This window comes from Aquarana catesbeiana, linkage group LG12 (genome assembly GCF_042186555.1).
Source record: "Aquarana catesbeiana isolate 2022-GZ linkage group LG12, ASM4218655v1, whole genome shotgun sequence".
NCBI lineage: Eukaryota > Metazoa > Chordata > Amphibia > Anura > Ranidae > Aquarana > Aquarana catesbeiana.
In genome coordinates, this window is record NC_133335.1 from 222,777,846 (window position 1) to 223,042,925 (window position 265,080).

The 265,080-nt window shown below is 45.0% G+C and overlaps 3 protein-coding genes and 1 pseudogene across 7 annotated transcripts in view; all 4 read right to left on the reverse strand.

The window, feature by feature from the left end:
* Window positions 1-62,661: 62,661 nt before the first annotated feature.
* Window positions 62,662-62,783, reverse strand: LOC141114638 (U2 spliceosomal RNA; annotated as a pseudogene).
* A 4,997-nt stretch (window positions 62,784-67,780) lies between these two features.
* On the reverse strand, window positions 67,781-73,244 carry LOC141113570 (P2Y purinoceptor 1-like). Its single transcript, XM_073606756.1, has one exon. The coding sequence runs from the start codon at window positions 70,949-70,951 to the stop codon at window positions 69,893-69,895; it is 1,059 nt and encodes a 352-aa protein (XP_073462857.1). The 5' UTR covers window positions 70,952-73,244; the 3' UTR covers window positions 67,781-69,892.
* Window positions 73,245-121,785: 48,541 nt separating this feature from the next.
* On the reverse strand, window positions 121,786-240,840 carry LOC141113572 (uncharacterized). Of its 5 annotated transcripts, XM_073606757.1 has the most exons (27): window positions 240,496-240,840; window positions 233,062-233,771; window positions 231,255-231,377; window positions 229,273-229,395; window positions 227,684-227,806; window positions 226,508-226,627; window positions 225,929-226,051; window positions 225,147-225,620; window positions 224,237-224,716; window positions 223,370-223,849; window positions 222,523-222,999; window positions 221,607-222,023; window positions 172,404-172,814; window positions 169,458-169,646; window positions 169,285-169,365; window positions 165,814-165,924; window positions 163,745-163,830; window positions 159,152-159,239; window positions 154,445-154,549; window positions 152,976-153,083; window positions 152,452-152,539; window positions 150,482-150,583; window positions 149,798-149,896; window positions 143,503-143,580; window positions 141,330-141,464; window positions 130,643-130,748; window positions 121,786-127,032 (listed from the first exon to the last, which is right to left on the reverse strand). In XM_073606757.1, exons 2-27 carry the CDS (start codon window positions 233,752-233,754, stop codon window positions 126,861-126,863), a joined length of 5,592 nt encoding a protein of 1,863 aa, XP_073462858.1. In that variant the 5' UTR covers window positions 233,755-233,771; window positions 240,496-240,840; the 3' UTR covers window positions 121,786-126,860. The 5 variants fall into 5 exon arrangements, with proteins under 5 accessions (XP_073462858.1, XP_073462861.1, XP_073462859.1 ...); XM_073606760.1 differs by lacking the exon at window positions 225,929-226,051; XM_073606758.1 differs by lacking the exon at window positions 169,285-169,365.
* Window positions 240,841-248,667: 7,827 nt separating this feature from the next.
* PLEKHM1 (pleckstrin homology and RUN domain containing M1) overlaps window positions 248,668-265,080 on the reverse strand; it is a gene marked incomplete in the record, with an annotated part of 47,180 nt that continues 30,767 nt past the window's right edge. The window contains 3 exon segments of the mRNA XM_073606763.1: window positions 248,668-254,037; window positions 254,404-254,561; window positions 256,759-256,822. Of these exon segments, the coding sequence (XP_073462864.1) occupies window positions 253,929-254,037; window positions 254,404-254,561; window positions 256,759-256,822 (331 nt within the window).

The following is a 265,080-nucleotide window of genomic DNA, read 5'->3' on the forward strand; positions in this document are numbered from 1 at the left end:
CCTCTCCCGCAGTACAGACCCCTCTCCCTCAGTACAGACCCCCCTCCCTCAGTGCAGACCCCCCTCCCTCAGTATAGACACCTCCCCCTCAGTACAGACCCCTCTCAGTAAAGACATCCGCCTCCATCAGTATAGACCCCCCCCAGTGCAGACCCCCCCTCCATCAGCATAGACCCCCTCAGCATATACACCCCCCTCCATCAGTATAAACCCCCCAGTGCAGATCCCCCTCCATCAGGATAAACCCCCTCAGTGCAGACTCCCCTTTACACTTGTGCTAGTAGTCCCCCGTCCCATAGCGCCCTCAGTATTTGTCCATGTACAAATACAGTAGACTGTTCAGGTCTCAGAACAGCGCGGGATATGCACAGTGGCGTGTCTCTCCATGGACTCCCTCATCCATCCTGTGTACAGTAGTGTGGGAGGAGCTGCAGTGAAGAGGGCTGGAGGGGCGGGGCATCGATCTGAGCCGAGAGCCAGGGAGAGACACGGATCAGTGGGGTGTGCGGATCGTGCGATGCCGCTGCCCACAGGTGTCACCCGGATGCGACCCGCACCCCCCGCCCCTTCATACCAATGCCACTCACTGCCTCCGCCCACCCCCCTTCTTCCCTGCTGAAAAAAAGTACCCGTGCCCATGCAGCAGCCAAAGCTCGCAGCACCTTACATCTGCCTGTCACTCAGCCACAGACAGAGCGGCCGTACTCCATTCGGGCATTCGGGCTGCTCTGTCTGTCTATGGCTGAGTGACAGACACAGCCGGGAGATCGCCCTGCACTCGCGGGAGCCCGCAGCCAAATGCGGGAGGCTCCCGTGGCTCCCGGGAGACTTGAGATGTCTGTATTCATACCCCTTGAAATTTTCCACAATTTGTCTGAACAAATTAAAGCGGAGTTCCACACAAAAATGGAACTTCCACTTTTCGGAACCCTCCCCCCCTCCGGTGTCACATTTAGCACCTTTCAGGGGGGAGGGGGGTGCATATACCTGTATAATACAGGGGGACAGATGGGTCCCAGAGACAGCAGGGACCATTCGGATTCCTCAGCGTGACTCGTGCATGCGCAGTAGGGAACCAGGAAGTGAAGCCGCAAGGCTTCACTTCCTGATTCCCTTACCGAAGATGGCGGCGGCAGCATTCGAGGGCTGAGGGACGGTTCGGCCTCGGTGCCGACATCACGAGCGCCCTGGACAGGTAAGTGTCCTTATTTTAACAGTCAGCAGCTGCAGTATTTGTAGCTGCTGACTTTAAAAAACCTTACTGTGATTTCGCGGCCGCAATTTTGCCGCGATTTGGGAGCAGTACTACTTTGTACGACTTTGCCACAACTTTAGCATTAACCATTCTCAGCTTGTGCTTACAAAGTTGTACTGAAATCGTATCTATATTATTCAGGTACGATTTGCATGCTACTTGAGGGTTTAACATTGAGGTCTATGGACATCAATTCGCATGGAAGTTGGACCAAAGTAGTGCAGGGACTACTTTGAAGTCGGCACGACTTAAAGTCGTGCCAATATGAATGGTAGTCATTAAAAATCATGGAGAATGACTTGTCATACGATTTTGCAGTACAAAATCGTGGGACAGGTCGTATAAGTGTGAAAGGGGCCTCAATGGGGTGGGTAACTACATGGCAAATGAGGTTTAATGTAGAAAAATGTAAAATAATGCATTTGGGTGGCAAAAATATGAATGCAATCTATACACTGGGGGGAGAACCTCTGGGGGAATCTAGGATGGAAAAGGACCTGGGGGTCCTAGTAGATGATGGGCTCAGCAATGGCATGCAATGCCAAGCTGCTGCTAACAAAGCAAACAGAATATTGGCATGCATTAAAAAGGGGATCAACGCCAGAGATAAAACGATAATTCTCTCGCTCTACAAGACTCTGGTCCGGCCGCACCTAGAGTATGCGGTCCAGTTCTGGGCACCAGTCCTCAGGAAGGATGTACTGGAAATGGAGCGAGTACAAAGAAGGGCAACAAAGCTAATAAAGGGTCTGGAGGATCTTAGTTATGGGGAAAGGTTGGGAGCACTAAACTTATTCTCTCTGGAGAAGAGATGCTTGAGAGGGGATATGATTTCAATTTACGAATACCGTACTGGTGACCCCACAATAGGGATAAAACGTTTTTGCGTAAGGTAGTTTAACAAGACTCGTGGCCACTCATTAAATTTAGAAGTGTATCGCACTACCCCTATAGGAGCTGCTGGTTAGTTCATTACAGTACACGCTGGTTTAACCCCCACTTCTTCCACCCCGCTGTAGTAATCACAGACACAGTTGAACAGTTCAAACAATAACTTTTATTCCTGATTCGGCAGTAGTGTTACTTGAATGATGCAAACGGATATAAGTTGCCTCTTGTCTAAACTGCTCGAGTAGTTAGAATCTTCCCTTAATGAACTGGCTCATGCCCCTCTGAAAAGTATGCGGTACTACTGAAATGCAGGGTGTCCCAGGCCTCACCTGCCTTCTCACCTCCGGTCATTTCTTCCCTGGCCAGCTCAAGGAAGTCCAGGAACCCCCGTTCTACTCAGGTCGGTCTGCAGCCACTTCTTTCAATCTTGGTTGATGAAACCTTCCAGCTATGGAGTCTCTGAACCTCCATGCCTTCTGGAAAAGCTCCGTGGCTTTCCAGCTCTGGGCCTCTGAACCCCAGGCCTTCCAGCCCTGATCCTCAACGTCACATCTTGCTGTCTTTCCACTCCTACCACACCAACCACGGGAACATGTGACCCCCAGTGTATATGTATGAACCCGCCCCTGGCCAAACAAATTAACCATTGGACCAGGGCCATACACACTGCCTGTCCTTCAAGCCCTGACCCGCCTCCTTTCCAGATCATTACTCTGGAGAAACAAGGGAGGGTTTTCCATGGTGATGATGAACAGGTGGTCACACCCCCCTCTAACCTACAACTCCACCCTAACCAAATCAAACCTCCAGACCTGTACAAACAGTAAGGCACTGGTAATTTAACCTATCTTTTCACCTAATAGCACCCACCTAAAGGTGGTGGGCGCTACAGAAGAAAAGAGGTTTAACCATAAATTACGTAGAGGGTTCTTTACTGTAAGAGCGGCAAGGAAGTGGAATTCCCTTCCACAGGCGGTGGTCTCAGCGGGGAGCATCGATAGTTTCAAAAAACTATTAGATAAGTACCTGAATGACCACAACATACAGGGATATACAATGTAATACTGACATATAATCACACACATAGGTTGGACTTGTGTCTTTTTTCAACCTCACCTACTATATGTTACAACCAAAAACGTAAATGTATTTTATTGGGATTTTATGTGATAGACCAACACAAAGTGGCTCATAATTGTGAAGTGGAAAGAAAATGATAAATGTTTTTTTTTACAAATAAATATGTGAAAAGTGTGGTATGCATTTGTATTCAGCCCCCCTGAGTCAATGTAGAACCACCTTTCATTGCAATTACAGTTGCAAGTCTTTTAGGGGATGTCTCTACCAGCTTTGCACATCTAGAGAGGGACATTTTTGCCCATTATTCTTTGCAAAATAGCTCAAGCTCTGTCAGATTGGATGGAGAGCGTCTGTGAACAGCAATTTTCAAGTCTTGCTACAGATTCTCAATTGGATTTAGGTCTGGACTTTGACTGGGCCATTCTAACACATGAATATGCTTTGATCTAAACCTGGCTGTATGTTTAGGGTCGTTGTCCTGCTGGAAGGTGAACCTCCGCCCCAGTCTCATGTCTTTTGCAGACTCTAACAGGTTTTCTTCTAAGATTGTCCTGTATTTGTCTCCATCCATCTTTCCATCAATTCTGACCAGCTTCCCTGTCCCTGCTGAAGAAAAGCATCCCTACAACATGATGCTGCCACCATCATGTTTCACAGTGGGGATGGTGTGTTCAGGGTGATGTGCAGTGCTAGTTTTCCGCAGGGGTGTTGCTAGGTGTCAAAAAGACCAGGGGCTTCAGCCCGAAGGCCGATGGTGGCACCGTGGGGGGATCCGGGGTGGTCGTGTCACGGATGTTTTTAGCTGGATGGTGGGGTTGTGTGGCGGGGGGTAAGCTAACTTGTTGGTTGCTGCCTGGATTACCAGTGCTGCCCATCAATGATGGGCACTAAACTCACCTACCTGACACACTGACCTTTACACTGATCTCACCTACCTGACATACATATACAGACCTCACCTTACCTACCTGACATACATACACTACACTGACCTGGCTAACTGACATACACTGACCTCACCTACGACGAGTATTATATAAACCTATGTTTAAGTCAGGATTAATCTTATGCAGGGAGCAAAATAGAATATATGCATGGGCATTGCGCACACACCCCCTTTGTGCAATGCACACACCAAAACACATTGGCAGAAGAGTAAAGTCAGACTCTCAAGTAAAAAAATATGCATACAAAATTTCTTAATAAGTTGTATTTTTATTATACTTAAAACAAAGTTATCAGCATCCAATACAAACAGATGCAGGTTACACACATCAATTCACTACTTAAAAGTGCAAGGTACTCACTGATGTGAAATACACATCTGTTTAAATATAAAATTCCAAAACTACCCATAAAATGCAGCTTACAAACATCAATTCACTACTTGAAGGGATACTACAGGTAATCAACAACAAAACTAGCTCAATCGGTTTGTGTATAGACCACACACCTTTAGTTTCTCTGCCATTTAGGCGTTGAATCACTTTTGTTTCTGTCCATGGAATGGATGCAGGCAGCCCTGGTTACACCTCCCCTGGATGTGACTGACACAGCCATGAAAAAAAAAGGGTTTTATTTTCCCACCAGAATTTGCTCACTGTAGAGGCTTTTAATCTCCTCTGTAAAACTGAACCTTAACCACTTTCCGCCCGCCATATAGCAGAATGATGGCGGCAAAGTGGTTTCAATATCCTGACCGGACGTCATGTGACGTGATCAGGATGTTAAGCCACTGCGCACCCCCGGGGGGCGCGCATCGCAGCGATCAATGTTGCGGTGTGTCAGTCTGACACACCGCAACTCCGATCTAGGTAAAGAGTCTCTGACGGAGACGCTTTACCACGTGATCAGCCGTGTCCAATCACGGCTGATCACGATGTAAACAGGAAGAGCCGGTGACAGACGCGAGTAGAGGAGAGCCCATCGGCTGCTCTCCTGACAGGGGGGGTTCTGTGCTGATTGTTTATCAGCACAGCCCCCCCCTCGGATCCCACCCAGGACCACCAGGATGACCATCCACACTGGACCACCAGGTATGCCCCCCCTAGACCCCAAGGGAAATACTAATTTGTGCCCAGGCAGCTGCCAATCAATGCCCAGGCAGCTGCCAATCAGTGCCCACTCACAATGCCTACCACTGCCAGTGCCACCAGGGATGCCTATTAGAATAGCTCCCAACTGTCCCTGATTTCGAGGGACTGTCCCTGATTTGGAGCAATGTCCCTCTGTCCCTCATTCCTCCTCATTTGTCCCCCATTTTGGCCTGATCTATATAGATGTATATAAAATGCACTTTTTATCTATCAAAAAGTGTTTCCCAGTGCTAAACCTTTTATCTGTTTTCTAAATTGCTGCATTTGTAAATTCCAAAAGCCAATATAAAGGAATAGTAGTGGTAAAAAAAAAGCACTTGTGTGTTTAACCAATCTTGTTTTTTGTACAATTCTCCTTTAAGGGGGCGTGGCAAGGGGGTGTGTCCTATGCCTGCATACTCTTGCTGATAGGTGTCCCTCATTCCAATCTCAAAAAGTTGGGAGGTATGCTATCAGTGCCTCGTATCAGTGCCGGGTATCAGTGCCCATCAGTGCCACGTATCAATGCCCATCAGTACTGCCTATCAGTGCTCATCAGTGCTGCATATCAGTGCCCAGCAGTGTCGCCTATCAGTGCCACCCAGTGCCACCCATAAGTGCCCATCAGTGCCGCCTATCAATGCCCATCAGTGCTGCATATCAGTGCCACCCATCAGTGCCGCCTACCAGTGCCCATAAGTGCCGCATATCAGTGCCCATCGTCAGTGCCCGCTCATTGGTGCCACCTCATCAGTGCCTTCTTATTAGTGCCTGTCAGAGCCGCCTTATCAGTGCCCATCAGTGAAAGAGAAAACTTACTTATTTACAAAATTTTATAACAGGAACAAAAGCAAAACTTTTATTTTTTTCAAAATTTTCGGTCTTTTTTTATTTGTTTAACAAAAAATAAAAACCGCAGAGGTGATCAAATACCACCAAAAGAAAGCTCTATTTGTGGGAACAAAATGATAAAAATTTAGTTTGGGTACAGTGTTGTATGACCGCGCAATTGTCATTCAAACTGCGACAGCACTGAAAGCTGAAAATCGGTCTGGGCAGGAAGGTGTATAAGTGCCCGGTATTAAAGTGGTTAAGCACATACAGGAGGCAAATTACAGTGCAGGAGATAATAAATTTTAAACACAGAACGGTAGAGTGAAAAATCTGGTGCAGCTGTGCACGGTAGCCAATCAGCTTCTAACTTCAGCTTGTTCAGTTCAGCTTTCACAATACCACCTGGAAGCCGATTGTTACTACTATGCACAGATGATCATGCACCACATTTTGCACTCTCCATTTTTTAGAAAATCGACCCCAATGTACAATAAAACGGAAAATTTATATCAAATACTTACCGTAATTTTCCTTTCCTGATGGACTCCATGGCAGCCTACGTATGGGTTAATCCCGCCTCTCATACCTCATAGGACCCCACTCCCATAAATCTTTGCAACTAGACAGAGGCCGTGTTCCGTAACTTAGCCTACTCCAGCAAATGGGAGGGAACTCCTGCTGCCATGGAGTCCATCAGGAAAGGAAAATTACAGTTAGTATTTGATATAAATTTTCCGTTTTCCTGACAGACTCCATGGCAGCCTACGTATGGCAAATAACTAGCCATACACACCCGGGTGGGCAATTGCTGGTTAAAGAAAAAAAGGTTCAATTGGCACCATCAACAGATAATATTTGCAAACCAAAATTAACCGATGACAAGGAAGCCGGTTCTACACAACAGTGCGTCATAAAAGTGTTAATTGATGACCATGAGACCGCTTTACAGATTACTTCCGGAGATACATGCCGGGATGCTGCCCACGATGTAGAAACGCTCCTGGTAGAATGAGCGGTCACTGCCTCTGGAGGAGCCAAACCCTTAGACTTATAAGCCCACTGAATGGCCTGAACAATCCATGCTGCGATGGTTCTAGAGGAAGCACGCTTTCCCCTGCTTTTACCATGGAAAAGAACAAACAGGTGATCAGATTGGTGAAAAGAAGCTGTGGCTTCTAAGTATTGCTTTAGAACCTCTCCGGCATCTAGAGGATGAATATTAGAGTCCTCAGAAGACCTGAACGTAGGAAGAACAATTTCCTGATTTTCATGGAAAACAGTTGTTACTTTGGGATTTGAACCTAACATAGGAATCAGGACCACTCGATCAGGGAAGAAAGTAAGGAATGGTTCTTTGAATCCTAAGGAACCAATTTCGGAAACCCTCTTAGCCGATGTTATGGCTACTAAAAAGACCACTTTGAGGGAAAGTTACTTAATAGATGACTGGTCCACATGTCGTATTTCTCTTCCTGCGAAGAAGTCCAAGACAAGAGGAAGATCCCATTCAGAAAATCTTGGTTTTCTTTGAGGTCTAAGTCTTATTGCTCCCCTGAAGAACTGCCTAGTAAGGGGGTGTCTGGCCCATGATACACCTGTGAAGGCGGAGATTGCAGAAACTTGGACTCGTAAGGAGCTAACCGATAAAGACAGATCCAGGCCTGTTTGCAGAAAACCCAGAATATCCTGTATCCTTGGGTCAATACAGGAACCATTAGTGGAGGCCACATAGTCCGCAAACTTTGACCAAATTCTTTGATAGACTCTGTTGGTGCCTGCTCTTCTGGCATTCAACAATGTAGCAATCGCTGAACTTGGACATCCTAGCGCTTCCAGCCTTCCCCTCCCAACCACCAATCCATCAGATGGAGATAAGATGGGCATGGGTGAAGAGACGTTCCTTGCGACAGGAGATCTGGTCTGGACGGGAGAGGGACCGGATCCCGGTAACTGAGCTGACCCAGGAGAGGAAACCATGGCCTGTTGGGCCAGAAAGGAACAATTGCCACTACTTTGACTTCTTCCCACCTGAGCCTCGATAGAAATCAGAGAATGACTGGTACCGGGGGAAAGGCATAGGCCTTGTGGAATCTCCACTGGTACGTCAGGGCATCCACTCCGAAGGCCTGGGGACAACAACACCTCGTGTAATATTTCTGCAGTTTGAAGTTGCAAGGGGATGCAAACAGATCTACTTCCGACATTGCTCCCAGAGACAAGACCCAGTTGAACACTTCGGTGTGGAGAGACCATTCGTTGTTGTCCAGGGTGACCCTTGAAAGGAAGTCCGCCTGGACATTCTGAATTCCGGGGAGATAAACAGCAGATAAATTTGTCAAGTTCACCTGGGCCCAGGACATGATCGGACTTACTTCTTTCAGTAAAGAGAGACTGCGGATGCCCCCCTGCCTCTTGATGTAAGACACTGCAGTCGTATTGTCCAGTCTCAGGAGGACTGAGGCCCCTGATGTCAGGTGGGAAAAGGCTTGAAGTGCACGGAAGGCAGCTCGAAGCTCCAGAATATTTGAGACTATCCCTTGGGATGGGAAGTCCCATTTGCCTTGGGCTACCTCCGTCAGACAGAGAGTGCCCCAACCTCTGTTGCTTGCATCCGTTGTCACCGTGATCCAGGAGACAGGTGCTATGGAATGGCAATTGAGAAGATTCTTCCGTTGCAGCCACCAGGGGAGGCTCTCCTGCATGGAGGTGGTTACCCGTACAAGATGGTCTTGAGACTTTTCTCCTTGTTCAACAGCCAACCGAACTCTGTTAGGGTAGAGATGACCTGATCTTGATGTGCCAACAGCTGATCCCTGTCTTGTGAAAGCAGAAGTAGGTTGTCTAAATAATGGTGTAACCGGATACCTTTGACCCTGATTAACGCTACCACAGCCAATAAGAGCTTCGAAAACACTCGAGGCGATGTTGTAAGCCCGAATGGGAGACATGTGAATTGGAGATGCCTCTGATCTACTGTGAATCGGAGATACACCTGGAATTCCCTTGCAATCGGCACATGAAAGTAGGCATCTTTCAGGTCTATGGAGACAAGCCAATCTCCCGGTTGTATCGTCTGGCGTATTGTTAGCAGAGTCTCCATCTTGAATTTTTCCTTCTTGATGAAGGAGTTCAGATATGTCAAGTCGATTACAGGCCTCCAGGACCCATTCTTTTTAAAGACCATGAAAAGGGGGGAGTACACCCCTAGAAACCTTTCTTCTGTTGGTACTTTAATGGCGGCCCCCTGGGCTACTAGTGAATCTGTATATGACAGAAAAACCTGTTTCTTCTCCTCTAAGTGTGGAAGAGCTGTAGGAACAAACCGGTGTGTGGGTGGACTGCTGAACACCCAAGTATGACCCGAAGAGACCGTTTTGATGGTCCAGAAATCCCGAATCGAGGCTGCCCAGACGTGCTGAAAACGGAATAAACGAGCACCGACTCGCTCCGTCTGGACAGGCTCTATATCAAAAGGACTTCGCAGCCTCACGTCCCCCAGAAGAGGCTGACTTTGAGGAGTTCTGCCCTGAAGGTTGATTTCTCCTCCAGTTTTTTCTGAAATCACGGCCAGGTCTGTAGCGACGTGCATCCCTCGCACGCTCCTGATCTTGTCTGGGATGAGTTTTTCTCTGACCAAAAAGACGGCGATCCTGGGGTAAGAACCCTGATTTACCCCCTGTAGCACGGGTAATGGCAGAGTCAAGTTTTTTCCCAAAGAGGGGGGAGCCCGTAAAGGGAATTTTACACCATGCCTGTTTAGAGGCAGGATCCGCAACCCACGGGCGCAACCACAAGGCGCGCTTTGCCGTGACTGAAGAAAGCATGACACTTGCCACAAGGCGGATAATATCAAGGGATGCTTCCCCCAGAAAGGCTGATGCCAGCTTCAGCTCGTGTACTGGTGAGTTCTTGAGCAACTCCTCAGAGATCTTTCCCAACACTGCATCCATGTCATCCGTCCATGCTTCCATAGCTTTAGACAAAGCTGCAAGAGCCAGGGCTGGTTTACAAGCCATGCCTGCCGTAATATAAATGCGTTTGAGGTCAGTGTTGATCTTCCTCTCCAAACCATCTTTAAACGAAACGGTGTCTTCCAGAGGAAGCGTGACATGTTTCACTAACCTCATTAAAGCCGCATCAATGAGGGGTGCCGCTTCCAGATGCTTTACCTCCTCACCTTTGAATGGGTACATTTTCACTATCTTGGAAATCAGCGAGTTTTTCTTCTCAACTTTACTCCATTCATCTGAAATAATTTCCCCAAGTTCACCCAGGAAGGGGAAATTTGGGCGTTCTTTCCTGAGCTGCTTGAAGTACCTTCTCTGCTTAGAGGGTGCTTCTACTGGCTCCTCCCATCTCAATGTGTTTTTAACCGCTTTAACTAACTGAGGAACCAAGGAAAAATCAAATCCTGTACTGGAGTCTTCCACCTCCGCTTCGCTGTCAGAGGAACCACTTAAAGAGAGACTTCGACGAGAGGGACCTGGAACCTCAGGGTCGACCCTGTCAGGAACTGGTGGTGGAGCAGCAGGAGGGCTGGATGTACGGACGCGATCTGTCCTGTTCAGAGATTCTTGAACCACTCTTCTAACCAGAGCTTCCACCTGTTGGTCTCCAGCTCCACGTTCCTTTACAGCTCGAGAATAGCATGACTCACAGAGAGATTTATCCTCTCGGACCTGAGCTTTACATCCCCAGCATGTTCTCTTATTAGAGCGGCTGGAATGGCAGTGAGAATGACGACTAGAAGTGGACCGTCTGGAAGATGATCTAGGGCGTCTGGAACTTGACGTTGAATGACGATTTTTGTCATTAGCTTCACGTGCCGAGGAACGGTGTTCAGACCTAGAAGGGCTGAGGGAAAGAAAGAGTTAACATGCACCTAACCACTAACCCAAAACAAACAGGCAGAGGAAAATCAATTCCATCCTACCTGCAGAGTAAGGGTTGGCCACTGGGGGGGCGGTGACACATCCATGGCAAAAAAGGTTTCAAAACCACTGCAAGCAATCAATACAGCATGTTTAGAAAAGAAACAGGTGGATGAGCAGGATAAGCATAGGCAAGTAGTGCAGCATAACCCCTTACCTTAAACAGCAGAGATATGCACTCGGGGAAGCAGCTGCTGCAGCTTTTAAGGCAACCCAGAGAATAGCTGACAGCTATTTAAATCTGCCGCCCCCCCGGATTATGTCATCGCGCATCAGCGTGCCTACGCCGTGCCCGCCGCCACCCCACAGACCTCGCGCGCATGCGCGACCGCCGCCATCTTGCCCGGACTGCGCACGCGCAACCAAGCCTCGACCTGAATGCGCAGACGGGTTAAAAGGCGGCGAACTGGGACGCAGATGCGTTCCAGCCGCCATGGCTGGACAAACAAACACGAAACTAGGAGACGCAACAATACACATACAAAAACAGCTACCATGTACATGATAAAGGAGCATTATACATTACCACCACAGCATTACTTCGATCCCGCCTGGGACAGGGAGTCATGTTGCTCATGCTGCACGACCAGGGCATTTCAATAAAGAGCCTCCCGCTAATAGTTGGGACGATTGGCCATGTTGCCGCTTGCCTGCCAATGGCTGGCTAGTAAGATCTTCAAGGCATCGCAATAACTGCCCATGTCCACCCTGCTAATAGCCAAGGTAAATGGACTCCAGAAAAAAAACACTGCCAGGACGCCATCTTCACGTGCAAATCACCAGGACTGGACCGACAACATCCTAAGGTAAGACTACCTTGGTCCTAGGAGGAGGACAAAAAAGGAACACGGTCTCTGTCTAGATGCAAAGATTTATGGGAGTGGGGTCCTATGAGGTATGAGAGGCGGGATTACCCATACGTAGGCTGACATGGAGTCTGTCTGGAAAGGAAGTCTAAACATTGGATGTCTCTTGACAGCAAAACTTTAAGGAGGCTGTGTTAGTCACACAAGGCAGATTGATGACTAGGCTGAAAAACAAAAACATAAAAAAAAAAATCAGTGATTTAACTGCTAAATAGCAGAGAATTGAGCAGTGAGACAGAATGCAGGATTGCAGGGACATGATTAATACACTAAAAATGGTTCATTAAGCTAAAGTTATTTTGGTGCCTACTGTATATTATACCTTTAAAGAGTGTAGATAGAACTATCCCACTTTTAGGGTCAGACTCATAGAGGTATACTGGAAGGAGAGAATACCCTAAACATGGCATGGGTTTCTTAGTCATATTTAGGACACTTGTTATAACACTCATTGAACACATAACAGTGGTTTATTCAATAAACTCCAAACAATAGCAAAGATCAAAATGCAAAATGGAGGTAAAAATAACCAATATGGAGAAATTCTCGACTGTAGTACTACCGGTAGTAGCCATAGCTTGATCTTTGCCATTTGTATTTCGGTTCACTACAATTTGGAGTTTCCTGAAAAACTAAAAAAAAAAAAAAAAAAGTGCAAGGTGCTTCATGAGTTGAAAATACACCAGTTTAAAACTTAAAATAAAAGTGCAAACAATTTGTTGTAGTAAAACTACAAATATTACAACTCGTTAACCATATAGTAAACAATCTGTACTGTAAAGTGCCATCATTTTTAAACTGTAGTTTAGTATTACAATATTCCATTTTCAGTAACTAATTTTTGATGTCGGAGCAAGACAGAGAAGAGATTGTCTACTAGGTGTGCAACGGATCAAAAAACTCATGGTTCAGGTCGTTCCTCGGATCAGGAGTCACGGTTTGGATCAACAAAAAAAAAAAATCTCCCCCACTGTAATATCCATAATCTCCCCCACTGTAATAATATCCACAATCTCCCCCACTGTAATAATATATTAGCAGGGTATGGCAGGGTATTGGCAGAGTATTGGCAGAGTATTGGCAAAGTATTGGCAAAGTATTGGCAGAGTATTGGCAAAGTATGGAAGGGTATGGCAGAGTATGGCAGAGTATTGGCAGGGTATGGCAGAGTATTTGCAGGGTATGGCAGAGTATTTGCAGGGTATTGGCAGAGTATGGCAGGGTATGGCAGGGTATTGGCAGGGTATTGCAGAGTATTGCAGAGTATTGCAGAGTATTGGCAGGGTATGGCAGAGTATGGCAGGGTATTGGCGGGTATTGCAGAGTATTGGCAGGGTATTGGCAGGGTATTGGCAGAGTATTGGCAGGGTATTGGCAGGGTATTGCAGAGTATTGGCAGGGTATTGCAGAGTATTGGCAGGGTATGGCAGAGTATTGGCAGGGTATTGCAGAGTATTGGCACTGCTGCCATCCGATCTCTCCCTCCACTGTACAGATCAGTACACAGAGGGGAGAGAGGAACCGGCGGTTTGTTTACAAGTGATCGCTCTGTCATTTGACGGAGCGATCACGTGGTAAACGGCCGCCGGGTGTACCAAGATGGCCGCCGCTCCGGAGCTAGGCAGAAGCCGCGGCCTTTCCTAAGGCCAAGGCAGCGGCGCCCCCTGCGGAGCGCATGTGTGCCGATCTGAACAGGGTGAACCGTTCGGATCACGGATGGGTGACGATCCGTTGCACCCCTATTGTCTACACAAGTGACACGCTAGAGAATCTTTTTTGAAGATTCTGTTATTGGATCTGCACTTAAAACTTTTAAAAATTTCCTGGGATTTTGTGAACTGAAAGATTTGACAGCACTTGTGTCAGGTTGAACATTGCTTGCACAGATACAAAGTTGCGGCCTTCTTTTATCCCTTCCTTGCTTTGTCTGCTACTATGGCATACATTCTCAATTAAATTCACTAACAATTGTACTTGTTCAGACATTGTCTTACTGTAGGAAATTATTTTGCAATAAAGGGGTACCTATAGCATCTCACAAAAGTGAGTACACCCCTCACATTTTTGTAAATATTTTATTCTATCTTTTCATCTGGCAACACTGAAGAAATGTCACTTTGCTACAATTTGTGAGTGTAAAGCTTGTATAACAGTGGAAATTTGCTGTCCCCTCAAAATAACTCAACACACAGCCATTAATGTCTAAACCGCTGGCAAGAGTATATCCCCAAGTGAAAATGTCCAAATTGGGCCCAATTAGCCATTTTCCCTCCCAGTTTCATGTGATTCGTTAGTCGTTAGTGTTAAAACAAGGTCTCAGGTGTGAAACTTGGTGTTATCGCTCTCATACTGGAAGATCTAAATACATGCCATGGTGGCACCTCATGTGAAAGAACTGAGGATCTCTATAAAGATGGCCTTGGCTCCAAGATTGCCAATAATCTGAAACTGAGCCGAAGCACGGTGGCCAAGACCATACAGCGGCTTAGCAGGACAGTTTACACTCAGATCAGGCCTCGCCAATGGTCGACCAAAGAAGTTGAGTGCACGTTCTCAGCGTCATATCCAAGGGTTGTCTTTGGGAATTAGACTTATGAGTTTAAAGGTGATGGACTGGCCAAGCATATCTCCAGACCTAAACCCTATTGAGCATCTGTGGGACATCCTCAAACTGCAAGTGGAGGAGCGCAAGGTCTCTAACATCCACCAGCTCCGTGATGTCGTCATGGAAGAGTGGAAGAGGACTCCAGTAGCAACCTTGAAGCTCCGGTGAACTCCCATGCCCAAGAGGTTTAAGGCAGTGTGAGAAATTGGTGACCACACAAAATATTAGGACTTTGGACCCAATGTTGACATTTGCACTTAGGAATAAACTCATTTTTGTTGCCAGTGGTTTAGACATTAATGGCTGTGTGTTGAGTTATTTTGAGGGGACAGCAAATTTACACTGTTATACAAGCCATACACTCACTACTTTTACTTTACATTGTAGAAAAGTGTAATTTCTTCAGTGTTGTCACATGAAAAGCTATAATAAAATATTTACAAAAATGTGAGGTGTACGGGTACTTATTTTGTGAGATACTGTACATAGCATCCCAAAAAGCCAACCGCCATTAACTGTTATTCTTGAATTACCCCACTATAGGTATAGTTTAGAATATTAGTTTCAGGAGCGAATTAAATTTACTGAGGCAGCTGAAGTGCTTGTAATGGTTAGTCTTTTGAGAGAACCAAGGTATGCCTTCGTGATTGTTTGTTACCAAAATGATCAATAACACATTCATCAGACACAGATTCCAAAACACCCTTTTCAATGGAAAGAACTACAAGATGATGAAGCCTTGATTGCTCAATTGTACCTCTGAGCCATGTATGAAGACGTCTCAACGCACTAAATGAGCTGCTCACAGGAATTGTTAGGACAATTTGCATCATTTTTTTAACCATTGGAAACATTAAAGGATCCAAAAGTTTGCAAATGTGCTGTACTGTTAGTACCGCACCTTCCTGTTTTTTTGCGTTCAAAGAAGTTTTTAGCAACAACTACCGTATTTATCGGCGTATAACACGCACTTTTTTCCCCTTAAAATCAGGGGAAAATCGCAGGTGCGTGTTATACACCGATCCCCTGTGATCCTGAGCTGACAGATCTTCAAAATCGCCGACCGCGATTTGAAAATGGCGCCGCCGGCGCCGAAATACACAGAGCCAGTCCTCGGCTCTTCTCGGCCACTTTCGGCTTCACTCGAGCGCCGCCCGAACCTAGCCGAGTGTACTCGGCTAGGTTCGGATAGCTCCGCTCACAGTCACGCCCATCCCGTGTGGGACTACGAGTGGAGCCGAAAGTGAACGAGAGCCGCCGAGAAGAGTCGAGGACCGGCTCTGTGTATTTTGGCGCCGGCGGCTCCATTTTCAAATCGCGGTCGGCGATTTTGAAGCTCAGGATCGCAGGGGATCACAGGATCGCAGGGGAGAGCCGCCATTTTCAAACTGCGAGCTGCAAGGCTGCACTGGGGAAAGGCTGCACTGGGATACGGCTGCAATGGACACTGGGGAAGGCTGCACTGACAAGGCTGCACTGACATGGCTGCACTGGGGCAAGGCTGCACTGAGAAGGCTGCAATGATGGGCATTTAAATGTAAGTTTTTTCCCTTCAACTTTCCTCCTAAAAGTTTTTTTTTTCCTTAAAATTCCCTCCTAAACTTGGGGTGCGTGTTATACGCCGGTGCGTGTTATACGCCGATAAATACGGTACTTCTTCATAGTGCAGATCAATTTTGTAATGTTGTGCAAGTGCCTTTATGTCTTCTGACAGAAAAGATGAAGAAAGTGGGTTGCATGCCTCAATGCCCTTGACCAGATTTTCATTAATGCTTGAGAAACGATGGTCATGTTCAGAGAGCATTCGGTCCAAGCAAGGGTAAAAGATTTTTGTTCTAAGATCATCTTCACTTGACAAATGATCACGTGGTGTTGGTCTGGCTTCGTACACAAAGTCTTCCATCATTTTTGTTTTTTTTAATTTGCCTGGATGTTTGTGATTTCTCAGTGCCAGTGTCAAACAAAGAAACTGCTTTTTGAAATATATCTCTTGATTTGGCATTGGTTCTTAGAAATCTTAATGAAGTACAAACATCTTTTTTATACTCTAATGCAGTAGACAAATCTAGGTTTTCCTTCTGAAGCAACTTATATAAACCTTCTGTAGTAGCCAGTAACAATTCAAACGCAAAAAGGCAGTATCGCATTGATAACTTATGCAATTTAATCAACAAGCCAGTGGCTATGGCAGATTTCTCCTCTTTAGGACACTGCACAACAGCTGGAAAAGTTGCGTATTAGGGCAGTAATGGAACGTATCTGGCAAGACCAACGTGTCTCTGAGAGCTGTACTAGTTCTGTTTCTTTTATGCCCCGTACACACGGTCGGACTTTGTTCTGACATTCCGACAACAAAATCCTAGGATTTTTTCCGACGGATGTTGGCTCAAACTTGGCTTGCATACACACGGTCACACAAAGTTGTCGGAAAATCCGATCGTTCTAAACGCAGTGACGTAAAACACGTACGTCGGGACTATAAACGGGGCAGTGGCCAATAGCTTTCATCTCTTTATTTATTCTGAGCATGCGTGGCACTTTGTCCGTCGGATTTGTGCACACACGATCGGAATTTCCGACAACGGATTTTGTTGTCGGAAAATTTGATATCCTGCTCTCAAACTTTGTGGGTCGGAAAATCCGATGGAAAATGTGTGATGGAGCCTACACACGGTCCGAATTTCCGACAACAAGGTCCTATCACACATTTTCCGTCGGAAAATCCGACCGTGTGTACGGGGCATTGCGCCTGAACATCCATGAACATTTGGTGATGTGTAAAAGATACACTAAAAAAAGTATAAAGGTTTTCTAGTGTTTGAAAAAAATCTGAAAGCCTCTGGGATTGCTTTACAGGTAAAGCAGAGTACAAGGTTTAGTTCATGGGCATAACAGTGAATATAAAAAACAGATGTTTTTTCTGAAACTTTGCTTGTACACCACCAATTACGCCACTCATAACTGCAGCTCCATCCTACGTTTGAGCAACACAGAGGACATTGGCTAAACCATTAACTGTGAGGCAATTTTCCAAAGATTCTGTTTTTTGAATTTGCACTTAAATCTTTCAAAATCCCAGGAAATGTTCTTTTACAGCACTTGTGTCAGGTTCAACGTAGCGTACACGGATAGCAAGTTGCTCTTTTCTTTTATCCCTTGCTTCGCCTGCCATTATGGCATACATTCCAGATTTCTTTAACTGGCTAACAATTGTACTTGTTACTTCTTCTGAACAGCACTGTATGAGATCATTTTGGGATGAAGGTGAAGTATACGTAGCATTGCCTGGAGGCTTGTACTTTTGAAGGAAAGGATGAAATTTACGTAAATAGTTTAAGCCCTCTTTAAAATTGCCTTTATTTAGGCTTCCTTCTCCTTCTAAATGACCTCGAAATGATATGCCCTGCTTGGCAAGAAGCACTGTGGTTGCAACTATTCGTTTTAGATATTCTCGCCTTTCTCGAATTTGGAGTTCAGTAGCTTTTTCTATTTGTTCTACAACATTTCCACGCAGTTTAGCATCTTTACAAGCTGCCCATGCCAACATGCTAGGCTTGTGAAGAGCACTTCTTTCATGCTCCTTAACCACTTCAATACCGGGCACTTAGACACCTTCCTGCCCAGGCCAATTTTCAGCTTTCAGCGCTGTCGCAATTTGAATGACAATTGCGCCGTCATGCTACACTCTACCCAAACAAATTTTTTATCATTTTGTTCCCACAAATAGAGCTTTCTTTTGGTGGTATTTGATCACCTCTTCGGTTTTTATTTTTTGCGCAACAAATAAAAAAAGACAGAAAATTTTGAAAAAAAACAAGTTTTTCTTTGTTTCTGTTAAAATGTTTTGTAAATAAGTACGTTTTCTTCTTTAACCACTAAGCTACCGCCCACCGTCATATGACGGCGGGGCGAGGCTTCTGTTGTTCCGCCGGAGGCTCTTTACCAAGATCGGTGGAGTGGTGTGTCAGGCTGACACACCGCTCCACCGATCGCCGCGATGCGCGTGGCGGCATGTTATCCTGCTGGACGTCATATGACGCCCAGTCAGAATAACGGAACCACCGCCCGGGCCGTCAATCTGCTATAGGCCGGGTGGGAAGTGGTTAAGGGAATCTAAAGCACGTTTCCAATTTTTAAAACCTTGTGTGGTTAAGAATGCGTTCAGATTGTGCCTCTTGCCTTTTGGGGCAAAATTTCGACAAGCAAAACAAAATGCAGTATTTTTTCTTTACATGAATATTCTAGCCAATTATATTTTTCAAACCAGTGAAATTGGAACGATCGCTTTTGTGAACCAAACATTTCATAGGGATATTGCTTTAGTTTAGGCTGCATAGAACCACTATCCACATCTCCTAGATCAGTAACATCACAAACTGCAGTCATATCAATGGATCCATCACCCACTTCTGTATCTGTTGTGGTATTAGAAGTGCCTTCCTCTGCAAGTAAAAATACTGTCATCACATTCTGAAATTTGATCCGTTCTTCCTGAGACTCAGGTTCAGCTTCTCCTGCTACGTTTGACCCTTTTTTGCTGAAAACATTTCTGATATCCATATCCTATGAAGAAATTATTTCGAGTTTAGAATTTTTCTTTCCTGAACTTGGTATATAATTATTTTTTTTATCCATGTTTAACCACTTCAATACCGGGCACTTAGACACCTTCCTGCCCAAACCAATTTTCAGCTTTCAGCGCTGTCGCACTTTGAATGACAATTGCGCGGTCATCCATCACTGTACCCAAACTAAATTTTTATTGTTTTGTTCCCACAAATAGAGCTTTCTTTTGGTGGTATTTGATCACCTCTGCGGTTTTTATTTTTTGCGAAACAAATAAAAAAAGACCGAACATTTTGAAAAAAATAAAAGTTTTGCTTTTGTTTCCGTTTAAAAATTTTGTAAATAAGTAAGTTTTCTCTCTTTCACTGATGGGCACTGATAAGGTGGCACTGACAGGCACTGATAAGGCGGCAGCGATGAGGTGGCACCAATGAGCGGGCACTGACGGCACTGACGATGGGCACTGATATGCGGCATTGATGGGCACTGGTAGGCAGCACTGATGAGTGGCACTGATATGCAGCACTGATGGGCATTGATAGGTGGCACTGATGGGCACTCATGGGTGGCACTGGTGGGCACTGGTGGGCGACACTGATGGGCACTGAAAGGCTGCAAAGATGGGTTCTTATGGGTGGCACTGATGGGCTCTTATAGGCGGCACTGCTGGGCACTGCTGGGCACTGATATGCGGCACTGATACGCGGCACTGATAGGCATCCCTGGTGGCACTGGTAGGCATTGGAGTAGGCACTGATTGGCAGCTGCCTGGGCATTGATTGGCAGCTGCCTTTGCACTGATTAGTATTTCCCTGGGGGTCTAAGGGGCATACCTGGTGGTCCAGTGTGGCTGATTTCCCTGGTGGTCCTGGGCGGCTTCCCTGGTGGTCCTGGGCGGCTTCCCTGGTGGTCCTGGGTAGGATCCGAGGGGGGGCTGTGCTGATAAGCACAGACCCCCCTTGTCAGGAGAGCAGCCGATCGGCTCTCCTCTACTCGCGTCTGTCAGACGCTGTTAGAGAAATTATACTTTAAATGTCAGTTATGAAAGACGCCATTTTGTTTATCATGGACTAGAAATAAGCTATGAATCTAGGATTGAGCTAAAACTAGTAATAAAATGGAGTCAGCAATATAATATGCTTGGATATGCAGTTTTCTGAATGTATCCTGTATTTTTGTGTTGGCTTGGGGAGTTTTCAAGTCAGTATCCTGTAACCATTGTTATATGAAGATAACAGTCTGTAACAGACACTTCCACCTTTCCTGTTCTGTCCAGAATAAAGTTGAAAATACATGAGACTGGGCATGTTTTAAGACAGGAAAGGGGCGTGTCCAGGGCTTATAAAAGACATGTACCACAGTATTTTCCTTAGAAATGATGATGGCTGCATGAACGTGTAATTCATTTCTCTTGCATATGCAATAAATATTACCTTGATGCCCGAGGATGGTCTGAGACGGTGAATTATTTCCCTAACAATTTGGTCTTTCGAGCCGGGAGTCCAATTCCCCGAGACGCACTGGCCAGTGGCCAATAGTGACCGATGACCGTACGGCAAAACTGTAAGTCCTCCATCTCAAATTAGATGTTAAAAAGAGGCCGGTCCGCTGAACTAGTGCCTCCCGGGCAGCGACTTACCGGATCAGCACAAGAGACCGCTCTCGGGACAAGGTAAGATTTTTATTTTTATTTTATTATTAACCTTTTGTGTTAGACTTGATTAGGAATTTGATGAATAAGGGATTTGAATATATACATACAATATAGAGATTGATTGAATGTTTATCTGTTTCTGTCCTATCTGCTTTACTCTTGTTGAGGGGAAATAAGTGGTCACGTATTCCCCGTATAGATCCGTCTGTGGCCATCCTGGATGGGCAGACCTAGTGACTAGCCCGCGTTTTGGGAAGACGCGCTCAGGGCGACCTGGCGGCAGTCGAGCACTGCGGGTGTTCTCTCTTGTGTGTTCTTGTTTGTTTCTTCTGGTTAATTGTCATTTGATATAGGGGTATGGTCCCATACTAATATCCGGGTGCAGATAAAGGAAATTTGTCGATTGGATCTTAGATCCAGACAGCCTTGTAAACTGCAGAAAATCCCTTGGGGACACATAAATACTCCTAGATCAAAACCTAAAGAAGCCCCTGTTGATACAAGGGTGTGGCCTGATAGATTTCTAGGCATATAAATACCCTTGGATCAAAAATACTTCCAGATAAAGAACCCCCCGTTGATACAAGGGTGTGGCCTGATAGCTTTCCAGGCATATAAATACCCTTGGATCAAAAATACTTCCAGATAAAGAACCCCCCCCCTCCGTTGATACAAGGGTGGGGCCTGATAGATTTCCAGGTAACAAACAGAGGACATTTGGCGGACCGCAGTGTTCATGCCAGCCTCATATGTTGTATTATTCCTGAGAAGGCACATAAATACCCTTGGATCAATGACTGAAATATTAAATGTTTTAATAGGATGAAAGAACAGTTGGGAGAATTCAGTCTCCTCGTAATTCTGTGAATGCTCTCTACAAGTTAGTGAAGTATTAAGTAATGATAAAAGAACAGTCGGGAGAATTCAGTCTCCCCGTAATTCTGTAATTCTCTAAGACACCAGTGTTTTAGCAATACACAAGATCAGTAATCTAGAAGTGATATATCATGACTAGAAAGTCTGTGAGTGATTGCAAGTGATAAGATACTGTGTGCGTGTGTTGTGTCATTGTGAGAAGACATTAACAAAAAAAGAGCTCCGTGTGCACGATAAACAAAGTAGGTATGATCCATGGAAAATCTGTTGGTGTGAATGAAGATGTTAAGTATATGTGTAGTCTAGACAAAGAGAATGTGACATTTCTTTAAATGTGGAAAACAAAGTATGATTTTGATGCGTTTTTAAATAAGGATTATTGTGTAATACTGTGTAGAAAGCTTAAAAATGATGCCGGCACAAAAATAAGAAAACAGAAGAAATTAGGCCTTCCCCAGGCAAAGAAATGGCTTGAGGAGGCTAACCGTAGGTTAAATTCAGAAAACCATAAAAAGACTATGTTTTTGAACAAAGAGGAGGACAATAATATGACCGTCCTCTGAAGTTTAGTTCAGCAAGTATTGACTGGACAAAACGTAACAAACCAAATGCAACCTGACTCTCCACTGTTTGTTGTTCCCCCGTGGTCACCTGGGTCACCCGCAGATGCAACTGATTCTCCTATGGCTGCAGCTAAACCCCCTCTCAAGATGACTCTTGCTGTCCAGAGGAGTCCACAAGGGACCCCCTTTACAGCAACTGTTACAAAATTTTTCGGGGACCTGGTGAACCAATTGATGCCCCCCTCAGCAGGGGAACAAACAGAATGTGGAGAGGAAGAATTTCCACTAATTGAAGTTCCCAACCCTAGGGCAGGACAAAATGTAGGTGGTATAGTAGTCCCCAACACTATGATGGTATATCGCCCCTGGACCCCCGAGGATGTTAAAAAAAAAAAAAAAAACTACTGAAGGGGTACCACATCCCAAGGTCAACATAGCTCAAATCAGGGATGGTATCATGGGAATGATTGCTAACTATCATCTTATTGGGAGGGAAATAGAGCAGAATATCAGACAGATCCTGGGTCCCGACTGGCATCATGTAGTGGGAGAATTGGAGTGGATTAAACAATCAGGGAGTTGTGTTGCCTCATGATGATGCAGCACTAGAAAACAGGAGAAATGCTCTTATAACAAGGATAGAGAACAGAAGGATGGGAAACACCTGAACAAGGCCCCGCATTCAGGACTATGAAAAAAAAAAAAACAAAAAAAAAGAGAAGGGAGTGTTTCCTGTTAGGTAAAAGAGGTCATTTGGTAAAAGAATGTAGGTCAAACAGAGAGGAAGAAGCATGACTAGAAGATGTTAGTATGTCTGCAGAGAGAGATACAGAAGAAAATGATGAGAAAGAATCTGAAATTTTGGATGTATGCGCTGTTGAAACTTGTTTGCATGCTGAAGTCAAACCAGAAATAACCTTGGTTGTGAAGGGTAGATGGGTAACATTTCTTTGTGACACTGGGGCTTGTAGGACCCTAATACACCCACTGGATATGCCCCCAGGGGTAAAGAAAAAAGGTGTAGTATATGTGAAATCTGCAAATGGGTTGATGCACCAGGAGGCCGTGTCCGAAGGCCTTACTGTGGAAGATCCACAGACAGGTAAAAAGGCTCAGTGTAAAATTGTAATTTCAACTAAATGTCCTGTTAATTTGTTGGGTAGAGACATGTTGCACGCTCTTGCTATTTCTGTCGTACCAGTGGAGGGAGGTCTCAAAGCCCATCGGCTGTGTGAAAAACAAATCACAGCCGTGGATAATGAGCCCCGATACTGGTACAGCCTGGATTTGCAAACTGAGGGCTTAAATATACCCAAAACCCTGACAGAAATAATTGAAGAAGAGCCTGAGAGGAAAAGGTATAAGGTCCAGACAAACCTCAATTGCACCATGTATTACAAAAAGACCTCTGGGCCCGATAAGTCCTATGAGAAACAGTTAATGAGTCTCACTAACACTGAAGTTCTCTTAAAATACTTGTACTATGATAAGGAAGGAAATAGCGTGGCTACTTGTCTCCTACCATAGCCTATTCTGCAAATATACAGGCAGGATACTGTTCTTGTGTTTCGGTCACCCGGAACCCCAAGGTATCATGGCATGAGCTAGGAGAACTTATCACGAACTGGGTCCAACTGACAGATGAGAAACTAAAATCCAGAGGGATTCAGAGGTATAGGAGGCATAAGGGAGAGAAAGATGGGAGGAGACTCGTGCAGGATTTACAGGCAGTCAATGGGGCCGTATTACCGAGGGCCCCGGTGGTCCCAGACATGCATGTCCTCCTGGACGAGCTCTACCCAGAGAACGAGGTATTTTCTGTTATTGAAAACAGTAATCCTTCTTTTTCATTCCCTTACACAAAGACAGTCAGTTCTGGGTTGCATTTATGTACATGAAAAAAAAAAAGAGGTACATATACACTAGGTTATCCCAGGGATATTGTGAAAGTCCAACTACCTTCTCACAAAGAATGTCCAATAATTTGTCTCGGTTTGTACCTCCCAGTGTGAGTTAAATTCTCTTGTATGTGGATGACATTCTGGTAGTAATGTATGTAAAATTACCATGGTTCTGATGCATTTCCTCGCAGACCAAGGTCAAAAGGTCAGCAAAGACTAATTACAACTGTGGAAAGAAAAGGTGAAATGCCTGGGTTACATTTTATCTCAAGAAGGTAGACTTTTGCATGAGATCCGAAAAGAGGCCATCCTTCAAGTCCCCAAATCACATACCAAAAAAATAAATGATGTCATTTCTTGGCATGGCAAATGTCTGTAGAGCATGGATAGCAAATTATGCTATGGAGGTGGAGCCTCTTTCTGATCTCATCTATGGTTCACTAATGTCTGCAAAAGATTCTATTCAGTGGAATGTGCAAGCAGAGGATGCATTTACGAAGGTAAAGCACCTCATTGTGGGTTATGCTTAGCCTTCCTAATTAAAGTAAAACCTTTTATCAAACTGTAGATTGTAAGGAAGGATCTCACGGATGTTCCCTTTCTAGATGCTGACATTACCTTTTGTGTTGATGGGTCTTGTAAAAAGGACGATAAAGGGGTAAATCAAACGGCATACGCTATAGTAACACATGACCAGGTCATTGAAGCCAGACCCCTTCCCAGTTCCTACTCTACACAACAAGCTGAAATTATTGCCCTATCTAGGGCCTGTAGTCTAGGGGAAGGGAAGAAAATAAATATTTATGCAGACAGCCAATACGCTTTTTCTACTATACACATATTTGCCCAGCAATGGAAAAATAGGGGTATGATTACGTCCACAGGTAAACCAATCTCACATAGAGATCTTATCCTGGCCCTTCTAGAAAATGTACAGAAACCAACACAAGTGGCTATTTGTAAATGTACAGCACACAGAAAGGGAACAGATCCAATTACTCTAGGGAATGCACTAACAGACAAGACCGCAAGGGAAGCTGCTACAGGACCGCAAAAAAAAAAAACACACATATACTATACAGGTCCCCAAGAAAATGGTGAGGTACGGAAAGCTATTGATAAAACATGGTTATCAGAAATGCAGAAAACATCACCGGCAGGTGAAAAACAAAAGTGGTTATCTAAAGGGGCAACGCTGGTCAATGGTATATACACAAGTACAGAAGGTAAACCCATCTTACCTACATCACTATTTAGATATGCTGCGTTATTGAGCCATGGGCAAGCCCATATCTCAAAAGGAGGGATGTGCAGGTGATCAATAAGGTGTTCACAACATATGGGTTTACGAATGACTCTAGAGATTTTTGCCTCACATGTCCGCTTTGTACCAGATACCATGCTCAAGGTGCCCTAAGACCCTTAAGAGGTCATTTCCCACAACCCTCTTATCCCTTTCACACGATATGCATGGATTTTATGATTATTGTTGTTTATAAAGTGGGCGGAAGCTTTTCCTATGACACACCCAAATGGGCAGTCAGTAGCCAAAGTACTTATTAAAGAGGTGATTCCATTTCATGGGATCCCCTCTGTGATTTACAGTGACAATGGCTCCCATTTTGTAAACCGAACAATACAACAAATTGGTAAATGGTACAATATTGACAAAAAAAAACAAAAAAACAGTGTCTACCACCCACAATCTGTGGGCACAGTGGAGAGACACAATGGTACCGTAAAGAGTAAAGTAAGAAAATTGTTGAAGGAAACAGGGAAAAATAAATGGGTTTAGTGTTTGCCAATGGCATTGTTGAGTATAAGAATTACCCCTACTGCTAAAGGACTAACACCGTATGTAATGTTGTATGGTAAACCTTATTATATTCCATAACTAGCCACCGTTCCTCTCCCTAAAGAGGAAATAGACTTGACTTGTATAATAAGAAAGTTTTCATAAAATAGAACTGGGTCAGAATGTGTAAATGAGAAAAAGAGCTACCCTAAGACTAAAATGCAAAGTATACCCCCATCAGTACAAGCATTACCAGGAAATTTGACTTGTTTTTCTACTTGATTTGTTGTAGCCGTATTAGTGCAATTGTGACAGAGAAAATTGAGTACTGTCCGTGATACTTTTTTTATTTGCACTAACATACAATTTTTCAGGACAAGCTTTCGGGGTATGTCCCCTTCTTCAAGATCCAAGCAGTACTGATTCACACATTTTTAAGCAGAATGTTAAAGAAAAAAAGAAAAAAAAAAAAAAAAAAAAAAAAAAAGAAAACAAAACACATACAAATCAATGGTAATAAAGATAGCAGCAGAGTTAGTGAGATAAGACAGAGGGAGAGCTAGGAGGGAATGCAAGGGGGGGAAATACTAATCACAGAGCGGTCGTAAAACTTTAGCATAATGTGTAAGGAAACCAATGTCTAAATTCAGGCCATTATTCTTTGTGTCAAAAAGAAGTATCATTCTTAGTTCAAACGTTTTCCTTTCCTGGATAGTTCTGAAATTCCCTTTAAGAACTAAGACATTGAGGTCTTCTATAGTGTGGTCCGATTGTGAGAAATGATGTCCCACAGGTGTGCATAAACTGTCTTCTTTATGTTCTTTGATGGTATGTCTGTGCAAATTCATCCTCACTTGCAACTTCTGTCCTGTTTCACCAAGATAAGATCCTTTGCTGCACCTTTTGCATTGGATGAGGTACACAACATTACTTGAGGTACAGCTGTAAGATCCCATGATATAGAAGGTCCCATTTGTGTGTGTAACACTTTTGGATAGATTTATCTGGTTGCATAGTTTGCAGCGTTTTTTATTGCAGGGTTTGCAACCATTATTTTTGACTTCATAATCAGAGTGAAGTTTCCTGCTGATTAGTTTGTGTCTGTGGTTGGGTGGTTGTCTGAAAGCCAATAATGGGGGTTGTTGGAATATTCCTTTCAGAGTTTCATCCTCTGTTATAATGGGTTGTAAATCTTTAATTATCTTTTTGATCCCTTCAAGTGCTGGGTTGTATGTGGTGACTAGAGGTACTCGGTTATTTGTTTTTTTCTCTGTGTATTGGAGGAGATTTTCTCTTCGGGTTTTCAAGGCTGTGTTTATGCTGTTGTTTATGGTTTTGTCTTTTTAACCTTTCTTATGGAAGGAGTCTGCCAGTGTTCTGAGATGTTTATCTCTGTCTTCTGGGTCTGAACAAATTCGGTGGTATCTGATGGCCTGGCTGTGTATGATGGCCCGTTTGGTGTGTTGGGGGTGAAAACTGGAACTATGAAGATAGCTGCATCGGTCAGTCGGTTTTCTGTATATTGACGTGTGTAGCTTGTCATCCCTGATGTATACTGTAGTGTCCAGGAAGTTGACATGTGTGTTCGAATAGTCCATTTTTAGTTTGATAGATGGGTGAAAAGTGTTGATCAATGAAAAGAATTGGTTTAGATTTTCTTCACCTTCAGTCCATATCATGAATATATCATCAATATAGCGATAATATCTGTATGGCTTTTGTTGTATGCTGTTCAGAAATTTGTCCTCCAGGTCAGCCATAAATAAATTGGCATATTGGGGTGCCATTTTGCTTCCCATAGCAGTACCCATACACTGGAGATAGATGTCATTATTGAAAGTGAAGAAGTTGTGTGTAAGAATGAATTCAATGAGCCGTGTCACATCCTCAGCAGTGTATTTGTGGTCTGGTGAGGATGATAAGAATCTGTGACATGCCGCCAACCCATCCTTGTGAGGGATGTTACTGTACAGAGATTCTACATCCATAGTGACTAGAAGAGTATTAGGTGGTAATTGTTGTATATTGTTAAGCTTGTTCAGAAAATCAGTGGTGTCTTGCAGGAAACTTGCAGTGTTCATGACTAAAGGTTTTAACATGTTTTCTACAAGGCCTGAGATATGTTCAGTAAGTGTATTCATACCTGTTATAATGGGTCTGCCTGGATTTCCTGGCTTGTGGATCTTGGGCAGCATGTAGAAGTCTCCCATTTCTGGATTATCCGGAATTGCATTGATGAGTTCTGAATGTAGGTGGCTTGGCATTGTCGCAATGAGACCTTTTAATTGCTTAGTAAAATCCTGGGTCGGATCATAATCCAGTTTTTTGTAGTAAGTAGTATTTGCCAGCTGCCTCTGGCCCTCTTGTATATATTTGTCTGTATCCATCACAACGACTGCTCCCCCTTTATCTGCTGGTTTGATGGTTATGGCCTGATTATTGCGCAGATCATGTACAGCTCTTCGCTCCAGTGGCGAAAGGTTGTATAATGTTTTCTTTTGCTGGGTGGATATCAGGGATGTAACTCGCAGCCTGAAGCTGTCAATATAGGTATCCAGTTTGGGGTTGCGTCCTTGTGGAGGTGTGAAGTTGCTGTTCTTTTTCCTTTTGTAACCATCTATTGTCCTAGGATTCCTTTCCTTACTGTCAAAATATTCTTTGAGCCTTAGTCTCCTAAAGAATTCCTCCATATCTGACCATACCTGTAATTTATCCAATTTGGTGGTTGGGCAGAATGTGAGGCCTTTGGAGAGGACTGTTGTTTCTGGTGTAGTAAGTTGATGATTTGACAAATTTATTATTCCGAGTTCCTCTGTTATATCCACATTTTCTGTAAAGTCAGCATTTACACAAAGGATACCTTGGGATTCTGGATTGGCTTCCAAGTTGTTGATAGCAGGAGTTATAGAAGTTGTGTTTGTTTTGTGTTGTTTAGGTTGTATCCAAAAGGTCTGCTCTTGATGTAGCTTTTGGAGTTTTTTTTGCTTCCTGTTCATGGCAAGTTTTTGCAGTTGTCTTTGTAAGGTTTCAATTTCATTCTTAATTTGGTTGATGCTTGTGGGATCCAATGGTGTTGAGGTTTCAAACACCAACTGCTTTTGTTTCCGGATTGTTTCCCTTTTACCATAGAGTTTATGAATGAGGTTGTTCCTTAACCTCTCGCTGGTACGTCTGCAGAGTCCTTCTGCATAAGGAGAGTTCAGTGTATTTGCACAAGGATTTTTAATCCGGAGACCCTGTGGTATGAGATTCCTCTTTTTGCATCTTGAGAGAAAGAAGATGTCGCTGTTGACCTGTGTTTCCTTTGTGATCAGGTTGGTTAACTGCTTCTTTATGCGGCTATATGCAGTATCTTCCATCATACTTGATTTGTTGTAGCCGTATTAGTGCAATTGTGACAGAGAAAATTGAGTACTGTCCGTGATACTTTTTTTATTTGCACTAACATACAATTTTTCAGGACAAGCTTTCGGGGTATGTCCCCTTCTTCAAGGTCCAAGCAGTACTGATTCACACATTTTTAAGCAGAATGTTAAAGAAAAAAAGAAAAAAAAAAAAAAAAAAAAAAAAAGAAAACAAAACACATACAAATCAATGGTAATAAAGATAGCAGCAGAGTTAGTGAGATAAGACAGAGGGAGAGCTAGGAGGGAATGCAAGGGGGGGAAATACTAATCACAGAGCGGTCGTAAAACTTTAGCATAATGTGTAAGGAAACCAATGTCTAAATTCAGGCCATTATTCTTTGTGTCAAAAAGAAGTATCATTCTTAGTTCAAACGTTTTCCTTTCCTGGATAGTTCTGAAATTCCCTTTAAGAACTAAGACATTGAGGTCTTCTATAGTGTGGTCCGATTGTGAGAAATGATGTCCCACAGGTGTGCATAAACTGTCTTCTTTATGTTCTTTGATGGTATGTCTGTGCAAATTCATCCTCACTTGCAACTTCTGTCCTGTTTCACCAACATAAGATCCTTTGCTGCACCTTGTTTTTCTAACAATGACAGTAATGGTACAAATGTTGGCACCCTGTCCCCTGAATACTGTGCAACTACAACCCTTACTACAGACTTTAAGTATGAACTAAAATGGTTTCAGGAACAAAAACAGCAATTGGCTGATGTTTGGTGTTTGTGTGGAGATAAGAGACTAAGGCCACCTGCCACCTAGATGGGAGGGTAGTTGTGCCCTTATACGATTGTTGCTTCCCTTTTATATAGTTCCTATGAGTGATAAATTAATGAAACTACCAGGTAAATACTTTTTTAAAGGAATTAAGCGAGAAACACCACAAGGATCATTTGACAACCGAGTGTATATAGACAAAATAGGTGTTCCACGAGGAGTTCCAGATGGAATTAAAGCGCAGAATCAAATAACAGCAGGACTCACCTCACTCTTCATATGGGTCCAGCCCAACAAGAACGTCGACTGGATAAACTACATCTACTACAACCAGCAGAGGTTTGTGAATTACACCAGAGATGCTATCAAAGGCATAGCAGCACAATTGGACGCCACCTCTTTGACAGCGTGGCAGAACCGTATAGCGTTGGATATGTTGCTGGCAGAAAGGGGCGGGGTATGCAAAATGTTCGGCACCTTCCGCTGCACTTTTATTCCAAACAATACGGCACCTGATGGAAGTATCACCAAAGCCTTACAAGGCCTACAAATGCTATCCGAAGAATTAGCTGAGAACTCTGGTGTAGAGAACCCCCTGACAGGACTCTTTGAAAAATGGTTTGGTAAATGGGGTGATCTTGCAAAAAGTTTGCTTATCTCTATTGTCATGGCAGCCGCAGTTCTTACATTGTGGGGATGTTGCTGTATTCCCTGTATTAGGGGAATTCTTCAAAGACTGATTGACACATCTTTAACAAAAACTATGCTCCTCCAGAGCAACACGGAACTATACTCGGAACCTGATGATGAATTTACAACTCTCGCTAAGGACTCATCTGTCTAAATGATAATACCTGGTAAAATGAAAAACCTGGATATTTGAAGTATTGACATTATTAGTATAAAAGGAGGGAGATGTTAGAGAAATTATACTTTAAATGTCAGTTATGAAAGACGCCATTTTGTTTATCATGGCCTAGAAATAAGCTATGAATCTAGGATTGAGCTAAAACTAGTAATAAAATGGAGTCAGCAATATAATATGCTTGGATATGCAGTTTTCTGAATGTATCCTGTATTTTTGTGTTGGCTTGGGGAGTTTTCAAGTCAGTATCCTGTAACCATTGTTATATGAAGATAACAGTCTGTAACAGACACTTCCACCTTTCCTGTTCTGTCCAGAATAAAGTTGAAAATACATGAGACTGGGCATGTTTTAAGACAGGAAAGGGGGGTGTCCAGGGCTTATAAAAGACATGTACCACAGTATTTTCCTTAGAAATGATGATGGCTGCATGAACGTGTAATTCATTTCTCTTGCATATGCAATAAATATTACCTTGATGCCCGAGGACGATCTGAGACGGTGAATTATTTCCCTAACAGACGCGAGTGAGGAAAAGTCGATCACCGGCTCTTCCTATATACATCGTGATCAGCCGTGATTGGACACGGCTGATCACGTGGTAAAGAGTCTCCGTCAGAGACTCTTTACCTAGATCGGTGTTGCGGGGTGTCAGACTGACACCCTGCAACAAAGATCGACGCGATGCGCGCCCCCGGGGGCGCGCAGCGGCTCAATATCCTGCGGACGTCATATGACGCCCAGTCAGGATATTGAAACCACTTTGCCGCCGTCATTCTGCTATATGGCGGGCGGCAAGTGGTTAAATCTTCTTTTTTTTTTAAAGTAGCCTCCCTGGTGGTTTTCCCGAGTGTGGCTTGGGGTTAAAATTCAGGACCGTTAGCGGTAACCCCGAGCCACACTCGGGATTACATCGCAGGATCCTGGTGTGGCTTTACTTACCTTGTCCCCGGGATCCTGCGATGTTCCCCGCAGTGTCCGTGGGCTCCTCTGAAGCCTCTCCTTGCCAGGCTCCGTTCCCTGCGAGCATCGCGATGCACGGGGGCGGAGCCTGGCGGCAAATTCAAAAAAGTGTAAAAATCATAACACATACAGTACTGTAATCTTACAGATTACAGTACTGTATGAAATGATTTCACATCCCTTTTGTCCCCAGTGCTTTGGCCCATGCCCTGCATGCAGTTTTATGTTATATATACTGTTCTTTCTGCCTGGAAACTGGAGATTGTCCATAGCAACCAAAAAGTGTCCCTTTATGTCAAAAGCGGCTTTAGACCAGCTAGAAAACAGCGATAGTAAATTAGAACACTTGCAGAATTGAGCGATAGTGAATCATGGGGAAATTTATTTTATTATTATTTATTTTATTTTTTTTTTAATTATTTTTTTTTATTTATTATATTATAATTTATGTTTTTGTGTTTCATATTTTATTATACCCGGGATATCTACTAGACTCTAGTTTGGACAGATTTAAGTGTGTTATTGTTAAGAATTACAGACCTACAATATAAAACGCCAAATTTCCATGCAAAATAATTGTACCGCTTTCAGCACCTAAAATCCGAAATAATCATACCGCCAGGGAGGTTAATATGTGTATTTATTGTTACTGAGATTAGTTTCTTCTTGTATATAAAAAGTATACACCCACTATTCACTACAGGCTGCAGCAGTGGTTGCAAGAGTGCGCTGGCAACATCCCACTGGAAAATTGAAAATGGCTTGACACATTTTTTATCTACCGAAACATGGCCCACACTGTTTCAGGTCTTTGAGCTCCCGGCCCCCTACCTCGTGATCAGCTGTCAGCCAATGACAGCTGATCACGTGATGTAAACAAAAGCTCGGTAATCTTTTTTTTTTTTCTCCTCACGCTGACAGGCTGACAGCGTAAGGAGAAAAAAAAGCCGATCACCGGAATATGTGCAGGGGACATCGGTCCCGGAGAGGAAGGAGGCACATCTGCCTCATCTGTACCCACAATTACTGCCTGCCAGTGCCACCTGTCAGTGCCCACCAGTGCCACCTATCAATGCCCACCAGTTGTGCCAATCAGTGCCTCATCAGTGCCACCTAGCAGTGCTGCCTATCAGTGTAACCTACCAGTGCAGATCAGTGCCCATTATTGCCACCCATCAGAGCCCATCACTGCCACCCATTAGTGCCCATCACTGCCACCCATTAGTGCCCATCACTGCCACCCATTAGTGCCCATCACTGCTAGCTATCAGTGCCACCTATTAGTGCCACTTCTCAGTGCCCACCAGTGCCACCTAACAATGCCCTTCAGTGCCACCTCTCAGTGTCACCTCTCAGTGCACACCAGTGCCGAATATCAGTGCCCACCAGTGCCGCCTTATCTGTGCCCATTAATGCAGCCCATCGGTGCCCATCAGTGCAGATCTATTTGTGTGAAAAAATGATAAAAATCTTATTTGGGTACAGTGTTGTATGACCGCGCAATTGTCATTCAAAGTGCGTCAGCGCTGAAAGCTGAAAATTGGTCTGGGCAGGAGGGGGGTTTAAGTGCCCGGTACGCAAGTGGTTAAAGAAGAACTCTGGGATAGGCAAAAAAATCACCCATTAGTACACCCCCCCCTACACAAAACACTAAACAGTTAATACAATTTTGAAAATCCTTACCATTTACAGGAAAAGTCTAATCTAATTTTTTATGACCTCATCTCTGTAACTCAAAAGATAATGGCATCTGCTCTGCAAGGAGGAGGTATAACAGCGGGGATTACATCATATCCTCTCCTCTCTCTCTGCAGTAAAAGGAAAGTACAGTTCCCATCAACCACATGGAATGGTAGTGAATGGGGGTGGTTACACTTGGCCTGTACATGTTCAATGTGTCTGAGAGTCCCGGTCCCCCCCCCCCATTACTGCAAGTGGGACTGAATTACATTACTGCTTCCCAGAGAAAGAACTACAGAAGGGATGTGCCAGGAGCAGTGGCTGGGGGGATAGGAGGCAGAGAAGCCACCGGTCTTAAAAACGGGAAACCAAAGAGAATTAACGGTTTGATTTGAAAATGATGAGGCTATTTCAAAGCAACTACTGAGTGAACCAGAAGGTGGGAAATCAGCAACAAGGACATGTAAAGAACATTTTGTCTGGAGTTCTGCTTTAATACAAAAAAAAAATTCCTGATCAATGCTAAAATATGGGAAAAGACTACATAGCATGCAAAGGGGTATAAAAGTATAGATTGCTATATACTGGAGTTCTACTTTAAGGACTTGTTGAGGGTTCCTTCACACTATACTACATTGTGCATTGTGTTGCGTTTTTATGTATGTTGGCATGTTTTTTATGTCATCTGTTGTTATAGTGACAGGTTCCTGGAGGGGTCAAACCAACCATCTGCATTTTTTTATTTAGCACCCTCCTAGGTAGTCGGATGTTAGGGAAATTTAGTTCTTTTTGGCTCCTCTGTAATCAATTGAGCATCTACTGATACTTTGGGCTGTTCTAGAGTTCACAGGCTGTGGTTTGATTGCTCCCCCCTGCCTTCTAGAGGTTTCTAGATCATAGTGGACTGGAAAGTCAAATGAGAGGCCTTAAAATGTATGGTGCTTCAGCCGATTCCTTGGGAGGTGTGCCCAGTAGGTGGCTAGAGAGGGACATAAACAGTCCGGAGCAGCCAGAGTCTAGTCCTGCTGGAGGAGTTCCCAGCCTCAGGGGCTCTGTCCCTCTGAGGCAGATTGCTGGAGCTTGCTGCATGTTCATTGAGGTCTCAATTGACTTGAGGTAGTCTGGAGAACTCAGTTAAAGTGGTCATAAACATCTTTTTTCAATGGCGTCACTAGGGGGGGACAGAGGGGGTCCTGACCCCCCCCCCCCCCAACATTATGCTGTGCCCCTCCAATTTAAAAAAAAAATTTTTTTTTTTACATTTTTTTTACAAAAAGGCAATGTCTAAGAGGGAGAGCGTCCCCAGTCAGCTCCTGCGGGTGATTCCTCCCCCCTCTCCCTGCTCGCTGACACTGCATAATGCGAGCGTTCACACAACCACGGCCGCCCAATCTGCTCCTTCCCCTGCATCCTCATTTGCAGGGAGAAGAGCGAGTTGCAGGAAGGACTCCACCAGGACTCTCAGTTACTGAAAAAACAGACTGATTTATCCCGTCCTTAGGACAGGAGAACCAGCCTGTAAATTCCAAGAGATGCCAGACCAGCGCTGTCAATAGCAGGGGCAGGACAGCAAGAGGAGGCTGGGGAACCCCACAGTGGCAGAACACCAGGGCCCGGAGGCAAGACAACCTTTGCAACCCTGATAGTTCTCCCACTGCTTTGGACCCTTATATTTTCTTGGTATGCTGGTGACATATATCTCTTGTTTTCTGTCACCCTGGGGGGGCCCCAATACAGTAGGAAGGGAGCTCACTGCAGAACATGTGAAAGGGCCGTTGTGGGATCGTAGTAAAGGGCCCCAGGAGATATATATATATATATATATATATATATATATATATATATATATATAAAATTGCATTATATTTATAGTTGCCCCCCTACATTTGTCCCTGTCCCCCCATGTGCCCCCCCAAATATGAAAACTGGAGATGCCACTGTCTTTTTTGGACTTGTACCCACAGGTAAGTCTATAACAAGGCTTATCTCTACTTACAGTGAATATCTCCTAAACTTGCGTTGTTTAGGAGATATTCACACAGCATGCAGCCGATGATGGCGCCGGAACATGCACTCTGAAGGAACGTCATGCCCGTGTCATTCCTGCAGAGCTGTGTGCCATTCCCGTGACTTCCTCACACATGACGTCATTGTGGCTTAGCCAGTCAGGCTGGAGTGTGCAAACTCGGAAGGAAGACCGGGTGAAGATGGAAGCCCTTTCAGTGATGACAGTGCGCCGCTGGAGGACTTCGTTCTAAGGTAAGTATTTCATAATGTGCTAGCATGCGATGCATGCTAGCATATTATGCCTTTACCTAGCAGGGTTGCTTTTTGTTTGTTTTTTTAAACATGCCCAAGTTTACTATCACTTTCAGAGTACCAGTGGAGGCTGGAAAGTGCATAGTTGTCCTGTGGCATTGTGAGCAGTAACCTCTCCCTCCCCTGGTGCAGTGTGTGGTTCCACATGAGCGTTAACATGCCCCAGCTGTTAAACAATCACGGGGCCCCATATAGCCTACCTGACCCCCCCAGGCCGAAAGTGACTCTAGACATACTGTAGATTTATCAGTCCCTTTCTCTATATCCTTAGCTGCGCAGATGAATAAATAGGAAGCACTTTGAAGATTTCTGCTCTTTCACCAACTGAAGCATAGTAAACACAATTCACTATGCTTCAGTGATGAATGAACACAGGACTGATTGGTACTGATCGGCCACTGTGTTCATTCAGGAAAAGGAAGGGGCCAGTAAACAACATATTTACCTGCCCCTTCCCCTGCTCTCCATCCTGAAACATCCCCCTGAAGTTGCCGGCGGGAGAGGAGGGAGGCCCACAGCACTGCGGGGTAAAGGGGCACACAGGGGGGCCCAGACAGCCAATGGAAGAGCGCATGTGCTAGAACCAACCCCCCCTGTAGTGCAGCTATAGGGAGAAAGAAAAGGAGAAGCCGACAGCGTTACACGGAGAGGCAGAAGAGCATTGGTGTCTGCAATAAGACAGTACAGCCAGACCTTCTGCTCTGCAGGTGCCCCGGGCCCCCCATTGGAACTGATGGGGCTCGGGCCCAGTAAAGGAGGGCTGGCTGTACTGCCTTATCAGCGGTCCTGCTTGTAATAGGTTTTGCAGTGCATCTGCGTGCAATGGTGTAAGACAGGCTCATTGAAATACATTTTTATTTCTTTCATTCGCAATTTCGGATTTTCCGATGGGAATGGTGTGATGACAAGGCTGTTGGCAGAAAATCCGACCGTTTGTACGCTCCATCGGACAATTGTTGTCGGATTTTCCGCGGATAAATGTTGGATGGCAGGCTTTAAAATTTTCCGCGGACAAATGTCTGTTGTCGGACCACTGCAATGTTTTACCTTTACAATCACTTTAAGTCAAGTTCCCCCACCCGAAACTCGCTCACCAATGTCTTTATGGACCTTAGTAGGTGTATGGGGTAAATCCGCGCAATGAATTGGGTATTTTAGTTGTGGATATGGCTGCTGCCTCTACATATACAATACCACCTAAGTGGAAAGTATTAGAAAATGGTAAAAAAGCAGGAGTAGTATGGCGCTGCCCTTATGGAGACAAAAAGATATTTTTCTTCTTGGTAGTAAATGTGTTACCTAGTGACCTTATTCCTAAAGAATTGCTTCTAAAACCTGTATGTGTCAAAAGATTGAATAAAAACTGTGACTGGTGACGGATTTTATCTATTAAAAGTGAAAAATGCAACATATGGTGCTCCAATTATTCAGCAAAGGTACATTGTGCGCTTTAAATTAGGTAATAAATTAGGTAGATAGTTGTGGATATGGATACAAAACCACCTAAGTGGAAAGTATAAAAAGGAAAAAAGAAAAAAAAAAACAGGAGTAGTATGGCGCTGCCCTTATGGAGACAAAAGGACTTTTCCTTTAAAATAAACAATATCTCTATAATTCCTAAAAGTATAGCTTCTAAGCCTGTGTGCGCCAAATAATTAAATAAAATCTGTGACTGGTGCTGAGTACTTACTGTTAAAGGTACAATTGCAACATAGGGTGCTTCAATTATTCAACAACATCACTAAAGTGACCAGTGTTAAACCATAAAAATTCATACAAAATTGTGCAAATTATCCATCATAAATAGTGACTGATGTGCTGTGACCAGTAATAGTTGGATAGGAAAAGTTCTGTTTATGAAAAAACAAGTTTTTTTTGGAGTATTTTGTAGTGTTCAATCTCTGAGGGCCAAATATCTGTAGGAAAGCTTCTTATCCAGGTGCTGGTTTCTTTAATTAGTGCCTTGTCTGCATGCTCTGGCAATGCTTGCACTCAGCGGATTTTTCTTTCCCCTGCAGGGGTATGGGTGGTCACAGTGTCTGCCACTGTGCAGCAATCAAGGATATCCCCCAAACTTTACTTCAGAGGCGGCTCTAGACTTTGTGAGGCCTTAGGCAAAACTTAGACATGAGGCCCCACTGTATTAAGAGGGTACAGTATAGGGGAGTGGACAGTACAGGGGGTAGGTAAGTGGGCATAATAAAGATATATTTTCCTCAAGCAGAAAGAAAGAAAGAGAGGGGGGAGAAAGAAAGAAAGAAAGAAAGAAAGAAAGAAAGAAAGAAAGAAAGAAAGAAAGAAAGAAAGAAAGAAAGAAAGAAAGAAAGAAAGAAAGAAAGAAAGAAAGAAAGAAAGAAAGAAAGAAAGAAAGAAAGAAAGAAAGAGAGGGGGATGGGGAAAGAAAGAAAAAGAAAGAAAGAAAAAGAAAGAAAGAAAGAAAGAAAGAAAGAAAGAAAGAAAGAAAGAAAGAAAGAGAGGGGGATGGGGAAAAAATGAAGGAAAGAGAAAGAAAGAGACAAAAAGAATGGAAAGAAAGAAAGAGAAGGGGGTGGAGACGGAAGGGAAGGAAGAGCATCCCCTACATCAGTGTACTCACTGGGAGGCAGGAGGGATGGATGGATGGATGGATCAGACTCCCCTTTTCCTGGGCTCCAGCTTGAATCTTCCCGCCCACACATCCCCTTCTGTGAGGCAGAGCAGAGAACACTGCCGAGGAGAGTGGGCGGGGCAGACACAGGAGGAGAGGGCGGGAGGAGGAGGAGCAGAAGCTCTCTCTCCTCTTCTGTCTGGCTGTGCGGGCAGCAGGGGGAGGGGGGAGATCTGTCAGAGCAGGCTCTACTGAGCGGCTCTCCCTCCCTGCCTGTGATCCGGAGATGTCTGTGAGCTCCGATCACAGGTCTCACTTGCCGCCTGGTATCTCTCCCTGTAGCAGAGCGAGGGGACTCGGGATGGAGATCTCTGCTGCTGGAAGAGGCGGCTCTCTAATTAGGTAAACAATCCAGCTCTGCGAGGCCCCTATGACTGCAAGGCCTGAGGCCACCGCCTATTTCGCCTAATTAGAGAGCCGCCTCTGCTTTACTTGCATATTGTGGTGTAGTAATTACATGTAAAGGAAAGAAGGTATGCCCATCGCGTAAAACCATAAGAAAACTTTTATTAAAGCTTAATAAAATATATGTACTCACATTTCAAATGAAAAAATCAAGCATAGAAAAAGTTAACGAATTCCCTTTGTTAGAGGTGCTGCAAGACGTCCGTAGCCCGCCCTACACGCGTTTCGTCGTCAGACTTCTACTGGGGCATTCATCTTGCTGTACCTCCTGGGTTTAAATAGTGTGGCCCGTAATAAGTGCAACTATTATTGGATCGGCGCCCATTTTTGCTAAGGTTTTGAGGACCGAAGCCTAATGGGATTGTGCATTGGGTTGTTAGCGGCCATTTTCTTGGGGATATTATAGACCGAAGCCTAGTAGAACTATCCATAGAGTTCTTATGGTGGCCATTTTCTTGGGGATATTGTGGACCGAAGCCCGGGTAGTGCGCATGCGCTTAGCTGTTAATGAGGGAACGTTAAGTCCGAGCTGTCAGCAAAGAACGTCACCGTTGACGCTCGGCCGCATTCTTTCTTCCCCTACTTATTAGAATCTAAGCTGGCTTCCGGGTCGGTGACACCCCCCAGGGCACTGCTAATCGATTTTTTAGAAAAAATATATGCACATACTGGTCCCACTATTACCCTATGTTCTAATGGTTTAAACATACATGACAAAGATTAACATTTTAAACACTGTAAAAAATTAAAATGAAATGAAATAAAATAAAAGTACATGTAATATTTAAATCTTTCGAATGAACGGACTTGCCTACACACGATCACACCAAAGTCCGACGGATTCGTACGTGATGATGTACGACCGGACTAAAATAAGGAAGTTGATAGCCAGTAGCCAATAGCTGCCCTAGCGTCGGTTTTTGTCCGTCGGACCAGCATACAGACGAGCGGACTTTTCGACCGGACTCAAGTCCGTCTGAAAGATTGGAAACATGTTTCATTTCTAGGTCCGAACATTTGGGGAAAAAAAGTCAGCTGGAGCCCACACATGATCGAATTATCTGACGGAGTCCGGTCCGCCGGACCAAGTCTGCCGTAAAGTCCGCTCGTTTGTATGCGGCATTAGGATGTCACCATACCAAGACATTTTGGACAATTTCATGCTGCCAACTCTGTGGGAACAGTTTGGGGATGGTCCCTTCCCGTTCCAACATGACTGCGCACCAGTGCACAAAACAAGGTCCATAAAGACCGCACTGACTGAATGCCAACAGTCTGAGACTACAATCAGGGCTTTTTTTCCAGGGGGAACCTGGTGGAACTCAGTTCCACCACCTCTGGCTCAGACCCTCTGCTCCCTGCTCACCACAATCATTTGTAAACACAGAAGTCTGGTTTCTGTGTTTACAAGTGACAGCTTTGCACTCTGTATGTAATGCAATCCTGGTATTTAATGCCCCTTTAACTACTTCCGGACCGCCGCACGCCGATGTACATCCAAACTTTGAAGGGGGATAGCGTTGTTATGGCAGCAACTAGCTGCCATAACCCCGGTATCCCCGTTTTCGTGCGGCGGCCTGCTTTCTGATAAAAGTGGTCCTTGCGGCGGATTCGCCGCGAGATCACTTTTATCGGTGGCGGGAGAGGGCCGCCCCCTCCCGCCACAATCCGGTGCCCTCCGACGCTTACCGGAGCCGTCGGTAGCAGCGGAGGCGATCGCGTCCGTCTCCTTCCTGTGCCTGGAGACGAGTGAGGCTAAGATGGCGCCCACTCGTCTCCATGACACTGCTGGGCAGAAGAGACGTCAAAACGTCACTTCCGCCCACGCCTCTTAAAGGCATATTTTTTTCAATGTCATTTTTTCAAATGACTTTTTTTTATTTTTTATTTTTTTATTGCATTTTAGTGTAAATATGAGATGTGAGGTCTTTTTGACCCCAGATCTCATATTTAAGAGGTTCTGTCATGCTTTTTTCTATTACAAGGGATGTTTACATTCCTTGTAATAGGAATAAAAGTGACACAATTTTTTTTTCTTAAAGCGGTGTTCCGGACGAAATTATTATTATTATTATTATTATTATTATTCAGGATTTATATAGCGCCAACAGTTTACGCAGCGCTTTACAATATAAAAAGGGAGACAATACAGTTATAATATAATACAATACAATACAATACAATAGGATTAAGAGGGCCCTGCTCAGAAGAGCTTACAATCTAATAGGGTGGGGCAGGTGGTACAAAAGGTTGTAACTGTGGGGAATGAGCTGGTGGAAGTGGTAGGAGATTAGTTGGAGACGTGATAGGCTTTCCTGAAGAGATGAGTTTTCAGGGATTGCCTGAAGGTAGCAAGAGTAGGGGATAGCCGGATAGATGGAGGTAGCGAGTTCCAGAGGATGGGAGAGGCTCTGGAGAAATCCTGGAGACGAGCATGGGAGGAGGAGATGAGAGAGCTTGAAAGCAGGAGGTCTTGAGAAGAGCGGAGAGGACGATTTGGGTGATATTTGGAGACAAGATTAGTGATGTAGCTTGGGGCAGAGTTGTGAATGGCTTTGTATGTTGTGGTTAGAATTTTGAATTTAATTCGCTGGGTGATTGGGAGCCAGTGTAGGGATTGAAGTAGAGGGTTGGCAGACACTGAGCGGTTGGTAAGGTGGATAAGTCTGGCAGCAGCATTCATGATAGACTGAAGAGGGGATAGCCTATGGAGCGGTAGGCCAATGAGAAGGGAGTTGCAATAGTCAAGGCGAGAGATAACAAGGGAGTGAATGAGGAGCTTGGTGGTTTCATTTGTTAAAAAAGGGCGAATTTTAGAGATGTTACGGAGGTGAATTCTACAAACTTTTGACAATGATTGGATTTGAGGCTGAAATGACAAGTCGGAGTCTAGGATTACACCTAGTACCCTGGCGTGAGGGGAGGGACTGATGGTTGCATTGTTGATTTTGATGGAAAAGTCATGGAGGGGGGCACGGGCGGGGGGGAATATTAATAGCTCAGTTTTAGAGAGATTTAGTTTAAGGAAGTGGTGCGACATCCATGCTGATATGTCAGTTAGTAAGTTAGTAATGCGAGAGGAGACTGAAGGAGTGAGGTGAGGAGTAGACAGATAGATTTGGGTGTCATCAGCGTATAAGTGGTATTGGAAGCCGTGGGCAGTTATTAGGTGACCAAGGGAGGTGGTGTAGATAGAGAAGAGAAGGGGTCCAAGAACCGAGCCTTGGGGGACCCCCACAGAAAGGGGCAATGGAGAGGAGGAGACAGAGTTGTAGGTGACACTGAAGGAGCGCTGTGATAAATAGCCAGAGAACCAGGATAGAGCAGAATCTCGGAGGCCAAGGGAATGTAGTTTATTGAGAAGGAGCGGGTGGTCAACAGTATCAAAGGCCGCAGAGAGGTCAAGTAGTAGGAGTATGGAGTACTGGCTGTTGGTTTTAGCAGTTAGTAAATCGTTAGTGAGTTTTAGTAAGGTAGTTTCCGTGGAGTGCTGCGAGCGAAAGCCAGACTGTAAGGGGTCAAGAAGGTTATTTTCATTGAGGTAGGAGCTAAGACGGTTGTAGACTAAGCGTTCTAGAAGTTTAGAGGTGAATGGGAGTAATGAGATGGGTCTTAAGTTGTTCAGGTCGGTAGGGTCCAGTGAGGGCTTTTTAAGAATGGGAGTGATCTGTGCATGTTTTAGAGGGGAGGGGAAAATGCCACTAGAAAGGGAGAGATTGAAGATGTGGGTGAGGGAGCATAGGATAGAAGAAGAGGGTGACCGTAGTAGTTGTGAGGGAACAGGATCCAAGGGACAATTGGTTAGGTGGGCATTCGAGAAAATTTTTGTAACCTCTTCCGTAGTAGCCAATTCAAAAGAGGAGAGGGTTGAATGTGCTGCTGGGCAAGGTATGATGGGTGGGGAAGATGTACGCACAGTGGAGATGTCCTCACGAATTGCATTGATCTTGTCTTTGAAGTGATTGGCAATCTCTTGGGCAGTGAGTGAGTTAGTGGGTAGAGGGGGTGGTGGACGAAGCATAGAGTTAAAGGTTGAGAAGAGCCGACGGGGACTGGATGACAAGGAATTAATAAGAGAGACAAAGTAGGCTTGTTTGGCAGCATGGAGGCATGAATTGTATTTTAGAAGGGCAGATTTATATAGGGTGAAATCTTGCAGGCATTTGGTTTTACGCCACAGTCGTTCAAGAGCACGGCAATGTCTCTTGAGATTTCTAGTGTTGTCAGTTTGCCAGGGTTGTAACGGTCGGGGCCTAATTCTGCGTGTGGTTAGGGGAGCAAGTGCATCTAGTGATGATGAGAGTGAACTGTTGTAGACAGAAGTGGCCAGGTCAGGACAGGACAGGGGAGAGATTATGTCATATAGGTTGTCAGTAGCAGAATAGAGAAGAGAAGGGTTAAAGTGGCGAAGGTTTCTACAAGTAATTGTTTGCTGCTTGGAGGGATGGGTGGTTGGAGGCAAGGATACAGTGAAAGTAATGAGGTTGTGATCAGATAGAGGAAAGGGGGTGTTGGTGAGGTTGCCAGGGTTGCAGAGATGGGAGAATACAAGGTCAAGGGTATTACCATTGGAGTGAGTGGAAGTATGTGTCCATTGGGTTAGGTCAAAAGATGAGGTTAAGTTGAGAAGTTTAGCTGTAGTTGGGCTGTTGACATTGACAGGAATGTTAAAGTCACCAAGAATAATGGTGGGTATTTCAGAGGAGAGAAAGTAGGGTAGCCAGGCAGCAAAGTCATCAATGAAGCGCGATACCGGTCCTGGAGGCCTATAAATTGCTGCAATCCTCAGAGAAATGGGAGAAAACAGACGAATACAGTGCATCTCGAAAGAAGAGAGGGATAGAGAGGGAGGGACAGTAAGGACTTGGAAGGTGCTTTGTGGGGACAGAAGGAAGCCAACTCCACCTCCTTTCTGTCTGTTGGGTCTGGAGGAGTGAGTCCAATGGAGACCACCATGGGAGAGGGCAGCAGGAGAAGCTGAGTCAAAATTTTGCAGCCAGGTTTCTGTTATGGCCAGTATGTTCAAGCCATGAGAGATGAAGAGGTCATGTACAGATGTTAGCTTGTTACAGATGGAGCGGGCGTTCCACAGGGCACATGAGATTGGTGGGGTACTTTGAGGAAGTAGGGGGATAGAAATTAAACTGAGTGGATTGCGGTGGTTGCCAGAGGGGGAGGGGTATTGGATATGTGGCTTGCATTTGGAAAATGGCGGACCAGGATTAGGAGAAATATCACCTGAGACTAGGAGAAGGAGGAGGGTGAGGAAGGCAAGGTGGGAGTGGGATGTGCATGAGCGCACGTGTCTAGTGGCCCTGGAGTTTATGTCAGCATGTGGGTGCAACAACTGCAGGAGATGATGGGTGCCATAGTAGGGAGAGGGTAGGAGTGAGGGTGATATGTGCATGCTGCAGGGAAGAGAGGAGGGGTAGAGTAAAGATAATTTGAGGATAGAAGACACCAATGTGAGAAGGAAGAGAATAAGGAGCATGTTAGTGGATAGAGAGTGGGAAACTAACCTAATATAAAATAAATTTCAAAGTTGGTTTGCTTGTCGTCTTGCAGAGTGGAGCAGAGAATTATACTTTTTAAATAAAAATACCCCTATAATACACAAGCTTAATGTATTCTAGTAAAGTTAGTCTGTAAACTAAGGTCTGTTTTGTTAGTTTATAGCAGTAGTTTGTTATTTTATAAACTTACAGCAGGCCGTGGCCATCTTAAGTGTGGGCATCTGAAGCCAGACATCTTCCTGGATCTCATCCTTGCAGATCTCGCACATGCTCAGTGCAGCACAAGCAGTGTAATAGGTTTCAGGTCAGGTTTCCATAGCAATGGCAGTGTCAGAGGAAGTTGCCGCCCCTTCCCAGGAGGCATTGCAAACAGGAAATGATGCGATGGGCCACGGCCAGGGAGGAGGAAGTGAAAAATGAATACAGCAAATATACAGTAGGTGCTGAGAAATTTTTTTTTTTTTAAATATCCAATTCGTTTACAGTGCACAGTTTAATGATGCTGAAGAGTTGTAAAAGTGGGTGGAACTCCACTTTAAAACAGTTTAAAAATAAATAAAATAATGTAAAATAATAAAAATAAATTTTTTTTTTTTTAAAAACCCCCCGTCCCGATGAGCTCGCGCGCAGAAGCGAACACATACGCGAGTAGCGCCCGCATATGAAAATGGTGGTCAAACCACACATGTGAGGTATCGCTGTGACCAGTAGAGCGAGAGCAATAATTCTAGCCCTAGACCTCCTCTGTAACGTAAAACATGCAACCTGTAGAATTTTTTTAAATGTCGCCTATGGAGATTTTTGAGGATAAAAGTTTGACGCCATTCCACAAGCGGGCGCAATTTTGAAGCGTGACATGTTGGGTATCAATTTACTTGGCGACTTGGCGTAACATTATCTTTCACAATATAAAAAAAATTGGGCTAACTTTACTGTTGTCTTTTTTTTTTATTCAAAAATGAATAAAAGTGAATTTTTTCCAAAAAAAGTGCGCTTATAATACGGTGCAAAAAAAAAAAAAATAAAAAGTATTGCAACGACCACCATTTTATTCTCTAGGGTATTAGAAAAAAAAACAGATATAATGTTTGGGGGTTCTAAGTAATTTTCTAGCAAAAAAAAACTGTTTTAAACATGTAAACACCTAAAATCCAAAGCGAGGCTAGTCCTTAAGTGGTTAAGACCCTCCCACTGTTTTGCGTGAAATTTGACTGAACACACACACTACTTGATGTGATTTGGAGGGTGTGTGTAGGGGGAGGGGTTTTGTGGGGCCGTGGTTAAAGTGGAGTTCCACTTTTACAACTCTTTAGCATCCCTCACTAAACTGTGCACTGTAAACGAATTGGATATTTTTTTAATTTTTTTTTTCTCAGCACCTACTGTATATCTGCTGTATTCATTTTTCACTTCCTCCTCCCTGGCCGCGGCCCATCGCGTCATTTCCTGTTTGCAATGCCTTCTGGGAAGGGGCGACAACTTCCTCTGACACTGCCGTTGCTATGGAAACCTGACCTGAAGCCTATTACACCGCTTGTGCTGCACTGAGCATGTGCGAGATCTGCAAGGATGAGATCCAGGAAGAAATACAGTCTGGCTTCAGATGCCCACACTTAAGATGGCCCCGGCCTGCTGTAAGTTTATAAAATAACAAACTACTGCTATAAACTAACAAAACAGACCTTAGTTTACAGACTAACTTTACTAGAATACATTAAGCTTGTGTATTATAGGGGTATTTTTATTTAAAAAGTATAATTGCGGCCGGAACACCACTTTAACCACTTACCAACCGGCCCATAGCCGAATGACGGCTGCAGGGCGGTTGGATAACTCTGGGTGGACGTACTATGACATCCTCCCAGAGTTCCCCTTTCGCGCGCCCCCTGGGGCGCGCACCCGAACACGTCCGTGACCGCCGGGTCCAGAGGACCCGGCGCATCACGGATCCCGGTAAATGGCCGCTGATCGCGGCCGTTTACCATGTGATCGCGCCGTCAAATGACGGCGCGATCACATGTAAACAGACCGGCGTCATCTGATGACGCCGGTTCCTCTCCTCCCCTCCTGTGTACCGATCGGTACACAGTGAGCGGGGAGGGGGATGGATGGATGTCTGCAGCGCTGTGGGCTGGATGTGTAGTGCCCACAGCGCTGCACAGAGACATCCATCCATCCATGCTCAGCCATCCCTACTACTATGCAATGCTGTGCAATACTCTGCAATACCCCCACAATACTCTGCAATGCTGTGCAATACTCTGCAATGCCCCCACAATACTCTGCAATGCTGTGCAATACTCTGCAATACCCCCACAATACTCTGCAATACCCCCACAATACTCTGTAATGCTGTGCAATACTCTGCAATGCCCCCACAATACTTTGCAATGCTGTGCAATACTCTGCAATGCCCCCACAATACTCTGCAATGCCCCCGCCATACTCTGCAATGCCCCCGCCATACTCTGCAATGCCCCCGCCATACTCTGCAATGCCCCCGCCATACTCTGCAATGCCCCCGCCATACTCTGCAATGCCCCCGCCATACTCTGCAATGCCCCCGCCATACTCTGCAATGCCCCCGCCATACTCTGCAATGCCCCGCCATACTCTGCAATGCCCCGCCATACTCTGCAATGCCCCGCCATACTCTGCAATGCCCCGCCATACTCCGCAATACTCCGCCATACCCCGCCATACCCCGCCCCCGCCATACTCCGCAATACACCGCCATACTCCGCAATACCCCGCCATACCCTGCCATACCTAGCCATACCCAGCCATGCTCAGCTGTACTCGCCCTCTGTATGTGGCCAGGCTGTGGAAGTCTCACACGTGGTATCGCCGTACTCAGGAGGAGTAGGAGAATCTATTTTGGGGTGTCATTTTTGGTATGTACATGTTATGTGGTAGAAATATTGTATAAATGGACAACTTTGTGTTAAAAAAAAAAAGCGTTTTAACCACTTCCCGCCCGCCGGCCATCATACAACATCCTTGACTTTGTGCGGGGATATCTGAATGATGGTTGCTGCTACAGGCATCATTCAGATATCAGCTTTTTCAGCCAGCGATTCCCTACACCATGAGAATGATCATAGCAGCTGTTCCACTGCTTGATCATTCTTACGGGAGGCGAGAATGGATGTCCCCCCCTCCCGCGCTTCTACCGACTCACCGCTACGATCGAAGCCAGGATCGTTTTTTTTTAAATTTTTTTTTATTTCAGGCTTCCCAGCCTAGAGGTGAGATGTGGGGTCTTATTGACCCCATATCTCATTGTAAAGAGGACCTGTCATGCCATATTCCTATTACAAGGATGTTTATATTCCTTGTAATAGGAATAAAAGTGGTCAAAAATTTTTTTTTTTGGAAAAAAGCATCAAACTAAAATAAATAAAGTAAAATGAACAATAAAAAAAAAAAAAAAAAATTTTTAAAGTGCCCCTGTCCCTGTGTGCTCGCATGCAGAAGCGAACGCATACGTAAGTCCCGCCCACATATGAAAACGGTGTTCAAACCACACATGTGAGGTATCGCTGCGATCGGTAGAGCGAGAGCAATAATTTTGGCCCTAGATCTCCTCTGTAACTCAAAACATGTAACCAGTAAAAAATTTTAAAGTGTCACCTATGGGGATTTTTGAGTAGCAAAGTTTGGCGCCATTCCACAAGCGCGTGCAATTTTGAAAGGTGACATGTTGGGTATCTAATTACTCGGCGTAACTTCATCTTTCACATTATGTAAAAACATTGGGCTAACTTTACTGTTTTGGTTTTTGTAAAGCACAAAACAGTTTTTTTTCCCAAAAAAAGCGTTAAAAAAATTGCTGCGCAAATACCGTGCGAGATAAAAAGTTGCAACGACCGCCATTGTATTCTCTAGGGTCTTTGCTAAAAAAACATATATAATGTTTTGGGGTTCTATGTAATTTTCTAGCTAATAAATGATGATTTTTACATGTAGGAGAGAAATGTCAGAATTGGCCTGGGTGCTCCAGAACACCTGAAGGTGCTCCGTGCATGTTGGGCCTCTGTATGTGGCCACGCTGTGTAAAAGTCTCACACATGTGGTATCGCCATACTCGGGAGTAATAGCAGAATGTGTTTTGGGGTGTAATCTGTGGTATGCATATGCAGTGTGTGAGAAATAACCTGCTAATATGACAATTTTGTGGGAAAAAAAAAAAGTAAAAAAAAAAACCTTGATTTTGCAAAGAATTCTGGGAAAAAAATGACAACTTCAAAAAACTCACCATGCATCTTTTTAAATACCTTGGAATGTCTTCTTTCCAAAAAGGGGTCATTTGGGGGGTATTTGTACTTTTCTGGCATGTTAGGGTCTCAAGAAATTAGATAGGCCGTCAGTACTTCAGGTGTGATCAATTTTCAGATATTCGCACCATAGCTTTTGGACTCTATAACTTTCACAAAGACCAAATAATATCCACCGATTTGGGTTAATTTTACCAAAGATATGTAGCGGTATAAATTTTGGCCAAAATATATGAAGAAAAATTACTAATTTGCAAAATATTATAACAGAAATGAAGAAAAATGTATTTTTTTTACAGATTTTTCGGTCTTTTTTCTTTTACGGCGCAAAAAATAAAGAACCCAGCAGTGATTAAATACCACCAAAAGAAAGCTCTATTTGTGTGAAAAAAAGGACAAAAAATTCATATAGATACAGTGTTGCATGACTGAGTAATTGTCATTCAAAATGTGAGAGCACCAAAAGCTGAAAATTGGTCTGGTTAGGAAGGGGGTTTAAGTGCCCAGTGGTCAAGTGGTTAAGTTCCAGCACCTATTGTTTGAGAAAAAAAAAGCCCTGACTACAATCATACTCAGATGATACTGCCACCCTAAGTGGGTTTTCAGCCCAAATTGTATAGATTTTTTTTTTTTTTTTTTTTTACAACCGGCCCAAAAACAGCCCTTGGGTCACCTATGGAAGGTTTCACACCAGCATCAGCTTATTGGCAGAGACATGCGGGATTATTTTCCACCTGACATCTGTTGGTGTCTGACATTGTCCATACACACAAGACTTGGCAAGACACAGCGATGTCTCCTGTAGTTTACACTCGGCGATTGCCTTATTCGCACTAGATAATGATTAACATACAACAGACGTGGAGTAAGTAATCATCCGCTGTAAACTCTTTGCTGTCCTACCAACCAATAAGTCACAGCCTTGTGTCGGGTAGATAGTAACAAGATCTCAAAAAATATGAAATCTGTCTCCGTACTTCCCCAAAAATATGTTCTTGTGTTTGATCTTCTGGTGTAGAAGAAGAAAAGATTCGCGTATATGAGAGCGGGAGCTCACTATGATTTTATTCCATCATATAATTCACTTTGTCACCACCATGATCTGCAGAGGTCATAAAGAGGACGTGATTTCCCCAGTGCGCTCTAAAGGTGGTTTTACGGGCTTCGGTATAATTGGGTGTGTTTTTCTGCATAGAAAAGTTTCCTGTTGATCATTTTCTCCCCAGGAGGTTCATTGGTGTGGTTTTAGGTGTCAAAAATATAGACAAACTCACATGAAAGAGTGACGCAAGAAAGAAGGGTTACTGGTTACTATATTACCATAAGTATTGTGACGCCTGCCTTTACACACACATGAACTTTAATGGCATCCCAGTCTTAGTCCGTAGGGTTCAATATTGAGTTGGCCCACCCTTTGCAGCTATAACAGCTTCAACTCTTCTGGGAAGGCCGTCTACAAGGTTTAGGAGTGTGTCTATGGGAATGTTTGACCGCTCTTCCAGAAGCGCATTTGTGAGGTCAGTCACTGATGTTGGACGAGAAGGCCTGGCTGGCAATCTCCGCTCAAATGTATCCCAAAGGTGTTCTATCGGGTTGAGGTCAGGACTCCTCCACCCAAATTTCGCTCATCCATGTCTTTATGGACCTTGCTTTGTTGACTGGTCCAAATCATTTGGTGCAGGAGGGATTATGGTGTGGGGTTGTTTTTCAGGGGTTGGGCTTGGCCAACTCTTATGCCCCGTACACACGGTCGGACTTTGTTCGGACATTCCGACAACAAAATCCTAGGATTTTTTCCGACGGATGTTGGCTCAAACTTGTCTTGCATACACACGGTCACACAAAGTTGTTGGAAAATCCGATCGTTCTGAATGCGGTGACGTAAAACACGTACGTCGGGACTATAAACGGGGCAGTGGCCAATAGCTTTCATCTCTTTATTTATTCTGAGCATGCGTGGCACTTTGTCCGTCGGATTTGTGTACACACGATCGGAATTTCCGACAACGGATTTTGTTGTCGGAAAATTTTATATCCTGCTCTCAAACTTTGTGTGTCGGAAAATCTGATGGAAAATGTGTGATGGAGCCTACACACGGTCGGAATTTCTGACAACAAGGTCCTACCACACATTTTCCCTCGGAAAATCCGACCGTGTGTACGGGGCATAAAAGTGGATGTGAACCCAATGTCATCCTTTCTAAACTCCTGCCATAGGGGTTATCTATAAGGATATACATGCCTCCTGCATGTATCTTTACCTGTCAAATGTCTCCCCTCTGTCTGTTATTAGACCCGAAAAACTGCAGATTCTGTGGGGGCGGGTCTGTTGTCTGGAGCTCGGTGGGTGGAGTCGTGATGTCAGTAGACGCCCCGCCCACCTCTACACTTCCCTTGTCAATATGCATTTTCTCCTGTGTATTTCTAACATTGAACTTCTGCTATGATCTCTAACATCCAGTTAAAAGACGAGAAAGTAACCACATGACTTCAGCATGCCAAATCATATTGAGGTGTGGAAAAGCCAATCCCTGCAGAGCTGCTGAAGAAAGGAGTGGGGGAGGGAATTAAATATAATGCATGTCTTAGGCTAGTGCACGAGATATGTAAATCACCTGTCACTCACAGCAAGGGGGAGGATTTGACAAAGTTTTTCTCTGTTTGTCAAGTTTTATCTCACTGAACAATAAAAGAGGATTGCTCAGAGCTGGATTAACTCTTTGTGGCAAGACTGGGCTCAAGTCTATCAGAGAAGTTTAAATTGTTTCAGGGTATGAGACAAGGGTGTCCCCTCTCCCCGGACTTATTTGCCCTGGCGATGGAGCCCCTGGCTATACTGCTGCGGGCTGACCCCGAGGTGAGGGGGCTTCAGGTGGGTCCAATCAAGGAGAAGATTTCGCTGCACTAGGTCAGATCAACCGATTCGGCGGGTATTCGGGGATCCATGTCAACTGGGATAAGTCGATATTGTTCCTGCTCCATCCGTCGACCCCTAGGGTCCCACACGCGCAGCCTAAATGGGTAGAGGACTTCAAGTACCTAGGAATTAAAATTAGTGGTAAAGTCCAGGATTATATGGACAACAATCTTTGACCACTAATAAAGGGTCTGGAGGATCTTAGTTATGAACGAAGGTTGCGAGCGCTGAACTTATTTTCTCTGGAGAAGAGACGCTTGAGAGGGGATATGATTTCAATATACAAATACTGTACTGGTGACCGCACAATAGGGATAAAACTTTTTCGCGGAAGGGAGTTTAACAAGACTCGCGGCCACTCATTGCAATTAGAAGAAAAGAGGTTTAACCTTAAACTACGTAGAGGGTTCTTTACTGTAAGAGCGGCAAGAATGTGGAATTCCCTTCCACAGGCGGTGGTCTCAGCGGGGAGCATTGATAGCTTCAAGAAACTATTAGATAATCACCTGAATGACCACAACATACAGGGATATACAATGTAATACTGACATATAATCACACATAGGTTGGACTTGATGGACTTGTGTCTTTTTTCAACCTCACCTACTATGTAACTATGTGACTATGACACAGCTAATGGCCAAGTGTGCTTCTTGGCGTACCCTCCCACTGACCCCAGTTGGCAGAGTAAATCTGCTAAAAATGATTTACCTTCCCAAATATTGATATTTTTTCCGCAACACACCCATACATATTCCTAGGGCCTTTTTCCGAAGGTTGGAGAGTCTGCTGATACACCTTGTGTGGGCTGGGAGGCCACCCAGGGTGGCCAAGCAGATCTCCCACTATCGGGGGGGGGGGGGGGGGGGTGTACTGGCACTACCGAACTTCCAAATTTATTACTGGGCAGCTGTTCTTGTTACGATTCGGTGGTGGTTCTCCCAGCCCACACAGAATCCGTCTGTCATTCTCGAAGCAGCCATTTTGGGTTCTTTTGCAGCCCTGAGCAACCTTCCGTTCCGTGGACTTCGGGCTAGTCCGTCCATGACAACTTCGATGCGCACCACCGTAAGGGTCTGGCAGGAGGCTAGAAGGATATATGGGAAACCTAATCATATTTCACCTCATATGCCCCTATGGGGCAACCCCATGCTCCCTCACCTTCACAGTATACCAGACCCCTCTATCTGGGCAAAAAAGGGTATTCTCACACTAAAACATATAGTTCAGGACGGTAGGCTTATGACTTTGCAGGCCCCTGAGGAAATCATTTGCTATCCCATCCTCCTTCCAATTTAGATACTGGCAGCTAAAGCACGCCTTTGAAGCTCAGTTCCCTGCCCCCCTTATTTTGGAACCAGATTCCATTGAACGGCTCCTGATTTCTAGTGTGATGGGGAAGCCACTTTCAACATTATATCTATACCTCACAGTAGAGTATGACATCAAGCTAACCAAGACATGGGAAAAATGGAGGGTTGATATCCCTTCCCTAGATGAAGAAGAATGGAAGGAGTGCTTACTCTCCTACATCCCTTCCATGATCGCGGCGAAAGATAGGTTCATACAATTTAAGTTCCTACACAGAGCGTACTTCACCCCACAGAGACTGGCGCGCATTTACCATCAAAGAGACCCCAATTGTCAGAGATGCAGGTAGGAGGTGGGCACCTTTTGGCACATGGTCTGGTCCTGTCCCAAACTTAAACCCTTTTGGTCAGCAGTGGCCTCCACACTCAGCAATGTCACAGGTTTAAATGTACCGGTTGATCCTCAGATACTATTGCTTAGCCATTTGGAGGATCTTGAGGGAGACAGATATAGTAAACTGTGTCTTACCTTCGCATTATATTATGCTAGGCGTGAAATCTTAATGGTATGGAAAAAGGCAGAGCCTCCTACTTTGGTGTCATGGAAAAGGTCGGTGAACATGGTACTTCCCCTGTATAGATTGACATATGAAAGTAGGCAATGTCCAGGTAAATTCGATAAGATCTGGTCCTCTTGGGTAGACGCCTCTGGGGTCCCGGAACCCCCTACTCCATAATTATTATGTTATGAAACTCATTGGAGGACCTCCTATGTCTTTTTGACTATTCTCCCTGGGCCCGTTCCTTCTTGCCCCCCCCCCTTACCTTTTCTTCGCTCCCGTTCCCCCTCCTCGTCCCTCCTCCCCCTTCACCCCCCTTCCCCCTCCTTATCAGGCTGGATTGTAAATGGTTACTTATGTAAATTTATCTACGATGATATGACACTATAATGCAATAAGGTGTACTGTTAAGTGATATTTCTGATATCTGCACAACTGGAATATCTGATAAACAAAGACTACAGGTTGAAGGTTGATTATACTGTCATTCTCCTTTATACTTTGAATGTTCTAAATCATTCTGTAATGTAATGCTGATTTGTTTAATAAAATTTTCTGTTAAAAAAAAAAAAGACTGGGCTCAAATGACAGGAAATCTTATACTCTACATTATGACATAAAAAAAAATAAAAATAAAAAAATTCGGGTTTACATCCACTTTAAGGCGATATTTTGGACAATTAAATGCTTCCAACTTTGTGGGAATAGTTTGGGGATGGCCCCTTCCTGTTCCAAGATGACTACGCACCAGTGCACGAGTTTGGGGTGGTGGAACTTGACTGGCCTGCACAGAGTCCTGACCTCAAACCGATAGAACACCTTTGGGATGAATTAGAATGGAGACTGCGAGCCAGGCCTTCTCGTTCGACATCAGTGCCTGACCTCACAAATGCACTTCTGGAAGAATGGTCAAACATTCCCATAGACACACTCCTAAACCTTGTGGACAGCCTTCCCAGAAGAGTTGAAGCTGTTATAGCTGCAAAGGATGGGCAAACTCAATATTGAACCCTACGGACTAATGCCACGCACACACGAATGTTTTTGCCCTCGGAATAAACTCTGAAGGTTTTTCCGATGGAATTCTGCTCAAGCTGTCTTGCATACACACGGTCACACCAAACTCCGACCGTCAAGAACGCGGTGACGTACAACACGTACAAAGGGACAACACGTACGATGTCTCGTACTTGCTTTAGAGCATGCGTCATTTTTGGTACTTTGGAACAGCATACAGACGATCGGTTTTCCCGATAGGAATTCGTTCTGTCTGAAAAATATAGAACATGTTCTCTATCTAAGTCCGTCTGAATTTTCGACGTAAAAAATCTGATGGGGCCTACACACGGTCGGAATATACGATGAAGGGCTCCCATCGAACTTTTTCTGTCGAAAATTCCGGCCGTGTGTACGGGGCATAAGACTTGGATGTCATTAAAATTCATGTGCGTGTAAAGGAAGGCGTCCCAATACTTTTGGTGACATCATCGCAGCTCTGGTCAGTCACAGAGCCAGAGTTCGCGAACCCAGAAGTAAGACGGGTGAAGATGGAAGCGGCCTCCAGCGATGACATTGCATCGCTGGAATGCTTAGTTTTTAGGTAAGTTTCATATAATGTGCTAGTATGAGATGCATACTAGCACATTATGACATTACTTTGCAGGTAAGAAAGAAACAAACAAAAAAAACATCCAGCCGGTTTACAACGGCTTTAAGGACTGACCTATAGCAGATATACTGCTACAGAGGGACCCTCTTGTGCAGAATCACATATATATATATGCGTAGTGGTACCCCTGTAGGGGCTGCGAATGTGGTTATAGCAATCCGCCAATCGCCCTGCTGCCAACCCCTCATCAATCACCCAAAAGACAATAAACAGTCAGTTGCTCCGTTTCCTTGCTTTCTTTTATTTGCGGGGTAAACTTGGAGAGATATGAGGGATGTATGAGATGCCCATGAAGATTTCAAATGGATAGGTTATCATCCAGGGCCTTGGCCTTGTTAATGGATTTCCCCTGTAGAGTCCTCATTGCAGACTATTGCTTCTTCTGCTATATGACTAAAGATTTACTACTCACAGCTTCCAGTTAAACAAGATGAATCACTCTGAATAATTCCCCTATATAAAGGCCCATACACACGATTGGACTTTGTACAAACTTTCCCGTTGATTTTTGTACAAAGGGCGTTGGCCGTAAACTAATTAAGCATATGCACGGCAGGACTTTTTCAGCCAACTTTCACCAAATCACGTGGTTTTTCAGCTCTTTATCGCCACCCTTTGGTCAACTTCTGTATTGTTGTCTGATCTTTTGCATTGGTTCTGAGCATGCGTGTTTGTACTTTGGACTAAAGTTCTATGGACTTGTGTACACACAATAGGATTTTGCACCATAGGACTTTTGTTGCCAGATACCGGGAGAGGAGGCCAGAGAGAGCGGAGAAGAACTGGACACCGGGAGACAAGGCCAGAGAGAGCGGGGAAGAACCGGACACCGGGAGAAGACGCCGGAGAGAGCGGAGTAGACGCCGGAGAGAGCGGAGAAGAACCGGACACCGGCAGAAGAGGCTGGAGAGACCCCCGAAGTCGGAAGAAGACCCCCGAAGTCGGAAGAAGACCCCCGGAGCTGCCTAATAAATTACTTTAAAAACTTGTGTAGTGTGTTTTTTTATTGACACTTTTTTCCCTAGGTGAATGGGTAGGGGTACGATGTACCCCATATTCATTCACATAGGATGGGGGGCCGGGATCTGGGGGCCCCCTTATTAAAAAGGGCTCCCGGATTCCGATAAGCCCCCCGCCCGCAGACCCCGACAACCAACGGCCAGGGTAGTCGGGAAAAGGCCCTTGTCCTCATCAACATGGGGACAAGGTGCTTTGGGGTGGGGGGCGCCGCAGGGTGCCCCCCTCCAGCAAAGCACCCACCCCCCATGTTGAGGGCATGCGGCCTGGTATGGTTCAGGAGGGGGGGTGCTCGCTTGTCCCCACCCCCTTTCCTGACTGGCCAGGCTGCGTGCTCGGATAAGGGTCTGGTATGGATTCTGGTGGGACCCCCACGCCGTTTTTCCGGCATAGGGGTTCCCCTTAAAATCCATACCAGACCTAAGGGCCTGGTATGCCCCCAGAGGGAAACCCATGCCGTTTTTTTATTTAAAATTTGGCGTGGAGTTCCCCCTCAAGATTCATACCAAACACAGTGCCTGGCATTGGCAGGGTGAACCCGGCTCGCAAGGTGTCAATCTCGCCGAAAAAGCAGCGAGAATGACACAATATCAGACAACAATACGGAAGTTGACCAAAGGGTGGTGGTAAAGAGCTGAAAAACCACGTGATTTGGTGAAAGTTGGCTGAAAAAGTTCTGCCGTGTGTATGCAATACAAACTTATGGCCAACACCCTTTGAACAAAAATCCACAGGAAAGTTTGTACAAAGTCCTATCGTGTGTATGAGGCTTTAGACTGATGTGGTATTCCTGCTACAAATCAGAGAGCCAAAGGCCTATACCGCCTATCTTCCATGGCTCCATGAATTAAACAGCCCTACAGTCTCTGAAAGTTACTGCAAACATGAACTTGGCACCTGATAAACGACAGACTATTGCTCCAGCCCATCCACTTCCATCCATACTGTGTTCTCTGGCCACACAGCATGCTACGCTACTCTCTCCAGTACTTCTGCTTCTTCAACATTACACTGACCTTCTCCTTTGTATCAAAGTTCTGTGTTCCCCGGTCACAGAAATCTGATAAGCTGGTCTACTTCCTCCGCTTTACTCCTACTTCCTTCACTTGATGCTCTTTTACAGTCAAGCACTGTGTTCCCCAGTCACAGAAACCTGGCGCGCTCAGCAGAGATAAAGATCCTCAACTTCAGCTCCTTCCCCGCGGCTCCTCCATCCCTCCCGCATGGGGATGTCCAGTACAGCACCTCAGCACGCCATGCTGTCTTTCCTGTGCTCCACAACTCCTCCCTGGAAGCATGTGACCCCAGCTCATATAGGAGGCCCGCCCCCTGCTAATGCAAGTTAATGATTGGTCAGAGCCCCTCACATGAGCTGCCTGCCATTCAGGCCTCAAGTCCAGCCTCTCTTCCAGAACAATTCCTCTAGAAGCAGAGGAGGCATCTTTGAGCCAAGGTGCAGGTGGCCCCACCCCCCACTACACCAACACTCCCACTCCCCGACCAAACCAACCAGGCCTTAAATGAAACACAGGCCTGGCTAAATTTACCTGTATCTGAACCCTACCACTAGAAAAATACTAATCTAGCATCTACCTGAAAGTAGAGGGTGCTACATATGTAATTCTGCACTCCCACCTAGGGGTCGTGAGCACGCTGCCAGTGGGCCGCTTCTGCTGTGATTATTCACAGCAGAAGCCAATCTGTGGGTGCCGAGCACTGGCTGTCCGCCGGCACCCACCGATCATCAGGCAAACACAGGGCCGGACTGTGAAATTTCCCGGTAGTCCGCCTACCCTGGGACCGCTTTTGAGTTGTAGCTCAAGCAAGGCCGATCCTGCGTGCCTGCTTTGCGCCTGGGCACCGAAGCTTCCGTGCTGTCCTCCCCCCTCCTCCTCATGTGTGGCACACACACACAGCGGCGATCTCCTGACTCCCGCTGTGTCATGGAGCTGGGTCTGAGCTGTTTGGCGTAGCTCTAAGGAAGTCCCACCTCCTAAACCGACTTCTGTGATTGACGGAACACTGATTCAATGGGACATCAGTGTGACGTGTGTCACAGGAGGCGGGTATTTCTTACAGCAGCCGCCCAGCCGGGCAATTTAATTCCAAGCTCGATAACACAGGAGATCCAGGTACTGGTGGGCACTACACTGATAGGCTGCATTTGGTGGTCATTGGTGGTCATTTGGTGGTCGCCGCAGCTGGCCCATTGAAAAAGTGCAGCGCGTTACAGTATTTGTTGCTGCTGACTTAAATTTTTTTGGTGGGGGGCAGTGGCGGCTGGTGTTTTCTTTGGGGGGCAAATAAATCCCCCCCCTCCCCGGCGGCAACTCAAACCACCACCCCCCCCGCCAGCTCGCTATCTGCCAGTCGGCCCGGCACTTACCCCATTTAGTTGGCAGGTATCGGGCAGCGGGCATCCGCATTGGGCATCAACATCACGCATCGAGTAGCTCCTGTGTTCTTTCCTCCATCACGGCAGTCGTGCATCTCCTCCCCTCCTAGTCATCCAATAGGATCACCTGCCCTTTCAGCCAATCAGGTGAGGGGTCTTAAGACCCGCTTCCTGACTGGCCGGGAGGAGAATCAGTGTTGTGTTATTGTAACACACCTGGGTGGGCTCGGGTCGCATTCTCTGCGCCCCGAGACCACCCTATTTTGAAGCCTATTAGAGCCTCTGGCTCTAATCAGGTGCCTCAAAAAATACCCACCCTCCATTGGAATGCATGCGTCCGGTGTCCTGAAAGGGGACAGATGCATGGATAAGGGGGGGGGGGGGGGGGCGGCGCCCATGCTTCCTTAATGGACGGGCAGCACCTGGTGGGGGGCTGGAGCTCCGCTTTAAAGTGATTCTAAAGGCAAATTTTTAATTTTTTAAAATAACAAACATGTTATACTAACCTGCTCTGTGCTCAGAGCAGTCCCGATCCTCCTCTTCTTAGCATTAACTAATTTCAATGTCCAGAATAAATTATTTTGACCAATGAAATTAATTAATGCCCAAGTGCCTGACGTGCCAAAATGCGTCACACTCGTTTACCAGCATCAAGCGTTTTTCCTGCATAATAAAAAATGGCTGACATTTGGCCCGTGTGTGGCAGTCGCATGGCTGGCTTCTGTCGGAAAAGCATGCTGGAAAACCACCAGCCGACCGACCGACTCCCGATTAGGGCTCTCTGCCAATGGGTGGAGTGCTCTGATTGGAGTGTCCTGGCAGGGGGGCTGACCCCCTGTCGGAACACAACAGCTCCACGGGGGAGATCGATGTACTAGTCGGATCGTTAGTACAGTGGCTCCGATGGGAGCTGAAGTGAACGAAGAGATCTGGATGCCGCACACCGGACAAGATAACAAGTGCCTTTATTGTAAAAAACTGGATCACAGAGTGTGCAAGACACTACAGCAGAAATGTACAGGGCTCAGCTGACGCGTTTCGCACTCATGACAAGTGCTTACTCATAGCTGACAAACATGGGAATGACAAATGTATATAAAGCTTGTATAAAGTGCCATGTGACCACATGATTAAGTATGTGATCGATAACAGCTGAACGCTGGTTCTATGAGGTCTCGGCACCTGCTGTCAAATGAACATGCTTTACAATGAAAACTCCCATGAAAAATGGTGTATAAGCGACAGAAAAAAGGAAAATTAAATTAAATAAATAAAAAAAATATATATATATGTATGTGTATGAGATATGTATGTGAAAAAAATGAAAGTAAAAATGAAAGTAAAGATAAAGGTGATGTATTGAACGGGTGTAAAAACGTATTAGGAGATATATTCGTCATGGGTGCAAACAAATAATTGATTGAAAAAGATTCATAGTCCAAATGGACATGAAATGGAAGTGAAGTGAAAGATGAGAAAGATCAAGTAAAATGAAATGGGATGTGTTGCAATAAATAAACAACCTATATATAGATATAGATATATTGCCAATCAGAACATATATATAAAGTGTAAAAAAATGAAAAAGCGAAAATGAAAATAAAATAGGTATGTAATAAAGCTGTGCAAAAGAAAAAGTCATCTATATGAATAATATGAAGTGTTTATATAGATCAATAATTAATGTAAAAGGATGAGGTATAAACAAAAAATATATATATGCCGTCAAATGACGGTAAATGTGAAAAAGTATGAACATGTGATGTGGCGAACCACAGAAATGTTGAAGAAAAAAAATGTGAACTATAAATAGAGGCTACTATACTGGTGAAGTAATGTTGTTGGACTTGTGTTGAGCGACTAAGATAATTAAGTGTGGACCAAAATCGGTCTGTATATGTGTTTTCGTGGATAGTAAAATAAATAACAAATGAATAAATATATCTCTGCCGATAAAATTCAAAATGGTACGTGCCGAAATTGGCCTGTGTGTGTGTAAGTATCATTATTGTATGAGTGGGGCTCCAAGTTGAAAATCAAATACTATGGAAAGTGTGTACCAGGATTTACTGTAATGTTTTTCATTTCATCTTATATCACCCAAATTTTGAACAATATCTGTATGTATTCTCTTCCTTGCCTAGATGCTGACATGCCGTTTAAAAAAATTTAAATCGCCGTAATTACCTTTTATTTTTCTATTCTTCTTTGCACTTCCTGGTTCTCCTCCCGTGGGAGTAGGCGTGTTTCTAGCCTCTCCCAGACTCCTGGGAGCTAGTCTCAGGCTTCCCAGGATGCCACTGAGCATGTGCGGGAACGAGCAGTGAATGCTGGGAGCACAGCATTCACCACATCCAGGAAATAAATGCTTGTGGGCTTCAAATGCCCACAATGAAGATGGAAACCGCCTGCAGTGAATAATATAAGTTATTCTTTCCGACGAAATCTGACACAGGCGGATATATTACACACAATATGTGAGTATGTAATGCTGAGAAGAAAAGTTTGTGAATGAACTCAAAAAAAAAAAAAAACGATAGATAGGTGGACCCCCGCTTTAAGCGCCGCGCATTTATCATACAGTTACAATGCAATTCAATACAAGAGGGATCATCAGAGGGCCCTAGCTCATCAGAGCTTACAACTGAAAATAATATAACTATGGCCCAATTGTTGCCCACATATTGTAACTATTGCTTGTTTGTTGCCTCTGAATTGCGTTGATTGTCATTTTTTTGTTTGTGCATTGTAACTATTGCCGTTGGCAGCCCACGTATTGTCACAATTGCCATTAGGGTTTGAGTTCTGTGTATTGTCAAGTGATCACTAATTTATCTATTTTTTTTAAGTCCGCTGTGATGCAAAAACCCGAAACGGAAAAACCATTGAGCGAACAAAAAACTTGCATGTGAAACACACACTAATGCCCCGTACACACGGTCGGACATTGATCGGACATTCCGACAACAAAATCCTAGGATTTTTTCAGATGGATGTTGGCTCAAACTTGTCTTGCATACACACGGTCACACAAAGTTGTCGGAAAATCCGATCATTCTGAACGCGGTGACGTAAAACACGTACGTCGGGACTATAAACGGGGCAGTGGCCAATAGCTTTCATCTCTTTATTTATTCTGAGCATGCGTGGCAGTTTGTGCATCGGATTTGTGTACACACGATCGGAATTTCCGACAACGGATTTTGTTGTTGGAAAATTTTATATCCTGCTCTCAAACTTTGTGTGTCGAAAAATCCGATGGAAAATGTGTGATGGAGCCCACACACGGTCGGAATTTCCGACAACAAGGTCCTATCACACATTTTCCCTCGGAAAATCTGACCGTGTGTACGGGGCATAAAAATGCACTTAAGGGTGTGCTTTAGTCCACCCCCGAAGGGGTAGGACCTCCACTCTGATACCTGATACCCTGGATCGCAAGGCTCTTGACAGGGACCAAGGGTTTACAGTGGTCTGTCAAGCCAGAAGGCCTGGCAGACCCCGTTCTTCTAGGACGGCCGAAGCCGACCATCGAATACTTTGTCGAGGGGCATTCCTGAAGAGAAAACACCCCCAGGGGCAGGAGAGGAAGGAACCTAAGGGCCACACATCCTCCTCTAGATGTCAGGGCAAGCTTGAGGACTTACACTCTTCATCCAGTGAGAAAATACATATAATAGTAAAAGTGAGACAAAACGTGGAAGAAAAATAAATAAGTGGCTGTGCAATAGTGCACTGGCCGGGCCCTGAGGCCTGGAAGACAAAAATTGCCCCGGACTTAGCCAAAGGGCACAGCCCCAAAAGGCGCAGTGCAGAAAAGAAGCATCTGGTGGCTGTGACTATGTGCCTGTTCACACAGTGGGGTCCCACACCCAAGTGTTACTAAGAGCAAGCCTAGGGCAAGCACTCCCAGGGGGCACAGACACCGCGGACCTTCTGCCTTCCCAGCCCATGGCCAGACAAGGTAGATCCACTCAAATCAGGAGGCACTGGGCTCTTCCAGTTTTCACAGGTGGGGGGGGGGGAATCCTCTTGTGCCCCAATTGCCTGTTGGCTTCCCGATTTCTGTCCCAGCCGGTACTAACTTTCCAAGCCCCCATCACTCCAGCAGGGATACATAGCCAGGCACTTCAACCTTGGTCAGGTCAGAATGACAGTACAACACCCCTACTGGATCCCTGATAAGAACAGATACTACACTTGATCTTAGCCAAAAGGCCAAGAAGTGGTCACTATAAAAAAAAAACTGAATCAGCTGCAGGCCTGTCATTATCATGTGTTTTGCTCTAAGAAGCTCTTATTTTATCAGTAGAATCTTCAAAAGTAACGCGCTTGCCTGCCCCCAGGACAAGCTGCTCATCCTTGCCATCCCCATCCAAATCCATAGACAATATAACTAGAAGTAAAAGAGGAAACAAACAAAGCAAGGCTGATAACTCACCCTCTAATCAATAAATCTTAAATACAAATACACTTACAGATCAGTACGTGTACACGGCCTCCTCATCTGTACAGATGTTTACTCTGCTCCTCTCCCTTCACTACCATGTAGTTGGCGGGATAATGCTAGAGTCTGCGCTCTTTTCTACGTTTACATTTTGAGGCCAAACCATAATTTATGAGTTGGAGCAAAGTATCCTCAACAAGAAGAGGGAATGTAAACCACTTGAAAAACATTACCATCTCCGGATGACACTTCCCGGCAGGATTAGCTATACTCCTCTAGGTGCAATCTGCCAACAACACTTCAATTACAGTCAGTGATATACTAAGGAGAACCAGTCATGATACCAGGCTGCAATTGCTGAGTTTCTCCTGAAAATGACACTTGGGTGGAATTCTAGCTTCTCACCTCTTCAAGAGTAGGTACACATAGTACCTACTGAAGGCATCGGATAAGCATGGCAATTAGGCACCTAGCATTTTAAATGTAATGACAGGTTTCCTTTAAATTCAGGAATTGCAGAAATAAACAGTCATCCCCTGCCTGCAAGGAGAAATAATATTGTGAAATTGACTTTATCTGCCACTTCAGAATTCATCTATAATTATGGGAGCATTAGCCCAAACACAAGTGATATTTCAGTTATTGACTTAGTCCGGTAGTTCAAGTCACTTCCCCAACTGCAGCACATGAATATCCTTCTGGCTTTTGCTTATCCTGCATTGGGGTGACCAATCTCTCTCCAGGACGGTCTGGACAATTTGAAAAGACATTCAACCGGGATGGTGGGACCTTCTTGATCTGAAAACTCAGAACAGAGATAACACTGTAGAGTTCTCGGTATATAGAAGAAACCGCTAGGTGGTTTATCCCTTCTCTATCTACAAAAAAAAAATTTTTAAATCAATTTTAGGTGGAGCTACCCATTAATAAGTAATAGCAACGTTCATTCACACAATACTAATTTGGTGGACTGTGTGTGGATGAGCTTAAGTCAACCAGGTCCTTCTAAACCAATGGTCTCCAAATTGCAGCCCCGGGGCCAGATGCGGCCAGTTACTTGCTTTTACCTGGCCCTTGGGGCACTATTTCATCCACTGATACCAACAACAGAGCATTAATTTCCCCCCCACTGACCCCAATGAAGGGGCATAATTCCTCCCAATGACACTGATAGGGCACAATTCTTCCCGCTGATATCAAGGATAGTGCATTGTTGTTTTCCATTTCCACTGACATCTGGGCCTTTTCTACTCAAAATGGTCATGGTGCAGCCCCCTAAAAGTCTTAAGAACAGCAAAGAAAGTTTGGAGACCCCTGATCTAAACATTCCCAAGGACAGGACAAGGCAGATCACTAGTGGCACATTAGTGCATCTCCAGCCAGAACTCATAAGGCCATCTAATACCTTACCATGGCAGCCCACACCCTTCACCCCAAAAAACAGCCTCATCTTGCTGGGGCTCTTTACATGGAGGTTACATGAGTGTTTTATTTTGATTGCTGATGCAGATACTGCAGGCCAAGAATCCTAATCCAGCAATCAGCTTCCCTGCACAGATTCAAACAGGAAAGCCTTACTTTGAGGCCACTCAAGGTTCTCATTTTTAACTGATGCTCTGATGAAGGGGGAGTTCCTTTGACCCCCGAAATGCATTGGCTGTTTTTTAACACAATATCAATGAATTAATATAGACTCTTTTATATTTTGGTCTGGTGCTCCTTCCAAACAGCATATGCTAGTATTTTCCTGGTAACCTGCTGGAGTATCCACAGTAGGGTAGCCTTGACTGTTGTGAGCAGCATAACCTGAGCTAGTGGACTCTTCAAATTTTTTTGCCCTCTCATTACCTTGTTTAAACTCATATTAAAGTCTCAGCGCTTCTCTTGGATGCCCCTTTTTTTATTGGAGTCTACCCTTTAATAAGTAATAGTAACCTTCATTCACACAATACTAATTTGGTGGACTTTGTGTTAATGACCTTAGGTCAACCAGGTCATTGTAAAGATTTCCAGGACAAGGCGGCTCTAATGTGCATCCCCAGCCTGAACTCCTAAAGAAATCTAATATGATACCATGGCAGCCCAGACCCTCCATCCCAAAACAAAACAGCCTCATCTTGCTGGGGCTCTTTACATGGAGGTTACAGGAGTGTCTTCCATAGATGGTACATGAGTATCATGTCTACTGCACTGCCAGCAGAGGACAAAACATGGAGCTCGTCTTCTAATAGGAAGGAAGCTTTACAACACACTATCCAACCCACTGTAGCAGAGATTGTTGTCAGTAGTTTATTTTTTATATATTTTGTATTATTACTTTTTTAAAATGTTATTATTTTTTACAAAAAAAATGACAATTTTTTTATTACTTTTTTTTTACAATGTTTTTAGGAGCCCCATTGGGGGGCTTTGGTGAAATATCATGGGTCTAAACAGACCCCTGATGTCTCACTTTTGAGACAGAGAAAGGGATTAAGGACAGACATTCCCCAGTCCCTTTCTCTGCAGCCAAGCAGCAGGGGAAATCTGCCCAGCACAGGGTGATTAGGGTGTGCCCAGGCACACCTGGCACACCCTGTGCGCACACCTATGTACTAATTTAGTTTCCTCTCATATATTTGCAGGGTCATTCGATGGACACTCTACTCATGGATGTGCCCATTGTACAGTCTTTTTCATCACATCCTGGGTCTCCAGACCCTCCATCCTGATCTCAGGCGGTTATTGTCGTTCACTCCCCCCCCCCGGCTGTTTGGCCCCGTGGCTTTCCACCCTGTCCACCTGAATACACAGGCAGGAATGTGGATGCATACATTGGTGTGGGTTCTCCCGCCTCAACCTCCGGATGAGACAAACTTTTCCAGGCCATGTCCGTCCCATCATAGTAGCTGTAGGTCTATACCCATGAGATATCCCATGGGTAAAGTGTTATCACTACACTATATCCTTTGTCTCTCAGTTGGGTGCAGTGTTGAAATAATGTGGGAATACTTGACATATAATTCAATACGCTGATGCTGATAAATAACAAAGACAGTTCAATGTCGAAAATATATCTTCAGTGTATAGGACATCTGTAGTGCTCTTAATCAAGAAAGTTCATTGGTGTTTGTTGGTGTTTGAATGGGTGAATCTCAATAACTGTGCAAAATCTGCATACAAATATGCTCACATTGCCCTTACCTTCATGGGCTTAGATCAAAGCCTTATGGGAAGTGCTGAATGATGGTGGACAAGGATGTTCCAAATGTTGCCAGGTGATGGTGGTGGACTTTGGATGGATGGATATCTGTGCTGGATCCTAGGTAAATTAGACTCCGGGTTGCAGAACTGGTGCCAAGAAAACATAAGGGAAAACAAGGGGCCTCCGATGGTGTAGTATAAAAAGCTTTGATTTTATTAAAATAAAAATAAAAAACGCACTCTGCATCCAGTGTCTGTAATGGTACAATGTGCGGCGGTACACCACCGCTACCAAATGCTAGACTTCCGGTACACAGTGTCAGCAAGGGGGGTAAAAAAGTGTTTAGCTGCTGTGTGAATCAATCTGTTGTAGTTCCGGTTCCTACGCATTATGTCACGTGACCTCGTGACTTCCTCAGGTCGAGGTCACGTGAGACGTGACCTCGACCTGAGGAAGTCACAAGGTCATGTGACGAGGTCACGTGACGTAACGCGTAGGAACCGGATTATTTTTTGGTGGTCATGTGTACACTATAGATTTTGCAGCAACACGTTTAGTTTTTTGCAGTACACGGCAGCTCATGTGCCATTGAATAGTAGCGCAGAGGTCTTCTCACGTTCAGGTTATTGCTTGTATCATTATGAACTAATTTTATTATCTTCTGTGTTTTTTTATTCTAATTATGCCTCTCACAATATGTACTGATTACTATGCCAATTATGTATTATATTATATTTTTGCATTGAATATGTTTATATCATGCATTATATTGTACACAAGAATTATTTATTATATTTATTCATTATAGGGACTACCCAATGGGGATTGGTTACAATCAATGTTTGCTATTAATATGATTAATTTACATACCTACCCTTGCCAATAGAGACACACCTCATTTAAAGTCCCGTATCCATTGCTTTTGTTTTTTACAGAACACATAATTATTTTGAGTTCTTGGGATGAAGTGTTTGGGATCCGGGCTGCCATGTTATCATATTGGATTTCCATAGGCTTTCGGGCTGGGGATGCACATTAGAGCTGCTCTATCCTGGGCACCCTTAGAAGGACCCCGTTGACCTAAGGACATCCACACATAAGCCGCCATAATTATCACCTGGCAGTAGCACCAAAGAGAACCCCCAGACAGGACATGGCAACATAACAACGGCACCAGCACCAAAGAAAGCCCACCAACGGGACATTATCACCTGGAGGCAGCACCATAGAGAACTCACAGATAGGACATTGTTACCTGGTGGCAGCAAGAGGCAAAGCCAGCAGACAGGAAATTCTTACTTGGTGGCAGCACCAGAGAGAACCCACAGGCAGGACATTGTCCCCTTCCCCTAGCATCAGAGAGAACCCACAGACAGAACAATGTTACCTGGCAGCAGCACCAGAGAGAACCAACACAGACAAGACAAGGTTATTTGGCCACAGCAACAGTGAGAACCAACAGGCATTGTCATCTGGTGGCCACAACAAAGAGGACCTGCAGACAGGACATTATCACCCGGTGCATCCAAAAATATAATCTCAGGTGTACCATACAAGGAAAGTACAATGAATATTTCAATAATTTCACTGTTAGGGCAGTGTTCATTATCAGGTAATTTTTATTTGACATTCACTTTTTTCAAAGCTCATCTCTAGGACAGGAAATGAAGGGAAACAGCAGCAATAAAACAAGGAAAAAACATTTTTATACAGATCTCTAGATCAATGTTTCTCAACTTTTTTTTTTTTTAGTCAAGGCACCCTTGAAAAAGTATGCTCTCTGTCTCTTAACAACCGCTGAGATAAAATATTGGCCACACCGAGAGGGAATTATTTTCAGTGCGTTGGCTGGCTCATAGAATTGCACTGTGAAAATGTACAGTAAAGTACGACCAATGTGTATTAATGCAAGCCAAGAAACAGAGCCTAAGCATGTCATGAGAAAATAAGGCTTTCCCCATGTGCATATACTGTATACATAGAAGGAAGCCTGTAAAACATTAAAAAAAAAACATTGATAGGACTATGCATCATGTTGCTCTCATTCAAAAACTATACACACTATACACTCCCTTTAGATACACTTCACAGATAGGAGTATCTTTTCCCTAGACATTCATCTGCCTGTGTATGAACAGATCTCAGTCTACTGCTCTCTGCATATTGCAATATAATTGTACAATCTCCTAAATTTACATGAAATTGTAAAAGCATTCCATAAAATCAGACGTATCCAGATAATTTGAATGAGGTTGTGAGAAACAATAAATGGGTCAGTTACAAAAGTTTTCATTAAGTCTAAGTAGATGGTAAAGCTGGCCATATAATCTACTATTTTGTCTTCCAAACAATATCTCTTGCATTTGATTGAAAGATATTTTCATTTTTCAATCAAACAACCTAAAATGAGTAGATTATGATATACTTGGTCATCACTTCAATGTAAGCTATGGGTGGGCCAATCTGCCTTGGCACCAATTATACCTCACTGGGTGAGGGTCAAGCAGAATATCTTGAGGGTGCCACCAGATAGGTGACAATCTGCCATGTCCCAGTGTTGTGGTTTTAGCTCTAGGCGGTGTATGGCAATGCTTGGCATTTATGGAAGGACATGGTGACAGCATTTTAGGTGGTAGATTTTATAACGTAATAGAAGGCTGTCCTGTCCCGGTGTTGTGGTTCGCCCTCCAGGTAGTAGATGGCATTACTCAGCATCTGTGGGAGGACATGGCGGCAGCATTGTAGGTGTTTGATTGTAATAGAAGTCTACCATGTCCCAGTGTTGTGGTTCTTCCTCCAGGTGGTATATGGCAATGCTCAGCATCTATGGGAAGACATGTTGGTAGATGAGAATAGAAGTCTGCCTTGTCCTCTATGCTCGGCATCTAAGGGAAGATATGGGGGCAGTGTTGAAGTTTGTATATGGTAATAGAAGGCTGCCTTGTCCTGGTGCTGTGGTCCTTCCTCCAGGTGATATATGGCAATGCTCAGTATCTATGGGAAGACATAGCGGCAATGTGGTAGGTGGTAATAGAAGCTTTCCATGTCCCTGTGTTGTGGTTCTCCCTCCAGCAAAGTTCGGCCTCTGTGGAAAGACATGGCAGCACCAATGTCGGTGGCAGATTGTAAAATATGCCTCCCATGTCCCAGTGTTGGGGTTCTCTCTCCAGGTGGGATATGGCAATGCTTGGCATCTATGGGAAGACATAGCAGCAATGTTGTAGGTGGTAACAAAGGTTTTCCATGTCTCAGTGTTGTGCTTCTCCGTCCAGTTAGTATAGGGCAATGCTCTGCATCTATGGAAAGACATGGCGGCAGCGTTTTAGGTTGCAGATTATAATGTCTATATATGCCTCTTATGTCCCAGTGTAGTAGTTCTCTCTCCAGGTGGGATATGGCAATGCTGGGCATCTATGGAAAGATATAACAGCAATGTTGTAGGTATTAACAGAAGCCATGTCTCGGTGTTGTGTCTTTCCCTTGAGTTATTATTGGGCATTGCTTTGCATCTATGGGAAGACATAGCCACAGCGTTGTAGGTGGTAGATTGCAAAAGTTGCCTTCCATGTCCCAGTGTTGTGGTTCTCACTCCAGGTTGTATATGGCAAAGCACAATGGTCTATGGAAGGACATGACAGAGTCATTGTGGATTGTGATAGAGGACATGGTTGGACACAACCTACCAAGAGAGAGAACTTCCAGCATTACTTATAATTCATCAGAGAAGTCATCCTGTTCTTTGCTTTGTGTTATGTTTAGCATATTGATGTCGGCCATGGCATTTTGTCTGCCCAGATACACAAATGCATGCCAGGCTTTTTTCTGCATCTGGCGGAACCTAGATACAAAGTTTTCATTGGTCACAAGGTACAGCAGAGGGTTAATGGCGCAATTCATGCTGGCCAGGCCCCTGGTGACCTGGTAGGAGATATAGAGGTCCTTCAGGGTCTGCGTGCAGCTTCCTTTTAGCTGCCACACCCTGGAAAGCAGATTGATGTTTCGGAAGATGTAATATGGGAAAAAGCAAACCGCAAACAAGACCAGGATGATGAAAACCAATTTGATGCTTCTGCCTTTTATGTTTGTATCCACATTGGTGTTCCTTGTCAGGACGGTGAGGATGCGGGTGTAACATGCTACAATTATGATAAACGGTATCAAGAATCCAGTGACTGTGATTGTCACTGTGTACGGTGCATACGATTCCACGTGATCATCATTGGTAGAGTCATAGCAATAGGTGCCATTTTTCGCGGCATTAGTAAAGTAAAGATGAGGTAAAATCTGAATGAATACCAGAATCCAGACCAAGATGCTGACATAAAATGATGAGCGTAAGTTGTGGAGTCGCCCCATCATTTTCATGGGGTGGACAATTCCCAAGTAGCGTTGGATGCTGATGCAGGTGAGGAAGCTGATACTGGCGTACATGTTAATGTGAAAGAGGATGCGGGCCAGCCGGCAGAAGTTATAGCCAAACATCCAGACACCCTCATTGAAATAATAGGACACAAAAAATGGCAAAGTGACCACATAGAGGAGATCGGCAATACCCAAGTTAAAGACAAAAACATTCAGGGATGTCCATTTCTTCCAGTTCACACATAGATTCCACAGGCCAAATACGTTCCCCAATGAGCCAACGATAAACACTGCAATGTAGACCGATGACAAGTAAAGGTAAGTAAAGTTCTTGTTAATTTTACACTTTGTGCTGATGTTTAAGTTGGAGACAGTTACAGTTGTTTCAAAGAAATCCTCTTCCATTATTTCCTGTGTGCAGAGAGCACCAAGATCCACAAATGTGTAGTATTATGCTCGTCCTAGTGGGATATGCACCCTCAGTACAAGTCCAAGCAGCCTCTGGGTCTCAGGTTCTACTACTTGTCCCCTGGTACTATACACAATCTCTGTTGAAGGTCTAATGCCTAAATCCCCCAAAGACTACTTACAGCCTTCACTTTAGGTCATGGGCATATATTACCTGGTACTGTACACAGCCTCTAGGTCTTAGGTTCTGGCCACACACCTCCTGGTACTTTACACAACCTATGGGTGCCAGGTCCTGGATATACATCCCTGGTATTATATACAGTCTCTGGACTCTAGCTCCTCGGCACACATCCCCTGGTGCCATACAGTGCTTTCTTTTTAAATCCTGGGTTAAATCCCGTTTCTCTGGTTAAATACACAGTTTCTGGTTGCAGGTCCTTGTAGTACGGCACTATACACACGTGTCTGTGCAGGTCCTAGTACTCTGGCACTATACACACTCTCTAGTGTAGATCCTAGTACTCCAGCTCCATACACAGTCTCTGGTACAAATTCTGGTACTCTGACACTATACAAAGTCTCTAGTGCAGATCCTGGTGTTACAGTACTATACAAAGTCTCTGGTGTAGGTCCTGGTACTCCAGTACCATACGCAGTCTCTGATACAGGTCCTGATGCTACAGCACAATACACAGTCTCTGGTACAGGTCTTGGTACTCTGGCACTATGCACAGTCTTTTGTGAAGGTCCTGGTGCCTTGACACTATACACAGTCTCTGGTGGAGGTTCTGGTACTTCGGCACAGTAGACAGTCTCTGGTGCAGATCATTGTACTCCACTACTATACAGGTCAGATGCAAGTCCTGGTATTCTTTCACTATGTACAGTCTCTGGTGCAGATCCTGGTATTCCGGCACTATATAACTGTCTCTGGTGTAGATCCTGGTTCTCCGGCACTATACACAGTCAGTCTGTGGTGCAAATCATAGTACTCCAGTACTATACAGGTTTGGTGCATGTCATGGAATTCTTTCACTATGTACAGTCTCTGGTGCAGATTCCGGCATTTATAACCGTCTCTGGTGCAGGTACCGGATCTCCGCCCTATACACAGTCTCTGGTGCAGGTCCTGGTTCTCCGGCACTATGCACAGTCTCTGGTGCAGGTCCTGGTTCTTTGGCACTATACAGAGTCTGTGGTGCAGGTCCTGGTTCTCTGGCACTATACACAGTCTCTGGTGCAGGTCCTGGTTCTTAGGCTCTATACACAGTCTCTGGTGCAGGTCCTGGTTCTCCGGCACTATACACAGTCTCTGGTGCAGGTCCTGGTTCTCCGGCACTATACACAGTCTCTGGTGCAGGTCCTGGTTCTCCGGCACTATACACAGTCTCTGGTGCAGGTCCTGGTTCTCAGGCACTGTACACAGTCTCTGGTGCAGCGTGGTTATCAAGCTCTATACACAGTCTCTGGTGCAGGTCCTGGTTCTCAGGCACTATACACAGTCTCTGGTGCAGGTCCTGGTTCTCCGGCACTATACACAGTCTCTGGTGCAGGTCCTGGTTCTCAGGCAGTATACACAGCCTCTGGTGCAGGTCCTGGTTCTACGGCACTATACACAGTCTCTGGTGCAGGTCCTGGTTCTCAGGCACTGTACACAGTCTCTGGTGCAGCGTGGTTATCAAGCTCTATACACAGTCTCTGGTGCAGGTCCTGGTTCTCAGGCACTATACACAGTCTCTGGTGCAGGTCCTGGTTCTCCGGCACTATACAGAGTCTCTGGTGCAGGTCCTGGTTCTCAGGCAGTATACACAGCCTCTGGTGCAGGTCCTGGTTCTCAGGCAGTATACACAGCCTCTGGTGCAGGTCCTGGTTCTACGGCACTATACACAGTCTCTGGTGCAGGTCCTGGTTCTCAGGCACTATACACAGTCTCTGGTGCAGGTCCTGGTTCTCCGGCACTATACACAGTCTCTGGTGCAGGTCCTGGTTCTCAGGCAGTATACACAGCCTCTGGTGCAGGTCCTGGTTCTACGGCACTATACACAGTCTCTGGTGCAGGTCCTGGTTCTACGGCACTATACACAGTCTCTGGTGCAGGTCCTGGTTCTACGGCACTATACACAGTCTCTGGTGCAGGTCCTGGTTCTCCGGCACTATGCACAGCCTCTGGTGCAGGTCCTAGTTCTTTGGCACTATACACAGTCTCTGGTGCAGGTCCTGGTTCTCCGGCACTATACACAGTCTCTGGTGCAGCGTGGTTCTCTCGTGCTCTGGTGTCTGCAGTAGTAACTGAAGTTTTTTCTCTTTCTGTATTTCTACTGCTCCTCCCATTCACAGCACTGTAACAAACTTTTAGCTGGCGTGCTGACAATAGATAAATAAAGCTACAAAGGGAAAGGAGGAATTATCTAGCTGTGACACCTTATACATACACATCAGTAATGTCTTCTTGTTACTATTCAAACAAATACAGTACTGAAAATGTATCATATGTGATGTCATCATTCCTTCCAATGCCATTTTTTTTTTTTAAGGTGTAATTTTTTATTGTTTTATACACAAACAAACAACAAATACATAGGTATTCATTCGAGTGAACGTCGCTCAGATCGTAACGAAAACAAAAACAGTCTTCAGGTATCCAGTCAATATGCACAAAGCGATTTGACAATTACAAAGCTAATCTGCTTGTTTTGATCCTTATGGAATCTAGGTATATGCATACATTTAACATAATCTAATGTTACAGTTTCATCCCACAGATCAGGGGGCAGGTGGTATGGTACGATCTGAGCTAACCCAGGAATCCCAAATCTTGGAAAAAATTTTAAGGCATCCTCTGGCTTCATATGTCAACTTATACAAGGGGATAGCGTGGTTAACAATAGTGAGCCAGAAGGTTATGATAGGTGAGGATTGAGATTTCCAATGCATGGTTATTGATTTTTCGGCACAAAACAGAACTATACGTAGAAAAGTTTGTACATTCTTAGACAGTCCTTCATCATCCATATATCCTAATAGGCATTGCAGGGGATTATATATATTAGGTTATTGAGCTAATAAAGTCCGTAACCTCCGACCAGAATTTTCGAATCGGTGGACATTCCCACATTGCATGAAAGAACGTGCCATCAGCCGTGCCACACCGGGAACACAGAGCGGAGGGTATTCTATGCAGTCCATGAAGCAAGCAAGGTGTGCCGATGCCATTTGTCGGTGAGGCTCCATGCTATTTGATTGCTTAAGATTTTCCTGAACCATGTGAGTACCTTTTGGTGGTTTAACCACTTGACGTCTGCGCTATAGCCGAAAGACGGCTACAGCGTGGACCTCAAATACAGGGAGGTCGCTCTGTGATTGCAGAATTCTTGGGACTCGGCTGATCACAGAGCAGGGTAAAGGCCCGATCACAGGCCCTTTACCACGTAATCAGCTGTCAGCCTATTGCCCTGTACACACGGTCGGACATTGATCGGACATTCCGACAACAAAATCCATAGATTTTTTACGACGGATGTTGGCTCAAACTTGTCTTGCATACACCGGTCACACAAAGTTGTCAGAAAATCCGATCGTTCTGAACGCGGTGACGTAAAACACGTACGTCGGGACTATAAACGGGGCAGTAGCTTTCATCTCTTTATTTATTCTGAGCATGCGTGGCACTTTGTGCATCGGATTTGTGTACACACGATCGGAATTTCCGATTTTGTTGTCGGAAAATTTTATAGCCTGCTCTCAAACTTTGTGTGTCGGAAATTCCTATGGAAAATGTGTGATGGAGCCCACACACGTTTGGAGTTTCCGACAACAAGGTCCTATCACACATTTTCCGTTGGAAAATCCGACCATGTGTACAGGGCATTAGACAGCTGATCACGGAATTAAACAGAAGCCGGTTACCATTTAAAAAAAAAAATAAAGCCTGTAACCAGCTTCTGTTAGAGGGACATCGGTCCCCTGAATGCCCACCAGTGCTGCTATACAGTTCCCTCCAGTGCTGCAAATCTGTGCCCACCAGTGCCACCTATCAGTGCCTCATCTTCAGTGCCTCCTGATCAGTGCTGCCTATCAGTGTCCATCAGTGCCACTTATCAGTGCCCATCAGTGTCACCTATCAGTGCCACCTCTCCGTTGCACCTATCAGTGCCACCTATCAGTGCCTATCAGTGCCACCTATTAGTATCCATCAGTGCCACCCATCAGTGCAGCCTCATCAGTGCTGCATCATTAGTGCTGCCTATCAGTGCTGCGTCATTAGTGCCCATCAGTGAAAGAGAAAAATTACCTGTTTGCAAAATTTTATAACAAAATATGAAAAACCTTTTTTTTTTTCAAAATGTTCAGTCTTTTTTTTGTTTGTTTTTGAAAAAAATAAAAAACTTAGCGGTGATTAAATACTACCAAAAGAAAAGCTCTATTTGTGTGAAAAAAATGATAAAAATTTAATTTGTCATTCAAAGTGTGAGAGCGCTGAAAGCTGGAAATTGCATACCTCCTAACTTTTTGAGATGGGCATGAGGGACACCTATCAGCAAAAGTATGAAGGCATAGGACATACCCCTGGACACGCCCCCTTAGAGGAGAATTTTACAAAGAAACAAGATTGGTTAAACCCACAAGTGCTTTTTTTTACCATTACTGTTCCTTTATATTGGCTTTTGGAATTTACAAATGCAGCAATTTAGAAATCAGATGAAAGGTTTAGTGCCGGAAAAACACTTTTTGATAGATAAAAAGTGCATTTTATATACAACTATATAGATCAGACCAAAATGAGAGACAAATGAGGAGGAATGAGGGACAGAGGGACATTGCTCCAAATCAGGGACAGTCCCTCAAAATCAGGGACAGTTGGGAGCTATGGGTTAGTGCGGTTAAAGTACCCCAACAATGCTCCCTGCGCTGTGATTGGTGCTGGTGGCAACCAGGTTGTGGTCTTGGGGGCAGGTTAACGTGGAATGTATGTGTAGCATTTACCCCTGAAGGAACACTGATGTTTGGGTCCCCTGATGACAATGACCTTTCCATTAATGCCACACCCTCTGACACACCAACGCTGAATTAGGAGGATTTATTTGGGAAATACTTTGAGCAAGGCAACAAAACAGAGCAGCAATAGCAATAAACAATGGAGCTGCGTACACACGACCGGTTTTGCCATCGGAATAAACTCCGAAGGTTTTTTCAACGGAACTCCGACGGAATTCCATTCAAGCGGTCTTGCCTACACACGGTCAACCCAAAGTCCGACCGTCCAGAATGCGGTGACGTACAACACGTACGATGGGACTAGAAAAAGGAAGTTCAATAGCCAGTAGCCAATAGCTTCCGTATTCGTACTTGCTTCAGAGCATGCGTCGTTTTTGGTCCGTCGGAACAGCATACAGACGAGCGGTTTTCCCGATAGGAATTGGTTCCGCCGGAAATATTTAGAACATGTTCTATTTCTAGGTCGGTCGGAATTTTTCGGGAAAAAAAGTCCGATGAGGTACACACACCATCAGAATAGACGATGAAAAGCTTCCGTCTGACTTTTTCTGTCGGACATTCCACTTGTGTGTACGCGGATTAACAGATAATAAATTGGCACAACACCATAAACAATAAAAGGAACAAGTGCCTCTGCACCGGAACACTGAAACTAGGGAGGTCCTAACTAAATATTTTAAGCTAAGAAAGGTCCTACGGTCTCTCCAAACCCTTCCCGTTGGCAAGGGTATTTTTATCATCTGGGACCAAAGTTCCTGCGTTGGAGCGCTCAGGTTAAAGTGGACCTCACAGTACAGTGCAGATTTGAGAGTATTTATTCATATTTAATACGAGGAATGTTAATGTGTTTTGGGCACTTTTCTGGGAGATGATAACATTTGGAAAACATTAATTTTCCTTTTCCAACCCTGTAAGAAGTAATTGGAATTCCTCCTTGACATTAAACCCAGAAAACATTCTTCGGCCTGCAAAATTCCATCTACCAGACACTTTAGAAGTTTATTTTCATGTCCATCCACTCTCTTCTGCAACACCAATTAATCAGAGAACGTCATTCTAGCCGGCCCTGAACATTTGGAGATAAACTTCTGCGAACTATCTATATCTGTAAATATTCTGTTCTCTGTAATAACTGAGACCACATTTTCTTAGTTTAGAAGGAAGTCATGCTCACTTGGAAATTTGTTTTTATTTTATACTTGCACCATACATTTATAATAGTATTCCAAGTACAGTATAGATATTTAAATTCTCCTCATATATCAGGCAGTGCAGGCTGTATCCATTATGGATTTCTGCTAAGATACAGTTATATTATGTGGAGTCTGCATCTCTCCTCAGACTACATTGGTATGGTGTGGGGGGTACGTCTCACAACCATATACCGGGCAATCTGGGGGGGGGGGGGGGGGGGGGCACAGCTCCTAACCATATACTGGGACAATGGGGGTGTACATATCCTAACTATATACCAGTATGATATGGGTGTACATCTCCTAACCATATAGTGGGACAATGTGGGGTGTACATCTCCTAACCATATACCAGTATGATATGGGGTGTACATCTCCTAACCATATAGTGGGACAATGTGGGGTGTACATCTCATAACCATATACTGGTAAGATGTGGGGTGTACATTTCATAACCATATACCAGTATGATGTGAGGTGTACATCTCCTGTCCATATACTGGGACAATGTGGGGTGTACATCTCCTGACCATATACAGTGTCTTACAACAGTGAGTACACCCCTCACATTTTTGTAAATATTTTATTCTATCTTTTCATGTGACAACACTGAGAAAATTACACTTTGCTGCAATGTAAAGTAGTGAGTGTACAGCTTGTATAACAGTGTACATTTAATGTTCCCTCAAAATAACTCAACACACAGCCATTAATGTCTAAACCGCTGGCAACAAAAGTGAGTACACCCCTAAATGAAAATGTCCAAATTGGGCCCAATTAGCCCTTTTCCCACCCCGGTGTCATGTGGCTCGTTTGTGTTACAAGGTCTCAGGTGTGAATGGGGAGCAGGTGTGTTAAATTTGGTGTTATCGCTCTCACTCTCTCATACTGGTCACTGGAAGTTCAACATGGCACCTCATGGCAAAGAACTCTCTGAGGATCTGAAAAAAAGAATTTTTGCTCTACATAAAGATTGCCAAGACTCTGAAACTGAGCTGCAGCACGGTGGCCAAGACCATACAGTGGTTTAACAGGACAGGTTCCACTCAGAACAGGCCTCTCCATGGTCAACCAAAGAAGTTAAGTGCACGTGCTCAGCGTCATATCCAGAGGTTGTCTTTGGGAAATAGACGTATGAGTGCTGTCAGCATTGCTGCAGAGGTTGAAGGGGTGGGGGATTAGCCTGTCAGTGCTCAGACCATACGCCGCACACTGCATCAAATTGGTCTGCATGGCTGTCGTCCCAGAAGGAAGCCTCTTCTAAAGATGATGCACAAGAAAGCCCACAAACAGTTTGCTGAAGACAAGCAGACTAAGGACATGGATTACTGGAACCATGTCCTGTGGTCTGATGAGACCAAGATAAACTTTATTGGTTCAGATGGTGTCAAGCGTGTGTGGGGGCAACCAGGTGAGGAGTACAAAGACAAGTGTGTCTTGCCTACAGTCAAGCATGGTGGTGGGAGTGTCATGGTCTGGGGCTACATGAGTGCTGCCGGCACTGGGGAGCTACAGATCATTGAGGGAACCATGAATGCCAACATGTACTGTGACATACTGAAGCAAAGCATGATCCCCTCCCTTCGGAGACTGGGCCGCAGGGCAGTATTCCAACATGATAACGACCTCAAACACACCTCCAAGACCACCACTGCCTTGCTAAAGAAGCTGAGGGTAAAGGTGATGGACTGGCCAAGCATGTCTCCCGACCTAAACCCTATTGAGCATCTGTGGTGCATCCTTAAATGGAAGGTGGAGGAGCGCAAGATCTCTAACATCCACCAGCTCCGTGATGTCGTCATGGAGGAGTGGAAGAGGACTCCAGTGGTAACCTGTGAAGCTCTGGTGAACTCCATGCCCAAGAGGGTTAAGGCAGTGCTGGAAAATAATGGTGGCCACACAAAATAGTGACACTTTGGGCCCAATTTTGATATTTTCACTTAGGGGTGTACTCACTTTTGTTGACAGCGGTTTAGACATTAATGGCTGTGTGTTGAGTTATTTTGAGGGGACAGCAAATTTACACTGTTATACAAGCTGTACACTCACTACTTTACATTGTAGCAAAGTGTCATTTCTTCAGTGTTGTCACACGAAAAGATAGAATAAAATATTTACAAAAATGTGAGGGGTGTACTCACTTTTGTGAGATACTGTACTGGTAAGATGTGGGGTGTACATCTCACAACCATATACTGGAACAATGTGGGGTGCAAATCTCCTAACCATATACCAGTATGATGTGGGGTGTATGTCTCCTCATCCTAAGCTGGTACAATGTGGGGTGTACATCTCCCCATTATGTACTGGTACAGTGTGGGGTGTACGTCTCCCTATTATGTACTGGTACAATGTGGGGTGTACATCTCCCCATTGTGTACTGGTACAATGTGGGGTGTACGTCTCCCCATTATGTACTGGTACAATGTGGGGTGTACGTCTCCCTATTATATACTGGTACAATGTGGGGTGTACGTCTCCTCATTATGTACTGGTACAATGTGGGGTGTACATCTCCCCATTATATACTGGTACAATGTGGTGTGTATGTCTCCCCATTATGTACTGGTACAATGTGGGGTGTACATCTCCCCATTATGTACTGCTACAATGTGGGGTGTACATCTCCCCATTATGTACTGGTACAATGTGGGTTGTATGTCTCCCCATTATGTACTGGTACAATGTGGGTTGTATGTCTCCCCATTATGTACTGGTACAGTGTGGGGTGTACGTCTCCCCATTATGTACTGGTACAATGTGGGGTGTGCATCTCCTTATTATGTACTGGTACAGTGTGGGGTGTACATCTCCCCATTATGTACTGGTACAATGTGGGGTGTACGTCTCCCCATTATGTGCTGGTAAAATGTGGGGTGTACGTCTCCCTATTATGTACTGGTACAATGTGGGGTGTACGTCTCCCCATTATGTACTGGTACAGTGTGGGGTGTACATCTCCCTATTATGTACTGGTACAATGTGGTGTGTATGTCTCCCCATTATGTACTGGTACAGTGTGGGGTGTACGTCTCCCCATTATGTGCTGGTAAAATGTGGGGTGTACGTCTCCCTATTATGTACTGGTACAATGTGGGGTGTACGTCTCCCCATTATGTACTGGTACAATGTGGGGTGTACGTCTCCCCATTATGTGCTGGTACAAGGTGGGGTGTACGTCTCCCTATTATGTACTGGTACAATGTGGTGTGTATGTCTCCCCATTATGTACTGGTACAGTGTGGTGTGTACATCTCCCCATTATGTACTGGTACAATGTGGGGTGTACGTCTCCCCATTGTGTACTGGTACAATGTGGGGTGTACGTCTCCCCATTATGTACTGGTACAATGTGGTGTGTATGTCTCCCCATTATGTACTGGTACAGTGTGGTGTGTACATCTCCCCATTATGTACTGGTACAATGTGGGGTGTACGTCTCCCCATTATGTACTGGTACAATGTGGGGTGTACGTCTCCCCATTATGTACTGGTACAATGTGGGGTGTACGTCTCCCCATTGTGTACTGGTACAATGTGGGGTGTACGACTCCCCATTGTGTACTGGTACAATGTGGGGTGTACGTCTCCCTATTATATACTGGTACAATTTATGTAATTCTGTGCAGAGAGAATGTGAGGTTTCTGGTCCCGCCATGTTAACTGAAAACTTGGTAACTATTTTTAAACTTTAGTTTAAAAAAAAATATCTATTATGAGTTTGTTTGTGTGTTGGAAGCAATAAAGTTGAGTGAGAGGGCAGTGAAAAAACCCTGCTAATAGACGTTAAACGGGGTCACCTGTGTGGGCTGAGCTCTGACACAGGTAGAAGTTTTGTGATTATATGTTGACTGCACAACGGAGGAGGAGGAAGACACAAAGGTCAGTGTGGTTGGCAGCCTGTTTATACTTTGTGTTGTTCTTGTGCGCTGTGATAAGGTGTGTACATCCTGTGCAGCATCTGCTGCAAGGTGCTCTGTAGTAGGAGACTCTACAGTCTGTCAAGCCAGGGGCTTTTCTGAAAGCAGTGAGCCTGTGTGCAAGATTATAAATTGGGGCCCCCTGGCTCTTGAACAAGAAAATACGGCATGCATGCAACGCACCATGGCAAAAATTGGTTGTGTTTCTAGTTGTGCTGAATATTGAGCAGTGTGACTAAATGGAGTCTATGTTGATTTGCATAGTGTAGAATGAGAAAGCGCTGAATAGTGAATGTACAGCACAGTATCTGTGGAGGGGCCAGGGCCCAAGACTAAACATTGGAGCTAGGGTTGCCACCTGTCCAGGATTCACCCGGACAGTCCAGGTTTTGAATCAGGTGTCCAGATTTCAGTCCTCCTGAAACCCGGACACATTATTCAGACAGGTATGTGGCTCACAACAGGGCCTGAAAGGAGGGTGAGAGGTCACTATGTGCGCCGCATTGCTATTCTCTTTTGGAGTTCCCAAAGGTGTCCCAGGTCTATCACACTCCTATATTGTATATTAAAAAAAATAAATAGAAATAAAAATTATATATATATATATATATATATATATATATATATATATATATATATATATAAATACAATTTTTTTTTTTTGTGCACCGCTAAAGTGTTCGGGTTTGGCTTAAAGAAAAAGTGGCAACCCTAATTAGAGCACCTGTTCAGGTGTCAGTAGTAGGTCACTTACTACCCTGAACTCTGTATCACTACTGACCCCTCAACCCTGCTGACCCCTGACCTCCACTTACTACTGACCCCTGACCTCTCCTTCACTTACTACTGACCCCTGCACTTTGCATTACTTACTACTGAACTCTGTATCACTACTGACCGCTGAACTTTGCACCACTTACTACTGACCCCTACACTTTGCATCACTTACTACTGAACTCTGTATCACTTCCTATAGACCCTTGACCTCTGCATCACTTCCTACTGACCCCTGAACTCAGCCTCTGTTACTGCTGACCCCTGACCTCTGCTTCACTTACTACTGAACTCTGTATCACTACTGATCCCTGAACTCAGCCTCTGTTACTGCTGACCCCTGACCTCTGCTTCACTTATTACTGACCCATGACCTCTCTTTCACTTACTACTGACCCCTGCACTTTGCATTACTTACTACTGAACTCTGTATCACTACTGACCGCTGAACTCTGCACCACTTACTACTGACCCCTACACTTTGCATCACTTACTACTGAACTCTGTATCACTTCCTATTGACCCCTGACCTCTGCATCACTTCCTACTGACCCCTGAACTCAGCCTCTGTTACTGCTGACCCCTGACCTCTGCTTCACTTACTACTGACCCCTGACCTCTCTTTCACTTACTACTGACCCCTGCACTTTGCATTACTTACTACTGAACTCGGTATCACTACTGACCGCTGAACTTTGCACTACTTACTACTGACCCCTGCTTCACTTACTACTGACCTCTGCATCACTTCCTACTGACCCATGACCTCTGCATCATTTCCTGCTGACCCCTGCACTTTGCATCACTTACTACTGACCCCTGCTTCACTTACTACTGAACTCTGTATTACTACTGACCACTGAAATTTGCACCATTTACTACTGACCCCTGAACTCTGTGTCTCTTACTACTTACCTCCTGAACTTTGCATCACTTTCTTCTGACCCCCTGAACTCTGTATTGCTACTGACCCCTGCTTCACTTACTACTGAACTCAGTATCACTGCTGACTCCTGAACTTGGCACCACTTACTACTGACCCCTGAACTCTGTATCACCCTTGATCTCTGTTTCACTTACTACTGACTTGAACTCTGTCACTTATTCTTGACCTCTTTGTCACTTACTACGGACCTCTAAACTTTTGCATGAAGCAGAGATTAGTAGTGAGGCAGAGTGCAGTAGTAAGTGACACTCTGTTTCGTAGTACAGTCAAACAGCCCTCCCCTGTACAGGTTACTGTTGTTGTTCCTCTCCCTGGGCTCATCATGGTACTGCAGCTCTGGCTGGCCTCCTCTTCCTGGTTCAGTAGGCGGGGCTAAATCACCTTTTCTGCACTGCTGGGGGACTTTGCTCCTTTTTCCGTCTAACTTTCCTCTCCTGAAATACTCTGCCCTGCTGGAGCACTCTGCTCCTTCCTCTAGCCAACTTAAATAACTTCTTCAGACCAGGCTTACAACGGCTAAAATAACTCTATTGTGGAAAGGCATCATGGCAATACAACATGAATAACATTATGTTCCTAAACTAACATGTAGTACCCAAGGCATACCTCTGTGAGGTGAAAGTCTGTATAGGCATTGTCCATGACTTGGATGCTGTCCGTGGCCCCCAGTATCTTCACTCCTTGCTCCCAACTCGGCAGCAGGAACTTCAAAGGCTCCCTATGTCACTCTACGATCTCAGCGATCCTCTTCTTTCCATGTTTAGGGCCTAGAGCCTTTACCAACAATGACTGCTTCACAGTGTGAGACTCCTAGCAGATGTTAATATCATCAGCTCAAGCCACCTGTCTGGGGTTTATTGTAAGTAGGTCTCTCCTATAGTGTGCCTCCTAAGTGTCTTTCACCCATTGTTAATTGTGCTTATTAGGTCACCTATTGTTTCTCTCTGTCTGATCATCTCTTGCAGAGGTGATTGATATTGTAACCACTGTACCTTGTTATCAAACCATTAAGGGATGTTTATGCTTATAATGTGTATTGTACTTTGTATTTAGGGTCGTGGACTTGGTGCCAAATAGTCTGGGTGGGCACTGAGTCATCTAGGTGGCTAGTTGTTGTTTAAGTAGTTTAATGTTTATGTTGGCTGTTCCTTAGTTATGTTAATTATATTCCTGTATACAATTGCCTTTGCATAGGATAATGTGATTCAGCCTCAGCTGATTGTGTAGTATATAAATTCTGTGTGAGATTTCAATAAACAATTCCTCTTCTCATACAAGCTATTGTCGGCTATTCTTGTATGCTCAACTATAATATCTGGTTCCTATGTCCAGACTGAAGGAAGCTATATCTTGACGGAAGCATCTAAGTGGGGTGCTGGGTGGTTCCATCACACGGCCAAAATAAACTTGTTGGCATTCCACTCCAAAACCATGGCCATTAATAGGCAGTTGCCTCCCATTGGGCCTACAACTTGCTCCACTCTTCTATGAAGGCTTTTCTCAAGATTTTGGAGGGTGTCTATGGTCATTTTGTGCCCATCTTTGAAGTTGGGTCCAAATGTTGGATGAGAAGACCTGGCTCGCAATCATATTTCCAATTCCTCCCAAAGATTGTTTAGAAGGGTTGAGGTCAGGGCTCTGTGTAGGACAATCGCGATCCTCCACAGCAAACTGGTCAACCCATGTCTTAATGGAGCTGGCTTTGAGTGCAGGGGCACAGTCATGCTGGAATAGAAAAGGACCTTCACCAAACTTTTTATCAAGAGGTTGGACCTACCCAACTGTGTAAAATGTCTGTGTATCAGTAACAGTACCCTTCACTGAAAACACCTAAACATCATCATTTGGAAGGGGTTCATATATTTTTGGCCATGTAGTGTGTATGTGTGTGATATGGTAGTTATGTATTTTATTCACTTTAACTGATGTAAGAGAACTTGTAGGGGAGGGATGTCAAACTCAATTTAACTGTGGGCCGCATCTGCAGTATGGTTGTCCTTAAAGGGATTGTTGGATCTGTAAATTTAGGTATCTTCTCAGAGTTCAAGGGTGGGCTTTGTGCAGAGTGTATAGTTGCAGCTGAAAACAAAACCATCCCTTGTAAACACAGAAGGCTTCAAACTCGGTGGATTTGGCCTTTGGGCCTTGTGTTTGACATCTGTGTTTATAGGAGAACCCCCTCATAATAAAGAATGCAATACAATGGGCCAATGCTGACAGATGAGACCAGAGGACAACGCAATTCTTTGGTTGCACCTATAGATATAGCTTAATCCCTAAAATAGATTGTAATTATCTTTCTCAGTTTTGGAAATAGCTGGAATGAAGTGTAGCACCCCCCTAGGTATACTGGGAGCAGGAAGGTACCTCCAGATGCAGGGAGCGGACTTGCATTTACCCCAGGGCTGAGTCCATGGCTATAATGGGAAGTTAAAACAAATGTGAGCGCCAGTCACTTTAGGTATTTTTCAATGCTTTAATTAAAACTTGAGGAAGGTTGTAGAAAAGGGGTTGAGGGGAGGTTTCAGATATCTTTTTAGCGGATCACTTAGACTCCGTGAATCAAAGGACAAAACACAGCTTTCTTTCAGCAGATCTTGAATACCTGGTTATGTCTCTCACTCAGACCTAGCAACCAGTAAGTAGGGATGAACATTATGTTCAGGTCAAACATGAGTTCGACTCGAACATTGGCTGTTCGATCGTTCGCCAAAATATGAACATTATGGGGCGTTCGCGCCAAATTCGAATGGCGCGTCACGCCCCATAATGCACTGCGAAATCGCAGTGCATTGCTGTCTGATGATTGGCCAAGCATGCACTATGACCCGCATGCTTTGGCCAATCACAGTGCCATCAGCAAAGAGAGCCATAATTGGCCAAAGGTAGGGTGCCTTTGGCCAATTATGGCTCAGGGGGTTAAGTCCACGCCCCACACTATAAGGCCGCCTGCACATCGGCCCTGTGTAATGTGTTGCTGGCGTTGACTGAGAGAGAGTGTCATTTCATTTAGATTGAGCAGGCAGGCGATTCAGTTAGCTGCAGTGTATTTAGTATATATATATATATATATACATCCAGGCTTATAAATATATAATCCACTGTATCCAGTTTAGCTAGATCTGACTGCAGTCTGTTCCTGGTGTACTGTTTCTAATATACTTCAGGCAGGTGACTCAGTTAGCTGCAGTGTAGTTAATATATATACAGTCAGTCTCGTATGTGTGTGTGTGTGTGTGTGTGTGTATATATATATATATATATATATATATATATATATATATATATATATATATATATATATACAGTCAGGTCCATGGTCCATAAATATTGGGACATTGACACAATTCTAATCTTTTTGGCTCTATACACCACCATAATGGATTTGAAATCAAACGAACAAGATGTGCTTTAACTGCAGACTTTCAGCTTTAATTTATTAACATTTACATCCAAATCGGGTGAACAGTGTAGGAATTACAACAGTTTGTATATGTGGCTCCCACTTTTTAAGGGACCAAAAGTAATGGGACACATTAACAATCATCCATCAAACTTTCACTTTTTAATACTTGGTTGCAAATCCTTTGCAGTCAATTACAGCCTGAAGTCTGGAACGCATAGACATCACCAGACGCTGGGTTTCATCCCTGGTGATGCTCTGCCAGGCCTCTATTGCAACTGTCCTCAGTTCCTGCTTGTTCTTGGGGCATTTTCCCTTCAGTTTTGTCTTCAGCAAGTGAAATGCATGCTCAATCGGATTCAGGTCAGGTGATTGACTTGGCCATTGCATAACATTCCACTTCTTTCCCTTAAAAAACTCTTTGGTTGCTTTCGCAGTTTGCTTCGGGCATTGTCCATCTGCACTGTGAAGTGCCGTCCAATGATTTCTGAAGCATTTTGCTGAATATGAGCAGATAATATTGCCCGAAACACTTCAGAATTCATCCTGCTGCTTTTGTCAGCAGTCACATCATCAATAAATACAAGAGAACCAGTTCCATTGGCAGCCATACATGCCCACGCCATGACACTACCACCACCATGCTTCACTGATGAGGTGCTATGCTTTGGATCATGAGCAGTTCCTTTCCTTCTCCACACTCTTCTCTTCCCATCACTCTGGTACAAGTTGATCTTGGTCTCATCTGTCCATAGGATGTTGTTCCAGAACTGTGAAGGCTTTTTTAGATGTTGTTTGGCAAACTCTAATCTGGCCTTCCTGTTTTGGAGGCTCACCAATGATTTACATCTTGTGGTGAACCCTCTGTATTCACTCTGGTGAAGTCTTCTTCTCTTGATTGTTGACTTTGACACACATACACCTACCTCCTGGAGAGTGTTTTTGATCTGGTCAACTGTTGTGAAGGGTGTTTTCTTCACCATGGAAAGAATTCTTCGGTCATCCACCACAGTTGATTTCCGTGGTCATCCGGGTCTTTTGGTGTTGCTGAGCTCACCGGTGCGTTCTTTCTTTTTAAGGATGTTCCAAACAGTTGATTTGGCCACACCTAATGTTTTTGCTATCTCTCTCACGGGTTTGTTTTGTGTTTTCAGCCTAATGATGATAGTGACAGCTCTTTGGATCTCATATTGAGAGTTGACAGCAACAGATTCCAAATGCAAATAGCACACTTGAAATGAACTAAATGGGATAATGAGGGAATAAAAGACACCTGGCCATGGAACAGCTGAGCAGCCAATTGTCCCATTACTTTTGGTCCCTTAAAAAGTAGGAGGCACATATACAAACTGTTGTAATTCCTACACCGTTCACCTGATTTGGATGTAAATACCCTCAAATTAAAGCTGAAAGTCTGCAGTTAAAGCACATCTTGTTCGTTTTATTTTAAATCCATTGTGGTGTATAGAGCCAAAAAGATTAGAATTGTGTTGATGTCCCAATATTTATGGACCTGACTGTGTGTGTGTGTGTGTGTGTGTGTGTGTGTATATATGTATGTGTATATGCAGTGGATATATATATATCTATCCATATCCACTGCATACAGTTTAGCTATATCTCACTGCAGGCCGTTCCTGGTGTACTGTTTCTAATATACTTCTGGCAGGCAGGTAATTCAGTGATCTGCAGTGCATAAAATATATATACAGTCTCCTACATGTGTGTATGTATGTATATATATATATATATATATATATATATATATATATATATATATATCTATAATATCCACTGCATTCTAGTCAAGCCTATATCTGACTGCAGGCTATTCCTGGTGTACTTTTTCTACTTCAGGCGGTGTTTTGCTAATAAAATTTTACAGCATGTCTGGAAGGCCACCAAGGAGAGGCAGACGCTCACAGGCTACTAAAAGAGGGCAAGCAGGCTCTGTGTCTACAGCCAACAGTGCTGGTCATGGTGCATCCTCAGCACGTGGCCGTGGGGCACACTTGTCCTTTTTTTTTTTCAGCAGCTGGCCGTGTTGATCCACAACATGGAGAAGAGTTGGTAGAGTGGATAACTAAGCCGTCCTCATCCTCTGTCACCCAGGCTGAAAGTAGTTTACCTGCCAATGCAGCTGCCAAAGTGGCCTATTCCATCGGCTCAATGTCATCAGTCACTCCTTCCCTAGCCCCACCATCATGCACGGAGGAGTCCCCCGAACTGTTCGGCCACATTATCCGGTTCATGCTGCAGGAGGATGCGCAGCGTTTTGAAGGCTCCGATGATGGTACCCAAGTTGAGGAAGGCAATAACGTGAGCCTAGAGAGAGGGGGTACCCAAGAAGGACAAGAAACTGGCAGTCATGTTCCCCCAGCTGCAGCATACTGCCAGGTTTGCTCCAGTGACGGGGAGGGAGGGGATGATGAGGTGACTGACTACATGGGTGCCTGATAGAAGAGAGGAGGAGGAGGCACATCTCCAATGCCCTCCAGGGGCCAGCTTAAAGGCAGCCACCTGACTGCATCACACCGCAGAGCTCCGCATGTGCAGGGCGCTACTGACTCCCTGCGTATTTTGAAAAGTTCTTTGGTGTGGGCCTTTTTTGATACATGTGCAGCAGATCACACTGTTGCTGTTTGCAACATATGTCTGAAGCGTATCAAGCGTGGCCAAAACAGCAGCCGCTTGGGCACCACATGCTTGGCCAGGCATACTTCGACCTCCCATGCGGTTCGTTGGCAACAGTACTTAAAAGTTCGTGCACAGACAAGTGTAGCGCTGTGCACGAATTTTTGACAAAATCCTTATTTGTTGTGTGAGCTGCTGTTCTGTTGGTTAAGCGCAGAGTTAAACTTTTTTCTCCTTTTGTTTAACAGTACTTAAAAGACCCACACCAAAGAACAAGGCAGACCTCTCCTTGCTCCTCATCAGCTGGGATCTCCAACCCCACTACACCTTCAGTCCTCTCAGAAACCTGCACTGAGGAATGAGGGTGTAGAATTAGGTGTGACACGTACTTGTGGACAATCTGCTATCGCTATGATTGTAGCAGGCAAATTTCACTACCCCAGTTGCTAAACCGTCGAAAGAAATTCGGTCCCAGCCATCCACATGCTCTGCGGCTGAATGCTAGCTTGGCTAAATTGCTAGCACTCCAACTGCTGTCTTTTCAGCTGGTAGACTCTGCCCTGTTTTGTGAATTTGTGGAATGTGTGGTACCTCAGTGGTAGGTTCCCAAACACCATTTCTTTTCATGGAAGGTCATTCCGGCTCTCTACCGGCATGTGGACGGCAATGTCTTGGTCTTGTTGGACAGGGCGGTCAGCGGTAAGGTGCATATTACCGCTGGCTCATGGTCCAGCAGACAGGGACGTTACCTTTCTTTCACAGTGCACTGGGTAACTCTGCTGGCAAAGATGCAGTATTGGAAGCATGCAGGACAGGGTGCAGTATTGTTGGAGCTTGTTCCCCCACCACGCCTCCAAAATGCTAGTAGTGGTGATTCTGCCACACCTCTCTCCTCCATGTCCTCCTCTTCTTCTTCCTCCATGGCCTCTTCCTCTGCAGATTTGTCCTCAGAAACAGCGGTGCTCCATAGGCATTGAAGGGGCTACGCAAGCACTCAGGCAAAAAGATGCCATGCGGTGCTTGAGTTGGTCTGCTTAGAGGACAGGAGCCACACTGGGGCAGAGATTCTGTCAGCTCTGCAGGGGCAGACTCAGAGGTGGTTGATGCCACATCAGCTTCAGCCAGGAATGGTGGTTTGCGACAATGGCACCAACCTCCACTCCGCCCTCCGACAGGGACAATTGACCCATGTTCCCTGTTTGGCTCACATCCTTAATTTGGTGGTGCAGTGGTTCTTGTGCAGGTACCCCGGCTTACAGGATCTCCTGAGGCAGGCCAGGAAAGTCTGTGGGCATTTCCACCGGTCATTTAATGCCAGTGCTCGGCTGGCTGACCTTCAAAAGGGATGCAATCTGCCCAAGAACCGCCTCATTTGTGACATGCCCACCAGGTGGAACTCAATGTTCCAGTGGCTGCACATGCAGCAGAGGGCCATCAACGAGTACCTGTGTGAGTATGGCGCCAGGACAGGGTCAGGGGAGCTTGGTTTTTTTGCCACACCAGTGGCTACTGATCAAGGATGCATGCACTGTCCTGTTACCATTTGAGGAGGCCATGAGGATGGTGAGCAATGACAGTGCATAATCCAGTGATTCTGTCCCTCCTACTGTGGCTCCCTGTTGGAGCACACGCTTGGTGGAATAATGGACAGGGCACTGGAGGCAGAACAGAGGGAGGAAGAGGAGGACTTCCTTACCTCTCAAGGCCCCCTTTATCCTGGGGGCCCGCCGATCACACAGGAGGAGGAGGAGGATGAGGATTGTGTCAGCATGGAGGTTGAGCCTAGCAGTCAGCATCAGCAGCAGTCTTCAAGGGATCGTTTTCAGTCGCCAGAAACCCATGGATTTGTACGTGGCTGGGAGGAGGTGGCTGTGGATCATGTCATCCTTAGTGACCCACAGGACTCCGGATTGAATGCCTCAGCAAACCTTCACTGCATGGCCTCCCTGATCCTGCAAAAGATCCCTCGGATTCGTGGTATCAAGGAGAGGGATCATTACTGGCTGGCAACCCTTCTTGATCCATGTTACAAGGGTAAGGTTGTGGAACATATCCAGCCTTCGCAGAGGATGAAACATCTTCGAGAGGCCTTGCAGAAAGGTTTGTGCAATGTGTTTCCAGAGCCTGGGAGGTTACAATTTCCTGATCCTCCTGGACAGACAACATGTTGCTGAGGCTTTAGTCAGTCACAGAAGGAACGGTGGAGAAGGTGGCCGTCTGACGATGCGTTCAGACAGTTCTTTAGTCCGCAGCCCCAAGGTCTGATCGGTTCCAGCAACCATCGCCAGCATCTGATTTACATGGTGCAGGAATACCTAGTGGCAAGATCAGACTTGGAGACCTTTCCAACCGAAAATCCACTGGGTTACTGGGTCTTGAGGATGGATCACTGGTCAGAGCTTTCACAATATGCAATTCAGCTACTGGCCTGTCCTGCATCCAGCGTTCTTTCTAAACGCACATTCAGTGCTGCTGGAGGCTTTGTAATCGATTACAGAGTGTGCCTGTCCACAGACTCAGTTGATCGGCTCACCTTCATAAAAATTAATCAGTCTTGGATCACCAGCTACCAAGCACCTGATGCTGATGTAACCGATTCATTTTTCTATGAATATGAGATCCCTTGAAAACTGCCTATGCTGAGTCCTGTTATGCTGAGTGACTATCCTATTCCTCCTTAATGTTCATGTTGATAGCTTCTAAGAACATTTTTGTTTCAGGGCACCACCACCAGTGCCTAAGGCCCAATTTTTCTGCCCCTGTTTAACAGGGGCATGTAATTACAATATTTGCTCAAATATTTAACAGCAGGGCCCATTCCTGCGCTTAACAAGAGTATCTGTGAGGCTTTACAGTGTTGTGGCACCACCACCACTGGCCCAATTTTTCTGCCCCTGTTGAACAGGGGCATGTAATTACAATTCTTGATATAATATTTCACAGCAGGGCCCGTTCCAGTGCCCACTAAGAATAACTGTGAGGGCTTACAGTGTTCTGGTACCACCAACTCCTAAGGCCCAATTTTCTGCAGAGTATATAGGGCAGGCCATATAGTATATACAGGCGGTCCCCTACTTTCAAACATCCAACTTACAAATGACTCCTACTTACAAACGGAGGGAGACAACAGGAAGTAAGAGGAAATCTACCCCTAGGAAGGGAAATTCTCTCCTGCAAGAGTTAATATGGGGTCAAAATCCAATTGTCATTGGGACAGAAAGTGAGGTGAAATCTTCTGAACAGGGGCACAGACAGCAAAACAAATGTTACAGGGGTGATGATAACCCTTCCCTATGTTATCCAAAAAGATTAAAAATAGATTATTTGGCTGGAGCTACACTTACAAAATGTACCTGTTCCAAATTACAAACAGATTCAACTTGAGAGCAAATCTACAGTCCCTGTCTTGTGTGCAGCGCCTGTATACTGCTGTTCAGTATATATAGGGCCTGGGGGCTCCACGCCTTTTCTTTTTTAATTTGGGTGCGGGGTTCCCCTTAATATCCATACAAGACCCAAAGGGCCCGGTAATGGGCTGGGGGGGGTGTACCCATGCCGTTTCTCAATTTTCATCCATATTGCTGGGACCCAACATTACAGCCGCAAGCAGTTTTAAATTATTTTTACTCCTTTAGAAATGTTATTTTGTGCAGGGACTGTTCTAAACATGGGAAACACGCGCCACTTTACAGGCATACTATACTCACCCCCCAGGTACGATATTTAAAGGAATATTTCAATTTTATCTTTTCACTTTAAGCATTATTAAAATCACTGCTCCTGAAAACTGGCCATTTTTAAAACTTTTTTCCATTGATCCATGTCCCCTGGGGCAGGACCCGGGTCCCCAAACCCTTTTTAGGACAATAACTTGCATATTAGCCTTTAAAATTCGCACTTTTGATTTTTCACGTTCGGGTCCCATAGACTTTAACGGTGTTCGAATGGTGTTCGAATGTTCGCATGAACTTTCGGTCCGTTTGCATGTTCTGCCGCAACACCGGGGGGGGGTGTTTGGCTCATCCCTACCAGTAAGATGTCTGGATAAGCCTCTCTCACAGACTTAGCAGCCTGTAGATGCCTGGATAAGTCTCTCTCACAAACTTAGCAGCCAGGAATGTATTACCTAGATTAGATTGTAGAACAGCTTCACAGAACCAGAACCTTTAAGCCATCCGGCGGTACTGTGAGGGTAGTTTAGATGTAGGTGCGTCCTCCCACCGAGTCACCAGGCCCTTCTGAGAGACCAGCCCTCATCCTGGCTCTCTCTAGCAAGGGTCCTCCCCTGGATCTCCTCAGCTTCTTCCATTTAGGCAAGACAGCCTAAGGACCACCTCAGAAGTAGTAGGCCCCAGACAGGCTTCTGGGCCTACTTGCAAAGCTTGCAGACACGTAGCCTCAGGCCCGGAGGGCCATAAGGTAAGGACTGACTAAAGCGCATGGCATCTGACCAATAAATACCCCTTCCCAGAATGCACAGCGGCAGGAACCTCCTACTGAGCTGTGTCTGGAAAAAGAATATTCATTACAGCTTAACTTAATTATTATTCTTACACTGTCCTGTGGTACCAGTGATACCTACTGGCAACAGTGGGAAATGCATGTAGCGCTGGTAGATTTACAATCTACCGCAGATTAGGTAAATTATTAAATTGTGTGTTAAGAAGGTTAAAAGTTCACCTCTGTTCCAGCTTGGCTGACTTTGTGTGTGTTTCCGTGCTGACCGGTGGGTGTCGCTGTTGCCACTGGTCAGTGTTTGAAAGGCAACGTGTCGAAGTGTATAGATCCTCCTCTGTCTCGGAGACAAGCTCGGTGGAGGTGGTCCTCCGAGTTGCATTCTGGGAAGGGGGTATTTATGGGACAGATGCCATGTTCTAAGGCCGTTTTGCAGCCACCTGCTGGCCCTCCTGGCCGACAGGTATGCGTTAAGGATCTACCTCGTGGTCCTCCGATCAGGAGGCCCACGATACAGCGGCGCAGGGGTGGGTCCAGAGGCTTGTCTGGGGCCTACCACCGCGGCCAAGGAATGGTCCTGAGCTGTCGGTCGTGTGTGACGAAGCTGGACAGCCGAGTTGATCCCAGGGGAGGACCTGTCTTGGAGAGATCACGCAGCGTGCTGGTCTATAGAGGGGCCTGGTGACTCGGTTGCAAGACGTATCCAAAAGAAGTAACTATACAGCATAGTGTCGCCAGTTCGGCTTAAAGGTTCAGGCACTGTGACTGACTGTTCACTGCAGAAGATCTGATACATTCTGTGGCAGAGGATCGTGCAGATTTACCCCCCCAAGTGAGTCTGTGGCAGAGACTTTAGATTCGTGCTGCGTACTGGCTGCTAGACTGGTGAGAGAGGCCTATCCAGATGAGCAAAGAGTGTGTCCCACGAGGGGAATGCATTCCACATAATTATCTGAATTCTACCAGGACATTTGTTGCTAAGATCTTGTAGGAAGATATCTGAGTTTCTCCTGAGAGTTTCCTTTTCCGCCTCTTTCCTGCTACTTCCTAAAGTTTGACTGTTCAATAAAGCATTGAAAACGTACTCCAGTGTTGGTGCGTGTGTCGTCCAGCAGTAAACTCAACGGAACCCTAGACCCGGCCCGGTGAAACAGAGGGAAGCAAAGTGAAGGTAACAGACCCGCTTAAATTAGCAGCTCCACCGTGAGTTAGTGCTACATGGAACAAATTTGGAACAGAACCAAATAAACTATGTACAATCAATCTGAGCTGTTTACAGCTCAGCCAAAAGCTAAATTTACACTATAGCTCCATTTTTGGGAACAGGGTGCTACAGAAGATTAAAGTGGAGGTCCGCTGAAAAAAAGATATAAAAAGCCAGCAGCTACAAATACTGCAGCTGCTGACTTTTAATATATGGACACTTACCTGTCCAGGGAGCCCGCGATGTCGGCAGCCGAAGCCGATCCGTCCTTCGGCTCTCGGCTGCTGCCGCCGCCATCCTCGGTAAGGGAATAAGGAGGTGAAGCCGTGCGGCACCCTAGGCGAAACCTCATTATGCCATCCCCCTGACTCCACCCCCTTTCCCATGTAAACCACACCTTTTTAATGAAGCGCCCATCAAATGCAGCCCCACCAGCGCCCATCAAATGCAGCCCCACCAGCACCCATCAATGCAGCCTACCAGTGCCCATCAATGAATGTTTGCTTGCTTCCATTCATTCGGGAGTCGGGACACAGTCCTCCATCGCCGCTGAGCCTCTGACACTATGTGCGAATGAAGCGGCGGCTGTCTGCTGATGCTGAGACTTAGTTGCTTGCTGAAGAGAGTAGGAACACCAGTGGCCGGGCACCCTAGGCAGCAGGGGTGCCCTAGGCGGCTGCCTAGTTTGCCTAGTGGTAGCACCAGCCCTGATGTTTGCATAAGTACTATATATAGAGAGGGGGGAATGTGGGATCTGCATTCCATTTTCTATTGCATGTGGTCACTTTGCAAATTGCCGTCACCAACAGCTGCTAAAGTTACCCTCGTCCTCCTGGCTGTCCTATGGGTACAATAATAATACCCTTTTAGGTAGGTATGAGGCACAGTTAGTCCCCCTCCCCTACTTCTAGGCTGTCCAATGGTACAGTAATAATACCCCAGATGAGGTATGAGGGACAGTTCCTCCCACCCCTCTCCTCCTGTCATATATCTATACAGTGGATGTGGCTGCTTCAGCCCTGAGGTCCTGGCAGTTGTGTGATTGCCCTGGCTGCAAAGGTGGCACTTTGATTTAGTTGGGGCGCACCCCTCAGTTTTCTCCAATGTTATCTGAGGGACTCTGCTCTCTCCCCTCTTGAGTTTTTTCCTTTTTTTTTATTTTTTATTTTCTTACTGCTTTGCAACAACAGAGTTGCGCAGCAAGTACGGGTGTATAGTCACCAGGGGGAGTTGTACAAGAGGTACCAGTGTTTAGCCACTAGGGGTAGCTATACAGGAGGATAACCACTAGCTGGAGTTGTATGGCAGGTACAGTAATATATCCATTTTTCATTTCGTGTCCAATTGTTCTGTAGGTGGCAATATACCCCTAGAGAAGATGTACAGGAGGAAAGCCATTTGTGGGAGCTGTAAAGCAGGTACAGGATGGCCACCAGTGGGAGCTTTACAACACTTGCGGGAGGAAATCTACTGGGGGAGCTGTGCTGCAGGCAATGGAGGATAACCACTAAGGGGAGCTTTACAGGAGGATAGCCACTAAGTGGTGCTGTTAAGGGGGTGCAGGATTAAAGTCACTAGGGGGCACTGTAGAGCAGGAGGATAGTTACCAGATGAAGTTGTACAGGAGGATAGTTATCAGGAGAAGCTTTACAACAGGTACAGTAGGCGAGCCACTAGATCAGACCTGGGCAAACTGCAGCCTCTTTGTTTTCTGTCCGGCCCATGATGCATCCAGTGTCAGCATGCTTCTCTTTAAAGGCAGGCAGGCTCAGAGAAGCATGCTGATAGGAGTCCATGTGGACTCGGTGGAGTGCAGACAGAACTGGAGGGAGATAGCCGGAGGAGCTGATTGACAAAGGCTCATTTCTGGCAGGTGAGCATTGCCTAGGTGAGACCTCCTGACACCCTGCGACTGGCCAGGACAGTTATTGCTGTGTTAGTGCCTGCTCTTCATCCCTTTGTGACAGCAGTGGCCCTGTACACAGCCTGTGAAAGTCTTTCTCCTCCAGGGCAGCAGTCTGCCACAGCATATATAGTGCCTTGAAAAAGTATTCATACCCCTTGACATTTTCCTCATTTATGTTACAACCAAAAACGTAAATGTATTTTATGTGATAGACCAACACAAAATGTCACATAATTGTAAAGTTGAAGGAAAATGATAAATGGTTTTCAACATTTTTTACAAATACGTGAAAAGTGTGGCGTGCATTTGTATTCAGCCCCCCTGAGTCAATGCTTTCGCTGCAATTACAGCTGCAATTGGATTTAGGTCTGGACTGTGACTGGGCCATTCTAACACATGAATATGCTTTGATCTAAATCATTCCATTGTAGCTCTGGCTGTATGTTTAGGGTCGTTGTCCTGCTGGAAGGTGAACCTCCGCCTCAGTCTCAAATCTTTTGCAGACTCTAAGAAGTTTTCTTCTAAGATTGTCCTGTATTTGGCTCCATCCATCTTCCCATCAACTTTGACCAGCTTCCCTGTCCCCGCTGAAGAAAAGCACCCCCACAACATGATGCTGCCACCACCATGTTTCACGGTAGGGATGGTGTGTTCAGGATGATGTGCAGTGTTAGTTTTCCGCCACACATAGTGTTTTGCTTTTAGGCCAAAAAGTTCAATTTTGGTCTCATCTGACCAGAGCACCTTCTTCCACATGTTTGCTGTGTCCCCCACATGGCTTCTCGCAAACTGCAAATGGGACTTATTATGGCTTTCCTCTTGCCACTCTTCCATAGAGGCCAGATTTGTGGAGAGCACGACTAATAGTTGTCCTGTGGACAGATTCTCCCACCTGAGCTGTGGATCTCTGCAGCTCCTCCAGAGTTACCATGGACCTCTTGGCTCTTCTCTGATGAATGCTCTCCTTGCCCGGCCTGTCAGTTTAGGTGGACGGCCATGTCTTGGTAGGTTTGCAGTTGTGCCATACTCTTTCCATTTTCGGATGATGGATTGAACAGTGCTCCGTGAGATGTTCATAGGACAATGCTATAGGGGTCACAGAGGTCTCTACTGTGGGGGGGGGGGGAGTGATGTGAAGGGAAGCAGAAAACACTGCTTTGGAGGGTTCACATAACACTCCTGTGTGGGGGAGAGGGGGCAGAGGACACCACGATGGGTGGGTGGGGGGGGGGGGGGTGATGTGAAGGGTCAGAGAAAACTTCTATTTGGGGGGGTGGGGCAGGACACTACAGTGGGAGGGGTGATGTGAAGAACATAGGACACTACTGTATGGGGGGGGCAGAGGACACTACTGTGGGAGGGTAATGTGAAGAACATAGGACACTACTGTGGGAGGGTAATGTGATGTGAAGAGGGCAGATTTCCTTGATGTTGTCAGGTAGATCTCAACCCCTGAAAGAGGTTACCTACCTGGTCAAGTCCTACTGTAGGTGGCAATATACCATAGTGTTCCTCAATGAATATGACACAAATTGCTTTGCTCAGTCTTTTTAATCCCCAGCCTGCTGGACAGAACACAGGCTGGATCTGCTTCTTTCTCCGCAGAGAATGAGTGTGTGCAAAGGGCCTAACACTGAGATCGCTCGGATATCTCCATATTCGTCAGAATCTGACAAGATGAGGGATAATCGGTAATTTCCAGGAGCTCCTGGAATTTCTGGCAATGTTCCTTCTTTAAGCAATTGGAGTCTAATGAGCGGAATCTTCTCTGCTATAAATATGTAATTCTGGAATGTTGTCTGGATCTGATCACCTTCCACATTCTCTGTGAGCTGAGGGACATGGTGGTTGATTTGTGTAATTGTCATCCATGGAGAAAATAAAGGAGAATTATGGGAATTCTCAGGCTTGCCCCATTAATAGACATACAAGTGTATCATACAGAACTCTTAACAGTAACCGAACATTGTTCAAATGGATTCCTTCAAGTGAGGAGCTAAAGACTGAATCCATGGCAGCCGACTGGGGTTCTCCATCGCAGTCAGTCACTGCAGAGCGCTGGCTGGTTGGTTACGGATAGAAATGTTTTTTGTTTTAGATTCCTTAGCTAACTTTCTTGCGATGTGTGTCAACACGGAACTTTCAATGCTTGGCTTTAAAGAGAGCCTGCCATCATAGGAATATGGGTGCTGCCACTGCTTACAGTTTGATGGGGAAGACTTCAGGGCTGTCGCCCCGATCCTTATCCCATAACCAGCATGTCAGGTGTCAGAACACTTCCCTCGCTGCTTGCTTGTTCCAAATCCTGGGACTCCTTTAAACAGCGAAGCCTTCTATGAATAACGCAAAACGCTTGTTTGAAAAAGTTCCACAAAAAAGAGATTGTCATGCTGTCCACACCGACTGCTTATTAACTGGAGCAAGATCCTTGTTTGGTGGAGGGATGGGGAAAGAGCTTACATTTGGGCGGATAAAACAGGGCTGTGAAACATTTATAGTGGCCTGCAATAACACCAGCCACCACTAGAGGGTGCCAAATATCTAGCTGACTGGTTCGCACATCTATGCGGTTTGCGTTCCAAGGACTGCTGGCTGTCATCCAGCGGCTACAATTACAGCAGGCAACTATTCGGATCCTTTGGGGCACATGTATGGCATGGTTGTGCTATAGAGGGTAAGACTGTATGCGCTGCATCGTGTGCTACACCATTTTCGTGTATATAGATTTATTATTAATATCATTTATTTTATTATTTTTTTTTGTGGCTTTGGCTATGCCCCTCCTGTCAGGGGGACGCTTTGTGTGTGTACCTGTATTTATGCACTTAAACATTGATGTGCTGGTCATCTTAGCTCAGAGGAAGGGGGAGTTCCCTGAAACGCGTCAGTTTGCCAGTATAACTGGGTGTTGTTGGAGCACCCGTATCCTGTACTACATGGCATCTTCTGTTTCACATGCTCTTATATGTTGTACTTTTCCATTTTTATTGGTTTTACATCTTTCCAATACATTTTTGTTAATGCATTGGGTGCACTCCGTGAGGGGTGGAGGGGCAGGCTGACCTGGCTGCAGAGGAGCACTCCGGGGGGGGGGCAGGCTGATGAGGACTTCAAGGGGACAGCATGGCATGGCAGACGAGGATGAATCCAGGGGGACAGAATGGCAACGTGCCACTTGCAATGTTTTCCCACTAGCTCATGAGTTTCGCACACCATAATTAGTCTGGAGGAAACGATGGAGAAATAATCTTTTTATCGAAGACCTTTAACATCCAATCTCCTGGATTCGTTGATTACATATGGGCAAAAATGTTCTAACTGTAACACTGCAACAATTCCAAGCATTTCCTGCTCTGCCTTCTCACTTTTTAACACCGTGGCCTGAGAGCGTAGCATCTGTGGAAAGGTCTAAGCATTTCATGGATCAGAACCCCCTCCTGGAGCCCAGCATTCCTGCCAAGTGAAGTCACTAAATATCTTTTCAGATCAACCAAAATGCATGTGTTCCTGCCAAAATCCCATTTCTAATTGCTGCTATTTCTAGATTTAGAAAATGTACGAATACGAGCAAATCCTGGCCTGCTTTATTACAGGAGCTACATGAATCCCTGGGAGTATTTTGAGGGAATACAAGGGGTTACCACAGGGGCAAATCTATGGCCATCAATGGTCTACCCAACCTAATAATGCCCTAAAATCTATGGGCATCAATGATCTAACCATCACCTAAAATCTCAGGTCATCAATGGTGTACCCAACCTAACCATCCCCTAAAATCTTTGGTCATCAATGGTCTAGCCAAACCAACCATTCCATAAAGGCTTTTCAGGTAACTGCAACAGGGTGGGTGCTGATTAGACCATGTCTCCCTGCTAAATAGGTGCTGACTCTGCTGTGGCTCCCTTCTAGATATGTTCTGGCTATGCCACGACTGCCTAAGAGCCACTGACTATGCTGTGGTTTCCCGCTGTGTATTCAATGACTAAGCTTTTACTCCCTGTTGGATTGGCACTAATTCTGCTGTAGCTCCTTGCTGAATTACGAGCTTGTGTTGGAGACCACGCTGGACTGACTGAATTGGTCACTGCTCCTGAGAAGGTATTTGTGTGGGCAAAAAAAGGGAAAGAGTGGTTCCAAAGTATCACGTTTCCACCTCTGTGCTTGACTGTGGGGATGGTGTTCTTAGGGTCATAGTCAGCATTTTTCTTCCTCCAAACACGGCGGGTCAAGTTAATGCCAAAAAGCTCAATTTTGGTCTCACCTGGCCACAGAACTTTCTCCCAATCCTTCTCTGAATCATTTAGATGTTAATTAACATGACTGTACATGTGGTTTCGTGAGGAGGGGGACTCGACGTGTTTGGAGGAAGAAAAAGGTCATGGAGTGGCGTAGCCAGTCTCCAGACCTTAATCCTATAGAAAATTTATGGAGGGAGCTGAAACGAGTTGCCAAGCGACAACCAAGAAACCTTAAAGTGATTGTAAAGGTAATTTTTTTATTTTTTTTAATAACAAACATATTATACTTATCTCCACTGTGCAGCTCGTTGTGCACAGAGTGGCCCCGAACCTGCTCGTCTGGGGTCCCCCGGCGGCTCCTCCCTGCATCAGATAACCCCCTGGGAGAAGCGCTCTCCCGGGGGATTACCTTGCGGGCGAGCTCCTGAGTCCAGCATTTGGCGTCCATAGAGGCCGAATGCAGGACTCGGCCCCGCCCCCCGTGTCATTGGATTTGATTGACAGCAGCGGGAGCCAATGGTTGCGCTGCAATCAATCAAGAGCCGGGAGCCGGTGGAGAGACAGAGAGCGTGTCCCCACCGACTGAATACAGGGGTTCAGGTAAGTAAAACAGTGGGGCTAGGGGGCCGGTGACTGCCAGGTGTTTTTTCACCTTAATGCATAGGATGCATTGAGGTGAAAAACCACAAACCTTTACAACCCCTTTAAGTATTTAGAGAAGATCTATAAAGAAGAGTGGACCAAAATCCCTCCTGAGATGTGTGAAAACCTGGTCACCAACTACAAGAAATGTCTTGCTTGCCAACAAGGGTATATCCACCAAGGACTAATGCTGGCCATACACTATACGAAAAATCAGCCAAACCCATTTTTGAAAAACGAACATTCGGCCATGAGTGAAAACGATAGTGCCATCATGTAATGACCGATAAATCGTTTAGCGGACATAAATGAATGTATTTTTTGTTTGTTTTTTTTTTCTTTTTTCTCTTACATATACCTAGTGCAGACAGTTCGGACGGGAAACGCATTAACCTTTCAATTTATCGTTCATTCGGCAGAAAATGTTCAAACTTGTCCTTCGTTTTTTCGGCTCAAAAACCTCCCAATTATTATCGATTTTTGTGCCCATTAACTGGCTAAAAAAACGAACGAACTGTCTGACTGAATTTTGGCCGATTTTTCGTATAGTGTATGGCCAGCATAAGTCATGTTTTGCTTGGGGATCAAATGCTTATTTTTACTCACTGAACTGCAACTCAATTTATAACATTTGTTCTGTTTTTTTTTTTTTTTCTGGATTTTTGGTTGATATTCTGTCTCTGTCATTTAAAATGCACCTATGATAAAAATGATAGACCCTTCATTTCTTTGTAAGTGGGCAAACTTACAAAATCTGCAGGGGATCAAATAATTATCTTCCCCACTCTATGTGAGCCGTCGTGTCCACATACAGCCCAGTTCCACCATTGTTGATTCTGAGGCATCATGTAAGATCCAGCAGACAAATCCATTTGCTTGATGGAGTCGGCTGCACAGACATTTTTTTTTTGTTGGGGAGGAGAGAGAATGTCAGAAGTATAATAACTTTAACACACAGATTTGCACAACTATCATACTTATTTATCTAGTATTGCCAGGACTGCTGCATCCTTTTGAAAGCTTTTTCAATAAATGAGATGCAGGGGGGGCTTTACCAAATAATCTCCAGCATATCCTGTAATAGGAATGCATGCCGAGCCTTGTGTTGGAGCGCCCTCTCCAGATAATGTGGAGAAATGTTTCAAGTCAAGACATCTGCAACTGTGCAGCATGCCAAGACATAAGTCCGGGGTCTCCAAACTTTCTAAACAAAGCACCAGTTTACGGTCTTTTAGACTTTTGCGGGGCCAGAACGTGGCTAGTGGGAGTAGCATACGCCCTAATGGCAAGAACACAATTCCTTGGGCATGGTGGTCAGTGGGAGGAATTTCCCATTCCCCTTGTTTGGTGTCAGAGGAAGAAATGGTGCCTTATGGTTGTTCAGAGTCCTCATTTGTGGACCTGGTTTGTGCTAGAGTGCCCTCTGTTGGTAATTGGCAGAACTGTATCAGGACAAGATATTGGTGACTGTGTTATGAATGAAAGAATGAATGATTTGTAAAGCGCTGCAAATGCGAACTGAATCACCTCAAGGCGCTAGATGCGTTCTGTGTTGTCAGCTTCTTAGAAGAGGTAGGTCTTGAGTTTTTTTCCTGAAGGCCTATTGGTTTTCTTCCATGCGGATGTAAGTCGGAAGAGCGTTCCATAGCTGAGGTCCTTGGACTGCGAATCTTCGTTCTCCCTTTGCTTTGTAGCGGTATTTGGGAATGAGGAGGAGGTTTTGGTTAGATGATCGAAGATTGCGATTGGGTGTGTAGTGTTTTATTTTCTCTCGAAGGTATTGAGGAGCGTTTCCTTGTATGCATTTGTGGGTGAGGCAGAGGGTCTTGAATGTGATCTGATTCTTTACGATTAGCCAATGTAGGCTCCTCAGGGATGGGGAAATGGACTTCCAGGGTTTTTTTCCTGTTAGCAGTCTTGCTGCCGCGTTTTGGATGAGTTGTAGGTGCGCAAGCTGATATTGGGGTAATCCTATGTAGAGCGAGTTTGCGTAGTCGAGTCGGGAGTTGATGATTGTTCCAACTACTGCTGCTTTGTCCTCTTCTGGGATGAAGGGGGTGAGTCTACGTAGCAGGCGGAGGAAATGGTGAGATTCGCTAACTACTGATCCTATTTGTGCATCCATTGTCATTTCTGAGTCAAAGATGACTCCGAGACTCTTGGCTTTGGTGCTTGGAGAGATGGTCTATCCAAAGATGGTGGGAGGTGTCCACGGAGTCTTGATTTTGGAATTTTGGTTAGCGTGTAGGAGAAGTTCTGTTTTTGAACCGTTGAGTTTGAGGGAGCTAATGGTCATCCAGTCATCTATCAAAGTGAGACATTTCTCTAATTGCTGATGGTGGTCTTTTTCTCCGGTGATGCGAAAGTAGAGTTGGGTGTCATCAGCGTATGAGTGGAAGGAGAGGTCCAATTTTCTGATGATTTTGAGGAGTGGGTGGATGTAGATGTTGAATAACACTGGTGACAAGGGTGAACCCTGAGGGACTCCACAGGAGATTGCGTGGGTTTCAGAGGTGAATGCTCCTAGTTTCACTGTCTGAGAGCGATTCTCTAAGAAGGATGTAAACCATTTTAGACCAGAATCTGTGGCTCCTGCTACTTCTGTGAGGCGGACAAGTAGAGTATTGTGGTCCACTGTATCAAATGCTGCACTGAGGTCTAACAGTACCAGGAGACATGATTCTCCGTCATCTGCTGCTTCAAGGGCATCGTCCCATATTTTGAGAAGTGCTGTTTCTGGGCGGAAGCCTGATTGCAGAGGGTCCAGGAGTTGGTGTGTGTCCAGGTGGCGTTGTAGCTGTTGTACTACTGCTTTCTCCATAATCTTGGAGATGGTGTTGAGGCTTGTTATCGGTCTGTGGTAGTTAGGGTCCTTAGGGTCAAGATTGGGTTTCTTTAGCAGGGGTTTGACGATGCCTTGCTTGAGGGTGGTTGGAACAATCCCTTCTTTGAACGACTGTTTTATGAGGTGTGTTATAGTAGGGGCCAAGATGTCGGAACATTCTTTCAGGAGTTTTGTGGGAATGATTTAGTTTGGTGTGCTGTCTCTAAGGCTTCTGATAATGTTTTTAGTCATGTCAGTGGTGATTGGGGTCAAAGAGAAATTCGGTGGTTGTGTGATGTTTGTGTCGATATCCTCTTTTTGCTTTGGTTGAGTGAGGTTGGTTGTTTTTTTTTCTGTTGAATTGATTTCCGAATGTTGTCGATTTTGTCGATGAAGAAATTTGATAACTCATTGCAGAATTCTTGAGTATCGTTTGCTGGGGGCTCTAAGCAGGTTGAGTTCATTGACTGGGCGACTATTTTGAAAAGTTCCCGTGGCCGTTTTAAGGCAGTTGAGATGGTGTTCGAGAAATGTTCTTTTTTGGCTTTGAAGATTGCTTTGTGGTATTTCACAGTGAGTACTTTGTAGTTTGTATGGTTTTCCTTGGTAGGATTTCTTCTCCATGCTCTTTCCGCTCTTCTACGCTCTCGCTTGAGTAGGGTGAGAGTACCATTAAACCATCTCGAGTTTTTTTTTGCGGATGAGTGTTCTGCGTTTTGGCACCACTGAGTCTGCTGTTTGTAGTAATGCCTTGTTTAGGAAGTTGAGTGTTTGTTTCGTTGAGAGGTTTAAGTTTAGCAATGGTATTTTGTTTGATAATGTGGTTTTGAAGAGTTCAGAGTGTAGTTTCTTCTGAGATCTGTTCCAGTGTGTTGTTGTTGCGTGTTTCTGTTTTTGGAGGGTGGTGTTAGCAGTGATTTTAAATTTGATAGCGTGGTGGTCCGTCCATGGTAGTGGTGTGTTGTCGAATATGTTGATGTTCATATTCTGTTTAAAGATGGTCTAGAGTGTGTCCTGAACCGTGCGTGGGGGCATTTATCAGCTGTTGAAGACCTAGTTCTTATAGTTGGTTAATGCAGGCGGTCGCAATAGGGTCTTGGGTAGAGTTTGCCCAGAGTTTAAAGTCCCCAAGTACCAAAAAGTTTTTGGTTTTCAGGGTGTGCATTGAAATGAATTCAGTGAGTGGTGTAAGGAGATTGGTCTTTGGTCCTGATGGTCTGTAGCATAGTAGTATGTGAATGGTGTCTTGGGGTGTTTGAAGACGCAGGGAGAGTGTCTCCATGAAAGGCACTGAGTTCTGTAAAGTTGGTTTGGTGAACGCAAGGTGTGATTTGAAGATCACTGCTAGACCTCCACCTTTTTTTCCTATTCTATGCTCAGTTAGGATCCTGTAGTTCTCAGACAACAATTCAGTTAGGATGGCGTTGCAGTCGGATGTTAGCCAGCTTTCCGTAATGAAGAGGCAATCTATGTTGTTTTCAATGATGAAGTCGTGGATTTCCAGTCTGTGCTTGACTACAGATCTGGTGTTGATCAGGGCGCATGCTAGTTGTTGTGGTTGGATTGGTATCTCCCTGTATTTGATGGTTGATTGTGGGTTGGTCCTTAGTAATTTTTCTTTTTTTAGTCTTTTTTGAGTGGTGGTTGGTAAAGTTGAGGCGGTGTTTCTTAGCCTGTGGAGGGCGTCCGCTGTGTATTTGAAATTGCACATGGTGAGAAAGACAAAGTTGCTGAAGGAAGGATGATCTAATGATGGTACTGATGTAGCGATGATGAGTTTGCTTGGGGATGGAGGGATCAGATGGCTGCCACTGCTACTGGAGTAGTGTAGTTGCCGGCCTGGATGATGGTGCGGAAAGTCCTGGTGGAGGCGATGGAGTGGCTACCTACCACCCTCCTGTTGATCCAAAGGAAGGCGAAAACCCCTAGCTGAGCTGGCCAATTGCTACAGCAGGGGAAAAATTCCTTCCTGACCCCCCAAGAGGCGATCGGACTCGAGGACCCTGGATCAACTGCTAGGGTGGGCTTACCTGTACGGGATGGTCCAGAAGAAAGACGGGAGAGAGGAGGGGAGGGGGGGCAGTGGAGGAGTGAGGGGGATCTGGCCACTACTTACTGGTTGGACTGGTGCTGCAGCTGCGTCTAGGAGGATCTAAGATGGACGCTTGGCAGGGCCAGAGCCGTGAATATCCTGGTCTCCGGTGTCAACCTGTGCCCCTGCAGTGAGGTCCAGTATTGAGGAGGGGGTGTACCAGGTGTAGAGGGCACGGGGCCCGCTGGATAAGTGTGGGAGAGGTAAGAGGTGGCTGGCTGGCCAGAGCTAAGCCACAGCCGTGGTCTGTCCCCCGAGTCTAGCGGCTAGAGAACGGGGTGATTGGACGGCGGGTGCGGTGGTGCCCCAGGGGGAGGGTGGTGGTGGGTTCGGGACCGTGAACAGAGAGGGGGTCCGTGAGATAGTGGGTCCTACCTGGAGGTGGCGGGAATGTTTACCGAGGGCCGGTGGAGTGCTTGTGGCCTCAGGAGGGAGGACCAAGATGGCCGCCGGCTAGGCCCGAGCTGCGGGCCGTCCGAATGCTAGGGAGTACCAAGATGGCCGCCCGCTAGGCCCAAGCCACGGGCTGTCTGAGCGCTATGTACCCGGTCCAGCTGCGATGATGGGCGAGAGGATGGATCCGGTGAGAGGATGGATCCGGTAGGAGGGGGATCGTGGGCCAGCTGGTCAGGCTGCCGACCGGTTGTGGGAGGTGAGGTGGTGATTCAGCGCTGGCCGGAGCCGCAGAGTGTCCTGCGGGATGGGCCTGTGTGGCCGGCGGGCTGAACGCGGCGTCCGGATGGTGTGGACAGCGTGATGGATAGGTGGGGGGGGCCTGGTGCAGTTCTGCTGGGGGAGACCGGGATGAGTCCTAGGTGGCTGGATGGCCGGATGGCTGGAGCTGCTGCACAGAGTTCTGCTCTCTACAGTGTCAGCATTCAGACTGTTACATGCAGATCTTTATGCTGGAGCGCCATCTGGAGTTGATAGGAAGAACTGTCCATACAGCACAGAAGTGATTGTAGTGCATGTCAGGACTAGTGTTGGTGCAACTTCTGCAACTGATGACATTCGGACAAAGGTGACTTATTGTGCCTTGTGCTGATCTGCCCAATGCAAGTGTCAGGAAGAACGGTGTACAGATATGACTTGAGAGATTGTACTGCCTGCCAGCTCTTGTGCTGGAGTGCCCTCTGCAGGAGACTGGGAGAACTGTGTTCAGACCATGTCAGCCATAACACTAATCCTCCCCATCAACCGTATTATTAATAAATCTCTCTGTAAAACCCCCAATGACACTGTACACAGGACCCCCCCCCCCCCCCCCCGAGTCCCCTTAGTGCAGCCCTGAAAATCCAGGCCTTTTCCACCAATGTATTGGATTCCCGCCTGACGCATGCGCACTGCGGTCCCTAAAATCTGGTCCTCTAGTACACATGCGTTGGGTTCCCGCCTGACGCATGCGCAGTGTTGCCCCGAAAAATCAGATTCCTAGTACGCATGCATCGGATTCCCGCCTGACACGTGCGCAGTGCGGGTCCGAAAATCCGACTCTCTAATACGCATGCTTCGGGTACCCACCCGATGCATGCGCAGTGCGGCCCCGGAAAAGCCGGCTCCTAGTACGCATGCGTCGGATTCCCGCCTGACTCATGCACAGTGCGGTCCCTTAAATCCAGCCCTCTAGCACACATGCGTCGGATTCCTGCCAGACGCATGGGCAGTGCGGCCCCGAAAAGCCAACTCCTAGTACACATGCGTCGGATTCTCGCCCGACGCATGCGCACTGCGACCCAGAAAATCTAGTACGCATGCGTTGGATTCCCGGCTGACACATGCGAACTGCAGTCCCGAAAATCCTGCTCTCCAGTACGCATGCGTCAGACACCCACACGATGCATGTGCAGTGCGGTCCCAAAAATCCGGCCTTCTAGTACGCATGTGTCGGGTTCCTGCCCGATGCATGTGCAGTGTTGCCCCCAAAAATCACTCTCCTAGTACGCATGCGTCGTATTCCGGCCCGACGCATGCGCAGTGCGGGTCCCGAAAATCCGGCTCTCTAGTACGCATGCGTCGGACACCCGCCGAGGCATTCGCAGTACGGCCCCGGAAAAGCGGGTGTCTTGCCGAGAATGTTCCCTCGGCGGATAAGTTCCTCCCCTGTACTGCGCAGGCGCAGCGCCTGCGCAGTACATACTACTGTCAGCCGCCGGAGATAGCCGAAGCTCAAATGCTTCAATCAGCTGTACACGGCGCCTGCGCTCTGGGTCCAGGTTCCTTCCCCACCATCCAAGTGGACCTAGAGGGGGAATCTAAAAGTGCCGAGCGCAGCGAGGCCGTGCCTGAAGCGTGGCGAGCGAAGCGAGCCCGCGAGGGGCCCTCTTACAGGCGCCGTGTACAGCTGATTTTCAGCTGTTCTGCTTCGGCTATTTCCGCCGATACCTACTGCGCATGCGCAGTAGAGGGGGGAACTTATACGCCGAGCTGAACTTTCTCGGCAGAACACCGGCTCCTAGTACACATGCATCGGATTCCTGCCCGACGCATGCGCAGTGCGGTTCCGACAAACCAACCCTCTAGTACGCATGCGTCGGATTCCCGCCCGACGCATGCGCAGTGCGGCCCCAAAAAGACAACTCCTAGTATGCATGGCCTCGGAGAAACGTTAAGTCAAAGCTGAGGGAGGTGAGCAGTTTTCCGATCTGTACTGGGAGGAGCCGAGGATGAGAGAGGGCGAAAAGAAGGAGGGCTGAACTCCTGAGAGGCGGGGCTTCCTTTATTCATAGTGAATGGTACCCAGAGATCCGCTCCATAGAGGAGCCATTACCAGGAGCGCCCCCTACAGGCCATCTACTGTGTACCGCAGACATCTCAAGTCCTCACGCATTTGGCTGCGGGCTCACGGACACCCGCGAGCGCCGGGCAATCTTCCAACTGAGCCTGTCGCCCAGTAAGACAGAGCAGCCAGAGCGGCGGAGCGTCACTGAGCTGGTGACACGCTGCCGCTTCCCTTCCCAGTGTTATAAAATAGACAGCGGCCCCTGGCTTCCCTCTAGACGTGCACTTCTCCCTTCCTGCCACTGGGGGCTGCTTGTAGATGCAGGTGCATTGGAATGTGATTATAGAGCATACCCAGTATGCTCTACCCGAGGCTGACTGTTCTTCATTTCCTACACCCCAAGGTATGACACTGTAATTTAGATTATGCCAAAAGTCTTTATAATATTTGATGTTACAATGGCAGTCCTAGCAGATTCCTCTGTGAAGAGCTGAGTGCTGGGGGATATAGCAGGAGAACATAATATGACATTATACATTTTATTGAAAATTTAACTTGAAGTTTCCATCTTCCAGCATTTAGACTGCGTTCACACTGAGGAGCTTTTACAGGTGCTACAGCGCTAAAAATGAAAAATAGCGCCAGTAAAGAGCCTCTCCTCTCACTCCAGTCAGGGCCGTCTTTAATATCGATTGGACCCTGGGCAAAAAAATTATTGCGCCCCCCCCCCCCCCCCCATGCAGTTTCGCTCTTGTTTCGATCAATGGCCATGCTGATTTTTATTTTTTTTACCGAATATCAATATAAAGAGGAGTTTCAACACTGACCACTAATGTAATAGGGGTTTACACTGACCACTAATGTAATAGGGGTTTACACTGACCACTAATGTAATAGGGGTTTACACTGACCACCAATGTAATAGGGGTTTACACTGACCACCAATGTAATAGGGGTTTACACTGACCACTAATGTAATAGGGGTTTACACTGACCACTAATGTAATAGGGGTTTACACTGACCACTAATGTAATAGGGGTTTACACTGACCACCAATGTAATAGGGGTTTACACTGACCACCAATGTAATAGGGGTTTACACTGACCACCAATGTAATAGGGGTTTACACTGACCACCAATGTAATAGGGGTTTACACTGACCACTAATGTAATAGGGGTTTACACTGACCACTAATGTAATAGGGGTTTACACTGACCACTAATGTAATAGGGGTTTACACTGACCACCAATGTAATAGGGGTTTACACTGACCACCAATGTAATAGGGGTTTACACTGACCACCAATGTAATAGGGGTTTACACTGACCACTAATGTAATAGGGGTTTACACTGACCACTAATGTAATAGGGGTTTACACTGACCACTAATGTAATAGGGGTTTACACTGACCACCAATGTAATAGGGGTTTACACTGACCACCAATGTAATAGGGGTTTACACTGACCACTAATGTAATAGGGGTTTACACTGACCACTAATGTAATAGAGGTTTACACTGACCACTAATGTAATAGGGGTTTACACTGACCACTAATGTAATAGGGGTTTACACTGACCACTAATGTAATAGGGGTTTACACTGACCACTAATGTAATAGAGGTTTACACTGACCACTAATGTAATAGAGGTTTACACTGACCACTAATGTAATAGAGGTTTACACTGACCACTAATGTAATAGAAGCATTCACAGTAACCACCAATGTAAGGAGGGATTTACACTGACCACCAATGTAAGGGGAATATTCACACCTGGCTACTAGTGTGAATGAAAGGATTCTACACCAAGCACCAATGTAATGAGAAGATTTACACTGACTACCAATATAACTGAGACATTTAGCCTGCGTTCACATTTGTGTGTGTTGGGAACGCATGCAAAATTACTTTCCTGACACCACAGAAACGTGCTGCCCTTTAGCAGATACACAGCAGTGCCATCAATTGTTAATGACACCCTCACACATCTGATGACGTGCCTTGGCACCGCATGATTTTGAAAAAGGGTTTGGGACTTTCTTCCATTGAAATTAATGGGCTGCCCTACACATGATCTGCATCTTTATCCGCCCTGTCACTACACCTTTGCAATCCTAAAAACCCCTGCTAACATCTGCACCCCAAACCTCCCCCATTATCTCCACTCCAATCCCCCTCCCCTTTAACTTCTACCTACCTCCTCTGCTCATCTTTGCACCCACCTTCCTTACCTCTGTACATTCCCTCCTTGCTCACCTGTGCATCTCAATCTGTAATTCCCTCTCTGCCTACCTCTGCACACCCCACACTACCCTCCCCCCCCCCCCACCAATTTGCTTAACTTTGCAGAACAGGCTGATGTTAGGCATGCTTCTTTATGTCCCCAGTGGGCAGCATTCAGAATAGGTGATAGTGGATATGACCTCAGGGAGGCATGATATACATATGAATAGCACCAACTATTTACATATGAATGCTGCCGATCCGCCCTTATTTACATATGAATGCTGCCAGTCCACCCTTATTTACATATGAATGCTGTCGACCCGCCCTTATTTACATATGAATGCTGTCGGTCCGTCCTTATTTACATATGAATGCTGCTACTATTTACATATCAATGCCGGTATTTACATGTAAACACAGGGTCTGCAGGTGAGTCATCTGTACACAATAGGGCAGAGCTGGGCAGCATTAGTAGCAGAACTTCAAACTGGGATATCAGGACACAGCACGGGACTAAAACCTCAAGGAATGAATGAATTTAAACTGGGATAGTTGGCAAGTATGAGGCAGTATGAGGCTGCTTTGGCCCCCACAACAATGACAGGGCCCAGGGCAGCTGCCCCTTTTGCCCTGCCTTAAAGACGAGTGCTTTCACACTGGAGCGGTGCGCTTGCAGGACGGTAAAAAAAAAAAGTCCTGCAAGCCCCATCTTTTTTTACTGTGTTGATCACAGTAAGTAGACTCCAGTTATAGTGCAATGCAGAGCAGTTATGAAATTGAAAGACGGAATCCTATTGGTTGCTGTGATTATCTGTCATGTTGTTTTCTCCCAACGTTGTAAATGTTATCTGACTTTATCTTTCCTTTTTTTTTTTTTTTTTTTTACATTTTATTTTTTATGGATGAACGTCCACAGTGGTGTGATGGCAGAACGACGCCCCAAAATCTTATTTGACTCGGTTGCCTATAATTTGGATGAAACCAAATAAGTGAAGTGTGTAACAAATTTATTGTGTAACAAATTTATTGTTCTGCATTTTATCTAATATCCCTTTTGGGGTACATTTTTATGGTACGTCTATCGCTGTGATGTTGAATAAATGACACTCTAGTCCAGGGGTCAGGAAATTGGGGGAACGCGGTCCAAACCTGAACTGAGTGACAGTCCTGTGTGGACCACGGCCGTGCCACCAATCAACTTGGGTGTTCCCTCTCGTGGTTCTCCCGCACAGCTGCTGCTATCATCCTCAAAGCGGGTCGGTTGGGTGAGGTGCTGCATATCGGACAGAGGGCGGGAGTCTTTTCAAATGAATAAACCAGTAATCGCCCGCTTGTTGAAGCGGTAGTGAAGTCCGCTTTCGTGATTTGTACCTACAGGTAAGCCTATAATCGGGCCTATAATGAGGCTTACCGCTAGGTAAAATTAATATCTCCCAAACGGGCACCCTGGATGCATCCGGTGACGTCACGGGCGCATGCCCTCTGAAGGTCCGGCATACTGCGCCAGACCTTCAGGGCACAGTGCCGTACCCGAGGACGTCATTGTGGCTCCAGCAACTCACACAAACCTGGAAGGAAGACCGGAGGAAGCTGGAGGGCTTCGTTTTAAGGCAAGTATTTGTTATTTTGTTTTTTGCAGTGGTTTACTACCGCTTCATTGTAGTAAGTTGGGCAGCTCCCGCCCGCCGTCCCGATATATCCAGCACCTCCCGCCCCGCCCGCTGTGAGGATGATAGTGGCGGCCAGGCGGGAGAACCAAGAGAGAACACCCAGCAACTGTGTGCCTGTGAAGGGAGGCTGTTATATGAAGGGGGGCACGGTAATGTTTAAAGGGGGGCACTGTGATGTTTAAAGGGGGACACTGATGTGTTAAGGGGCACTGTAATGTAAAGGGGCATGGTGACATGAAGGGAACTGAGGACACTGCTGGAGTGCTTTTAAAAGGGGGAAGCACTCTTTATGTGTGTGCACATTTTTTATGCACCGGGTGAAGTTTTTGGGGTGTGTTTTGCACGCCATAGGCTTTCAATTTTTTTGAATGTTTTTTACTGTTGGGGCTATATAAATTCTGTATAATAATATGTGGGTGCGACCTATGTATGCATTCGCTTCTGCGGAGGGGACGGGGCACTTTCATTTTTAAAAATTTTTTTTTTTTTATTTTATTTTATTTGTGTTTTTTTTTTGGATCATTTTTATTCCTATTCCAAGGAATGTAGATGTAGCAAGGTCTCTGGCCTTGTCCAGTCTGAGGACCTCCAAGGCTAATAAAAGCTGACATGCTTTAATATGTAGTGGGTTGTGAGACATAGTGGATGCAAAGATGGTGAAAGTCATTGGGCGCCAGACACTTCTTGGATGCAAAAGAGGTTTTAGTTCTTATAACAGTCCTTTTTGTATTTTTTGTATTTTTGGGGGAAAGAGGGTTAGGGCAAGGACACCCTTAGGTAGTTGCAAATTCAATTGGCAGACTCGCAAGACTTCAAAAGGAGGACAGCCGTACAGGGAAAGGCCCCAGCAAGAAGCCACATCTGCACTTGCAGGATTGCTGTCTCCTACGGCAACAGTCTTTTAACAGTTCCTAACTCAAACATAACAGTCCTTTCAGCTTCACTACAACTGCCTCTTGTAGTTCTTCAGCCCCTTGAGCTCCCGGTTTCTCACTAGACCCTCTGATTCACTGACTCTGAATCCCTTGAGCTCCTCCAAGGTTTGCAGTGGTGTCCCCCATGTTTCCCTGCTGGGTCCCTAGCTTGGCACTCCAAATACTTCTCAAGCTTCACCCCTGCTGACCAGTGAGGTCCCTGGCTTGACTCACAAGGCTGCTCTGCAAGCGTCTCTTCCGCTGGTTGGGTCCCTGACTTGATCACCGCCTGAAGTTTCCCGGTTCTCCACCGTGCCCGTTCAGTGAGAATATGGTTCAGGTACTTGCTTCAGTTACTCATTGCGGTCCCTGGTAATAAGGCGGATGGTCCCTTTGTGGCGACCGCTTCCCTTCTACCTCCGACCACGACAGGTTCTCTGGCTGGCAGAACCGTCACTTCTGGTTGGACTGCAAGCCGCAATCCCAACCCTGCGCTGCCCTCTTACTTCTGGATAGGCCCTCAGACAGCCTGGCAGAGAGATACCCCCCCGGGATAGGCCCAATCTCCAGCCTAGCAGTCCGGGGCGTACGACACACGTGGACCCAAACAGCCATCCAGGTGGCACAGAACATCGATCACCTGTTTCCCTCTGAATATATAGGTTCTCCCAGCAGGCCAAGGGATTCAAGAAAACCCCTGCCCATTGGCTGAGATACCCCATATACCCATAACCTAACCTTGGGTTGCCCTTCTCATATCTAGTACCACCAAGTACCCGGCCACCTAGTGGTAGAAGAAAAAAAAAATCTTCTTTCATACTATACTTTTTTGGAAGAGTCCCTTCTTCAGGACAGGGACCTATGGGATTTTCTGTTTTTGGTAACAGTCTTCATTTGACATACTGTGCGATATTTCATTCGATTGCTTGCGTGTTTGTATCAAAATTGTCAGATGGAGGATGCCCGCTATTCAAGAAATTCAATATCAGGCGTGCTGGGTCCATACCGAACTTTTCGGTGGTCTCCCTTTTATGAACAGTTGTCGGAGTGTCTGCTGTATGGGATCTATTTTTCTTGTAAGCGGTTTAATTGCATACACAGTCCCTTTAACACCCCTCCCCCCCCACAACATTTCAATGGGAATCAAGTTTGGCCTTTGACACCAACTGTTTGTAAGAGTTTCCTGCAGATCCCACAAATAAATTTGGGTTTCTTGGACACATCTTTCGGCATCGAACAGACAGTTCTTGAGTTAAACTTGATAGGCCGGCCAGTCCTGGGTAAAGCAACAGTCGCTTTAACTCTTCGCCACTTGTAGTTTGTTTTTCCTTACGGTGGAATCATTCATTTCAAATAATAGATTAATAACATTTTTTTTTTTTGTTTTTTTATCTTTGGCATATAGACAACTGCTGTCTTTTTTTCTTATGGCCTTAGGGCTTGTTTATATATGCTTTGCCCTATGGAGCGTGATCTGTGGTAGATCGTTTTTTTCAGAGGGTGTTGGACAAGCAGTGAGGTGGAAATACACTATATTGCCAAAAGTATTGGGACGCCTGCCTTTACACGCATATGAACTTTAATGGCAGCCCAGTCTTAAGCCTCGTACACACGATTGGATTTTCGGCAGAGAATTGTGTGATGACAGACTGTTTGCCTAAAATCCGACCGTTAGTACACTCCATCAGACAATTGTTGTCCAACTTTCCGCCAACAAATGTTGGATGGCAGGCTAGTAAATTTTTGGCGGAAACAACGGTCAGATTTTCCTATTGTCTGTACACAAGTCCAAACACGCATGCTCGGAATCAATGCTCACCAAAACACGACAGAAGTTGCCCAAAGGGTGGCGCTCAAGAGCTGTAATTCCATGTAGTACGTCACTACGTTCGTGTTTGATGGCCGACAATTGTGTACCGTTTGTATGCAAGACAAATTCCCTGCACACGCCCTTCAGATAAAAGTCTGATGCTTTGTCTGCCGAAAATCCGATCGTGTGTACGAGGCTTTAGTCTGTAGGGTTTAATGTTGACTTTGTCCACCCTTTGGGGTTATAACAGTTTCAACTCTTCGGGGAAGGCTGTCCACAAGGTTTAGGAGTGTGTCTATGGGAATGTTTGACCATTCTTCCAGAAGGGCATTTGTGAGGTCAGGCACTGATGTTGGATGAGAAGGCCTGGCTCACAGTCTCCACTCTAATACATCCCAAAGGTGTTCTATCGGGTTGGAGGTCACGACTCTGTGCAGGTCAGTCAAGTTCCTCCACCCCAAACTCGCTCATCCATGTCTTTATGGACCTTGTTTTGTGCACTGGTGCACAGTCATGTTGGAACAGGAAGGGGCCATCCCCAAACTGTTCCCACAAAGTTGGGAGCATGAAATTGTCCAAAATGTCTTGGGCTGAGGTTAGGACTTTGTGCAGGCCAGGCAAGTTCCTCCACCCCAAACTCGCTTATGGACCTTGCTTTGTGCACTGGTCCAAATCATTTGGTGGAGGGGGGATTATGGTGTGGGGGGGTTGCTTTGTCAGGGGTTGGGTTTGGCCCCTTAGTTCCAGTGAAGGGAACTCTTAAGGCATCAGCATACCAAGACATTTTAGACAATTTCATGCTCCCAACTTTGTGGGAACAGTTTGGGGATGGCCCCTTCCTGTTCCAACATTACTGCGCACCAGTGCACAAAGCAAGGTCCATAAAAATGTGGAGGAACTTGACTGGCCTGCACAGAGTCCTGACCTCACCCCGATAGAACATCTTTGGGATGAATTAGAGTGGAGACTGCAAGCCAGGCCTTCTCATCCAACATCAGTGCCTGACATCACAAATGCGCTAATGAATGGTCAAACATTCCCATAGACACACTCCTAAACCTTGTGGACAGCCTTCCCAGAAGAGTTGAAGCTGTTATAGCTGTAAAGGGTGGGCCAACTCAATATTGAACCCTACGGACTAAGACTGGGATGCCATTAAAGTTCATGTGCGTGTAAAGGCAGGTGTCCCAATACTTTTGGTAATAGATTGTATGTTGCCTAAAAGACTACATCACCATGAGCATTGCCACTGCGCAAAGTTGCAGGGGTATCGCAGCACAGCCCCGTTTTTTGAATGGGTTGCAATTGGCATACTGCCCACCGAATGCGATGGAGGGTACAATTTTTGCTGCGCTGCTAAGGATTGCAGTCACGACAAGTATACAACCAAATCTGGCTGCCTCTGCAGAGTGAGGGGCCCCTCTCCCAACTGCAGGTGTACACTTAGACCCCACACACACTATTAGATTTTATGCAGATTTTTGTCTTCAGATTTACTAAAACCGTGTAATAAGGGCCTGCCTGAGTGCATACAAATTGAAACTCTTAAGGTTTGACCTCATTTTATATGGTTTTGGTAAATCTGAAGACAAAAATCTGCAGAAGATCGAATGGTGTGTATGGGGGCCCATAGAGAGCTCTGTTGATCTTGCTATGATGGCACCACACACACACACACGTCATTAGCAAAGAGCAGAGAACCCCAGACCTCGGATATCTGAGGCTTTAAACAAGACGGGTTCCATCTGCATACCCCCTAAAGAGGTTCCAATCATGGGCACCTAGTAGCGTGTGACTGTGTAAGGGCATTAGAGTGTAAGCTCCTGTGGTGCAGAGTCTAATGTGACTGACTTGGTGTGTTCTCTGGACAGCACTGCGGAATATAAATGTATAATTATAGTGAGGACATTAGAGTGTAAGCTCCTCTGGTACAGACACTGATGTGAAAGGCTTGATGTTCTCTGTACCAATACAGAATATAAGAGCAACATATATGATGAAAAATAGTAACTGCTGATTATTAGAAGTGTAACAAGAAGCTTTATTATTTGTATCCACTATTTGAACGTAGTAGAAAAGCTGTGTGAGGGACATTTCACTTCTGTAGAATTATTACATTTTCTGCTCGGTGTACATCAAAGATCCAATCAGCTTAAAGGGGAACTAAACCCTCTTATCCTTTTCAGCCAAGGAAGCTTCCATCTTGGCCTCTGTTTTCTCTGTAACATGAATGCTCCACATGTGATCAGTTATGACTCCAGCCATCTGATGGTTTGACAGTTTTGGTTGTGACAGTTAGCACGCCGGGAATGTAACCGTTTTTGGAAACAGTTGAATTGAGGGGTTTTTTAGGTCCGCTTTAAGGCTCAGTTCACACTGCCACGGTTCGAGATCCATCATCTGAGACCCCCAAGTTGCACGACATGTGAAATCCCAGGAGCCGTCTTGATTAGCACTACTGATGTCGTTTTGACTTCAGAAAAGGTTCCTATACTACTTCAAGGTGACCTCTATCATACTTGTGTTCATAGACTTTAACCACTTTGCCTACCGGGCGCTTACACCCGCTTCCTGCCCAGGCCATTTTTCAGCTTTCAGAGCTGTCGCACTTTGAATGACAATTGCGCGGTCGTGCTATACTGTACCCAAACACATTTTTTTTTTTTTTTACTCATTTTCTTCACACAAATAGAGCTTTCTTTTGGTGGTATTTAACCACTTGCCGACCAGGCCATAGCCGAAAGACGGCAACAGCGCGGTCGGCTTATTCTGGGTGGACGTCTGTGGGACGTCATTCCAGAATGTTGCTCCCGCACGCCCCCTGGGGCGCGCACCCGGCAACATCTGTGACCGCTGGGTCCTCTCACGGATCACGGTAAATAGCCGCTGATCGCGGCCGTTTACCACGCGATCGTTCCGTCAAATGACAGAGCGATCACTTGTAAACAAACCGGCGTCACATCATGGCGCCGGTTCCTCCCTCCCCTCTGTGTACCGATCGGTACAGTGCGAGGGGAGAGGGGGAGAGATGGCAGCAGCGCTGTGGGCTGGATGTTTAGTGCCCACAGCGCTGCTCAATGTCAGTACTCTGCAACACTGTGCAATACTCTGCAACACTGTGCAATACTCTGCCAATACTCTGCAACACTGTGCAATACTCTGCCAATACTCTGCAATCAATTTTAATAAAAACAACAAATTTTTTATTTTTTTTAATCAAATTTTCAATCTTTTTTGGTTTATAGCGCAAAAAATAAAAAAACCCAGCGGTGATTAAATACCACCAAAAGAAAGCTTTGTGTGAAAAAAAGGACAAAAATTTCATATAGGTACAGTGTTGCATGACTGAGTAATTGTCATTCAAAGTGTGAGAGCAACGAAAGCTGAAAATTGGTCTGGTTAGGAAGGGGGTTTAAGTGCCAAGCAGTCAAGTGGTTAATCACTGCTTTTTTTTTTTTTTTTTTTACTAAAAAATATAAATAAATAAAAAATAAAAATTTTTGAAAAAAATATTTTTACTTAATGTACTGACAGAAGTAATTTTTCTCCTTCACTGATGTGCGCTGATAGGCTGAACTCGTGGGCATTGATGAGGGGGCACTAATATGCCGCACTTATGGGCACTGATAGGTGGCACTGGTGGGCATCGATCAACAGCAGTGATGGGCAGCACTGACTGGCATTGCTAATGGGCACTGGTGGCACTTGTGGGCACTGATTGGTGACACTGTTGGCACTATCTTGTAATCGGGGCACTGATGAGTGACCTGATTACATGCGTAGATTTCCCCCTGCGTGGAGATGCCGCTGATCGGCTCTCTGTCAGTGTGAGGCGAGGAGCGCCCATTACCGGCATCTCCATGTTTTACATGTGACCGGCTGTGAATTGGACTGGCTTGTAATTTGGCTCCGTACAGGGATCGGGGTCGTGCCGCGTCCTAGTGAGAGCGGCCATACTGGGACGCCGTCATATGACAGCGTCCCAGGACGAGAGCCGCACCACCCCGCTGTCATTTGACAGTGGGCAACTAGTTAATGGAAGTTGCCTCCAAGTCGGATCCTCATCGTAATTGATATGATTTGGATCCGACATTACAGGAAGATTACCCGGGCATTGCCTGAAGTTGCTTCAAGTCGCCTGGCAAGGTCAGTAAGTTGCACGACTTTCAGGTGGCGGCGGTGTGATCCGAGCCTAAAGCGAATTGGTCACAATTCATGCCCAAGCTCAGACACTAAATAAAAGCTTCTCTTACCAAGGGAAGGAGACAAGTATAGTAGTTTACAGTTCATTTAATATACACTATATTATCAAAAGTATTGGGACGCCTGCCTTTACACGCACATGAACTTTAATGACATCCCAGTCTTAGTCCGTAGGGTTTAATGTTGAGTTGGCCCACCCTTTGCAGCTATAACAGCTTCAACTCTTCTGGGAAGGCTGTCCACAAGGTTTAGGAGTGTGTCTATAGCAGGGATATGCAATTAGCGGACCTCCAGCTGTTGCAGAACTACAAGTCCCATGAGGCATAGCAAGACTCTGAGAGCCACAAGCATGACACCCAAAAGCAGAGGCATGATGGGACTTGTAGTTTTGCAACAGCTGGAGGTCCGCTAATTGCATATCCCTGGTCTATGGGAAGGTTTGACCATTCTTCCAGAAGTGCATTTGTGAGGTCAGGCACTGATGTTGGAGAGAAGGCCTGGCTCACAGTCTCCGCTCTAATTTATCCCAAAGGTGTTCTATCGGGTTGAGGTCAGGACTCTGTGCAGGCCAGTCAAGTTCCTCCACCCCAAACCAGCTCATCCATGTCTTTATGGACCTTGCTTTGTGCACTCGTCCAAATCATTTGGTGGAGGGGGGATTATGGTGTTGGGGTTGTTTTTCAGGGGTTGGGTTTGGCCCCTTAGTTCCAGTGAAGGGAACTCTTAAGGCGTCAGCATACCCAGACATTTTGGACAATTTCATGCTCCCAACTTTGTGGGAACAGTTTGGGGATGGCCCCTTCCTATTCCAACATGACTGTGCACCAGTGCACAAAGCAAGGTCCATAAAGACATGGATGAGCAAGTTTGGGGTGGAGGAACTTGACTGTCCTGCACAGAGTCCTGACCTCAACCCAATAGAACACCTTTGGGATGAATTAGAGCGGAGACTGCGAGCCAGGCCTTCTCGTCCAACATCAGTGCCTGACCTCACAAATGCGCTTCTGGAAGAATGGTCAAACATTCCCATAGTCACACTCCTAAACCTTGTGGACGGCCTTCCCAGAAGAGTTGAAGCTGTTATAGCTGCAAAGGGTGGGCCAACTCAATATTGAACCCTACGGACTAAGACTGGGAGGCCATTAAAGTTCCCTTTTAGATTGTAAGCTCCATGAGCAGGGCCCTCCTATGTCATCTGTATTGTAAATCGTGCTGTCCCCCTTTTTATTGTAAAGCGCTGTGTAAACTGTTGGCGCTATATAAATCCTGTATAATAATAAGCGTGTAAAGCAGGCGTCCCAATACTTTTGACATTATAGTGTATACTCAAACCTCACGATTAATCTGCATATCAGGAGCCTGTAGTCAAAGCCTCCGGTCTAATGTTTCTTTCAAATTGGCCATGTCCTGTCTATACTGGGGGGGCAGCGACCTCTACGAGCTTCTGCTATGCTGGATTATTCATGATATTTGGGAGAAGTCACTCAGTAAAAGGATAGCAAAATAATAAAAGTCTCTGATTTTATTTTTTGAGAAGCTTTATTTAGGATTAAATGACTGTTTTTTACTTCTCTCCTGCAAACTTAGAGTAACTCCACTTTTGTTGAGATAAAAAAAAAAAGTGATCTCTGTACATTGCGGGGATTTTAACTAACTTTGTAGCAGATTCCTAACTTTTGTTATTCTAAAGGTATAGCTGTTTGTTTATCTGTGTCCGTGTGTACAGTGAATCTGTATGAGAGTAATTTTATAATTATCAATAAGCTGCTGCACTTGTAGGGCTCTGAGGAAAGTGGTAGGTTCTGCATCCCTTTTTAGATGTGATTTTTTTTTTTTTCCCCCTTTAGCAGTATCGCCAAAAAAAGGACATTTTTGTTGCAGGGGATGCCAAAAATCTGACTTGTATGTTAGTGGAAACTTCTGGGAAATCAGTAAGCCAATCACACAAGTAGGAAATTACATTACTGGGGAGGGGCGTTCTCTATACATTCTGTGTACAGAGCGCCTCCAGGTGGCCATATTGCATTTTACAGAAAATTACAGCGGCTGCAGATTGAAAAGGAAAGGTCATTTTTAATATCATTCAATTACAATATGACTTGTGTCACAATTGAATATGCTGTTATATTTTTTTTTCCCCCAAGAAAAAGGAGTTACCCTTTAAGAGTGTGTTGGTTATCCAGGCGGAGCTCAGGCAGGGGATCAGGACCACCTCCCATTGGTCCCTGACATTGAACTAACATATCTCCTCTGACAGGGAGAGAATATTAGAAAACACAGCAATCCCAGGTATAGAAAAGGAAACCCGTACTTTAAAATTTGGAGGTTACTGTTGTTGACAATGCTTCTTGTCAGGTTCACCCACCAGCTTGTAGTATGTTGTGAAATACTGACCCAGACCAAATTCACAGATCCGGAGTTTCAACTTCCCTCCTAAGGCCAGTTTTTAATACGGGCTTCAGCTTGTATAAGAGAAGTGTGAACAGCAAGCTTTGACAGCACAAGGCGGCTCCAATATGTAAATGTTAAACACATCCTAATAGGAGTGCTGATTGCCACTTTAAACAAGCTGCTAGCAGGCTTCAGCACTTTTTCACGCTTTGTTGGAAGCATGCTGAAGCCTGCTAGCAGATTGTTTAACCACTTCCGGAACGCCCGCCCTCATACGTAGGTACTTTGACGTTAAATACCGTTGTTATGGGAATGTCCGCTTTAAGATAAAATCGCTTTTATCGGCGGCTGGAGAGGTGCCCAACCCCCCCCCCCCCCCACTCCCGCTGCATTCCGGTCGTCTCCGCGGCTTACCGGAGCTGTCGGTATTGGCGGAGACGATCCGATCCATCCTTCCCCCCCCCCCTCAGAGGCACCAAGTCGAGTGAAGGACTGATGGCCCCCCACTTGACTCAATGACGTTGGATGACGTTAAACGTCACTTCCACCCAACGGCCTTAAAGGGATAATTTATATATATATAAAATCATTTTTTATTGGAAATTTTTTTTTTTTTTAATTGCATTTAAGTGTAACTGTGAGATCTGAGGTCTTTTTGACCCCGGATCTCACATTAAAGAGGTCCTGTCATGTTTCTTTTCTACTACAAGGGATGTTTTACACGTGAGGTATCGCCGTGATTGTTAAGAGTGAGAGCAATAATTCTAGCAAAAGACCTCCTCTTTACCTCTAAGCGGGTAACCTGTAAAAAATTTTAAACGTCGTCTATGGAGATTTTTAAGGGTAAGCCCGGGTTCACACCTATGCGAATTAGATGCGGCTTACACCGCATCTAATTCGCAGGACATTTTAAAATACATTCATATGAATGCATCTGGTTCACATATGTGCGTTGCATTCGCACTGCGCATTGCACAAAAAACGTGTGCGTTTTTTGGGCATTGCGGTGCGAACTACAAGCCTATTATCTCCTATGGGAACGCATCTGATTCGCAGATGCATTGCGTTCTGAACAAGGATTTTCTCTTTCTCCTCACTACACCTCCCCCTCTCCCCGCTCTCTAATCCTGAGCAAAAACGCAATGAATCCGTTGAACAGGAGATTGTTATCTCCCCAGTGAAACCTGAGCTTCAATTCGCACCGCACATGTGTGAAACCAGGCTAAAGGTTTGTCGCCATTCCACGAGCAGTCGCAATTTTGAAGCGTGACATGTTGGGTATCAATTTACTCGGCATAACATTATCTTTCACAATATAAAAAAAAAAAAAAAAAATGGGCTAACTTTACTGTTTTTTCTTTTTTTTTTAATTAAAAAAATTGTATTAAAAAAAAAAAAATGCGTTTAAGACGGCTGCGCATATATACGGTGTGACATAAAGTATTGCAACGACCGCAATTTTAGTTTTCTCGCAAAAAAAAAAAAAGATTTTTAACTTGTAAACGACAAGTTTGAAAAATAGGCCCGGTCCTTAAAGTGGAGTTCCGCTTAATTGTTTTTTTTTTTTTTTTTTAAGTCAGCAGCTACAAATACTGTAGCTGCTGACTTTTAAAATAAGGACACTTACCTGTCTACGGCGCCTCCACCTGAAGCCGACCCGTCGCTCGGGTGGAGGCGCCGCCATCTTCGGTTGGGAATCAGGAAGTAAAGCCTTTTGGCTTCACTTCCTGGTTCTCTACTGCGCATGCGCAACTCGCGCTGTGCAATCCCACTGGTCCCTGCTGTCTTCTGGGACCCGTGTGTCTCCCCGAAGACAGCGGGGGGGGAACGGAGGAGGCGCCAGAAGTGGGGTAGATACCCGCGGGTGGCTTGGCTATCTATGCCCTGAAGTGGGAGCAGAATGCCTGTATTAGACAGATTGTGTCAAAATGTGACACCGGGGGGAGGGGGTTCCGAAAAGCGGAAATTCCATTTTTGGGTGGAACTCCACTTTTTAAGTGGTTAAAGTGACACTCGACTCCCATTAGGAGCTGTGTTCAATGTTTACAAACTGGAGTTGAATGGAACTTTAAGGCAGTAATTCTCAATCTCGGTCCTCAAGTATCCCCCAACGGGCCAGGTTTTCAGGTTTTCCTTTACTTTGCACAGCTGCTTTAAATCAATATCAATGACATGGTATTGATAAGAGCAATTTTATCTAAGGGAAGTTCCCATAACGTGGCCTGTTGGGGGTATTTGAGGACGGAAGTTGGGAACCGTTGCTTTTAAGGCTCGGTTCACACTGCGCGACTTCAGGGAATGCCTGTGTAACCTTCCTGTAATGTCGAATCCAAATCGCATCAATGAGGATCCGACTTGGAATGCGACTTCCATTCAGTTCTATGGGCTGAAATCAGACAGAAGTTGGAGCAAAGTAGTGCAGGAACCTTTTCCAAAGTCGGACCAGTGAAGACGCCTCTCATAGGGAAACATTGAGCGCACATGTCGCATGACATGTAAAAAATCAAAGTCGGAGCGCATGTTGCACCAGTGTGAAGCCTGCCTAAAAGCTTCAACAGTTTGCTGAAAGCTCTGCAAATGCTTGCTGTTCACACTGTTCTTATACAAGCTGGAGCCTGTCTGAAGCAGGCCTAATGCTGGCCATACACTATACGAAAAATCGGCCGAACCTATTTTCAAAAAACGAACATTCGGCCGTGAGCGCAAACGATAATGCCATCATGTAATGACCGATAAATCGTTTGTTTTTTGTTTTTTTTACATATACTTAGTGCAGGCAGTTTGAAAGGGAAACACATTAACCTTTCAATTTATCATTCGTTTGGTAGAAAATTTCAAAATTTGTCCTTCGTTTTTTCGGCTGAAAAACGTCCCAACGATTTTGTGCCCATTAACTGGCTGAAGATCGAACGAACTGTCTAAGGCTCCATGCACACTGGAGCTCATAAATGACCGTTTTTGGGAGTTTGGGCGTATTTTTTTTTTTTTTTTTTTAACAGCCTATAAACTCGCCTCTGTGTTCTCCTATGTTTCCGTGCACACATGACCGTTTTTAGATGTTTATCAGCAGTGGAGTTTATGGGTTGTTTTCTGAACGCCATAAAATCGCGTTCAGGAGTCGTTTTTTTTTTTCTGACCACAAAAAAAACGCCAAACGATCATAAACACTGATAAACGTCGCTAAATGCTCAAAAACGTGGCTCACCAGAGTTAAACGTTTTCTGATCCATTGAAAAAAAAAAAAAAAACGCTAACGTGGAAGAATGCTAATAAACGCTATTGCAAAAACGTTAAAAAAATGTTGAAAGACTCACTGCAAAGCTACTGGCGTTTTTATAATGTTATTTTAACGTCCAGTGTGCATGGAGCCTCAATGACTGAATTTTGGCTTATTTTTCATATAGTGTATGGCCAGCATATTAGGCTTCATGTACACACAGCCTAGGCCAGTCATGGTGAACCTTGGCACCCCAGATGTTTTGGAACTACATTTCCCATGATGCTCGTGCACTCTGCAGTGTAGTTGAGCATCATGGGAAATGTAGTTCCAAAACATCTGGGGTGCCAAGGTTCGCCATCACTGGCCTAGGTTGATCGCCAGCCACGGGAAACCGCAAAATCGCGCCGCGGTTTGCAGTGGCCAGCGGTCAAAATGTTCCTATTCCGAATGTGTTTTTTCTGCTTTCAGGAGAAGGCGGTTGAACCTTCCCCCCTAACCGCAGCAGCTTCTAAACTCTTGTAAAAGCCATTGGGGTTGACTTGCTAAAGGCAAATCCACTGTGCACTTGGAAGTGCAGTCGCTGTAGATCTGAAATTAGGGGAAGCTCTGCTGATTTCTATCATCCAATCATGTGCAAGCTAAAATGCTGTTTCTTATATTTTCCTTGCATGTCTCCCCTTATATCTACAGCGACTGCACTTCCAAGTGCACAGTGGATTTGCCTTTAGTAAATAAACACTTACGTGTACACGGACACATAGGACTTTTTTTTATGGAGTTGAGTTTAGGAGCTTTGGGAAAAAAAAAAAGGCTAAAGCTCCTAAACCCAAGTTTTAGAGGCTGTAGAGTACATGAAGCCTTACGGGTGGATTCACACCTATGCATTTTTAGTGCTTTTTGCAGATTAGCACTGCAGTCCATTTAACATGGTTTCCTATGGAACAAGTTCTGTAGTGCAAATCTGCAAAATGCAAAAAGTACTAAAAATGCATAGGTGTGAATCCAGCCTTACTGCTGCGTCCATGTTTGGGGTCAGCGACAAAGTACCCAATGCTGGAGATGGACCTGCAGCAACTTTCATGATTTCTTATAGGAGTGAAGACCAGATTTTTACAAATAAGCACTTCTCTCATTTTTGTGGAACTTGATTTCAGTGACCTCAGCAGATCTATTACACCAACTGATATCTCACCCGAAGAACAATGTGTACACTGTAGGCGCACTGCGCCAATTTGTACAATTTTGGTAAAGCCCGGATAAAATATACCCAGAAATCGGACATCAGCTTTCCCCGCAGATGTTTTGTAGACCCGTTTTTTATATGGCACAAAGCGCCTCCAACAGAGAGGACAAATATTATATGTGGAGTCTGTAATCACTTAGTTCTTGTGATGTGGAATGTGACCCCCTTCATTCCTTTTTATAGAGTCTGTACATATATACATATTAAATAAGAAGACATCCTCCGGCGGTCCTGCGCCTTCATATCGCGGTCTCTGAGCGTCCTCGTCACACCATCAGCTGAAGATATTTTTGTACTGGTTGAGGACGTGCTCCACAATCTGGTTCTGGAAGACCATGTACATGGCGATGTTGCCACCCTCCTCCTCCGGTTTAAGCAGCGTTGGCCCAAATACAATGGCGACACTTTGTACAGACATCCGGTTCGACTCTCTGTGTTCAATAACACTAAAAAGAAAAAAAAAAGGGGGGGGAAATTAGATGCATGTTCCAATCCCATGTCAGCTTACAATTCTAGTGAGACGCTGAACACTAGTTTGTGATTGGTCACTAGGAGATCTCTCTACACATGGAGCTTCCTGGATGGGCAAAATGACGAGGTTTTCCCTGTCTGCAGCATTCGGCACATTTCCCATTCTTATGAGGAAGATGATTGTATTTTATCTCAGTACCAGTCCCAGATTGTCTTTCTCTTTGAACTACCAAGTGAAAAATCCACCCAAGGCTACTTTCAGGCTGATGGGGAGCAGTACAGTGTACCTGCGGGGTTAGCTGTGCTTTCCCTGCACCAAAACTTCTGCATGCTGCACCTTTGGTGCACTTTCCGAAAGCGCATCAAAACCGCAGGACATGGCATAACTTATTCCATTTAGCCCTGGTTCACACCAGTGCAGCTTTGAAATCGTGCCACTTCAGCACAATTTCAAAGCCGTAGATGAGTGTGAATTGGAGTTCTGATTTCTAAGCAGCTTGCGACTTTACCAGCAGTCAATGCAAGTTGCAATGAAATCGCAAAAATGTAGTCAATGCAAGTGGCAATGAAATTGCAAAAAGGTAGTGCATGAACCTTTTTCTGAGTTGCGACGATTTGAATGGTTCCATTGCCAGTAATGGGGTGCAACTTGCCATGCGATTTTTGAACTGTCAAATTGCATGACCTATTGCACCTATTGTTGAAATAGCTAGTTTGGACCAAGCTGGTCAAAACAAACTATTTACTGCAGTAACAGATGCAGCAGCCATGGGCACTGTATGTAACATCAGATATATACAACACTGTGTTATGGCAACAACTTCCCATCCTGCTCCCTGGACAAAATCAGGTTGGGCTGAGAGCTGCTAAGCCATTTACAGGGAGCTTTGTATTCTAGAAATGATAATAAAGCTTCCTCTGATTGGCCGAGGCAGAGATCGTGACATCCTTAGTCAATCAGAGGACGCTTTGTATTCACTTATGAAATACAAAGCTCTGTGAATGGCTGAGCAGTGTTGAACCCAACACTATTTCCTTCCGGGAGCAGGATGGGAAGTTCACATTAAATTGTAAGCTCTTCTGAGCAGGGCCCTCTTAATCCTCTTGTATTTTATTTTATTGTTACTGTTGGTGCTATATAAATTCTGTATATTAACCACTTCAGCCCGGGAAGATTTGGCTGCTGAATGACCGGGCCACTTTTTGCGATTCGGCACTGCTTCGCTTTAACTGACAATTGCGCGGTTGTGCAACGCTGCACCCAAAAAAAAAAAAAAATTGACGTCCTTTTTTCCCCCACAAATAGAACTTTCTTTTGGTGGTATTTGATCACTCATGCAGTGCGCTATAAACAAAAAAAGAGCGACAATTTTGAAAAAAAAACACAATATTTTGTACTCTTTGCTATAATAAATATCCCCATTTTTTTTTTTTTTAAAAAAAGCCAATTTTTTCTCAGTTTAGGCCGATATGTATTCTTCTACATAATTTTTGGTAAAAAAAATTTTTTTTTTAAAAATCGCAATGAGCGTATATTGATTGGTTTGCGTAAAAGTTATAGCATCTACAAAATAGGGGATAGATTTATAGCATTTTTATTATTATTTTTTTTACTAGTAATGGTGGTGATCTGCAAATTTTATGGGGGACTGCTACATTACGGCGGACACATCGGACACTTTTGACACATTTTTGGGACCAATTGGCATTTATACAGCGATCAGTGCTATAAAAATGCACGGATTACTGTAAAAATGTCACTGGCAGGGAAGGGGTTAACACTAGGGGGCGATCAAGGGTTTAACTGTGTTCCCTGTGTGTGTTTTCTAACTGTAGGGGGAGGGGACTGACTATAGGAGATGACAGATCGTGTTTCCTAGCTATTAGGAACTCACGATCTGTCATTCCTCACAGAACAGGGATTTGTGCGTTTACATACAAACGTCCCTGTTCTGCCTTTCGTGGCCAGCGGTCATTGCGACTGTCGCGGCCACGAGCATCTGCACCCCCGCCTGCTATCCAGATCCCGCGAGCCGACTTATAGCTAAGGTAATTTACGGGTTCGTGCCGACCTGCCGCAGTATAATGATGGTGGCTGGTCGGCAAGCGGTTAATAACACCGCGCTGTATACTGTATGTAGCTGAGGCTACAGTTTATACAACGCTCTTAGCCGCTGCATCCATTAGTGATGCAAATAGTTTGTTTGAACCAGCTTGTTCCAAACTATTTAAATTTCACTAAAACTCACAAGAGTGAGAGAGAGAGAGAGAGAGCTGTGCATGATGTCATAAGCCTAGGCTAATGACCAGACAAGAAACAGGAAGTGGGCTGTATAAGCAGAAAAAAAATGTTTTACTATCCAAAGTTAAAACAACAACAAGCGCAGAAGATTTAATAGATGGAAAGATGAAAAAATGACTGAAGGTCCACTTGAAGTACACCCATGTGAACGAGGCCTAAAACCTCCGTCTTTGAAGGGAAGATGCAAATAAAAAGGTCAATTGTTCTTCTCTGAAGTCCAAGAGAGATTCAAAGAAATCGGATCTTCCACAGAACTAATCCTAGGTACACATTAGACATTTTCTTTCGTTCAACCAAGAGGGCTGACCGTAAAAAAAAAACAAAAAAATGTATGCCGCGTACACACGAGTGGAATGTCCGACAGAAAAAGTCAGACGGAAGCTTTTCATCGTCTATTCCGATCGTGTGTAGGCCTCTCCTGACTTTTTTTTCCCTGAAAATTCTGACGGACCTAGAAATAGAACATGTTCTAAATATTTCTGACGGAACCAATTCCTATCGGGAAAACCGATCGTCTGTATGCTGTTCCGACGGACCGAAAAACGACGCATGCTCTGAAGCAAACACGAGACGGAAGCTACTGGCTACTGAACTTCCTTTTTCTAGTCCCGTCGTACGTGTTGTACGTCACCTCGTTCTAGTCGGTCGGATTTTGGGTTGACCGTGTGAAGGCAAGACCGCTTTTGAATAGAATTCCGTCAGAGAGATCTTCAGAGTTTATTCCGACGGCAAAACCGGTCGCGTGTACGCGGCATAACAGGTCATCGTACTAGCCAAGTGATGTTAGTGCAGAAATCTCCCCCACTGTGTTATTGTGTCTCCCCCCCCCCCCCGCAAGAACACACTAATTAGCGCTCACAGCCATTGGCTGCCAACGTTGATCGGACGCTGCTTTTTCGGCATGCCTGTTCAACAGAAGTCATTAGACTGGCTTCTGTTGGACAGTCTGCTGTACACACTGGTCGAATGTCGGACAGTTTCTGTTGAACTGGCTCATATTCGTCCCGTGTGCATCTCAGTGACAATGCTCAGGATATGATAATTGTACAAATCTGAGAACTCCAACCCACACTCCGGATTCCACATAACCACAGCCCAGACATTATGGAGTAAATGCTCACGTCAAAGATAATAAATACACGTCTGGTTTTATGCGGAGCTCTTCTGTGCTCTTAGCCGTTTTTCTAAAGTGGGTTAGGCTGGACTCCACACCTCTGGGCCCCTCCCAGAATTCTCCTGTGGGCCCCTCCCAGAATCCTCCTGTGGTCCCCTCAGTGGCTCACCTGCACAGGTGTCGGAAGAGCAGCCTCATGGTCTCCAGGTTGGGTTGAGGCAGCGACAGGACGAGTTCCTTCATACGACGCAGCTTCTGGCTCGGGTCATTCAGTTCTGTTATAAACACAAACAGGAGAACAGTTTTGTTTTCTTCAAGATTCATTTTATGAAGGCAAATCAAATTGGGACGCCACATTTTATAATTTTTTACTTGTTTACAATTCTATCAAAACATGCCAAAAAAACCTACGAGGTCTTTAGATTTTTAGAAAAAAAAAAAATACAGAATAAGCTATTTTTGTGTCCAGACAGCGAACTGAGATGTTTTATGTAATCTCAGCAAACATGTCTTCCCCAATCTATTATAAATTGTATTAAGTTACGTTTTAATGAAAACCTGTCGCTTTTGTTTCATCAGACCAGAGAATTTTGTCTCTCGTGGTCTGAGAGTCTTTTGGATGCCTTTTGGCAAACTCCAGGTGGGCCGTCATGTGCCTTTTAGCCACTTCAATACCGGGGGGCTTTCGCACCTTCCTGCCCAGGCCAATTTTCAGCTTTCAGCGCTGTCACTTTTTAAATGACAGTTGCGCTGTCATGCTACACTGTACCCAAACTAAATTTTTATCATTTTGTTCCCACAAATAGAGCTTTCTTTTGGTGGTATTTGATCACCTCTGCGGTTTTTATTTTTTTGCTAAACGAATTAAAAAAAGAACAAAAATTTTGAAAAAAAAAAAAAAAAGTTTTTCTTTTTTTTGTTATAAAATTTTGTAAATAAGTAAGTTTTCTCCTTCACTGGTAGGCACTGATAAGGCGGCACCGATGAGGTAACACTGATATGCGGCACTGATGGGCACTACTGAATGGCTGCACTGATGGGTACTTATGGGTGGGACTGATAGATGGCACTGCTGGGCACTGAAAGGCGGCACTGATAAATTTCACTGATAGGCATCACTGGTGGCACTGGCAGGCAGTTTAAATTGGCACTGACTAGCAGCTGCCTGGGCACGGATTGGCATTTCCCTGGTGGTCTAGGGTGGTGGCCATCCCTGGTGGTCCTGGCAGCATCCTGGTGGTCCTGGGGGGGCATCCAAAGGGAGATTGCGCTGATAAACAATCAGCACAGACCCCCCCCCATCAGTAGAGCAGCCGATCAGCTCTCCTCTACTTGCGTCTGTCAGACGTGAGTGAGGAAAAGCCGATCAACAGCTCTTCCTGTTTACATCATGATCAGCCGTGATTGGACACGGCTGATCATGTTGTAGAGAGTCTCCGTCAGAGACTCTTTACCTGGATCGGAGTTGCGGTGCGTCAGACTGAGAAGCCGCAACAGCAATCGCCACGATGCACGTCCCCCTGCTTGTTATCCTGACCACGTCATATGACGTCCAGTCAGGATAACACAACCACTTTGCCAACGTCATTTTGCTATATGGCGGGCGGCAAGTGGTTAGGCTTTCACACTAAGGCGCTTTACAGGCGCAATAGGGGATCCCACGCCATTTTTTTTTTTTTGCCATTTATTTCTTTTTTTACATTTTAGCTGTCAGCTGATTTCCCACTGACAGCCGATGACTCATCGGTTGTTAAGGACGCGGCGGCGGCTTCCCGACCCCCTCCTTATGTGTGAAAGGGGCCTAATACTCGTCCTGAACACACAATTTCCCTCATTGTACAGATCCCGGACCCAGCTCGCTCCATACACGCCCTGAACACCATGCTCAGTACTGGGACTCCAATTACACACTCCGAACCTCATATTTTAATTCCCCTCACCATATAGGTCCAATACACACCCTGAACCCCATACAGTTCCCCTTGCTGTACAGGTCCCAGACCCAGTAATTGCCATACACACTCCCAACCCCAGATCCCGTACTGCAACTCCTAACCTCATACTACAATTCCAATGACCATAGAGGTCCCAGACCCAGTACTGAAACTCTGCTCTCATACACACCCTGGAACCCATACTACAATTTCCCATGCTATAAAGGTACCAGACCCATTACTGTGACTTCAATACACCCTGAACCTCATACCACAGTTCCGGTCACCATACAAGCCACAGACCCAGTACCCCAAACTACAATTACCCCTGCCCTACCGGTCCCAGACCCAGTACTGCGTCTCCAATACACCCCTGGAAGCGAATGCCACAATTCCCCTCGCCATATACACACACCCTGAACCCCATATCACAGTTCCAGTCACCAAACAGGCCACAGTCCAAGTACCCTAGTGGAGAAGAGTACAAAAAATCCAAATACATTTTTTTAAATATATTAAACCGTAAAAAGGCAAAATCAGAGCACATTGCCCACAGAAAAAATGAGGATGGGAGGAGGGTTACGGATGACATGGAGAAGGCAACTGTACTAAATCACAGAGGAGAAGTATAGTTTTAGAGCTAGTCTGTTGGAAAGACTCAATTTAGGCGCCACATCCCTTATTGCAAGAATAACATAGAAGGAGAGAAATTGGGACTTTTAAAGCGCACACGTATACAACATTTTGAAGAATAGAAAATATTTATTGAATTAAAAATACATATGTGAAAAAAGGGTAAAACCACAGTACATCAGTAACAGATATCAACAGAAGTAAATTGTCTCTCTACATGTTTCGCCGTTCACGGCTTCTTCAGGAGATTCTGTTACAATAAACTCTGTATGTATAGACTGATCACTTCAAAATTTCAAAAATACAGTCATCAACAGTGGAGGAAGGGCAAGCAGGGTCAATTGGGAGCATCAAAGAGAAGGGTAATAGACTGGGAAGAACAGAAAGTCCATCTCAATAAATTTTGAGCCAGTCAAGATCTTGATAGCAACAGCAGGATATATTTGGTCCATTTGCAAGCAAGGGAAAAATAGACTTTTTGAATCAAAAAGATTCTCAAAGTATTCCAAAATTCCCTGGTAATTTCTGAAGCCCTAGGCAGCATACCTCCTTCCATGGACCGAACCTGGGAGACTACTTTGAGAAAGTAGTATGAAAGATCTGTATGTCCTTATCTGTCTATTGAACCAAGAAAGGGGAATAAGAGAAGAAAAAACAAATAATGACTGACGTTAAGTTTATTGCATACAATGTAAGAGGGCTGAACTCCCCAGAAAAAAAGGCACATAGCGCTAAGAGAGCTGGAAAGGTACTCCGCTGAGATAATCTTCCTACAGGAGATACACATAGCACTGGATTCAAATATTAAACTACCGTATTTATCGGCGTATAACACGCACCCCAAGTTTAGGAGGGAATTTTAAGGAAAAAAAAACTTACATTTAAATGCCCATCAATGCAGCCTCATAGTGTTCATCTGCAGCCTTGTTAGTGCAGCCTTGCCCCAGTGTCCAGTGCAGCCTTGTCAGTGCAGCCTTGCCCCAGTGCAGCCTTGTCAGTGCAGCCTTGCCCCAGTGCAGCCTTGTCAGTGCAGCCTTGCCCCAGTGCAGAATTGTCAGTGCAGCCTTGCCCCAGTGCAGCCTTGTCCCCAGTGGTCAGTGCAGCCTTGTCCCCAGTGCCGCCGACATACACAAGTTTAGTGTGTATTTTTAAATATGGCGCCGCGGAGTTCAGAGGGATTCGGCGGCGCTCGTTCAGCTGAACGAGCGCCGCTGAGAACACAGTGACTGGGCGGAGCCGAGATACACATAGCCGAGGGTTCTCGGCGCCGTTCACAGTCACGCCCAGTCCCTATGATGGACATAACAGAGGTCCAATGGCGGGACTGTGAACGGCGCCGAGAACCCTCGGCTATGTGTATCTCGGCTCCGCCCAGTCACTGTGTTCTCGGCGGCGCTCGTTCAGCTGAACGAGCGCCGCCGAGTCCCTCCGAACTCCGCGGCGCCATATTTAAAAATATACGCTATGTGAATGTCGGTGGCGATCGCTCTGATAGATCACAAAAATAGCGGGGATCGGCGTATACACGCACCCACGATTTTCCCCTGATTTTAAGGGGAAAAAAGTGCGTGTTATATGCCGATAAATACGGTATATTCATGGGCGATCCCAACTTGGTTCTATGGGGACTCTCCAAATGAAAGGGCAAAAGGAGTCGCCATAGGAATAGCAAAAAACATCAGTTTTATTTTGGAAGAAAGGAAAGTTGACCCAGATGGTTGCGTCTTGTTCCTGAGAGGGTCCCTTCAAGGGAAAAAGTATACATTAGCAAATGTATATTGTCCTAACAGACATCCCAAAAAATACCTAAAGGGGATCCTCAATGCTTTAATGGGGTTTAAAGAGGAAGTAAACCCTGATGGGTTTACTTCCTCTTTGTTTCCCTGCAAAGGTAAAGCATAATGGGCTACTAGGCATCGCCTAGTAGCCCATTATGTGTCACTTACCTGACACAGGAGCCTGCGATGTCACCGCTGTCCCCTCTCCTACAGGGCGTCCATCTTCTTTCCGGGTGTCGTGGCTCCGGCGCTGTGATCGGCCGGAGCCATGATGACGTCAATCCCGCGCATGCGCCGTAGAGAGTGGTGCCTGTCTTTTTGCAAATATCTCCTAAACCGTGTAGGTGTAGGATATATTTTTTTGGACCTACAGGTAAGCCTTAATCTAGGCTTACCTGTAGGTTAAAGTGGTCTGTAAGGGTTTACAACCACTTTAAACAAGGTCACTTAATCTTGGCAGGAGATTTCAATTTCCCAATAGATCATGATCTTGATAGTACGTCTGGTGCACCAATTCGAGAAAATAAACAACTAAAGTTGATTAAAAAAAAAAAAAGTACTGTCAGCAGCTAGTTGACGCATGGAGAATAACATACCCAAGCAACAAGGACTACACATTTCATTCATCGGTGCATGATACATACTCAAGATTAGATTACATTCTGGTAGATCATGAAATACTGGAGTATGTAGTAGAGGCTTCGATCGGAATAATTTCAATTTCGGATCATGCTTCCGTAACAGTAAAGATAAGATTCAATGAGAAGGAGCATAGAAAAGGGACTTGGAGATTGAATGAAGATCTTATAGATGATGTAGAATTAGGAAAAATAATAACGACTGAGATCGAACAATATCTTCAGTACAAATGACACACCGGATGTGACTGGAGCGACAACTTGGGAGGCCCACAAGGCCTACATCAGGGGAAAATTGATCTCCATAGGGTCCGGGAAAAAAAGAAAGATATAAAAATGAAAAATGCAATAAAAGAACTATACGAGTTGGAACAAAAACCTAAAACACAATTAGATATAGAAACATATCAGAAGATGGTTATAAAAAGGGGTCAGTTAAGGGACATGATGGAACAAGAAACTAGAAAAGTATTTAAAAATGTTGCAAAAGAAAGATACAAGTGGGGGAATAAGCCCGAGAAATATCTAGCAAAAATATCAAAGGAAAAAAAAAACTTAAAATTATATAGGAAAGATAAAAAAATGAGAAAGGTGAAATGAAATACAAAACAACTGATATCGCAAAGGCTTTCAAAACATATTATAGTACATTATAATCAGAAATAAAGAGACACGACAGGAAGAGGAGAGTAGAAAATCTAAAATACAGAAGTATCTAGTGGAAGTTAAGCTACCAAAAACAACAGAAAGTGCCGAACTAGAGGAACTAATTACCCAGGACGAAATTTATGAAGCCCTAAAGGAAAAACCAGGGGGATAAAGCCCAGGCCCGGATGGGTTTACGATTAAATATTATAAAACTTTTAAAGAACAATTAGTCCCAGTATTGTGTAATTATTTAAACAAAATAGGGGAAAAATGAAGAAATAAGAAAAGAATCTCTCCTTGCCAATATTTCAATAATAACAAAAGTAGGAAAAGATAGAACCTGCTGTTCTAATTATCGGCCTATAGCGTTTTTAAATGTAGACACAAAGCTATATGCAAAAATTCTGGCACCAGGACTAAAAAACTTTATGCCAAACTTGATAAATGTAGACCAAGCAGGCTTTGTACCAGGAAGAGAGGGTCAATAGTATAAGAACTATGTTAATAATGAATAAGGAGAGGAAATCCCCAATGCTCCTCATCTCGATCGATGCTGAAAAAGCATTTGATCGAGGAGATTGGAGATTCATGATGGACGCACTCTGGAGTATAGGGTTGAGACCAAGAATCATGAGATGGATTGATAATCTATATAAACATCCCACAGCCAGGGTCAAGGTCAATGGGAGTATGTCGTCTGCCTTTGAGATGTTCAACGGGACAAGGCAAGGATGCCCGACCTCGCCACTCCTGTATGTAATTGCATTAGAACCATTATTAACAAAAATACAGAATAATGTGGATATAGGAGGGGTTAAGGTGGGAGATGAAGAACATAAGGTGGCAGCGTATGCAGACGACATACTCCTATATATGACCAAACCAAGGCTGTCGTTATCCAGCCTAATAAAAGAACTGAAAAAGAAAAGAATATGGTGAGCTTACGAACTTTAAGATCAATCCCATAAAAACAGTGATATTAAACCTAGGAGCAGATAAAAAAGAAGAAAAAGCATTACAACAGGAATTCCCTTTCACTTGGGAGAGAGAAGAATTAATCTCAAATGTACGAAATACTAACAGAATTAGAAGGACATGGGACTCTACCTTTTATAGAAAAACGGGAACAAGATTTGGACATAAAATTAGATGGAACACAAATGATAGGAGCAGTACATAATCATGCATCTGATATAACCACCATAGAGGCAAATTATAAGTGTATGGTGCGTTGGCATTTGACACCAGAGAGAATTAACAAATTCCACCCAAATAAGTCCTCCCAGTGTTAGAGGAATTGCAAACAAACAGGAACAACAATACACATATGGTGGGAGTGCCCAAAGATAAGACTACTGGCAGGAAATTTTAGAATATATTGAGGTGATAACTAAGGAGAAGATCCCACAAAACCCCTGGAATTGTTTGTTTCATGGGACAAATAAAGCAAGAAAACAGTAGAAGAAAACTTTAGTCCCCTTCCCGCTCAATGCAGCAAAAGGACTCATTCCAAAAAAATGGTTGTATATAGAGGAAACCAAGCATAAAAGAGTGGCTACAAAGAGTAGATCATATCTGTAACATGGAGTACCTATGCAGCGGAGAACAGGGACGGGTGGAAAGTTTTAGAGCAATCTGGGAGAATGGAGTGTGTTCAAAACGTCAGAACAGAAGTAGATAAGGAAAGAGGGAAAACAGATGGGGGGGGGGGGGGGGGGGGGGGGGGAGGGGGGAGAAAGGAAAAAAGGGGATTAGAAATGAGATGTATGAAAGATTTTAAGATGTATAGAATTTTGTGTATTATGTATGAAACATTTTCTTAATAAAGAATAAATTAAGAGGTGGAGGGTTACATAAAAAAAAAAAAAAATATCCAAGAATTTAATGAAGAAAAAAATATCATTAGTAGTCATCAGCATGGGTTTACGAAAGGTCGTTCCTGTCAGACCAATCTGTTAACATTCTACGAGGAACTGAGCTGCCATCTACATAGGGGGAGGCCTGCAGATTTAGTGTACCTGGATTTTGCAAAAGCATTCGATAAAGTTCTCCATAAATGCTTAATGTACAAGCTGAGGTCTGCAGGCATGGACCATAGGGATAGAAAACTGGCGGGTGGTGATAAATAACGTGTACTCAGACTGGTCTGGAGTGGTAAGTGGGGTACCCCAAAGCTCTGTCTTGGGACCAATTCTATTCAATCTTTTCATAAATGATATAGAGGATGGGATAAATGGCTCAATCTCAGTTTTTGAGGACGATACAAAAATAAAGAAGGGCAATAACTTCACACCAGGATATAGAAATTTTGCAGAAAGACTTGAACACAATAATGGAGTGGGCAAATACATGGCAAATGAGGTTTAATGTGGAGAAATGTAAAGTAATGCACTTGGGGCAAAAAACATAAATTCAAACTACTCACTAGGGTGAGAACCTCTGTGGGGAATTGAGGATGGAGAAAGATTGAGGGGTCCTAGTAGATGACAGAAGCCAGCAAAATATTTAGCATGCATAAAAAAAGAGGATATACTCCACAGATAAAACAATAATCCCCCCACTTTATAAAATTGTGGTTAGACCACATCTGGAGTATTCCGTCCAGTTCTGTTCACCAGTTCTCAGAAGGGATGAACTGGAGAGAGTCCAATGGGCAACGAAAATAATAAGGGGACCTCAAATGCGAGGAACGCCTGCAAGCACCAAATTTATTCTCGCTGGAAAAACGACACTTGGGAGGAGACAGGATAGGGATTTACAAATATCTCAATGGTGATCCCAGCATAGGAAAAAAAAAATGATTCAGTCTCAAGGAGTGTAAGAGGACACGGGGCCACACAATGAGATTGGAGGAGAATCGGTTTAACCTTAAGCTGCGTTGGAGGTTTTTCACTGTCAGTGCGATAAGGACGTGGAACTCCCTTCCGCAATTGGTGGTGGCAGAAGGGAGTATGAATATTTTTAAGAGACTCTTGGATGTACATCTTAAAAAACGCAACATACAGGGATATGGGAAACAATTATAGACATTGACACATGTACACCTACACAGGATGGACTATTGTCTTTTATTCAACCTTACCTACAATTCCCCCTGCCCTATTGGTCCCAGACCTAGTACTGCACCTCCCATACACCCCACAAACTGAATGCTACAATTCTCCTTGCCAGTACTGCATCTCCCATACACACCCTGAATACTATATTTCCTCTCACCATATAGGTCCCAGAGCCAGTGCTAAAATTCCCTCACCATACCAGTCCCAGACCCAGGACTGTGCCTCCCATATATGCCTTGAAATTCATACTATAGATCGCCTCTTCATAAAAGTCCCAGGCACAGTACTGCAACTCCCATACACATCTCAAATCACATACCACAATATATTCTGGCCATCCAGGTCCCAGACCCAGTACTGCAATCCCCTTTATTGTACACGTTCCAGAACATGGCTCCCCTTCCAGTACCATAAAAGGTCCTGGATTCAGTACCTCAACTCCCCTCATTGTAAACATCCCAGACTGATACTCCCCTTCAGTGCATTCCGCTCACCCTACACCACCCTGGAACCAGTACTATCACTTGCCTCACTGTATATGCCCCAGATCCATACTAAAAATCCCATGGTCCTGCAGGCCCCAGACCCAGTACTGCAATCGTCCTCACTGTATTCATCCCAGACCCCATACAACTACCGCCGCCGCTGTACAGAGCCCAGACCCCATACTGTGACTGTCCTTCCCATACAGGCCTTGTACCAAGACTCCCCTCACTATACACTCCCAGAACCCCTTATTATGGTTCCCCTTACCATATAGGCCCCAGGAGACACGCTCAACATACAGCCCTGGACCTCCTACTACGCTTTCATCACCCTACAGGCCCAGACCCCACATTACATGGCACTCCACTTGCGGTACCCAAACTGTGACTGCTCTCATATTACAGGCCCAGACCTAGACATATGCATGACCAAAAAAATTTGTTTAATCTAGTTATTTCGGTTGATTAGTTCAATATGTATTTGGGATTTGTATTCAGAATTTTCAAATTTACCAATTTTTTAAAAATTTTTTTTCGAAACTTCTAGATTGTATTTTTTTTTTCCCCTTTTGAATGTGGCAAAGTGAACAAAAGAAAAATCTTCATCAAATGATTTACAATGGCTCTTTTTAACCACTTCAGCCCTTTAAGGATTTACCCCCTTCCTGACCAGGCCATTTTTTGCAATACGGCACTGCGTCAATTTCACTGACAATTGCACAGTCATGCAACGCTGTACCCAAACAAAATTTATGTCCTTTTTTCCCCACAAATTTATAGTGTCTACAAAATAGGGGATAGATTTATGGCATTTGTATTTATTATTTATTTATTTATTTTTTACTAGTAATGGCGGTGATCTGTGATTTTTAGCGGTATTGCAACAGACAGATCGGACACTTTTGACACATTTTTTGGGACCATTGACATTTACACAGCGATCAGTGCTATAAAAATGCACCGATTTACTGTGTAAATGTCACTGGCAGGGAAGGGGTTAACTGTGTTCCCTCAGTTTGTGTTCTAACTGTGGGGGGATGGGACTGACTTGGGGAGGAGATCGATCATTGTTCCTATATACTAGGAACAGCAGATCAGTCTCCTCACCCCTGACAAACGTGAATTTGTGTGTTTACACACACACACAAATCCCCGTTCTCGCTCTGTCAGGACATTGCGGCCGCCGGGCGCAGGAATCGGCTCCTTAGGGACATGCGCACACCCCCTATACTCCTTAAAGTGCCCGCCGTAATGCTACGGCCATTCGCGCAGGAGTGCCAGTCTGCCGCCGTCAATCGGTTAAATCACCATTGGCTTAACTACAACAGCATTATTTCGAAATGGTACTCTAATAAAACACACAGTCTTTGACTTCAGCAACATGTGTACAGTTAGAATTCAACTGGAGTTCGAAGTAAAATTCGATTCGATTTTCAGTCTGAATTTTCAAAATTCGGATGAATTTCGTTTTGTTGATCGGAGCATTCGGTAAAATTTGTTTATATTGTAATTCGGGTATTTGGATATATCCAAATAACGAAAAATTAGTCCGAAACAAAACGGACATGTCTACCCAGAACTCATACTAAGACTCTTCTCATCAGTACTACTTGGAAACATTCGACTTGGCTGTGAACACTGACTGACCCCCTGGGAGACAGAACAGGAAAAGTTTTCTTACTTATTGCTTCAACAAAATCTGTAAAGTGACTGTAGGGGAAGAGCGGCTCCGGCAACTCCCGGAAAAACAGCTTGAGGGCCCCAGTGATGACATGAACATCTTCCCACTTTCCATCTTCCAAGTTCAAGTTCTCATCTAGAAGATATAGTAAAAATATAAACTGATAAATAAGTTTTCTCATTAGCAGTATATAGCAGTCTTGTGACTTCTGAGTGTCTGGCCGAGCACTGGTTAATGATTGTAGGAGGAGTTCTCATTCTCGTCTGACTGTCCTATGAGGTTGCATGACCCCTGACTCTCTGTCTGGACCAGTGGCAGCTGGTGGTGGTATATTTTTTTGGGGGGAGCCAACCCCCCCTTTCCTTGGTCGGGTCACCCGCACCTCCCGCCACCACTCCCCGGTCAGTCGGGCCCCGCACTTACCCCAACTAGGCCCGGGCGGCAGCTTCCCCTTCTCAGCATCATGCATGCGTCTCCTCCCTCCTCCTTGCGTCTCCTCCCTCCTTCCTCCAAGGCGGCCAATCGGATCGCCTCTGCTTTCGGCCGATTGGGTGACAGGTCTCAGGACCCACTTCCTGATTGGCCAGGAGGAGAATAAGTGTAACAATAGCAAATGAATATTTGCTATTGTCCCACAAGTGGGTGTGCTTGGGGCGCAGTGCTCTGCGCCTCAAGCCTGCTATTTTTGAAGCCTACTAGAGCCTCTGGCTCTAATCACGTGCTTAAAAAAAAAAAAAAAACCCATTAGAATCCATACGTCCAGTGCACTGCATGTAGATTAGGGGGCAAGACGTATGGATAAGGAGGAGGGGGGGCCGCGCCCCTGAGTCCCTAATGAACAGGCCGCCACTGGTCTCGACAGTGCTGATTGCTAGACATGTGCAATTAGTTTCATTCCGAATTCGTTTTTTAACGAATTTTGACAAATTCGCTAATTCGGAAATATCCGAATTAACGAAAACCCGTTTAACGAATTTTTCAGAAATATTCGTAAATTCGAAAAATTTGTAAATTCGCAAATTCATACATTCGTGAATTTGGAAATTTGGAAATTCGGAAATCTGAAATAATAATTAATAATAACTACTATTACTAGTAACTATTAAATTATAGGTATTGTAATTTCCTTTCAAACTTGGCTGTTAGTGAACGTAACACATACAAATTTATCCGAAGGTTACGAATGATCCGAAATAACGAATGCCGTATCCAAACGAATAGAACGTAATGAATTAATAATAATAAATAACAATAATAATAATAAAAAGATTTTATTATTATTATTTATTATTCATTTGTTCCGTTCCATTTGTTTAGATGCAGCATTCGTTATTTTGGATAATTCGTAACGTCGGATAAATTCGTATTTGTTACGTTCACTGACAGCCAAATTTGAAAGGAAATTACAATACCTATAATTTAATAGTTACTTCGAATTTTCGGTTTTTGGAATTTCAAATTTCGAATGTACGAATGTATGAATTGCGATCATAACGAATGACCTGAAAACGAATTTAAAAAAAAATAAACGAATGAAACGAAAATGAACAAATTTTTTGGCTGTGCACATGTCTACTGATCGCATGCACCCTCCCCCCCCCAAAAAAAAAACTCTAGCAATACACACCGAGCTGAGCATGTGCAGAGTGCCTCCTAGGGCTCTGTACTAACACCAGATGGATTGGGAATAGTAAAAGAAGGGGAGGATCAGAGAAGACAGGATCAAACAGTCTTTTTACACAAGGTAGAGGATTAACCCTTTAGGTTCCACAGTGAGTATAACAAGCATGCTTTACTGCATATACAGACTGATTCTACTGTTTTGGGTTTAGTAACACTAACTCAAAAGGAGGTTTTACACAAACTATACCTTCTCCACAGAATACCAGGCCATGCTAGCATCCTAGGGATGAGATGTGGACTATTCCATGTACTGCTTCAGAGTTTGGTTGCGAGCCGTGTACAGCCCCCTCCCCTCCCTTTTTCCTCTTTTTTTTTTTTTTTTCTCCTCTTTTGTCCCTACCCCATGTTCATTTTTTTTTTCTCTACTTAGGCATCTATAAACAAAAATTGCAGTCACAACCTTGTGGATGTAGCGTGCAAGGTTTTACAATCAGCCTGTAATGTGTGTAGCCTGCTTCAGAAGGATAAAGGAGATGTGCGATTTCCTCACCTTGATCCACCTTGTGACGTAACTTCTGTATAACGGCCAGGTTTCCACTAACCCTGTACAAACCATCAATGTCCAAACCTGGATAAAAAAAAAAAAAAAAGATAAAAGAATGATAAATATGAGATGTGAGCACAAAGAGGACTAGAGGTCATATTCACAGATGTAGAGAACGTGAGCATGGAAGATATCGCCGTAGAGAACACGGATCTGATGGACATCAAAACATTGGATTTGGGCATTAAGGAAGCAGAAAGGAGCCAGACGTGGAGGACACAGACGTGGGGGACACAGACGTGGGGGACACAGACGTGGGGGACACAGACGTGGAGGACACAGACGTGGAGGACACAGACGTGGGGGACACAGACGTGGGGGACACAGACGTGGGGGACACAGACGTGGTGGACACAGACGTGGGGGACACAGACGTGGGGGACACAGACGTGGGGGACACAGACGTGGGGGACACAGACGTGGGGGACACAGACGTGGGGGACACAGACGTGGGGGACACAGACGTGGGGGACACAGACGTGGAGGACACAGACGTGGAGGACACAGACGTGGGGGACACAGACATGGGGGACACAGACATGGAGGACACAGACATGGAGGACACAGACATGGGGGACACAGACATGGGGGACACAGACATGGAGGATACAGACATGGAGGACACAGACATGGTGGACATGGATGATGCCAATGTAGAAGATATCGCAGTAGATAATGCAGACGTAAAGGAGATTGAAATAGAGGAAGCAGAAGATGTCATAGTAGAGAGATGGACGAGGACGATATTGACAGCAGATTATGTGAAAGAGGTTAACGTAGAGCTTGCCGAAGACCTTGGAGAAGTTTAATGTAGAGGATGTGGACAATACTGACGTAGGGGACTTGGAAAACAAGTCGGCAAGGTGCACGCTCTGGGGCTCTGATCCTTACTTGGCCATGTATGTGAATATTACATGTCCCAGTGTCATGCATTTTCTTTAACTGCTTCAGCCCCGGAAGATTTTACCCCCTTCCTGACCAGAGAATGTTTTGCGATACGGCGCTGCGTCGCTTTAACTGACAATTAAAGCGACGCAGCGCCGTATCGCTGCGTCGTGCGATGTTGCACCCAAACAAAATTGACGTCTTTTTTCCCCACAAATAGAGCTTTCTTTTGCTGGTATTTGATCACCTCTGCGGTTTTTATTTTTTGCGCTATAAACAAAAAAAAAGCGATAATTTTGGAAAAAAACACAATATTTTTTACTTTTTGCTATAATAAATATCCCCCAAAAATATATATAAAAAACAATTTTTTTTCCTCAGTTTAGGCTGACATATTTTTGGTAAAAAAAAATTGCAATAAGCGCTAAAGTTATAACGTCTACAAAATACGGGATCGTTTTATGGCATTCTTATTATTTTTTTTTTTTTTACTAGTAATGGTGGTGATCTGCGATTATTTATTTATTTTTTTCCGGGACTGCGACATTATGGCGGACACGTCGGACAATTTTGAAACGTTTTTGGGACCATTGGCATTTATACAGCGTCACTGGCAGGGAAGGGGTTAACACTAGGGGGCGATCAAGGGGTTAAGTTTGTTCCCTAGTGTGTGTTCTAACTGAAGGGGGGAGGGGACTGCCTAGGGGAGATGACAGATCGCTGTTCATACTCTGTATGAACAGACGATCAGTCTCTTCTCCCCTCAGAGAACCGGAAACTGTGTTTACACACACAGATCCTGGTTCTCGGTGTGCCACGAGCGATCGCAGGAGCCCGACGTTGATCGCAACCACCGAGCACTCGCATCGGCTGTGTGGGCGCGCGCTCCCCTAGTGGCCACAGGGCGAAGCGATGTTACATAACTTTGTTTCACCCAGCCGTGCAATTCTGCCGCAGTACAACTGCGGCAGCTGGTCAGCAAGTGGTTAATCTCACAATGAAGTTAAAATTTATGGACAAACAAAAAAAATTTTATGAATGTAGCTCACCTACTACCATTACTTTTTTACAGCATGTTAAAGTACAAATATGGGCGAAACTTTTTTTTTTTTTCATTTTGGATAGAGCAGTGGATGGTTATCACCCCGTCAGCTTTTTTTTTTCGCCGTCTCTGTCCCATTGCGGAGATTTCCCTTCACTTCCTGTCTCATAGCCAAACAGGAAGTGAGAGGAAATCCCTGCAAATTAAGGGAATTCATTGGAGCTCTCCAGGCCACCAGAACTAGTGTTCCCATTGGAAGATTTCCCCTCTATTACTTTTCTGGGGACAACCCAAAATTTGGGATTTTCTTTTATTTTCACTTTCAATGATAAATGGTAAACAGGACAAATATCGAGGGTGAAAGACAGAAATAAAAACCGGGTGTTCTAATCCTTGTCCACTTTAAGAAAAGGTCCTGCATGCTGCAAATTTGGTCTTTTAGGGTTTGTGCTCACAAGGATCATGCTGATTAAAGCGGTTGTACACCCTGTACAACCACTTTTACCTACAGGTAAGCCTATATTAATGCTTACCTGTAGGTGCTGGAAATATCTCCTAAACCTCCACGGTTTAGGAGATATTTACAATAAAGCCGTGCGCCGATGTCTACGGCGCATGCACACTTTGGAAAGGGTAGATCGTGCCATTTCTAAAGGGGGTCATGCCGCGATTGGCGACTTCTGCGTGCATGCACGGGAGTGACGCCACGCGACTCCGGCCAGTCACAGAGCCGGAGTTCACAGCCCCCGGAAGGAAGAGGGGTGAAGAATGGACACTCCCTGCTAGTGGGGACAACGGTGACATCGCAGGCTTCGATTTTAGGTAAGTGACACATAATGGGCTACTATGCGGTGCGGTGCATAAAGGGGACGGAAATAAAGCACGGAAATAAAGAGGAAGTAAAACCCATCAGGGTTTACTTCCTCTTTAAAGGCCAGCACAGAGTGACCAAGAGATGAGCTCATCAGTCTGCCGCTTCTCCTTTCACTGTCCAGTCACAGGCTTGTAAAGGGAGGAACATGACCTGTAAATATTACTGAGCTGCAGCAGAGAAAAATCAGATCTCTTACCCTGCTAGACAGGGCTGTGTAAATCTCAGGACAGGATGGACAGAAATACCAATACTTTGGTAGGTAAAACAGCTCCCATCTATGTATTTCATCTGTATGCCTGGAGTTAAGCTTCCCACACTGCCCACAGAAAATAACATTTGCCATCAGAAGGGGGGTTGTGGGCTGGTTGGGTATCAGAACGGAAGGGAGTCACATCACTGCGCAGGCACTGTAGTAGTTACTGGTGAATTTTATGGTTAAAAGACACGTACTCTCTAAATTCCATGCAGGATGTAACCTCTGAGCCCCAGGCATGATGGCGGGATACAGTGACATTGTAACCTCTAAACAGCATGATGGTATTGACATACAGTAACATCGCATGCATGGGTGTCTGCAGAACTTTTTTGGGGGATTGTAAACCCTCAAAGTTTTTCACCTTAATGCATTCTTTGCATTAGGGTGAAAAACCTCCTGTAATGCAGCACCCCCCAGAGCCCTCCTTTTTACTTGACTGAACCCAATCTTTCCCGTGGCAGAGACGAGCACACCCAGCCGCTGTCTCGGGTCCTGATTGGATAGATTGATAGCAGCGCAGCCATTGGCTCCAGCTGCAGTCAATCAAATTCAATGACTCCGGGACGGGGCCGAGTCCTGTCTGTGTCATTAGACGCAGCAGCAGGGCAAGGGATTGCGCCCGCACGAGTGCCCTGAGGGAGAGCAGCTCTCAAACGGGGCACTCGAGAAAGGAGGAGCGCCGCTGAGGATCGGGGCCACTCTGTGCAAAACCAACTGCACAGACGAGGCAAGTATAACATGTTTTTTTTTTTTTTTTCACCCTTTAACCACCTCAATACAGGGCACTTACACCCCCCTTCCTGCCCAGGCCATTTTTCAGCTTTCAGCGCTGTCACATTTGATGGGTGGCACTGATGGGCACAGATAGGCGGCACTGATGGGCACCATTAGGCAGCACCGACAGCCAGCACTGACTGCCCTTACTGATGGCCACTGATTGCTGGCAGTGGCATTGCTGGCACAGAATTGTGATCAGTGCCCTGATTACATCCCTAGATGTCCTCTGTGAGGAGATGCCGCTGATCGGCACTCCTCTCCTCACACTTTGTCAGTGTGAGTCGAGGAGCGCTGATTACCGGCATCTCCGTGTTAACCTGTGACCGGCTGTGATTGGACACAGCCGATCACATGGTTAACCACTTGAGGTCCGGGCCATAGCCGAATGACGGCCACAGCGCGGACCTCAATTTCCAGGAGGCCGTCGTGGGACGTCCTCCTCTGTGCACGCGCACCCTGCAGGGTGCGCGGTGTGCGCGCTGTGATCACTGAGTCACGGAGACTCGGATGATCACAGATCCGAGTAAGGGGCCGGTCACGGCCCCTTACCATGTGATCAGTTGTCAGCCAATGACAGCTGATCACATGATGTAAACAAAAGCTCGGTGATCGGTTTTGTTTTCTCCTCAAAAAGCCGATCACCGGCTTATATCAAAGGGACATCGGTCCCGAAGAGGAAGGAGGCACATATGCCTCATCTGTGCCTGCAAGTGCCATCTGTCATTGCCACCTGCCAGTGCCCACAGTGCTACCTATCAATGCCCACCAGTGGTGCCAATCAGTGCCACCCTAGCAGTGCTGCCATCAATCAGTGCCCATCACTGCCACCTATCGGTGCCCATCAGTGCCGCCTCATCAGCGTACATCCACGAAGGAGAAAAATTACCTGTTTGCAAAATTTTATAAAATATATATATATATAAAATATAAAAAAAATATAATTTTTTTTTTTTTTTAAATTCTGTCTTTTTCAATTTTTTTTAACAAAAACTAAAAACCGCAGAGGTGATCAAATACCATCAAAAGAAAGCTCTATTTGTGGGAAAAAAATGATAAAAATTTTATTTGGGTACAGGGTTGTATGACCGTGCAATTGTCGTTCAAAGTGCGACAGCGCTAAAAATTGGTCTGGACAGGAGGGGGGTTTAAGTACCCAGTAAGCAAGTGGTAAAGAGCAGCGGCTGCGATTGCCGCACTGCGCGCCCCTGGGAGCAGTCTTTCTGGTGGGCCGTCATATAACGTCCACCCAGAACAACGGCAGGCAGGCGGGAAGAGGTTGAAGTGACCCATTCTCCGCCTCTTTGACAATGTCATGAAGGGGAGGGGCGAGCTATATAGGCACAATACCAGTTTTATGGGCACAAGAACATCTTTATGCTATTGGGCTCATATAGCTGCTGTTGTGCATCTATATGGGGGCAACAACATCTATATGGGCACAATAGCATAAAGATGCTATTGTGTCCATATAACTACAGTCCTATCCTATTGTGGCCATACAATGCTAGTAATGTCTGTCTCCTATTATGCCCACACTGCCCAGTGACGCTGAGCTGCAGCGCTGCTGTAAATCCCATGACTCCCATGACTTGGAGACCAGGAGGCAGAGTGATATCAACAACAGCACTGCACAGCATGCCTGAAATTCCAGCCGGAAGCCAGAACTATAGAAGAGGCATTGGCTTATGCAGCCGACAGATGCCTCTGCGGAACTGCTGCTTTGGGGGGGGGGTTGAGGATGGAACGGTCTCTCAGACAGTGTCAGTAGCGCGTCGGAGGTCACTGTCAGAGAGAGGGAGAGCAGAGCAGACTCAGAAAAAAGTCAGCAGTGGACCCTGCAAGGGCCGACCACACCTTGCCGATCCCGGGGGGCACTTGCCCACCCCCTCTTGCGGTCGCCCTTGAATAGCTAAATTTGGATACCCTTGGGGAGAATTTGAGAACTGGGCCTTTACTTTGAAGAGCGCTGCCCTGTTTGTGCATTCTCTGCAGATAATGGTGTTACTGTCTTAGGGGATGTAGGCAGAGAGGCTACATGAGACAGAATAAAGCTCTCCATAGCCAGTCTGCAGACTGAATAATAAAAAAAAAAAAATTAACAGATTCCCCCATTCATGCTAAACAGCATGAATACATAAATCTTCCTACCTATACCTATTGTATTCTCATGGTCGGCACCCGTGGCTGTCAGAATACCCAAACAGCAACTGCATTGATTGGATACAGGCTCTGTTCTGTCACTGAAAGGATGTTGAGCAGGAGGTGGGCACTCAACTAGTTCATAAAGAACCAGCTGAACATTTTCACAGTGTATGGCCAGCTGTATTTTCTACAGCAGTGAAATGTTCACTAGTTTCACGAATAAAACGTAATGCTGCTACTGATTCATCGCCTTGTGTCATCTCACCTCTTCTCTCCACAGCTTGGATGGATTTGCAGACGAACTGCGGCACGGTTCTTTTCTCTCGCTCACACAGATGGTGAAGGTCACAGCCGAACACTTGATCTGTGGGACAGGAAAGATGTTCAGAGAGGAGAACGCTTTGAAACTTAAGTGGGGTTCCACCCAAAAAAACAAAAATACTTAAAAAATCCTAAAAAAAAAAAAAAAAAAAACATTTGGATATATATATATATTTTTTTTTTTTACTTACCTCTAAATGCCTGTTGCTAGGGGGTCCCTCGTAGTCTGCCCCTTCCAGTGCCTGGGCTGGTGACATCACTTCCCCCTCGGCACAGGAAGGGCTCCGCTCTGCTCCCTCGCCGCTGTCAATTATCTGGGACCCATTACAGGTCCCAGGTGACTGAGCGGCCAATCACGGCGCTTGGCGCCGCTCGCGCATGCGCAGTGGGTGCCAGGCTGTGAAGCCACAGCCCGGCGCCCACAGTTGCAATGCCGGCGCCGCTGAACGGAGGGGGAGACGAGCGGGGCTTCGATCCCCTGCATCGCTGGACCCAGGGACAGGTAAGTGTCCAATTAAAAGTCAGCAGCTGCAGTATTTGTAGCTGCTGACTTTTAATTTTTCTTTTTTTTTACCCGACCCCTGGGTGGAACTCCTCTTTAGCTCTCTCACTTGGCATCATTTCTTACCTCGAATGTATCCTTTTTCTCGGAGCGACTGCAATGTGGGTCTCCTCAGCAGGAATTTCCGCAGTTTCGTTCGAACATTGCGGTCGCTGTCAGTGTTCTGTCCTGTAACATAAACCAATATCAAAGTGAACTTTCCAATTTAAAGTTGGATTTTTTTTTTATTTTTTTTTAAATAAACATGTCATACTTACCTGCAGCCCCAATCCTCTTCTTTTTGGGTGCCCTGCCGGCGGTCCTGGCTCCTGCCGGCGGTTGTGTGCCCCCAGTAGCAAGCCTCTTACAAGGGGAGCACCCGAGTAGACTCGCTCTGTAGTTGTGCTCCTGTGAACGGACACTGTCCATGCACACATGGAGCATGGCTCGGCCCCACCCCATTCCCCCCACTCTCTCCTCTTTGGCTCACTGGCCGTGATTGACAGCAGCAAAAGCCAATGGCTCCCACTGCTGTTTAAGCTATAGACCAGGGGTCTTCAAACTGCGGCCCTCCAGGTGTTCAGGAACTACAATTCCCATTATGCCTAGTCATGTCTGTGATTGTCAGAGTTTTACAATGCCTCATGGGATGCGTAGTTCTGCAACAGCTGGAGGGCCGTAGTTTGAGGATCCCTGCCATAGAGGGAAGAGAGACACAGGAGAGCTGACGCACATCGCTGGATCAACATGGGGCTCGGGTAAGTACTGTATAAGGGGCGGGGCTGCTACACGTAGAAGGTTTTTTTACCTTCATGCATTACAGTAAAAAAAACCTTCTGCCTTTAGAACCACTTTAAAGAGTTCCAGCCTGGGGGTAAAAAAAAAAGAAACGTCAGCAGCTATAAATACTGTAGCTGCTGACTTTTAATAAAGGACACTTACCTGTCCAGGAATCCCACGATGTCGGCACCCCAAGCCATCGGCCCTGGGTGCAGGCACCAGCATCTTCACTAGACTGTTTCCTTCTGCGTGTGCGCAAGTCGCACTGTGCTTTCTGAATGGTCCCACTGTCTTCTGGGACCTGTGTGTCTCCCAGAAGGCAGACGGGGGGGGGGATTGCATAGATCACTGCACAACAATTGCAGTGATCTTACCTGGAAGTGGGATCAGGTACCTGGTTTTGACAGGTATGCACTCCCCCCCCCCCCCCCCCCGACCTCAAAAAGGTGCCAAATGTGGCCGCGGAGGCGGGGGCAGAAACAAAATAAGCAGAGCTTTCCCTTTTGGATGGAGCTCCGCTTTAAGTTCCTGCAAGTAACTCTGTTTGTCCTAAAAGCCATTCCATTGTGGCTGTTGAGGCCCCTCAGTCCTATGCCCAGGCTGCTATATACAGGACCTGTTGGCCTAGCACTAAGCTTCACCCCCATGACATTCCACTGTCCAATCAGAATCTGCTGACCAATGACAGTATGACATTTGATAGACAGGGTGGGAGCATGGTGACAACCAGTGTTTAGTGTCAACTTGGGGAGAAGTCAGGACACTGTATACAACCAAAAAAGGAGGGGGGAAAAAAGCGATGTGCCAGATGGCGCTTAAATTATGCAAGCCTGTTGAGGCATGTGCATTATACAGCCTTTGCCTAGGATCTGGGGGCTCCAACCAGGCACTAAAGGCCTAATTTGTTAGTTTATACCAGGGCTTCTCAACAAGGGTTTCTCCAGAGGTTGCTTGGGGCAACCTGGAGCAATTTCTGCCTCTCAGATAAGTTCCTGCTGACACAATAGAACTATTTAGCCATCTATAAGGGGGTCATTCTTCCCCATAACTACAAGTATTGGAGCATTCTTCCCGCTGACCATTACACTAATGTATCAGGAGTTGTAGATATAGTAATTTATAGCAGGGGTTCCTTGAGACTGGAAAATTATTTCAAGGTTTCCCCACTATTGAAAAGGTTGAGAAAGGCTGGCTTACACTTCTGTGGACATGATGGCCTGAGGTCTTTATTTTGGTAGCGTTCTCAAGTCAAAGATTGGTGTGGAATTTTTTTTTACCTTTTTTCTCATCTTTCATTCCCAACTTCTCTGTGGAGCCAAATTCCTGCAATGACTCCGTCTCATTCTCAGAGGTGTTCTCAGCAGACTGAAACGGATGAATATACTATCAGGAAACTCTACAGACATTTTATATTGTGAAACGTCAGTCCAGGGTGACAGACAGGAGCGTAGGATAAGAGGAAAGACGGGGGTACAAGCTGACAGGCAGAAAAGAGTGCAGGGTGACAGGCTGTCATGGATATATGAAGGTCAGGGGTGCAGGGTGACAGGCTGTCATGGATATATGAAGGTCAGGGGTGCAGGTTGACAGGCTGTCAGGGATACAGGAAAGTCAGGGGTGCAAGCTGACATGCATGCAGGATGACAGGCTGTCAGGTGCAGGGGGAAGGCAGAAAGAAGAATGGGGTGACAATAGGGGGTACAGGTTGACAGGTAGATAGGCATAAAGTTCGACAGAGTTAGCACGGTGATGGTTATGACAGAAATACATCAGAAGGGCTGCCATAATGAGGAATACTTACCATGCGTGCATCTTTGCCAATACATTTATTTATTGTGGTGAACCAGTCGCCTACGAGCGTATCGGATTCATGGTGAATCAGATACTCTGAGCCATCTTGGGTTTTTAACTGAAAGATGAAAACAATTTTTGTTTTTTTAATAGACCATAAATAGAGGAGACAGAACATTCCAACTGAAAAACACCCATAGAAACACTTCACAATAAATGTTCTGGTACAGAGACACCTATGTCTGGCCGTCCCAGGTCATGGTCCACATCTGTCTACTATTTTTTTTCTATGAGCTCTGCTTTGTGCTCTCACCTCTACACGAAACAATAGCACATTGAGGTGTCCGTTTATGAAGCAGTGAAATCTATTCACTGCTTCGTTCTCCGGCATTCACAGTGAAGATCTTTCTCCTCTGTGTGCCAGTTTATGAAGCCTTGTAGATCGCTTCACCTTTGGAGGAGTGAAGAGATCTACAAATGCTTCAAACAGTGGAGAACGGCCCCTGATACTGGAATCTCGTGAGACTTTACGAGATTACAGCACCAGAAATACAGAGATGTCAGTTTATTAAGCAGTGATAAATTATCACCGCTCAATACACGGACGATTAATGTTAATAAAATAATGAGTCCCTCTACATTATATACATGTATATACACACACACACATATATATATACACATATACACATTATATGTATATATGCATATATATGTATACACATAAATATGACAGGGGGACATGCTTACAGTGTTGGGGGGTCTGAACGAGGCATAAGGAAGTTAAAAATCTTCCTCCTTCCCCCTCAGATCCCCCCAGATTTCCTCTTCACTCCCCGATTCACCACCTCTGAGCTGGTGAACCTGGGAGTGTGAATTCTGACTCAGATCGCCAGTGAAGCGGTGAGATCACTGCTTCATAAACTGGCCGTTACTGTGTCATTCAATGAGGATTCTCCGTGTGTAGAGATAATTGGCGGGAGAACAAGTTCAAACATGTTCTCCCCCAATTATCACTGTTTCATAAACTGTTTATGGACTGTGATCAGCGGCGATCCTCGGGATCACCACTGATCACTGCTTCATAAACGGACACCTGAGAGTTCAAGGAGAAAAGGAATTCAAGTCCCAATCTTGCTTCTCAGGTTCTCCTCCGCTCTGGATTCCAGTTAGAAAAGAGCTCATCCATCTTAGCCAGTATAGCGGAGATAAAACACCAAACCGCACTCCAGAAAATTAGGTTTAATCAACTTCTGACTATACCCACCCTAGGCCACACCACACTGACACATTTCACCCTGACTGGACTTATCTGTCCAAGCTGGGTAAAATGCATCAGAAGGGGCATGGCCTAGGACGGGGACTTTGTCGGAAGTCGGTTACATTGATTAAACCCAACAGGATGGCTTTTATGGAGTGTGGTTTGGTGTTTTACCAATGCACATTGACAGTTATTTTATCATTGTGTGGAGCACTCACCTCCATCACATGCTTCTTGCTGGACTTCTCCTTGCTGGCCCAGCTAAGAGATGCCCCATGCAGCTTGACAGTGTGCTCTGGGCTGCTCATCAGAGACGACTGTTTCTGAAATGACAGAAGAATCCATTTCATATATAATATCACAGGACACCAATAACATCACAGAATATTAGAAGATACCACAGAACACCAATACCTCACTAACGACTTACTAACTGCTAAAACAAAAGGCCACTAACTCCATATTCTTACTCCTAGACCTCTCTGTTAGCTTTGATACAGTTGACCACTCGATCCTCTTCAAAAAAAAACTTCACTCTCTTGGCCCCCATGACTCTGCTCTTTGCTGGTTCTCCTCTTACCAATCTCACCACACCTATTGTGTCACTTCCAACTCTACATCCTCCTCTCCTCTTTTCGAAGGAGTCCCCCAAGCTTCCATGCTTGGAAGTCTTCTATTTTCTATCCACATCTCCTTCCCTGGGTCAGCTGATGACTTCAAAAAAACATTTCTATGCTGACAACACTCAAATCTCTCTCTTTCTACCTTTCTGCTCACCCATGTAGTCTCCTTGCTCCTTTTTTACTAGCTGACATATCTGTATAGATGTCACACCACTTCCTCAAACTCAATCTTTCCAAAACTGAGCTTATATTTCCTCCCCCCCCCCCCCATGCCTCCTCTCCATTGAGATTAATAGCACAACTACTGGACCCTCACTTTAGCCCATGGTTTTAGGTGTAATCCTGGACTCTAAACTCTCCTTTCGTCCCCACATCCAATCATTGTCCAAATCATGCCACATTAACCTCCGTAACAAAATATGCCCTTTCTTGATCCAATGGCACCCCAAGAATCACTCTCTGGTCATCTCTCATCTCGACTTTTGCAACTTCCTCCTCATTGACTAACCTTTACATAGGCTATCCTCCTTTCAATCCATTATGATTGCTGCTGCCAGATCCATCCACCTTACCAACCATTTGGTGTCTGCTACTCCTTTTTGCCAATCTTTTCACTGGCTTTGACTCGCCCAACAAATAAAATTCAAAATACTGACAACAACATACAAAGCCATCCAAGCTTCATCATCAACCTCATCTCAAAATATCTGCCAAACCATTCTCTTCACTCCTGGATCAATAATGATGGTCCTATACTGTGAGCGGGTCACTGGGTAAATAACCCTGTTGAGGGTTCTGTACCATGAGCATTATGAGTGGGTTCTGTGATGCGTGCGGGTCACTGGATCAATAATTAGGGTGTGAGGAGACAAATCCCTATGAATTATACCCAGACTATGGGTGTCACATGACTGTATTGCAATCAACAGTCAGAGGGACAAGGGTCTCGCAATTCCCCAGCAAAGTAATCATATGAACACCTTTCCTGAGACAGTACTGGAAATTTCTGTAACGTCAACACGCCACAACTACAGAATACGAAACAAAATCTGTGCCCACATTGCCTCCTGCAGTCATTTATGAGACACGGTTTTGTAACAAGGTGATATAACAGAGAAGTGATCTCACATGTATCTGCATATTTTACATGCCTTCCAGTGCGTGTTTTTTTTTTTTTTGGCCCATTTAATATTGCAGTACATAACGTGTTGCAACATTCGGCACTGCAATGTTTTGTTTTTTTGCAGGGTATTGGTGTGAACCGGCACCACTGAAAACAAGGCTATGAGCCCTGTCCTTGTCTTGGGACTAAATAATGCAGCCTAGCACAGGTGGTGTGAAGGAACCCTTCTGGTCACATACTCTAAACATGGTGACCTTTATCCTTGTCAATTAAATGTAATAAAAAGAAAAAGACTGGGCAGAGCTTATCTCAAAACAGGTTCTACAACATCCCCTCCCAAGATTTGATTGTGTTTACATCATTCCAGCAAGGTGAGCAGCTTTCACTACCATAATACACGTGACCGGGACTGGGCACTCTACTGGGAATGCTGGTATCGCATTCCTGTCAATGACATTTCTACTAGGAATGAAAGGAGGATGAGGGAAAAACCAAGAGAACCTTAGACAGTCCTACACATTGAACTGTGATTTGTTCTCCGACAGACAAAGCTGTTCTGAGATTCCTGCTTTTTTCTGATGTTCCTGACCTAGAATTCACACACCTCAATATAGAGAGGCGCTGGTTCTGGTCTCCATTTCCATGGAGAAAAATTGTGCAAATTGGAGAAAAAGGAAAACTGTGGGTGAAGGTATCTTCCATTGTACTGCCACGATGGCCATTAGAACCGCTAATAGTTGTCTTTTTTTTATGTTATTAAAGTAGAATTTTAGAATAGATCATCATTAAATGTATTTTAAAATACTACTACTTTAACAGTTTTTAAAGTGAAACTAAACCCTCCTATCCTTTTTTTTTTGCCAAGGAAGCTGCCATCTTGGCTTCTGTTTGATGCTGCACATGTGATCATTTATGACAACAGCCATTGGATGGTTTGGCATGTTGATTGAAAGCAATTGTGACAGTTACATTCCCGACATGCCAGGAATAACTGTTGTTTGGAAATGTTAAAGCGATGCGTTTAGCTCCGCTTTAACCAGTAAGGCTCCATTCACATATATGCGAACTGGATGCGTTTGAAGCCCATCTGATTCGCATGACGTGAATCGAGCCACCTTTCTTTGGAGCCGGTTTACATATATGCGGTGCAGCAGCGGTACTGATTTTCTGAGCACTGCGGTGCGATTCACATGCAAATTCCAGGCCCATTTGTCTTCTATGGGATCACATCTGATCAGTTTGAAACACAAATCCTATCCGAAAAAACCTTTCAGGTCTGGTACGTTTTTTTCTTTTTTAGCAGGAACTCCACGCCCCCCCCCCCAAAAAAAAGGCATGGGGTCCACAGGCCCTCAACATGGCCCCCCCCCATGTTGATGGGGACAAGGGCCTCTTCCCCACAACCCCGGCCAGTGGTTTTGTGGTCTACAGGCAGGGGGGCTTATCGGAATCTGGAAGGCCCCTTTAACAAGGGAGCCCCCCCATGTGAATGAGTATGGGGTACATTGTACCCCTACTCATTCACCAAAGAAAGTGTCAAAAAGAAATCAACACAGAGACTGTTTTTGACAATTCCTTTATAAAAAAAAAAAAATCAATGTCGCCTGGTGTAGATCCATCGTCAATCACGATACCCATCGCCATGGAAGAAAAAAAAAAAAAAAGGAAAAAAAGCTCCGCTCGCGCCAAAGGCTTTCACTGTCTGACAGTTCTTAAATAGCTAAGGAGCGGGGCCACCCGGCGACGTCACCTGGTGGCACAACCTCCTTGTGACATCACCGACCCAGCATGCACCGGTCAATGATGTCACAAGGGGGCGGTGCCCTGGCACCCAGAAGTAGCCATGGAGAAGATGGCAGCGACTGGCGAGGGGTGCAAAATTCCGCACCTCTGGAATGCGGAGGAGAGTATTTCTGGGGGTTTAGTTCCGCTTTAAGAACATCTTTAGACTTATCTTCTAAAAACTTTCTGTACAGCAGAATCAGACTGCATTTGGATGGTTCTACTATGAAACAACAGACTGAAATGAAAGGGCTGCCAATCTAAAAAAAAAAAAAAAAATAAAAATATCAGGCACCGGGGACTAGATGAGGGAGGAGTTTATGCCCTGGGTCTGTAGAGGGAGGGGATTAGGTAGATAGCATAGGGACAGCACACCCATAATTAACACTTTAGGTCTCACCTTTTCTATTTATTCAGTTTTAGATGGCCTGGGTTTCATTAAAAAGTCTTGCTATTTTAAAACTATAATATCCTTTTGATTTGAATGTGGGCGATTGTTTCACTCTTGAATATTATATCAACGTTTGCTATGGGCAGCTCACAAATATGTTCTGATTTTCGAGTTGGTCATTAAAAATAAATGGTATGCTTCATTGCAGTGTCTTCTCTTGCCCTGGCTAACGAAAGTGCACACCCACCAGGGATCCTGCCATGGGGGCAAGAGGACAATCAAGCACATCTGACTTTTTTTATCATGTGTACCTGGTAAAGCTCAAAAGGAAGTGCTACAGTCTTATCTATCAGGTAACCTTTGAACAACCTTCCCACTTAGCTTCTTTAGTATGAATAATAAAAATTTATAAGTTACAGAGTCAACACTGTGCCTTGTAAAGATCACTGTGCAGTATCGGGTGCAGTACTGCCGGCAGACATTGGGTGGCAGAACATTTGCCAACCATCATACTGTCCCTCTGTTATGAATCTGCGGTCTCGTTATGATTGAGCCATTAAAAGGTGCTTTACATACCGATAACAAGTGATAAACCTCACAGTGATTAATAAAGGTATTTACAATGTAATACTAAAGGTGCTCCGCTCAGCACACTAGAAATCTTTGCTTTGGGTGCTCCAGAAGTGCTTTCTGTCTTTCTCCCCTCCCGCTGTATAGCACACCATATTTTCCCCCAGACATACATACCCCGTTTCCCTGAAAATAAGACCTAGCGTGATTGTCGGTGATGGCTGCAATATAAGCCCTACCCCCCAAATAAGCCCTAGTTAAAGTCCTTGTAGGTCTTATTTTCAGGGTAGGGCTTATTTTCGGGGAAACAGGGTAGGGCTTATTTGGGGGGTAGGGCTTATATTGCAGCCATCACTGACAATCACACTAGGTCTTATTTTCGGGGAAACCGGGTACATACATCAACAGACATTTAGCATAAAGGAGTGAGACTCACCAGGCTGTTCGATGACAGGTTCTTAGCATCTTTAAAGAATGTCAGAATCCCTCCTTCCAGAACAGTCCATGAAGTGCTCCAGTTCTTGCTGTGGAGAAGAAAAACATAAAAACCTATGTATACTAATCTGAGATATGACATGGAAAATATGAGCCGGAATAGAGCTTAAACTATAACAAAGCACAAACAAACCCTAAACTCTTTTTCATTTCACTTGTTCTCCAAGTGGCTCACCGTCTTCCCACTCTCCTCCCAATACACCTGTCCCTCTTCTCTCCTCTTCTTCTTGTCCATGCCTACTCTCCTACTCCTTTGGGCATTCTTTCCATTTTCCTCCTCATCCTCTCCTGTTCTTTACTATCGTTCTTACCCTTACCTTTTCTCTGCTCTATTCCTCCTCTACACCTGCTCTGCTTCTCCTCTAGAGTTTTCCTCCTTGTCAACTTCTGCTCTCCTCATCCTCTACATGTCCTCTCGATCCTTCTCCCATTCCGTGCCGGCTCTCTCCTTTCCTTTTCTTCTACACCTCTATGCCAGCTCTCTACTCTCCTTCTCTATGATCTCTCTCCTTCTCTTTCTCTATGCCTGTTTGCTGCTCTTCTCCTCTGTGCCTATTCTCTGCTCTCCTCCTTCTCTATGCCTTCTTGCCTCTCTCATCCTAATGCCTGCTATGCATTCTCCTCCTCCATGCCTGCTCTTCTATTCTTCTAGGCTTTCTCTCCGTTTTTATCCTCCCATACACCTGCTCTCTAGGCATTCTCAGAGTTTTCCTCCTCCTCTACGCCTACTGTCCATACTCCTCTATTTATGGTTGCCACCTCATCCCTTTAAACCCGAACACATATTAATTACACAGGTTCTGTGGCTGATTAAGGTGGTAATTAAACTCACTTGGTGCCTTATCTGCATTTAATTAGCCTCAGAACCTGTGTAATTCAAAGGTGTTCGGGTTTAAAGGGATGAGGTGGCAACTCTACCTCTATTTCTGCTCTCTGTTCTCCTCATCCTCTAAACATGCTCTAAACGCCTCTCTACCTATTCTGTGCCTGCTCTCTACTCTCCTCCTCATCCTCTAAACATGCTCTAAACGCCTCTCTTCCTATTCTGTGCCTGCTCTCTACTCTCCTCCTCATCCTCTATACATGCTCTAAACGCCTCTCTTCCTATTCTGTGCCTGCTCTCTATTCCTATAGGTGTGCGCAGCCTATTGCATCAGGGTATGCACCCCAAAGCTTAAACACACATGAAGGGCACCTGCTGTCACAGGGAAGAGGCTCTGATGGTGGGAGACAGTTGATTGGGAGCCTATTACCTTACATCCTAAGTATAGGTAATGTGTTCCTACAGTTGAACCTAGCCTTTAATATAATGGGGGCATTTACACTTGCCAACGGCACCCCAACCACCCACCTGGTGCTACCCCTGGATAATTCTAATGCACATGGGGTGATTAGGGTGTGCCCAGGCACACCCGGCACACCCTGTGCGCACGCCTATGTTCCCTTCTCCTCATCCTCTATACATGCTCTCAATGCCTCTCCTCCTATTTTGCACCTGCTCTCTGCTTTTCCTAGCGCTCCACTTTCCTTCTCTACACCCTTTCCTTTTTCCCCTCTTTTCTTCGCTGCTGAGACCGTGCTTTTGGCCGCCCTCTGACTCTTCTGCTTGAGGCAACCCTGGGTCCCGAACTTGGTGGCTTTTTTTTGGTAGGCTAGCGGCCACTGTTGCTAGATCCCAAAATGTTTCTTTTTTCCATATTTCTCCACAGACTGCCCCCCCCCCCCCCCCCCCGACCTGTGCCAGGTCAGGAGCATCAGGTGGTAAATAAACCAGTACAAGCAATGACCATCAACGTAAACCAGTGCACCTGCAACCTGGGCCCCTGTTGGACAGCCCTTAGGCTCTGGTGACCCATATGGACTTTTAGTTTAACCCTCTAGGTCGCCCAGTAGACAGTTAATACTAATAAAAGTCCCTTGATCGGACCTTTAAATTACAGAAATAAATAATATTATATAAAAGTGATCTTGCGCTGTCAAATCTATTCACACATAATAAAGTTGCTTAAACGTGTATAAAGTGCATAACAATAAATTACATCACAATAAAGTGTATATAATAAAATCGAAAACAAGTGATGAATAATAGATAAATTTAAAGGTGCTCTCTATCCATAGAGTGAGAGTAAAAAATCAGAGATAAGATAAATGGAGAGCACAGTTCAAGCAGTAAAGACTGCATAAAGTGACTAGGTGAAGAAATAAATAAGCTGGCAAAAGTTCATAGATGTCCTCATAGAAGATCTCTTGATAACATCAGTCTCTCAGAACTCTCACCTTAATATGTATTAAAATAAGCATCGCTAATTGGCATCAGATTGTGGATCTGTGTACAGCGTCAGAATGAAGCCCAGATAGTCCTCGTCCATTCACCACGGCTTTGACATTTCCTCTCTGCTCCCAATATAACTCACATGCCTGTCACAATGTGCTCCACCGAGGCACGAATGACCCAGATGTGATGGATCCCTGTACTTTTTGGTAGACTAGCGGCCACTGTTGCTAGATCCAAAAATGTTTCTTTTTTCCTTTTTTCCATATTTCTCCACAGACTGCTCCCCCCCCCCCCCCGACCCGTGCCAGGTCAGGAGCATCAGGTGGAAAATAAACCAGTACAAGCATTACCCTCCACTGTACACCAGTGCACCTGCAGCCTGGGCCCCTGTTGGACAGCCCTTAGGCTCTGGTGACCCATATGGACTTATGGACTTTTAGTTTAACCCTCTAGGTCGCCCAGTAGACAGTTAATACTAATAAAAGTCCTTTGATCTGACCTTTTCCAGCCCGCACCTCTTTGTTATGGTTTTTATGCTGTACACCTGCGTCTGTGATTGTCTGTTAAGGTGTTATGCTTTTCTTCTCTACAATAAAAATTATTGTGCCAGAAAAAAAAAACCTGTGTATGGCTCTGTTAAGGTGTTATGCTTTTCTTCTCTACAATAAAAATTATTGTGCCAGAAAAAAAAAACCTGTGTATGGCTGAGATTTTTATCTCAGCAGCTGTTAAAGCGGGGGTCCACCTATCTATCGTTTTTTTTTTTTTTGAGTTCATTCACAAACTATTCTTCTCAGCATTACATACTCACATATTATGTGTAATATGTCCGCCTGTGTCAGATTTAGTTGGAAAGAATAACTTATATTATTCACTGAAGGCGGTTTCCATCTTCATTGTGGGCATTTGAAGCCCACAAGCATTTATTTCCTGGATGTGGTGAATGCTGTGCTCCCAGCATTCACCGCTCGTTCCCGCACATGCTCAGTGGCATCCTGGGAAGCCTGAGACTAGCTCCCAGGAGTCTGGGAGAGGCTAGAAACACGCCTACTCCCATGGGAGGAGAACCAGGAAGTGCAAAGAAGAATAGAAAAATAAAAAGTAATTACGGCGATTTAAATTTTTTTAAACGGCATGTCAGCATCTAGGCAAGGAAGAGAATACATACAGATATTGTTCAAAATTTGGGTGGAACCCCGCTTTAAATGACAGAGTTATTTTACTTAGCCATTGAAAGCTCCCTCTAGTGGCCAATCTGCAAATCTCTACACTTAATACAAATCACAAATTTTGAATGAGCATGCATGTGAAAATGTGAGGTCACATCAAAAAGTACTACAAAATAAGAAATGCAATATTATTTCACAACATGCGACAAAGCACAACCATTTTGACTGTATCTGTCCTTTTCACCTAGAACACAACATCCAATGACCCTATAAAATGTCTTATAGATGTAAAGGAGGGAAGAGGATTCCTGCTATTTGGATTATCAACGTCCAATAGGAGTAGGGTGACCGCATTTCCAAACTGTCATCAGGGACACCCCCTCCCCCTTCCCAAAAAATCAGCTTGTGCTGTAACAATTCACAACACAGCCTGGGCGGCGAGTGCGCTCTCTACCCAGCAGCACTGATCACACCCCCAAAAAAGGCCGCCGCATCGCCACTTTACTCACTGACAGTACTTGTCCTGTCCGGACGAGACCCGTTTTACCTTGTTCCAATGCTGGCTCTACACTGCCCTGCAGTGGTTAGACACAAGAGGCGGGATTTATGATTTCTCCAATCACAAGCAGGGGGCGGGGATTGTGCCTCTCCCGACATTCCCGGCCAAGTACTGTCAGTGAGTAAAGTGGTGAAGTGGCGTCCATTTTTGGAGGCATCAGAACGGCCCGGGGGGGGGGGGGGGTACCCGGTCTGTCCCGGATTGAAGGTGCCCGGGACAGACCTGCAAAATGCGGGACTGTCCCGAGCAAATTTGGGACACGTGATCACCCTAAACAGGAGGCAGGGCAGGCCTCATATACATGCCTTTTGGCAGCTTTTTTCCACTTCTATTGACCAGGATTCCCTCTGCTGGTCAGCTCACTCACATGCCTGCATACTAATATCTTTTTTTTTTTTTAACACAGTACAAGCAAATATGTTGGAGACATTTCAAAGTCAATGTTTGACCTATCTGCAGAGAACAATCACCATCTCTCCTCTATGTAGTCCTAATTAAAATTTGGCAGATATAGGTTTCCTAAGCACTCACCGCAGCCGTTTGCCATTCTCCGCAGTCTTGGCCTTTTGCAAAAGTCCCGCTTTTACCAGTCCTTTCATCTGGGTTATCTGGGTCATCTGGGTCATTTGTTGGGTGAGGAGGAAAAAACACAAACATTATTATTTTATAGTATAAAATCACATTCTATATTACAGAGGGGGTATAATTCTCTGTAGGATGCTCTATAACAGAGGGGGGTATTACAGCTCTATAATAAGAGGGTATAATGGTCTATAATAGAGAGAGTATATTTCGCTATAACACAGGGGTCTAATGTTCCATAACAAAAGGGGTATGATGCCCTATAACACTGGGGTATAATGCTCTGTAACAACAGGTATAGTGCTCTATAGCAGAAGGGTTTAATATGCTTTATAACAGAGGGAGTATAAGTCTTTCAAAGAGAGTGGGTATAATGTGAATCTATACAAAGCTAAGGGATGCCACTCCAAGCTCCTGTCAGTCTTCGTCCTCCATGATCAAGCCCCGTGGGAGGGGCAAAACGCGTTGGGGGGGGGGGGGGGGGCATGGCCTGGACGGCATTTGTGCTAAGACTGCTCTTACTATTCACCCAGGATTTTGTGAAGTGTGCAGTGCTAAGGACCATTCCTTTCTTTGCTTAGAGGGGATATAATGCTCTATAACAAAGGGAATATATTGATCAATATCCGAGGGGTCATGATGCTCTATAAGAGAGCGAGTATAATACTCCATAACAGAGGAGGTATAGTAAGCTAGAATGGATTTTAGTTGCTGTGAATCTGAAAAAAGATCAGCTTGACTGAGCACATAGCCTGGAGGTTAGGAGCGACAACACAAATACGAGGCTTCTGAGACAGGAGTTTCCTTTCTTTAACAATGTATGGAAGGGCACTGAGAATAAAGTCACAGTAATAGTAGAATACAGTCTAACTCTATGAAGGGTTAGGTCACCTCCCCCTCGGTCCCCACTGTACTTACCTCTGGGGCTGCTGGGCTGTCTGTGTAGCTGGTCCAGCAGTCCAGGAATATGAAATCCCCACTGTTCTCTGTCAGTGCTTCCAGGATGGACCAGATCGATTCCGATTGGTCAGCACCATCACTGTGAGCCAATCGGACTTGTGCCGAAGGTGCTGATGGAGAAAAGGAAGAGCAGGGATTTCACATCCCCGGACTGCTACTGCTACAGAGAGCTCCAGAGGTAAGTACAGTGGGGACCGGGGGGGTAGGGGTGGGGAGATGTTGTCCAGCGTTACACCATGCCTAGCAATCTATCTTCTACATTTGCTAAACAATACAAAAACGAAGTCAATCAAAAACAGGAGATACACTTAATGGATAACAAACTGCCCTTCGGCGTCCTCACTGACCACCATATGGACTTTGTCTCCACATTCAGTTCCAACATTACCATATTATTATTTTAAACTTCCGCTTTTTTCTTTTCATGATAAGTAATGATGTAAGGGAACCCGCAACTTCTCCACAGCTGTAGTAGCCCCACAGAAACATTTGGTGCTTTTATTCGGAATGGTGACACTCAGGGCTTTTTTTCCTCAGAGAATAGGTGCAGGAACTCCCCCTTTCTGAGTCACCCCTTTTCTACCCACCTCCGAGCACCCTCTACCTTACCTCCCATTACTGCCCTTTTAGAGAATACAGAATCAAGTATCATTCCAGCCAGCAACAATAGTCCCCTTCCTCAACAGTAGAACTCTCTCAGCCATAACTGACCCCTCAGCGATATAAGACCCACCCCCAGCAACAATAGGTCCCCCATCAGTAAGAATAGACCCCCCTGCAAAATCAGATCCCCTCCAGGTAGAATAGATCCCTCAGCAGCCAGCATCAATAGACCCTGCAGCACACCCCAGCACCCTTTACTATTACATAAAGTCAGTGCTGGAGGTGCCGGAACTGCGTTCCCCCGCGCTCCCGCTGAAAAAAAGCCCTGGTGACACTTATGTGACCCTCTCCTGGAGGGGTAACGGATTTCCATGGCTGCCTCAGCATGGCGATCTATGCAGACATGAGGGATGGACAAGGTGCAAATAATTGGAAGTGTGCGCCAGTGTTCCCACCTCTGTCTCTTTCTGCGGAGCGTAGATCGGATGGTTGTTCCTCCAGCCTGTAATGGGCAGACTGTTCTGATTGGCGTCACTGTGCCCTCTCTGGAATTCAGGAGATCCGAGCTGTGGGCGAGAGAAGGTGGTAAAGAGAACCAGAAAGACGGAGGATGACGGCTTAAAGTGCATTTCCACTTTTGCAAAAAAAATTGGGATAACACCTATTTTATAATTGATACATGTTCCCATTCATATAGCATAACTTTACGACCTTGTTCATGAGGGCATATCTAAGCGTACATCCATCGAAGGGTGCATTCGGAGAAATGCATTCGCACCTACATGGCTGCCACATTGAGACCAGTGGCTGTGTCGGTGCAGCCGCTTCATCCCAATGGGCATGAATGCAATTGCCCATCCCTTGCAGGCAAACGCAGCCTTTTTGCACAAAGTTATGCTTAAGTTCGCCCGTGTAAATGAGGCCTTAAAATTATTTTAAATGTCTGCTTATCATTATTGCTGTTCAAATATGTATCATCACTTCCTTTTTATTATTTTAGCAACCCTACTGCTGTTGGATGGCCCCCTTACCCTACCATCTAGTGGGCTCCCCCTTCCCCCTACTGGTTGTCACTTCCCCCCCACTCCTTGTGGATGGACTCTTCCCCTACCTGCTAAGGGATGCCCCCTCGCCAACCCCCTGGTGTTTGACTCCTTTTCCTATTCCCTGGTAAATGTCCCTTCCCCTACCCTCTGGTGGACAGCACCTTCCTCTGTCTCTAGCAGACAATCCTTCCCTTACCTTCCTGGTGGATAGCACCAAACCCTATCCCTAGTGAATTGTGCCCCATTGTTGATGTTATTGGGAGGAATTGTGCCCCATCATTGGTGTCATTGGGTCCCATTGTTGGTGTCTGTGACAGACCTACCTAGGACAGAGGCTTTTGGAGGGGACTGAATGCCAGCCTCTTGCCAACCGATTATGGGCCCTGGCATTTGGGGGAATGGTGCTCGTTGTGAGCTGTATGCCTGGGGACCCTGGAAGTAATGTTACTTTGGATTCAAGTCCATGTCCCCCCCAAAACACAAAACTATGGGAACCCCGTTGTGCCATAATTTAGATAGTGACTGCTTCACAATGTTGGGTGTAAATATTGTGTGTTGTCTCATTGTGTTGTGTACTATTTGCTGTGCTAGTTTGGGGCGGGGCTGTATTCCAATGTTCTATTGTGTCTGTCTGCCTTGGATCACAGGATGTGTATCTCTATGGAGGGAGGGGGGATTCCTCCAACAGCTCTCCCTGCTGATAAGACGTTATATACACCTGACCTGTGTCTCCATTGTCATTGGACAGTTTAACCCGCCCTGTTTTCCAAGGGTGGGGGGAGGAAGTGTTTTGAAGTGGGATCTGTAGAACATGTTTGAATAAAGAATCATTCCTGCTTGAACCTCAAGACAGAGCCTTGCCTCGTATTTGGGGGAGAATTATTCGTATGGGTTTCTTGTTCGGCTGATTAAAGTGTTCGGTAGCTGCCTTTGTGTTCAGAAATAGAATGTCTTAAACAACTTTAACCCCTTTCATACTCGGGGTGTCGTTACAGTGTCATTGGGAGGAATTGTGCTCCATCATTGGTGTTATTGGGCCCCATTGTTGGTGTCCTTGAGAGGAACTGTACTCCATTGTTGATGTCACTGGTAGGAAGTGTGCCCTTCATTGTTGTTAGTGAATAAAATAGCACCCTCAAGGGCCACCTAAAAGCAAGCAAAGGGCCGCAGCTTGGGGACCACTGTCCTAGTGGATGAACCCTACTCCCTAGTGGAAGGTTTCTCCCTGCCTAATAAACATAAATCTTTATGTATCCTCAGTGCTAAGACCTAGTCTAGCACCAATTCTAATATAAACCTTAAAGTGCAATTCTATGCATAGACACATTTACATTCATACACACACATACGCACAATATGAATGTGTTAACTGTTTTACCTGCCAAGGATGTGTATTTCTGTGCAGCCAGGCATATGATTTTTCACACTGAGCTGCTATACTGGTGACACATGGAGCCACAGATTAAAGCAATTCAGCTACCTTTGTTACCTCGCTTGCTCCATCCTTCTCATTAGACAGTGAATCAACATCACCACCTCTGCACATTGAGCTGGAACCTGCAGGGCGTTCTCACTAACAGCTCGTTTACACTTGCAGCAAGGACTGCTGCTCCTCTGAAAAGCAGTCAGTGCTTGAATCGCTTTACAGAGGCATTTGATAGGTGGTGAGGAGGTGACATGTTGCCTCCTCTTTGCCCGTTTTAACCCTCTAAATGCAACACTACTGCACTACGTGCATTGCATGCAGTTGCAGTGCGGCTCCATTCGCTTGAATAGGTTACGTTCGGCGGACACTGGTGCGCACTGAATGAGACGGGGTAGAGTTCCACACCCCTGGCCACTGCCTTTGCAGCTTAAGCTGGAGTAGTAAAAAGCCATGTGGTTTTAATGCCCCCCCCTCCCCAATTGCAAGTGTAACCAAGCCCTCAATGAGGACCATAACCAGGCTGGCTGGCCAAGCTTACAAGTAATATAAGGTGAAAAACATTTGCAAACTGTAACTGAATGGTATTTTAAAAGCTTCAACAAAGCTTGCTGTTCACACTGCTCTTATACAAGCTGGAGCCTATGTGAAATTGGCCTTATGCCCTGTACACACAACCGGTTTTTCTGACGGAATTCCGCTCAAGCTGTCTTGCCTACACACGGGCACACCAAATTCTGACCGTCAAGAAAGCAGTGACGTACAACACGTACGACAGGACAACATGTACGACGTCTAGTACTTGCTTCAGAGCATGCGTCTTTTTGGTGCGTCGGAACAGCATACAGACGAGCGGTTTTTACGATAGTAATTTGTTCCGTCGGAAAAATATAGAACATGTTCTCTATCTAAGTCCGTTGGAATTTTCGACGGAAAAAGTACGATGGGGGCATACAGACGGTCGGAATATACGATGAAAAGCTCCCATCTGACTTTTTCTGTCGCTCGTGTGTACGCGGCATCAGGGTTAGTATTAAGTATTGGTGTTCATATAAGCAGACAAGCAGCCTAATACAATGTGAAAATCCTTATATCTTTACAGTTTGCAAATGTTATACACAGATCCTAATAGGAGTGCTGATTGCCACTTTAAACAACCTGCTAGCAGGCTTCAGCACTTCTTGAAGCTTGTGTAAAGCCTGCTGAAGCCTGTTTAAAGTGGCAATCAGCACTCCTATTACGATCGGTGAAGCCAATGTGAAACAGGCCTAATGGTTAGTATTGTGGCTAGTCATCTGGGCTTCAACAAAGCTTGCTGAAATCCCTGCAAATGTTTTGTCAAAGCTTGCTGTTCACACTGCTGTTATACAAGCTGAAGCCTATGTGAAGCTGGCCAAATAATAAAGCCAGAGCATTAGCTTTAAAAGCCAGCATTACAAGAAATCACAGATTCTGACCGGAGGTAGCGTCCACTGTGACACAGAGCCATCTGGGGAACAAAAAAAGGTATTTCCGTCCTGGTCTTGTGATTGGAGCCACTGCAATGATAGGAAACTACTCAGCAATATCTGGGATAAAGGACGGGGACCCCTCCTGCACATCATAGGAGTGTACATAGCGCTATCCTTACCGTGTCACCATTATAATTATTTGTGTAGAACTTCTGGCCATCCTTGAAATGATAGGTCCAGTCGAAACGTTGCTCTTCAGAGGGGGCACTGTAAGGTGGAGGAGGAATGTAAGGGTCTCCATAGTCGGTTTCTGGGTAATTTAGGTCTTCCTGTGGATAATCTGGATAATCTGCTTCAGGAGTCGGTGGCTGAAAACAAATAAGCAATTTATTAATCTTTATTTAGAGTGTGTACAGAATATGAATTATATATATGCAGCTAGGCAAGACCAATCACATGATGGGACAGAGGATGGGGATCAGGATCATTATTCCAGAGAGGGTCGATGAAAAAAAAAAAAGATTTTTTATTTTTTTTGATTTTTTATTTATTTATATCAATTTTTTTAGATTTTTATCAAATTTATTTTAATAAAATGCTTTTGGAGCAAAAATCTATCTAAAGATAGTTTTCTATTCAAGATACATTAATAATTTAGTTTATTCAGCATGAAATGGAGCTTAATTATGTAGCATGAGGCTGTATATTCTGCAATATTTACTCTTTTGGTAAACTCATTCAATGAATCCAAGCTCTGCAAGCTGAGATAACATGCACTGCATTGATGCATTCATACAATTTCACAGTAACCATGAGATAAGACAAAGTTCAGGAATATTCCTTTATCCCATTGTTTTTCAAATCTATGTACACTACAAACTGTATTATTGAATCGGATCTGATATCGCTGTTTTACTAACCTGACAGCTTAATATTCTAAATAAGAAACCTTTTATTTGTTTGCAAATAATAAAGATTCTAACTACCAACAAGAAGAAGTCCTTACATTTAAAGGGCACCTGTCATTTCAGATCCATCATGGCAGCGCCCGTGAACGGGCATCCACTCACCTGATGCCGCCACGTCCCTCACCTGGTTGTGTCACTGCCGCATCACCACACATCCCATTAAAGTGAATGGGACTGTCGGTGAGTCAACAGGGGGTCAGAGGAGGAGCCGCTGCGGGACAGAGATGACAGTTGCTCTTTAAAAATTATGATTTAAATCAAATCTACCCTGTCCAGAGGTCTACCTTCCTCCAGCATACAGGACCAATCACATAATGCTACAGATAATGGAAATTCAAGATACCTTCCTTCCTCCAGCATACAGGACAAGTCACATGATGGAATAGACAATGGGAATCCAGAACATACCGTATATACTCGAGTACAAGTCGAATTTTTCAGCCCTTTTTTTTGGGATGAAAGTGCCCCCCCTCGACTTGTACTCGAGTCACCTCCGTCTGTCTGCATGATCAGCGTGTCATGCAGGCAGACGGCGGCCGGCGTTTGATAATACCGTTCGGAGGATATTCCAGCTTTCAATAGCCACGCCTCCTGCTCGTCTGTGATAGGCTGAACACTCCATTTCCCAGCAGTCAGTGTACAGCCTATCACGGACATTCTCTCATCTTCGTCCGTGGTATGAGAATGTCCGTGATAGGCTGACCGCTGACTGCTGAGTGTTCTGCCTATCACAGACGAGGAGGAGGCGCGGCTTTTGAACAGTGGAATGGCCGCCGAAGTATATTATCACACGCTGATCGGAGGATGGAGATCGCTACAGGGAAGATGGAAATTGCCACAGGGAGGATGGAGATTGCCACAGGTAGGCTGCACAGGGACACAGGACACATGCACACAAGACACATGCACAGGACACAGGGACACAGGACACATGCACAGGGACACATGCACATGTACAGGACACATGCACAGGACACAGGGACACATGCACAGGACACAGGGACACAGGACACATACACATGTACAGGACACATGCACATGTACAGGACACATGCACATGTACAGGACACAGGACACGGGACACATGCACATGTACAGGACACATGCACAGGATACAGGTAGGCTGCACAGGACACAGGGAGGCATGCAGCTGCAGATGGGCATTGTTGACACTCTTTTTCCACTTACAGTAGCTGCTGCATTTCTCACCCTCGTCTTATACTCGGGTGAATAATTTTTTCCCAGTTTTTTGTGGTAAATTAGGGGCCTTGACTTATACTCGAGTATATACGGTAAACGGGAGGTCTTCCCTCCTCAAGTATACAGGGCCAGTCACGTGATGGGACAGACAATGGTAATCCGTAGCATAAACTGGAGGACTTCCCTTCTCAAGCATACAGGACCAGTCACGTGATGGGACAGACAATGGAAATCTAAAACATAACTCCAGATATCTTCTTTCCTCCATCTTACAGGACAAATCACACGGGGGACAGAAAATGGGAATCCAGAACATAATCCAGATGTCTCTTTTCCTCCAGCATATAGATCCAATTAGATGATGGGAGAAAGACAATAGGAATGTAGAACATAATACAGATGTCGCCCTCCAGCAAACAAGACCAATCACATAATGGGACAGACAATGGGAAACCCAGAACATAACTCCAGATGTCCCCCCCCCCTCCTCCATCAATCAGGACTAATCACATGACAGGACAGGACAAAGGGTATCTGAAACAGAACTCCAGAGTTCTCCTTCAGGGTTGCCAACCGTCAGTAAATTCACGGACAGTTTGTAAAATCCATGATTTTTACATTGGCCTGTGAATCACGGATTTTACAAACTGTCCATGAATTTACTGATTATTGGCAACCCTGGTCTCCTTTCCTCCATCTTACAAGACCAGTCACATGATGGAATAGACAATGGGAATCTAAAACATAACTCCGGAAATCTCCTTTCCTCCATCTTACAGGACAAATCACATGCAGCGGGCAGAAAATGGGATTCCAGAAACATAATTCAGATGTCTCTTTTCCTCCAGCCACACGAAACATGCTATTAGAAAAATAATGGAAGCAGTAATAGCAGCAACACCAGATCTTGGCTGACCCTGACAGTTTCAGGAAATTCTTTACAGTCAAAACTCTTACCCTCCCGTCCATTGAATTATAGGGGGAAAACATTGGTTTGCCCCCTGATGGATGCAGATCGTCCTGTGCTGGTGGGTCCCAGGACGTCTCCCCTGTCACTGGATTATGGAAGTAAAATTGTCCACTAGATTCATCAAAAAGTTTCTCCCAGTTACAGTCTTCCTCAGCTGGGCTCAGGGATGCAGGGGAGATGAGCTGTTCCTCAGCTTGGTCAAAGGGACAATCCCAGGTAGTTTCCCTAGTCACACTGTTATAGTAGAAAAGCTGACCGCTGCCTTGGTCTGTGTGCGTCTCCCAGTCATCTAAATTGCTGGAGGAACTGAGCTTTTGAGAAGATGATCTTGGCTTTTCCTTGTCTTTCCGAAATTCTTCCAAGTTGACATAGAAGGATTCCTCCTCTTCATTCACCACCTAAACGCAAACAGAAAAATCAATGAATGAACAAACAGCTACATACAAAGAATGATTACTTCATCATCAGTCAAAGCATTAAAATGTCCTTGTAGAAAATGATTGTGTAGTGGAACCTGCTGGCCTCCCACATCAGGGAGTGGAACTGCATGTAGAATGTTGAAAAACCCGTCACCCTCCATGAACTGAATGTTCTGCCTTATCACGGAGGTAAGACCTATCTCTTGCTTATCATTTGTGTTCTGTTTTCTCAGGTAAAATATCTTGGGCGAGGTACTAGAGTCCCATGATTCCTCCATTGGGACACCAAGTATTAAAGATCCCATTATTTCGGTACTTGGCCACCACATACCAGAGATTCCAATATACCTGGCACAAGGACACAAAATAAGAGAAATCCTATGATATCTATAATGTGCCTCCAGAGACCAGAGACCCCAATATTTCTGTGCTGAGCCACCAGATACCAGAAATTGCATCTTAACCATACATGGCCACCAGATACTAGAAATTCCAATATATCTATAATGGTCCACCCGATACCAGAGATCTCATTATTTATGTAACGCCCCTTTATTTCTGTGTTGGACCTCAAAAGACCCAATTATTGTCTTGCTGACCCTCCTCCAGATTCCCAAGACTTCTTTAATGGACCTCCAAATAAAAGAGACCTCATTATTTTTGTACTGAGCCTCCAGATACCCCATTATTTCTGTGTTGGACCTCAAATGACCCCAATATTGTTTGCTCTGCCTCCTCCAGATACCCAAGACTCCATTATTCCTTTGTTGGGCCTACAGATTGCAGAGACCACATTATTTCTGCACTGGACCACCAAATACCAGAGATACCATTATTCGTGTACTAGACTGGCAAATACCAAACACTCTATTATTCCTCTGCTGTGCCTTCAGATTCCAGACACCCCAATATTTCTGTGCTGAGACAGCAGATACCAGAAATTCCATCTTAACCGTACATGGCCACCAGATACTAGAAATCCTAATATATTTATAATGGTCCTCTCGATACCAGAGCTCTCATTATTTATGTAATACCCCATTTATTTCTGTGTTGGACCTCAAAAGACCCAATTATTGACCTGCTGGCCCTCCTCCAGATACCCAAGACTCCGTTATTCTTGTGTTGGACCTCTAGATTGCAGTACGTGGCCACCAGATACCAGAGATTCCAATATACAGTACTTGGCGTATGGCCACAAAATACAAGAAATCCTATGATATCTATAATGGGTCCCCAGATACCAGACATCCCAATATTTCTGTCTGGAGCCACCAGATACCCAAGATTCCATTGAATCTATACATGGCCACCAGATAATAGAAATTATATTACATCTATAATGGACCTCCGAATATCAGAGACCTCATTATTTCTGTACTGACCCTCCAGATACCCAATATTTCTGTGTTTGACCTCAAATGACCCCAATATTGTTTGCTGGGCCTTCTCCAGATATCCGAGACTCCATTATTCCTGTGTTAGACCACCAGATTGCAGAGACCACATTATTTTTGCACTGGACCACCCAATACCAGAGATGCCATTATTCCTCTACTAGAGTGGCAAATATCAAACACCCCATTATTCCTCCACTGGGCCTTTAGATTCCAAACACCCCATTACTTCTGTGCCGGGCCTCTAGTAACGCTAGCACCCCATTATTCCTGTATTGGGCCTCCAGATACCAGAGATCCCATTATTTCTGTTCTGGGCCTCCAATTACCATATGGCCCAATATTCCTGTGCTGGGTCACCAGAGACCTCATTGTTCCTGTGTTGGGCCTCTGGGTACTCGAACCCCATCACACCGCAGCTGAGACTCTAGGGTCTCCATCCAGCACTAACATATTTAAATGGCGTATTTTTCATACAGATAATTCAGCGGATCTTTACAGTTTCTTGACAGCCCTCCTGCTATCTTACACAACAGGAAAAGTTGGTGCAACCCATAAAAATGTATCTATATTTCATTGCCTAAGGTATAGGACTGCTGAATTGGTTGGCTTACAGCTGCCATCACCCACAGATACTGTACTTCCTCCATGTATTAGCACTATTCATAATACCTGCACTGGAACTTTCCCTCCCTATATAAGTAGATATAAATGGGTTTTCTGGCACATAGGTGGAGCTCTAGAGGTGGGAGGCTCCCGACCCCACCAAATGTTTGTGCTAATTACTTCCGATGTCCTACAGGGCCTGTACTGTGACATGTGTATGGCCAGAGGTCTGGTGATCTCCCTATTGGATCAGCCAATGTGCCCCCTATGCAGACTGCTGACAAGAGAAAACACAGAAACTAGACAGTTTGAAAGCTGCAGGGCAGAACCATCACAGCTAAATTCAGAAGCCACAAACATCTTCCTGTCAATGCAAACAGGATATCTAATAGCAGAACCACCACAAAGCCCCAAACACAGAGCCCGTGCTGGCAGCGTGAACTGACAGATCTCTATTAGCTACATAAGGGAAAGTCATATTGTATAATGCAGCACATTACACTGCAGATCATTACTCTGCTATATAGTGCACCACAGCATGGTACTCCTTCATACACTGCACCACAGCATGGTACTCCTCCATACACTGCACCACAGCATGGTACTCCTCTATACACTGCACCACAGTGTGGTACTCCTCCATACACTGCACCACAGCGTGGTACTCCTCCATACACTGCACCACAGCGTGGTACTTCTCCATACACTGCACCACAGCGTGATACTCCTCCATACACTGCACCACAGCATGGTACACCTCCATACACTGCACCACAGCATGGTATTCCTCCATACACTGCACAACAGCATGGTACTCCTCCATACACTGCACCACAGCATGGTACTCCTTCATACACTGCACCACAGCATGGTATTCCTCCATACACCGCACCACAGCATGGTACTCCTCCATACACCGCACCACAGCATGGTACTCCTCCATACACCGCACCACAGCATGGTACTCCTCCATACACCGCACCACAGCATGGTACTCCTCCATACACTGCACCACAGCATAAGAAAGGGTTTTTGGGGACTTTGAGTGAGGCACAAGACACGTGGTAGGAGAAATTGTAAAATTGTTTAATTGGCAAATAAACAAAGCGTTGAACATGAAAATTTTTATAGATATACACAAGACAATGGCATACAAAAAAAGAAGAATTCATGTATGTACATGCACTGCACCTCAGCATGTTACTTCTCCATGCACTGCACCACGGCATGGTACTCTTCCATGCACTGCACCACGGCATGGTACTCTTCCATGCACTGCACCACAGCATGGTACCCTTCCATGCACTGCACCACGGCATGGTACTCCTCCATACACTGCACCACAGCATGGTACTCCTCCATACACTGCACCACAGCATGGTACTCCTCCATACACCGCACCACGGCATGGTACTCCTCCATACACCGCACCACAGCATGGTACTCCTCCATACACTGCACCACAGCATGGTACTCCTCCATACACCGCACCACAGCATGGTACTCCTCCATACACCGCACCACAGCATGGTACTCCTCCATACACTGCACCACAGCATGGTACACCTCTATACACTGCACCACAGCATAAGGGTTTTTTGGGGACTTTGAGTGAGGCACAAGACACGTGGTAGGAGAAATTGTAAAATTGTTTAACTGGCAAATAAACAAAGCGTTGAACATGAAAATTTTTATAGATATACACAAGACAATGGCATACAAAAAAAGAAGAATTCATGTATGTACATGCACTGCACCACGGCACGGTACTCTTCCGTGCACTGCACCACGGCACGGTACTCTTCCGTGCACTGCACCACGGCACAGTACTCCTTCATGCACTGCACCACGGCACGGTACTCCTTCGTGCACTGCACCACGGCATGGTACTCCTTCGTGCACTGCACCACGGCATGGTACTCCTTCGTGCACTGCACCACGGCATGGTACTCCTTCGTGCACTGCACCACGGCATGGTACTCCTTCGTGCACTGCACCACGGCATGGTACTCCTTCGTGCACTGCACCACGGCATGGTACTCCTTCGTGCACTGCACCACGGCATGGTACTCCTTCGTGCACTGCACCACGGCATGGTACTCCTTCGCGCATTGCACCACGGCAAGGTACTCTTCCATGCACTGCACCACGGCATGGTACTCTCCCATGCACTGCACCACGGCATGGTACTCTTCCATGCACTGCACCACGGCATGGTACTCTTCCATGCACTGCACCACGGCATGGTACTCTTCCATGCACTGCACCACGGCATGGTACTCTTCCATGCACTGCACCACGGCATGGTACTCCTCCATGCACTGCATTGAAGCACATTACTCTTCCATACACTACAGATCATTACTCCCCTTTATAGTGCACCACAGCGTGTTACTCCTCCATACACTGCATTGAAGCACTTTACTCCTCCATACTCCTTCGTGCACTGCACCACGGCATGGTACTTCTTCATGCACTGCACCACAGCATGGCACTCCTTCGTGCACTGCACCACGGCATGGTACTCCTTCGTGCACTGCACCACGGCATGGTACTCCTTTGCATATTGCACCACGGCAAGGTACTCTTCCATGCACTGCACCACGGCATGGTACTCTTCCATGCACTGCACCACGGCACTGTACTCTTCCATGCACTGCACCACGGCACGGTACTCTTCCATGCACTGCACCACGGCACGGTACTCTTCCATGCACTGCACCACGGCACGGTACTCTTCCATGCACTGCACCACGGCATGGTACTCTTCCATGCACTGCACCACGGCATGGTACTCTTCCATGCACTGCACCACGGCATGGTACTCCTTCATGCACTGCACCACGGCATGGTACTCCTTCATGCACTGCACCACGGCATAGTACTCCTTCGTGCACTGCACCACGCCAAGTTACTCCTTCATGCACTGCACCACGCCAAGTTACTCCTTCATGCACTGCACCACGCCATGGTACTCTTCCATGCACTGCACCACGCCATGGTACTCTTCCATGCACTGCACCACGGCATGGTACTCTTCCATGCACTGCACCACGGCATGGTACTCCTTCATGCACTGCACCACGGCATGGTACTCCTTCATGCACTGCACCACGGCATGGTACTCCTTCGTGCACTGCACCACGCCAAGTTACTCCTTCATGCACTGCACCACGCCAAGTTACTCCTTCATGCACTGCACCACGCCATGGTACTCTTCCATGCACTGCACCACGCCATGGTACTCTTCCATGCACTGCACCACGCCATGGTACTCTTCCATGCACTGCACCACGCCATGGTACTCTTCCATGCACTGCACCACGCCATGGTACTCTTCCATGCACTGCACCACGCCATGGTACTCCTTCGTGCACTGCACCACGGCATGGTACTCTTTCGTGCACTGCACCACGGCAAGGTACTCCTTCGTGCACTGCACCACGGCATGGTACTCCTTCGTGCACTGCACCACGGCATGGCACTCCTTCGCGCATTGCACCACGGCATGGTACTCTCCCATGCACTGCACCACGGCATGGTACTCTTCTATGCACTGCACCACGGCATGGTACTCTTCCATGCACTGCACCACGGCATGGTACTCTTCCATGCACTGCACCACGGCATGGTACTCTTCCATGCACTGCACCACGGCATGGTACTCTTCCATGCACTGCACCACGGCATGGTACTCTTCCATGCACTGCACCATGGCATGGTACTCCTCCATTCACTGCATTGAAGCACATTACTCTTCCATACACTACAGGTCATTACTCCCCTTTTTAGTGCACTACAGCGTGTTACTCCTCCATACACTGCATTGAAGCACATTACTCCTCCATACACTGCACTGCAGATCATTACTCCCCTATACAGTAAACCACAGCATGTTACTCCTCCACACACTCCATTACAGCACATCACTCCTCCATTCACTGCAGATCATTAAGCCTCTGTACACTGCATCACAGTATAGTACTCATCTATACCCTGCTTAGCAGCACAGCGCATTTCCATACACTGCAGCCCATTACTCCTACATACACAGCATTACAACAGAACCCACCGCCATACACTGCACTGCATCTCATTACTCCTCCATACATTGTACTGAAGGTCATTAGTCCTCCATAGACTGCAGCTCATTACTCCTTTATACACTGCATTGCAGCAGATTATACCTCCATAGACTGCAGTTCATTACTCCTCTATACACTGCAGCTTTTTACTCCCCTCAACCCTTTACATTATACCTCCATAACCTGCACTGCAGCACATTGCTCCTTACACAACTCTACGGGAATGTAATTGAGAACTTGTGAAATTAAGAACTTCTCAATAAGGTTTCCTGTACCAACCGCACATTTACAACACAATGCACCCCCACACGCTCAAAAACACCGTGCAATACATTGTCAGGTACCACAGGAGAAAGGACCTGAAAGAATCCGGGAGAAGGTTTCTAATCCTCACAATCACATCATCAAGTAATCAATCCACACACAGTGCAAACATAACGTACAATCTCATCACTAAACTGACACACACTATAAGGGTAAAAATCATTAAACAAAGGCTGGGGACACAATCACATCAAAATACAATCATAGACTGGAGATACAGTATCTCACAAAAGTAAGTACACCCCTCACATTTTTGTAAATATTTTCTTCTATCTTTTCATGTGACAACACTGAAGAAATGACACTTTAGTACAATGTAAAGTAGTGAGTGTACAGCTTGTATAACAGTGTAAATTTGTTGTCCCTTCAAAATAACTCAACACACAGCCATTAATGTCTAAACCGCTGGCAACAAATGTGAGTACACCCCTAAGTGAAAATGTCCAAATTGGGCCCAATTAGCCATTTTCCCTCCCCAGAGTCATGTGACTCGTTAGTGTTACAAGGTCTCAGGTGTGAATGGGGAGCAGGTGTGTTAAATTTGGTGTTATCGCTCTCACTCTCTCATACTGGTCACTGGAAGTTCAACATGGCACCTCATGACAAAGGACTCTCTGAGGATCTGAAAAAAAAGTTGTTGCTCTACATAAAAATGGCCTAGGCTATAAGGCTCTATTCACACTAATGCGTTTTTTGATGCATATTTCAGAAATGCATGGAAATTTTTTTTTAAATGGGTTTCTATGGAACATGTTCACATCAATGCATTTTTGTGCCTCTGCGTTTTTGGAAAGGGTCGGGGACTTTTTCATGCAAAATGCAGCGTTTTTACAGCGTTTTGCGTTTTTTTTTCCTTTTTTTTTTACACTGTATACAGTATAAAAAAACACTGTATAAAAAAAAAAAAAGCTGTAAAAAGGCTGCAAAAACGCATGTTTAAAAACGTGGCAAGCACCGCAAAAAACACTGCAGAAACGCTCAAAAGCAACATGCATAGATGTAAATCGAGCCTAAGAAGATTGCCAAGACCCTGAAACTGAGCTGCAGCACAGTGGCCAAGACCATACAGAGGTTTAAAAGGACAGGTTCCACTCAGAACAGGCCTCACCATGGTCCACCAAAGAGGTTGAGTGCACGTGCTCAGCGTCATATCCAGAGGTTGTCTTTGGGTAATAGAGATATGAGTGCTGTCAGCATTGCTGCAGAGGTTGAAGGAGTGGGGGGTCAGCCTGTCAGTGCTCAGACCATACGCTGCACACTGCATCAAATTGGTCTGCATGGCTGTCATCCCAGAAGGAAGCCTCTTCTAAAGATGATGCACAAGAAAGCCCACAAACAGTTTGCTGAAGACAAGCAGACTAAGGACATGGATTACTGGAACCATGTCCTGTGGTCTGATGAGACCAAGATAAACTTATTTGGTTCGGATGGTGACAAGCGTGTGTGGCGGAAACCAGGTGAGGAGTACAAAGACAAGTGTGTCTTGCCTACAGTCAAGCATGGTGGTGGGAGTGTCATGGTCTGGGGCTGCATGAGTGCTGCCAGCACTGGGGATCTACAGTTCATTGAGGGAACCATAAATGCCAACATGTACTGTGACATACTGGAGCAGAGCATGATCCCCTCCCTTCAGAGACTGGGCCGCAGGGCAGTATTCCAACATAAGGACCCCAAACACACCTCCAAGACAACCACTGCCTTGTTAAAGAAGCTGAGAGTAAAGGTGATGGACTGGCCAAGCATGTTTCCAGACCTAAACCCTATTGATCATCTGTGGGGCATCCTCAAACGGAAGGTGGAGGAGCACAAGGTCTCTAACATCCACCAGCTCTGTGATGTCCTCATGGAGGAGTAGAAGAGGACTCCAGTGGCAACCTGTGAAGCTCTGGAGAACTCCATGCCCAGAAGGGTTAAGGCAGTTCTGGAAAATAATGGTGGCCACACAAAATATTGACACTTAGGGGTGTACTCACTTTTGTTGCCAGCAGTTTAGACATTATTGGCTGTGTGTTGAGTTATTTTGAGGGGACAGCAAATTTACACTGTTATACAAGCTGTACACTCACTACTTTACATTGTAGCAAAGTGTCATTTCTTTAGTGTTGTCACATGAAAAGATAGAATAAAATATTTACAAAAAATGCAAGGGGTGTACTCACTTGCTGTCCTCTCAAAATAACTCAACACACAGCCATTAATGTGATATACTGTGTATATACGATTCTGCTCTTCTGGGTGGGGCGGCACCGCACATACTGTGATTAGTCAGCAGGTGCCGGCAAATGAATGACCACTGGAACCCACTAATTGGTGAGGAAGAACTATGTAACTATGTAAACAATGAAGAGCTCTTTCCTGTCAGCGAGGATGTTCTGGATTTTGTTGCCCTGAAAAGCAGGGGATAAAAACCAGCACATCCCTTAGTGAAAGCACCTCACAGTATACACAAACACTGGTTAGGTATGTGCATATTTTTAGCACTGATCAATGTATTGATATCACTGGTTCCCACAAAGTGTCAGACTGCCCGCCACACTATCACAGTCCCGCTATAAAAGCCGCTGATCGCCGCCAATACTAGTATTGAAAAAATAAAAAATTTAAAATTCCAGCATATATACCATAGTTTGTAGACGCTATAACTTTTGTGCAAACCAATCAATATACGCTTATTGGGATTCTTTTTACCAAAATATGTAGGAGAATACATATTAGCCTAATTTATGAAGAAATTTGATTTTTTACATTTATTTTATTGGATTTGTTTTATAGCAGAAAGTAAAATATATATATATTTTTTTTTTTAAATTGTCAGTCTTTGTTTTAGCACAAAAAAATCAAAAACCCAGTGGCGATCAAATACCACCAAAAGAAAAAACGGTATTTGTACAGCGTTGCATGACCGCGCAGTTGTCAGTTAAATGAACACAGTGCCGTATAGAAAAAAATTTCCTGGTCATAAAGGGGGGGGGGGGGGGTGAAATTTTCGGGAGATCAAGTGGATATACAAAATGTAGATTGGGTATACCGTTACATCATCATACAATCATAGAATATAGACCAGAATGGGGGATACAATCCATCACCATACAATCGTGGAACATGGACCAGGGACACAATCATATCACCAAACAATCCTTAGATTATACAACATGAAGACCGGGGATACTGTCACAACATCAAACAATCACAGAATATAGACCAGGGAAACATTCCATCATAGAACATAGGCAATCAGATCAGAATACAAACATAACATCACATGATTATAAAGTTTAATCACAGAACATAAACCAGAGATACAATCCCATTATCATACTGAGGATACAACCACACATGAGCAATGTGATCTGGAAACAGCAGAAAAGCCCCCCCCCCCATAATGATACCATACAATTTTTGTAAATATACAGCAAACATGCGCAAAATAGAAAGAAATATATAATAAGATAGGCTGCCTGTGCCCAGGATATCGGTATCGAGTCACATTGTCGGACAGCAGATACAGATCTGCAGTCAGATCATGACATAAGGCAGATCTCAGTCACTAGCAGCCAGCGGCAAAATGGAGCGAAGCCTGATGGGTGGATCCATCAGAACACGAATTTATATCTTTGTCTATGTAAAGGGGGGGGGGGTAATCCTTGTTCCATCCATGGATGGTGAATAAAGTTTTTGTACATTTTTAAATCTGCGGTATAGATCGTTATTTTAACCCCACCGAGGCACACTCAAAGTCCCACTCTACCCTATTTTAAGTCTGAATTTTATATCCTTGTCATTTCATTTTTGGAGGGGTTTCACACGCTGCCAACATTCTTCTTGAAATGTTTATGGAACAAATATGCAAATAACAAACATACCTCCCATATTTATGGGGTGCGCTACATACAGAGTGCAGAGTTCAGGAGTGCGTTCCATACAGAGTGCAGAGTTCAGGATTATGCTACATACAGAGTGCAGAGTTTAGGATTACACTACATGCAGAGTTCAGGAGTGCGTTCCATACAGGGTGCAGAGTTCAGGATTACGCTACATACAGAGTGCAGAGTTCAGAAGTGCATTACATACAGAATGCAGAGTTCAGGATTACGTTCCATACAGAGTGCAGAGTTCAGGAGTGCGTTCCATACAAAGTGTAGAGTTCAGGGTTACGCTACGTACAGAGTGCAGAGTTCAAGAGTGCGTTAATCCGTACATCAACATGTACAAATATATAAGGGGTCCATATAGTGAATTTTTTCCCCTGCAGTAGCAAATTGGATCATGCTTTGCTGGGGTTTTTTGCCTTCCTCTGGATCAACTGTGGGTATAGGTTTGTGGGGTTTTTTTTGGTTGAACTGGATGGACGTGTCTTTATTCAACCTAACTATGTTATGTACAGAGTGCAGAGTTCAGGATTACGCTACGTACAGAGTTCAGGAGTGCGTTACGTACAGAGTTCAGGATTAGGCTACGCACAGAGTGCAGTGTTTAGGAGTGCGTTACGCACAGAGTGCAGAGTTCAGGAATGCGTTACGTACAGATTTCAGGATTAGGCTACGTACAGAGTGCAGAGTTTAGGAGTGCGTTACGTACAGAGTGCAGAGTTCAGGATTAGGCTACGTACAGAGTGCAGAGTTCAGGAGTGCATTAGATACAGAGTGCAGAGTTCAAGATTATGTTACATACAGAGTGTAGTTGTCAGAAGTGCGTTATGTGCAGAGTTCAGGAGTGTGTTACGTACAGGGTGCAGAGTTCAAGATTATGTTACATACAGAGTGTAGTTGTCAGGCGTGCGTTACGTACAGGGTGCAGAGTTCAGGGATGCGCTATGTACAGAGTGCAGGGTTAAGGGGTGCGCTATGTACAGCGCACAACCAAAAAACACCAGAATATCTATCCCCTACCTGTTGTTTCTACCTTTTCTGTGCACACTTTTCTTTTCTGTTGGACAAGCCACTAGTAGAAATATTATAGAAATGTAAACATGAAAAACCTGGATTCAAAATTAGTAATGCAGGGCCCTCTGATTCCTGCTGTATTAAAGTGTATTGTATTTGTACTGTCTACCCTCAAATTGTAAAGCGCTGCGTAAACTGTTGGCGCTATATAAATCCTGAATAATAATAATAATAATAATAAACTGCCCAATTTTGACCATTCTTTTTTTCTGACACCTTTACATTTGTCATTTGCACACTTTTTGAACCCTCACTTGACCACATATGTATCCCTCACCTCACCATATCCCTCAACTAATCACACACCTACCTCTCCGTATCCGACTACACTCTCTTTCCATTGTATGGCTTCTCTAGCTTTCAGTCACCTACTGTACATTCTACCATAACATGCCAATAACTTATAATGAGTTAACTTATAACTTATAATAACTTATTATGAGACTATGTAACCCAACATCAATCATGTTGAAACAATTGCTAGCAAAAAAAAAAAAAAACACAATAAATGCACAAAATGAGAACTACCACAGCAGAAAAATGAATAGCTACATTTCCTAGCAGTCTGACACCATACTTTGCCTTGGGGGTCACTTTTTTGCACCTCCAGTCAGTATAAAGGGGTCGGTATCAGTAAATAGAGGCAGTGACCCCCTCCTTAAGCAAGTATAGAGGGGCTGGTATCAAAAGAAGGGAGGCAGTGACCCCTCAGTTCCCCTTCCAGCCTCTATAGATGGGCTGGTAACAAGAGATGGGGGGGTACTGACCTCATGTTCCTCTTTCGGCCAGTGTAGAGGGGCCAGCAGCAGAAGATTTGGGGGCAATGATGCCTCAGTCCCCCTTCTAGCCTGTATAGAGGGGTTTTATCAGGGGATGGGGGCATCGACCCCTCAGCCAGTGTAGAGGGGCTGGTATCAGAAGACTAGCAGAATTGACCCCTTAGTACCCCACTCAACCTATATAGAGAAGCCAGGTTCAAAATATGGGGGGCATTGACCCCCTCAGTTCCCCTTCCAGTCTGTATAGAGGACCAGTACCAGAAGATGGGAGGCAGTAACCCTTCAGTTCCCCTTTTAGCCAGTGTAGAGAACCCAGAATCAGATAATAGGGGGCAGTGACCCCTCAGTTCCCCTTGCAATCAGTATAGAGGGACTGGTATCAAGATGCAAATTCAGAGATAATAGGAGACTGCCCAAGCGACAAAGAAGTAAACCCACCCCTGGGCGACACAAGGTGTTTTCTGCACCCCTTGGTTAATTTCCTGAGTGTCACCTGCAGCAAAGAGTGTTGAGGTTGCAGGTAAAGGACACTGTGCCAATGCCAGGAATGTCTTGGGAACTCTTTTCTGTACTTCCAGCCAGTACAGGGAGCCCGTATTGGGAAATAGGAAGCAACGACCCCTAAGTTCCCCTTTCAGCCAATGTAGAGGGGCCAGTATCACAACATGGAGGGAAATTAACCCCTTCATTCCTTTTTCTGCCTGTGTTGAGGTCTGGTATCAGACAGAGCTAGCATCACAAGTCACTCTGGCCAGCAGTTCTCCTTTAAGACAATATAAAAAGGGCCTGTTATCAAAAGATGGTGGGTGGGCGGTATTCCCCTTCCAGTCTGTATAGAGGGGCCGGTATTGAGACACACATTCAGAGATAATAGGAATCTGCCACACTCTCTGCACCCCTCTTTCCCCCCCCACACCACAGGGTGTTGCAGGAAGAGGACACAATGGCTTCCAGTCTCCACCCTCTGACCTGTATCTGCGGGGTGTTGGGAAGGCTGAGCACTCTCCTCCTCATCCTCCGGGAGGCTCGGGCAAAGAAGTCCACCATGCTGGCACTTCATGCAGGAGGTCTTTCCATACACATCGCTCTTGTGAGAAAGATAAGAAAGGAGAACTGCTGGCCAGAGAGACTTGTGAAAGTTTCATACATTTCCTGTGCCGTGCTGAGCTGAGCAGAGGAAACGTTCATTTGTCTCTTGCTCCTCTCCCACACAAAAACAAAATTACCTACAGATCAGTCTACAGGGAAGCTGGCCCACAACTCATGTGGACAATCTTATATGTACATTGAATGGCAACGTGATGTTCTGCTCCATTTCGGCAGTCTGCTGTATACTATCCATATTGTCAAGCATATAAAAAAAAAAAAAAAGTGCAAAAACAATATACAGATCAACCTGAAAACTGTGGGGGGTGGGGAAGTAGGCGGGTGATACTTCCATGTTCTCCTCCTCGTTGGATGCCAAGTGTGAGTCACATAGGAGGCCTACCCTGGAGTGGGGTTCTTCTGGGCTACGCTAGGCACTTTGTTCAAGTAAAGGCAGGGACCCAAACCAGACGACTGAACTCTAGTAAACTCCTGTGGTGTAATTATACACCACCACGGTCAATTTAGGAGGGGCAACGGAGCTAATGCCCTCCCCACCTGTCCAGCATATCACTGCTACCTCACTCCCAGTAACGGTATGGAGCCCCGCCGTGCACCGAGTGCTGACTCCATGCGTACACTTTATTCAACTCTTCCGTACCTGTGTACAGGCTGGGGACTTCTGCAGTGCTGATCTGCTCCCGTTACTATAGGAGATGGACCTTCTCACGGAGAGTGTGCCGATAACAACTCCACCTGCAAGAAGCTATCCCACCTGTCACATGTACACGCTTATGGCAGGCTGCTAGAGAAACCTTTGTTACCCTTGGTAACCACTTCACACTGTTACACTGATGTCTTAATACCCCAATATGCTTAGCTGACCCGAGCACCCCTTAAAGTAATATTAAAGTCTCGTTTTTTTTTGTTTAAACATTAACAAACATGTTATACTTACCTGCTCTGTGTAATGGATTTGATCCTCCTCTTCTTGGTTCCCCCCACCAGTGATCCTGGTCCCTCCCTACTGCCGAGTGCCCCCACAGCAAGCAGCTTGCTATGGGAGCACCCGAGCCAAGCCACTGCTCTGTGTGTGCACCCCCCCCCTCCTCATTGGCTCACTGAGTTTGATTGACAGCAGCAGGAGCCAATATGGGAGCGTCCCCGGACAAGCGAGGCTTTCATGCAACATTGGTGGATCAAGATGGGGCTCAAGTAAATATTAGGGGGACTGAGGGGGGCTGCTGCACACAGATGGTTTTTTATCCTAATGCATAGAATGCATAAAGGTAAAAACCTTCTGCCTTTAGAACCAGTTTAAGTAACTTCAGACCAGGCAAAGGTAAAGTTTCAAAAGCTTGGCAGAACAGTAGAACAAAGATAACAGTCCTTCCCTAAACTAATCCCTAACTCGGGCTTGTGGCTGCCCCAGCATACCTGCACAGGATAGGGTCTATATTTGGCATGGTATGATGGTAGTATCCAGGATTGGCATCTTCAGGGCAGATTGCAGGTCCCAGCATTTCCTTTAAGCTGTAGAGGGATCCTGAAGCCAGATGCTCCTTAGTTGGCACTCTGGTCTCAGCATATCAGCAGGCTAACAGGACAGACCCCGGCAACGGCGACAGCAGGAACCTCTTTTCCCACTCTCCCTCTCACTCTCTCAACCCTCTTGGGTCTGGAACCCTGTCCCTTTTAGAATACACACAACCAGTGGATCAGACCTAGGAAAGGCCGCCAAAAAAGAACCGGGAAACGCAATTAACACTAACCCTCCTGATTGGGGCAGCATTAAACGTTACCTGCCTACAAACCTACTGGATTATACTTTACTACAGTCTGACCAGCTAAGAGGCGATTTCTGATTGGTTGCTGCAGGTCACCATTTTGCCTTGTATGCATCCAGCTCCCATGAAGATAAAGTCTAGAGCAACTTCCCCATCTGTGAAGAGTCATATACACGGATATGTCCAAAACCTCTACCTGATTGTGCTGCCATCCAGCCAAATCATGGGTAACCCTGGGTAGAACTTTGTATTGGGCCCACAGCTACATTCAGGGTTGAAATGGCCATACACTTAAATTTTTGGACAACCGTTCCTGAAAGATCATTGGACAGAATATCAAATGTTCCCATCAATTGACTCAAAACATAGAATTTAAGGCTGGGTTTACACTATTGCAAATTTGAGGAGGGTTTCCCGCCTCCAATTCAAATAGCAGGAGATTGTGACCGGCTCTCTATGGAGCTGATTCACATATCTCCGCAGCAGCTCTGGTGTGAATTGCACAGGAGCCCTGTGCGTCTTTTGGTCCGTTTCAGGTCCGAATTCAGCCCAGAATGTCAATTGGTCTTCATTAAATGTTAAAAAAAAAAAAAAAAAATCACACATGAAAATCATGGGATTACCGTATATACTTGAGTATAAGTCGAGTTTTTCAGCACATTTTTTTGTGCTGAAAGTACCCCCCTCGACTTATACTCGAGTCAAGCAATTTTCTGCAGCAAAAAATTTCATTTTCCGAACCGACTTTGGGGCCCCATATCTCAGGGCCACTTGGTGCAGTGGAACTGGGTCCACAACATATCCAAAGCTGGGGTTCCTAGATACGGGGCCCCAATTAGGTTCGGAAAATGTCATTCTCTGCTGCAGAAAAGTGCTTGACATTTTCTGAACCGATATTTGGGGCCCTGTATCTCGGGGCCACTTGGTGCTAGAAGACCCAGCTTTGGATATTTTATGGTGCCAGTTCCACTGGGTTTGCACACCAAATTTGGGGTTCCTAGCACTAAGTGGCCCGAGATACGGGGCCCCAAATTCGGTCAACTGTGTCCATCTGCAGCAATGTAATTTCGGGACCATTTGGGTTCAGAGACCCCAAATTTTGGCTGCAGCTAGGGGGCATCTAGGAACCCTTAACTACCGAGTTTGAAGTTCGGGGGACCTATGGCTGCAAATGGGCACAGTGAGGCATGCAAATGGGCATTGTTGACCCTCTTTTCCACTTACAGTAGCTGTGCATTTCTCACCCTCGTCTTATACTCGAGTCAATACGTTTTTCCCATTTTTTTGTGGTAAATTAGGGCCTCGACTTATACTCGGATCGACTTATACTCGAGTATATACGGTAAGCTATTACAATCTAGGGCTGAAACTAACGATTATTTTCATAATCGATTAGTTGGCCGATTATTGTTTCGATTAATCAGTTAATAACCTTAAAAAAAAGTGTGGTATATAATTTAGTTATTATGTAAAGTTTAAAAAAAGGCAATTTATTCCTAAATATCTTTATACGCAGGGGTAAATATAAATAACCAACTATTTGGTTAGGGAGTAAAATCTTTAATCCTCTCTGAGAATAACAGACAGAAGAGATATACTCCATATTCTATTAGAGGTTGAATCTGGTAAATATCCTCAGACTCAGCTCAAATTTTTTTATTTAAAGAAAAAAAAAAATTCTAGACTGTTTTGCAGATTTTCAAACAGAACTGTAATATTACATGCTTTTCTGCAGCTTCTCCATTGAAGTATATTGAACCAAAAAAGCACCCTTTCCAAATACACAGCAGCTGAAAATAGCATAGATGTGAACATTAAATGAACTGTAGTGCATTTCTGCAAAAAGCACCAAAAAACACATGGGTGGGAACCAGGCCTAAGACATTTAGTAACATAATGGAGTTTAAAAAAAAAAAATAAAAAAATTAGCCCTTCGTTTTTTTACTGTACAACAGTGAAAGTAATATTTACCGTAGAGATTATTTGCTCTTTTAGAACTATATAGGGCTAATTTTAGCTTTTTTAACCCCATTATGTTACTGGCCAATTAATCGATTATGAAAATAGTAATTGATTCATTTCACAATCGATTAGTTTTTTCGGCCCTATTACAATCCCACAAATCTGCTGGAAAGTTTCCATATCTCCATCAAACTTAGGCCCGTCTTTTCCGGACCCTGCTAGGTGATTGCAGGGAAGACTATATTTTTCTCAACAATTTACAACGGTAAAAAAACACTTTTTATTAAATCCCACAGAAAACCTAGTTTGTTGATGACACTGTGTGTGAAAACGAAGATGCTGACTGCCCAGGTGACCGCAAAGGCTATCAGACACCTCTCACTTTAGCAAGTAAGTACACCCCCAAATGCGAAAGAAGGCTTTGGGGGACTTAGAGGTCCATGGTAATGGGCAAACCAGGGGCCAGGTTTGTACTTGGCTTTGGATGTTGAGGCCTGGGAGCAATGAAGGGAACTTTTCTTGGCCTCTGAGGAGGGGTGAGCCTTCCTAGTCTGAGGTCTAGACTTCTTCTGCTCGGGCAGGTAAGTACTCTTATCTTATCAGAGACTTGACAACCAAATTTACCATCATTAGAACTACAACTGATTTGTCCCAAACAAAAATTCTACCAGGGTCTGGCCTGCTTTAGTCACAAAACATGCTATTGATTGGCAAATCATGAGATCAATCTGTTACAATCACACAACGCTTCTGGAAGGTTTCAATATCTCTATTAAAGTTATCAGAAGACCCGTCTATCATTCCAGACCTGGCAAGGGATTGTAGGCGTTTCTGTGCAATGCACAGCCCACAACAAAAAACAGTTGGTGACATAAGGGAACACTCAATGGTGGGTCTCTGATCTACTACATGGATCTCAATCTCATTTTCCTTCAAAGCTCACAGCATCATACATTTTTTTTTTCCTCTATGTCATAATTTCTCAGATTCTCCGATCTAATTGGATCTAGTCAGCGGTATATTTTACCAACAAGACAGGCTGGCCTAACTACCTGCAAATAAGGCCTTCTATACTATATAGATATATACTATATCTATATTTCATCTAGATTGTGTTATAAATTCTTGTTCAAACCCGGAAGAAGAGGGAATTCTTCTCCTCTGAAATGCGTTGGTTACATCTGATCTTTCTAATAATAAGGTTAAAGCGAGATGGAATTTGTACCAGGCACTCCTAACCACACACATATCCATCTGAGTGATTTGACTATCGTGACCAAAAAAGCAGAAACCAAAGTACCTACCTTGAACATAATCTCCAACATGGAAAACACATTTTGATATGAATTATTCTCTACTCACATCACCCATCAGATCTAACCAGGCAAGCATTAGGGAAATAAAGTATCATTTGATTGGTTAATGTGAACAATGTCCAGACAATAACAAGTATGGTAACGTAAACTCACAAACATTAGCACAGAGGATAGTGCATCCCAAGTGTACGCTCCTCAGGGAAAGTTCAGGTGTAATTATACCTCATATATGAAATTACTCTCTTTTCCATACAGTTATAGCTGAAGGAACATGAGAACACTGAGTTTGACCCTCCCTTATTTGCATTTCTTTCATGTTATTTGCTTTCTGTAAGACACAGTGTACAGAAAGACGATCTGCATGACCCCTAATCTGATGGGATTCGTAATAGATGGAACCATCGCCCACCACAGACAAGGACACAATGTTCTATGAAAAATACTGACCACACACAGGATTTTACCTGACTGAAGTTAAGGTCTCAGTCTTTTCTGGGATTTCACATGGTTATGCTTCTTTTTGCAGTTTTGAGGACCTCAGCTTAATAATCCACACAGATATCCCACCAAGATGCTTTAGACCAAAATGTTCTCAACCAAGGTCCTATGGAACCCAAGAGTTCCTCCAGTGGATGCTTGGGTCCCTTGAGCAACAAGCAATTTCAACCTCTCAGATAAGTATCTACTGGTATAAATGATTTTTTTTAAACTATCTGTAAGGGGGAGATTCTCCCCACTAACCACAAATGTAAGAGACATTCTTCCCCCCGATCACGATTGGGAAAATTTCCCTTTAGAGTCCCCAGAACGAATGTCCCCAGAACTAGTGTCCCCATTGGTAGATTTCCCCTCCTGTTCTGGTGACCACCCTATGATTTGGTATTTTCTTTTCCTTTTTTCGATGAGAACAGTCACCAGGACAAATAGCAAAGGTAAATGTCCCCAACAGGAACAAAGACAGCAACAAACAGGTGTTCTAACCCCTCTCAATTATATCTAAAACTATAAAAAAAGTTTTGCCTTCATACTGTAAAATAATATCGCTAAATCTCGGGAAACCTGCGATAATCAAATTAAAAAAAGTGGATTTTAAAGGTGAATGTTCTCTCAAAAACAGGTCACAAAACAACTCTAAAAAAATGTTTTTCCCATAGTAATCCTAAATCGAATAGGGAATATACCTCCCCCTGTACTGAAAAAAAAGTCATACATTAGACCCCCTGAATGGACACTGGCCATTGGGAGTAGAAAAAGTCCCAACATCAGTGTAAAAAAGCAATGCCCCATAGTTGATGTCAGTGGGAGGAATTGTGCCCCATCGTTGGCGTCACTGGGCCCAATTGTTGGTATCATTGGGAGGAATTGGGCCCAATTGTTGGTATCATTGGGAGGAATTGGGCCCCTTCGTTGGAGTCATAGGGGAGGTATTGTGCCCTTTCACTGGTCTCAGTGGGGGGGGGGGTTATGCCCCATTGTTCGTATCAGTGGATGAAATAGTGCCCCAAGGGCCAGATAAAAGCAAGCAAAGGGCTGTAATTTGGAGACCACTGCATTAGAGAACAAGGTTTCTCCACTAGGGTTCCTCCAGAGGTTGCTGGGGGGTTCCTTGAGCAGAGAGCAATTTCTGCCTCTCAGAGAAGTTCCCTCTGACATCATTGATCTTATTAGCCATCTGTAAGGGGGTATTTCTCCCCAATGACCACAAGTGTAAGAAGCATTCTTTCCACTGACCATCACACAAATATATCATAAACTGTAGATACAGCAATTTTTAGCAGGGGTTCCCTTAGACTGGAAAAGTATTTCAAGGGTTCCTCTGTGTTGAAAAGGTTGAGAAAGGCTGCATTACAGCATAATTCCACACAGGACATCAAACCCTTAGTATAAGATAATATTTAAGTGTTAATGGAAACACAAATATTGTATCAAATGACTCTCAACGTGCTTCGCCCACAGAGGGCTTCTTTAGGGGATTAGGGTTCTTTTGTTCTGTCCAATCCTCAAATGTTAGGATTACGCTCATCCAACTGTAACAAATATAGTAAGTGAACCAGACCACGAATAGGCTATCAAAGTGTAGCACAGCCAACCACCAGTAATTGCTCAATGGTTACAGATCTTTAGGGCCTCACCCTGCAAAACACCCTTCAGGGGGTCCCATTTGCCCTTAGGTGCCATGGTTGATGGCAAAAATCAATAGTAGCGTGGTCCAAGTGGCCACTCGGACCAAGTTGAGATCACCACAGATATGGTGCCACACTTCTAATGTTGGAAATGAGCATTGTTGATTAAAATCGTACCTTATACTGAGGGTTTGATGTCCTCTATGGAATTATTCTCTAATGTACATGTCTTATGTTTAAGTACAGGGGGAGATATATCCCCTATTAGTCTTAGGATTTCTATGGAATAAAAATGGTTGACTTTAGGAGTTGTTTGTGACCTTATTCTGAGAGACCAACCACTTTTAAAAAACACTTTTCATGTTATCATGGGTTTCCAAAGCTTTATTGATTGGTATGCGATTCTGGTGGGTTATCCTGGTTCTTGTGGAGAAAATAATCATTTAATCTCCTGCAGCTTTTGTAAGTTTGCCCACTTACAAAGAAATGAATGATCTATCATTTTTATCATAGGTGTATTTTAAATGATAGAGACAGAATATCAACCAAAAATCCAGAAACACACAATACAAATGTTATTAACTGAGTTTCAGTTCAGTGAGTAAAATAAGTATTCAATCCCCAATCAAAACATGATTTAGTACTTGGTGGAGAAACCCTTGTTGGCGTGTCTTGTACTTGGTGACCAAGGTGGCGCACATCTCAGGAGGGATTTTGTCCACTCTTCTTTACAGATCTTGTCTGAATCCTTAAGGTTTCTTGGCTGTCGCTTTGCAACTCGAAGTTTCAGCTCCCTCCATAAATTTTCTATAGGATTAAGGTCTGGAGACTGGCTAGGCCACTCTGTGACCTTAATGTGCTTCTTCTTGAGCCACTCTGTTGCCTTGGTGGTATGTTTTGGGTCATTGTCATGCTGAAAGAACCATCCATGACCCATCTTTAGTGTTCTGGCTGAAGGAAGAAGGTTCTCATCCAATATTTTACAATACATGGCCCCATCCATTGGCTCCTCAAAGTCAAAGTCAGCCTGCACCTTTAGCAGAGAAACAGCCCCAAAGCATAATGTTTCTAGTCAGCATTTTTCTTTCTTCAAAACACGCCGAGTCGAGTTAATGCCAGAGAGCTCAATTTTGATCTCATCTGACTACAGCACTTTCTCAAATCCTTCTCTGAATCATTTAGATGTTCATTGGTAAACTTCAGACATGCCTGTACATGTGCCTTCTTGTGCTGTGTTTGGCGGAAGAAAAATGGAGGTGGAAACATTATGCTTTGGGGCTGTTTCTCTGCTAAAGGTACAAGCCGACTTTGCCGCATTGGGGGGCCGAAGGACGGGGCCATATATTGTAAAATCTTGGATGAAAACCTTCTTGTTCTGCCAGAACACTGAAGAAGGGTCGTGGATGGGTCTTCCAGTATGACAATGAATCAAAACATACCGCCAAGGCAACAAAGGAGTGGCTCAAGAAGAAGCACATTAAGGTCACGGAGTGGCCTAGTCAGTCTCCAGACCTCAATCCTATAGAAAATTTGCAGAAGGAGCGGACACTTCGAGTTCCTAAGTGACAGCCACTTGATCGGTAAAGAAGAGTGAACCAAAATCCCTCCTGAGATGTGTGCAAACCTGGTCACCAACTACAAGAAATGTCTCACCTCTGTGCTTGCCAACAAGGGTTTCTCCACCAAGTACTAAGTCATGTTTTGATTGGGGATCAAATACTTACTTTACTCACTGAACTGAAACTCAATGAATAACATTTGTATCATGTGTTTTTTCTAGATTTTTGTTTGAAATTCTGTCTCTATCATTATAAATACACCTATGATAAAAATGATAGACCCTTCATTTCTTTGTAAGAGGGCAAACAAAATTTGCAGGGGATCAAATAATTATTTTCCCCACTGTACTTATACTGTAAAGTCAATATTTGATATATCAATAAGATATATATTATGTCCCTGAGACCAGATAGTTATTTCAAGGGTTCCTCCATGTTAAAGGCCCCTTTCACACGGATGTTCCTGCAGACCCGATCGGAACCTCCAATTCTTCTCCATGGAGAGATGGGTGTAAACAAACATGTGTCCACCTACATCCAATCCAATCCGCCAAAAAGAGATGGCCATCCGTCCAGCGGATCGGATGGCAGTCGGGTGTAAACAGACAGGTGGTCTGTTTACATCTGGCCACTTATAGAGGAGAGCAGTCTGTGTCCGTGTCCTCTCTGCATGAACAGACACGGACCTGTCATCTGCCTGCTCAGCGGGGATCAGCGGAGAGATCCCCTGCTGCGCAAGCGGATCGCAGCTGCAGTGCACCCTGTGTGAAAGGGGCCAGAAAGGTTGAGAGAGGCTGCTTTGGGCAACAAGGGCAGATAGAGCCTTTTATTTTATATATATATATATATATATATATATATATATATATATATATATATATATTTTTTTTTTTTTTTTTTTTTAATCTAAACCTTCAGTCATTTTTGAGCTAACCAAAGCCAAATGATTACAGATGCATGTAAGCTGGTCATCACAGCATAGGTTAGATAAGAGATGCCAAAGGGGTTTGAATCCATTGATTAACATTGACATAAACAGAAAGGGTGCAGGAAGGGGCGCAGTCAATATGAAGCTAAGATCAAGAACACGTGGGACAAGACCTCAAACTAGCAGGAGGAAAGTTCAAAACTAATCTTAGAAAGTATTATTCTACAGAAAGAGTAGTTGATGCTTGGAATGGACTTCCACCGGAGGTAGTTAAGTCAACCAACAGTAAATAGATTTAAACATGCTTGGGACAAACATTTTGGCTCGGTTCACATATGAGCCGCATGTGGCACACAGCAGGGGTTCGGTGCGTGTTGGTTCACCGTTTCAGGTCCGATCTCAGCCCGAATTTTGGGCTGAATTCGGCCCTCAAATGGGCCAAAAGACGCACAGCGTTTTTCTGCAAAACGCACCGGACCTGCTGCGGAGATATGTGAACCGGCTCCATAGAGAGGCGGTCAAAATCTCCTGCTATTGCGAATTGGATGCAGGGATCTTAGCATCCAATTCCCAATGGTGTGAACCCAGCCTTATACTCAATCAAGAAAAAAAAAATTAAAAAATACTGTAGATACAGAAAAAAAAAAAAAGTAACAGACTTCATTGGCCACTTGGTCTCTTTTCTGCTATCGCTCTTCTATGTTCAGTCTCTATTTTTGCTGAGGGATGACTCTTTGCTTTCTATATTTCTCAACACTTCCCTTTAATTCTTAAATAAACTGGTTCGTTTGCTCATACTCTTTTTTTTTGGCTACAAAGAAAATCTTGGAAATACACATGGTGAATAGATACGATTACAGTATATATCCAATCCTTAAAGATCAGTTGTTATAGTGATAGTTGATAACCTAACATATCTTCAACCTAATTAAATCTTAACATACCGGATGTACCGTAACACTGTAATTAAACTGACATTGTTCATTAATAGAGAAATCCGTAAGGTTACATAAAGTTCTAAGATGTTGTCATCAGTGTATTTTACAAACAAGTATTTGAAAAAAATTAACAATAAAAATCTACAAAAATTTCAATTTTTTAAAAAATATTTCAAGCCATTATCTAAAAAAAAAATAAAAGTAAAATAAATAAATAAAAAAAAAAAAAGTAAGGAAATCTTTATAGCTGGTACACCTAAAGAAATTATTTGCCAGTATTTCAATTATGAAGGTTCATCTCTCAGCAGAACTAAAGGGGCTTCTCTAATCATATCAAATGTGGGCTGCCTTTAGTAAAACTTACTGTGGCCAAAGAAACTGTGTCCAAAACGGTCAAGCCACTGCCACAATGGCTTAGCAGGTCACATCAGACATGTTCTTGGCCAATCCAGAGAGAATGTAATACGCTTTTTCCAATGCATGGCCCACATGGCCACCCCAAGTCATAGCCGTACTCCACCAGGCAGGGTTAACTATCCTTCTGTCCACCTCCTCACGAACAGCAGCCGGTTTGGCCCCAGTTAATGATCACACGTGTATTTGCTGTGGATAATTGGGAGGCTCAAAGCTTGCAGGATAACCACCTGTAACCATAGCGGCAGCATATACAGAGCCAGCCAGATCACAGAGTGGTCAGTAATGGCTCACAGGACATAATGGAGGGACTGGTGCACATTGCTGTGACGGATCCTTCTATAAAAGGAGAACTGCAGAGAAGCACACTCAATAACAAGGAGACTTCACGGATCATTATATACGTATGTTGAGGACAATTAAAAATATCTGTCCTTAACCTCCTCACAGCCGGGCTGCAATCCTACATGAGAACTGGATAAAGATCCACCAAATATGGGATATTTTTCTGGTTCTCAGACTCTCTAAAACCTTCTAAATGGACGCAAACAACCCAAATTTAACATGATGTGCACACTCCAGTATGCGGTGCCAGAGTCCTTCCTTCAGGTCTTTATATGAAGGCCATATAATCCCCTAAATGTTTCTGTATGGGGAACGTTCCTGCAGGGCATGCAAGAATATCACATACTGTAGGCTGGGGAAATGTTTACTTTACACCCAGCTCACTTATTCCAGAAAAAAATGCAGTGAGAGCAACATCAGATAAACAATGAGATAGTGGAAACAGATGGTTAACCTGTCATGGTTTTCATATACCAGGTATTGAGGTTTAGGCCGGGTTCACACTATAATACGCTGCGTATCAGACAGGAGCGCTGTGCGTCCCAGTTCCCCGTTTTAGGGACGAATCAGGGCCGATTCTATGCCTGACTTCTGCCCTGAAACGGAGCCAAAGACACACAGCGTTTCTGTGCAGTGCGTTCTGCAGCTGCAACAGAGATATGTGACCTGGCTCCATAGGGAGCCAGATACATTCTCCTGCTATGCGATTTGGATGCGGGGAAAGCTGCATCTAATTCGCATAGGTGTGAACCTGGCCTAAAGCTAAAGCATCCATGGAGTGCGTGGCTATCTCATACCCCCAACTTGGGTCTAATGAGCAGGTAGAGGTCAGAGTTTAGTATGGGGCACCTCTGAGCCCCCCACTTGGTTATAATGAGCAGGTAGAGGGCAGGGCTTAGTTACTGGGCACCTCCAATTCTCCCACTTGGGTGTATCAAGCAGGTAGAGGTCGGGGCTTAGTAATGGGCATCTCTGAACCCCACTTCCCTCAACTTGGGTATACACAAATAGAGGTCAGTTCTTCGTACTGGGCACCTCCGATTCCCCCACTTGGGTATAATGAGCAAGTAGAAGTCAAGGCTTAGTACTGGGCACTTCCAATTCTCCAACTTGGGTATAATGAGCAGGTAAAGGTTAGGACTTTGTAATGGACACCTCTGGTCCCCCACTTGGATATATTAAGCAAGCAGAGATCAGAGCTTAGTACTGGGCACCTCTGAACCCCCTTTTCCTCCACTTGGATATAAATAAGCAGAGGTCAGTGCTTCGTACTGGGCACCACCCGATTCCCTCACTTGGGTATAACAAGCAGGTAGAACTCAAGGCTGAATACTGGGCATCTCCAATTTTCCCACTTGGGTATAATGAGCACGTAAAGGTCAGGTCAGGGATTAGTAATCGGCACCTTCAATTCCCTTACTTGGGAAAAACAAGTACAGGCGGTCCCCTAGTTACAAACATCCGACTTACAAACGACTCCTACTTACAAACAGAGGGAGACAACAGGAAGTGAGAGGAAATCTACCCCTAGGAAGGGAAATTCTCTCCTGGAAGAGTTATTATGGAAAAAAGGTACCTCCACTGATGCTTTATGACCATGGCTTGTTTCCACAACAACACAAAATTTTCAAACTCCAATTGTCATTGGGACAGAAAGTGAGGAGAAATCTTCTGAACAGGGGCACAGACAGCAAAACAAACATTACAGGGGTGTTAACCCTTCCCTATGCTATCCAAAAAGCTTGAAAAATATTTTTTTGGCTGGAGCTACACTGAAAAAATTTACCTGTTCCGACTTACAAACAGATTCAACTTAAGAACAAACCTACAGACCCTATCTCCTGGGGACCGCCTGTAGGTAGATGTCAAGGCTTAGTACTGGGCATCTCCAATTCTCCCACTTGGGTATAATGAACACGTAAAGGTCAGGGCTTAGTAATGCACACCTCTGATCCCCTACTTGGATATATTAAACAAAAGGGAGGTTAAGGAGGGCTTGGTACTGGGCACCTCTGAACCACCCTTGGATATAAATAAGCAGAGGTCAGTGTTTCATACTGGGCACCTCCAATTTCCCCACTTGGATATAAGGAGCAGGTAGAAGTCAGGGCTTAGTACTGGGCATGGCTGACTCCCCACAAACAGGTAGAGGGTCAGGGCAAAGTGCTGGGCACCTGGGACCCCTCCATTTGGGTATAACGAGCATAAAGAAGTCAGGGATCAGTGCTAGGTGCCCTCTGGGCATGCCGCCATTGTCCCTCTGATCTTACAATGAGAACACAAAGCTTTTTTTTTCTCAATGACAACCGTAAACTGTGCAAACAAACAGCCATGACATTTATCAGAGTGACAGTGTGTCATTGTAACTGTACAGGTGTGGTGAGGCACGGCCCCATTCCATAACGCATCCAATAACTATGTGAAACATTTATATACAAAGGACAGAATTCTAAATAAACCTATCTCCAAGGTGTTGTCCAATGCACCACTGCCCCCGTCCAGCAGAAAATACCACAAACCCGTGTTTTTTTTTTTTAAGTTCTAGCATCTTACTGTAGGAGTCGAATTCAAGCCAAGGGCTATGCAAATTCGTAAAAGGCGAGTTTGTGGTATTTACCCCTTCCCACACCGCTAGGTGATCACAAGTAAAAAAATTTATAATACTGCATCCCGCGCTGTAAGCAATTAACACATAGAGTGGCAGAGTACTAGCAATCATCGCAGGGCGTATACAGAAGGTATAAATCATACGTGGTGTACAGTACCTGTGGCCAGGCAGGTCCTCAGAGCTGCGCACACTTGTCCTCACCTAGTTGATGTCAGGAAGCTCCACACATCCTGGATCAGGTAACAAGGTGGCAGCCCATTTAAATAAGGCGTGTCATGACTTTCCTCTTTATGCAGAGTTAACACTTTCCGCTGCTGGCTTGCTTGACTGGATTCCTGAGCGGTGGAGGGAGGTTTCCCATTATTCAGCAAAATGCTCATTCCAAAGGACAACCAGCCACAGATCAGACAACCTGAGACAGCTAACCCAGACTGTGACCGTGTGACAACCTCGCTGTCCCATAGAAGAAAAAAATCCCATCTATACCTGAACTGAGCACATTACTTAATTTCTTACGGATGATATGAACAGCTGTGCAGGTCGATGCTAAACATTATTTCGGAAAATGTTTACTTTTTGCTTCAATTCTGTTAAAAGTAAAGAATTAATGTCCAAGGACAGTTTTTCTGTTGCTGTTAAGGAGGAACTTTATGGTCTAGTTCAGCCATTTTCAAACAGGGTTCCGTGAAACCCTAGGGTTCCTCCAGAGGTTGCTAGGGGTTCCTTGAGCTATGGCTGGTTGATCTTAAAATTTGAAGGCTTGTATAGTTCCAAGGCCAATGGCACTTGGCAAAGCCAGCAGCATAACATCAAATATCTTTTTAGCTTTTGGTAAGGTTGTCATTCTGACCACCACTGTAATGCCCGTACACACGGTACGGAAAATGTGTGATAGGACCTTGTTGTCGGAAATTACGACCGTGTGTGGGCTCCATCACACATTTTCCATCGGATTTTCCGACACACAAAGTTTGAGAGCAGGCTATAAAATTTTCCGACAACAAAATCCGTTGTCGGAATTTCCGATCGTGTGTACACAAATCCAACGCACAAAGTGCCACGCATGCTCAGAATAAATAAAGAGATGAAAGCTATTGGCTACTGCCCCGTTTATAGTCCCGACGTACGTGTTTTACGTCACCGCGTTCAGAATGATCGGATTTTCCAACAATTTTGTGTGACCGTGTGTATGCAAGACAAGTTTGAGCCAACATCCGTCGGAAAGAATCCTAGGATTTTGTTGTCGGAATGTCCGACCGTGTGTACGGGGCATAAGGGTTACAAACCACCAAGCTCCTCATTCACTCCTTTGTTATCTCTCTCCTTGACTATTGCAACTCCCTTCTCATTGGCCTGCCTCACCATAGGCTCCTCCCCTCTTCAGTCTATCATGAATGCTGCTGCCAGACTTATCCACCTTACCAACCGCTCAGTGTCTGCCAACCCTCTCCTCCAATCCCTACACTGACCGCCACCCCTCTCCTCCAATCCCTACACTGGCTCCCAATCACCCAGCGAATTAAATTCAAAATACTAACCACCAACATACAAAGCCATTCACAACTCTGCCCCGAGCTACATCACCAATCTTGTCTCCAAATATCACCCAAATCGTCCCCTCCGCTCCTCTCAAGACCTCCTACTCTCAAACTCTCTCGTCTCCTCCTCCCATGCTCGTCTCCAGGATTTCTCCAGAGCCTTTCCCATCCTCTGGAACTCGCTACCTCCACCAGTCCGGCTATCCCCTACTCCTTGCTACCTTCAGGCGATCCCTGAAAACGCATCTCTTCAGGGAAGCCTATCACGTCTCCAACTAATCTCCTACCACTTCCATCAGCTCATTCCCCACAGTTACAACCTTTTGTACCACCTGCCCCACCCTATTAGATTGTAAGCTCTTCTGAGCAGGGCCCTCTTAATCCTCCTGTATTTTATTGTATTGTAACTGTATTGTCTCCTTTTATATTGTAAAGCGCTGCGTAAACTGTTGGCGCTATATAAATCCTGTATAATAATAATAATTGTTCCTACTGACCACTAATGTAAAGGGCATTTTTCCCCATTGACTGGCAACAATTGCTTTTGGTAAGGGTTCCCTGGGACCTGAAAGATTGAGAAAGGCTGGTCAAATTATTCAGTTTGGAAACTCAGGGACATTTCCAGGGACAATTCACACAAACCTCCAGGCTGCGGAATCCTTCCTGGCTACATTGTTCAGCAAAGCTCCACAAAGTGACATTGCTTCCTGTCTGCTGCATAACAAAGAAGAGTGAATATTGCAGGAACACTTCACAATCCACATAACACGTCTTTGACATCCACTAACCTCCTTCTTTGATGGTACAACAAAATGTGCACTACTCCAGTCCAAGGGGACACAAGAGAGGAGCACTATGGCAGTGACATTATCTTTCCAAAGATAAAGCTTAGATAATCCTTCAAGACTATTTTACCTAGATTGGCTCCTGAATTCCTGTACCTTAATCAATTGTAAGCTCCAGTGACCAGTACTCTCGCAAGTCTCTGGTAAGCTTGAAGACCAGCCTTTCCCTCTATAGACCAGCCTTTCCCAACCATTTATTTTTTTTCAATATGGAGGAACATTGTAATAATTTTTTTAGATCTTGGGGAATCCCTGCTAATCATTACTGCATCTACTGCTCAATGCACATTATTGTGAACTAGAAGTTAAGATAAAAAAATAAATACAAAATCTCAGGAATGTGGTGTCCTGTGCCAGGACAAGGCCATCTAGGGCCCGGAGCGAATAGGCCAAACTGCGCCAAAGATGTATGAGCATTATGTTTTAGCAAACCCCCCCAAATAAAATTGAGCCGTAATGTGCATGCTTACCCCCTAAGCATGAATTCCCCCCTCCTCCCAAAATAAATCCGCCCCCCTGCTAAATCCCCCCTCCCAGCAAAAATACCCCTCCTCATTCTTGCTGGCACAAATCCCCCCCCCCAAATTTTTTTTACCCTCCTAGCACAAATCCCCTCTACCACAAACACCCCAAAACCCCCTATCCTAGCACAAATCCTCTTTCCCCATCCCCCTCCAAACACAAATCTCCCCAAATCACCTTACCTAGCACCCCCCCCCAAAAAAAAATCCCCTCCTTAAACAATTTTTATCCCCTGCTGCCCCCAAAATTCTCTCACCCAACACAAATCCCCCTCCATCTCCTTGTGGTGCCTCCCATCTCACATGATACCACGGTGGCCAGGGCAGCCGTCCCCCCTGCCCACCCCTTGTCCCGGCCCTAACTTAGTGTATATAACAACTAGGGGCTGCTCTATGGAACAACATTATTTTCAGTAAGAACAATTAAATGTAACTAGCGAATATCATGACCAAAAAAGGAATGCAAACTGTGAAATTTGCTTTGTACACATTGCTGGTCAGTGGAGAAGGGCCTTCTTACACAGGTGGTCAGTAGGGAGAGTGCTCCTTACATTGGTGTTCAGTGGGAAGGCTGTTCCTAAAGCCAACCACAGATAGATCGAATCTCGCCCGGTTCAGCAGGGACCAGCAGAGATTTGATCCATGTATGGGCAGGCTGGTGGAACTGAAGTCGATCTGTCTGATTTTTTGCCATGCAATTACTGCCAGCGGCTATAGCTGCTAGCAGTAAATATTGTGTTCTGTGAAGGCTCCCTGTGCCCCCACCACCACTACCAGCAGAACAGAATATCGCTGCGGGAGAGATTCCACTATTAACAATGACTGTGTTGATGGGGGGGGGGGGGGGGGGGGGGGGGGAATCGAGCGGTTTTCTTTCTTGCAACCCGTGGTGATCAAATCATCTATGGCTTTCCTTAGATTGATGGTCAGTGGGAAAGGAAAGATTAACCTTACATTAGTGGTCAGTTGGAAGAATGCTCCTTACATTGGTGGTCAGTGGGAAGTATGTTCCTTACATTGGTGATCAGTGGAAAGAATGCTCCTTACATTGAGGATCAGTGGGAAGAATGCTTCTTACATTGGTAGTCAACGGGAAGAATGTTCCTTACATTGGTAGTCAACGGGAAGAATGTTCCTTACATTGGTGGTCAGTTGCAAGAATGCTCCTTACATTAAGGCTCAGTGGGAAGTATGTTCCTCACAATGGTGGTCAGTTGCAAGAATGCTCCTTACATTGGTAGTCAACGGGAAGAATGTTCCTTACACTGGTGGTCAGCGGGAAGCCCGTTCCTTACATTGGTGGCCATTGGGAAGGATGTCCCTTATATTAGTGGTATGTGAGAAGAATGTCTCTTCCATCTGTATTGAGTAAGCACAGGAGTGGGAAACACGTCTACTGATCGTCTGTGAGCTATGTGTATGTCTCAATGTACCTTTTAATGGATATTTAGTAAGGGAACTGCTTTTATTCCTGGATGTGCAGCAACCTTTTCTTCCTTTGATTCCCCTATATCGGTAGTTTGTGGGAAGAATGCCCCTTATATTCGTGGTCACTGTGAAGAATGCACAGTCCCATGGTGCTCAGTGGGAAGAATGCCACTAACACTGGTGGTCAGAGAAAATAATGTCTCCCACATTGGTGGTCATTGAGAAGTATGTTCCTCACATTGGTGTTTAGTAAGAAGAATGTTCCTTACATTGGTAGCCATTGGGAAGAATGTCCCTTATATTAGAGGCCTGTTAGAAGAATGTCCCCTACATCAGTAGCTTGTGGGAAGAATGTCCCTTATATTTGTGGTCACCGAGAAGAATGCACGTTACATTGGTGCTCAATGGGAAGAATGCCACGAACATTGGTGGCCAGAGAAAATAATGCCCCCACATTGGTGGTCAGTGGAAGAATGCCCCTTACATTGCTGGTAATGGGAGGAATGCCCCTTCCATTGGTAGTCAGTGGGAATAATGCCTCCCACATTAGTCGTAAGTGGGAAGAATGCCCCTTCCATTGGTGGTTATTGAGAGGAATTCTCCTTACATTCATGGTCAGTGGGAAGAATGTCCCCCTTATAGTTAACTAGCAAGATTATTAGTTCCCCCCTCCCATCCTGAACCTTATATTCTCCCCACCACTCCCTACTCTTGCACTCCTCCTTGTCTTGTCCTTCCACCACCATACTCAGCCCTTTCCCCACTCTATACATTACCAAGTTTTTTCATACAAAATTCACACTCCATTTATTAAAAAAAAGAGTTTATTAAAAAATATTAATTTACATTATTAAATGAAAGCCGTTAAATGAACTCCTTAAAAGTTCATAGCTATTATTGTTGTATCTGTACCCTGCTTTGAGAAAGGCTGCTCTAAATTATATTTAAAACCAGAACTTTTTAAATTTTGGAGAGAGTAGGGGAATGCCTGTCGGTTTTTATGTCATCAGCTCCACAGGGGAGATTTTCATTTCACCTCTCAATGGGAAACGAGAGGAAATCTCTCCAAAGTGAGATGAAATCCCCTCTTATGCCGCATACACATGACCGTTTTTTCCGTCAGAATAAACTTTTTCTGATGCAGTTCCAATGGAGTTCCGCTGAAACGGACTTGCGATCACACCATAGTCCAATAATTTAGAACGCGGTGATGTACAACACGTACGACGGGACTAGAAAAGTTGAATAGCCAGTAGCCAATAGCTGCCCTTGCGTTGTTCTTGGTCCGTCGGAATAGCATACAGACGAACGGTTTTCCCGATAGGAATTGATTCTGTTGGAAAGATTTAAAACATGTTCTATTTCTAGGTCCGTCAGAATTTTCGAAAGAAAAAAGTCCGATCTGAATATCCGATGAAATGATTCCGTCTGACCTTTTCTGACAGTTGTCATCAGAATTATTTTCCGATGGAAAGAAAGGCAGAATCTGCCTAGAGGGGACAGAGACAGATTGACAGCGCTCCCTTATCCACTCCACTTATAAAAACGTTTTTTTTTTTTTTGCTTTAGATAAGTCCTAAAAATATTCTTGAAAATTCAATATCCAATTTTAGTTCTATGGACTCTGCACTGATTATCAGTAGCTTTGGGGCTGTCCAAGAAAAAACCAGCACAGCCAGAAAGCTTAGCTTCAATTAGTTGTCTGCCTGGTTCTCAAGGCACATCTAATCATTTGCACAAAAACAGATACGTTGACCCATAGCAACCAATCACGGGCCAGTACTTTAATTATATCTGAAAACCTACTGGCCACTCTTTTTTTTAAGCACAAAATGATCCAGAAAACACATACTAATGCCACGTACACACGACCAGGCTTTCCAACGGGAGATGTTTGATGTGAGCTTGTTGTCGGAAAGTCCGACCGTGTGTATGCTCCATCGAACATTTGCTGTCGGAATTTCTGGCTACAAATGTTTGAGAGCAGGTTCTCAAATTTTCTGACAACTTCACTTGTTGTCGGAAAGTCTGATCGTGTGTACACAAGTCCGTCGCACAAAAGCTCACGCATGCTCGGAATCAAGCAGAAGGAGCCGCACTGGCTATTGAACTTCCTTTTTCTCTGCTCGTCGTACGTCTTGTACGTCACCGCGTTCTTGACGTTCAGGATTTCTGTCAACATTTGTGTGATCGCGTGTATGCAAGACAAGTTTGAGCCAACATCCTTCAGAAAAAAATCCACGGTTTTGTTCTCGGAAAATCCGATCGTGTGTACACGGAATTACAGTGACAAATAATAATGTAAAGATCACAGGTTAACTTGGAACTCTAAAGGCAGTATGCAAAAGACAGAGCAAGGGCGTTGGAGTTAGTCAAAACCATATGCATAATTTATTAAAATAGCATACTTACATTTTAAAAATAGCACACTTACCTATTAAAAACTTCATGTTCAGCAAGTAGGAAACAACACTGGCACCGCAAACATGATGGAGTATAGGGATGAGCCGAACACCCCACCAGAACATGCGAACAGGCAAAAAATTTGTTCGAACACGCGAACACCATTAAATGGGACACGAACATGAATAATCAAAAGTGCCAATTTTAAAGGCTTATATGCAAGTTATTGTCATAAAAAGTGTTTGGGGACCTGGGTCCTGCCCCAGGGGACATGGATCAATGCAAAAAACGTTTTAAAAACAGCCGTTGTTTCGGGAGCAGTGATTTTAATAATGCTTAAAGTGAAACATTAAAAGTGTAATATCCCTTTAAATTTCGTACCTGGGGGGTGTCTATAGTATAGTATGTAAAGGGGCGCATGTTTACCGTGTTTAGAACAGTCTGACAGCAAAATGACATTTTAAAGGAAAAAAACTCATTTAAAACTACTCGTGGCTAGGGATGAGCTTCGAGTTCGAGTCGAACTCATGTTCGACTCGAACATTGGCTGTTCGCAAGTTCGCTGAACAGCGAACAATTTGGGGTGTTCGCGGCAAATTCGAATGCCGTGGAACACCCTTTAAAAGTCTATGGGAGAAATCAAAAGTGCTAATTTTAAAGGCTAATATGCAAGTTATTGTCATAAAAAGTGTTTGGGGACCTGGGTCCTGCCCCAGGGGACATGGATCAATGCAAAAAAAAGTTTTAAAAACGGCCATTTTTTCAGGAGCAGTGATTTTAATAATGCTTAAAGTCAAACAATAAAAGTGTAATATCCCTTTAAATTTCGTACCTGGGGGGTGTCTATAGTATGCCTGTAAAGGGGCGCATGTTTCCTGTGTTTAGAACAGTCTGACAGCAAAATGACATTTTGAAGGAAAAAACTCATTTAAAACTACCCGCGGCTATTGCATTGCCGACAATACACATAGAAGTTCATTGATAAAAAGGGCATGGGAATACCCCAAAGGGGAACCCCGAACCAAAATTAAAAAAAAAAAAATGACGTGGGGTTCCCCCTAAATTCCATACCAGACCCTTCAGGTCTGGTATGGATTTTAAGGGGAACCCCGCGCCAAAAAAAAAAAAAACGGCGTGGGATCCCCCCAAAAATCCATACCAGACCCTTATCCGAGCACGCAACCTGGCAGGCCGCAGGAAAAGAGGGGGGGATGAGAGTGCGCCCCCCCCCCTCCTGAACCGTACCAGGCCACATGCCCTCAACATTGGGAGGGTGCTTTGGGGTAGCCCCCCAAAACACCTTGTCCCCATGTTGATGAGGACAAGGGCCTCATCCCCACAACCCTGGCCGGTGGTTGTGGGGGTCTGCGGGCGGGGAGCTTATCGGAATCTGGAAGCCCCCTTTAACAAGGGGACCCCCAGATCCTGGCCCCCCCCCTGTGTGAAATGGTAAGGGGGTACAAAAGTACCCCTACCATTTCACAAAAAAACTGTCAAAAATGTTAAAAATGACAAGAGACAGTTTTTGACAATTCCTTTATTTAAATACTTCTTCTTTCTTCTATCTTCCTTCATCTTCTGGTTCTTCTGGTTCTTCTGGCTCTTCTGGTTCTCGTTCTCGTCCAGCATCTCCTCCGCGGCGTCTTCTATCTTCTTCTCCTCGGGCCGCTCCGCACCCATGGCATGGGGGGGAGGCTCCCGCTCTTCTCTTCTTCTCTTCTTCTTTTCTTCTCTTCTTCATTTTCTTCTCCGGGCCGCTCCTCACACATGCTAGCATGGAGGGAGGCTCCCGCTGTGTGACGGCGCTCCTCGTCTGACAGTTCTTAAATAACGGGGGGCGGGGCCACCCGGTGACCCCGCCCCCCTCTGACGCACGGTGACTTGACGGGACTTCCCTGTGACGTCACGGGGAATGCCACAGGGAAGTCCCGTCATTATTCATGTTCGTGTCCCATAGACTTTAACGGTGTTCGTGTGTTCGAACGAACTTTTTTCCTGTTCGCATGTTCTGGTGCGAACCGAACAGGGGGGTGTTTGGCTCATCCCTACTCGTGGCTATTAATGCATTGCCGGTCCGACAATACACATTCATTAATAAAAATGGCATGGGAATTCCCCACAGGGGAACCCCGAACCAAAATTTTAAAAAAATGACATGGGGGGTCCCCCTAAATTCCATACCAGGCCCTTCAGGTCTGGTATGGATATTAAGGGGAACCCCGCTCCAAAATTAAAAAAAAAAAACGGCGTGGGGTCCCCCAAACATCCATACCAGACCCTTATCTGAGCATGCAACCTGGCAGGCCGCAGGAAAAGAGGGAGGGGACGAGAGAGTGGCCCCCCCCTCCTGAACCGTACCAGGCCACATGCCCTCAACATTGGGAGGGTGCTTTGGGGTAGCCCCCCAAAACACCTTGTCCCCATGTTGATGAGGACAAGGGCCTCATCCCCACAACCCTGGCCGGTGGTTGTGGGGGTCTGCGGGCGGGGGGCTTATCGGAATCTGGAAACCCCCTTTAACAAGGGGACCCCCAGATCCCGGCCTTCCCCCCCTGTGTGAAATGGTAAGGGGGTACAAAAGTACCCCTACCATTTCACTAAAAAACTGTCAAAAATGTTAAAAATGACAAGAGACAGTTTTTGACAATTCCTTTATTTAAATGCTTCTTCTTTCTTCTACTTCTTCTGGTTCTTCTGGTACTTCCGGTTCTTCCTCCAGTGTTCTCGTCCAGCATCTCCTCCGCAGCGTCTTTTTCCCTTCTTCTCCTTGGGCCGCTCCGCTCTTCTCTTCATCTTCTTCTCTTCATCTGGATGAGAACACCGGAGGAAGAACCAGAAGAAGAAGAAGATGAAGGAAGATAGAAGATAGAAGAAAGAAGAAGCATTTAAATAAAGGAATTGTCAAAAACTGTCTCTTGTCATTTTTAACATTTTTGACAGTTTTTTAGTGAAATGGTAGGGGTACTTTTGTACCCCCTTACCATTTCACACAGGGGGGGAAGGCCGGGATCTGGGGGTCCCCTTGTTAAAGGGGGTTTCCAGATTCCGATAAGCCCCCCGCCCGCAGACCCCCACAACCACCGGCCAGGGTTTAGGGGATGAGGCCCTTGTCCTCATCAACATGGGGATAAGGTGTTTTGGGGGGCTACCCCAAAGCACCCTTCCAATGTTGAGGGCATGTGGCCTGGTACGGTTCAGGAGGGGGGGCCGCTCTCTCCCCCCTCTTTTCCTGCGGCCTGCCAGGTTGCATGCTCGGATAAGGGTCTGGTATGGATTTTTGGGGGGACCCCACGCCATTTTTTTTTTTTTATTTTGGCACGGGGTTTCCCTTAATATCCATACCAGACCTGAAGGGCCTGGTATGGAATTTAGGGGGACCCCCCCACGTCATTTTTTTTTTACATTTTGGCCGGGGTTCCCCTTAATATCCATACCAGACCTGAAGGGCCTGGTATGAAATGTAGGGGGACACCCCACATCATTTTTTTTTTTTTTTAACTTTGGTTCGGGGTTCCCCTGTGGGGAATTCCCATGCCGTTTTTATCAATGAACTTCTATGTGTATTGTCGGACCGGCAATGCATTAATAGCCGCGAGAAGTTTTAAATTACTTTTTTCCCTTTGAAATGTCATTTTGCTGTCAGACTGTTCTAAACACGGGAAACATGCGCCCCTTTACAGGCGTACTATAGACACCCCCAGGTACAAAATTTAAAGGGATATTACACTTTTATTGTGTAATATCAGCCACAGGAAGCCAAGCAGGACATGCAGCACAAAAGGACACAGTGACCACACTATGGGAGCGGGCAGGCAAAGCAGCGGTGACCTCCACCGCATGGGTGAAACAGCAGCTGTCAAGATCCAACAGTGATCCCGCTATGTGTTTTTTGGGGCTCTGCCCCCTTTATCAGGTAGGCTGCTTGATAAAGGAGGCGGAGCCCCGGAAACAAGTAGCAGCCTCTCCCATTTACGACATCACTGGCCCCCGTAGACTGGTGTATCCAGCTCGTCCACTCCCGACATCACTGTTGGATCTTGACAGCTGTTATTTTTCCCATGTGGTGGACACCATGTGGTGGACACTTGACACTGCTGTTTTGCCTGCCAGCTCCCAGAGCAGTGTATAGTGTTCACAGTGTCCTTACCTGCTACATGTACGGCTTAGCTTCCTGTGGCTGTTGTACTCCATCATATTTGCGGTGCCAGTATTGGTTCTTACTTACTGAACATCAAGTTTTTAACATGTAAGTGTGCTGTTTTAATAAGCTTGTTGTGCATATGTTTTTACTAACTCCAGGGCCCTTGCTCTGTTTTTTGCATATTGCTTTTGGAGATCCTTCCCATATCCCAAGCTTGAAGTTGTTGCCAGTTTGTAATATGTAGAAAGTTCTATCAAGGTGGATTCAATCAAGGAATGGGGAGGCAATACTCAAGAGTGGTGGACTCCTGTCCAAGGAAGAACGGCTAGGGGGGTAGTCACCGATTCTTTTTCCAAAGATACCCAAAGTTTCTGAGAGGCGTGTCTAAACCAATTGACCACACTGGTCATATGGACCGCCAAACAGTATAAGGCAGGGTCTGGGAGTTCGACACCACCCCTGAGCTTAGATCTTTGCAAGAGTGCCTGCTTGAGATGGGAATGTTTAAGCTGAGGAGCTGCAGGAGTTGTCTGAACCTTTCTTGCCTCCATTCACCACCTCCCCCATAATCCCACCTTCTATACACTATGGAAATGTTTCTACCCAAGGAGCGCCGAGTAAGCTGTACACACTCCAGTGCACACTATTTTACTTCACAATACTGTATAACTTGGAATTCTAATTTGTGATCAGGTCATCACGCTCCACCCAGTCTGAAGCCTGGGATCTTTTATCTGGTCCGATATCCTCTATTCAATCTTGGGATCTTCTATCTGGTCTGGCACCCCCTGTCCAGTTTCCAGTCTCTGATAATTTACCATATATACTTGAGTATAAGTTGACCCGAATATAAGCCGAGGCACCTAATTTACCACAAAGGTATCTGGTCTGGTGCCATCTGTCCAGTCTGAGGTCAAGGATCATCCATCTCTTCCTTTTTAACCAGGGTTCTGTAGAACCCTAGTGTTCCACCTGAGGTTACTAGGGGTTCCTTGAGCAATTGGAAATGTATCTCTCACCTACACAGGCCACCAACTCAAGGGGGTAAACCTCTGCAAATAACTAATGTGAGGGGTCCATTCTGACCACTAACGTTAAGGGACACCATTATTTTTACTGTCTTATTTTTTTTCTGTTATTTGAATTCATTTGATTTCAAGAATAATAGTGAAGATAATGTCATTGTGTAGAGCAGTGCTGAACATTTTTTTTGCCCTTGGTGTTAAATATACTAAATAAGCTCCAACTTTTATTATTTTAAACCTTTATGCAACTTATTATGCTTACACTGCTATGAGCTTTAGGTATAGTTATTTTTAGCAGGGGTTCTCTCAGATGTGAAAATTATTATAACACTGTTCTACCTGGTCTGGCACATTATATATTATCTAAAGTTAGGGAACATCTATCTGGTCTGGCACCCTCTATCCTGTCTCCAGTCTGTGGTTATCTGTCTGGTTTGGCACCCTCTATCAAATCTAAAGTCTGGAATTATACAGTAGGGAAAGTAATAATTTGCTCCCCTGCAGATTTTGTAAGTTTGCCCACTTACAAAGAAGTAAAGGGTCTATAATTTTTATCATAGGTGTATTTTAAATATCTAATAATAGAGACGGAATATCAACTGCCAATCCAGAAAAAACACATGATACAATTGTTAGAAAGTGAGTTGCAGTTCAGTGAGTAAAATAAGTATTTGATCCTCAAGCAAAACATGACTTAGTACTTGGTGGAGAGTATGAAGTCTCTTGTAGTTGGTTACCAAGTTTGCACACATCTCAGAAGGGATTTTGGTCCACTCTTCTTTACAGATCTTCTCTAAATCCTTAAAGGTTTCTTGGCTGTCTCTTGGCAATTCAAAGTTTCAGCTCCCTCCATACATTTTCTATAGGCTAGGCCACTCTATGACCTTAATGTGCTTCTTCTTGAGCCACTACTTTGTTGCCTTGGCGGGATGTTTTGGCTCATTGTCATGCTGAAAAGACTCATCCACTACCCATCTTCAGTGTTCTGGCTGATGGAAGAAGGTTCTAATCCAAGATTTTACAATACATGGCCCCGTTCATAGGCCCTTCAATGCGGCAAAGTCGGCCTGTACCTTTAGCAGAGAAACAGCCCCAACGCATCACGTTTCCACCTCTGTGCTTGACTGTAGGGATGGTGTTCTTAGGGTCATAGTCAGCATTTTTCTTCCTCCAAACACTGCAAATCGTGTAAATGCCAGAGTTCAATTTTTGTTTCATCTGACCACAGCACTTTCTCCCAATCCTTCTCCAAATCATTTAGATGTTCATTGGCAAATTTCAGATGGGCCTGTACGTGTGCCTTCTTGAGGAGGGGGACTTTGTGGGCGCTGCAGGATTTGAATCCAAGGCATATGGTGTTACCAATGGTTTGTTTGGTGACTGTGGTCCCAACTGCCTTGAGATCATTCACAAGCTTCTCCCTTGTAGTTCTGGGCTGATCCCTCACTTTTCTTATGATCATCCTTACCTCATAAGGCGAATTCTTGCATGGAGCTCCACACTGAGGGTGATTGATGGTTATTTTCTATTTCTTCAATTTGCAAATAATCGCTCCAACGGTTGTCTCCTTCTCACCAAGCTTCTTGCTGATGGTCTTGTAGCCCATTTCAGCCTTGTGCAGGTCTACAATCTTGTTCCTGACATTCTTTGACAGCTCTTTGCTCATGATCGTAAGGTTTGAATGGAGGAAATAAATTCTGAGGACAGGTGTCTTTTATACACATAACGAGTTGTTGTTAGGAGTAGAGGTCGACCGATATGGGTTTTTCTCTGGCCGATGCCGATGCCGATATTTAGAAATCGCGGTGGCCGATGGCCGATATGTGATGCCGATTTTTTTGGGCCGATATATTTGGCCGATTTTTTTTTTTCTTTTTTCCCTTCATCTCATAAAATCTAACAGTTAGACCCCTTTCACACTGGGGCGTTTTTCAGGTGCTTTTGGGCTAAAAATAGCGCCTGTAAAGTGCCTGTAAAATGGCTCCCCTGCAGTCTCAGTGTGATATCCCGAGTGCTTTCACACTGAGGCGATGCGCTGGCAGGATGTAAAAAATAGTCCTGCAAACGGCATCTTTGGAGCGGTGCAATACCGCTCCTCCACCACTCCTGCCCATTGAAATGAATGTGCACCGCTGCCGAAGCGCCTGCAAAGCGTTTTGGCAGCGGCGCTTCAGGGGCGCATTTAACCCCTTCCTCGGCCGCTAGCTGGGTTATAAGCGCCCCGCTAGCAGCCGAATAGCGCCTCTAAAATGACGGTAAAGCGCCGCTAAAACTAGCAGCGTTTTACCATCAACGCATGCCCGCTCCAGTGTGAAAGCAACCTTAAGTAATACAGAAATTTTTTTTCATTTAAACATTAAACAAAACAAACCTCCAATCAGTTCACTTGTATGTATAATTTAGAAAACGAAAAAAAAAAAAACTATCTTAAATATTAAATACACAAAAACAGGTAATCAAAACTTTTGGACGAAAAAAAATGGGCTTACTTTACTGCTTAGGTTTTTTTTTTAATTCATTACTGTATTTTTTTTTTTTTAAATTGCGTTTGAAAGACCGCTGCGCAAATACCGTGTGACATAAAATATTGCAACAACCACCATTTTATTCCCTAGGGTCTCTGCTAAAAAAATATATATAATGTTTGGGGGTTCTAAGTGATTTTCTAGCAGAAAATACAGGATTTTTACTTGTAAGCAACAAGTGTCAGAAAAGATTTAGTCTTTAAATGGTTAAACTGAAAACTTCTCCACGGAGTTCAGTCTATTGATAAAAGAACCTGAAAGATACAAATGTATCTTCTTATCAGATTTGGCAGGCTGCCCAGAGGAGGAGAGAAGAAAACTTCACAGATAACTTAAGGCAACTTGCATTAACTTCTATTACAGAAGTCATTTGCAAGTCACGGCTGAAGTTACAATCGGCCTTTTTTATCAGCACAATCGGCCGATGCCGATTAAGTAAATAACGCCAAATATCGGCCGATATATCGGCCGGCCGATATATCGGTCGACCTCTAGTTAGGAGCACCTTCTTAAATTGACAGGACTAATCTTTGTACCACATGAGCACATACTGTAGCCAGTCTGTGGGAGCCAAAATTATTGTTGGTTGGTAGGAGATCAAATTATTTCTCTCACTGAACTGCAACTGAATTTATAACATTTGTATTATGTGTTTTTTCTGTATTTTTGGTTGATTTTCTGTCTTTATAATTGAAAATACCCCTATGATAAAAATTGTAGACCCTTCATTTCTTTGTAAGTGGGCAAACTTACAAAATCTGCAGGGGATCAAATAATTATTTTCCCCACTGTATATCTGGCCTGGTCCCCTCTCTCCAGTATCCAGTCTGAGATCACCTTTCTGCACTGGAACTATCTATACAGGATATTATATCTGGCATAGCATCCTCTATCTAGCCGGAGGTCTAACATCATCTATCTGGTCTTAAACCATGTATCCAGTCTACAGTTTGGGATTGTCTACGGGGTGTGGCACTCTCTAACCAGTCTGGGATCTTTCTGGCCTGGCACACTTAATCCAGTCTGGGATTATCCACTTGGTCTGTCATCCATTATCCAGTCTAGGATGATCTATCTGGTCTGGCACTCTTTATCCAGGTCTCCGGTCTGTGATGATCTATCTGGTCTTAAACCATCTATCCATTTTCCAGTCTCACATCATACATTTGGCCTGGCACCAATTATCCAGGCTCCAGTATAGAACTATCTATCTGGTCTGTAGGGATGGGCTCAGGCGTGTTTGAATCCTAGTCCCAACCCACTTGAGCAATCCCACCAGGAAGCCGTCACTGCACACTGCCAATCATAAGCAGCTTCACTGCTCCTGTGAGCCAGGAAGTGCCTCACTGCCTATGATTGGCGGTGCGCAGTGACGGCTTCCTGGCGGGATTGCTCAGGTGGGTTGGGACTAGGATCTGAACACACCTGAGCCAATCCCTACGGGTCTGGCACATCCTATCAAGTCTCCAGTCTGGCATTATTTATCTGGCTTGGCACCCTCAATCTAGTCTGAGGTATAGGATCATATTTGAGGTCTGAAACCCTGTATCCAATCTGTTATCTGGGATTATCCACCTGGTCTGCCACCCTCTATCCAATCTTAGATCTATCTGGCCTGGTACACTCTATCCAATCTCCAGCCTGGGATTGTACACCTGGTCTGTCACATACTATCCAGTCTGGGATCATCCAACTGGTCTGGCACCCTCTCTTCAGTCTCACGTCTGAAATGATCTAGCCGGTCTTGAGCCCTCTATCCAATCTGGCATCATCTATCTGGTATGACACTCTCTATCCAGTCATCTATCTGCTGAAGTATCTAATCTGTTGTAGTAATAATATTTTGTATATCTCTTTATCTGCCTACAAAATGTAAATGAATGGTTGTCATGGGTTATTACACTGTTGTAAAAAAAAAAATTCCATTATGTCCAAATAAATATTGTGTGTAATGTCAATTATCCCAATTATCCACAGCTATGTATAATATCTGATAACAACAGATACTATGTACGGTATGATTCACAATGATGTCAGACACAGCCGAGTCCAGAGACCCGAGAGATAAAGCAATACTGGCAGAAGAGGCAGTCAATCAGCACCACCTGCTGACAATTGATGGAAATACAAAGGGATTCCCATAGTTGCATAAAATGAGTGGACTTTAGTAACACATTACATTAATCTGTTCTACACGATTATACAATGCAGAGAGAGAGAATCATGACGTCACAGTGCGGAGAATCATACAACCCCAACCACAGGGTCCACATTGTATCTGCTGCTGTTGAATGCAGATAACTTCCTGTGGTATTTTTACATATACACAGAACACTTGCCATATAGAAAATTAACACAGTGGGGTTAAGGAATTTTTGTATCAACACAGAGTGGTGCTGTGGATACATATAAGGTACTAAGTGCCACGTCCCGGGATTAAGTGCTAAAAAAGGGACATTGTGGGCTTGGACTTTATAGGCACGGTAACAAGCAATATAGAGTTAAAAACTAAAATTTATTAAACATGAAACATATTATTTTAAAGAAGAACAGATACAATATCTGTACAAAATCAATCCATAAAAATACCGTTACAATAATATAATCCATACATAGCTCATTGAAGTAACAAACAATTCAAGGATGAGATAACAATCATTCCATCATAGGGCTGATTTTACTCCAGAAGAGAGCTATGTAATTGATATATAAAGATGGTGTTGAAGTCTAAGGCTCAACATGTTACGCGCATAGCGCTTCTTCAGGAGGGTGGGAGCGTTCCCTTTTTCAACACAGTGGGGTTGATTTACTAAAACTGGAGAGTACAAAACCTAGAGCATGGTAGCCATCAGGGTCTAAATTTAGCTTGTCCAATTAAGCTGGAAGCTGACTGGTTTCTATGCAGAGCTGCACCAGATTTTGAAATCTCCAGTTTTAGTAAATCAACCCCAATGTGCCTATAATATAATTTCCTGATGGTCACAGAGCAACATCTCAGGATCCAACCTCTATCAGCCAGGTGACCTTCTGCCTCAAACTATGAGATACCCCTCAGGGTCAAGTGTGACTCCATGTAGATTTTCCCCACCATTCATGTATTCGGTCGAGTGAGTAAAATACTAGTAGCAAATGTGCAAGATACTGACATCACATAACACCAAGGCCATTTTTTTTTTAAATATACAACTGGAGGTGACCTATTCATGCAGCTGGAGCAATTCCCATGAGCGTGTCTATCCCGAAGAATGGCAGGAACTTCTGTCATTCCTCAGAAGGAAAACAAAACCATGGTGACCTTAAGGAAGGAAGAGCACTCTCTGCATGAATGGTCGGCTGAGAGTGCCGACATCCACGTGACTAAACACCAGCGTCAGTGACTTCCTAACAGCATCCCACTACATAGATTGTTAGTGATGAAATTCTAGGCCTAGGCTAGATCTGCCATGTTCTCCTACACCAGGGGTAAGGCAATTATTTTCCCAAAGGGCCACATGAGAAACTGGGACTGTTGTGGAGGGCCGAACTTAATTATGCTTAATATTAATTTTTGACATGAGAAGGTTCGTAAGTACAAACAACCTGCACTAGGAATAATGGGTACAAAATAGATCATGAAATAGGTCTCTTTCAGATGGTTGGTCAGGGGTATGGTAAAACAGGTGGCTGAGACACCCCCAGATCAGCTACCCAAAATGTAAAATAACAGCTGTATGGGGCTGTTCACATGATGCTTTGCTTTGTGGCTGCAGCATTTTTAACTTGGGGTGCAGAGACTGACAAGCGACTTCACTTGTCAAACTTACCCATTAAGATCAACGGGGCCATGTCGCAACCGCATGTTGCGGGGTTAAATCAGGCTGCCTGTCAAATTCCCTCTGAAAAGCAGGGTTACTGGAAGGAGAGAGCCTGAGATTGGAACACAGAGGATCTCTGCAGATCCTGTCCTGGAATGAAGAACAGCTGCATGGCTCCGGGGGTTTGCAGCATGCAGGTGCTAATTAAAAACCACTTCCGGACCGCCGCACGCCGATGTACGTCCTCACTTTGAGGACGGATATCGTTGTTATGGCAACAGCTGCCATAACCCCGGTATCCCCGTGTTCGGTCGGTGGTCCAGTACAAGATAAAAGTGGTTCCTGCGGAAGATTCGCCGCAAGACCACTTTTATCGCCGGCGGGAGAGGGCCCCCCCCCCCGCCGCAATCCAGTGCCCTCCGACGCTTACCGGAGGCAATCGGATCCTTCCCGTGGCTGTGCCTGGAGACAAGTGAGGGGAAGATGGCCCCCACCCGTCTCCATGACACTGCAGGGCGGAAGCGACATCAAAATGTCCCTTCCGCCCATAGCTCTTAAAGGGACATTTTTTTTTTCATTTTTTTTTAAATGACAATTTTTTTTATTATTACGTTTTAGTGTAAATATGAGATCTGAGGTCATTTTGACCCCAGATCTCATATTTAAGAGGTCCTGTCATGCTTTTTTTTTAATAAAAGTGACACAATTTCGCACAAGCTCACGTGCAGAAGCGAACGCATACGTGAGTAGCGCCCACATATGAAAACGGTGTTCAAACCGTTTTATAATAATAATTCTTGCCCTAGACCTCCCTCTGTAACGCAAAACATGCAACCTGTAGACTTTTTTAAATGTCGCTTATGGAGAATTTTAAGGGTAAAAGTTTGTCGCCATTTCACGAGCGGGCGCAATTTTGAAGCGTGAAATGTTGGGTATCAAATTTACTCGGCGTAATATCTTTCACAATATAAAAAAAATTGGGCTAACTTTTCTTATTTTTTAATTCAAAAAAGTGTATTTTGTAAGACCGCTGCGCAAATACGGTGTGACAGAAAGTATTGCAACGACCGCCATTTTATTCTCTAGGGTGTTAGAAAAAAAATGTATAATGTTTGGGGGTTCTAAGTAATTTTCTAGCAAAAAAAACCTGTTTTTAACTTGTAAACAACAAATCTAAAAAAAAAAGTCTCGGGCCTTAAGTGGTTAAGGAAGAACTTGGCTGAGTAGCCGAGTGGTGGGAGAGCATCAAGACGTCTTCTAGGCAATGCTGTCCTGCCAGAACTGAGTCTTCCCAGTGTACCGACCAGCTCATCAGGCTCTCTCCTTCCAGTTCTTTGGCCTCATGTACACTGCTGCTGGTAAACGGACGACGTTTAGGAGCAGTTGGGCATTTTTTTTCAGATGCCCCTGAACTCTCCTCTATGTTATCTTATCAGTACATGTACACAGGGTCGTTTCTAGTAGTTTCTAGGCAGTTGAGTTTGGAAGCATATTTTTGGAAAGCAAAAAAAATGCGTTCAGGATGGATGTTCAGAGGCATTTGAAACGCCTGTAAATGCTTCTAAACGTGGTAACTCTCATTTAGCAGCTTTTCGTTTACAGACGTTTTTCATTTTAACCAAAAAAAAAAAAATATATTTTTTTTAAACGCTTTTAGACGCAAACACAGCTAAACGCGGCTAAACACGGCATGTAAACGTGGCTAAATGGATGTTTTTAGACGTCAGTTTCTAGCTGTCAAGTTCAACCGTTCAGAATTTTTAGCACCGATGAAGAGGGATTTGTGCATAACCCTCAAACCCCTTTGGCTGTCAACTCCTAATAACCTCTTTTATAATGATGAATATAAAGGTTATCTGGATCAATACCTATGGCTTTTACTCATTGTTGGTCACCAATCCCTGGTCAATATAGAGAACAGGCCACCGATCCCAGGTCAGTACAGAGAATGGATCACCATTCCCTGGTCAGTATAGAGAACAGGCCATGATCATAGGTCAGTACAGAGAACAGACCACCAATAGACATGTGCAACTAGTAAATAGAAATTCGGAAAATCGGAAAATTCAAAAATAAGAATGAAAATCCAAAAATAAGAATGAAAATCCAAAATAATAACTAACTAATAACTATTAAATTATAGGTATTGGAATTTCCTTTCGAAATTTGGCTGTGAACGTAACTAATAAGAAGTTACAAATTATCCAAAATAACGAATGCCGCATCTAAACAAATGAAACGTAATGAATTAATAATAATAAATAATATTAAAAACTTTCTATAAATTGTTATTATTTATTATTGTTAATTTGTTACATTCAATTCGTTTAAATGTGGCATTCGTTATTTTGGATAGTTCGTAACTTTGGACAAATTCGTATTTGTTACGTCAATACAGTGGAACCTCGGATTACGAGCATAATCCGTTCCAGGAGTATGCTCGTAATCTAATGTACTCGCATATCAAAGCGAGTTTTCCCATTGAAGTCAATGGAAACTGAAATAATTTGTTCCGCATTGACTTCAATGGGATGCAATACCGCATGCGGCCAGAGGCGGGGGGCGCCGGAGAGCCTCGGAAACGGCCGAAAAGGCCAGAGGGACACTTCGGCTGACCTCTGCAAACCTCGGAAAGACTCCATTCACAAGCCTTTCTGAGGTTTGCCGAGGTCAGCCGAACTGTCCTCGGGCCCTTTCCGTACATTTCCAAACGGCGACTTTCGGCTCGGCTCCGGCACCCTCCACCTCAGGCCAAAAGCGGTACCGCACACCGCATTTGGCCTGAATCCTGCTCATTTTGCGAGACAACACTCGCAGACCGAGTTAGGATTTTTAGAAATACAGTGCTCGGTTTACGAAAAGCTCGTTAACTGCGTTACTCGCCAACCGAGGTTCCACTGTAGTTAATTACTTGTTAGTTATTTCGGATTTTCGAATCTTCGGATTTTCGTTCTTTCTAATTTCCGTTCTTATTTTTGGATTTTCGATTTTCCCAGTTATTCGCAATAACGAATTTCGATCATAACAAATGACCTGAAAAGCGAAAAAAAAATCGAATGAAACGGAAATTTTTCTCGGCAGTGCACATGTCTAATCACCAATCCCAGGTCAGTACAGAACATAAGTCACCAATCACAGGCTTGTATAGATAACAGATCACCAATTCCAAACCAGTACACATAACAGGTCACCAATCACATGTATGTACAAATGATAGAACATGAATCACCGGTCAGTACAGTCAACAGATCACCATTCCCAGGTAAGTACAGAGCACAAGTCAACAACCCCAGGTAAGTACAGAGCACAAGTCAACAATCCCAGGTCACAAGTATCATACAGTTCACCTACCTTTTCTATAGAGGAGTTTTCCTTGGCTCCAGCCACATGGCTCTCTTGGTTGGATGGTGGCTCTTTCTCGCTTCGGACATCCAGCCAGCGGGGATTGGGTACAGGGGGCTCAGGCTTGATCTCCTGTAGATCATTTAGAGACTTGGAAAGCTTGAAACTGGGTTGGAATTCAGGGGGAAACACACAGCTAATACGTTTTAGAGGGTCTCTTTTGTCCAGTAAGGGTTTTTGTTTAGCCAGATCCTCCCTTATTACAGATATTTCAGGAAGAGAATGTGTGTCAGCAACCTGTGCGATGCTGAAACGCTGGACATTGGCATTAGTCCCGGTTTTGGCTGGTAGAGTATTGTATTTGTATTCCGTACTGGGAACGTCCATCATCTTCTCCGAACTGGCTTGGGACATCCCACTGTAATTCTGGGAAAAAGTGAGAGAACTTTGATATTTTGCGGAAATGTAGGAAGGTTTGGACTTGGCACACTTGTTACTAGTGCTCAATGGTCAGTACATGGTTTGTACTATGAATAGGTCTCCAGGTCCAGGTCAGTACAGATAATAGATCACCAATCACCAATCCCAGGTCAGTATAAATAACAGGGTAATAATTACAGGCGAGTACAGATAACAGGTCACCACAGAGCACAAATCACTGGTTCCTAGTAAGCACAGAGAACATGTCACCAATCCCATGTAGGTACAGAAAACAGGTCACCAATGACAGGTATGTACAGATAACAGGTCACCAATCCCGAGTCAGTACAGAGCCCAAATCACCAATCACAGATAAGTACACCAAACAGGATATTAATCACAGGCCAGTACAGAGAACATGTCACCAATCCCAGGTAAGCACAGATAATACATCACCAATCCCAGGTAGGTAAAGGAGATCACAAATATACAATTGTTCACCTACCTTTTCTGGAGGTGCATCTCCCTTAGCTCCAGCCACATGGCTCTTTTGAAAGCTTGGCAGCTCCATCTTTACTATGTCCAGCTGGGTGGGATTGGGTACAAGGGGCTCAGACTTGATCTCCTGCAGATCATTCAGGGACTGGGAAGGCTTGATACTGGGTTGAAATTCAGGGGGACACATATAGCTAATGCGTTTTAGAGGGTCCAGAATCTTTTTGGAATTATGGAATGTTCTGAGTGGACCAAGCGTCTGTCCAATGTCTCCTTTATCCAGTAAGGGTTTTTGTTTAGCTGGATCCTCTTTTACTACAGATATATCAGAATGAGAATGCGTGTCAGCACTTGGTGCGATGATAAAATGCTGGAGATTGGCATTAGCACCGGCTTTGGCTGGCAAAATATTGTAGCTACCGGTATATTCCGTACTGGGAACATCCTTTGTCTTCTCTGAACTGGCTTGGGACATCACACTGTAATCCTGGGAAAAGGGTGACAGAACTTTGATATTTTGCTGGAATGTAAGGAGCTTTGGACTTGCAGTCCTAGCACACTTGTTATTAGTGCTCACTGATCACTACATGGGTCTGTACAGAGAACAGGTCACCAAAGAAAACAGGTCACCAATCACCGATCAGTACAGAAAACAGGTCACCAATGACAGGTATGTGTAAAGATAACAGGTCACCAATTCCGGTTCAGTACAGAGCCCAAATCACCAATCATAGGTAAGTACACAGAACAGGTTATTAATCACAGGTCAGTACAGAGCACAAGTCACCAATCACGCGTAAGCACAGAGAACAGGTAAGATATAGGAGATCACAAGTATCATACAATTGTTCACCTACCTTTTTTGGAGGTGAATCTCCCTTAGCTTCAGCCACATGGCTCACTTGGATGGATGGCGGCTCCATCTTACTTCGGACGTCTGTCTGGCAGGGACTGCGCACAAGGGGCTCAAACTTGATCTCCCGTAGATCATTTAGAGACTGGGAAGCCTTGATACTGGGTTGAAATTCAGAGGGAAACATATAGCTAATACGTTTTAGAGGGTCCAGAATCTTTTTGGCATTATGGAATGTTCTGAGTGGACCAAGCGTGTGTCCAATGTCTCCTTTATCCAGTAAGGGTTTTTGTTTAGCTGGATCCTCTTTTACTACAGATATATCAGAACGAGAATGCGTGTCAGCACTTGGTGCGATGATAAAATGCTGGAGATTGGCATTAGCACCGGCTTTGGCTGGCAAAATATTGTAGCTACCGGTATATTCCGTACTGGGAACATCCTTTGTCTTCTCTAAACTGGCTTGGGACATCACACTGTACTCCTGGGAAAAGGGTGACAGAACTTTGATATTTTGCTGGAATGTAAGGAGCTTTGGACTTGCAGTCCTAGCACACTTGTTATTAGTGCTCACTGATCACTACATGGGTCTGTACAGAGAACAGGTCACCAAAGAAAACAGGTCACCAAAGAAAACAGGTCACCAATCACCGATCAGTACAGAAAACAGGTCACCAATGACAGGTATGTGTAAAGATAACAGGTCACCAATTCCGGTTCAGTACAGAGCCCAAATCACCAATCACAGGTAAGTACACAGAACAGGTTATTAATCACAGGTCAGTACAGAGCACAAGTCACCAATCACGGGTAAGCACAGAGAACAGGTAAGGTATAGGAGATCACAAGTATCATACAATTGTTCACCTACCTTTTTTGGAGGTGAATCTCCCTTAGCTCCAGCCACATGGCTCACTTGGATGGATGGCGGCTCCATCTTACTTCGGACGTCCGTCTGGCAGGGACTGCGCACAAGGGGCTCAAACTTGATCTCCCGTAGATCATTTAGAGACTGGGAAGCCTTGATACTGAGTTGAAATTCAGAGGGAAACATATAGCTAATGCGTTTTAGAGGGTCCAGAATCTTTTTAGAATTATGGAATGTTCTGAGTGGACCAAGCGTGTGTCCAATGTCTCCTTTATCCAGTAAGGGTTTTTGTTTAGCTGGATCCTCTTTTACTACAGATATATCAGAATGAGAAAGTGTGTCAGCACTTGGTGCGATGATAAAATGCTGGAGATTGGCATTAGCACCGGCTTTGGCTGGCAAAATATTGTAGCTACCGGTACATTCCGGACTGGGAACATCCTTTGTCTTCTCTGAACTGGCTTGGGACATCACACTGTAATCCTGGGAAAAGGGTGACAGAACTTTGATATTTTGCTGGAATGTAAGGAGCTTTGGACTTGCAGTCCTAGCACACTTGTTATTAGTGCTCACTGATCACTACATGGGTCTGTACAGAGAACAGGTCACCAAAGAAAACAGGTCACCAAAGAAAACAGGTCACCAAAGAAAACAGGTCACCAAAGAAAACAGGTCACCAAAGAAAACAGGTCACCAATCACCGATCAGTACAGAAAACAGGTCACCAATGACAGGTATGTGTAAAGATAACAGGTCACCAATTCCGGTTCAGTACAGAGCCCAAATCACCAATCACAGGTAAGTACACAGAACAGGTTATTAATCACAGGTCAGTACAGAGCACAAGTCACCAATCACGGGTAAGCACAGAGAACAGGTCAAGATCACAAGTATCATACAATTGTTCACCTACCTTTTTTGGAGGTGAATCTCCCTTAGCTTCAGCCACATGGCTCACTTGGATGGATGGCGGCTCCATCTTACTTCGGACGTCTGTCTGGCAGGGACTGCGCACAAGGGGCTCAAACTTGATCTCCCGTAGATCATTTAGAGACTGGGAAGGCTTGATACTGGGTTGAAATTCAGGGGGAAACATATAGCTAATACGTTTTAGAGGGTCCAGAATCTTTTTGGAATTGTGGAATGTTCTGAGTGGACCCAGTGTATGTCCAATGTCTCCTTTATCCAGTAAAGGTTTTCGTTCAGCTGGATCCACCTTTACTACAGGCACGTCAAAAAGAGAATGTGTTTCAGTACACAGTATGATGCTAAAACGTTGAGGATTGGCATTAGCGCCGGCTTTGGCTGGCTGAATATTGCAGCTATATTCCGTACTGGGAACATCCTTCGTCTTCTCTGAACTGGCTTGGGACACCCCACTGTAATTCTGGGAAAAGGGTGACAAACTTTGATATTTTGCTTGAATGTAGGAAGGTTTGGACTTGCAATCCCAGAACAGGTCTCCAATCCCACATCAGTAGAGAGAGAATAGGTCAGCAATCCCAAGCATGTAAAGAGAACAGGTCACCAATTCCAGGTCAGCACAAGTCAGCAATCCCATGTCAGTCCAGAGAACAAGTCACCAATCCCGGGTAAGTACAGAGAAAGGGGTCACCAACCCAAGCTAAGCACAAAAAAACAGGTCACCAATCCCAGGTATAAACAGGAGGTCACAAGTATTAGTCGTTCACCTACCTTTTCTAAAAGCAAATCTCCCTTAGCTCCAGCCAAATGGCTTTCTTGGATGGATGGTGGCTCCATCTTACTTCGGATATCTGGCTGGCAGGGATTGGGTACATGTGACTCAGACTTGATCACCTGTAGATCAGAGAGTGTAAAGGCCTAATACTGGGTTGCAATTCAGGAAGGACACATGTAGCTAATATGTTTTAGAAGGTCCAGAATCTTTTTGGAATTGTGCAATGAGTAAACCCAGCAAATGTCCACCAAGGCTCTCATCTCCTCTGAATCAGCCCAAAGCATCCCAGTGTAATTCGGGGAAAAGGGTGACAGGACTCTGACATACTTTGCTGGAATGTAGAAAGCACTTACACTTATAGGTCACAGGCAGCACACCTGCCACTAATGCTAACTGGTCAACACACAGGTCAATACAAAGAACAGGTCCCAGGTCATCAATCCCGGGTCAGTACAGATAACAGATCAACAAAGGGGTCACCAATCTCAGGTACTTACCTGGTACTTACAGAGAACAGGTCACCAATCCCAGGTATTTACAGGAGGTCACAAGTATCATGCAGGATGTTCACCTACCTTTTTTGCAGATTCTCCCTTAGCTCCAGCCTTATGACTCTCTTGGATGAACAGCTGTCCTAGTTTGTCTTGAATGTCTTGGTGCTGAAGATTGGGTACATGGGGTTCAGACTTCATCACCTGTAGATCATTTAGAGATTGTGATGGCCTTATACTGGGTTGAAATTAATGGGGAAACATAACTCATACATTTTAGAGGGCCTACAATTTTTTGGGATTATGGAAAGTCCTGAGTGAACCAAGCGCATGTCCAGTGTTCCTTTTATCCAGTAAGAATTTTAATTCAGCCATATCCTCCCTTATTACAGATATATCATAAAGAGAATGTGCGCCAGGACCCAGTGTAATGCTGAAACGCTGGAGAATAGCATTAATACCAGCTCTGGCTGGCAGAAGTTTGTAGTTATACTCTTAATTGGGAGTGCCCATCATTTCCTATGGACCAGCCCAAATAATCCCAGTGTAATTCTGGGAAAAGGGCAACAGGACTGGCATATTTTGCTGAAATATAGAAAGAATTTGACTAGTAGTCCTGGCACACCTGACACTACAGCTCATTGGTCAGTAAACAATTTGGTTCAGAGAACAACTCACCAATCTCAAGTCAGTACAGAGAAGAGATCACCAATCCCAGGTAAGCACAGAGAATAAGTCACCAATCACAGGAGAGTATAGATAAAACAGGTCACCAATCACAGGGAAGTAAAGATAACAGGTAACCAATCCCAGGTAAGAACAAAGAACAGAAACCTTATGCATAAACCGCATTCCCGTATTGGGAATGTCCACCATCTCCTATGAACCCGGCCAAAGCATCCCAGTGTAATTCTGGGAAAAGGATGACAGGACATATTTTGCTGGAATATAGAAAGAATTTGACTAGTAGTCCTGGCACACCTGACACTAGCACTCATTGGTCAGTACAGATAACAGGCCATCAATCCCAGGTCAGTACAAAGAAGAGATCACCAATCCCAGGTAAGCACAAAGAATAGGTCACCAATCACAAGTGAGTATAGATAGCAGGTCACCAATCACAGCTGAGTATAGATAGCAGGTCACCAATCACAGGTCAGTAAAGATAACAGGTCACCAATCATAGGTAAGTACAAAGAACAGGATGTTAATAATAAGTAAGCACAGGAAGTCACAAACATCATACAATTGTTCTCCTACCTTTTCTGGAGATAAGTCTCTCTTAGCCCCAGCCATATGGCTTTCTTGAATGGACAGCTGCTCCATTTTGCCTTGGACGTCTGGCTGCCGGGGATTGGGTACAGGGGGTTCACATGTGATCACCTGTAGATCATTTAAAGATTTGGATGGCCTGCTAATGGGTTAAAATTCAGGGGAACACATATAGCTAATCTTTTTTAGAGGGTCCAGAATATTTTTCGGAATTGTGGGACCCAGCATATGTCCCATGTCCCTATTAAAGTTTTCCCTTCAGGCAGATCCTCCCTTATTACAGATATGTCACAGAGACAATGTGTGCCAGCACCCTGCGCAATGCTGAAACGCTGGAGATTGGCATTAACACCAACCCTGGTTGGCAGGAATTTGTAGTTATGTTCCACACCAAGATTGCCCATCATCTCCTCTGAACTAGCTGGGAGCATCCCGGTGGGACAAGGGTGAAAGGACTTTGACATATTTTGTTTGAATACAGAAAGAATTCGACTTGTAGTCCTGGCACACTTGACATTAGTGTTCAATAGTCATCACAAAGGTTGGTACAGAGAACAGATCACCAACACAGGTCAGTACAGATAACAGATCACAAATCACAGGTATACAAAAAAAGGAAGGGAAATCAAGAAGATTCCCAAAGCAATTCTTCAGAGAGGAACCGGCAAATGAGTTCAATAAATGTATAAAGTATTTATTACAAAATTCACTTAACACCAGGGGCGTTGCTAGGTCTACAAAAGATCTGGGGCTAGAGCCCATAGCAGCGTAGTAAAGAAAGTCATACGCTTGGGCGGGCATACACTTGTATATACAGTAATATACGTGTGGGTGTATATATATCCCCAGAGAGCCCCCTGCTTACATCAGGGTCCCCAGAGAGCCCCCCCTTACATCACCTTACATCAGGGTCCCCAGAGAGCCTCCTTCTTACATCGGAGTCCTCAGAGAGCCTCCCCCTTCCATCAGGGTACCCAAAGGGGCCCCCCCACTTACATCAGGGTTCCCAGAGAGGCCCCCTTACATTAGGGTCCCTAGAGAGCCTAGGCCTTAAAATCAGGGTCCCCAGAGAGCCCCCCCACTTACATAAGGGTCCCCAGAGAGCCTCCCCTCCCCTTGGGCACCCCTGCAGAGACTCGGGGCTATTGGCCTCAGATTCGGGGCTATAGCCCCAAAAGCCACCCCCTAGCAACGCCCCTGCTTAACACTAATTTCAACTTATCACAAAATTAAACATACCTCCACCATATTCACTAAAATTAGACAACGTTGCCTAAAGACTCAGATGGCCACCACATTCAAACATACACCCCTCATTAGTATCACTAAATACTTAATGAATAACCAGAAATAACTATGTAGGTATAGAAGATAATATTAAAAAAGCAATAGGCTTATATCAGATGAATACCAAACATAGGACAGGGATCCCATCCATGAGTCTATGAAACCAGAGCAGGTCATTAATCCCAGGTCAATACAGAGAACAGGTCACCAAGCACTCTTGAGTACAGAGAAGAGGATATTAATCATAGGTCAGTACAGAAGGCCACAAATATCATCAGCTGTTCACCTACCTTTTCTGGGGATGAGTCTCTTTTAGCCCCTGCCATATGGCTCTGTTGGATTGACAGCTGGTCCATCTTGCCTTGGAGGTCTGGCTGCCAGGGATTGGGTGCAGGGGGTCCAGACTTGATCACCTGTAGATCATTTAGAGATTGGGATGACCTTATATTGGGTTGAAATTCAGGAGGACGCATATAACTAAATAGATTTTAGAGGGTCCAGAATCTTTTTGGAATTGTGGAATGTAGTTCTTAGTAGACCCAGCATATTGGAGATTGGCATTGCGTTTTCCAGTGCTGCAGAAAAGGAAGATGCATTTTTGGTTCCATAGACTTCAATGGAAACGCATCAAAAAATGCAACACTTGTGTTTTTAATACATTTCTGCTGCATTTTTGCCGTTTTTTCCTGCATGACAAAAGACGCCTCCAAAAAATGCAAAACACATTAAAAATGCATCAATAACAGGGGTGAAAAAACAAAAAATGCATCGGGAAACTAGTGGTTAAACTTCCTGCATTTACACGTTGTGGTTATTTGTTTACACAGAGAAGTTTATTCCTTTGATCTAAGAGGGAAGTTAGTTACAAAGTTTCAAGTTCTAAACTTGGCAGACTGCCCTGATGCTTTCTTTTGACAGCTGAGTAAGCAAATAATCTCTCCACTTGTTTATATGAAAGAATCCGCAAACTCAGCAGGACAGATCGTCAGAGGGGGTGAATCGAGATCACGATTTTTTAACAATTAATTGTGCAGCTTTACGGGAAACTGCATCAACAGCAACTTGCATAAGTGTGAACCTAACACCGGCTCTGGCTGGTAGAAACTTGTAGTCCTGGCACATCTGACACTAGTGCTCATTACATACAAAGGACAGTTCTGCAAACCATTACATGTTCTGTTTCAGTCTAATTGCCAGTTAGTACTTTTCCTGGCTCATGATGGAGAATAAGTTACCAAACCCAGACCAATACAGAGAATGGATCCCCCAATCCCAGGTCAGTACAGAGAACAGGTCACCAATCCTGGGTTAGTACAGAGAACATGCCACCAATCCCGGGTCAGTACAGAGGACAGGTCACCAATCCCAGGTCAGTACAAATAACAGGTCACCAATCCCAGGTCAGTACAAAGAACAGGCCGCCAATCCCAGGTCAGTACAGAGAACAGGCCACCAATCCCAGGTCAGTACCGAGAAAAGGTCACTAATCCCAGGTCAGTACAAAGTACAGGCCACCAATCCCGGGTTAGTACAGCGAACAGGCCACCAATCCCAGGTTAGTACAGAGAACAGACCACCAATCCCGGGTTAGTAGAGAGAACAGGCCACCAATCCCAGGTCAATACAGAGAACAGGCCACAAATCTCAGGTCAGTACAGAGAACAGGCCACCAATCCCAGGTCAGTACAGAGAACAGTCCACCAATCCCAGGTCAGTACAGAGAAAAGGTCACTAATCCCAGGTCAGTACAGAGTACAGGCCACCAATCCCGGGTTAGTACAGGGAATAGGCCACCAATCCCATGTTAGTACAGAGAACAGGCCACCAATCCCGGGTTAGTACAGAGAACAGGCCACCAATCTCGGGTTAGTACAGAGAACAGGCCACCAATCCCGGGTTAGTACAGAGAACAGGCCACCAATCCCGGGTCAGTACAGAGAACAGGCCACCAATCTCAGGTCAATACAGAGAACAGGCCACCAATCTCAGGTCAGTACAGAGAACAGGTTAGCAATCCTAGGTAGGTCGCCAAATGCTAGTGCTCGTTGGTCAGCACACAGGTCAGTAGAGATAACAGGTCATCAATCACAGCTTAGTACAGATAACAAGTCACTGGTTACAAATCACCAATTCCAGGTCAGTAAAGAGAATAGGTCACCAATCCCTGGTAAGCATGAAGAACAGGTCACCAAGCACTCTTGAGTACAGAGAAGAGGTTAATAATCATAGGTCAGTACAGAAGGCCACAAATATCATACAGCTGTTCACCTACCTTTTCTGGGGATGAGTCTCTTTTAGCCCCTGCCATATGGCTCTGTTGGATGGACAGCTGGTCCATCTTGCCTTGGAGGTCTGGCTGCCAGGAATTGGGTGCAGGGGGTCCAGACTTGATCACCTGTAGATCACAGAAAAAAAATAAATAGAAAAATCACAAAAGTCGCTGACAGCACCCAGTGTGATGCTGGAATGCTGGAGATTGGCATTGCATTTTCCAGTGCTGCAGAAAAGGAAGATGCATTTTTGGTTCTATAGACTTCAATGGAAACGCATCAAAATTGCAATGCTTGTGTTTTTGATACATTTCTGCTGCGTTTTTGCTGTTTTTTCCTGCATGACCAAAGACGCCTCCAAAAAATGCAAAACACATTAAAAATGCGTCAAAAACACGGGTGAAAAAACAAAAAAAAATGCATCGGCAAACTGCATCAACTGCAACTTGCATAGGTGTGAACCTAACACCGGCTCTGGCTGGTAGAAATTTGTAGTCCTGGCACATCTGACACTAGTGCTTATTACATACAAAGGACAGTTCTGCAAACCATTACATGTTCTGTTTCAGTCTAATTGCCAGTTAACTCTTTTCCTGGCTCATGATGGAGAATAAGTTACCAAACCCAGACCAATACAGAGAATGTATCCCCCAATCCCAGGTCAGTACAGAGAACAGGTCACCAAACCCGGGTCCAATACAGAGAACATGCCGCCAATCCCAGGTCAGTACAGAGGACAGGTCACCAATCCCAGGTCAGTACAGAGAACAGGTCACCAATCCCAGGTCAGTACAGAGAACAGGTCACCAATCCCAGATCAGTACAGAGAACAGGTCACCAATCCCAGGTCAGTACAGAGAACAGACCACCAATCGCAGGTCAGTACAGAGAACAGGTCACCAATCCCAGGTCAGTACAGAGACAGGCCACCAATCAGGGTTAGTACAGAGAACAGGCCACCAATCGCAGGTCAGTACAGAGAACAGGCCACCAATCGCAGGTCAGTACAGAGAACAGGCCACCAATCGCAGGTCAGTAGAGAACAGGTCACCAATCCCGGGTTAGTACATAGAACAGGCCACCAATCCCAGGTTAGTACAGATAACAGGTCATCAAATACATGCCAGTATAGAGAACGGGTCACCAATTCCAAGTCAGTACAGAGAACAGTTCACCAAAGGATGGCACAGATAACAGTTCACTAAGTGCACATCAGTTGAGAGAACAGGTCACTGATCTCAGGTATGTATAGAGAACAGGTCACTGATCTCAGGTATGTATAGAGAACAGGTCACTGATCTCAGGTAAGTATAGAGAACAGGTCACTGATCTCAGGTAAGTATAGAGAACAGGTCACTGATCTCAGGTAAGTATAGAGAACGGGTCACTGATCTCAGGTAAGTATAGAGAACAGGTCACTGATCTCAGGTAAGTATAGAGAACAGGTCACTGATCTCAGGTAAGTATAGAGAACAGGTCACTGATCTCAGGTAAGTATAGAGAACAGGTCACTGATCTCAGGTAAGTATAGAGAACAGGTCACTGATCTCAGGTAAGTATAGAGAACAGGTCACTGATCTCAGGTAAGTATAGAGAACAGGTCACTGATCTCAGGTAAGTATAGAGAACAGGTCACTGATCTCAGGTAAATATACAGAACAGGTCACTGATCTCAGACAAGTATAGAGAACAGGTCACCAATCCCAGGTAAGTATAGAGCACAAGTCACCAATCTCAGGTAAGTACAGAGAACAGGATATTAATCACAGATAAGAACAGGAAGTCACAAGTATACAGTTGTTCACCTACCTTTTCGGGAGGTGAATCTCTCTGAGCTCCAGCCATATGACTCTCCTGGATGGACAGCTGCTCCATTTCACCTTGGACATCTAACTGCCGGGGACTGGGTACAGGGGGTTCAGACTTGATCACCTGTAGATCATTTAGAGATTGAGACGGCCTAATACTGGGTTGAAATTCAGGGGGGCCCATATAGCTAATGCGTTTTAGAGGGTCGAGAATCTTTTTGGAATTCTGGAACGTTCTGAGTGGACCCAGCGTATGTCCAGTGTCTTTTTTATCTGGTAGGAGTTTTCTTTCATCCAGATCCTCCCTTGTTATAGATATGTCGCAGAGAGAATGTGTTCCGGCACCCACTGCGATGCTGGAGCGTTGGAGATCGACATTAGCATCGGTTCTGGCTGGCACATATTTGTAGCTATATTCCGTACTGGGAACGTCCATTGTTTCCTCTGAACCAGTCCGGGGCAACCCAGTGCAATTCTGGGAAAAGGGTGACAGAACTTTGACATATTTTGCTGGAATGTAGAAAGGCTTGGACTTGCAGTCCTGGCACACCTGCCACCAGTGCTCATTGGTCTTCTTTAGAAGGATATACCTCTCATTGGGTTTTATGGATACAACTGTGCCTTCTTTGGCTGTGTATTCAAAGCCATGTTCCACCAGCACATAGTCCTTGTCCACAGAGCTGGCCTTCAGCATCCTGACCGTCTGCTGGCCTGCAAAGGTAAGTAGGAAAAGTTAGAGGAGGCCTAGCGTGACTCAATCAAAATATTATTCTCTTACAGATTCATATTCTAGCTGAATGCGAGAACAGACCTGCACACATAGCTAACATAGTTTACATTCAAGGGAGGGACGATCGGGGAAAGAGCTGAAGAACTTTCACTGATTACCCACCTGCCTGCTCTACCACACCTCCCCCAACTTTTTGAGATGGGACTGAGGGACACCTATCAGCAAAAGTATGCAGACATATGACACACCCCTTGCCACGCCCCCTTAAAGGGGAATTGTACAAAAAAAACAAGATTGGTTAAACCCACAAGTGCTTTTTTTTACCACTACTATTCCTTTATATTGGCTTTTGGAATTTACAAATGCAGCAATTTAGAAATCAGATGAAAGGTTTAGCACTGGAAAACACTTTTTGATAGATAAAAAGTGCATTTTATATACAGCTATATAAATCAGACCAAAATGAGGGACAAATGAGGAGGAATAAGGGGCAGAGGGACATTGCTCCAAATCAGGGACAGTCGGGAGCTATGGCTCTACTGCTGCAACCTTGTAAAACCATATCACCAAAAGTATTGGGACACCTGCCTTTACATGCACAATCTTGAGTTGACCCACCCTTTGCAGCTCTAACAACGTCAACTCTTCTGGGAAGGCTGTCCGCAAGGTTTAGGAGTGTGTCTATGGGAATGTTTGGCAATTCTTCCAGAAGCGCATTTGTGAGGTCAGGCACTAATGTTGGATGAGAAGCCCTGGCTCTCAGTCTTCTCTCCAATTCATCCCAAAGGTGTTCTATCAGGCTGAGGTCAGGACCTTGCTTTGTGCACTGGTGTGCAGTCATATTGGAACAGGAAGGGGCCGTCCCCAAACTTTTCCCACAAAGTTGGAAGCATGAAATTGTCCAAAATGTCTTGATATGCTGACGCTTTAAGAGTTCCCTTCACTGGAACTAAGGAGCCAAGCCCAACCCCTGAAAAACAACCCCACACCATAATCCCCCCTCCACCAAATGATTTGGACCAGTGCACAAAGCAAGGTCCATAATAACATGGATGAGTGAGTTTGGGGTGGAGGAACTTGACTGGCCTGCACAGAGTCCTGACCCCGATAGAACACTTTTGGGATGAATTAGAGTGGAGACTGCGGGCCAGGCCTTCTCATCCACATCAGTGCATGACCTCACAAATGCGCTTCTGGAAGAATGGTCAAACATTCCCATAGACACACTCCTAAACCTTGTGGACGGCCTTCCCAGAAGAGCTGAAGCTGTTATAGCTGCAAAGGGTGGGCCAACTCAATATTGAACCCTACAGACTAAGGCGCCATGAAAGTTCATGTGCGTGTAAAGGTAGGCGTCCCAATACTTTTAGTAATATAGTGTAGCTGTACAAGGGATCACTTACAAGTTGCCAGTGAGGGATCACGTGTCAGGCATCAGTGATGGGTCACATGCCAGGCACTAATGGCGGATCCCTTACCAGACACTACCCATGGGATCACCAGAAACCAGCGAAGAATAACTTAACCAACACCAGTGTGGGAAGGGGGGTCACATACCTGAAGGACCACTTACCAGACCCTAGTGTGGGAAGGAGTCAATTAACCAACACCTGCGAGGTGATCACTTACCAGACACCAGCAAAGGGCCATTTACCAGACACCAGTGAGGGACCACTTACCTGACACCAGCAAAGAACCTCTCACAAGATACCAGTGGGGAATACGTACCAGACACCAGCGTGGGATCACTTACCTGACACCAGCAAGGGACCATTTACCAGACACCAGCAAGGGACCATTTACCAGACACCAGTGAAGGAAATATGTACTCAACACCAACAGGGGATCACCTACCTGACACAAGACAAGGACCACTTTACCTGACAACAGCGAGGGATCACCTACTTGACATCAGCAGGTATAGCTTCCAAAGGAGCAGCAGATGAGATATCCATGTGTGAATTAGTGTGTGTTATGACAATAGGAACCTAAAGCCAGGCTGTAATTATCGCTGGCACCCCGCTGACTCACACATGGAGGAGACACCCAGAACTCAGAGCCAAACCAGCTGCATATGGACAGATAAGCAATACCAGCCAACAACCACTTTACACAGACCAGGCATACAACATGCTGCAAGGAAATGGATATAGACTGGTATGCGGGGGCACCCCAGTACACAGGCCTCAAGGAAGAGGTGCAGGCTGGAGTGTGGGGCACCCTGAAAAACAGGCCTCATTAAAAAAAGGGGTGCAGACTTCATTGGGGGCACCCCAATACACAGGCCTCAGAAAAGGAGTGGAGATATAAATGTGGGGGGGGACCCTGAAACACAGGCATCAGAAAAAGGGGTGCAGACTGCATTGGGGGCACCCCAATACACAGGCCTCAGAAAAGGAGTGGAGATATAAATGTGGGGGGGGACCCTGAAACACAGGCATCATAAAAAGGGGTGCAGACTTTAATAAAGCACCCCAGTACAGAGGGAGGGAGGAGTGTGAGACACCCTAAAAAAGCCTCAGAAAAAAGGGTGCAGACTGGTGTTGAGGCAACGCAATACACAAAATGCAGGACAGGGGTGCAGACTGGACCACGGGGCCACCCTGAAACATTTTTCGCAGAAAAAGCAGTGCAGGTTGGGGTTGGGGGGCATACACAGGTCTCAAGAACATATGTGCAGACTGTAGTATAGGGGCACCCCAATACACAGGCCTCAGGATAGGAGTGTGGACTGGAGTCAGGGAACCCCGATACACAAGCCTCAGGATAAAGGTGTGGAGTGGAGTCGGGGCACCTCAATACTCAGGCTTCAGGAGAGGGGTGCAGACTGGACTGAGGGGGCACCCTGAAACACAGGCCTCAGGAAAAAGAGGTGCAGAGTGGATTCGGGTCACCCCAATACACAGGCCTCAGAACAGGGGTGTGGACTGGAGTCAGGGCACCCCCCCCCCCCGATACACAAGCCTCACGATAAAGGTACGGACTGGAGTTGGGGCACCTCAATACTCAGGCTCCAGGACAGGGGTGCAGACTGGAGTGTGGTGGCACCCCAATACATAGCATAGAGCTGAAGTCTAAGGTGCAGCAAACTCATACGTGGAAGAGGGGCTCACCACATTGCTTCCTGTGAGCGCACACACAGGAAATCCAGAAAACAGCGCATATCCTGTTCTAGGCGAGTGCTGAGTAGGGGTAACCCGCTGTGTACAGTGCAGACCCCGCCAAAGACGTTGCAGTCAATTACAGAACACGAAAAATAATCTGATTGGGTATCATTGCCAATGCATCCAGCTTTCCTAAAATCAGCTCAGACTAAATATACAAACAACATTTTCTAAGAGGAACAATCAGCCTCAACTTCCCAGAATTCTAGTCTAGGAACGTCAACCTGAGCCAAAAAGCTGACAATCTTTAGCAGCGAGTTAGAGATGACAAAAGAGGAAATGGCTGGGCCTCGGGAGTCCAGGTCCCCAATACTCTCCCCCATACCTCTCATCCTGTTCTTGGCCTGTCCAGGCAATTCTTCCTGTTTCATGTATCTGTAGAGACACAACAAGTGCGGAGGCCAGGAAGGAGGAGGGGGGGGGGGGTTCCTGTATGTCACCGGGACCCCACACAGCTGCTTCATATAGATAACTGAAACTAGGTGACAAATCACCGCTGGCCTGTCACATCCTGAAACCACGGACATCAAACCAGCCACAGACAGGCTCATCAGATAATATAGAATAGGAAGGAGACAAAAACGGAGACAGGCTCAATGTCACCACACAATGTCACCCGTTCTTTGTCAGCAGCTTCATACACCCATAGGAAGCCCGAGAGAGATCTCATACCTGATACCAACAGAGCGATCTCATATCTGATACCAACAGAGGGATCTCATACCTGATACCAACAGAGGGATCTCATATCTGATACCAACAGAGGGATCTCATACCTGATACCAACAGAGGGATCTCATACCTGATACCAACAGAGGGATCTCATACCTGATACCAACAGAGGGATCTCATACCTGATACCAACAGAGGGATCTCATACCTGATACCAACAGAGGCATCTCATACCTGATACCAACAGAGGGATCTCATACCTGATACCAACAGAGGGATCTCATACCTGATACCAACAGAGGGATCTCATACCTGATACCAACAGAGGGATCTCATACCTGATACCAACAGAGGGATCTCATACCTGATACCAACAGAGAGATCTCATATCTGATACCAACAGAGGGATCTCATACCTGATATCAACAGAGGGATCTCATACCTGATATCAACAGAGGGATCTCATACCTGATGTCAACAGAGGGATCTCATACCTGATATCAACAGAGGGATCTCATACCTGATATCAACAGAGGGATCTCATACCTGATACCAACAGAGAGATCTCATATCTGATACCAACAGAGGGATCTCATACCTGATATCAACAGAGGGATCTCATACCTGATATCAACAGAGGGATCTCATACCTGATACCAACAGAGGGATCTCATACCTGATATCAACAGAGGGATCTCATACCTGATATCAACAGAGGGATCTCATACCCGATACCAACAGAGGGATCTCATACCTGATACCAACAGAGGGATCTCATACCTGATATCAACAGAGAGATCTCATACCCGATACCAACAGAGAGATCTCATACCTGATACTAACCAAAGGATCTCATACCCGATACTAACAGAGCAAACAAAAGCAAAGAAATCTCCCAGTGCAACTCACTGACCAGCCTGCAAACAACTAAATTGTCCTGTCTAACAATATGCGTTAAAAACAGGGGTTTAGTTTGCACACATTTGCAAATACATGGCTGAGCTGCAGAGGCCGCGTCACGACACCCCCGTGTATTATCTGCAGTCCTAACACTATAAATTATTGAGAGCCATCACGGTGGAAGCATATGCATAAGAATGGATAGAGGACAGGTGAGCCCGGAGGGAGCCCACCTCTCCTTAAAGGCACAGGGGCACACTGGACACCCAGCACAATGGCAGCAAAGGAGGGGTGGGATCCCGCCAGGCTCACCTGCCCTCTATCTATCCATTATAAGGCATGTGCTTCCACTATGGAGGCTCTCAAAAATATATAGAGGCATGAATTTTCTTTGCTTAACAGAGGGATCTCATACTAACAGAGGGATCTCATACCCGATACTAACAGAGGGATCTCATACCCGATACTAACAGAGGGATCTCATACTAACAGAGGGATCTCATACCCACAGAGGGATCTCATACCCACAGAGGGATCTCATACCCGATACTAACAGAGGGATCTCATACCCGATACTGACAGAGGGATCTCATACCCGATACTGACAAAGGGATCTCATACTAACAGAGGGATCTCATACCCCATACTAAAAGAGGATCCATATCTGATACTAACAGAGGGATCTCATACTAACAGAGGGATCTCATACCTGATACTGACAGAGGGATCTCATACCCCATACCAACAGAGAGATCTCATAACCGATACTAACAGAGGGATCTCATACCCAATACTAACAGCGGGATCTCATACTAACAGAGGGATCTCATACCCGATACTAACAGAGGGATCTCACACCCGATACTAACAGAGGGATCTCATACTAACAGAGGGATCTCATACCCAATACTAACAGAGGGATCTCATACCCAATACTAACAGAGGGATCTCATACCCAATATTAACAGAGGGATCTCATATCTGATACTAACAGAGGGATTTCATATCTGATACTAACAGAGGGATTTCATATCTGATACTAACAGAGGGATCTCATACCCGATACTAACAGAGGGATCTCATACTAACAGAGGGATCTCATACCCGATACTAACAGAGGGATCTCATACCCAATACTAACAGAGGGATCTCATACTAACAGAGGGATCTCATACCCAATACTAACAGAGGGATCTCATACCCAATACTAACAGAGGGATCTCATACCCAATATTAACAGAGGGATCTCATATCTGATACTAACAGAGGGATTTCATATCTGATACTAACAGAGGGATTTCATATCTGATACTAACAGAGGGATCTCATACCCGATACTAACAGAGGGATCTCATACTAACAGAGGGATCTCATACCCGATACTAACAGAGGGATCTCATACCCGATACTAACAGAGGGATCTCATACTAACAGAGGGATCTCATACCCAATACTAACAGAGGGATCTCATACCCAATACTAACAGAGGGATCTCATACCCAATATTAACAGAGGGATCTCATATCTGATACTAACAGAGGGATCTCATATCTGATACTAACAGAGGGATTTCATATCTGATACTAACAGAGGGATCTCATACCCGATACTAACAGAGGGATCTCATACCCGATACTAACAGAGGGATCTCATACCCGATACTAACAGAGGGATCTCATACCCGATACTAACAGAGGGATCTCATACCCGATACTAACAGAGGGATCTCATACTAACAGAGGGATCTCATACTAACAGAGGGATCTCATACCCAATACTAACAGAGGGATCTCATACCCAATATTAACAGAGGGATCTCATACTAACAGAGGGATTTCATATCTGATACTAACAGAGGGATCTCATACCTGATACTAACAGAGGGATCTCATACCTGATATTAACAGAGGGATCACATACCTGATACTAGCAGAAGGATCTTATATCCGGCAGGAGTAAAATGTCTTACCTGGCAATCCTCAAAGCACTGTGTGATGAGTGGACACCTCCACTGTCATCCTCATCCCCGAAGAGTACAGAAACACAGAGGATCTGCAAGATGCCCCCTGTACAGCTAAGAGCCAGCCGCTGCCTACCGAGCAGACTGTGACACTGGGTAGGGAAGTGTTACCGACAAGGGACAGGGACAAGGGTATCCAGTGGCAACTGGTAGGTGTAATGGAGAACAGTGCCCGGGGTCAGTGTGAGGTGCAGCAGGAGCTGGGAGGTAAGCACAGCAGTCAGTGCCAAAACCTCTGTACTGAGAGAGGCTGCAGTTCTGTGAGTACGGAAGGCGCGCCTGTCGGAGAGACTGTGTCTCAGCCTGCCTCTGATATTTCCTGTTCAGTGAAATTCAGACATGAGATTCACACGTTTCCTTTACATACAATCACAGGAGATGCCAGCACAGACTGACCGCACACAGGAGTCATCATGCACATCGCCCACTGCAATACCTCTTCTGTACTCGCAATACAACAAAGCAAATTTACTAAGAACACAAATCCTTGTGTCAAATCCTTCCAAGATAAACTTGATACAGGAGTGACATCACCACTCTCCAGATATAAGTTATATTATACAGGAGTGACATCACCGCTCTCCAGATATAAGTTATATTATACAGGAGTGACATCACCGCTCTCCAGATATAAGTTATATTATACAGGAGTGACATCACCACTCTCCAGATATAAGTTATATTATACAGGAGTGACATCACCGCTCTCCAGATATAAGTTATATTATACAGGAGTGACATCACCGCTCTCCAGATATAAGTTATATTATACAGGAGTGACATCACCACTCTCCAGATATAAGATATATTATACAGGAGTGACATCACCGCTCTCCAGATATAAGATATATTATATAGGAGTGACGTCACCGCTCTCCAGATATACAGTATCTCACAAAAGTGAGTACACCCCTCACATTTTTGTAAATCGCTTAGTACAGTTGTACCTTGGATTACGAGCATAATTTGTTCCAGAAGAATGCTTGTAATCCAAAGCACTCGTATATCAAACCGAGTTTCCCCATAGGAATTAATAGAGACTCAGATAATCCGTTCCACAGCCACTGCTTGTCTATGCAGTACCGCATGTGGGCAGAGGTGCGGTGGCGCCGGAGACCCTCAGGGACACTCGGGAACGGAGTGTTTCCGAGTGCCTACGAGCATTTCCGGCGCCCCCACACCACTGGCCAAATGCGGTACTGCATACCCCAGAGGCTTGAATTCTGCTCATCTTGCAAGACAACGCATGCAAAGCGAGTCAGAACTTAAAAAAATATATATATAGCTTGTAAACTGCGTTACTCGCAATCCGAGGTTCCATTGTATATCTTTTCATGTGACAACACTGAAGAAATGACACTTTGCTACAATGTAAAGTAGTGAGTGTACAGCTTGTATAACAGTGTAAATTTGCTGTCCCCTCAAAATAACTCAACACACAGCCATTAAAGTGTAAGTCCACCTTTACAGAAAATACTGTAAGATGAACTTACACAGGACCCCCTCCCCACCCCCCACCCCGCTGACCTACAAAGTGTTGATCTCCAGTTCTGAGACCTGCTATCGCCGCCTCACCGGATCAAAGGGGTTAGAAAGCCCCTCAGCATGCTCTCTACTTCTTCCCCACTGACAAGACGGGCTACGCAGGATCTGACTGGTCGGCGCCACCCATGTGACGGCGCCAACCAATTAGAATGCTCCAAAACGTACCTCCTGAAGGGGACGTTTTAGAGATTAAGCCAAGGGGATTTCTAAACCCCAGTCCGGAGAGGCGGCGATAGCAGGGCTCAGAATGAGAGATCGACGCGCTGCAGGCCAGCGGGACTAAGGGGGGGGGGGGGTTAAGGAGGGGGTTCTGTGTAAGTTCACCTTACAGATTTTTCTGTAAAGGTGAACTTACCCTTTAATGTCCAAATCGCTGGCAACAAAAGTGAGTACACCCCTAACTGAAAATGTCCGAATTGGGCCCAATTTTCCCTCCCCGGTGTCATGTGACTCGTTAGTGTTACATAGTTACATAGTAGGTGAGGTTGAAAAAAGACACAAGTCCATCAAGTCCAACCTATGTGTGTGATTATGTGTCAGTATTACATTACATATCCCTGTATATTGCGGTCATTCAGGTGATTATCTAATAGTTTCTTGAAGCTATCAATGCTCCCCGCTGAGACCACCGCCTGTGGAAGGGAATTCCACATCCTTACCGCTCTTACAGTAAAGAACCCTCTACGTAGTTTAAGGTTAAACCTCTTTTCTTCTAATTGTAATGAGTGGCCCCGAGTCTTATTAAACTCTCTTCTGCGAAAACGTTTTATCCCTATTGTGGGGTCACCAGTACAGTATTTGTAGATTGAAATCATATCCCCTCTCAAGCGTCTCTTCTCCAGAGAGAATAAGTTCAACGCTCGCAACCTTCACTCATAACTAAGATCCTCCAGACCCTTTATTAGCTTTGTTGCCCTTCTTTGTACTCGCTCCATTTCCAGTACATCCTTCCTGAGGACTGGTGCCCAGAACTGGACAGCATACTCCAGGTGCGGCCGGACCAGAGTCTTGTAGAGCGGGAGAATTATTGTTTTATCTCTGGAGTTGATCCCCTTTTAATGCATGCCAATATTCTGTTTGCTTTATTAGCAGCAGCTTGGCATTGCATGCCATTGCTGAGCCTATCATCTACTAGGACCCCCAGGTCCTTTTCCATCCTAGATTCCCCCAGAGGTTCTCCCCCCAGTGTATAGATTGCATTCATATTTTTGCCACCCAAATGCATTATTTTACATTTTTCTACATTGAACCTCATTTGCCATGTAGTCGCCCACCCCATTAATTTGTTCAGGTCTTTTTGCAAGGTTTCCACATCCTGCGGAGAAGTTATTTCCCTGCTTAGCTTAGTATCGTCTGCAAATACAGAGATTGAACTGTTTATCCCATCCTCCAGATCGTTTATAAACAAATTAAATAGGATTGGTCCCAGCACAGAACCCTGGGGAACCCCACTACCCACCCCTGGCCATTCTGAGTACTCCCCATTTATCACCACCCTCTGAACACGCCCTTGTAGCCAGTTTTCAATCCAGGTACTCACCCTATGGTCCATGCCAACGGACCCTATTTTGTACAGTAAACGTTTATGGGGAACTGTGTCAAATGCTTTTGCAAAATCCAGATACACCACGTCTACGGGCCTTCCTTTATCTAGATGGCAACTCACCTCCTCATAGAAGGTTAATAGATTGGTTTGGCAAGAACGATTCTTCATGAATCCATGCTGATTACTGCTAATGATATTGTTCTTATTACTAAAATCTTGTATATAGTCCCTTATCATCCCCTCCAAGATTTTACATACTATTGATGTTAGGCTAACTGGTCTGTAATTCCCAGGGATGTTTTTTGGGCCCTTTTTAATTATTGGTGCTACAAGGTCTCAGGTGTGAATGGGGAGCAGGTGTGTTAAATTTGGTGCTTATCGCTTTCACACTGGTCACTGGAAGTTCAACATGGCACCTCATGGCAAAAAAACTCTAATGATCTGAAAAAAAGAATTGTTGCTCTACATAAAGATGGCCTAGGCTATAAGAAAATTGCCAAGACCCTGAAACTGAGCTGCAGCATGGTGGCCAAGACCATACAGAGGTTTAACAGGACAGGTTCCACTCAAAACAGGCCTCGCCATGGGTGACCAAAGAAGTTGAGTGCACGTACTCAGCGTCATATCCAGAGGTTGTCTTTGGGAAATAGATGTATGAGTGCTGCCAGCATTGCTGCAGAGGTAGAAGGGGTGGGGGGTCAGCCTGTCAGAGCTTAGACCATACGCCGCACACTGCATCAAATTGGTCTGCATGGCTGTCATCCCAGAAAGAAAGCCTCTTCTAAAGATGATGCACAAGAAAGCACGCAAACAGTTTGCTGAAGACAAGCAGACTAAGGACATGGATTTAAAAAGCATTTACCATATAAATAAATAAATAAAAGTAAATAAAAGCTAATAACTCTATTCAAAAACACCCAGTGTTAACAGACTAAAGATACAGAAGTATAAATGTGATCATGATCGGTGACTAAATAGTCCATACACAGTCAGGTCCATACATATTGGGACATCGACAAAATTCTAATCTTTTTGGCTCTATACACCACCACAATGGATTTGAAATGAAACGAACAAGATGTGCTTTAACTGCAGACTTTAAGCTTTAATTTGAGGGTATTTACATCCAAATCAGGTGAACGGTGTAGAAATTACAACAGTTTGTATATGTGCCTCCCACTTTTAAGGGACCAAAAGTAATGGGACAATTGGCTGCTCAGCTGTTCCATGGCCAGGTGTGTGTTATTCCCTCATTATCCCATTTACAAGGAGCAGATAAAAGGTCCAGAGTTCATTTCAAGTGTGTTATTCGCATTTGGAATCTGTTGCTGTCAACTCTCAATATGAGATCCAAAGAGCTGTCACTATCAGTGAAGCAAGCCATCATTAGGCTGAAAAAACAAAACAAACCTATTGGAGAGATAGCAAAAACATTAGGTGTGGCCAAATCAACTGTTTGGAACGTCCTTACAAAGAAAGAATGCACCGGTGAGCTCGGCAACACCAAAAGACCCGGAAGACCACGGAAAACAACTGTGGTGGATGACGAAAGAATTCTTTCCCTGGTGAAGAAAACACCCTTCACAACAGTTGGCCAGATCAAGAACACTCTCCAGGAGGTAGGTGTATGTGTGTCAAAGTCAACAATCAAGAGAAGACTTCACCAGAGTGAATACAGAGGGTTCACCACAAGATGTAAACCATTGGTGAGCCTCAAAAACAGGAAGACCAGATTAGAGTTTGCCAAACAACATCTAAAAAAGCCTTCACAGTTCTGGAACAACATCCTATGGACAGATGAGACCAAGATCAACTTGTACCAGAGTGATGGGAAGAGAAGAGTATGGAGAAGGAAAGAAACTGCTCATGATCAAAAGTATACCACCTCATCAGTGAAGCATGGTGGTGGTAGTGTCATGGCATGGGCATGTATGGCTGCCAATGGAACTGGTTCTCTTGTATTTATTGATGATGTGACTGCTGACAAAAGCAGCAGGATGAATTCTGAAGTGTTTTGGGCAATATTATCTGCTCATATTCAGCAAAATGCTTCAGAACTTATTGGACGGCGCTTCACAGTGCAGATGGACAATGACCCGAAGCATACTGCGAAAGCAACCAAAAGAGTGTTTTAAGGGAAAGAAGTGGAATGTTATGCAATGGCCAAGTCAATCACCTGACCTGAATACAATTGAGCATGCATTTCACTTGCTGAAGACAAAACTGAAGGGAAAATGCCCCAAGAACAAGCAGGAACTGAAGACAGTTGCAGTAGAGGCCTGGCAGAGCATCACCAGGGATGAAACCCAACGTCTGGTGATGTCTATGTGTTCCAGACTTCAGGCTGTAATTGACTGCAAAGGATTTGCAACCAAGTATTAAAAAGTGAAAGTTTGATGGATGATTGTTAATCTGTCCCATTACTTTTGGTCCCTTAAAAAGTGGGAGGCACATATACAAACAGTTGTAATTCCTACACCGTTCACCTGATTTGGAAGTAAATACCCTCAAATTAAAGCTGAAAGTCTGCAGTTAAAGCACATCTTTGGTCGTTTCATTTCAAATCCATTGTGGTGGTGTATAGAGCCAAAAAGATTAGAATTGTGTTGATGTCCCAATATTTATGGACCTGACTGTATAAGACATGATGTTTCAAACAGTCTTAGACAAAAAAAATTTAATGAATATATTGTAAAAGTTATTGAGTGATTATCTCACAGCTTTAAGTTTTTTAAGATTTAAATAAATGGTACATATATATTGGTTTTAATTTAATGTATTTATGCTAATTAATTACCAATGTGCCTCTATACTGAGCATATAGTTTGCATTTTTCTTTGTTTAATCATTCATGAGTAGTTGCAGAGTCACTTACGTGTGATGTCTTGTCTTTTTAGTATTAATATGCTTATTTTGATTAATATGATATACCACAAATTAATTGTAAGCAGAGGAAATATGGTTGCGGGGACACGAAGGTAGCGCATGGGCTGCAGGATGCTTATCATCATTAGATGAAATACTATAAAGGGGAGGTTGTCATGCCGCACTGCCAATACCATGAGTAAGAAATGATGACGAAACGCATCAGGACGTGGCTCTACAGCAACAATTTGTGACATTTGATGTAATGCTGGAAGCGACGTTCCAAGGCTCACGATCTCGTGTGGGTGAGACACAGATCACACACGCTGGGTCCGCTGTGACCATACCATGCCAGTACTTTGATGCTGTTGTATATCTGCTCTCATGTGAGTGCAAGTTTTTCATCTACATTTAATAAATTCACCTTAACGTTACTGCACTATTGGAGCACTTTGTTTTATTATATGTGGGGAGTCTAAGAACATCCGGTTCACGATTGGATATCAGTGAATGTTTAACCCTGTGAGGGTTGCATATCCAGAGGGGAGTGAAGTCACCAAGTGCACGTGGTGTGGTGGAAGAACTCAAGATCACGTTTTGTCTAAGACGGTTTGAAACATCATGTCTTATATATGGACTATTTAGTCACGGATCATGATCACATTTATACTTATGTATCTTTAGTCTGTTAACACTTAACACTGGGTGCTTTTGATTTATTAACACCACTATTTACTTTTATTCATTTATATGGTAAATGCCATTTTATATTTTGTTGATTTAAAGTGGCAGCTTTATTTTTATTAGTCAACTTTTATTTTGTAGCATTCATATTTAAGTGTGTCCTTGGCGCAGTGGTGGGGCCTCAAGTGTGGGGGTACGGATCCTTGTTGGACCATCAGATTTCATTTAAAGACATAGATTACTGGAACCATGTCCTGTGGTCTGATGAGACCAAGATAAACGTATTTCGTTCAGATGGTGTCAAACGTGTGTGGCGGCAACCAGTTGAGGAGTACAAAGACAAGTGTGTCTTGCCTACAGTCAAGCATGGTGGTGGGAGTGTCATGGTCTGGGGCTGCATGAGTGCTGCCAGCACTGGGGAGCTACAGTTCATTGAAGGAAACATTAATACCAACATGTACTGTGATATACTGTAGCAGAGCATCATCCCCCCCCCTTCGGAGACTGGGCCGTAGGGCAGTATTCCAACATGATAATGACCCAAACACACCTCCAAGGCGACCATTGCCTTGCTAAAGAAGCTGAGGGTAAAGGTGATGGACTGGTCAAGCATGTCTCCAGACCTAAACCTTATTGAGCATCTGTGGGACATCCTCAAATGGAAGGTGGAGGAGCACAAGGTCTCCAACATCCACCAGCCCAATGATGTCATCATGGAGGAGTGGAAGAGGACTCCAGTGGCAACCTGTGAAGCTCTGGTGAACTCCATGCCCAAGAGGGTTATTGCAGTGCTGGAAAATAATGGTGGCCCCACAGAATATTGACACTTTGGGCCCAATTTGGACATTTTCACTTAGGGGTGTACTCACTTTTGTTGCCAGCAGTTTAGACATTAATGGCTGTGTGTTGAGTTATTTTGAGGGGACAGAAAATTTACACTGTTATATAAGCTGTACACTCACTACTTTACATTGTAGCAAAGTGTCATTTCTTCAGTGTTGTCACATGAAAAGATAGAAGAAAATATTTACAAAAATGTGAGGGGTATACTCACTTTTGTGAGATACTGTAATATTATACAGGAGTGACATCATCACTCTCCAGATATCTTATATTATACAGGAGTGACATCATCACTCTCCAGATATCTTATATTATATAGGAGTGACATTGCCGCTCCTTAGATATGTTACATTGTACAGGAGCAACATCATTGTTCTCTAAATATCAGCCACATTATTCAGAAGTGACATCACAGCTCTCTAGACATAAGTTATATTATTATTATTCAGGAGAGATATCATTGCATATATACTGTATAATGTTCTAATTAAAGTGTGACAGTCTACAGATGAGGATACAGGAAAACAGGAAGGGTGAGGTTGGGGGTTGTCTTGTGTTCATCTTTCTATATGTGTACAACGCTGGAGAAATCAGGAAACGAATCTGAACACACATGGCATTAAACAACACACACGATATAGTGACAAATCTTTTTTATTGGCAGAATAATTTAAAAAAGATGACAGGTTTGGTTAGTAATGTTTGGCACGTGAGCTCCTCATTACCACTCTCCAGATAAAGGAGTTAGATTAGGTAACGTCTTCTGAGTCCTGGAAGGATGGAAGCTGCTAATCACGTTAATGTGCGGTCAACTACAACCTCCAAATCCAGCAAGGCCAGGCTGCAGGAAGAAGCTCCCAATGGGCAATGACTGCAACCTTCCAGGCCAAGTAAATATAATATGGATATGTCAGTTATTTCGCTTCTCCAGAACAGAATCATTTGTCAGTGCGTGGGGATCATGGTACATTATAAAGTCTTTATGGAAACTGGTGGCTGGAGGAATCATGTGGCGTAGCAGGGCATTTATAAAACTGGCAGCTGGAAGAGTCATGGGACATGATGGGATATTTATAAAGGTTGGCTGTTGGAAGAGTCATGGGACACAATGGGGCATTTGCAAAGATTGGCTGTTGGAAGAATCATGGAACACAATGGGGTATTTATATAGATTAGCTGTTGGAAGAGTCATGGGACACAATGGGGCATTTGCAAAGATTGGCTGTTGGAAGAGTCATGGGACACGATGGGGTATTTATATAAATTGGCTGTTGGAAGAGTCATGGGACGTGATGCAGTATTTTGAAAGATTGGCTGTTGTTGGAAGAGTCATGGGACACAATGGGGTATTGATAAAGATTGGCTGTTGGAGGAGTCATGGGACACAATGGGGTATTTATAAAGATTGGCTGCTGGAAGAGTCATGGGAAACAATGGGGTATTTATAAAGATTGGCTGTTGGAAGAGTCATGGGACACAATGGGGTATTTATAAAGATTGGAGGAGTCATGGGACACAATGGGGTATTTATAAAGATTGACTCTTGGAGTAGTCATGGGACACAATGGGGTGTTTATAAAGATTGGCCCTTGGAGGAGTCATGGGAAACATTGGGGTATCTGCAAAGATTGGCTGTTGGAAGAGTCATGGGACACTATGCATTATTTATATAGATTGGCTGGTGGAGGAGTCATGGGGCACAATGGGGTATTTATATAGATTGGCTGTTGGAAGAGTCATGGGACGGAATAGGGTATTTATAAAGATTGGCTGTTGGAAGAGTCATGGGATATGATGCAGTATTTATAAAGATTGGCTGCTGAAAAAATCATGGGCTATGATGGGGTATTTTTATTGAGCCTCATGCACAGAGACACTTTTATGTTTCTCATGTAAACTGGGGGTGCAGTGTATAGCCGCCCCTAGTAACGAATGGTTGAATGCTAGCTGTACACTTAGCATAAACTCAAATCTCAGAACATACAACAGCTGTGTTCCAGCACATACGCCCATATGCGTACCTTTTCAAGCATGGTGCAGACCCACGTACAGCTAGCATTCAAACATCTATTACTATGGGTAGTTGTATGCTGCAGCTGCCTCATGCTCTCAATTTGTGCAAGATACACAAAAGCTTCCATGTGCATGAGGGCCTTAGGTTTGACTACTGGAGAAGTTATGGGACATGATGGGTCTTTTCTAAAGATTGGCTGCTAAAAGCAAGATTCAACATCATGAGACAGATATGAAGAGTGGTTGGGGGAGGAGTAATGAGACAAGATGTAGTATTTAAATAGATTGGCTGCTGGACGAATCATGATTGGTATTTATGATTGATTGCTAGAGGAGTCATAAGACAGGAATGGACTTTATAAAGATTGTTTGCTTGAGGAGTAATAGGACATGATTTGTCTTTCTAAAGGCTGACTGCTGAAGGGGGCAAAAAAGGGCATTTATATAGGATAGGCTAATGTTGAGTCATGGGACATGACTGGGGTATTTAGAAAGGTTGGCTGCTGGAAAAGTCGTGGGATATTATGGGGTATTTATATAGATTGGCTGCTGGAATGGTTGTGGTCCATGATTAGGTATTTATATAGATGGGCTGCTGGAGTGGTTGTGGTGCATGAATAGGTATTTATATGGAGGAGTTGTGGACCCTGATTAGGTATTTATATGGAGGGGTTGTGGACCAGGATTGGGTATTTATATTAGATTGGCTGCTGGAGGAGATGTGGACCCCGATTAGGTATTTATATTGATTGGCTTCTGGAGGGGTTGTGGACCATGAATAGGTATTTATATGGAGGAGTTGTGGACCATGATTAGATATTTATATGGAGGGGTTGTGGACCAGGATTGGGTATTTATATTAGATTGGCTGCTGGAGGAGTTGTGAACCATGACTGGGTATTTATATGGAGGAGTTGCAGAAAATGCTTAGGTATTTATATAGATTGACTTCTGGAGGAGTTGTGGACCATGATTAGGTATTTATATAGATTGACTTCTGGAGGAGTTGTGGACCATGATTAGGTATTTATACCTAAAAGCTGCTGGAGGGGTTGTGGACCACAATTAGGTATAACTAAAAGCTGCTGGAGGGGTTGTGGACTAGAATTAGGTATTTAGATCGATTGGCTGCTGAAAGGGGTTGTTGACCATAACTGGGTATTTATATAGATTCGTTGCTGGAGGGGTTGAGGACCAAGATTAGATATTTATACCGATTGGCTGCTGGAGGAGTTGTGGACCATGACTACGTATTTATAAAGATCAGCAAAGTTTATGACTTCCCTTTTGTGGCACTTTAGCCTCTCCTTCATAGGATTTTGAATGGTATGACAAAAACTGTAGAAAACAGTGAAAACAAAATAAAAAGATGCTGCTTTGAGGAAAGTGCCATTACCAGCTTCCAGCCACTGAAAATAATGAATTACGCCCACCTTAGAATGAGAGTGATTTTCTTCCCCAAATGGGAAATTTCTTTTAAAAATAGAGGATTTTTCACACACACTACAATCTGTTAAAGTAAACGGAGGAATTGCCTAGAGCAGCTGTATAGGCCAAACTGTTAGGATCCAGATTTCCCTGAACTATAAGCCCAAAACTTGGGACTGGCTCTTCATACAGTGATTGGGTGAAGTAGTAATGCTGCGATTTCACCTTGCTGTCCAATCAGGAGTCATCCACACTATAAGTGGACTTCAGTCAATCTACTCAGAAGACAGACAGACAGACACTCAACGTGCCCTGCTTTGTCCTCCTCTAACTCCCATGATGCTTGGCTGCTACTCACTACTGTCTATTGTCAGAAAGGCACACGATTCATTAAAAAGATGATGAAAACTAGAAAAATATTACAAGCTGTAAACTTCATATTTCCATAAAAATAATAAAGAGTAACTCTTCATGATACGTCAGGATTAGTGAGGAAGGGGGTGTGTCCTTTCTAGCCGAGGCTCCGATAGTGGACAGTTGTCATATTAGTTAGAAAGGGGGTGTCCTGCCTGGCTGAGGTTCCGATGGTGAGAATCTCTTGTATAAGTGAGGAAGGGGGTGTCCTGCCTGGCTGAGGTTCCGATGGTGAGAATCTCTCGTATTAGTGAGGAAGGGGGTGTCCTGCCTGGCTGAGGTTCCAATGGTGAGAATCTCTTGTATAAGTGAGGAAGGGGGTGTCCTGCCTGGCTGAGGTTCTAATGACAGACAGTTCTATTAATAGTTAAGGGGGTGTCCTCCTTGGCCGAGGCTCTGATGGTGGACAGCTCTCATATTAGTGAGAAACAGGGTGCCCAGCCTGGCTGAGAGTCTGAAGACAGGTAGTTCTCTTATTACTTCTTAGGAAGTGGGTGTCCTTCCTGGCCAAGGCTTCAGTGGTGGACAGCTGTCATATTAGTTCGGAGGAGGGGTGTCCTGCCTCACAGAGGCTTTGATGGCAGACAGTTCTTGTATTCGTGAGGAAGGGGATGTCCTGCCTGGCTAAGACTCTGAAGACAAATAGTTCTCCTATTACTTAGGAAGTGGGTGTCCTTCCTGGCCAAGGCTTCACTGGTGGACAGCTGTCATATTAGTTTGGAAGAGGGGTGTCTGTCTTGCCTCACAGAGGCTCCAATGGCGGACAGTTCTCATATTAGTGAGAAAAGGGGTATCCTGCCTGGCTAAGACTCTGAAGACAAATAGTTTTCCTAGTACTTAGGAAGTGGGTGTCCTTCCTGGCCAAGGCTTCAATGTTGGTCAGTTGTCATTTAAGTTAGCAAGGGGGTGTCCAGCCTGGCTGAAAATCTGAGGCCGGACAATTCTTGTATTAACAATTTCCCAATGGGATTAATAAAGTATTCTGTATTTGAAAGGAAGGGGGTTTCCTGCCTAGCAGAGGCTTTGATGGTGGAAATTCTCATATTATTTCTATTATTAGTTAAGAAGGGGATGTCCTCCTTGGCCGAGGCTCTGATGGTGGACAGCTCTTGTATTAGTGAGATAGGGGGTGCCCAGCCTGGCTGAGACTCTGATGACAGATAGTTCTCTTATTACTTCTTAGGAAGTGGGTTCCTTTCCTGGCCAAGGCTTCAATGGTGGACAGCGGTCATATTAGTTTGGAGGAGGGGTGTCCTGCCTCACAGAGGCTCCAATGACAGACAGTTCTTGTATTAGTGAGGAAGGAGGTGTCCTGCCTCACTCAGACTCTGAAGACAAATAGTTCTCCTAGTACTTAGGAAGTGGGTGTCCTTCCTGGCCAAGGCTTCAATGTTGGACAGCTGTCATATTAGTTAGCAAGGGGGTTGTCCAGCCTGCCTGAAGATCTAATGCAGGACAATTCTTGTATTAGAAAGGAAGGGGGGTCAGATAGTGGAAGTTCTCATATTAGTGAGGAGGGGGAGTCTTGCCTGGCCAAGGCTTTGATAACGCACAGTTCTCATATTGGTTAGGAAGAGGGGTGTCCTGCATGGCCGAGAATCTGATGGAGGACAGTTCTCCTATTAGTGAGGATGGAGGAGATTGCTGCCTGGCCAGGGTTCTGATGGAGGACAGTTCTCCTATTAGCGAGGATGGAGGAGATTGCTGCCTGGCTGAGGCTCTCTCCTTCCTGTGACATGAAATAAGCGGTGAGGAATGGAAGACTGTGGATTAACATGTAGGGACCGGACGCATAGAGAGACTTGTCCAGGCAGTTACTGGCTGAAGGTATATTGGAGTGTTTCTTGCAAGTCATGGCCATGGAGAACAAGGATCCACTCCATCCGATAAAGCATGATGGGCCATATCCTCCTCTTCCTTCATTGCAGAGTCTGTACACTACATACACACAAGCAATATATAGTCTATATACAGGAGTAAAGTGACGGGCAGCAGCAACCATATCTTCCACACTGCAGGAAATTGAGCAAAATTCAAAGGCACCTCACACCTTCACCCCCTGGTCCTGGTACCTTCTTCTCCGTAGGCAACGTGGGCACTGTGTCTGTGGAGTCTTACATGGAATATGGAAGACTGCTTTACATTCAGGACACCTATAAGAGAAGAAACAGGGCTCAGATGCTGCCATCTAGTGGATGACATAGAGAATGGCAACCTATCCTGGGACATGGAAGAACTGGCAGCACATTTGAATAGATCTATTTGTTGAATTAGAAGCTACTATCAGGGATGATGTAATCAATCACTGTAACCCAAAGACAATTCTCATCATTTATAAAAAAGGGTCTTAGTTACTGGCATCAGTTTTGTTTTAACTGAACCCATGGTGGAAACATGAGCAGTGCCTTGGTGTACCAAATAATATTATGATTATAATTATAGAGCATTTATATAGCACCAACAGTTTGCGCAACGCTTTCCAAAACAACACAAAGGAATCTGGAATCCTGACGTCTCACCTTCTGGTTGTGTCAAACTGGAAGGGGTAGATGATCTCATTGCTGTTACATATCTGGCAGATGAATCCTCTCTGACTGCAGAGATCACACTGAAAGACATGTCTGCAGGCAAACTCCACAGCAGACTGAAGAAAAGGTTCAAACACCCCATCAGCGATCTGCAAGAGACACACGTTATGACATCTGCCGGAGATATATTGAGACTGGATTACAACATCTACAACAATGATTGCACCAGCATAGCAGATTCCTATTATACAGAGATTTAACAAAGAGGTTTATAAGAAAGGCTTTTACATGGTAGTGGATTAATTAACCTCTTGAGCTCCAGAAGGTTTTACACCCCTTCATGATCAGACCATTTTTTGCTATTCAGCACTGCCCTAATTTAACTGGCAATTGCTCAGTCATGCAACAATGTACGCAAACAAAATTTATATATTTTATTCACACAAATAGAGCTTTCTTTTGATGGTATTTGATCACCATTGGGTTTTATTTTTTGTGATATAAAACAAAAAATGCCGAAATTGTTGGAATTAAAAAAAAAAAAAAAAAAATGTATGTATATGTATGTACACATATATATATATATATATATATATATATATATATATATATATATATATATATATGTTTTACTTTGTTATAAAACATATCCAATGAAAACCAAAATATCTTCATAAATTTAGACCAAATGAATATATATATGCATATAATATATCCTACTTTGTATGAAGATATTTTGTTTTTCATTGAATATATGTTTTATAACAAAGAACAAAACAAACAAAAAACAATTAAAAATGTGTATTTTATATATATATATATATATATATATATATATATATATATATATATATATATATATATATATATATATATATATATATATATATATATATATACATATACATATACATATACACACACACACACACACACATATACATAAACACACATATATATACATATATATGAAGCCGCAAGGCTTCACTTCCCGATTCCCTTACTGAAGATGTCTGTGCCACCACCCAAAAGCCGAGGGACAGATCGGCTTCGGGTGCCGACATCGCTGGTGCCCTGGACAGGTAAGTGTTCATATTTTATAAGTCAGCAGCTGCAGTATTTGTAGCTGCCGACTTAAAAAAAAAAAAAAAAAAGGCAGAACTCCGCTTTAATTTGTTCAGATGGTGTCAAGCGTGTGTGGCGGCAACCAGGTGAGGAGTACAAAGACAAGTGTGTCTTGTCTACAGTCAATCATGGTGGTGGGAGTGTCATGGTCTGGGGCTGCATGCTTGCTTCCGGCACTGGGGAGGCTACTGTTCATTGAGGGAACCATGAATGCCAACATGTACTGTGACATACTGAAGCAGAACATGATCCCTTCGGAGACTGGGCCGTAGGGCAGTATTCCAACATGATAACGACCCCAAACACACCTCCAACACGACCACTGCCTTACTAAAGAAGCTGAGGGTAAAGGTGATGGACTGGCCAAGCATCCAGACCTAAACCCTATTGAGCATCTGTGGGGCATCCTCAAATGGAAGGTGGAGGAGCACAAGATCTCCAACATTCACCAGCTCTGTGATGTCGTCATGGAGGAGTGGAAGAGGACACCAGTGGCAACCTGTTAAGCTCTGGTGAACTCCATGGGTGTACTCACTTTTGTGAGATACTGTGTGTGTGTGGTGTGTGTGGGGGATGGATGGATGGAGATAGATAGATATATTTTAATTATACACACAGATACAGTATCTCACAAAAGTGAGTACACCCCTCACATTTTTGTAAATATTTTATTCTATCTTTTCATGTGACAACACTGAAGAAATGACACTTTGCTACAATGTAAAGTAGTGAGTGTACAGCTTGTATAACAGTGTAAATTTTCTGTCCCCTCAAAATAACTCAACACACAGCCATTAATGTCTAAACCGCTGGCAACAAAAGTGAGTATATATACACACACACATATACACACATACATACACACAGTCACCAAAAGCTGAACGCTGATTCTGAGTACTGATAATACGGTTCACACTGATAACATTATTTGACTTTGCTGGGAAAAAGCTGTTTACAAGAACTTCTCTCCAACACAATTTCCAGGTCAGTGATGCAAAAACCACTGAAGCCAGAGGATCACCATGAGAGCTGGATGAGGAAGCAGCATTTGCATCCTATATACTGCCCTGCACTGGTTTCCTTTATCAAATCTCAACTATGAAATAGTGACCGAGCTTCAGCTGAAATTTCTACTACTCCAAATCTGCAACATTCAAAAGGTGACCCTGACCACATCCAAGCAAATACTCCTCAGACAAGACAAAATTTCCCATACTGCACCTGTTTAAGGTCCCGCAAGCTGTATGTGTGAGCACAGTCCAGAAGGTAGTTGCGTTGATCCAAACTATGTAAAAAAAAAAAAAAAAAAAGGAATGTTAGAATAATCTAGCACCCCCCGAGTGGGAGGCTTGCAGCCAATGAAATGTCTGCAAATTATAGACCATAAGGTCTGCATGATGATACTAAACTGACTGGCTGTTTTGTGTCAGAGCACATCACTAATATGAGGGAAACCCTCAGATGACTCCCATAATGCATCACTCTGTACCAAATGAAACATAGACCCCCTCCCCCACCATGTACATTCCCCACCTTACCCTGCCACTCATAATACCCATTATTGTAAAATCCCCTCTCTCACCCATACCAACATAAATAATGAACATTCCCCATACTCCTCCCCCATCTATACCTACCTATTACTGCACATTTCTCATAGCCACCCACACCCATCACTACCTATTAGTGCAAATTCCCAATATCCCTACCAATTATTGCACAGTATATGGGCAGTATCAGTACAGCAGTATACATTATATAGGTAGTGTCAGTACAGCAGTGTACCATACAGTTAGGGAAAAAAGGATTTGATCCCCTGCTGATTTTGTACATTTGCCCACTGACAAAGAAATGATCAGTCTATAAATTTCAATGGTAGGTTTATTTTATTTTAACAGTGAGAGACAGAATAACCAAAAAAATATCCAGAAAAACGCATTTAAAAAAAATGGGATTTTTGTACTTACCGTAAAATCCCTCTCTCTGAAATTCATTGACGGACACAGCACTTTGATCTTGACCTTAGGGTTATATCGCCACCTTTAGGAGAGGAGAGGACAGGGCAGAACACACAAGAAAAAAAAAAAAAAAAAAACCAAGCACAGTACCGCCCAGGGGGCGGTCCTACTGGCTATAACCCCTCACTCTGCTCACAGCAGCTCAGTTCGTCAAAAAGCAGTACAAACATAAATAGGAGGGGTGGGTGCTGTGTCCGTCAATGAACGTCAGAGAAAGGGATTTTACGGTAAGTACAAAAATCCCATTTTCTCTTTCGTTCATTGTAGGACACAGCACTTTAATCTTGATCTTAGGGACGTCCCCAAGCAGTGCCAAAAACGAGGGGTGGGAACACAGAGAAAATAAACTCCACCCACAACAAAAAGAACTCCCCATCAGAGGAGCCGCAACCTCAGACGGCCGCCTGCAAAACCATGCGGCCGAAGCATGCATCCGAAGATGTGCCCACATCGACATTGTAAAATTTGGTGAAAGTGTGTACTGACGACCAGGGAGCCGCCTTACACAACTGTGAAACGGACGCTTGATGCAAGAAAGCCCAGAAAGCATCAAATGCCCTGGTAGAATACGCCGTGACGGGAAAGGAAGACGCCCGCCACCTTATGGCATAAGCCTGAACAACAATCTGTCTGATCCACCGAGAAAAAGACTGCTAGGCCCTTCTTTGGACCAGCCAACGAGACAAACAGGGAATCCAAACCTCCGGAAAGAAGCCGTAGCCGACAGATACACCCGCAGAGCCCGGACCACATCCAAAGAATGTAAAGCGACCTCCTTGGGATGCGACGGCCGAGGGCATAAGGACGGAAGCACAATGTCCTCATTTAGATGAAAGGCTGAAACAACCTTTGGAAGAAAAGAGGGCTGCGGACGCAGCACCGCCTTATCCTTGTGGAGGATCAAATAGTGAGACTTGCATAACAAGGCAGCCAACTCAGAAACCCGCCTTGCAGATGTTATAGCCACTAGAAAGACTACTTTCTGAGAGAGCGTCAATAAAGGGATCGACCTAATGTTTTCAAACAGTGGTTTCTGAAGCACCGAGAGCACCAGATTCAGATCCCACGGGGGCAGCGGCGGGAGTACCGGAGGGGTCACATGCCGAACCCCCTGAACAAACGTACACACCAATGAGTGAGTCACCAAGGGTTGCTGAAAAAAAGAGAGCCGAAGCTGATATCTGCCCCTTGATGGTGCTTAATGCAAGCTTCTGATCCACTCCTTGCTGCAGAAACAGCAGGATCCTGCAAACCGAACATGAACGCGAATGTCATCCCACCTCCTCACAGAGGGAGATGTAGGCCTTCCAGGTTCGATGATAAATCTTCCGGGAAGAAGACTTTCGCGCCCTTAGCATAGTGGAAATTACCGAAGCAGACAGCCCTCGGTCCCTCAGCACGTGGCTTTCAACAGCCATGCCGTTAAAGCCAGCGACAGTAAAGCAGGAAGGAGAATTGGACCTTGAGACAGAAGGTCCTCCTGCACCGGCAGCCGCCAAGGAACATCCGCCACCATTTGTACTATGTCTGCGTACCAAGGACATTAAGGCCTGCCTGGGGCAATCAGAATCACCGGAATCCCCTCGGCCTCCACGCTGCTCAGCAGACTAGGGAGAAGCCTGAGAGGGGGAAAGGCAAAAATTAGCTGATAATGCCCCCTTGGGGCCACCAACGCGTCTGCTGCATCCGCCCAGGGATCCTTTGACCTGGCCACAAACCTCTGCACCATCCAATTGAGCCGAGAGGCTAGATTCACATCCGGCATGCTCCACCGTAGGCAAATGAGCCGAAACACTTCCGGATGCAGTGACCAGTCCCCTTGGTCCAGCAACTGACAACTGAGGTAGTCCGCCTGCCAGTTTTCTACGCCCTGAATGTACATGGCTGACAGAGTCGGCACGCGCCGCTCTGCCCACTGTAGGATGTGGGAGACCTCCAGCGCTGCCGCTGAGCTCCTTGTCCCTCCCTGATGATTGACATACGCCACTGCTGTGGCGTTGTCCGACTGGATCCTGACCGGACGACCCTGCAGCCTATGCAATCATGTGGAGAGGCACCGCCTGATCGCCCGCAGCTCCAGCAAATTGATCGGCAGGCGGGATTCTTCCTGCATCCAGCGACCCTGGCCCGACTGGATGCCCCAAATTCCCCCCCAGCCGGTCAGGCTGGCGTCCGTCGTGATCACCGTCCAATGAAGAGGAATGAACGATTTCCCGGACCAAAGGGCCAGGGACCTCAGCCACCAGAGAAGCGAAGCCCTGGCTAGCTGGCTCACCCGGATTTGACAATCCAGGGATGTCGGAGACTTGTCCCATTTGGACAGGATCTCTTTCTGCAAGACTCAAGTGTGGAATTGAGCATACAGTACCGCCTCGAAAGTGGCTACCATGAGGCCCAGAACTCGCATGTAAAAACGCAGCGACGACCACCTGCGGGACATCAGTAACCGCACCGCGGATTGGAGAGTCTGCAACTTGCTTGAAGGAAGAAAGACTCTCACCTTTGAGGAGTCCAGAATCAACCCCAAGTACTCCAGGCGCTGGTTCGGCAATAACACCGACTTCTGGAGATTCAACACCCAGCCAAACTCCTGAAGAGTCTTCATGGTGATCGCCACATCCTCCCTTAGTTCTGAGGCAGAAGCTGCTCTCAGGAGGAGGTCGTCTAGGTAACCCACGATCGCGATCCCTCGTTGTCTCAGCAACGCCAGAATCGGAGCCAGCACCTTGGTGAAGACCCTTGGTGCTGACGCTAAGCCAAGGGGAACAGCTACAAACTGGTAGTGCTCGTCCCAGACCGCAAATCGCAGGAACCTCTGGTGTCTGGCACATATGGGGACATGCAAGTATGCGTCCTTGACATCCAAAGATGCCAGGAAATCCCCCTAATGAAGTGCATTGACCACGGAACGAACTGATTCCATCCTGAACCTTCGAACCTTAACAAAATAATTGAGGGCCTTGAGATCGAGGACCGGACGGACCCCTTCCTTCTTCAGGATTACAAACAGATTGGAGTAGAATCCCTGAAACCTTTCCAACGTCGGTAAAGGCACTATCACCCCACGCAGTAGGAAGTCCTGCACTGCCCCAAACAGGGCCTCCCGACGATCCGGAAGGAGATGAAGGTTGGAGGGAAAAAACCTGTCTGGCGGACAAGAAAGAATCTTGTAGCCTGACAAAACCAGCTCGCAGACCCACTGGTCGGAAAGAAGAGAAGTCCACCAGTCTGCAAACTCCCGAAGGCAACCCCCCACCCGAGAGCCGGGTGGAGGCGAACCTTCATGCGGAAGCTGATTTGTTCGCAGGCTTGTTCGGCTTGCGATACCAGGGACGCTTTTGTCCCTCAGTGGGCACCTTCTCGAACTGGGACCGCTTACCCGCCGACACGGGCGGGCGAAAAAGCCGCTTCTGAGTGGAAAAAGAGGGTCCCTGCCTACAGCGTGGCTCCTTACCCTTGCTGGACCGTGGGAGCAAAGTACTCTTCCCCCCAGTAACAATTTTAATAAAGTCATCCAGCGAGCGCCAAACGACCTCCCACCTTGGAAGGGCAACTCAGCCAGCACTTTTTTAAAATGTCTTGACACTTGAGCCAAATCAGCCGACGCAGCACTACTGCTGATACCGAAGCTCTAGAAAGCAAAGGGGCCGTATCCAGGGCCACATCACAAATATACTTAAGGCCGTGCACCAACTGGTCTGCCAGTTCCACACAGACTGGGGAAACCTGCTCCTTGCCCAACTCGCGGTGCAACAACTTAGCCCACTCAGTAAGTGTTTGTGACACCAGAGCCGTGGCCAACACTGGCCGAAGTGCCGAACCCACCACCTTAAACATGGACCGGGCAACCACCTCGGCCCTTCTGTCGGCAGGGTCCTTGAAAGAGGGGGACCCTTCCACCAAAATCGTGGTCACCTTATTAAACCTAGATACCGGGGGGTCAACGACTAGAGAAGATATCCATTTTTTCAGAAAACTCTCCTCAAAGGGGCAACACACCGCCATTCACCTTGGGACTGAAAAGGCACGCTGCGGGCGTTCCCACTCCATGTAAACAAACTTATCAAAATAAGTTAGGTAGGGAAACACCTTAGCGGTGCGGACCGGCTTGTGGGACCCAAAAGGGACCGACACATCTGCAGATGCCCCAGCTGTATCCTCTCTCTTTAAAAGGTATCCTGCACCACCGTGATAAGTGCTCCCACTAGCGCTTTTTCCTGCGCTGAAACGGACGCAGAGGCTTCCTCCTCACTGTCTGAAGGGTCATGGTCCGCAACCTCTGAAGCGTCAGAACAGGGGCCGCCTGCCACAGTGGGGCCCAAATCAGAATTAGAGCTTTCCCCGGAAGACCGGGGGGGGGGGGGGGATCTAGGGGGCAATTTTTTACCCACCTTGCGCCCGCACGCGGCTTCCACCCTGGAAACAAAGGATTCCGACAGAGCGTCCGTGGGCACCGCAGGTGCAGGGGAACCGGTTGCTATCACAGGGGTGTCTGGGGAAGAAGCGCCAGCATCCGACGCCATGTCTGACCCACTCTCGCCTGTCACCCGGGACCTAAGGCAAGGGACAAAAAATGCCTACCCACCTAGCTGCCACAGGCTTAGGGGCCCCCCGCAGAACTCACCACCCTGACCAAGGAGTTGTGCTGTGCTGCTGTCCGTTCTCCCCTCTGCCGGCGTCCAAACCACGAGGTGTTCTGTGTCAGTTCCTGGCTTAAACAGCCGCCCAGCGCTAGAGAACTAAAAGAAACTGTCCCCTGTGGCTACAAGAAAATGGCCGCCGGCCGCTGAGAAAATGGCAGCCGCACTTCAAAAAAATGGCTGCGGCTACAGGAAAACGGCCGCGGTGTCCATTCCCCCTGCATGGCGGCAAACTAGGGTAACAAACGAAGGGAAAAAACAAAGGTAAAAAACGAAGGGAAACGAACGAGGGGAACAAACGAAAAACGACAGCACAACCCCCTGCCAGGACCCAGAGACCGCCTGGAGGATCCCTGGGCCAGGTAAGTGCTCCGCACCCGCTACTCCAAGCCACGCAGCGCCCCATTTGGATGGGGAGGAGGGAAAAAGGCAGGGAGAGAGGAAAGGGAGAGAGAGACACCCTAAAGTACCCCCCAGGGAGTGCCCAGCTGCTCCATCCTGCCTAAACAGGTGGAACCATACTTACCCCTCCTGCAGGGACTACTGGATGCACTCCACGGACAGAACCATCTCCCGCATTGTACGGAGTGGCTGTTGGCCATGGCAACACTGTGACTCGGACAGCAGTAGCTTAGACATGTGTGTGCCCCGGAGCATATAGCTCACCGGCCGCCCCGGACCAGAATGGGGCCTGTCGCGGCCGACCCAGCGCGGAGCTCGATGGCCAGGCTGGGGAGACTACCAGAATCTATATTATCCAGCCTGTCACCCAGCCTGGCTGTTGATTGTAGATCACAGGAAGAAAAAACAAAAACAGCAAAAAAAAAAAAAAAACAAAAAAAAAAAAAAACATTTTCAAAGACCACTGGTCCCCACAGGGAGCCAGGTCCTTCTCCTAGACTAGGCAAGAAAAAAAACTGAGCTGCTGGGAGCAGAGTGAGGGGTTATAGCCAGTAGGAATGCCCCCTGGGTGGTACTGTGCTTGTTTTTTTGTGTGTTCTGCCTAGTCCTCTCCTAAAGGTGGCGATATAACCCTAAAGTCAAGATTAAAGTGCTGTGTCCGTCAATGAACGAAAGAGAAAGTTGTAAATTGATTTGCATTTTGAGTGAAATAAGTATTTGACCCCTCTGCAAAACATGGCTTTGTACTTGGTGGCAAAACCCTTGTTGGCAATCACAGAGGTCAGACATTTCTTTGCAGATCCTCTCCAAGTCATTAAGGTTTCGAGGCAGACGTTTGGTAGCTCGAACCTTCAGCTCCCTCCACATATTTTCTTTGGGATTAATGTCTGTAGACTGGCTAGGCCACTCCAGGACCTTAAAGTGGAACTTCAGTCATTTTTTTTCATCTTTCCATCTATTAAATCTTCTGCCCTTGTTGTTTTCACTTTGGATAGTAAAACATTTTTTTTTTCTGACAGTAAATACCTTATACAGCCCACTTCCTGTCTGGCCATTAGCCTAGGCTTATGACATCATGCACTGGTCTCTCTCACTCTCCTGAGAGTTTGCCAGGAAGGGAGGGAGGACGAGTCATAAGAGGGCCAATGAGAGCTGCAGAGCTGGAGGTGTGCCTCTGTGTAAATCCAGGAAGTGAAAAGGCAGCAGCTACAGCTGCCCACAGTTAAAATGGCTGCAGCCAGACTTAGTGGAGAAAGATTTCTGCAGCATATTTGGCAAGTACTGAATCACAGTATATATATAAAATAATATGCAAAGTGGTTGGAGGGAAGCTTCAGAATGGCAAATATGTTTTTATTACAAATTATGTGAGCAGACTGCAATGTGCTTCTTCTTGAGCCACTCCTTTGTTGCCTTGGCTTTGTGTTTTGGTCATTGTCATGCTGGAATACTCATCCACGACCCATTTTCAATGCCCTGGCTGAGGGAAGGAGGTTCTCAGCCAAGATTTGATGGTACATGGCTCCCTCCTTTGTCCCTTTTATGTGGTGAAGTCTCCTGTCCCCTTAGCAGAAAAACGTCCCCAAGCATAATGTTTCCACCTCCATGGTTGACGGTGGGGATGGTGTTCTTGGGGTCATAGTCAGCATTCCTCCTCCTCCAAACACGGCGAGTTGAGTTGATGCCAAAGAGATCAATTTTGGTCTCATCTGACCACAACACTTTCACCCAGTTCTCTGAATCATTCAGATGATCGGTAACAAACTTCAGACGGGCCTGTACATGTGCTTTCTTGAGCAGGGGGACCTTCTGAGCGCTGCAGGATTTCAGTCCTTCACATTGCAGTGTGTTACCAATTGTTTTCTTGGTGACTATGGTCCCAGCTGCCTTGAGATCATTGACAAGTTCTGGGCTGATTCCTCACCGTTCTCATGATCATTGAAACTCCACGAGGTGAGATCTTGCATGGAGCCCCAGACTGAGGCAGTTATTTTGTGTTTCTTCCATTTGCGAATAATCGCACCAACTGTTGTCACCCTCTCACTAAGCTGCTTGGCGATGGTCTTATAGCCCATTCCAGCCTTGTGTAGGTCTACAATCTTCTCCCTGACATCCTTGGACAGCTCTTTGGTCTTGGACATGGTGGAGAGATTGGAATCCGATTGATTGCTTCTGTGGACAGGTGTCTTTTATACAGGTAACAAGCTGAGATTGGGAGCACTCCCTTTAAGAGAGTGCTCTTAATCTCAGCCTGTTACCTGTATAGAAGACAACTGGGAGCCAGAAATCTTGCTGATTGATAGGGGGATCAAATACTTATTTCACTCATTAAAATGCAAATCAATTTATAACTTTTTCGAAATGCGTTTTTCTGGATATTTGTTGTTATTCTGTCTCTCACTGTTAAAATAAACCGACCATTAAAATTATAGGACTGATCATTTCTTTGTCAGTGGGCAAACGTACAAAATCAGCAGGGGATC

Bases quoted from the DNA above. Each gene is read 5' to 3' on its own strand.
- LOC141113570 (XM_073606756.1), bottom strand. From the start codon at position 70,951: ATGGAAGAGGATTTCTTTGAAACAACTGTAACTGTCTCCAACTTAAAC.
- LOC141113572 (XM_073606757.1), bottom strand. From the start codon at position 233,754: ATGCTGAAGGCCAGCTCTGTGGACAAGGACTATGTGCTGGTGGAACAT. The intron at 229,396-231,254 runs GTAGGTGAACAG...AATGATCTACAG, and splicing joins GAGACTCATCCCCAGAAAAG to GTGATCAAGTCTGGACCCCC. The intron at 130,749-141,329 runs GTAAGAAAACTT...TGTTTATAACAG, and splicing joins AGATTTTGTTGAAGCAATAA to AACTGAATGACCCGAGCCAG.